The 288,358-nt window shown below is 32.7% G+C and overlaps 3 protein-coding genes across 3 annotated transcripts; all 3 read right to left on the minus strand.

Annotated features, from left to right (window-relative positions):
* Positions 1-14,851: 14,851 nt before the first annotated feature.
* On the minus strand, positions 14,852-163,805 carry LOC129225886 (tachykinin-like peptides receptor 99D). The gene is made up of 5 exons (XM_054860416.1): positions 163,386-163,805; positions 94,863-95,078; positions 28,172-28,322; positions 18,939-19,135; positions 14,852-15,693 (listed from the first exon to the last, which is right to left on the minus strand). Exons 1-5 carry the CDS (start codon positions 163,760-163,762, stop codon positions 15,501-15,503), a joined length of 1,134 nt encoding a protein of 377 aa, XP_054716391.1. The 5' UTR covers positions 163,763-163,805; the 3' UTR covers positions 14,852-15,500.
* Positions 163,806-212,808: 49,003 nt separating this feature from the next.
* LOC129226867 (neprilysin-1-like) lies at positions 212,809-235,076 on the minus strand. The gene is made up of 5 exons (XM_054861497.1): positions 235,020-235,076; positions 229,003-229,068; positions 226,524-226,631; positions 221,183-221,259; positions 212,809-212,908 (listed from the first exon to the last, which is right to left on the minus strand). The coding sequence occupies exons 1-5, from the start codon at positions 235,074-235,076 to the stop codon at positions 212,809-212,811; spliced, it is 408 nt and encodes a 135-aa protein (XP_054717472.1).
* Positions 235,077-248,912: 13,836 nt separating this feature from the next.
* Positions 248,913-260,706, minus strand: LOC129226868 (neprilysin-1-like). Its single transcript, XM_054861498.1, has 7 exons — positions 260,566-260,706; positions 258,407-258,505; positions 257,483-257,560; positions 257,306-257,415; positions 250,876-250,934; positions 248,989-249,040; positions 248,913-248,928 (listed from the first exon to the last, which is right to left on the minus strand). The coding sequence occupies exons 1-7, from the start codon at positions 260,704-260,706 to the stop codon at positions 248,913-248,915; spliced, it is 555 nt and encodes a 184-aa protein (XP_054717473.1).
* Between the last annotated feature and the right edge of the window lie 27,652 nt (positions 260,707-288,358).

Genomic DNA, 288,358 nt, shown 5'->3' on the forward strand with positions numbered 1-288,358 from the left:
AACAAGCATGGTTCTTCCCCAGGGGGAAAGATCAAAGCACTTTGCTTAATTACTTAAAAAGTTTCATATTTTACTAATTTATTTCCCCTTATTGTTTTCTTGGATAATGATGTTTTCTTTTGCGCTCATTTGGATCTTTTGCAAAAACATTAGATAGTGCATCAGTTATTTATGCAACACTTGCATATCAAACTAACTTTTTTTTTCAGGGTTGTTATTTTCCCTCAACAAACATTCCTTAACTTTATGGTCGCCTGCTTATGTCAACCATATGATGTAAAACAAAAGATTAACATGATTTACCCTGAATGACTGAAAGATTTAACATTCAGGTTAAGGGAGAATGGGGCTCATTTTTATCTTTTATTTATTTGGATTGTTTGCAAAAATATAGGTAACACATCAATTACTTATGCAATATCTGTATGTCAAAAAAACTTTTTTTCTTTCATTTTTAGTGTGATTTTTCCTGAACAAATATACCTAAACTTTCGGGTCGTCTGATCATGTCAATCATATGATATCGAATATACGATTAACAGGACTTAACCTGTTTGACTGAATCTTTAGTCATTCAGGTACAGGGTACCTTTAAGCCCCAATTTCTTTATTTCAAACTGCCCTGCTCGTATTTTAATAGTTTTATTCTTTTGCTGGTGTAAATCAGAAGAAATATTACTAAACTGTTGTATAGTTATCAAAAATTAAGAAACAATTATTATTTAATCCATTTTAAACTAAAATCTCAGCCTGGTTCAAAGCTATCCTGCCATTTTGGGCAGAAAAGCGATACATAAGAAAAATTTTTGAATGTAAGCATTGTAATTTTAATGAAGCAATATAAAAATTTCTAAATATTTAAAAACTGCCCCTTTGTATTTCACCACATCACAATATTTTCAGCATTTAGACTACGTACAGAATAGAATATTGCAATGAAAGAAGGACTATTTCAATTGGGTCAAACCTACATCCAAACAGTAACAATGCAATAATTTGTGCACATTTTTATTGATATTTTATTTATTAATTATTTGTTTACTTATTTATTATTTATTTTTTATGATTTCATTTTTATCTATTTGATTTTTGTAAAATAAAGGGAAGAATCTTTATTTCATTACTTAAGGGGGTCCGGGACACAAAAATCGTCAAATTTTGCAGTTTTTTTTACCAAGTGAAAAATTACTCCGTTTTTTTCTGCTTAAGAGGACGTTTGAATCTTGTTTCTATCTTCAATAGAACGAAAGATATAACTATTTTTGTTGCATGCACCTAACTAATGTGTACTTAACTTTAAAACTTTAAATGCGTTTTTCTCCGTGATGCAATTTTTCCCGATTTCTTGCATTCAAACTCTTATAAGTCAGGAACCGATAAGGATAAAGTAATGAAATTTGGAGCATATCTTTTTCAAACAGTTTACTTTAATTTATATTCGGCGAATTTGAAAAAAACGTTTAAAACAAAAATTATGATTTTTAAAAAAAAAAGTATCTTCGAATTTTTCGAAATTTTTCTTCAAATATTTTTGATTTTTTATTGAATCAATATTTTTAAAATCGCCGAATAAAAATTAAAGCTTAGTATTTGTGCGTAATTTATTTTAAAAAAAATTCAAAATTGATCAAGAATATTTTGAGTCATAATAATTTAAAGCAACCCCATTTTTTAAAAAAAACTAATTAAATTTAATTAAAAAAAATTTTTTTTTTCATATTTATGTTATGATTTTGCTTATTAAATAAATGATAAATCAGTGCAAAAAATTTCAAAACTCTAAAGTATATAATAAAAAAAATTTCAAAATGTGTCCCGGACCTCCTTAATCAAGTGTGCGCATTCATTACTTACCCATAAAGCGCTGAGCCTTCAAGTTTTTTTATTTTTCTACTTTTAATCAAATATGCTAAAACAATTTAAAGACGCAGAAAAATGACCAGCGTCGTTAAAAGTTACAATAAATAACTGTATTCCACGTTAGGGTAGGTCGAAAAACAACTTCTTCTTTTTTTTTTTTTTTTTTCGATGATGGGTAGTGCGGAAGAGGTGTCACTGGTGGAGCAAAGTGCACATAAAAAATTTGAATTTTTTTGCACAATTTCTTGATCTGGCGTAATTGGGTTGAAGTTTCGAAAAAATACTGCTCTTTCATGTTTTTAGCCAAAATATAGTGAAAATTGTATGTTTCTATTTTGGATGATTAGTTGCGTGGAAAAGGTGTAATGGGTAGAACTAAACTCCCATAAAAATTTTGAGGTGTGTGGTATAGCTCTTTCCTTTGCCATAAATGAGTAGAAGTTTCAGCAATTTTCAGTTTTCTGAACGCTTTCAATAAATTTTCTCAAATAGTAAAAATTTTGTTTTCGCTATATTTTTCTGCCACAATTACATAGTTTTATCACATGTGATGCATTTTCAGATGCGTGGTGTGTCATAAATTAACACAGCTGTTTTAAGACTTCAGATTCTAAAATTGTTTCGGATACTATGTTTATTCTACTTTCTTGTGACGGAAAACATTTCGTAGTTCGAGGTTGGCTGACATTGGTTGAGAACCAAACCGAGCATATCGTCGTATTTAGTTAACCTGAATTTGAACTTTGGAATCTTAAACCTTAAGCACTCGAATTTCGTGATCCTTGTTTCTTCATTTAATTGCTATCTATTTATTCAATTAACATTAATCGCAACGTTTTGATGCCTTGGTTTTCGTCAATTTCCATTTCGTCATCCAGTTCTTAGGATGGCCATGTTATTTACTTTTTTAAACCCTTTTTTCGTACCCTGCATGGTCGTTTCTTTAGGGGAATCAAATGGACAAATCAATTCATATTATGAACAGTGCAAGACATAGTGAGGCATGTTTCGGTTTCGAGGTACTAAAGTGCAAACGAAGAGTTCTGTAGACAGCTGTGAGCCACGAAGTAACAGGCCGCGGTTGTCTGTCTTGAAATTCTGGAGAGCACAGTCCAGTTGAAACAGTTGCGCAACTATCAGCTATGTGTTTTTGGTCTGTGCTCAAATATTCAATATATTTTTTTTTCTTTTGGCAATGTAGAAATAAATGACAGAGGTAACCTAGAATGGTAGCATTCGTAAGTTTTTCCATGCCATCAGCTTGGGTTTGATTGGTTCTTCGGTTCAGTACTTTATCTACCTTATTTATCAGGTGTCAGACCGGGAGTTAGTTCGCATGAAAAATGTACACGAATGTTGCAATTCTTTATTTATTTCCTTCTCTTATTTTAACACCTGCAATGACAACGTTGTTTTTTGCTTTTCTTTTTATGTTCATACGGGAGTGCCGTTTCACGCGACTGTTTTTTAGTTAAGAGGAAATATTTTTTTTTCTTATTTAAAAAGATTTACCAGTGGTTAAGAAATTAAGAATAAAATCTCTGCGTTTCTCCCGTTGATTTTGAACGCAAATCAAACAGAGAGCTGCACTAAGTTTTCTAACAGCATATATTTTAAATTTAAAAATTTATAAGCAATAAGTAATTACTTTATAACACACCACGCATCTAAAAATTCATCACATGCGATAAAATTATATAATTATAGCAGAGAAATAAGGCGAAAACAATATTTTCCCTATTTGCAAAAATTTATTGAAAACGGTAAGAAAACTAAAAATTGCCAAAACTTCTACTAATTTGTGGCAAAGGAAAGTGGTATGCCACAAACCTCAAAACTTTTATGGGAGTTTAGTTCTACCCACTGCACCTTTTTCACTCAACAGATCATCCAAAATAGAAACATACAATTTTTACTAATTTTGGCTAAAAACATGAAAAAGCAGCATTTTTTCGAAACTTTAACCCAATTGCTTCAAATCAAGAAATTGTGCAAAAAAAATCAAATTTTTTATGTGCACTTCGCTCCACCAGTGGCACCTTTTCCGCACTACCCACCGTCGAAATAAAAAAAAAAAAGTTGTTTTTCGGTCCACCCTGTTCCACATGTTTTTATGCGTCTGGATAAATCAAAGATGTAAATACTTTCCTCATAAGAATTTATTAATTATCTGTCAGAAAAAATTACAATGAACAAAATTCCCAAATCGAAATTCTTGTCTTAGATAAAATTTTAATGCCGAAATTCTGACACTAATATGTAAATCTTTCTCCTGCTAAGAAAAGAGTTTCTCTCCATTTCTCCTTAAAATTATTAGTGTAGAAAAACGAGTCAATCCATATGTATTCTACGAAAAAAATTTCAAAAAAATATGAAAACTGCAAAGAAAAAACAAAAAAGCTTACAAAAAGGTGTGCAACAAACTTTGATATTGTGTCCAAAAAAACCTCTCACGTTGGTTTAACGTTGAATTCAGGTGCTATGATCTATTTTCTATGCAGAAAACATTTTATGGTCAGAAAGGAGAGAAGAAAGAAAGCTTTATCAGAGATTAATGTAACTAAGAGAAAGTGTCCAGTGTGTGGATATAGGAAATAATCACCAGGGAAAAGAATTTCGCTTGTTAACAAGATGAGAGACGACATTTTTCATTAAATTAATATAAGATATAAGAATGAATTAATTGGATTTCGCTCTGAAAATACGGCAAATCATTGATAAAAGCAAAGTTTGCGAAAGAAAGACACCTTTGTTCTGAATAAAGAGGTAGCAGGGAAAGGACATAATTATTAATCTAACAAGCAGTATAATAAAACATTTCGTGTTTTTATTTTATTTATTTGTGAATTTATTTATTGTTCATCCCAACGCACGAGAAATTCTGCTTGGTTTTTCTACTTACGCTTGGCATTTAGTTGCACTAAGAAAGAAAATTTACTTTACGTAAAAAAAGAGGTTTAGTCATTAATTCTTTTGAATTTTCTTCTTTTTCTGATATATATATAGAAAAAAGTATTGTATTTGCGTAAAAATTTTAAAACTTCAAATTTCGACCGATTTGCACGGTTTGAGGTGTGGTAAGTCCATTTTGACCTTTTTTTTTTTTGGAAATTTTCTCACATTTGTCCGTCTGTGTGTCTTTATGTGCAACGCCCCCTAAAGGGACGGGTCCCTAGTTTCCGACTACGCTGATAAGGCCTCTCGTCAGCCCTGTGTAGATGTATGACCGGTTTTTTGTAGCCGCTCTAGAGCAAAAACTACTGCATGAAATTGGACAAAATTTGTTAAGAAAAGGTATCCCCATATGAATTAATACAAATTAGTTTTAACGCCAATTCCTCCAATGAGGTGGAGCAATTGTAAGTTTTCTCCGCTATGCGTGACTGCTGTACATCAGCAAGTAACGAGTGGATTCAGACAAAGGTTGGTAGATATTATGTAAATCTTAGAGAGTACATGTCCTGATTAATGACACTGCCTTCTAGTCTTGGAGAGCCAGCGAGCTGATAAGGTTACGTCACTACAGTAGGCGATCTAAAAGTGCAGAGCGATGTATTTTCGGAAGAATTTAGTGTTCTTTTTAAGAAAATTTCAATACAAGGAGCTATTTCAACCTCTTTTCTCCTCAAAATCAAGTAACAACAAGAATTTTTCAATCTAGTACGTTTTCCCCTCAAAAGTGATGTTTTCCCCTTTTTAATTGAAGATTTCATAATATTAGAACAAATCTTCAGTGCAAAATAACTATTTCTAAATTAAATCTTCATCTTATTTTAAGAGCAACAATAATCTTGAAACTGTATCTGGTAAATAATTAGTTATATGATTCTGAGAAATACATTTTTTGACTAAAATTGATCTGTTATTTTAAACTATTCGAGACAAACTTCAATTTTAACTTAATTATTAAATTGCACCCTACATTTGGACTTAACTTCTAACAAAAGTGCAGGAGTCCTACACTCTTCAAAAAAAAAAAAAAAAAAAAAAAGATTACATCTTAAATAGTCTGAATTTTGTCTAAAATATTAATATTCTCACAACCTGAAAAGAAGTCCTGAAGTTTAGCTCCCGTAAGCTCCCATGCAAATTAAGCCCTGTGCCCAACATGTGTAAATAATTTTCATAAAGCTTTAATGAGCAACATTACTTATGGACTAAACTACCGATAGTTAAAATAAAAGAAGCTTTAGAAAAAAAATCATAATTTTATTAATAATTATAAAATAATTATTAAAAATAAGACTTTTTATTTATTGAGCAGTTTTACTATCGACATTTCTCCAAATATTCTCTTTGCTTTTAAAATCCCAATTAATATTTTATTGGTGTTTTTAATTTTATACAAAAAATAAAATAGATGAAATATTTAAGAATCTTTAAAATTAAGTAATATATAATGAGCAATTCTAAATGGGTTATTGTGAAGAGTATGAAAAATACGATCCGCGCGATTAAGTGTTTGTAGAATTAGAAGTGCGTAGTTTTTTTACCAACTATCATTTTTAAGATTATCGTTGCTCTAAAAATAAATGAAAATTGAATATTGAAATAGATATTTTCAAATTAACATTTTAAAAATCGTTAATTTGAATCGTTTCGTGCGTTGATATATACCGGGTGATTATAAAAAAACTTTGCCAACATCTGCACTTCTAGCGTCCGTTCTATTTAACCGATCAAGATGATATTTCAAATATAGTTCTTTTGAGATATGCGCTCGAGATTCTGTGAATGGCAACACAGTGGCCCTCGCGGTTACAGTTACAGTGATAGAAACTCGAAGTTTTCGAATGGCAACGCCTACTTTTTACCATCGCAAAATGTTCAGCACATGCGAAAACCCTAAATAGCGTTGAAACGGTACCGATATTTCCGAAAACCGACGTGTTATACACATACAAACAGTTCTTCAAGGCGCACGGAGGAATAATGCATACGACAGAGACAAGACACTGCTCAATGATAAGAACACATAGAGAAAAAAAAATCTTTATTAATTTTAAACATTTTCCACATGAGTGCCATCACAGCCAATTACGTATTGCATGCGGGAGACGGTGGACAATGTCGCTGCACGCAACATGGTACGAGGGATGTTTCCAATCTCACGCCGTATAGAATCCTTTAAGTCCGACAATGTTTGAAGATTGCACAGATAAACTCTGGATTTGAGATAGCCCCAAAACCAGAAATCCATAGGTGTCAGATCTGGGGATCGCGCAGGCCACGGAAAAGGATAATGGCGTGAGATGATGCGATCACCAAAATGCTGATCCAGGAGCCTTTTAACTGACCTCGCTATATGTGGAGGTGCGCCATCTTGCATACAAACAATGTCATTGAGTGCATTCAGCCGACGCAACTCCGGTAAGACATAATTTTCCAGCATGGCTGCATACCGACGGCCCGTTACAGAACATGTTGCAAGGCCAGTCGGGGTCGTTTCCTCAAAGAAGAACGGGCCCAGAACAAATGTAGCTGTAATGCCGCACCACGCAGTCACTTTGGCGTCATATAATGGTACTGGCGCCACAGCATGAGGATTCGTCTCTCCCCAGTGCACACAATTCTTTGTGTTAATGCTGCCATTTAAGGTGAAATGCGCCTCGTCCGTCCATAGTATGCGAAGTGGCCAATCGTTATCCGCATCATATCGTAACAAAAATTCATTTGCGAAGTCCAGACGTTGTTGTGGGTCACCCGGCTCCAACATCTGGACGCGCTGGAACCGATAGGGAAACATGTGAAGTACCGAGCGCAAGAGCTTGCGGACCGTTGAGTTCGGAATATCCAACACGCGCGCTATGCCTCTTGCGGTGTCTGTGTGTCCTGTAGTCACTGTATGGTGCACTTCCATGACAACGTCCTCAGAAACAGTTGGCCGTCCGGAGCGCTGTTTGTCACAGGTGCAACCCTGTATCTTCGAATTTCCGCACTAAATCACGCAGAGCTTGCAGAGTACATGGGCCGCGTCGTTGTCGATGATTGCGGCGATACACACGCAAGGCTTCCGCAGCGTTCATCCCATTTTGGTAATAGAGTTTGGTCAATTCACCGCGAACTTTCCTCGGAAGACTCATATCGTCAGCATGTGCGAGTTCCCGAATGACGACTTCGCATACCCGCTTGGTATTTTATAGGTTTCCAACGCTGAATATCTGGCGACCGGGGTTCTGTGATTGGTTTCTTGACTCTGTCACATGCAAATTTATTGCGTGCGCCCAGATCGTGTTTTATTGGCCGGTTTTCAGAACTCTTTTTTGTGTTTGCAGAACACGTCCGTTTTTAGACATATCGGTACCGTTTCAACGCTATTTAGGGTTTTCGCATGCGCTGAACATTTTGCGATGGTAAAAAGTAGGCGTTGCCATTCCAAAACTTCGAGTTTCTGTCACTGTAACTGTAACCGCGAGGGCCACTGTGTTGCCATTCACAGAATCTCGAGCGCATATCTCAAAAGAACTATATTTGAAATATCATCTTGATCGGTTAAATAGAACGGACGCTAGAAGTGCAGATGTTGGCAAAGTTTTTTTATAATCACCCGGTATATATATATATATATATATATATATATATATATATATATATATATATATATATATATATATATATATATATATATATATATATATATATATATATATATATATATATATCAACGCACAGCCAATACGGCTGAAGCCTCAGACTTGAAATTTGGCAGGCATATCCACATGATTACGAAAGTATCCACCAAGAAAGGATTTTTCGAAATACCAATTAGTTCGGGTGAAATTAATTAAAACCCGTTAATTTCTGTGAAATTAAAACCTGTCATTGAAATTTAAATCCCTTATTTTAAGAGGCTTTTCTCCATTCAAATCATTATTCAGTACTTCATCTCAACTTTTGGTCGATAGCGAATTTTAAATTTGATATTGTTTTTATTTCTCACGTGATTCTTCGAAGCTTTTCTCAAGTCAAATAATAATGTTTCTGTCTTTTGCTTTCATTTTTTCAAAACTAGAAACGAAGTTTTTAAGAACATCATCATAGGCGGACTATCCTTTTGAATTTAGAAGAGTACAGTTTCCTGTAAAAGTTTGCTTTGCAATAACCGTTAATAAGTCACAAGGACAGACATTAAAAGTAGCAGGGATCAATTTAAAGAAGACGTTTTTTTTTCACACGGCCAATTTTATGTAGCTTGCTCCAGAGTCTGTTCATCAGGCAGCTTAATAATTTTAGCGCCAGAAAAAAAAACCAACCTAAAAATGTGTTATACAAAGAAGTTCTTGCTTAAACATAGGTATAACAATAAAATGTGTATGGCCTGTGTTTTTAAAGATAATCAATACTTTAAAAGGATCGTTAATAACAGTTAAAGATCGGTTAAGTACAAGGGCATATACATAAGGAGTCCAGGGACCACGGGATCCTTCCAAAATTAGAAAAAAAATATAGATAATAAGTAATTATTACAGGGGATTTTCGAAACTAGGTGCCCCAAACACTGTTAACCCTTGCTAATTCCATTACCCGAGCAATGCCGGGTACGGAAATGCTAGTCAACAATAAGATTTATACGCTAATATTTTCTACAGAATGTGTTTTACTTTGCAGTCAAGTCCCATTTTATCAGAGTCCGTTATAGAAAGTATGAAAGAAAGAATAAAGGACTAACCCCAGTAAATATTTTTTCTTTATTTCACAAAATGAACAACAATGATTCAATGATCAATGAGTATTTGAATACAGCTTCGAGATGTCTTTTCATCTGGATATTTACTATTCAAGCTTTGCTTCTCGTCAAAGCATAGAATAAAAGATGCTGAAATGGTACTGAGTACAATCTAGAGATTGAATATAACTTCTTTCATTTGGAATTCAAATTCTATGTTCGTTCGGACAGTAAAATAGAGTAGAGAGAGAGAGACGGGGGAAAAAAAAATTGCGTTTCACGTTGTGTTTTCATTTTTTTCTCCGGTCTTAATCAACAGTAATCAGCTATGCAAATTTAGACACAAAATCACACTAGAAAACGCATCGACGTTCAGAAGATGTTTTTAATAATTATCTTAGAATGCTCAGTAGAACGAAAAAATTTCAGATTTGCATTAGTAACGGCAGTTTTAAAGATCATTTCCCCATTTCTTCACAGAATTGTCAACGGGTTCAAAGGATGAAAGAATTTAAAAAAAAAAAAAATAGTGGGGAATAGCAGATAATTTACTGCCCTGTAAACTCATCACATAAAAGTACGTCCACATAAGAGTTGTATTTACACCTTGTTAGTCTGACATAATATAAATGTATTTTGATCTCTCGTAACACGCGAGGGCCCACGAACTTAATTTTTTTTTCGGGAGAATTTTCAACTTACAGAGTTGAATTCCAAATTTTATCGAATCATAAATACGATCAAGGACGCCCATATGCAAAATTGTAAGCGGGGGGGGGGGGGACAGATTAGAGTCATTAAAATTTGACATTTTTAATAATTTATTCATTAATGGCTCGATAAAAAATGTTTTATATTTTTGCAAAGAAAAAAGTACCAAAAGCAAGCAAGTGCTAACATTGTGCTATACTGCCTCCGAATTTTCGAATCGTCTGGCGAAATTTGTCGCGTAACGAAATTTCTTGTAAGTTCACACACAGTCCCCTTGCATGACCTTCCACAGGGAACCCTGTTAACACGTTGCGTTTTCAAAATTCCCAAAGCAATAAAGATGAGACCGAAATGTATTCTTGTTCATTGTTATTTTACGTTCTTTAAAAATTCTTTGTATTTACTTCTGTATTGGACATCTTTGCCACCGGTTGGAAGATCGATAAAGCATTATTGTTGTTGTTGTTTTTGTAATTATTGTTACTATTGTTATTATTATTATTGTTTTGGTTGTTATTACTGTTGTTACTATTATTTTTGTTGCTGTTACTATTATTATTATCATTATTATTATAATTGTTATTATTAAAGCTATTTTTATTATTACAATTATTATTTTTATTATTATTATTATTATGATCCTATCAATCTCAAAAAGACAACTTTCGTAGTGAAAAGATTGGTTACAATGAAGAAAGGGACAAAACTGGGGAAGTTCTTGACTTGCTAGAGGTCGGTTGTGACTATTTCATTAGTAGCAGCTTTCTTGAATTAGTTGCAACCCTTTTTTCAAAGCGATGAACGGTTAACCGTTACCATTTGCTGAAATTTGTAATCCTAAACACATTAATCAATGGTAAGTAATGTATTTTTAACGCATTAGTTCATTAAGGCCGCCTCTTGATTTTGATGGAATTGTTTTTTCCAACTACTAAATGCCTTTTGTACACTTAAAGGTCATTCATTTACTTTTGAAGTAGAGATCAGATAGAGACCAAGAGATGTCTTTTAAGTGCCATTTTTTATTTAAAAGGCCTTGTGGCTGGTAGCTACCGCTACTTTTGTCTTTTACAGCGAAGTGACATGTGCTATAAACTAGTGAGAAATTTGAGATCACTAATGAGGCAGAAAATATATGTAACGTAATTAATTCATCCGCGTTGTTGACAGTAATTATGCTCTCATAAACGTAATACTCCTTTTTCTATTAGGGACCTTCTTTATTATCTTTACATAACGCTGGAAAGATGAAAATGTGAGCGTATAGGAAGAAAGACCCATGAATTTAGACAATTTCTTTTAAAATTTTTATCATGCAACTGAAAACGTGTTAAAGTGAATGAATAATTTAAGATCCGACTTCTATTATCAAATAAAATTCTAATAGTTACCTTAAGTTTTGAAACTCATAAAAAAATCCTCCATATTTATTTCATTCTAAAACCTTTGTCAAGTAAAACATTTTTTTAAAGCAAAACTTCGAAATCAATCCAAGCTAACACTTTCCGCCATAAACTGAAGTTATTTCATAGGTTTGCCGCCTGCCTTGTCTAGTGGTCAGAGAAGTCTGACTGCGACAGGAAGGTCCGTGTTCGAATCCCGGCTCGGGCATGGATGTACTTTCTCTCTCCTGTCCTTGTCCTTTCTTTGTGTGAATGTGTTGTTATGCTCTGAATGGTTGCCTACCCTATAAACGGGTCCGTATGGCATGTGTGTACTGTAGAAGTCGGACTTCACACCAAATTACGGAACAGTTGGAAAAGTGAAGCAGCGCACCCCAAATTGCCAACCTAGATGGCACAGAGCAACAACAACATTTCATAGGTTTTTTCGCTTAATTATGTTGGTCACATTTGTTTACAAATAGTATTGTGTCTTTAACTTTGAACATCACAAGAGACTTATTTTTATTTATATTTCTCATCATAACTCTTCTAAATACAACATTTTAGTGTAACTAAAAGAAACAATTAAACTAAACTAGCAGTACAGTATTAACTATAGTAAAAACCCCGATTTTGTGTTTCTCAAGGGACTGGAGAGAAAAAACGTAAAGTACAGGAAAAGCAAAAATCAAACAGAAAAAAAAACTACAGGTAGTAATTATGACTGTTTTAAAAGGTATCTATATTTTTACGAAAAAAATCATTACTGTACATACCATTTCAGATAATTTTAACACATTTAGTTGCGACTCTGGGTGTTTAAGTTGAAAATGCATAGTCCGTAATAGTAGATCGTTTTCTTAGTCTTCGAGTTCAAAGTAAATGCAGCATCTTCCAGAATTGAAATATCTTGCAAGTTTTGTTCCTAGTCTTAATGAGAAAGAAAATAGTCTTTTACTATTTGTAAGCTCTTTAATGCACTTTTGAAAAGAATGGATGCGCTATGTTTCAGTTTCTTCTTTTTCAACTTCACCGGCAGAAAAGAAGTCCATAAGAATGGCTACGGATGAAGTAGTAGCTTTTCTGCTCTCATAGATTAACTTCCAACAGCGTGAATTAGCTTTGAAAAGCATAAAAAGAAACATATTACTTATTTCAGAACGTTTCTTTCTTTTTTTTTAATTCCCAGGGAAAACGTAAAATGAGGGAAATTCCTAAATAACAAACTTTTTATTTGGTTTGAATTAACATTCTTAATATACACGGAAAAACTGGGACCTGATGAGAAAAGTAACATGCGAGAAAAACGTAGATTCGGGGAACGTAAAATCAGATTTCACTGTAAATGTAAAACTCTTCGGTACAGCAGATGCTGTATCTTTCCAGCAAAACCTTTTCTGAAAATAGGACAAATGTTTTTTTTTTCTTAAAAATAGGAAAAAACCCATAATTTGTTGGAAATTTCTATGCTTAAAAGCCTTTTTGTGTGTGAAGTAGTAAAATTTTTCAAGTTCATGTGTAGCCAATCATTATTTTTTTCAGATTAAACCTTCCTCAACAGCACGAGTATTTTTGACTCTTCAAGCAGATAGACAAAATAGATATGTGGTTTTGTAGCATTTATTGCTTCAAATGCTTTTACGGATTATGTTTCTAAATCGAACATGATAGCATTAACAATATCATGTACACAAAGCTGATTATAAAGCTATTACTGTATATTATTCGTACTTGAATCCAGTGGCTTAGCGAAAATGGTTTAAGGGAGTGAGAAGTTCACTTAATAGCACACACAAAGACAGAAACGTACAGAAAGATACATACATATACACACACAAAGTGGAGCAGAGAGAAGCAGGGGCTAACCGCCTCTTCCCCATAATTTTAAGCCATATTTACAATTCCAGTATGTTAATAGACATGCGATTTTTATGGATGAAATGACATTCTTGCAGAATATTCTGGTTGTCCTAGTGCATACATAACGAACACACGCATAAACTATACACGTATAATTTTAATCCTCCGTTTTCCCATTCTGTAAACCACATCAGTGGTTTTAACGGGATACAGTCATTGAATTCATTAGCTCTTGTGTTTTAGATAGAATAGGGGAGACTCATCGATAGTGTAAGAATTGCTAAAAAACAGAAGCATCTTTCATGTTGGAACATAACTGCTATTGTTCGGATCCACGGTTTAGTATGCGAGCACCAAAAGTATTATTTTGCTTCTTCATACAAAAGTAACTAATTATGGCGATGAGGTTGAAACCAAAACTATACAAGTTGTAACTACTATGTTTTTACGTAAGAAAAATGGCTATAACGAAGTTCGACTAAGTGTAATTATTTCTTTAATAATATCGATAAAAGACCACTGTCCGCAATGTTTCTGTATTAAATAATTATGTAATATTATGATTCTCATTATTAATCTAGTAGTGCCGCAACTGACCTCAGTCACTATTTATATAACATGGTATCGGTTTGAAAGTTTCTCTGATGTTTCAAATTGCTTCTAGATCTGGACTTCTCACCGGCTAGTCCGGTGGACCGTCACTGGTTCACAGAAAACTTTGACCAATCTTAAGATGTTTACTTGCGCACATTAAGACTTTTCTGATTAAAAAAATAATGAAGCTATAAATTTATACACCTTAAACGTTAACTCCATATTTCTGAGATTTAGAACATGTAGTTTTGTCTTTGAACTCGGAAACACTGGAATGTTTTTAAATTTGTCACTCGTTATGTCTCGCAATTTTTTTTTTTTTTTAAAGATTAAAGTGAATTAGACTTCGCAATTACATGAAAAAAAAAAAATTATTTTGTGCTTTTCCTAAAGGTTAAAACGCAATTGTACACAAAAAAGTTAGTAATAATGTTACTATTAAATGATTTAGTAATATTTTACTACCCAATAAGCTCTTTTTGTCAGAGTTTGAGAGAAAATACCGGTTTTGCGAATTTTGCTTCGAAATTTTACCGGTACTTTTGTCAAAGAATGTTTTGAGAAACGCTAGGAACTTTCTAGACAGTTTTGTAATAAAAATTATCTGAAAAAATGCTCAACATTTGCAGCTTGGTAACCTAGGTCTTCTTGGGGCATACTATCAAACATGCTGTTACCAAAATACAGTAACAGAGAGCGATTTTGTCGAAAATGGTTCAACTGTCCCCAGTCTCCCATACTTACCAAATGAAAGTCACTAATAATGATCTATTTTTAATGTATACATATGTATATTTCTGTAAATTTGTTGATTGAATTCACAATTGTTATGTATTTACAATTACAGTTTCTACGGAAAAGCATCTCTTTTGCTCTCGACGATAGACTCTCAAGACATCGTTACAAATTCTGAAAAAAATGAGCATCGTATCAGGAATGGTTATCAAATGGAATGATACCATTTTCTCTTAAAACCGTCTGTTAATGGTGATTAAAAGCAGTTCTTTTTGCAGTTCTTCTGCTCTAAAAGTTATGATGGTGACATTAACAGCTCCACAAAGTCCATGCTCAGAATGAAACCCCACAAGGTGTTCAATTGGGGGTTGTCTCATCACTTCTGAAAGATTCATGGTAGAAGTGTGTACCAGTTGGAATTTTATCGAAAGGATTGCCGATCGGGTATCACATAAAGTTTGATTCGTCACATATTTCTGCATGTGCCCTACTGATTAGCCAGTTAATATACCGCTCGGATATTGTATTTCCTTGTGCCTGATATTTTAATACACTACATAATCACTCATCTTTAATCAAAGTCTTAATTCCTTCATGATTGATCAGTGGAGCATGATTTATGATGGATCCCCCCCCCCCTCCATTTTCATTGGAATGTTTTTAACGGAGTTTGAAGTTCAAAAATATTGTCACATTCTTTCTAATCGAACGCATCTGTTGTAGAGAGCAGGATTGCTACTACTGAGAGATTCTGTAATGGTTGCCATTGCAACCTTTTCGTTTGCCATTGTATGTGAAGTGAAATTCCTTTTTTCCAGTGGTGCTATTTTTTCCTCCTTCCATTTGCAACAGCAAAATACATTTTTGAATCCTTGGCGAAACCTGAGGAAGATAAATGAAACAAAGTAAATAAATCACATGAAAATGAAGCATTTTTAAAATCAACTACCGTTTATAAACCTGGAAACCACACTAGTTGAGTATTAATAATTCAAAAAAATATATATATAAAGAAAATTTGCATTTTTGGCATTTTAAATTCAAATTATGTTTTTCGCAATCAGTGTGTGTGTATGTAGGCGTGTGTGTCTGTGTAGGCATGTGCGTGTGTGTGTGTATGTAGACGTGTGCATGTGTGTGTGTATGTAGACGTGTGCATGTGTGTGTGTTTGTAGACGTGTGCATGTGTGTGTATGTAGACGCGTGCATGTGTGTATGTAGGCGTGCGAGTGTGTGTTTGTGTACTCACGCGTTTGTGTGTACGTGCGAAGGGTGTGTGTAGGCATTGGTATGTGTATATGTAGGCGTGTGTGTGTGTGCGCGCGGGCGTTTGTGTGTATGTGCGCAGGCGTGTGTGTAGGCGTTCGTATATGTGTATCTTGGCGTGTGTGTGTATATATGTATGCAACAGTGTGTAGGCTTTTATGTGTATAGGCACACGTGTATGTGTAGGATATGGACGCAACCTGGAGACGGTTTTCGCTAGAGGAGCAGCATCGGGAGGGTGCGGTCGACGATAGTGCTACAGAGGATGGCGGGGGAAAAATAAAATCACAGGAACGTCATTCAAAGGACAAATGAAAACAATAAGCAATTAGTGATTGCTCAAAAAGTAGCAGTTGAAAGAGTGTAGTGAAATTTTTTTTTTTGGCACATAAATAATTTGTGTTTGGTTCTTCTCATTGCTTATGAGATTAACTACTAACGTTTATGCCCTACTAAGTGCCTTATTCCTGTTCCTGGCTCATCTGGTGATTTTTATTGACGCCTAAGCAGCTTCCGAAACCTTTCGTATCCAAGACCATAGGTTCGTTTGGGTGGGGGGGGGGGGTGGCATTTTCATCATGACTCCCTCTGCCTAGTGGGTAATGTGTTAGCCTGTATCCGCCCCTGTCAGATAGATCAGCGTCAATTGTTATATATGCTGTTTCAAAATGTATGGGAACAATTATCAAAGAAGATTAAGCCAAAGTAGTCGATCGTAGCAAAATCAGAAGAAAAAGAAGAAAGAAAAACCACATTGACTTGAAGAGAAAAATGAGGAATAACACACAGAATATGTTGTACTTTGACGGAGTGTTATTTCTAGAAAAAGTCTCCTGCAGTGTTGTTTTTATTTTGACCAGCGCATATCTTGCTGAAAGCATACAGTTTTTTCGCAGCTCCTAGAGTGATGTCAATAAAACCCGTGAGAAATAAGCGAATTTCGTTCCGATTCCGTGATTTCAAATCCCCCCCTAATCCCCCGAACTGACCCACCTACCATTAGCGAAATTATGTTAGATCAAAGGAGTCATTTGTTTTTACGGCATTCCGCCAAAAAATCTAGTTCTTCTATGTTCTTGCCTTTGCTTCTTACTATTTCTCCCTTCGGGTTTAGTGCAGAAAGGGCATACGTCAAGACTTATGCTCTTTCTGCACTACACAAAAATGTGACCCCAAAATAAAGTGCTTTGTTGTACAAGGAATGACTTCCCTGATACACTAGTCGATGCCTCTACATACAAATATAGGAAAACCACAGCTAACTCAATTTTGAAAAAAAAAAAAAAAAAAAGCGATTTATGCCCTTTCTGCAATAGTCGATTCTATCGTCAGTAAACGGTTTTGCTACCTAACATTTTATGGTAATCACTTTTAAACAAAAGTAATAACTTTTTTTTCACTTCGATCTCAGTTATAAATTTGTAAAAGGCGTACAATACAATTTGTAATTGAGCAAGTCTGGGTTCGTAGCTCGGGAGGAAACTTAGGGTGTTCTGTAAATTCAAATAAGTGTTGGCGCGCGAAAACGAAAATCCTAAAGATATGATAAAATATATCTGTTTTTTAAATCTAAAGACAATATCTACAAGCATGATTCTCACTGAAAAGAATGAAATAAAATAAGTATATGATTTCCTGGTTACAACACTCAATAAATGCTTCCAATCTTAAAATCTTCATATTAAGGTTAATTCTAAAGCAGACAGTTAAAATTAAAATATGAGCGAAGAAAAATTATAGGAAAAATAAAAGCCACTTGTACAAAGCTGTATACTGCCGCATTTTCGGTAAAATTTGATTCAAGCGTACATGTATCCCATAGCTCCCCGCAATACAAGTATAGTGCCCAATTTTCGTTGAAATTTTATAGATGAAATAAAATTTCAGATTTTTTGGAGAATTTTGCTCAATTAAAGTATATATATTTTTTATTAACTCTGAACTTAACTTGAGGTGTGACCCACTAGATGGGTCTCTGCCGGAGCGGACCGCCCCACTCAAGAAAGGTTTTTTGACTTCGCAAGAAAATTGATTTTTTTCCTCAGGAGTTACAACTTTCAAAACTGAAAAGTACATGATTTTATCAACATCTTTTTGTTAAAACTTAATGAGGAGCATTTTTAACCTTTTCATTTTTTTGAACAATGGGATGATTATGTGATCTGAATTTTAAAATCATAATTACTGGAAAAATTTGATTTTCATATTTAATTCTGACGTTGTATGCATCTTTGGTTTACAATAAAGTACAACGCTTAAATTTCATAAAAAAGAAGTTATATTTCAATCTCTGTATAGAGATCTTCCCCCCTTCTGATGACGGGGGAGGGTGAATTGAAAAGAATAAAATAAATAAATAAAAAAGTCGGAGTCGGAGTTGGAGTCGGAGTCAGAAGTTTCGAAATCCCGGAGTCAGGGTCGGCCATTTTCCTTCCGACTCCACAGCCCTGTATTATACGACAATTTGTTGCATTTCTGTGATTTTTCATAAAAATATATCAAGGACTTTCCGGACACCCTGTATATTAGCAAAACACTTTGGATTATAATATAGCTCATTTACAAAGAAATATTTTATAATAAAGACGAGTGTGATTGTTGTTTTTTCTTCAAATTGATTTTTAGGTAAGAAGTTGCAAGCAATAAATTATCAGAAGTTTTTCGCAATCCACTCGATATTTAAATTAGAACGATGATACTGAGTATGAACAATATCTCTGATCAAATATCAAAACAGTAATTTGAAATCTTTTATAAATCAATAATGATTACAATGGTGTTCACTACATCAGTTTCTTTTCGTAAATTTAAAAGAAATCAAAATTCATGAGACAAAAAGCAATTTAAGAGCTATCAGTTACCTGCTGTTCATCCAACAATAAATAAATGGGTTGTAGCAAGCATTAGACATGGCCAGCCAGTATATAGACAAATAGATATGTTGAACGTAGGGTTGACTTGTTATGTATGGCAAATGATGGGCTACCAAGAAATAAACGTGGTAAGGTAGCCAGCAAACCGCAAAAATTACAACAACAGCAATCATCATTTTTACTATCTGAAAAGTAAAAGGTATCAATGAAATACAATTTTCACTGCATGGAATAAAGCTTTTTATTTTCACTTTATTTAACCGTGTTTACTGGCGTAGAAAAAACAACAACAGATGTTTTTCGTTAATTTATGTTACTTTGACTCTAGCTAAAACTCTAAAGCGTAAAATAAGTAGTGGCACGCCCGCCATCTTGGGACTAAACGGTGCTTTCTTCCTATGTCTACTCTGGTGAAGTAGCATGTTTTGCTTCTTAAGGGGTACAGTACCTTTCAAACATTTTTTTTTTAATTTAAGTAAATTTTATATTTTTTTGAAACCATAACATGCATACTTATTTTTTAATCAATGATTTATTTTCAAAATTTAAAAATATCGCCTACTTTTTTTAAAAATTCAAAAAATTGATCGAAATTTCAATGTTTTAAAATCCCTAAGGCTTTTTTATTTTTGCACTAATTAAAAAAAAGTTTTTTGCTAAACGATCACTATAATCAGCTCTAAAAATCTGTGCATTCGTTTGCTTATGAGTTTATTAGAAAATTTTCTGTGATTATAGAAGAAAAAAATCCTTAGGGATTCTAATGACATGAAAACACAAAAAAACCATCATCGAGAAAATGCAATTTAAAGTTTTTCTTTTGCATAAGAACACATAGCGAGCATGGCCTAAAAATACGCATAACTTTTTAAATATTTGAACTAAAGCAATGAAACTATTCCCATGTGTTCAGAATAGTTTTTAGTTTTGAAATAAGCGATAAAATTTTTTTTGATCGTTTCATCATTTTTGAGGTACTGTAACCCCTTAACTGCGGTTTCTTATTAACCCTATGTTAATCCACAATCATGAAGAACCACAATCAAGAACCAAAACGTTCTATTTCACCCCAGCAGAAATGCGGCATTTAGCCCTAAGATGGTGGACATTTCGCTACTTAAGCTATGATCTAGGACTTTAGCTCTATCAGGTAACATTGTTTCAAAAAAACGAAAAGTCAATCAGTGCCACCAGTAAGTCAAGCCAGTACTATCACCCATTAGGCTCTAGAAGCGAATAACTGATAATAATCCTCCTGTGTCACAAAATGTAATACAGTATATAACACAGTATGTAATACAGTATAGACAGTCTCTTTTTTCGTTTGTTGGGTCAGCGTTAATACAGTTGACGATACTTGAGACATTTTTTAAAAATCGAGCAGGCCATCCACTTTGCATATAACATGCAACTTCATTAAAGAAAACTGGATTTTAATAGCAAGTTATATTTCAGCTGGTTTTCTTTCTTTTGCTTTTAAGACAGGCATTTAATACGTTTTGGATAAAAATGAAGGACAAAAATTTAGAGCGACGCATCCATCAGACAATGATGCCCATAACTGAAAGAGTTGTTTCGATTTATTTTAGATTTTTTTTTCGTAATTGAAAAAACCTCAAATAATACCAATCGGCAAGTTGAAATATTTTTCCCAACAATTTTGAAAAAGAATAAAAAATCTCCTATATCAAAACTGTCAGAAATAAATTTCTGGAAAATGGTCCCACTTGGCTTTTAGTTTTTCAATTCAGAAAAAAAAGTGGCAAGTTACTCGAGTAAACACTGTAGTCCATAGTGAAGAAAAACATGCACAAGACAGTTGGATTCTTTTAAATGCTAGTAAACGGGCATTAATAATGTTAACGTAATACGGGGCTAAGTAAATTATTACCAAGTTTGAGGGATAGGAGTACTAATCGCGAATAAAAATATTTTACATAGAATCTGTGGCTGAAATTCACACAAAATACCAAAAAAAGCATCAAGTAAATAGTTAAAAACTGAAGAGTCAACAGTAGAAGTCGAAATAACAAAATTATAATTGCAGCTTAATCATTGGTTGCTGTTGGATGATCTCAATATGCGGATGAAACTGTAGGCTCTGGAGGTTTGGAGTTGTCAGGTCTTTGCTTATAGTATAATTTTATTTTTAATTTAGTAGTATTTTTATGAATATTATATATTTTAAAATACATTAGCATTGCACATTATGCAAAAATAGACTTTATGTTTACTTAGCAAAACCGAAACTTGCCATTATCATCTGTTTTTTGTTGTTCATACATGCAGCGCAACCTTTAATAAATTCTTCTTACGCAAATTTCCAGTTAAGAAACGCAATGTATTTCTTTTACGTATTTAGAAAATGTGATACTCACTTTTCTTTTTTAACTCAATAGCAAAAAATGAAAAGTAATTACATTCGTCTCATAATTCTGGCGCAGAAAATCAGAGACTGTTGTCTTAAATGCGTATGAAAATTATCCGGGTCATTAAATATACATTTGCAAAAGAAGTGCTATACGCATTAAGATTTTTCTTGGAAGCTTTGAAGTTTTCAACTCAAAAGAAAACCTTTTGACTTGTAAAGATAAAAGGAGTAATAAAAATTAATGAAGCCTGCATCTTAGTGACAAGAGATACTTAAATGAAATAAAAGCATTATATAAGTCAGCTTTATTGTCTGAAAAATAATGCATTGTGATGGACAGGAAAATATGTACCATCTTTTATTTTGTATCTTAAAAAAGAAAATTTAGGAGGTTTTTTTAGTTGGACTATATATTTTAAAGCCATGCATACGAAAAATCCATTTCTGCAGCACGAATTTCTTTTATATTTTGTTTAAATTAAGTATTCAATTTATTTCTTAATGCTGTCTACCAGGCACATTACGAAATAATAGATTTTAAATTCTGTGTAACACTTGTATTTGCTGCATCTTTCTCATTTTATGTTTATAAATGTGTACTGCAGTATATGCTATAGTCCGTGGAGTTTGACAAAAATACCCAAAACATTTCACTTCCGGATACCAGTCTGAAATTTTGCACAATGCTTATGTACATATCTAAGAACAAAAATCCGCTGGGAGGCATTTGATCAGAGGTCATGAACCCCCTGTGATGACGTCATCAAAATGGCCGCCTTATTAAGAGAAGTACGTTAGTTTAACTGCTTAAAACTCTATTATGGATCTTAATATTGCGATATTAAAGTATATCATTTAAAAGCGCTTTAAAAGAGCTATATAATAGTGATTGGATTTTTTTCCTATCACTAATTGTTTAAGAGTTATTACAATTAACGTCATCAAAATGGCCGTCTGGAAAGGTGAGTACGTACGTTTGACTGCTTAGAACTACATTATAGATCTGTATATTGTGATATGAATGTGTATCATCTGAAAGAGCTTTAAAAGATCTATTTAACAGATATTGATGTTTCCTCTTAAGATAAGTAGTTTTAGAGTTATTAAAATTTCGGTCATCAAAATGGCCGTCATGAAAAAGCGAAAAGTTTCGTTTAACTGCTCAAAACGCCATTAGAAATCATTCTTCCGTAAAAAATAGGTACACTAAATAAAAGCTCTAAAATAAACTATAAAAATATGCATTTGTTCTCCCCCCCCCCTTAGTAAATAGTTTTAAAAATTTCACTGCAAAAACGTAACTACATGAGGCTGGAGGGGGGTGCATTCTCATTGAACTGTTCCAACTGTTTCACCTCATCTAACCCGCTCTGAAACTTTTAATTAAAAATTCCTTATCGGATTAAATACATATATGTATTGTCACACAATAATTCACTTCTCCTGCAAGTGCGAACGTTTGCCGTCTAGCGGCAAAAAACAGAACTACTCGATTTTTTTCCCGCCAACAAGCTGTAACTTTGGATTGTAGTCCGCCTAGCTCGTTTCTTTCCAGTTCTGCTGTTCTCAGCAATAATTAATTCCATAGTGATATGTTTATTATTCATATATAATTTTCAATAACTGAATAATTGACTGATTAATGCTGTAGCAAATAATATCAAATTAAGGTGAGTCATATAATTCTATTACACGGTTTGAAATCGATAACTTCAATTGTTGGTTCCATCTAGCATTAAAATTATCGTATTATATATATATATATATATATATATATATATATATATATATATATATATATATATATATATATATATATATATATATATATATATATATATATATATATATATATATATACATAGCTTGTATTCATTCCTTTATGTCCTTTAAAATAAACAAAACGTATTTAAAACTCGCAATATTTTTTAGAATAAATTTTTCTCCTTCATTTGGTTCATGTGACCTAAAGATACTAACATAGCTTGCAATCATTTCTTTCATGTGCTTTTGAAAAAGTAAAATATTTAATGAATAGAATGTTTGTAATCTAGATCCCATCTACACCTGCTAAAATCTATTCAGTGGGCTATGCTGAATGAGTATGGCGAAGATAAAATGTTGTTCATGTTAGGTGGTCTTCACATATAGAAATGGCTGTTTTATCTCCAATAGGTACATGAATTGAAGGAAGTGGATGAACTGAACTCCTAGTAGAAGCTCATGTTACAACATCAGGAAGAGCAGAAAGAACACAAAAAGTTTCGCATGTAAAGTGAAGTCGACACGCTCACGATTTTGCAGTAACCACTTTCCAAGTTCTGTTAGAGAAAGCGTTTCAAAATCGAAAAGAGATATAGACAAAACATATACAGACTGGGTTAAGCGAAGATCGGAAGAATCGCCTCAGTTTACAGAAAGATCACCATGGAGCTAGAATGCATACTTTTAAATCTGATGCGTACTATTCGTCAAGGAAATTTCTCAGATTTTACTGTCACTATTGAGAACATATATCCATGGATGTTTGGTTTGATCATACAAATTATGCCCGATTGCCTTCAGTATTTCTGTGCAATTTGAAGCAGTAGAGATGCATCCAGTTATTTTTCAAGAGTTTCATAGGAAAAATATATCTGGCTCCAAAACTGAGAGGAAATTTTCCAGGATGCCACACGACCATTTGCATGAGCAAAACAACAAATTAATTTAAAAATCATCAACTAATCTATCACGTTTAAGTCCTGAGGCGTCATTAATACAATGGATGGTTGCTGGACCGGAAGTTGTGTGCCTGATTGGGGAGTTTGAAGAAAATCAGAGCCTAAAGTCTGACGTCACTACTGAAAAGCTAGATACTAGATACATGAAGATACTAGAAGCTTTTTTATTCGGTATGAAACTCATGTTTCCAGCCTAGTTGAAACATTTGAAGAACACGGGAATCCTTTCGAAGATGACGATTTAACTGCAGTAAACAGCAACAAAATTATTCTCTCGGAAGAAAGTGCCATTGCTGTGATGTCAACGCAAGTCAATTCAATACATTTGTATTGACTTGCGTTGCTTAGTGTTAAGAAAATTATCCATACATGATGTTATTAAAAGAAACAATATCATCTTGATGAGCAGAAAAATATTTCTGTTCAGTCCAAAGACAAGCAAAACATTGTTAATTTGAGGAGGGGCAGCACTCTCTTTGCTAAGCTATATGTTGCCTGCCAAGCAATTCAAATGGATGTAAAAGAATTTTTTTTTCTCATGAAAACAGCTCGTGTCTACCTTCTATATCCAATCTTGGCAAATTTAGGAAACCAAGAAAAAAGTCCGGCGTAGTTTCTTGTATCGTTCAATCAACTGGACTGGTTTTGACGGCTATTCCGGAACTAAATTGTTCATTGATGGTGCTGCACTGATTCACATGCTTGTTCCTCAGTCTGCTCGAACTGTCCAATAATACTGCGATCAGATTATGAAGCCGTACATATTAATGAGACGAAAAAGTGTTCATAGGGTAGATTTGGTTTTTGACCGGCATTCAAAAGGAAGTTTGAAAAGCGACACGAGACAATGGAGAGGATCTGGACCAAGAATAAGTATTAAATCCAATGTTTTGATAAATTTCTTGCGAAAGATAAAAATAAAGTGGAGCTTTTCAAATTTTTGGCAGAAAATCTCGTGAAGATGGATCTACCAGATGGGAAGCAGGTTGTATGCTCGTACAAAGACACTGCAATTGCTTCAGTCAAGAACAATTTTGAAACCATGTTTCCCGTATCCCACGAAGAAGCCGGTGCGAGGCTATTCCTCTATGTGCAGCATGCAATAGAATACTTGGGTCATGTAAAGATCACCGTGAAAACTGTTGACAGTGATGATGTAGTGATTGCTATGTTCCGAGTTCCGAAACTGCAAGAGCTATGGGTGGAGTATGGAAGTGGAAAATATCTACGGTATCTTCCCATTCACGTTTTGCACCATAAAGTTCTACAAGGTGTTACAGATCTTCTACCTTTTTCCCATCCCTTTACATGAGCACACGGTGTCTAGTTTTGCCAGCATTGGTAAAACTAGGTACTGCATGGAAAATAGGGATGGCAATTAGAGATGTTGACAAAGTTTTTTTGTACTATACTAAAGTACCTGAGAGCATTAATGAAGAAGATGAGCATTTTCTACTTATTCAGCGCTTCGTAGTCTTGACGCATCATTCAACAAGCTTAATGGAAACCGTAAATGAGGCTAGGAGAATTTTCTTCACCCAGCAAAACAGACCAGTTGATTTTATTCCAGCATCTAGCAACGTTTTTCTGCACCACCTTAAGAGAACAATATTGCAGTGTTTACTATGGACAAAATGTCTTCAGCAAAATTTTCAGCTCTTGGATCCATATCAGTGGGGATGGAAAAAAATCGGTGAAGAGTTTGAACCTCTTTGGTATGCACACCCCAAAATAACAATGCAAAAATTACAGGAACTTATATCATGCAAGTGCAAAGAGATGTCTACACGCTGTCGATGCGTCAAATCAGGTCTGAATTGTACACTTCTTTGTAGTTGTGAGGGTCAGTGTAATACGTAAAACGTTCCTTAAAAAAACTTATTACTGGTTTTGTTATAACAACTACTTTTTCTTTGTTATTAAAACATGTAATTTTCGTCTATTTCTTTTATATGTTTAAAATGTAAGCATTTTAACAAAATTGTTTTATTATACGATAGCATTGATAATTAAGTTCACGATGCATTTTGGGCGGTGACTTTGATTATTTCTGCATTTTAACCTTTCTTTCATTCAATATAAAAGTAAAATACTGACAAAAAGTGTTAAAACATGAAGTGCAAATTTAAATTTAATGAAACTGGAAAGGTTCTTTTATAATGCAGGTATAACAGTAAAAGTTTTACTCCAATATTGCAGAACACAGGAAAGTCATTGTTTTCCTATCAATTTTCAACAATTATCAATTCCATCACGTTGATACTGTAATAATTATTAAACTATTTGTCTTCTTTACTAATAATAAAGCTCAAAGTTTGTCTGGATATCTGTCGGGATATCTGTTCGGATGTCTCTCTGTGACGAGCATAGCACCTAAACCGTTCGGCGGATTTTCATGAAATTTGGCAGAGAATTTGTTTGTAGCATGGGGGTGTGCACCTCGAAGCGATTTTTCGAAAATTCGATTTTGTTCTTTTTCAATTTTAAGAACATTTTACTGAGCAAATTATCATATCGTGGACGAGTAAATTACAAAATTATCATAACGTGGAACGGTAACATAAAAAATGTTGAGAAGGCCAGGGCCAACCCAGGGCTGTCGTGCAACTGAGGAAGGAAGGAACCGTAAAATGGCCGAGCAAATTAACATCGCAAATTGGGGAAAAATTCATCATCCATTGTTTGTAAATATACAGGCGAATGAAATGACCTTTTAATTTTTCTACTACGAGCAAAGCCGTGCGGGTACCGTTAGTAGAAAATAAAACTAAGCTCTGTTGAAGAGCTTTTTTAAACGACTTTCAGATAATGTATTTGAATTTTACAAAAATATGACCTATTATGGAGTTTTAAGCAGTTAAACCGACGTATTAACCGATACATGGCGGCCATTTTGATGACGTCACCACAGGGGGTCTTGACCTCCAATCGATTGCCTCCCGGTGTTTTTTTGCTCTCTTATATGAACATAAGTGCTGTACAAAATTTCATACTGGTATCCGGAAGTGAAATGTTTTTGTACAAACTCCACCGACTACTAAGGGTATGGAGCCTGCGGCTATTTTTAGAATTTTCAAACCATTCTTACCAGTCATTCACAATTTGCACTGAGTATTTTTTTTTATACATCACTGTCCACTCATAGCCTATCCCCCCCCCCCCATACATCACTGGGCACATAATGTTTTCAATTTAGCAAACTTATGTTTCTTATGATGCTTTATCAACTTATATATTATATACTTGTACAAACATGATGATATACTTTTAGCATATTTTAGTAGGTCTATTTAGAAATACTGTTGTAAATACAGCATTATTACCTCAAAGCCATGTGGAACACTACGAACATTTATTTATGAATATCACATTTTCAGCTGTTTTCGATTAGCAATTTGGGTGCGTCCATTAACTCCATAAATTGTGTGCTCTGGGGAAAATGGAAAGAACTAAGTTTTTCATTTTTCCTCTTTTTTGGAAGTTTTGATGCAAATCAAACTTTTAAGTGTATTTACCTGAATTCAAACTATAATTTGATTGTTTGTACGATTTTTCTCTCTCGTTTTAAATATTTTAGGTTATATTTTCAGGATTCAGCAGGTCGCATGCATTCTATGAGCCGCAGTTTGAGTAATGTTGGTGTAAAACTTCATAATGTTGTAAACTGTTTGCGTATAGTGCGACTATCTATACGCAAACAGTTGACCCCAAAACAGATACCCAAATTATCCTTATGTAGTAATGTCAATCCCCAATAGGGTAAATTGAGGATATCATGTCTCCTTTTGCTCCCAGCGCATTGATATATGTAAAATTAAATACGCTGGGGTAAAAGGAGGCATGATTTCATTTGCTAACAAACGGTCCTGAAGTCGAATTTTTCACACCCAGTTACTTTCAAACTTTCTCGTCCGTTGTTGGTGGATAATTTTTTATTTTATATTTTATTTTAATACATACTTAAAAGTCTTTTATTTAAAAATAAAAAAGCTTCAGCTTTTTTTTTTCTAAATGAATGAAAATTATTCATTTTTAACTCCAAAGAAGTGGAGTAGAAGAAACGGAGAAACGTGGGACGTATATAAATTATTTCCAAGGAAATGCAAATAACAAAAGTAATAGTTTACCTTCCTTTTGGAGTTAATGCTTTCGATCTGCTTTTGTGTACATTCTCCAATGCTTTGACTTCCCCACAATTCTTTTCCGATTTTGAAGTAGGTAAAAATCATAAAAGTGATTGGAAGAACATACGTCACAATCAGGATCACAACATTGTAACTGGAAGATAATCAAATAAAAAATATGAAATTTCACCTTAGTACATGGAATCTTAAACATATAAGCAAATGAAAAAACGATATGAAATTTCACCTTAGTACATGGAATCTTAAACATATAAGCAAATGAAAAAACGATATGAAATTTGTTGAAGGCCTCCCACATATGAGGCGGTTAGTTAAATCTACTTTTCGAAAAAGTTGTCTGTTAACTAGTTGACTGGCGTTTTTCGGTGTCTTCACACTAGTCAACTTAATTGAATCAACTTACCTTCTAATAAGCCAAATTTATTCGTGCAAGGTGTCAAAACTGAACAGAGTTGACTCAACTAGTTTATTCGTGTGCAGCAGAGGCGATGATTAGGCCTGAAGAGTAGGGAAGGATGGGGGCAAAAAAAAAAAAAAAACAACAACTAAAAGCCGTAACGTTTTTAGCGGCAGCAAAAAAAAAAAAAAAAAAGAGAGAGAGAGAGAGAGAGAGAAAAGTACAAAATTTTACTAAGGCTGCTTTTTAGAGCATACGAGCGGTAATGGATGCAAATTTAACAGCTTAGCTCATGTTTTTTAAAGATTTTGATGAATTACGTACACAATAACTTTCCCCAAAGATACACTTAGACATGAATTTTAGACTTTCATTATTTACCCCAAAGTATTTTGAGATGTCACCAGGGGTTCCCACGTAGGGGGTCATGGCGCTGAGTGCGCCATTGAAGTTTTTAGGGGGAAGGATGTTTTGAGGGGTATTTTTCCCTTTTGGGGGGACTTTTGGTTTGGGGGGTTATTGCATGAGCTAAATAATGTTTTGTAAACAGCATGCAAAGTAAAAAAAATAATTTAGATCTGAAAATTTTGACACTTCTGCTTTTTTTTATAAAAAATAATTTATGTTCCTAAATTGGAAAATAAATTATATAACTGAATCATAAAAAGTGGGGAGGGGAGGGGCGGTTTCCCACCTCCTTGCCTTTTTGAATCACCGCCACTGGTGTGCAGAGTGAATGCTTGGCAATGTCCCGGTGAGTTGAATCAACTTAAAGTTGATTCAACTCACCTGTATGAGAATGGTAGAGGCACATGTGCCTGGTGTACCTGATGAATTGACTGTCGTGTGGAGGATGTCGGGCGATTCCTTAACTTTTTACTTGGTTACACATCCTGATAACCGATCGTTCGAAAGTTGATTCAACTGAGTTGCCTCGTGGGAAGTAGGCCTAACTTTCTATAAGGATCTCAACAGTTTATCTACAAATAACACACATGTTTCACATGTAGCACAATAAGAAAAACAAAATTGATCGAGATGGAATTAAGTTTCACATACAGAGTGGTTCGAAAGTGGGTGTACCTCCCTTTTAATTACAACGTTATGTTAGTCATGGTTGAATGTTTGTAATAAACATATACCTTAAAAAGAGTCATAAGCATCGGTAGAAACACTATTCGCGTCGTCACTGGTGAATTCTGCGCCATGTTCTCACAGATATTTTGCAACAAAACATCTCCGAACCCCCGACAAAACAAATTACCCCCGAAAAATTAACGTCAGTAGTCTGCAACGAAGATTAAAATATCCCAAAAGTAGTCTACAAGGTAGATTAGCGCTGAATCTGCAAATTTTTCATTTTTTTTTTTTGTATTTTTATCATCTGTTGTACTTTATTTTAATTGTACAAGCTTGCTTATTCAGTCTCCGCTGAAAATAATGCACGAAAAAAACGTCAAACTCCAACAATTCCCTATTGTTAGTAGGGAATCCAAAACTTGTTTCTTCAAATATCTTAAAAATTTATTTTTGCAGGTACTGCTCTTTACCTACCTATGGCAGAGAGAGAGAGAGAGAGAGAGAGAAAAAAAAACGAATATAACGAAGGCTAAAAAGCTTCAAAATAAAATAGAAGACTGAGAGACTGAGTCACATATAGCTGTGAGAGCAAGTGCTTTTGGCCTCGAAGACACTGTTTTTTTTGTTGTTTTTACTGTTTTTCCACTTTACTTTGAACTATATTTTTCTGATTTTAATTGGAGAAATTCAAGCAGAAAGCGAAAAAAGAAAATCTTTCCAATTCAGAAATTTAGACTCCTCAAAAATCTCGCTCTGTTTCCGCTACCGGGACTAACATAATGTTTAAAAAAAAAAAAAAAAAAGTAGGTTTGTCCGCTTTCGGACCATTCTGTATATTTTACAAATACGACATTTGTTGTAATAACAAACTTTCTACTATACAAACAGATCAACTCTAGCTATGACCATAACATATCACTCGTCCGATGTGATACTTCTACAGACGATAGATGCAACTTTTATGCAACTAAAATTAGTCAATTATTATGGTAACTTTAAACTGCTCTTTTTTTATTTTTTGTTAAGGATTTTCAAAAACATAATTATTATTGCAACATATTCTTTCGATTCCATAAATTTGTTTCATAAAAATTAAAAAAAAAAAAACTTTCAAAATTTTATTTGTTTCACATTTATTAGTTACAGGCTGAAATAAAAGTTTGGTTGGTTATCTTTATAGTTATTTCACACAAGTTCAATTAAAAAACGATCTGTTCAGCAGATTGATATTTATTTTCAGTGAAATGTAGTTCTTGCATACATAAAATTAAGTGTTTTGAATAATAGTTAATAAATGTTGTTAATAAATTAGTGTCAAAACTTAAAAAACGTTTGACACTAATTTATTATCAAAAATTATACAGAGCACGAATAAGAAGACAGAAACGAATGTGATTGAATATAAATATGGTTTCATTAAATTTTTGCACAACATTTCGATTCAAAAGCAACGATCTGATTGATAAATGCATTATTCACATGATCAGGTAGTTCAAGTGTTTTCTCTTAACGTGGAGGTAGCTGCAGGGTCAGCATTCGCCATTTTTAATGGCACATATGGGATGGCCATTTGCTAAGAGGTACCGAGAGTAGGCGACATCATTACCTCTAACATGTAACTTAGATAATTAGATTAACCATCGAGAGATGGCACCACCAGTCATCTCCATGTCTACTATTTGGGCTCAAGTCAAAGGAATAGGGGAATTTTTCGGTGTCTCCTGTATCCACATGGTAACTGCTAGTGATAAACCAAAGAACTTTCGAGACAAAATATTCAATAAGCATGTACTCGATGGGTCTTTATGGCCTTAAGCACCTTTCCAATATTAATTCTGAAAAGATATAGCACGCCACGTCAGTTCTACTGCTCAGCTCTGCAGTATAACGTGTAATAGCGTCGTCGCTCTTGCGCATGCACTACTGTAAAGATCTTCAATACAATTGGTTATTAACCCTTGATTTTAAAAATGGAAAAAAAAGTCCTTTCTTTTTTCGTTTAATGTATCTTCATTTAAAACGATTTATTATCATATTAAAAAGAAAAAATAATCTATATAAATAAAACAAAGAATATAATGTTCAATCATGGGTTTTATACAATTGGCAAACATCCAATTAAGACGACTCTATCTGAAAGAGAAGGAATTTATATAGAGGCTAACATACATCTGCAAACCCCCCGCTGGCATCCCTAAAAACTAATAGATACGTCCATTTCTGCATGTAAACCGGATGTTTCCTTTTCCATGCAATCCGTAGTCGGACAGTATATATGTGTATATATGTATGTATGTATATATGTTCCCTTGAAATACAGTTTTCGTCGGATCTCGACCAATTTCAGCAAGGAGGTACGTGGGTAGCCGAGAAGGAACGTAGGGAACTTTTTGAACAAAAAAAAAAAAAAAAAAACCGAAACCTTTCGAATTTAATTTTTTGCACCCGAAATTAGCATTTTTCAAAAATGAGGGAGAAAAAATGCTCGCAAAAATAAGAATAAAAAATCCATAGAAATCTCTGATTTTTCAGCATCAGATAAAATTTTTCTGATGTTCCACGGTAATTAGAACGCAAATTATAACTGTTTTAAACTAATTTCATGCTGTTGGTAAGTAGGGATTGCAATACCGGTATACCGAATATCGGCATTTCGAGTAATTTTGCAATTTCGTAATACCGGTATTTTCTGAGGTGAAACACCGGTATTTTCGGTATTAGCTGTTCGGTTACTGTTTTAAACTAATTTCATGCTCAAATGTTGGTAAGTAGGGATTGCAATACCGGTATACAGTTAACCCTCGTTTATCGCGGTTAATTCCTTCCAGACTTTACCGCGATAACTGAATTTCCGCGAAGTAAGATTCTGTATTTAAAACCGAATATTTTCCTAAATTGAGCGCATTAAACTTACTCTACGACAACTTAAATAGGTTTCTAACATAGTTAGAGCCCCCTAGACATGATACAGCATCCTTTGCCACCATTAAATTTGTATTACTTAATATATTGCACAAAATTAGACAAATATATATCACATTGTTAATCATTGAGAATTAAACTACACACACATATGAAGTTCTTACAATCTATCTACTAATCTATGAAAATAGCTCAACTTGTTCGATGATGAATTAATTGCCAGCTAGTGACAGTATGAGCCCCCGTTCTTCTTCTCTACATTTATCCTCATTAAAGGTATTAAGTATACACCGTATAACTTGCAAAGCTAATACATTGTTGAACACCATTTATAGATGCATTTACATCCCCTAGTAATAATACAGTGAGTTAGTTATACGTTCCAGTTAGTGTTTAACGGTTAAAATGAGACAGCGGTTCCCTTCACTTTCTTCGGTGATTTTATGCCTCCACCCTCTCAACTAGTACAACTACACGCCTCAGAAGAGCTCAGCTTACTTAAAAAGACTTGCATTGTTATTCTTTTGTGGGGAGAAGTTTACACGAGCGCATGCAAAAAACTAGTTACTGAATATGAAAAAAAAAAAAAAAATGAAAAAAAAGAAAAAACCGTGAATTAGTGAAGCCGCGGAAGTTGAAGCGCGAAGTAGCGAGGGATGACTGTACCAAGTACCGGCATTTCGAGTAATTTTGCAATTTCGTAATACCGATATTTGCTGAAGTGAAATACCGGTATTTTCGGTATTAGCTGGAAATAATAAATAGATTCAATTAAAGGATTTTTGAATTTAACTTATTAAATATCCACTTATATTTAAAATATACATTTATTTTTCCATGATGCAGAACCAAAGTGAATCTATTGATGCAAAAATTTGACTTCAAAAGCACTAACTAATAAAATATCATCAAACAAAAGCGGAAAGATTGCAAAATGATATTTTTATTACTAGAAGGTGAGATGAATCGTATTTTCGTCCGCTATTGGCTGCACCATGTTTTTTTTTCCATTTCCCTGATCACTCACTTCCCTTTTGCGAAAGTTAATTTCGAGTGTAATTTTGAATACATTTGACCTATGAACAATTTATTCCAACCATAAATTGCAATAATACTTCATGATTTATTTTTTAATTATTTGTCCTAAATTTTGACAAAAACTTTTCTTGTTAGCATAACCAATGGTAATTTGTTGTCACCAGTATAGGTTTGTAGTCCTGCCTCGCTAATTGGCTTTATACTTGGCAAGATAATATTTGGAAATTACATAGTGCCTTGAAAATTTCAAATAGAGGTAAAGAATAATCAATTGAAACATATTTTAAAGTATTTACATAATTATAATTAAAGAATTTTGAAAAGAAGGCAAAAATGCATAAGAGAAACTAATAAGATCAAATTTAGTATAGTTTATCGTAAATTTCAAACCAAAGGGCGAAAAGGTAATAAAAAGCAAACACAAACCTCTCTTGCTCAAGAAAAAAATGTTAATATTGGAAAAGTATCGACTCTCGGAAAGAAATTACAGCTAGCCATAAATTTAAAATATATATATAGTAATAATATACACAATACAAAAGAAACACACACACACAAAATAATTTATTCAAAAATAACGCGCAAGAGACCGAATTATTTGAAGATGAAGGACTTCTAGACAGTTAGAGGACGCGCATTGTTAACAGTTCCACCAACCTGCGTGAATTCAGAAAGAGTATTTTCAACTGTAGGTATGTTGAGTACTAGGGCTTAGTAAATGAGTTAAAGGCTTACAGACAATTCAACAAATGCTGTTTTTTTTACTATTATTGATTTTTTATTATGACATTAGTTCCTTTATTTTATATTTGTCCACATTACTTTTTCATAAATAATACAATTTTTGTACAAAATTATATAATGTGGCAACGAAACAACATGTTTTCAAAGATTTCTTGAGAAATTTCAAATACCGGTATTGCGATATCACATTTTAAAAATATCGAATCCGGTATTGAATTTTTGCTCCGGTATTGCAATCCCTATTGGTAAGCCTTCAATTGGAAATCCATTGTTGATCACGGTCATTGTTGAGCAATGATTATATTAAAATTTGTAGCGTGAAGCAAATCATTGAGAAGAAAGATCTGTTGCCGTTTTTTCTCGAATATGAACAAATAAAATTCTAGCTTTTCTTTTGAGGCTTTTCCTGTAATTGCAAGGTTTAAAATTTGTCTTTTTTGGTTATTTTTCTGCAATCTGTCGGGAAATTTTGCATTTTTTTTAAACTTGATTTTTTAACACGCGTCACTTGACGCAACTTTTATTTTCGAGGTAGACCGAGCAAAGACAGGCGACGCAGCTAGTCAATAAATAAAGAAGACAACTTCTGTTAAAAAATAGTTTAAGTATAAGAAAAAAAAAGTTTAACTTTTTTTTCTTTTTTGATATGTTACAGAGAGAACATTGCTAAAATTGAAAAGCAATATTGCATGTTAAATAATGTTAGTTTTATTGAAAAAATAACTGAAAGATTTAAGAAATTTTATTGAAGTAATGGGCTTATCAGGCAAGCACAGCAGGCCGTACTAACCAGTTGCTGTGATTATCTACTCTGCATGTTTTTTTTTTTTTTTTTTAATTCGACAGCAATGGCTATGAGTTTTCTATTACGTTGTTTTATGTTTAGTGAAATTTCTTTCTTCTTCTAAAATTTCCAAATTAAACGTGAGTGCTTTTCGTATTTAATTACTTCTCACAGCAAAATTATGGAAAATTTCATTATTAACGTTTCATCTTTAATAATTTTAGTCCAAATTTCTTCTAAAATAAAAGAAAAATATAACCAAGACAGGCAGATATTTAATATAAATGTACATCACAATATATAAACGTCAGAACAAATTTTCACGAAAAAACATTTCCTCTCTTCCTTTTTTTTCCAGAGTAAATATTTTAAAGTGAAAATAGAAACCTTTTAAAAAATTAAACTTTCTCATTTTAGCATTCCAAACTAAGAGTTTTTCTTAAGATTTAATAATGGATGCATTGTAAAACTCTAGTCAGGGACTCATAAATCATTCTTTTCCACCAAAAGCTTGAACCTAAAATATCGATCAAAATGGAAAGAATTTCAGCGAAAGATAACAGAAAACTTTAATGGGAAAGTTTCGATACGGTAAACGATTATCTTTTTCAAAGCTAACGTAAAAAGTTTGGCTATAAGCTTTTCGTTTTGCATATTAAAAATAATTATGAGGGATTTATTCTGAAGTGGGATTCACATTTATTTAAGTACTTTATATCTATTATAATTTTCAAAAGCTATAATAACGATACAATTAGTGTGATTGATTAGCTAAAATAAATGTACTGATTATGATATAGCAAAATAAATTATGGTTGAAAAGCCATTAAATCAACAAAAATTATTCAGAAAATTAATGATTAAATGTTTGATAATACACTAAAACCTACTTGTTAAATTCCTACCTATTTGAAAATAAATTTAAATCTCTCTAACTTGGACACTGTAGTTGGGGCTAGTCTGAACCGGCAGAATCACAATGCTGTGTTTAGGATCTGCGTAGCCTTCACAATGCTGCCAGGTTAGGCTTGCCCCGACTATAGTATTTTAGAAATCGAACCATGATTGTGCTGTGAATTGGAAATTTAGCTTCCATGAAAATAACAGATTCAATGAAATTCAACAAATGAATTATCATTTTATTTTTCCCCGTTGGAGCTTTTGTGAAAATATTAGTTTATGGTATGCATTTTATCCGATACTTCTTTTGGAAATTTATGCAAGCAGAAAAATTTCTGAACAACTACATCCCTTGAGATACAGCACTGAGACATTAAACTGATATTTTTGTCTCTTACACCCAGAAGAAAATGAAAATCTTTTGGCTTTATATTTTTTTATTCAATGGTGTCATACACGTGGAAAAAAGTTGTTAATTAGATCTCTGGGGACAAATATATTGAATATCTTTTGTATTTTGCTTGTTTACAAAACATGTTAAGCTATTTTTAAGTTTAACTATCAAAATGATTTATATTTTATTCGGTACATTTTGTTAACTAAAGCTTAACTGGAGCATAAACAGTGTAGCGTAAACGAAGATTAAGCGATTTTTTAAAACTATATCTTGACATCAGAAATAGCGACGCATTAAAAATTTCTTTCACAAGAAAAAAAAAAAAGAAGAATGGTATTTGTAGGTTTCTTGGGTCTTGGTTACTGGAATGAGTTTGTTAGTAAAAACACTGAGATAAACGTAAAAGCTTTGTTGTTATGACTGCTTAAAACTAGGCATGCATCTTCAAAAGTAACAAGTCATATCGAAACCCAAAAACCAATTTTTTTTCCGTTGCCAATACAGCTGAACAAATGCTTTCCGACAACGGTACTCTTTACTTGCTTGATTAATTAACGTTTTTGAAAATTTATTTGTAAACAATAATCATGGCGTGGTCTTAATGATGTAATACATATTAATAAATGCATTTCTAATAAAATGTTTGAAAAGCCATTTTTTAAAAATATGTTTTCTGTTTTCCTTCTGGTTTCTGTTTTAAAAACAACCAAACATTTTTGTCTCATCGTTCTAGATATTCAAACGGTTTTAGTCTATAGTATTTGTAACTGCAATTAAAGAACAGATTAATTGCTGGAGCTAAAAATATGTATTTTAATTCGCTTTCAAGGAAAACGTTACAGAAGCACAAAAAGTGAGAGGGGAGAGAAAAACGCTGTTTCCAATTAGTTGCACAGCCCAGTGACATAGGCAATGCAGTACAAGTCACTGTGCCGTGCTAAATCCCAGGTAGTGCAGGAATAGTATCGAGATCGAACTATTGAATCATGCTATCGAATAATACGGCCGTTTTTCTGATCACATTCTAGTGGTTTGGAATTCACTTTAAGTTGTGGATACCACAGCATTCCTTCGAGCAGTTTGGGCTTCACTTGTAAGCTTACCCTGTACAAAAAATTATCGGTTTTTGAGTTACAATTTAAAAACAAATGAATCAATTGGTTGTTTGTGATTTCATTTATCAGTTGCATTTGATTAATATTGAATCTAATCTGGTTTTAACTAGAGATCCTAAATACGGAGAGATTGGACAACTTCAGAGCGGCGGCCATCTTATGTCCAAAGATGCTGACTCCCCGTAATGCATCTTCTGCCCAAAAAATCACTGTACATTGTATCAAAAAAATTAGAGGCTAGTTTTGATATTATGAAATGAAATGTACAGATCACAAATATATCTTTGTTTTCTATCTTCATGAACAAATTTCTTAGAAAAATTCTTTTCTTTGTAAGAGCTATAACGATACGAAACGATCGGCGGCGGATTTCCAGACTTTGAACTCATTTAATTTAATGAAAATACGAGGAGAAAAAAAATAAGTCTCTACTTAAAAGAATTAATGTCCTATATTCCGTGGGAAAGCTAGAAATTCACACAGCACAGCATTTCGAGCTGACGACACCTAGACTAAACATGGCGGATAGCGGCGCGCCGTTGTCCAATCTCTTCGTATATAGGATATCTAGTTTTAACTGTAGTGTTGATATAGTGTCAATCAGACTATACTACATATGCCCTGGCGAGATTACAATTGTGAATGGCGAGATGACAATTGCGACTGTGGGCGCGTTTATAAACTCTTGATCTTCGGTTGCTCCGTTCTCGACCGGTCGGAGCTCCGACGTCACGGTCATCAACTGAATCGAAGGAGTTTATAAACAAACGCGCGGTCGTTCCGGTCGATTTCGCTTATTTGCGCAATGGAGTTTACATTTTGAAAGTCAGTGTTAAGTACTGTGAAAGTTCGCTTTTAAAATTCAGGAATAATATTATCCTTTTGTTGTTTTCGTGCTAGTCTAAAGAAGAGGCATGTAAAAAGTCAATCGGATGAATTTTAAGTATCCTGTGGCTTTCTGTGAATGTTTCTGAGAAGATGACTTATTTAATCGTCAATTTATAATCACGGAAGCTTTGAAAAAAAAAAAAAGGCTGCAAGAACAGCTTATTCATTAGCTCTTATTTGAATTTGATTGATATTTAGCTCTCATCACTAATTTTGTTGAGTATGCATTATAGCCGTAAGAATCAAAGAAGGTTTTTTCAAAAAGCGTTTTGTTTCAGTCTTTTTTTTTTAAATATAAAGTTAGTCAATACTACGTTACTGAATCAAACGAGCTTTATTATGGAAATATCGATAACAAAATGGGCAGCAAAAGAGAGTGCTAGTATACTTTAAAATCTAACATACTCTGTTGCTGACCTTTTTTATTCTATATGCTTCCCTTTTTTGTATTGTGACAGGTAAGTAAGAATAGTTCTTGTCCAATGTTATTTCAATTATGGTGTTTTGATGTTCGTTCTGTCTCATTTGCTTGCACAATGTAATAATCATGATACATTGATAATATTGTTTTGGTAAAAAGCTCAATTAACAAAAAAAATTACTTGATTTTTTCCGCATGTTTTGCTGTTTCAAGTTGATAGAATTTCATTGAAATCAAAAGTAACAAATTCAAGTACACAATAACCTCAATCGGAATCTTGATAAGATTTAAAACTATCTGTGATTCAAATTATCTCTTAAAAAATTTCTGCAAAAAGAAACGCTGTACTTCTCTAGAGTCTCGAGTGCCATATTATGACGACAGCAAAAATGTCCATAGTCGAGTTCCACAATGATACCAGCATATTTTTTCAGTTATTTTTGTTGCTTTTTCAACATTGGGAGTACCTCAAATATTTGTGAACAAACTTTGTTGCTCACCCAGAGCCGACCATGGGCTATGTCAGGAAATGTTATAAGTTTTATAGGAAGTGGGACACCCATCGACCAAACGGACAAGGGGCCCTCCTTGGCTCTCTGTGGCCCAGAGCTCGCCAAAATATGTATCTAATTATACAGAATTGTTTGAAAAAATATAAGAACAGGGGTCGACCCAGACCTGAATTGGGTCCACTTTGCGGCTACTTCACAAAATTTCATTGTAAATGCAGCTCATTCACAAAACTTTGCATGATGAAATAAAAATCAAGATTCAGAGTCGCCCCTCACCATGAGACACTACAGATTCAAAAAGTGGTTACCCGCAATAAAGACTTTTTGTGATTCTATAGCTTGGACATTAACAATTTCCTTCTTACACCTAATTAAAAGGTTGCACAAGCATCATTTTGCCACGTTCATAGCTATCAAATTGAAATATAACCTGGCAATTCAAAATGATTTACTTTTCAAAAATAAAGAGAATTCACAAAAATATTTAGCTTTTTCACAAAATGGTTTCCCAAAAAATAAAAACTGGACGGACCACGGAAAAACTTTCTGCAAATTTAGTTAGGTATCAAAATTATTGTCCAAGTAATCTCATTAAGGGGAAACTACCATATGAGTACAGAGTAGAAACTCGAAAATTCAAGGTAATTGGGTACTTGTATCGATGAAAACTCGGATTATCCGGAAAATTCTTCCAGATTAAATTTGCACCCTTTTTAGATAATATATGGAGGAGCCTCTTTTCTTTGTGCAAAGAAAAGTAAGTATTGTCTTCATGAAAAATTATCACAGATATTTCAGCATAAATAAAGCTTTTAATTACCTCTAAGCAACTTTTTTTTTCTCACGAGGTCTGTACGCTGTACGTATTTATTTTTAGGTTTTAATAAAAATCAATTTTTCGGAACTAAACTGTATAACTGATAATATAAATTAAACGCCTCAAATTAAGTGGAACTTCTAACTTTCAAGACTCCATTGTATATATATATATATATATATATATATATATATATATAGTTCTAAGTGCTGCAGTTTTGCGCCTCGTCTATATTAATTTTTCGTTTGTTTAAAATCTCTCTCTCTCTATATATATATATATATGCAAATATGTGTCTGGTTTTATGATTAGTAAATGACAAAGGTACTGTCGAAAAATTTAACTAATAAAATGGTTTTTGAAAATTCGAAGCATTTCTTATTGTTATGCCATACATTAACATATACAGTATGACTCTACAACAACTATCTGAATCGCTTTCAGAATTTGAGCAAAAAATAAAGGCAATTGCACTCGCTGCAATTTGCAAAATTATTATTCTGTCGGCGCATGCTATTATCCTTCTCTCCGCAGCAGCACTTGTTAGTACACTTAACATGAAAAGCGTTAGCTTTTCTATTTGACCAATTGATCTCCCCTCTTTCTTTCTCTTTAAAAATAGTTTTTCTGAATTTCAACATTCATACAGTAAATACCGTCGCCTCTGCTTAATCGTATAACGGATAAGCGAATACCCCGCTTATAAATAAAATACCCGGAACCAAATATTTACCATGCCGTAGATGCAATGTTAAAAATCTCCACTTATTCAAATATTTCGTGGAACTAACAATATTTGTGTAAATGGGGCCGACAGTAGATTAAAATGTAGTACTTTCGGAAAAAATCTAATAATACGAATGGGGTCTGGTTGATTTGGGTAACTGTAGTGTTACCGTAATTTAGAAGTTTTTGTTGTTCTAAATAAAGCATATTCTTGTATTAAACATTTTATGTAATGCGTATTTCTAATTACCAGTAAAGTTTCAAAGAATCAAAATAGAGAAGATCTTTCAAAATGACTCGTTTTCAATTTAATATTGAAAAATGCAAATGTGGTGTAGTTTTACAGCAAAACTTAGTTTATTGTATCTTTCATTTTATGGACATTACACTAAAAAATATCTAAGGGTGCTTAGTGTTCAGTCTCCATCTAAGTGATTTAAATATGGCCAGGGGCAGACTGGCCCGCGGGCCAATATGCCCTCAAGCCTAAACACCTTTTTTTTTTTTTTTTGAAAAAAAAAAGGTTTCTTTTAATTAATTTAAAAAAAAAAACATTTAAGTGCAATTTCCTTTTTTTTTTTTTTTGTGCTCACGAACCTGTGCGACTTCCCTTTTCTGTTTCTTTTCTTTTAACTCGTAAACCTGTGTACCATTATTTTTTTCCCTTTCTTTCTCTTTCTCATCTTTTTGTTGCATTTTTGCGCCCTTTGGAGGCCAAGGTTGACGCCCTCTTGCGGGATCCAGTCTGCCCCTGAATACGGTTTTTGAAAATGTCCGAAGATGTAGGCAGTACTACAAAACTTTTGCCAGGGTAATTAAATTATGTGGTAGGTGGACCTTCCACACCCTGAACATTCCCATTACCTGAACCTTCGGGGTTCAGGTAATGGCAAAATGAAAAAAAAAATTGACCATGAGAATAACTGGGCCAACTGTCAATATCTGACTTTTTTGCTAAATAAGCACTGTAGGATGCTGGCACATATTCAAGATACTTTCAATCCAGGGGTTGTCTCCTAACTTGCATCTATGGATATATAGTGAAAAAAGTTTAACATGATATATGGTTAACACGCAATGATATAATAGTCCGGACAAAGTATTGTGTAATTTAATTCAATTTTTTAAACAAAAAAAATTAATCCCTTCAGTTTCATGTTAATTTTTTACCGTATTTAAAAATAAAATTTTTCAAGTTAAAATTTTTTATAGTCAAGCACAGTGATTCTCAACCAGTGGTCCGGCAGACTGGTACTGGTTAGCAGGAAAAAATCATGACCAGTCTCAAACACTTTTTCTTCATTCAGGTTTTTAAAAAAAATTCCTGTTAAGTTTCCTTTATTTATTTATTCATTTATTTTTATTACTCTGCAACAATTTTTTTAAAAAAACTTTGCTGTCAACAAAATCTTTTACGGAGTTTTATCGTTCCCTGAGTCGGAAGTTTTTTTTTTCCTAAAATAAATCCATAAATAGAGGAAAAACCACAGCCTCAAAAAAAAAAAAAAAAAAAAGTGTCGCATGTTTTTAATATAGTCTGCGAATATAAGTTTTTATATATTTTTTAAAGAAATTTAAATGGTCTGCGAACTTTTTCCAACAGCTTTTGCCAGTCTGCGGGTCACAAAAGGTTGAGAAGTGCTAGTCTAAAACACTCAAATGCTTTTTGTGTCAAGGAAACGTGTAATGCAGTAAACCTTCATTAATCCAGACAACTGATGTCTTCACTCATTTTTCTTTGAGTTTGTACATTGACTTAAAAAAAAAAAAAGACAAATACAGTTAACCCCCGATTTAACAATTGTCAAGGGACTGACATTCAATGCAGTAAAACCCAGACCAGTGAAATGTATCCTTATATTCAGAAAATCATTAAATCAGGTATCGTTAAATCGAAGTTATACTGTAGATTTTTACCCTCTGACAAAAGCTCCGGCATGCTCCCCCTAGATCTGGCAGTTCTTCAAGTATTTCAGGTGTGTAGTCAAGAGGGCATGATGTTCTCCAACTCATTAATTTCCCAAACCAGTGTTCATTGAACATACCACTGATTCATCTGTAAACATTATCCCCCACCTTTTTTTTCAGGACTACACCAATTAAATGCTGTAACAAAAATCAGAATATGATTTTTTGGAAATTTCATCAAAAGTTTTGTTTTGCACAAATATTAATTTCTTCTTTGATGCGTTAAATGTGAATAGTAAGGTATATTACTCAAAAAAATCAACTTTTTCTAAAAATGCTAGTCTGGTCTATTTTAATAAAAGCTAGAACAGGTAATGATACTCCCTTCCCCAATATGGTTGAACACGCAGTGCCCGATCAACCGAAAGTGATGCTCAAGCTCTGGTAAAAAGTGGTGTTCCCCATCCATGAGAAAATCCGTATATTTTCAAAGAAGCTGTTGTGTACTAGAAAAGCATTGGAGTATTCACACTAAATGGTAATCAAATTCAAAAAATGCCACTTTCATCCTACTTGTGCAATCTGCAATATATGTTGTACACGTATCCTGGTACAAATTGAGAACTCATTGTTTTTTGCTATCTTGTATACATAAGTTAACAAAAGTTTAACATGTAAAATTAGTGCTAAGTAATATTCAGCTAGCAGTCCACTTTTCTATCAGTACCTTTGTAGATATTTTTAAAGATATATCCTTTTTTGTGTTTTTTGGCAAATTTAGAGAATATTCAGAAGAGATAACCATTTAAAATTAAAAAATGGAAATTAAAAGTACTATTCTGTAATACAGCTAGAACTATCATATTTTGTCAACATGGAATAAATGCAGCTGCTTTACTTTAAAGAAAGAACTTATTCAGTTGAAGTTTTGAAACTGGAAGTATATTGTAATATTTGATGAAACTCTTGTTCAGAAAAAAAGAAACAGAATATCCTGTTAATATGTACAAGGAATAGAATTTGAAAAGAATTAGTGTTGACATATGAAATTTCCATTTAGCCTAAGCAAATAAAACTGAATTTTGTTCATTAAAACCAACACACTGAAAATACTATATCAAAAGAATCTTAAATGCAGATCTAAATTTGCAAATTTTAGGTTGACAAAAATATCAACTGTAACAGCATATTAGGGCCAACAATCATGCATTAAATATGATAACGAAGCTTTCAATCATTGTTTCAAGCTAAATACAAAAATTTACCATTATTTCAACTTTAAATTCTACCCTACATATGCATCATTCGAGCGTAAAAATTTAATGAATTTCTAGCTTCAACATGCAATGTAAATGCGTTCCTCTAAAGAACAGACAGAATAAAAGAGTTGATTCCGCCAAACATTCAGTGGATCAGGTTGTCAGTAGTTAAAAAAATTAAAATGATTTAGAATTTTAGACTAAAATGCACTTTTTCTATTTTGTTCTAATGCTCTCAATCTGTGCGGCAGCCAACAAAATGTAAATAAGAGTAGTTTCGCGGCCTATTTGTGCAAAAACAGTATTCGACCGGTCACGTGACGAATTCGCCCGGCGAAAAAGCGCGGTCGCTCTGGTCGCGACCGAAATAACCACGATCGGAGTTTGTAAACACGAGTGGGTTTCGTTCGGAGTCCCCGAAGAGAGTTTATAAACACTCCTGGTCTCGATCGGTCGCTCGGTCGCGACCGGTCTTGAGTTTAGAAACGCGCCCTGTGAGATTGCAGTTGCGACTGGTGAGATTACAATTGCAACTGGTGAGATTACAATGGCGACTGGTGAGATTACAATAGCGACTGATGCGATAGATTACAATCGAGATTACAATTTGCGACTGGCGAAATTACCATTGCGACAGGCGAGATTTCAATTGCGACCTGCAAGATTGCAATTGCGACTGGGAATATAGAGAGCTATTAGAGTCAAATTAGACTTTATGGATATACTGTTCCTAGGGCCGCAGTACTGAGTTCTATTTTGGAACTCGACCACCGTTTCAAAGGAAATCATTTTACGGAATAGCAAAAAGGCATGGGCTAAGCAGACTTGATTGGACAGACGAGTATCCAATCAGAGACGAAATTTAGGAGAAAGTACTGAACTACACAAGTGATTTATAGTCGTCATTGAGGCTCTTCGCCTGTGCCTAGGGGCTCGGGGTTGGTGTTGTCTGCGTCTGCCCTTACTTCAAAAGTATCCCGCATTCCCCCACATGCTGACTTCTCGCTTCCCGCTATTTCGTTAGAAGCTGGCACATCAAATCTTGGGACAGTATCGTTGGTAGCTGTCCCTAGAGTTTTGTAAGCGGAATTCTAATTATCGAAGACAAAAAAATCGCAACTTTGTAACGTGTTTTACATAACTTTTTTCTGAAATATTATTGATGTTTTTTTTTTTCGTTTCAAAAAAAATGGTCGACCAATAATTTTTCTTTTTAAAAACTTAGGAAATGAATTAATTGATTTAAATCGACAATTTTAATCATGCTAAGTAGCTAAGACACTTCTAAATTTCACTACTTCAGTCTTTTTAAAGTCTGTACAGCCTTCGTCCTTATCTTTGATTCTGTTAATATAGAGTTTGTCTCCAGTCCCGTAATTTCAAATTTTATAGGGCGGGGGGGGGGCAGAAGGTATGTGCTTAGTGTAAATTATCCCAAAAACAGCAAAAACCACGCTGACTTACAAAAAACTGGGAAGTAAATTTATTTTTGTATTACTCAACCTGAAAATTCAAATGGTTAGCAGCCAGTGGCCAGCAGACACTTTTTCTATCACTAGAAGCCACATTTTTCAGAACCTAAATTTTTTAACTGAAAAAAATCAGGCAATCTTCAAGTGTTGCGCTTTAAAGGTGGATCTGAAAAAAAAAAGGTATTGGGAAAGTATCCTTGTCGCTACATTGTATGCATATTTGTAAAAGTGGAGAAAAGGAAACGTAAAAATTAGTCTTGCTTCAATAATTTTTCCAGTTGAAAATTTAAAGAGTGTATGAATAAAAATGCAAGAGTTATTTTGAAAACATTTATTATAGATGAAAAAGGAGTTTTAAAATGTAAACTTCAAGTGCAAGTATAAACAATAAATAAATATTTATATACTTTTGCCAGAAATGGGGGAAAATAAAAATGGACTGACGTCTAAAAGATACCAGCTCTCGACATAAAGAGTAGTTATTATTATTATTTTTTTATTAATACAAATTTTTAATCTGGTTCGAAAAAGTCGAATTAAAATGCAATATACATGGGTCGTTCCATGTCAAGTGACCTAGGGGTTCCCAATCGACCCTCTCCAATTTTATGAAAATTTTAACGGATGTTCATAGAAGACGAATATGAAGCTATGCCAAATATCCATAAATTGTATATATCTGCCGATATCCATAGTTTGGCCTCTTTTTCCGCGTTGCGATTAAAACCACAAAATCATCAAGTTTGTGCTTTCCTTGCTCTCGGCCTGAGATGGTTACAATACTGGTATTGGTGATCCTGAACAACTTTTGCGGTAGAAGAGCCTAGTTATATAGCAAAAGATCGATGCATGGTAGATTTTTCACAATTTGCTGCGAAAGCAGGATAAAAATCGCATTTTTACAAATTCCAACCATACACATCGGCTTGTACCTGCTGAGAGATTAGTTTTCTGAAGCTAATTATTTCCTCGTTTGTAGCCTGTTTCTATGCAAGTGGCATCTCGATAGCCCAAATAATTGCTGAATTTTTTCCAGTTCAGTCAAAAAAGTTTTCGTCAATATGGTCTCAATTAAAAAGAGCAATCTCAGAATGGTCTTCTTTAATTTGATTTTTCTTCATATCATTAAAATGAGCACACTTTTAATTATGTAACATTAATTACTTACTTACAACATAAATTACTTTTTCAATTACTTACAAATTCATGTCAAGCAATTCTAATAAAATTTACAGGATCTACTGCACCTGTGTTTTGAAAGGGAAAAAAATCAGATATTTTAGACCGTTTGTTTTTTGGGAGAACGCTCCCCAGGAAAACTCGAAAAATGTAAAAAGTTTCGGTACTTTTTTCTCAGCTCCTATGAGGGCGAGAGTGTTCGACTAGGTATTTTTTAAAGCTCTCGAGAGGGGGGGGGGGAATATGATTCAAAATTATTTGTCACTTCGCAAGATTATGCGACACTAATATTTCAAAGTCATAAAAAGCATTGCTTGATATTTTTAAAAAAAGAGAAAAAAAAAATTTGAATTCTGAAATTTTTAATTCAAATTATGTTTTTCGCAATCACGAGTTGTGACAGGACCCTACTCATTGAAGTTATTGTTTCTAGAAACGACTCCTGTCCCCCCAAGCCTGTCCCTCCTCCTGGTTGGTTACGTGTGTATAGTTGTGTGTGTGTGTGTGCGTAGGCGCGCGTACGTGCATGTGTAGACTAGTGTGTGTGCGTTGACCTGTGTGTATGCACGTAGGCGTGTGTGTATGTGTGTAAGGGCGTGTGTGTGTGTGTGTGTGTGTGTGTGTATGAGCCTGCGTGTGTGTAGGACATGGACGCCGCCGCCCAGGAGAAGCGGATTCCGGGAAACAGTGCTCAGGACCAGAGGAGCCGTGCCTGCAGAGGACGGTGGTGGGGCATAGGCCCCTGGTCCAAGCTGAAAAATCAAAGGATCTCAGCATCGGTTAAATAAGGACAATAAGGAACTCGGATTGCTCAATAAATGTGGTGCATAAGTGGTAAAAAATTTCAGAATGGTACTGTAAAGGGTTCTTTCCAAAAAGTAATAATGAACTTGTGAGAAAGAGATTTACAGATGTTTTTAGATGTTGCAATTTCTTCGCCATGTAACTGTTAATTGAAAATGTGAAAAGCGGTAACTGAAAATCATGTGCTTTGACTGCCGTAGTTATGAATAAAAATTCTGACTGGGATTGTAATGAGCTCATAATGGGAAAAAAATGGCTTTTCAACCGTTCCACCATTTAATTTACTGAAGTGAAAGTAGCGAGCCATAGACATTGGTGACTTCTGAAGATATTTACAAAAAAAAAAAAAAAAAAAAGCCTAAGGCAAGATACTCTTAATATCATATGGCAGTAGCAGATCCGGGGGGGGGGGGGCGCTAAGGGAGCTTCTACCATACCCCCTCCTCCTTCCTCACTGAGGTCTGAACTTACACTACATAAAAATGAAGTTTCAGAAATTTTTAGTACTGCAATAATTTTTCGAATTTAAATGGGCCCATAAATATGTAAACTATATATGTAGTAACGTATTAATGGGGATGAGGGGGAGGGGGTAGAAGACTGTAATCCCTGTTCCAACTTGGGCAAAATTTAATAGCAGATTAAATTGTGATCTGCAATGGTATGGAAAGGCTTGGAAGAAATAGTTTCGTTCTGCAATCGGGGTTTTTATTCTAAAAATTTATTACTTTCAGATTAAATCAGTTATATGTATTTACTTCATTTTTTGGATGAGAGGGCTGTGGCCATGCTCCCGTCCCCTCATGTGATTTGTAATACCATGGAAAATATTTGAGGAAATAGCTTCGTCCTGTTATCGATTTTTTTTTTAACCTAAAGTTACTACTTTCAAATTAACACATATATTTTACTTCGTTTCCAGGAACCGGAATGTCACTTTTTACCATTTCTCGGGCTGTTGGAGGGACGCTCACACAAAAACTAACGGTCTAAAATATTTAAAACAGATTTTATTTCCTGTTAAAACTCAGCTACAATAGATCTCCCTCCCTTTTTTTTTTCTTTTCTTTTTCAGTAGATCCAGTATTATATATATATATATATATATATATATATATATATATATATATATATATATATATATATATATATATATATATTTAAAAAAAAAATATATATATATATATATATATATATATATAGAATTGTTTGACACGAATTTGTAAGATCTAATATTTTTTGTTGATTTCACATGAAATGACGCACATGTTTTTTAATTACGTACATTATTCTTTTTTATTGGGTGCGTCTCGAAAATGAAATTAACGTTTCTTAGTTAATAAAAGTGTGCTCTTTTTAATGATGTGAACGAAAACTAAAATAAGAGGACCCTTTTGAGATATTGCTTTTTGAAATTGAGACAAAATTGACGAAATCAATTTTTGGCTGGTTTTTCAGCTAAGATAATTCAGCAATTATTTGAGCTATCGAAATGCCACTTGCATACCTTTTGGATAAAGCAACAGGCTACAAACGAGGAAAAATTAACTTCAGAAAACTATTCTCTCAGGAGATAACAAGCCGGTGATGTACGGTTGTAATTTGTAAAAATGCAATTTGTAACCTACTTTGGCAGCAAATTGTGAAAAACCTACCATGCATAGAGCTTTTGCTATACAAGTAGGTTCTTCTACCCCGAAAGTTGATCAGGATCACCAAATGGATGTCTCAATTGCCAAATCGATTCTCTCCACCTTCTAAAAAAAATCCTCATTTCTGCTTTAATAGTGCTTCATAGTGCTTCATCAATGCTTAGCATGTGAAATTATATTAAAGTTTTGGTTTAGTACGTTTCTGACCATGTGATGGCAGAAAATGTACCATGAGGATCTATTTACTCATATGGATATAGCACCATCTTCTTCATAACTAGTCTCTACCTTTTGTTTTATGGAGTTAGTCGATTTGGCAAGTGAGGCATCCAAATATCAGTATTGCAAACATCTCAGGTCGCGAGCAATGAAAATACTAACTTGGTGATTTCGTCATTTTAATCGCGACGCAGAAAAAAAAAAAAAAAAGCTTTTACAAAACTGGATATTGGCAGAACCGTACGGCTTATGGAGCAGAGCTTTATGCAAGAAATCACATGATCTCCTGGAAATTTTTCTTGGCTTGGACCTCTTGCTGATTCCTAGTGCACTGCAAATAATCAAACTCTTTTTGAACACTTTTTGCGCATGGACACTTGTCCCCTGTTTGAGAACACATTTTTTGAAATAGGTAATTCAACCTTCCTGAGAACACTTTTCAAAATACTTTTTAAGTATGGACACGTGTCCCCCTTTTTAGAACGTTTTTGAATAATTTTGAGAACACTTCGGATAACGCTTTTTGGAACATGTATTTTGTTCAGCATACATTTTAAAGCACTTTTTTAACACTTCGTGGCGCATTTATTCGTACAGTTTTTAGGATATATTTTAAAATAATTACGGAGCACTAAAATATCCCACCGGCATACCTGTTACATAAGTTATACAAAAAGATTTTAGAAAAAGAAAAAAAAGTTACATTCGCCTATGTTTCCAAAATGTTAAAAGTATTTTTTCCCAAAAGAGTCTTCTTAAAGATTCTTAAAAACATGGGCTCTGACCATTTTTTAAAGGATTTGACTAAGTTTATATTTTTAAAAAGATATTTTAATCGGCGCGCTTTCATTGTTTACGCTTCTGCCGATGATATCATAAATGATGAAATGCCATTTACTGTTGCCATTCACAGAGCGAAATATTTAATTCGCATCTCTACTCACGTGTGCTGGCAACGATATGGCTGAGAGCAAACGTTGAGCGCAATATTTAATTCGCTTCTTGATTATCATAACGTGGAAACGCGGTAGACAGATGCGCCAAAGTACATCATTTGTGACGCCATAAAGACCACGCCTTACTTTTAAAATTGGACACTTAAAATAATTAATTAAAAATTAAACGTTGGGTAATGAAAGTTTTTTTCTTGCTCCATGTTATTTTTTTTTTTTTTTTTTGCTTATTCTATGAATTTCAGTAACTAAAAGTAGTACATACTTTTGACTGAAGGAAAAAACCCTATTATGTTTTTAAAACCAATAAATTATGTAAAATGTTTTTTAAGAAATATTTTAAAAGCAAATTATTTATAAATTTAAAAAAAAAAGTAGTTTTTCAAGCACAAACAGTTTTTGGTTCACTATCAAAAAGTCTTATTTCGAGTTCAAGCTGGTTACTGGTAACAACGCTGAAAAGGTACGGCCAATTGCGGTGGCCAACGATATAATAATTTCTCGACAATGAAGATTTGATTGTCTTACACTCTATAATTCCCATTTTCTTATCCTCTAATGTCTTATTGGATGTTTTTTTTTTTTTTTTTTTCAATTTGTGATGCATCAAACGTTATTTTATAAAAAAAATTATCGTTATAACCAGCTTTTAGTCTTGTAATGTTTTGTGTAACATTTACTATATATCAACCTGTATTCAATATTTATAATATAGTGTCATAATATAACTGATTATGAGCCTTCTCAATGTCTTATTGTACCTTACTTCAAATCGCTCTGTGCTCCCACGCGGGGCACCTCAGTTTCCTAATTGCTGTCTCAGAAAAAAAGTATGACTATAAGCACTTAGTGGTGCATTAATTCCCGAATAGAACTTTTTAAATAACATAAGGCTCTTTTCGAACCATGAAGTTAGATTTTCAGCACGTGAAAATTAGTTCATTAGATCAATAGTGATTCAGAATAACGTATTTATGTGATGACTTTGAGTAAAAGCACTTATTTTCGCGAGGCTTTCATTTTCGCAATTTTTCAGAGCTAGTCATAATCACGAAAATTTAAACCTCGCGAAATAATTTTTTACAGAATAATTCTGTTCATATAAAATTTGCAAAATTTGCAACTCAAATTCGTAGATTTTTTCAATTTCGCTCAAATTTAGGCTCGTAAGAATAAGTGCTTTCACAGTATTTCATCCTAGTTAATGCAACTGTTTATTTGCACAAAAGATTGTTGATGCTTTTCTTCAAAGTTCATTGTAATCACTTTCAATGGGCACATAATTATGACACCTTTTATTTTATTTGCATATTACACTTCTGATACATTTTTTCTGAAAGAAAGTTTTTGTTTTGCATTAAAATATAGTTGATAATATGGCAATTACGCAAAGTTAAAATGCAAACCTATTGTTAGATAGTGTAATATTTTCGCTAAAAAAAAGTTTCAAATTTATTTGAATTACGTGGGGGCGGGTTCCCCCTGCTAGGATCTGTATTTCCAAATCTGTATGTAAGCAAGGCGGTATGATTAAAAGAAAGATATCCCTGAAAAGCCCAAACTTTCAAGAATAACGCGTAGTTTTTCAATTTGAGCAAATGTTAGATCTTGATTATTTATGAAGCGTTTAACCAGAAAGCACCTCTTCTTTTGTCAACTCATAAATTTAACAGCCATTTAATATTAAATTTTAACAGAAAATGAAAAATTAAAAAAGACGCGTTACTTGTACTGCTGTGAAGAATGTTATGCAGAAATAATTATCTCAAAATATTGAAATGGGAATTAGCAATCGGGAGGAAACTTCCCCGTAGACTTAACATTGACTTCGAAACTTCCGAGGCTCTCTCCAGCGGCCCCTTAAGGGATTGTTGATTGTTCTTCCTCCAAGGTAACGTCTTTATAATGAAATTTGACATGCTGTCTTTGCAAATTACAAAAAGCTAGCAGTACAAAAATGTTACAGTCATTTATTTGATAATAAGGATTCCTAAAATGCAGTAGTGTGTAGGGTAGTCCGGGGCACGTTTACGCAGTGCCTTTTTTTTTTTTCAAAACGAATTATAACTGGAGAGCCAACAGTCATTGCATAATGATGCTGCTCTCTAGCAAATATCCTCACAAGTTTTTAAGCATCAGTCGAGCGTCGGTCTAGCATGTAAAACGAATAATCTGTTTTCTACCAAGTCGAGTAAATTTTGAGTTGAACGTTTTGAAGCTTATTGGGAATAAATAATACTTCGTTAAGAAAGAACAAATATATAAAAGTTCCCAGAATTTTATCATTTTTTTAAAATTGTATTTGTATGAACTGAAATGTTATTAAATTTTTTTGCACGTTAAATTTAAATCCAAACATGGCGACGGGGCAAGTTTACGCATTGACGTTTGAGCACCTTTACGCACGTTCTTACTGTGTCTTACTTCTAAACGTGCCCTGACGCTTTTTTTAACTCGAACTAACTCAAAAATTTTTAGTATTTTCAGGCTATTTAGTTTTGAAAATCGCCATTTAATTTTTAATTGAGTTACAAATTCGTATCTTTTATCTTACAATCATGTAGTGCTGTCGTCATGCTCGTTCAGCTTTTCTTTATACACTATTCAGTCTGTAATAAATTTGCTTTATTTTAGCGATGGTTAGACATTACGTTCAAAACACTAACAGAAACCAGTTAGGTGTCGAAAAAATTATCCGTAAACGTGCCCCGTGTCCGGGGCAAATTTACGCAACAGACTTGAACTCAAAAATAATTTTTTTAACGGTTAAAAACTCAAACTGAGGAACAACTGAATATACCAATTTTGACCCCATTAATTGCTTCATAAAACCGCAATGTCTAAAATTTTCTAAGTTAAAACATAAAATTTAGAAAATTCATTGAAAAAAATATACGTAAACGTACACCGGTCTACCCTATCTATCTTTTTTGGCTGGAAGCAGGTGGATCAAAATTGCAATATACGTTTTTTCTTTTTGAACATCTTTCTAATAATGGTAATAATAATTTATGGCACCACATTCGTATTACATTTTAAGTATCCCTTTATATTTGTATAAACTACGCAACCATATAGGTGGGAAATCCCAACGTGTTTCGCGCATAGTGTAATTTTGAGCCAAGCAATGTTGGATTAGGAACATCAACAGATATACAGAATGCGCGAAGGTAATCATTTCAGTTTGTGCATTAATAATCTAGTGACATATCACTAGCATAGCTTTCCACCTCAGATCAAAGAACGGAATTAGGTAAAATATATCGATCAGATACTGAAATTATATAGTAGCCAAATGTATAAATAAAATAATAATTAAAAAACTATATAGATGAAAAAAAGAAAATCTTCGGGTCATTGTTTTCAGGAAAGCAGCGTATAATTTTGCGTCCTGGGGGTAATAACGCCACTTTAGGGTTCTACCTTTTCACCTGGCCTAGTTTAAACCTTTTTTTGAAACGAATATATGGGAGTTGATAAAACGACGTATTGACTATATGAAGCAGTGAAAAGCAAAGGGATGTAAGTGGCCATTTCAAAGTTTTGAGGAAAACGTGTTTAAGGATAAGGTGCTACACTGTCAAAAATTTTCCGGAAAATTTACGGTAATTGTTTCTGGCATCCATGTTGCCAGTAACTATTACCGTAAAAATCAAATGTTACTGTAAAATTTTACGGTTTCCTCGGTAGGCCACCGCAACCAATTGGCGCTGGGATCGCTTTTTTCTCCGGTATAAATTACCGTAAAAATCAGCGATGCGTTAGTCCGCCATTTTACAGTAAAAATTACTAGAAAATCTTCCTGAATTTTTAACAGTGTAGGCATAATTTCATTTAATTATTTTTCTAAATCATGCTGTATAGCAGGGTTTACACCTATCAGGATCACTAAAACTATCTCTTACCCCAAGACAGAGGAGAGGTTCACCTACCATTCGTACTGGTTATCTCCAAATTTTTAATTTGCTTCTGGCTGCCTCACATACACTATATGACCAAAAGTATTGGGACACTTTTAAAAACTCATTTTTATAGATTTCTCGAGAAATGAAAGACCAATAGCTCTAATTTTATTCACATACGAAGTATACTCCAGCCGCCATTTTCCAACAAAAATTAAGTCTACTGTTCATTCAGGAGACGAACAACAAATTGAGGAAAAAAACAGGTTTTTGATCATTTTTCATTGTAAATAGCTGGAAATAAGCTATAAATTTCAGAGATAAGTTAAAAACCTATCTAGAATTTATTTTTATATTTTCGTGAAAGTATCTTTTACACCCACGGAGATATAAATATTTCTTTCAAAAAGGCATTTTTTAAAAAGGTTTTCGGCTCATATCACGCAAAGTTTTCCGTTAAACGTTACTAAACTTTCAGAATATTTGACAGCATATTAGAAAAACATAACAATAGAGTTTTAAGTTAAAATATTGAAAATGCAATGAAATATGAACGTTGAAAGCAATTAATTTTTCACTGTGCATGCACGAAGGATAGCAAATTATAACTTCCATAAACGGAAACCCAAATATATCTTACATTTCATAAAAAAAAATCCATTTTGATATCTTTAAAATATTAAAAATTATCAGCGATCTAATGACCCGAATTTTGATAATTCTTGGTTATACGACGAATTGTGAGGGATCGTTCGCAAATAATCCTTTCTTATCATGAATCACTTTGCAACGATAGCAGGAAAGTGTTGCCAGTTTGCGTACGACCCCTTATCATTATTCGCCTATCCAAGAATTATAGAAATTCGGCTCTTTGGATCGCTGATAAATATTTAAATTTTAAAGATATTACAGTGGAATTTTTTTATGAGTTGTTGAATATATCCGAGCTTCTCGGATTCGAAACATTATAAATTGCTATCTTTCGCGCATGCGCAGTGAAAACTGCTTTGAACGTTCATATTTCATTAAATTTTCAATATTTTAACTTCAAATTTTTATTATTATGTTTCTCTAATATGCTGTCAAATATTCTGAAAGTTTAGTAACGTTTGACAAAAAACTCTGCGTGATATGAGCCGAAAACCTTCAAAAAAAAATTTGCATTTTTGAAAGAAATGCTTACATCTCCGTGGGTATAAAAGATATTTTCACGAAAATATGAAAATAAATTTTAGATAAGATTTTTAACTTATCTCTGAAATTTACAGCTGATTCCCAGCTATTTACGATGAAAAATGATCAAAAACCTAGTTTTTTTTAATTCCTCAATTTGTTGCTGGTCTCCTAAATGAGTAGCAGACTTAATTGTTATTGGAAAATGACAACGAGAGTATACTTTTTATGTGAAAAAAATTGCAGAGCAATTAATCTTTCATTTCTCAAGAAATCCATATAAATATGAATTTTTGAAAGTGTCCCAATACTTTTGGTCATATGAGAAAGGAAATTCTAGCAGATACGTATTCATAAAATGTAGTGGCATGATTTCTCGACCAATGCGTTTTGACGTTATTGCTCACATAAGTGGGAAATGGTGGCGTGCAGTGCAGCGAAACTATAAAATGAGATGGAATAAAGGAATGTATTGTCCAATTCTAAAAATTTATACTCTACACCCATAAAAAATGACTCATTGCTTTTACTTATCATTAATTATTATATTAGGACGCATTAATAATCAGTTGATATTTTATTCCCCCGACATGAAAAAAACAGCAGCATTTATGACAAATAAATCTTCTCATCCATTTTAGTTAAATTCACAGGTTTCATGATAACACTAGCCACCAAAGCTTCAGCCTCTTTCTTTCCAATCAAAGACTTTTTAAACTTTAATAAATAAATTTAAAAGAATATAAATTTATAATTTTGGTTCATTGTCAACAGTCTCCTCCATCTTAGAAGTTTGATCCCGATTTAATCTGCATTCGTTGTGATTACAGAATCATTGTCTTTAAAAGCAAAACTTTAAACGACAATAGCAGTTTTTAAAAGGTGAAATGCTAAAAGGTTTAGGACTAAGATTTTTTTTTTTTTTTGTAATACTTTTGAATTTCCGTTCATATTACTGAAACCAGAATTGAATTAAGTATGAACAAAACAAACGTTCACTAACAAACATACACATATATTTATTTCACAGAAACAAGTCAAATAAATCACTTTCCTTCGCGCTTTTTGTATCTTAAACATGTTTTATTTTCCTCAACGGTGATGTTTCCCAAGATTAATATTTTTATGCAAAGAAGCATTCTGTTAAAGCTGTTTAAATTGGTGAAGCAAATGTACATCTAAGATATTTTTTCCAAGCAAAAATATAAAATTACCGCTTTACCATTTATTGAAAAATAAATATTCTTCAAGAATACGAAAATAAAAAATTTAACCACTAGAAAAGTCCTGAATTCTTTTCCCTGCCGTATCATAAAAATATTCTACGAAAATATAAAACATTCAGTTCTTTGTTATTGATGCAAGTAATAAATGTGAAAACTTTGGAGCATTATTCTGAATATTTTCATCTTAGGGGGTAAGTGCAATTGTTTCATGCGCTTAAAAGATATATTATTAAATCAATTTAAAGGAGTTCTTTTTTAAAATACAATATACTCTTTGTATAATGCTGAATTAATTGATGCAAGCGACTTTAAATTTTCTGATGCTGTAATAACAGGCATTGAAGGTGAATTAGAACTTCAATAAGACCAATTCAATATAGCTTCTTTTCAATAAAATCAAATGTGAGAAAGTGTTATATTTACCTTTCTTTGATTTGGCTTAAATGTTTGGAATTAATATTTCACTTATAATTAGGTGTTGATTCGGTTTTAGAAACTAGTTTCAAAATGAGAAAATAAGTTAGTTTACACGTGAAACGTTAATTATTCCCCAAATTGTCAACTCTTTAAAAATTCTTTAATAAGAAAAACAAAAAAAAAAAAAAAAAAGATATTTACACATTTTCCGAAGGGTTTTCATGGCAAAATTAATGTAAAAATATCAGTGGAAAAATAAACTATCATTAATTTTGTTTTAAGATCAATTAAACGACTTTCTATATATTTATATCATTAATTCAATCTTTTTACTTTAACATTAATTTATTCAATGTTTCACTTCATCCATGCTAGTTTTTCTCATTTCACTGCAAATTCAAACTATTTATAATATAATTATGGTCTTTTTAAAAAATTATATTTCATTATTTTTAACTGGGCGCTTAGAAAACGGACGTAACAGATATTTTGAAAAACATTAATTAATTATTTACCTATATTTGCTTTGATTTTTTCTTCTATTTTCGAAACATCCAAACATTTCGAAAAAAAAAAAAAAAAAAAGAAAGTAAGACATTTTTGAAACCAAGTACTTTTAGTGAAACTAACAATTAAAGAGAAAATTAATCAAAACATAAAACTAAAGCTAACGAAAAGCTTTAGCGAAAGTGGGATACTCTTCAAACTTGTTTACGAGACTGTGTTTGAATCTGGTCAGATCCGATACTCAGTTTGTTACTTTAAGATTTTTTTTTAACTTAGCAACTTGAAGATTTTTCCTGTAACCAACCATATATATTCTAATTAACCGAATTTCCATTCTACATGCGTTGTTTTAAAATGTAAAACACACGTTCTTAACACTACAAGATCGCGTTACAGTTTATTCTTTTTTAAACTTTATTCCATGCTTCGCACTTCAAAAGTAAGTTTGCTCATGCGGCACAAAAGAAAGATCTAATAAAGCTTCTTTGCGAACAATAACAAAATGCAAGCTTGTTTTCATTTTTCTACATAGTCATCACCATCATAGATACCTCTTTCATATCGTGAAATAAATTTCTATCAAAGTAAATATCGGTTTGTAGCAAAACAATGAACAGATTCAGTGGGCAGTGAAGAATTTGAAATCGATGGGCACCGATTTTTATCGGCATGGTTTCTTGAGATCGATTTGGCACTCTGACAAAGGAATCTAAGTCAATGGTGGATATGAGGAAAAATAATCAAAAGTTTAAGTTTTGCTGCTCCATTCTATTTTTGCTGGAAGTAATAAGTCTTCCTTGTCAAAATGTATACCACCGAAACTCACTTTTGGAATGTTTCATGTAAATAGTTTTGATTATTTCATGATTCATTCCTTCATTATTTAACCAAATATTTTGGTTTTTATTCTGTTAGTCATTATGACGGTGCAAAATTGATTCCTGGTTCTCCTACTCTATCTCTTCGGAATTTTAAAATAAAAAAATATTCTTCTTTTTTTTAAAATGAATTCTTAGCTTTATATTTGATCTGTGTGTTCTTCAGACAAATTTACAGTTTAAGTCGGATAAGTTTTCAAAGTGTGTGTGTGTGGGGGGGGGGGGAGTCTACAGAAAATTCGTGAAACGGGGGAAATTTCATTCTATTTTTTTCAAAAATAAACCTGATTGTTGTACAGCGTTTACAGACTTTCAGGGCAGATAGAGTACACCTAGACGATGGGAAATCACAGAGCAATGCATGACCGGAAACGTTTTCCTGGTGAGATAGTGACGACACAAAGCACAAGAAAGACAGGACACATAAGAGGAGAAAACATGTTTATTATTTTTAATACAGCAAAAACACTGGTTTTGTCTGGTGTACACGATAGATGTTGTTACGTGAACCGAAGCATCAGATGACGGTGCATGCACACACGAGGTTATTGTTACACCGAGAAGTCCGGAACACGCCCGGTATTTACGTTAATGTTCGATATTCAATGCACCGGAGATCTGAGGCACGCATCACGGACCGGGGTGGTCGTAATTTTGAACACATACTTTGATGACGATCGTTGGCTCCTTATGTTCTTTTTTTTAGTTTATTGCTGTACTAAGGGTTTTTTTTCTCTTATTCGTGTCTTGTCTTTTTGGTGATTTGTGTCGTCACTACCGCACCAGGAAAGCGTTTCCAACTATGCATTGCTTTGTGATTTCCCATCGTCTAGGTGTACTCTATCTGCCCTGAAAGTCTGTAAACGCTGTACTGATACACCCTGTATATTTACAGGGGTACCCACAGGGAAGGATTATGGCGCAAAATTTGGAAGGGGGGGGGGATTTTTTAAATTTATTTATTGATTAATTTTTAATTTTAATTATTAATTTTATTGTATTCTGTTTATATTTCATTTCGTCTGTTTATTTAGTTTGTATGTGTGTCTGTCATTGGCGTAGCACAGAACTTTTCTAAAATAATAATAATAATAATAGTAATAATAAAAATAAATAAATAAATAAGTAAAAAATGTTGAAAAAAAGTAAATAAAAAAAATAACTAGTTGTAAAAAATAATTAAAATAATTAAAAAAAGGGCTAAAAAAAGGAAAAAGTGTTAAGAAAGTTGGGGGGGGGGCACCCCTGTATATTTATATATGAGGCAGCGAGAAGCAAAGGGATGTAAGTGGACTTTTTTTCAAGTTTTGGGTAATACGCGTTAAAGATAAATTCCTAGGTAGACTTTCATTGAAAGGTTTTTCTAAATCATGTTTTATAGCAGCACTTACCAAGGGTTAATATTACTATATTTTATTTCAAGACAGAGGAGAGTTGTAGAGATGAATGTTATCCATCTTTAATTTTTCCCTTCAATCTCACTAAGATTCTTTATTGGGCTCATATCTAGACTGTTTCTAGGCCATGGAAATGTTTGCATATTTTTGTTCAGTAAAAAATTTGGTCGCTGATAAAACTTTATGGCATGGAGCTCCATCGTGTATGAATATGAAGTCTCCATTTGGAAGCCAGTGGAAATCGCAGAATTAGTCTTTGTTCAAGCATTTTTTTTTGTAGTGATACTGATTCCTCACGCCTTCTACAACATCTAAAAGTCAATACCCTAAGTAAACGTCCTATTAAAACTATTACTTGGGTCAGGATGTTTAACCGTTTGGGCTATGCAATTTGGGCAAAATTCCTAATTGATACTTCTCTGGATATACTGAATGCTTTCTTCTCATACTGTACACTTTGATTTATCAGAAAAGCTGATCTAAATCATGCTTTATAGCAGCACTTACCAGGGCTAATATTACTATATTTTATTTCAAGACAGAGGAGAGTTGTGGAGAGGAATGTTATCCATCTTTAATTTTTACCTCAAATCTCACTAAGATTCTCTATCGGGCTCATATCTAGACTGCTTCTAGTCCATGGAAATGTTTGCATATTTTTTTCAGTAAAAAACTTGGTCGCTGATAAAACTTTATGGCATGGAGCTCCATCGTGTATGAATATGAAGTCTCCATTTGGAAGCCAGTGGAAATCGCAGACTTAGTCTTTGTTCAAGCATTTTTTTTAACTTCCCTTTACAAAAAAGGAAGTATTGTATTCGCGAAAAAATTTTCACCCGAAAATCGGCCTTAATTTCCATTTTGCTCATCCCCGAATGAATGTTGAGTTTTTTCCGACTCGACCACACGTGGATAAGTGCCTAAGAACGTATAGACACGCGAAATTTCCACTTTGACAATTCCCGAGTTAATTACAACGAGTTTTCTCGTGACGTCTGTATGTACGTATGTGCGGATGTATGTTGCATAACTCAAGAACGGTATGTCCTAGAAAGTTTAAATTTGGTACACAGACTTCTAAGGGGGTCTAGTTGTGCACCACCTCTTTTGGTTGCATTCGGGTGTTTCTAAAAGGGGTCTTTTTTTTGGTCGCCAAGTTTTGTCGCCAACTTGGCAAAAAATTTGGCGGATTTTTTTTTAAAATCTGGTTTTAATTTGGCCACTGTTGGTGATATTTAGAGAGTAAACTATTGAATCACATTAAAATTGCAAAAAATGAGGAAATGACATTAAACTGGAGTAAAAGGAAGTATGTGATGCACACATCAGCTGGTTTTTTGTAGTGATATTGATTTCTCACGCCTTCTACAACATCTAAAAGTCAGTACCCTAAGTGGACGCCTTACTAAAACTATTACTTGGGTCAGGATGTTTAACCGTTTGTGCTACGCAATTTGGGCAAAATTCTCCATTGATACTTCTCTGGACATACTGAATGCTTTCTTCTCATATTGTAAACTTTGATTTATCAGAAAAGTTTATCTAAAAGATAAAAAATACTTTAAAGTATGCAAATTTTCTTATAAACAAAGTTTTAATCAAATGTACGTATAAACAGTTCTGTAACTTTAGTCAGTAAGCAATAAACATGATTTCAGGAAAATAATTGAAGAACTTGAATTCTCTACTAATTGACTAAATGAAAATATATTTATCATCTCGCTTCAGTCATATCTGAGTTTAGCTTGAGCAAGTTTTGCATAAGCAAGTCTCTTTTTTGATATAACAGATGGGATTTTAACCTTTATTTAATTAAAAAACTAAAAAAACACGCTTTAGTAGCAAAATGAACTAAAAAGCTAAAAATAATCTTTGGATGACAAGTATATAAAGTAATTGACCAAACACTTAATTTTACTGTAGTAAAAAAACCGTGGGGGGCTTCTTATCAGTTGTCTGAAATTTCTTCCACTTGTTATCCATACAAAAATGTAAATTGACAACCCCCCCCCTCACTTTTTTTTTATTACAGTAAAATTAAGAGCCATTGTCTGTAAGGATCAGGCAGGTTGTGATTGTTGACATTTTTAATTTTCTTTATTTTTGCAAATGTTGTTCCTTATCATGAATGTAATGTTTGTGCAAAATATGAGCTTTGTCTGCCGTACCGTTTTTGGGAAATTAAATTTTTTAATTTAGGGGGCGTGGCACATTTTTGCGTGTTTTTCAAATTTACAGATTTTAAAGTTCTTGTTGCTTTAAGCGCCCCTATAATGACAAGGATTTTTAAATCCTATACTATTATATGGTCTTCTTAGATACTATTACAGCTGTCAAATCGGTGTCACTACGAGGGCGACGGCCACGAACTCCGTTTAAAAATGACCGAAAATGAATTTTTTTTCTATATTCAAGGCCAATTTTCTCAAAGCGCCTTCATGATGACACCAACATTTTTAGATCATTTTCTAGCCACACTTACATACATCAAAAATATGTATCAAAATCGGTGTCACTATAAGGGGGCCAGAAGATATTGGAACTTTTATTCGATAAATTTCACAAAAACACAAATATTTAAAATCTAACTACATCTGTCGCCCTCATAGCAGAGATCTGATACTAAATTAGGTTGATAACCAACAGGTTTGTCTAACATTTGCACACAAAAAAAATCGGTGTCACTCCTATTATTTTTGGAAATATAATCGTTCGAAGTTAGTACGTTATGGCGTTTTTTTATATTTATTTATTTAATCTTTTCACCCCCAGATAGTTTTTTTGAACATATTTATTTTTAATTTAATACAAAAATGTGTATCTTTTAACATAAACAGCTTTGGGCAGTAAGAGCGTCTTTTTCTTGAATAGAATGCCCGTTTTGATATAGGTACAGGCAGATGTATTGTGCATAATATGTCTAGATTATCATACCAATACTCATCTTGTTTTTTCGGCCAAATAAATCTATTTATTCCAATTGTTCTTGACATACCTTTGACCTCAACTTGCAAATGGATTTTATACGAAAGATGTATAGAGAGAAGCTCTTACAAACATCTTATATAAATGCTTCAAATTTTCAACTAATAAATACCCCTGCATTGCCTAAAGTTCAATTTAATGAAACTGGATGGTCCCTATCTTTACGAGCTCAGTTCAAGTTCACTTCAAAGCAGAAGGAGTATTTATAAGAACAATTTACTATCGGTGAAAATACTGGGAAAAAACAATATCCCTGTCAAGTTACACACTAGATGAGAAATGCAGTTCGTAACGGGGAAAAAACTGTTCGTTGCTTCAGAGTATTGTACTATGAAACAAATCCTATACTTTTTTTTCGATGGAAGAAACAAAAAAATGAATTCATTCTCAATATATCAAATGAGAATATTGAAGAAAGCGAACATTCGGAATCTGAAACTGAATTTGAGGATAACGTAGACCAAAACGAAGAAAACATTAAGAATCAAGTCAAACCAATTTCAGAAAGACGGTCATCTCTTATTGAAAACTGCTAATTTTGTAGCACTAAAGCATGAGAAAACATAGTATCCCAGAAAAAGAGTAGAAGTTGACCATTTGCAAGTTTATGTCAAATGCATGTCAAGAACAATTGGAATAAATAAATTTGTTTGGCCGGAAAAAACAAGACGAGTATTGGTATAATAGTCTAGACATGTTATGCACAATAACCTGGTACCTATATCAAAACGGGCATTTTCTATTCAAGAAAAAGACTCTCTTGCTGCCCAAAGCTGTTTATGTTATAAGGTACACTTCTTTGTATTAAATTAAAAACAAATATGTACAAAAAAAAAAAAAAAAAAAAAAAAATCTGTGCCTGAAAATATTAAATAAATATAAAAAAAACGCCATGACGTACTAACTTGGAACGATTATATTTCCAAAAATAATAGGAGTGACACCGATTTTTTTTGTGCAAATGTTAGACAAACATGTTGGATATAAACCTAATGTAGTATCAGATATCTGCTATGAGGGCGACAGTTGTGATTAGATTCTAAATATTTGCGTTTTTGTGAAATTTATCGAATAAAAGTTCAAATATCTTCTGGAGCCCTTATAGTGGCACCAATTTTGATACATATTTTTGATGTATGTAAGTGTGGCTAGAAAATGATCTAAAAAAGTTGGTGTCATCATGAAGGTGCTTTGAGAAAATTGGCCTTGAATATAGAAAAAAAATTCATTTTTGGTCATTTTTAAACGGAGTTTGTGGGCGTCGCCCTCGTAGTGTCACCAATTTGACAGCTGTAACAGTATCTAACAAGACCATATAGTAATATGGAATTAAAAAATCCACGTCATCATAAGGACGCTTCAAGCAACAAGCACATTAAAATCTGCAAATTTGAAAAACCAGCAAAAATGTGCCACGCCCCCTAAGCAAAAAAAATTGTTTTCTCAAAAACGGTGAGTCAGACAAAGCTCAATTTTCGGATTTACATTACATTCATGATAAGGAACAACATATGTGAAAATAAAAAAAATTAAAAATGTCAACAATCACAAATGCCTTAAACTGCCTGATTCTTACACACAATGACTCTTAAGTGTTTAGTCAATTACTTTATCTACTTGCCATCCAAAGATTATTTTTAACTTTTTAGTTCATTTTGTTACTAAAGCGTGTTTTTTTTAGTTTTTTAAACTATTATTTTATTTTTTACTTTTTAGTTCATTTTACTACTACAGCGTGTTTTTTTAGTTTTTGCACTATTATTTCAAATAAGATTTAGATACTAAATATTAGGGCTCGACCGATGGCATTTTTTGGCCGATGGGCCGATGCCGATTGTTGGCCGATTGTTCAAAGATGGCCGATGGCCGATGGCCGATTGTTTTGCTCCAAATGGCCGATTGCCGATGGCCGATGGCCGATGCCGTTGGCCGATGGCAAAAAAAAAAAAAAAATCTAACAGAAATAAATTGATAAGATTGTTCGATTCGATTCGATTCAGAGTCACAACTGACTTCAACTGTATTAATGTCGAGGACTGCATACTAAGTGCCTTGCCTCCATTATTTTATATACCGATAGATGGCAGCACCATCACCGGATCGAACAGTTAGTGAGAATTTTGAACTAGTCCAGGAGCTAATAGCTACCTAGTACTAGCACCCCCAGAGGTATCGTTTCACTTGGAGGACATTGAGACCACGAGAGTATTTAACGTCGCCCAGTCCCCATTAATGACGACGGTGGGTCTTCGACCAGCGAGGATCGAACCCGAGGCCCTCCGGTCCCGAGTCCAATGCCTTACCGATCAGGCTACCACGGCCACATAAGATTGTTAGGGATTTCAAGGATCATTGATTCATTTCACTTTACTTCCTTTCTACGAATAAGGAACTGTAATCACAAAAAAAAATCAGATTTTGACCTAAATTTCTATTTTACGATCACCCAATTTAAACTTCACAAGTTTTTTTAGCACCTGTACATGCATATGTACCTAACAACATATAGATGACCGAAATATCCATTTTGAACGCCTCCTTAATTAATTATCGCAAATTCCCTTGTGATGTCTTCATGCGCGTAAACTTGCGTCACTCAAAAACGTTATGAAATAGTAAGTTGAAAACTCATACGTACGTAGTATGATCTAAAAGTTCGAGGACAAATTGTATATAACGTTACCCTGAATAGTTCACAATACCGAAATACATTTATCTACAAAATAGTCACCTTGAACGACTAGGCACTTCTGCCAACGTTCGTATAGCTTTTAGAAGCACTCCTGGAAGACATTTATCGCAACCTCCTGTAAGGTCTCTTGCGCTGCTGCTTTAACTTCATCGTGGGGAAGAAGGCAACTTTCATGTTGAGGATGCACGGTTCGATTGGTCAGTACTCTGATATGACAAACAAATAACATGACGATTCGTCGGACTTTGCTCCGTGTGACTTTTATTTGTTCCGAGTAAAAAAACATTTGCATGGACCTGACGCTTTCTTCCGTCAGGAGAAGACAAAACTGTATCACAAAAGGTAGCGAAAAATGGCTTGCAGGAGTGCTTCCAAAAGTTATATGAACACTGGCAGAAGTACATAGTCTCTCAAGGTGACCTTTTGATGGTGGATGTACTTCGGTAATGTTAACTATTCTGGGTAAGGTTTTATACAGCTTGACCCCCGAACTTTTGGATCGTACTACGTACAATCTATATAGGGTGTAGTTATGCTTCTCCTTTTATGACTGCTGTATGATGGAAGACAAAAACAACAGCCAAAAAAAAAAAGAAAAAGAAAAAGAAAAAAAGGAAGAAAAACAAAGAGACTGTTTAGTAACCAATCGATTTGTTTGGTTTTTTTTTAACTGAACATATAACTATGATTTCAGTAATATTGTAATAATGTATGGATTTAGGTACACTAAACAGTTAAAAAACATTAAATTATGTTGTTTAATCATCCAAAAAAAGAATAAAACTATGAAACCGTCAACAAATTACGCAATTAAAGTGTAAAGATTGCACAAGACATTTTTAGTCATCAAATTAAACAAAAAGGTAACAGATGAATTACAATATTAAATCATAATAGGAATATTTTTATATTTATTTAAAATTTATGAACGGAAAAGTTTGCACTTTTCATAAAAGCTATAACAGTGATATAAATTTTGCGAAAAAACGAAATAGCCATGAAAAGAGCGAGGTTCTTAAAACGCATTCTCAATAAATAAACTCAATATTTACACCAGTTTAAAAACTGAATATATATACTACTTGATCTGATGTTTGCACACGTAATATTGAACAATTTGATTGTTTAATCTCTTATGAAGCATTACAAACAAATTCAAATTAAATTTTTCAATTTAACAAAAATTTTCTGAAATTTAAAAAATTGCATGATAGAAAATGCTTGAAATTTTTCTTAACATATTATTAATAATATGATGGAAACGAAAATAACTTATTCATTGATTTTATATAAATACATAAAAATAGCTACTTACAACAAAAAAAAAATCGATCGCTATTAATGATGCAAAAAAGATGGCGCATTACGAAATGTAGTAGGTGAAACAAGTATAAGAAATATGCAAAATGATATTTCTTGACCAAAATAAATAATCGCTAAATATTTAAAAAATGTTTGAGACGACGAGGGTGGGTTAGGGGGTCACCCTCTGACTTTGGAGTAACTCACAACATTAAACTTCGGCCCCAACTTCGGCCTCATTTTTTTAGTACAGAACCGCTACCATCAACGTCTCGGAAGAGTTTCTGAATCTACTTCAGCACTTCTGAAGAAAAAATTCAAAAGTCCTTTTGAATTCCGAATTATGTCACCATTCAAAACGTCTTTAATCAATTTCTTACATTAATGCTCTAAATTCTTCCTAAACAATAGATAAAGTTTGAAAAAAATCTCTTATTTTATGAATGGTGTTAGTTTTAAACAACTCAGAAGTACAACTAGAGTTTAATTTCGGAAATTGATGGATTTGGAGGAGGGGCACGCAAGTAATCTCGGAAATACAAAAAATGGTCGTAAAAAATAGAGTTCAAAATAATCATAAACATTGAGCAGAAAAACCTTTTTAAAACTTGCACATGAGTTTGTTTTGACGTGCAGTGGCGGATTTAAAATATAGTAAATGTTCCAACTGCGCAAGAGGCCCCATAACCATAGGTGCACCGTAGGAATTACAAAAATGCTTATGATAAATGTTTTACAACTTTTGTGATAGAGAAATAGGGCCCTAAAATGTATTTCGACGGCCTCAAACTTGTAACTCCGCCGAAGCGATACAGAAAAGATTGCGTTACTGTGATTCATATTACAAATATCGAAAAATTAAAAATTACTGTCGATTCAACGGAAATCTAACAAAATGAAACAAAACCGGTTTCGCCATCTCATATTTGTTTCCATGGTCTCCAATTCGGCAATATATCACTAAATGATCGTCAGTCTGAGACACTATATTAGTTTTGCATTGAAATAAGTAATTAATATCCACAAAAAAGAGTAAATAGGCTTTTTAGAACACCCGATCGAATACAAAAAGGGAAGTGCACAACTGGAACGTACGCATACCCCACATGCGAAAATTTAGCCATCTACAGCTTACCATTTTTGAGTTATGACTTATGAGAGAAACTTACGTACATCCAGTCGCAAGAAACAACGCAAAAATTAACTTGTTTGGTACCTGAATGCAGTATTAAAAACTCTTTCAGGGGTGACTAAAATAGAAATTCATACTGAAATTTAAGTAAACAATTTTATATGAAAACAGTAACTTCCTTTACTTTGTATTAAAAAGTAAAACAACAATTGTCCTTTTTTTTTTCAAAAACATCGGCCAATTCCATCGGCTTTTCCATGTTTTTTGAGGCCGATGGGCCGATGTTTCCTGCAAGTTAGCATCGGCCGCCGATGCCAATGCCGATGGCTAAATTATTGAACCATCGGCGCCGATGCATCGGCCAGGCCGATGCATCGGTCGAGTCCTACTAAATATTGCTAACACTTGTAACTCTTAAACGAAATCTTTGTGCGCGTGTTCGATGTTTATAATGGAATATATCTTAGTATTCTATTGCATTATTTGCATCAGACATTTTGAATGCTTTCTGGTAAATTCATGTGCAAACATTGTTACACTCCGCAGCTTTGATTTGTACGTTGTAAGTAATTCTAATAGGCCACCGGCTATTTGTCCAAATTAACGTTGGACCCACAAACATACAAGTTAAATTAATAGAAGCGTGTTAATTAGAAAAAACTAATAGCTTGTCGTTAATAAATTAATTTGATTATAGAATATTGCATTGTCATCTGGTCTGATGTTGCATTCCAAATTTTAAAAGAATCCGATCACAAAAAGTGGGCGAAAACCGAGTTGCAAGATTATAAATTTAATTTCGGTGTAGACGGGATTAGAACGCACGCCCAATGATTCCCGGAGGTGGACGTCAGCGAAGACCCTCGCCATTAGGGTGGGCCAAAATAAGCCGAAAATTTTTTTTTTTCGAAATCAATTTTTGGATAGCGCGCAAAAGTTGCGTAGTGAGCAAGTTAGCACTCACAAAAAATTTCTTTGATATTAAAAAATATCTAGCCAACGCTATTTGACACTGAAAAACCGAAAAAAAAGTAAAAAATGAATTTTTGTCGATATTTTTAAAAAAAAACTAAATTCCAAATATTTTGCTAGAATGCATCGAAAATGTCATATAATGAGCCAGTTCAAGCCCATAAAATGTTTCATTGATTTTAATGAGCATTTAACCGCTCCTTTCTGCAATCAAAAATTTTAGAAAAATGAAAAAATATTGAATTTCTTTAAAAAGCAATGTGAAAATTATTTTTCAAAATTAAATCATAGACTAATTAATTAAATAGCACTATTAATCATAGTAATTATTATCACGCAATAGTATCATACATTTTCTAGAATTACATATAAAGATAATAAAGTTTTGAAAAAGAAATCTTCAAATTTGATTTATAGTACCTCAGGCACAATGAATATTATTTTTTGGAATAATATTGTCCCTTGTTATCAAATGATGGAAGTTCTTTCCTAGCTTGAAGTTTGGCACGAATGTATCCATCTCGTGCAGTTTCACCACGAACTTTTATTGCAACTTTGGTTATTAGTTTCACACAACGTTTCACAGCTTGCATGTGACAGGGAAATTTCTCGAAAGTGAACTCTGTAGGCTGTACTTCGCACATTTCTTTCAATTGTTTGTCTATTAGGTGCATCTTTCAATTGTTGATCTTTTAGATGCATTGTAAGAGGTGGCTCTGTAACAACAGTTTGCCCAATCAACTAAATCAACATAATCAACGGCTTCAAAATTGAGTTTAGGACGCTTAAAAAATCGTACACCATCCGAGCTCTTCGTCTTCTTATTTCTAGAGTTCAGAATGCGCCTAACTGCTAATTCCCGAATGTATTTTCTTGAGTCAAACAACATTGTCAACAGTAGCTGTTCAGGATGAGCTAAATATGCATTATTTGAGAGAACTTTGAAAAATATCTCCTTAACGTTGTCTGGAAACTGCCTTGCAAGAGAAATCATTTTCCGAAAATGTTGGGCACCATACTGGCAGTTCGGTTTCATTTTTATTTCAAACCACATTGGAGCATAAACTAACATTACATACATTACAAGCATTGTAAGATTTTCTGATGGAGTTGGTGTGCCTATATACAAGCGTATCAAACGGTTTGCAGTTGTCAGCCATCGCGCATGACGGAGTTTGCCTGAGCTACTCTCAGCCATGTTAAAAGGACAACTACCATATTTTACGGTAAGACAGATTCTATACAAATATTGTTGTTCAGTACTTAAACGTTTTCTATCTTCCATGTCCAAAAACAGAAGATTGCAGTCAATTTTATCAAATTTGACCACCGGATTTTTTTTACAATCTCTAAGAAGTTGTCCGATAGCTCTAGAATATGAATGTGGCCCCTTTGTGCAACCATCCAGTTCCAGAATAAGATGCCTCAGTGGCAACTTATTAGTATACAGCAGACATATGTTCCACTGTAAAGGTCTTTGGAGATATGTCTCAAGTAAACGAATAACTCCACCTTTCAATCCCGTATTTACATTTGTTCCATCGCATCCAATAACCGTTAAGTTAAGCAAGCTCATATTATACTTTTTTGCAAAGCCTGTAATACCTTGCGATTTTTTTTCTTTTTTTTTTGCACTTTCAACAACTGTTAGTGATAAATGACCGATGTACTTGCTACCTGGCTCTTCTATCAGTACTACATGGTGCTTCAGATGCTAATTTTTGATGGCTAGATGTCTTTTGAGGGGTGTCATCTCTGCGGCCGTCAAAATACAAACTCTTTATAGCTGCCCCTTTAACTGCTCTTTAATCCCTTTCTCTTAGCTCGCTCCTTTTTTTATCGACTTCTCTCCTTATACTTTTGTTTTGTTTAGGAGAAACTAAGTCAAAATCAGCGAGAACTGCTGTAGCAATTTTAGCCCCTGCTTTATTTGAAGCGCAAGTTAGATCTGCTGCTAATGCTGTATGAGGCATAGAAAGTCTCATTTGACTTGTTGTTGATGGCGCATCAGTTCGCTTACGTTTTCTTGAAAGCGGATAATTCAATTTAAAATCGTCATCTGTATTTTCTGTGCTTTCTCCTGATTCAAGCTCTGTTTCAGGTTCATTCAATGTAATATGACTTTCCTTAACCCTGAATCCACTTGTGCTGGTAACTGATATGTCTTTCTCATCCAAAGCAACACTTGTTTCAATTTTTTGGCATCCTTTTTCTCTTTTTCGTAGTTTCTGATTTGTTACCCTATCCATTTTTACAAATATTCCTAAACTAGTGGTACCCGCACGTCTTTGCCCGTAGTAGGAAATTAAAAGGTCATTTGGTTCACCTGTATATTTACAAATAACGGATGATAAATTTCTCGCCAATTGGCTATGTTCGCTCGCTCTCCCATGTTACGGTTCCACGTCATGATAATTTCGTAATTTACTCGTCCATTTTATGATAATTTTGCTCCGGAAAATGTTCTTAAAATTGAAATAGAAAAAGAACAAAATCGAATTTTCGAAAAATCGCTTCGAGATGCACACCCTCATGCTACAAACTAACTTAGTGCCAAATTTTATGAAAATCGGCCGAACGGTCTAGTCGCTTCGCGTGCCACAGACATCCAGACATAAATCTGGACAGACAGACTTTCAGCTTTATTATTAGTAAAGATATTCTACGAAATGTATAAAAGTTTGAGGATTTCAACTAATTCACTGACACACACACTTCTAATGTTTGCTGAAACTAGCTTCAATTTTTTATTTCTGCTCCCCTCCTTTTTCTGCAAAAAAAGGGTTGAAAAGTGCATTTTCGCCCCTTTTTTTCAGTTTTTCAAGGTCAAATAGCGCCGGCTAAATATTAAACAAATTTAGCGAAATTTTTTATGGTTAATAACGGGCCCATATAGCAACTTTTCCGCACTATCCAAAAACAGATTTCCAAAAAAAGTTTTTTCGGCCCACCCTACTCGCCATAGACCGCTTGACCACGAACTAATAAAAGCTAAATAAAAGCGTGTTGAAAACGACGAGCAGAGTCCAGCTGAGTTGAGTTTTCCACTAAAAGAAGTCACACACATTTACTCCATACACTTGCACAAATATTTTAAAATCACTACTAGTTTTCTTTTGTTAGTTTTAGTAATTTGAATTAACTTAGTTTCTGTTCTTGCAGTAAATTTACATTTCCCCTTTCACATTTCACTTCTTTAGAACTAAAATATTCACATTTGCAGTTCAAAGGTCTTTCTATTCTACAAACAATTCGCAACTCCAGAGCTCGAATACTCTACCTTACGGTGATTAACAATACTATCGAAAAAGGTAAAAAATTCCATTCCACGTGTTTTCTTCGGGATAAATCACAGGCTTCAGACAGTTTATGGTGTAATGTAATTTCAGAAGAATAAAAAAGAAGGCTTCCCACAAACACGATGAAAAATTACTGTTATTCACTAAGCGTCAAAACAAGATATAAGTTACGGCATGCGTTTGTTTTACCTTTTTCATCCGTCATTAGACAGTTGCTGCAGCGCCCTTTATAGTTTATTGGAGTTGCGAATTGCTCGCAAAACTTTTGCTTTTTTAATGATTTTTTGTAGTGTAGGCTGATTATCTGGGTTGAAACACGTTTTCACAGCTGGCTTTCTAGAAAAAACGTCTCCTGCTTTACCCACAACCACGCAATATTACCTTGACGAATGAAAAAAGAAAGCTATTGGTTATAAACTATTCAAAGCTGCAAAAGCAATTGCTTTAAGAAAAGTTATTCTGCTGCCAACTTAGGAAAAGACATAGTACTATCAGAGCAAGCAGACGATTTTAAAATTTTACTTTAGATTAGTTTGTTTATCAGACAAATTTTTTGTGCAGCGCAAATAACTTGATTCGCAACTCCAGAGCTCGAATACGCTACTTTGCGGTGGTTAACAATACCAAAGAAAAAAGTAAACATTCCATTCCACATGTTTTCTTTGAGGTAAATTACAGGCTTCAGACAGTTTGTGGGGTAATGTAATTTCAGAAGAATAGAAACGAAAGCTTCTCACAAACACGATGAAAAATTACTGTCATTCACTAAGCGTCAAAGCAAGTTTTTAATAACGGCATTTGTTTGTTTTACCTATTTCATCCGCCATTAGACAGTGACTGCAGCGCCCCCTACAGTTTATTGTAGTTGAGAATTACTTTGAATCAATTTTTCTTTTTTGAAAAATGACAACATTTAACAAAATTATATCTAACGAGTGAAAACGGGAGTCAAAACAAATTTACCTTTTATGAAAATTGCAAGTGTATCCGAAATTAGTCGAGAAAAACCTTAAAAAATCACAATTATTCGAATAATTTTCATACTTCTGCAGTTTTGAAATTTTAAGACAAATTGAATGAGAATAACCTCGATGAAAGTTTTTCCTTTGAAGTGCTAACCTGAGGGTTTAGATATACCCTTAATACGAATGAATTAAAAAAAAAAAAAAAAAAAAAAAAACACACACACACACACAAAAATAGTGTCCAAAACCTTTTTGATTTGTAAAATTTGAAACAAAAAGAATTTTCTATCACTCGGAGATTTTATTATTCAGTGATCCTTCGTGGGTAAAATAACAAACATTTTCGTAGTTTCAAAATTTAAACTGCCAAACATCATTTTCGAATGGCGCAAGAACGGAAAAATGTTATAGCCTAAATCAGCACGTTTTAAAATAACAAATTTTGGGTATTATTTGAATTTCCTAGAATATTTCGAATAAAGTAATTGAATAAGGAAACGCTCGAAAAAAGCAAAAGAAGTAAATGTTTGAGTGTAAATTAAAAACAATAAATGTATATTCGCAAAGGAAGGGTATTTTGAAAGAGAATAAGTATGCTGTCGTTTAAATGAAAATGAAAAATTTCCGTTGGCACAGAAAGCATGAATTCCCATTTGTCTAGATGGAATGTTTTTAAAGAATAAGTAAGAAAGCGTTCAGTAAACTTAATAAACTAAAAATATATTTACTTTTATTATTTTCTTTTGTGAAAGAGCACATTTTGGATTTCGCTAGAATTTTCATTCATCAGATTTGTTAAGATTTACTTTGAGGTTCTTTTTTTTTTAATTTACTCTGTTGATTTATTTTTAACTCTCGTATCGAATTAATGATAGTGTTAGCCTTTTTTCCTTTGGTTATTTTCGGCTGAGAAGAGTTGTTTTATTTTCAGCAATAAAATCAATATTTTGAGTGTCTCTTTAAGCAATACAAATTTTATTCTGTAATTCTGAGTGTTCACATTTTCTTTCTTATAACTTGTGTGTCTTAACGATGTTGTTCATACGTCTCTAAAAAGAAGAAATAAAATCTTCATTTTATTAAATTACTAGTGGTACCCGCACGGCTTTGCCCGTAATATAAAAATTTAAAGGTCTTTTGGTTCGCCTGTATATTTACAAATAATGTATGGTGAATTTTCTCGCCAATTGGCTTGTACCCATGTTACGGTTCCACGTTATGATAATTTCGTATTTCGACAACTGGCTTGTGCCCATGCTTCGGTTTCACGTTATGATAATTTCCTAATTTACTCGTCCACCTTATGATATTTTTTTCTTAAAATTGGAATAGAAAAAGAAACACATCGAATTTTCGAAAAATTGCTTCGAGGTGCACACCCCCATGCTACAAGCTAACTTTGTGCCAAATTTCATGAAAATCGGCAAAACGGTCTAGGCGCTATTCGCGTCACAGACATCCAAACATCCTCCGGACAGAGAGACTTTCAGCTTTATTATTAGTAAAGATAAAGATAAAGAAATCATTTATTCGTGCCAACCGCTTTGTCTAATGGTGTCAGAGATGTCTGATTCCGGATGAGAAGGATCTATGTTTGAATCCCGGCTCGGGCATCAATGTACCACAGGATACTTTCTCTCCCTTGTCCTGTTGTATTACTGTGAAGGGTTGCTCCCACACTTCTTTTGACTACCCCCCCCCCCCTGTTTTGGTTCATCAGCTGCCTATGGCTTTTCTTATCCGCTGGCGATATGGAATGACATGTGAGAACTTGAGATAATACAGTTTTTAATCACAGATGCTAATAACAACTTCGCTTTTTTTCCCAATTGAAGATGCCATTCTCTGCTTTATTATACTTTTATATGCAGCAAAGTGTCTAAAATGTTATGTATTTAAAAAGGCATTGCTTCTAAAACGCAAACATGAGTACACGTGCCCATTTTATGGAGTTATTAAAAACATCGATTATTTAACAAGCGTACAAGGAAGAAGCATGGACCCGAATCTTTTTTTTTTTTAATTCTTGAGACATGGACATTTCAATGAAAGGCAAGTGATGAAAAATATTTTTTTCAAAAGAAATGATTTATAAAACCTTTCTATTGTTTTTTTCTTTTGGTTGGAAACTGTGTCGTCATGGGAGGAAGTGCACCACCTAGCGAAGAAAGCAAGAAATAGACGCTTAGCTGTTGGTTGGAGAAAAATGATCATGAAACTGAGTGGTCGGTGCCATTTTGATGAATTTCGTCTGACACTAGGTCGCAAATCGAATTTTATCATAGCCTTGAAATAAGTAAATAGTATTTCGTACCTGATAAAAGAAGATTTTTTAAACGTGTATTTAAGGCGAATTCGTAAGAGATCACGAAAAAATATGATATCATTAATTAAAATAGCTATTCAATTTCTTTTTAGATGTCAAATTGGTGAACAAAAGTCCCCAAAACGCAGTTTTAGGTTATATTTGGTCGACTAGGAGGAAGGTGTGTTTCAGCGCCAATAAATTAACTTTTTTAAAAAGAAAATGGCTTGATTAAATTTATTAAAACTTTTTGTGTATTATTATGTGTGGTTTTAAGAATATTCAATAAATTTTTTATCAAAAAATATCCACGACAAGCCGGTGACAGAGCTTTTCCCAGAGAACCTTGAGAAAGATGATTTGCTGTGTTCATTGTATCGCAGCCGACATTTATCTGAAATGAAATTCTATTGAATTTAGTTAAAGTATTAATTAATCCCCCCCCCCCCCCCATGTTCTCAGATCTTTTTTGTTTGACTTTAAAACTTTTGGTGACCGTTTCAAGTAAAAAGTGCTATTTTTCATGAAAAATTCCGCTATTTTATTAGTAAAAAATCCATTAAAAAGACAAAAAAAAAAAAAACTTAAACTTAACGTTGGAGGGAGCTTTATTATATGCAGAATGCGTGTACTAAATTTGAAAGGAATTGGTCAATTGGTTTTAAAATGGGAGTGAACACAGACTTTGAAAAAGTGGTTTTGAGAAAAACGCGTTTAAAGTTTTAGAAGCTAAAAAGCATCAATTCCAGCTCAATAGAATACAGTCACTGTAGCAGTTTCGATTTTTTAGCATCTTCTTTTTTCATTAAGCAGTACTGACATTCTGAGCGTCTGCAACTGTCAGAACTGTAGCACTCTTCGGCAGCAGTCGGAGCTACAGTTTGAAGGAGTGAACTGAATACTTGATAAATTTGCTCGAAACGATTTGAAATTTTGGGAATATATTTTTGAAACGTTTAACTGCAAGAATAATCAAAAAAGAAAAAAAATCCCTTTTTGTGAAACTGCAACTTTAAGGGAAGAAGAGTCATAATTCCCATGGTCACCTCTGGATCCACTCTTGGTGAAAACAAACTTCTGATACATTGAACATGGCAGTCATGCCTTGAATAACATTTCCTTACATTAAAGCATGCTGATTTCAGATGGGGAACGAGAACTTGTGCTTATGGAAACAGTAAGAAATTTATATTCTTCCGGATTCATCAAGAGAGAACTTCTTGAAAGAAATATAAATAAAAACAGGTACTGATGTACTTGATTTATTACACCTACTTGTTCGACTGCGTAAAATGCATACCAATGCACTGCAGGTAAATTAAAAATTTCAATGTAAAGTCTCTAGTACTGATATTGTAATAAGTCATAAATACATATTCTCCATTCGAAAAAAATCAGAACCAAGAAAGCATTTTTACCATCTGTTTTTTATACCCATGCGTGTACATAATCAAAATTTATACTTTACAGTTAAGAAAAAAAAAGTACATCTTTGTTTAACATTGTAATTTGGACTCGTCATAACTCCTACGCAATCAACTTCTAACATCTACAATTTCAGCGAAACGATAGTTCTGTTTTGCAATTTTTTTTCAAGGTAAGCAATCTTTTGCAAAATGCAATTTGAAAAATAATCGTTGAAGATATAATTTCTTTAAATTTTCATTTGCTATCTCATCTGCGAACTTTCAACGAAAAATTCATCACAAAAAAAATTGATGTTGAAAACCTTTGTAATCTGAAACAAGTCGAGACGACTTTTCTCTCCTGTCGATGTCGTTGCGAAATGACAAAACAATTTTTGATCAATTCAAACAAAACAAAATGTTTTTCATGATTAGAAATAAATGCCGCTTCTTTCATAAATCACGGTGAGGAGCTCTAAACATTGCTCTTGCTGATACAGGAAGTGCACCATCTGTTTCAATATTTATTTTGATGGAAAAGCTCTCCGTTGATGTTATTGCATTTTTCCACGTGCATTAATGTCAAATATTTCGTACGAAAGAGCTAAGAGCGAAGTCGCGATGCTGGCAAAAAGAAATCTTTATCGTTACTGATAGATAAAGTACAGAATATATTAAGTCTGACAACTAACTTTATTCCAGTTACTATCTGGATCCAAGGAAAATGGCAAGAAGATGTCAGTGGCAAAAGAATATTTAGTCTTTTTTTCGAACGTAAGTTGAAACACATGTTTCAACAAGCTATTTCGTGATGTTTAATGGACGTTAAAGTGATGTTTACGAACGTCATAGTTGTTTGTAGTATGTCAATTTTGCGTTTGTTCTGTTTTCTGAACGGTTAGAAGCAATTAGATTGTCAATTAGCATTTAGGGGCATTCCACGGTATTTTTGACATTTATGTAGAGTCCGTAACGTGACCTTTTTCGCCATACCTTTTTAATTTACTGTTTGATTAGCATATTATTTTATTTTGATCTTTTCCTACCAACACACCAGCTAATATTAAAATAATTTGCAAATCAAACAGTAAATTAAAAAGTTATGGCAAAAAAAGGTCACGTTACGAACTCTACATAATGTTAAAAATACCGTGGAATGCCCCATTAATTAAAATGAAATTTGATTAAGTGCACCGCTACTCTGAAGTTTACTTTAGCTCAGATTTATTATTCACGAATTCTAGTGTCTTTTTGAGTGGTTTTTAATAAGAAGTTAAATGATTCATTTTTAGTATTCTAATATGCAACATCAATATTACAGCCAATCGGATTTACTAGTAAGGGAACAGAAAGTAATGAGCAATTTTGCATTTCACCATAAATATATAACGCGGAATTAGAAGTCTGGAAGTAAGAATACACAGGAAGTTCAAACAGATTTAAACGAGCCTTCTTTCCCTTATACCAACTGCAATTTTCCAGTATCAGCTAAATCCTTACTTTAGTTGGATAAAGCTAAAAACTATTGCAAGCATACATTTTTCATAATTAAAACAGAAACTATCACCGTTACGTAAAAAAGGAAGCTCTTGATTTATATAAGAAATATTATAAATGTTACAAGCTCAGAAATTTATTTCCTTAACGTTCTACACTTTTCAGAAATTCTCCTTAAAAGCATTTTTTTAAAAAAAAAGAACCGAGCAAAAGCAGCAGCATCTGAGAGTTATAAAAAATTCCAAAATAATTTAGAAGGCACCCCAAAAATGTTACTAGCTTCCCAAAATTAAAATTGTTTCAAGGAACTTACATACATAGATGACATAAATGCACTAAGCAAAATCAACAAAATTTTGGAGGCCCGAATTAATGATATTAAGAGCAAACTTTATGTGGAGCCGCTTTTAACGGGCTTTTAAAAATACCAAGATCGAAGCTATACAGTGATTTCCTTGCTACACTGTAAAAGTGATTCAGAAACGTTCCTGGAAAATAATGGGCAGCTGATGTGCCAAATTTCTGCCAGTAACATATCTTGAAAAAACCAGGAATGTTTTCCACTAAAATTCAGCTACGTTCCTGAAATTATCCTGGAAGCCTCCTGAAAAATTCAGAAATCTTCCAGTCGTGTCTCTGGAACTTAAGAGTAAACTTTGGTAGGTGTAATAAATAGCACGGCACACCTTCCTGATTTGTCAAGAAAGTTCCAAGATCAGTATTAGAAAATTGGCCAAAGCAAACGCTGAATTACAAGAAAGTATCAAGAATTTTACTCTCCTGCAATTACTACACAGCTACGAAGTCCATGGCCTTGTTCGCGCCCTCTGAAAGCTTAATCAGTCTGGACGGACCATAATCGAACTGAATCCGATACACTTTACAAATGCGCTCAGTTAATCCTTAAACTGGAGGCTAAAAATATTTTGCACAACAGTGAGAAATCCGCATTCGTGCAACTTGTAGCAAATTCAGGAAACTTTTTGACAAAGATACTTAATTTTTCCAAGAAGTGGATAAAAACCATTGAAATTCCGAAACGTTATACGGAAATAATCAGTAACGTGTCGGAATTTTTTTACAGTGTATAGAAAGAGTAAGTTTGTTTTTTTCAAGTGATTTTGAACCTTTTTAACTTCCGAAACCATCATATGACCCTCTCTATAAGTACAAAACAACCTCCACGCCACATTTGGCGATGGATTTGCATAGGGAACAGGAACATATGCTTTATTTTATTTATACAGATTATTATTTATACAATGGAAATCATTTTTTTTAAAAATAAAACAAGATTTTATAGGAAGCAGCTGAAAAAAATCAAATTTTTTGAACAGCCAGCAGAATGTAGAAAAACCGTATTTCAAAGGATCATGTTCAATCTTTCTATTTCCGCAGTCAATACTTTACTTTTACGTACTATTCCATCCATCTCTAAGTTAAAAAATATATATTAGAGGAAAAATAATGTCTTTTGAACAACTTTTTCCAGAAGGCGAATATGTTGCTCTAAATATTGCCTTTACTTCTATTAAATAGGGCAACATCTGTTGTCTGTCATATTGCTTCTGAAAGCTTTCTGTTGATATTATTAAGTTCTCTTACGTGCATTAATATCAAATATTTTCTAAGCGAAGAGCCCGATGCAATAATAGGTTACTGATAAGATATAGTCAAACAAATACAGTCAGACCTCGATATAGGGTCATTCGCTTATAAGGTCACCCCGCATATAAGGTCACTTTTCTAAAGTCCCGGCTCACTGAATAGGAATTCTATGTCATGTATTATCGGATATATAGTCAGGTCATAATACATTAATCACTTACAAGGTCACTTTTGTCAGATTTCTTTGAATGATTTCAGTGCCTAACAGATTCACTTCCAACAATTCACCGCGATTTACGATCCTTAAAAATTGAAAAGTCGTTTTTCCTATTAACGTAGCATGTAGTGCACAGAATGCAGTAGCAAGTGAGGGTTACGACAGTGATACTAAAATATGAAGCAGTAATGCAGGCATTCAGCGTGTACATATTGCATTCTTTTACCAGTAATGAGAAGCTGAAGAAATTTTTAGAAAATAATTAGAAACTATTGTGTTTAAATTAAAGAAAAATCACATTAGTCCCGTATTAATGACAATTTTAAGTAAGGTAAGTTGCATATCAGTTGTTTGCTTGGGGATATTTGAATGTAGCTTTACTCTAAATGTAAGTTTTCAAAAATTATTTCAAAATTTCTTATATGATTCCAAAATTTTCAACTGGTCCAAATCAATTTAACTATAAGAACCTAATTAACTGATAGTTTTGAACTTATTAATTTTTGAAGTGATTTAATGAATTAAATGTTTATTTATCAATGAATATATATGAATCGGTAGTAAGGTCAACCCGCTTATAAGGTCAGTTTCGTGAAGTCCCGAGGAATCCCGTATTTGATCTTATATCGAGGTTCGACTGTAGTTGTATAACTTTACAATACATATCGTCGCCTCAGAGCAACAGTAGGATATCTTACTTCTATTTCTGGGATTAGATGTCTTACTGTTGCTGTGAGGCTACGATATGAAAGAAAAAAAAAGTTTACTTTATAGTTTTTAAGACTTGTTTTTAAAACATCTGAATTTTATAATACGTTGAAATGGAACCAGAGCGCAATTTGTATGGGAGGTCACGGTAGCTCAGTGGAAGAGATAAGGCAGAATTATACGGAATTCAAATGAATTATGGGGAAAATAAATTCTGAAGACTATAGGGATCCCACACTTCTTTTGTTTGAAACTGAAGTGTGCATGGAACACATAAATTTAACATTAAGCGCAGTAAATGTTTCTAGAAATATTTAAATAGAGCATTAGCAAAAGAACAGCTTTAGAGGAAGTAGGGGAATGTTGAGCGAAATGAAACAGTTAAGATGAAGCTATAAAAAACTTTAGACAAATGATAAGGTTGAATATTTATTTTGAATTTACAGTAACATAAGAAAGATCAATGCACTTTGTAACAAAACTTAAAATAAAATAATCTTTTAGTTTTGGCAAATAATTTGAATCCCTCCCCCCCAAAAAAAATGTTTTCATTTTGATTAATATTTTTTTGATTAAATATTTTCGATTCCATTTAAAAAATATTTTTCATCAAAAGTTGAATAAATAAATGAATAAATATTGTAACAATAAGCGAAAAAGTAAATATATAAACTAATTAATATTGTGAGAAACAACAAATGAGTGAATAAAATAGTGAATAGAAGAAAATTGGTGAATGAATGATTTAATAAGCGAAAAAATAAATGAAGGATTCTAAACGAATGGATTGATGACTGAATTAGTACGCGAAAGAAACTATCTCACTTTGACTCGTTCACTTTGCTTCGCGCGCACTGACAAATGGTATTAAACATTTAAAATCAGAACATGCCTAATATTAACTAAATATGTAGTGCAGTGGACATCAAGATGTCTCAATTAATACTCAAAATGTTAGTTTTAAACCGTTATGATTAAAAAAAATATATATTTTTGGTAAACCACAAAAAGTTAGAGTATTTATATCAATTTTTTAAAATGACTTGCATTATTATTTTCCATGATCTTTAGGGATATTGATTTTTTTTTGACTGGAATCTCAATTGTATGTTTAAGAACGTAGTAGTTAAAATATTACTAGATAGATGGAGCTGCAAACTGAAAAGATTCATATTTCACTTTACTCCGCTATTTCTATTTACTCTACCTTCGCCGACTTTTGCTTTTCTTTTGGAACAAAAATTGCACAGTGGTTTGAAAATCGAAAACCAAACGAGCATCATTGTTAAAAAATGTGAAACATTGATAAAGTAATTTATTACAAGTCAAGTTTTAACTATGCTAAAAGTTGAATGAAAAAGTTTTCTTTTTACTATTATATTTGTGTTGTTGTAAATTCACTGCTACTACTACTACTACTTTTATACTACTACAGGTGCTAATTTTTTTAAGCAAAATTTGCCCCCCCCCCCAGCCAGCTGCTTACTCTACCTATTGAGAAATTAGACTCTGAACTTGTTGAATATTGATACTCCGACATTATACCTGAGACTTTGTCAGCTGGACAAGTGCTTTTAAAAGACTTTAAATTGATTACTACAACACATTTTCAAAAAATATTAAATATGTTTCAAAAAAGGAAAAAATTAAAGAAAAACCACTGAAAAGACATTTAACACTTATTAGTACCTACCCGCATTAATTTCTCATGCATTTATCCAAGACAAAAGTAGTGTTCACATTTAGCACAAAAGATTTAATTTTTTACTTCCTTTTACAAAAAAGAAAGTATTGTATTCGCGAAAAAAAATTTCACTCAAAAATCGGCCTTAATTTCCATTTTTCTCACCCCCAAATGAATGTTGAGTTTTTTTTGACCCGACCACACGTGGATGTCCAGGAACGTACAGATACCCGAAACATCCATTTTTAAGACCCCCGAGTTAATTACAGCGAACTTTCTCGTGACGTCCGTATGTACGTATGTATGTGCGTATGTGTGTATGCATCTCGCATAACTCAAAAACGGTATTTCCTAGAAAGTTGAAATTTGGTACGTTGACTCCTAATGGGGTCTAGTTGTGCACCTTTCCTTTTGGTTACATTCGGATGTTCCTAAAGGGGTCTTTTACCCTTTTGGGGGGAAATCATTGTTAATTTCGATGTAAACTCAAGTGGTGTTATAATTTGTTGGACACTTGGCGATATATCGCCTGTCTTTTGATCGCCAAGTTTTGTCGTCAACTTGGCGACAAATTTGGCGATTTTTTTTATTTGGTTTCAATTTGGCTATTGTAGGTGATATTTAGAGAGTTAACTATTGAATCAAATTAAAATTGCCAATAATGGGGAAATGGCATTAAATTGGAGTAAAAGGAAGTCATGTGAGGCACACATCAGCTCGTTTTCATTCGATCCCCAGTTGGACTTGGCCTCCAGTTGCAGATTCAGCCCCCCCCCCCCCCCCCGTTAAAAAAAAGACTGCGTTTTTTACCAGAGGAACAACACGAAATTACCGGCAGATGATCTCGGAAGAAAATTTAAAAATTAAGCTATTGAAATTTAAAATCAAATCATTTGCATTGCACATTCAAAAATAAAAGGTTTTATATGACAGGGGTGATTCGTGATACCACACGAGTTCTCCCGGGTTAAATCTCGTAATAGATCGTAATGGTAAAGCAAAATTAAATTCCAATTAAAATTTTGCTGAAACTTAATTATGGCGCGATGATGTGCTGCATTTCATTGCTTTTAAACTGTTGAATACTCAAACAACAAATTCCCACGTAAGACATCTTGATTTAATAAAGATTTATTTTGACGTCAAACTCGTTAAAAGTTTGCTATTTGAACTGTAAATTAATTTGACACATAATCAATTAGAAAAGCTTTTCAGAATTCGCAATAATTCGATTTACACATTCAAGAGTGGTTTCGTTTTAAAAATAGATCGTCGGTGACGATTAACGCTTGGGATTGTTAGCTGAGCTCGTATAAGTCTGCGCAAAAATTGAAAAAGAACACAAATTTGAAAAAACTATTTAAACTATAAATTTCGAAGCTTTAAAATGTGATGAAAGATGTGTGCAGATACTGAAAAGTAAAAGGTTTATGCACTACGTACGTACTCTTACGCAAGCGCATATATCTCTAGCAATTTTACTGCAGTATGGAAATGCAGTAATATTGAATAAAGCATGTGGCACAAATGTTTGTGCTCAAACATAAATTTTAACTCCTACATAAGAAAGCGAAATTTTAATGATCATAGATGTAGTCACCATTCATACACATTACAGTAAACGCGATGTTTTTGGTTCAAAGTACAAGATTTTGAAACGCTTTTGGTTAAAAGCTAACCTACGCTTCTATTACAGAGTAACCTCGATTATTTGAACCAGAACTTTAACCAGAACTTCGTTTTACCGACGTCGGTTAAACGACCACATCATTATCATTATCATTATTGTTATTATTAGAAAATAACCCGTCATGGTATGACGGTGGCGTTTTTATTAGAGGGTTTAGCTGTCAAATTTGACGTGTTCCAATAAATGTCTGTATTTCAAACCTTGACTAACGCACGTCACATTTTCACTACTTTCCAGGAGAACGCAAAAATGTATGTTAACTGCATATGGGTCCCGTTTTCATGAAACACTGGTATAGAAATATAAACGTTTTCAAAATATAAAATTCGTTTTTATGGCTTAATGCAAAATAGGAATCTCTTCATAAAACCATGAAATAAGCTTTTCATCAAACGTTTGAAATTTCTAAGGTTTTTTTTTTTCTTTTAAAGCGGCTGCTTTTTTGGCTCGAATTCTGTTCAGCGCTGCTGGGTTTGCCTCACTAACCATCTTGATTTCCTTTTCTTCGCCATCCGTCGTCTTTTGAGATAGGATCCTCGTTAGTACTCATTGGACAATATTGCAAATTGAAAACTATTTTATGATTGAAAAGTAAAATGTGAATGAAATCATAGTGAAAAATAATACAATGTTAAATAACTATTCTTTTCATAAAACCAGTCATTCCTATGCGTTTTCTGTTAGAATTACAGTCGGGACTTAAAGCAGGCCGATCAAGAACTACAAGATTTTCAGCAATGAACCATTCTTTTGCTTTTTCGGATGTGAGGACGAACGCATGGTATTTTTTAGCTACTTTTAAGTTTAAAATGAAATAAATAACATTAAATTAAGTTAGTGGTATTATTGATAGCACTGTAAATAATAAAATGCATTGCATTTTGACTTGTGAAATTTATATTGCATAAATACTAGTTTATAGTTAATATTATTCGTAGTACTATTATAGTTAATTTATCGTTTGCAAGGGGGTGGTTTATACTGCCGTGGGCAGGTAACTGCAAATCATAAATTGTTTTTCATTTTAATCATTTTTTCAACGTTAGCTTTATTTTACAAGCTTGCTGATTTGGTTTCCGCTGAAAAACAAAAGCGCGTAAAAAACATTTAATTCCAACATTTTCCTACTGTTAGTATTGAATCTAAAACGCTTTTCTTTAAATATCTCGAAAACTCATTTTAGCAGATACTGTCGTTTACCTGTTCATAGCAGTATAAGGTTCGAACCTCCTCCAAAGATGTTCAAAACTATCCCAAAAAATTCTTTGTAATTATAATTTTTTTGCTGAAAAAAATTATAATTGTTTTCAATTTCATCTGTTAAATGAAGTTAGCATTATTGAAAAACTGTGCAAACTCAGTGCGGTAGTATTTATTTTATTCTAGACATCTCGTATGCATATTGTTTTGTAAAATACTACGGCGTTTTCCTGAAGATTTTTAAATCTGTTGAGCATCACAAACCTTCAAACGTATACACCCTCAAAAACATTCATTAAAACCAAACTGTTCAGACAATTACTTCTAGTTGAATTCTTTAAATACGTTTTCGGTCTCTTAAGCAGGCACGTAGCTAGAACTTTGTTAAGGGGGGGGTCCAAGGTTGAGCGAGCTTCAAAAGAGGAAGCATGCTAAAGCAAAATTAGTAGCTCATATTCACGTTAAAAAAATAAATCCAATTAAAACTAATTATTAAAATATGATAATTAACTAAAATTAATTAAATAATTGAAATTGATGGAGCAATTGTTAAAATTAGTAAACAAAAATTTTACATTAAGTGGCAAAGAAATTATTGTCAGTTTATAAAATTAACGTTAAACTAAAAGTTATCCCACAGTAAGTTTCCAAACATGGATAGAAAAATTCCATCACATAAACTTATTCTGTTCTGATGCTTTGAAAATGAGGGATATAATAATTAATATTAATAAAAAAGTCACAATAAAAAAAAATCGGAAAACGAAAACTGTTCTAGGGATTACTTGGAAAATGCAGGTGAAAATTTAAAAAAATATTAAAGCTTTGTAATATATTTCAACAAAATATGTACGAGTCATTTTATTTGAAAAAATAAAGAAATCTATATCTATCGCGTCGAATGTATAACTGTATGAATGCTAAATAACGTAATTCCGCCACCCTGCCCGATTTGATCAAGATTTCTGGCAGAATTCAACCACCCTCTCGACGAAAATATTAGCAAGGCTTCATTTAAAAAGCTTGAACTAGTTCTTTATTTATCTACGTTTATAACATTCTTTTGATAATACGAAATTGAATGAAATTTCTAATTTAATCCGTTTTCTAATTATCATTTCTAACCATCATTTAAAATCTTGAACAAACAATTGTATCTCTTTGATGGACGAAGACTTCCTTTGCTGGTATCATTTTTTTTAAAAAAGGCGTATTGCCGTTTCTTTTTTTTAAATCGTTATTATTATTATTTTTTGCAACGAATTGGTAAAATAAGCTATCTTAGGATCCGCTATGGTATTATTTTTTCTAATGGGGCTTCGTTAAGAGGCTTTAGCCTTTTCGGACCTAGTGCGAACCACCGATGTGGCATCTAGTCTTTCAAATGCTACCATTAAGGCGCAGATGTGACTGGCACAAGAAATTTTGATGCCGAGTTTCTGCACTAGGGGTTCAATTTTGTCAAGTCAAACGAATACCTGAGAGATCTTTTACCTCTCGAGTAATGGAATGTATAATGAATGAAACTAAGCATCTGTGTATTTTTATTTTAACAACATTTTGGAAAAAATGCAAATGATTGCTTTTTATAAATGTTTTTCATAAGGTCATGAATGATTTGAACATTATTGGCGATTTTCCTCTGATGTTTTCAATTTGATGCTTCATTTAAAAGATCAAGAGGAGGCATCGCACCCACCTATCTCGCCACCAAACACGAGTTCTGTTTATTCTGCTGATACAAAACAACTTCTGTACAAATCAGTCTTTTTCAAATTAAAAATATAATTGTAAACAACTACAGGGAAAATGGCAATACGCTCTATTACGAATTATCGTGACAATATTTGATTATAACCAGGTTACTTTACTGTCTTTATTAGCAGTAAGCAAGTGTCAGACTCGAAAATTTCATAATTTGGAGTCAAACGTCAAATTTTGATCATTAAGGTAATCTTCGTCCCGTTTGAGATTGCGATAATACCGTAGCATTAACTTAGATACATTTTCAACTATATGCAATATGAATAAAGCTAGCCAATTTTTGGAATTAAAACTTATAAGTTTCTTATAGCCTCTGTTTGTAAATTTTTTGCTCCTCAGTCATCTGATGTTCCAAAATCTAAAGACAATCTTTTGTAAAAAATTTTTAGAATGATTGTGGTTAAAAATCCAGTAATGATTTAAATCTACCTTCCAAAATTCATATAACAATAATAACACTTCTGATTCTTTCATTTTCAAATTGGTATAACTCCATTTTAGAAGCAATTTTGTAATCATCCTGTATTCTCGAAAGCATATCATATTTTATAACGTAGGTATTGACTTTTTTTTCTTTCTTTTATGTCATGTTAGTAAAACATATTCTATTGCAAGAAATAGCAAAAAATTTTTACTTGAAGAAATTAAAGAGTTAAAAAGAAATCTAATATAGAAGTGAAAAACACAAGAAAATTTACCTCGCATTCACCTTTTTTTAATTATTTGCTTGTAACTCAGTAAATAGCAGAAATTTTCACCAAGTAATTTATAGTTAAATGCACATGTCCGTTTTTTGTTACATTTAATACTACCATCGCAATTTACTACAATGGCGGTAAATAACGATCAAATAATTTATTCCAATGAAGCAAATACAAATATGCTTCTCTTGAAAAACGGAACAACATCGAAGAAAGATTTTTTTTCTTCAGTTAAAAATGACTAACGGCTCTTCTCTTGGAACCATAGACTCACAATTCAGTAAGATTTAAAAGTACGAATTTCAAATAACTACTTTTAAATTACATGTGTTAATATGGCCGAACTTGCAATTTCATAAACTGATCACAGTAAAATATTTGAGTACTTTTCAGTTTCATTCTTTGCTTTATAAAATTTTGATACAGCGAAAAGTAATTTCGTTGCAACAACTTCAAATTTTATTTATTCACTTATTTTACCTTCAAACACAAATACTTTTTGGACATTTAATATGTTTCACGATCATGTTTAAATATTAAGTGGAAAAACATCCGTAAAAATCTAGTTTGTGCTAAAAATAAGACACAAATGTTCAAAAAAAAAAAAAAAAAAGAATTTTTCAGGATTACAGTTTAAAAGTTGTAAGCTTCCGGGGAGATAATTAATCTATTATTGTTAAAAATAGACTAAAAGTTTAAATAAGATTATTAATCAAAATATAAAATAAATCTGAAATGAATCATACCAAAAATATGAAGAACAAAAATCAATTAATTAATAATTAATGTTTATTTTTTTCTCATCCTCAAACACGCGAAATGTGTAGAATTTCTTTTTCGTTGCTGTCTGAACTTAGTTTTTAAATGGGAAAACAAATTAACACATAAAATTGCTCGTATTGTTAAGAAAACTTTAAAAGGAAACACTACAACTTACCTAGTTCGTGTAAACTTAATTTTCTTTTGATTACAATGTCGTTCAAGATATGTTTCCTGTAAGTGTGTGGTAGAAAGATACTGTGTGTTAAAACAGAAAATAATAGGAATTTCAATTACTGATTCACTAGGGATGCACCTCACTCTGGCTGTCCTTCGTGCAGCATATGTCTGGGAAATCAATTCCAAACGGGAAAAGAGTCGAAACAAAAAAAAAAAAAAAAAAAAAAAAAAAAGAAAGAAAGAAAGAAAGAAAACCACCCCAAAGAGACTGGGGAATGTTTGTTGACAATTACTTTGCCGATGGCAATCTGGTGGACTGAGGGAAAGGGGACGAATTTCAAGGTCACAACCCTGCTGGGTTGAAAGAATACGGAAATTCTTCGTTTTCGGACGCAGTACGCAACACAGTAAAAGACAGGCGGCAACTGGGAACCTGCAGTTATTGCACGAGGTTCTCGTGTTCTGAATTGACTCGGATGCGGGAAAACTGCTGATTAATGGGAATATTTAAGGAGAAAATACCGGGTTTCATAAAATTTCTCTCTTTGGAAAATTTTTGTTGACATGAAGTGCAACAACCGAGAAAAAGCAGACAATGTTCTTTCGGGAAGGGGGGGGGGGTCCGGACCCCATGGACCCCCCCCCTTGGCTACGTCCTTGTCTTAAGATGAAAACAGTTCCATCTGACATTGAGAGCAAAGCAATGGCATTCGAACTTGTAGAAGCTTTTAAATAATTGGAAAATGGTCATCAATGCACTTCAAAAAGTGTTGAATGGAAAAATTGAGTTTGTATATTGCTGCTTCCCGCTTTGACTTTTGTAACTCTGATTCTCAATCATCATTTTAACAAAACCAGGAGTCCTTCTGAGTGCAACTTCTTGATGTCCACGAAGTATAATTGTTTCTATAATAGATCGACAAGTTTCTGATTTTCTGCTGTTTCATGAGAATGCATACTAGATAATTGCTTAGAATTTTTCTTTTCTTGTCGTAATTTCAAATCTCAGTCGCCAACAAAAATTTCCACTATCATTATTTTCACAAGAGGAAAAAAAATATGAACTTATAAATTACTACTTCCAATGCACATATATGAGCACATTCGCAACCATTTTTTAGAGTTATTGAAAGACACTGATTTTAAAAGGCGAATATAATAGACGTAAGAGGGAGACAAGTAAAGCACACATCAGTTTTTTTCTCATTAAATACGTACATACTCTTTTACTTTTGATAATGTTAATGCCCTTTTTAAAAATAATCTATTGCGTCAAAAATCAATAGAATATGCGAATGAAGAAAAATTTGATGGTTGATCATTTAGATTTCTCAAGGCATACAGAAAACCCTCCCCGAAATAATAGTTTAGTTACGGCCTTTTCAGCAGTTATTTTGTAAATGTGCGCACGTTTCAATCCAAAGTTGTAGTTTCTGCAATCTTCCGACAGTCACTTTCACGTAACCTCTTTATTCCGGAATTTTCAATTAACTGAAGGTGGTCTGATTTCGATCATTTCGGTTAACCTAGGTTATACAGTATTAGCTTTTTAAGCTCTTAATTGATCGAAGTTTTCTATCGGCCTACACATCATTCATTAGTTTGTCTTATGCTTGTTTGATGGGAATACAGTCGGGTTTTAAAGCGAGTCAATCGAGGACTACATTATTTTCAGAATTTAACCATCGTTTTGCTCCTTTGTAAGTGAGGACGAACGTCTTTTCTTGTCGGAAAACATAATTTGGTCCACTAAAACGTTTTTCAAAAGTTAATAACTTTCATCAGTTCCTCAGAATGCGTTGGAATCTTTCTTTTTTCCATCTTCGGAACCGCCAAAGAAGACTTTCGTCTGAAGTTAAAGTCTTCCAAGGTAGTAGTCGTTTAGCCTCCAACACCTATGTTACTGTATTGAAGTATTCTGTTTCAGCATTATTGGTATCTTTAAACAACCCAAACCATTACTGAATCAACACTTCACTTGTTTCAATATTAGCGAAACTGAAAACGAATCGTGGTTTCTGTAGATAATTTGCTTCAGCGTCTGAACCTTTCTGCAGGTCTGAAGTTTGTTTTCTCGTCGATTTGAGCATCCGACGCTGGACCGTTCAGATATCAGTCAAATTAGTAAGGTAGCTCAGTGATGCAAATTGAAATATCCATCTCAATTAAACACATGCTAAAAAAGCACCCGGAATAAATGAAGTGATTTGTATTTCCCCACTTTTGTTTCTAAAAATTTCAAGTCATATGTTCTTGCATGTCTTTCGCTCAACGTTGTTTGCATGCATTGTTTTGAACTCCCTAAATTGGTTAGGAAAAAAACCTACTTTAGTTGATTTTTAAAGTTTAACATCTGAATTTACTTTGCATTGTATGTAAAATATTACACAAGTTGATTTTTAAGTAATTTATTCATTTTTCTTTGCATTTTATATCTACTTGTGTTCAAGTAATATTGAATTTTTTTAAATGATCAATATAAAGTCTTTTTCTACTCCAAATTCTTTAAAATACATTTTTTCAAATTTTTTTTTCTCATTATAAAATGTACACTTTAGCAACTTGTTTTAGTTTGATAGATGTGGAATGTTTCTTCAGTATAGATTTCAGAGCAATATGTTCGGAAACTTAAATATTTTTCTTGTTGTCAAAAACTAAATTAAAAGCCGCAGGAATGTTTGTTGACCCCCCCCCCTCTCTCCCCAAAACAAAAGACAAAGAAGAAATTGTTCGGGATTTACTTTCATGGGTTTTGAAACAATCTTTCCGCTTCAAGAATGTGAAAAAAGTTTTTTGATGAAAGAATTCGACCATAATAGAAATTAGTTCCTAGAAAAAAAACTGCTTGATACTTTCATGATATCAAATATCTAGGGTCATGTGGGGTAAAAAAAAATCATAGTGTAAAATAGGTCAGTTTCTTAGGAAAAATTCATTAAAAAATATACAAATAATATTTTCTTTCACAGTTGCAAATTTTATGCATTATTAACACCTGGTATCATTTTATTAGCAAAATTATCTGTAAATTCTGCTATAAAATTACATAGCAATTTAATGCTTTTTTAATAGAAGCTTGACTGTTTTCACCATAAAAACTTTTGATTTAAAGTAAATTAAAGGGAGTCGCATAATAACTTTTTAACCTACTACATAACACGCTTTTTTAAGGTTTATTTTCTAAAGTTCTGTTTAGGGTAAAAAATATGTGTGGGATAAAATATTTTATGTTTTGTATTAGGTTTGGCTTAGCATACATTATGTAGAAAATTTCATTTTCTGCTTTTTAAATTACTTTTTGTTTTCATACATGTGTTTACTCATTTAAAATAAACTAGCTATTGCTTGGTCATTCTTTTTATACAGAAATAAGTATAAACCCATAGCGTAAAATAATTAAATTAAAAAGCCTAAGAATGCAGCTTTTTGTTCGAAGAGTTTTCACCAGAAAATGTTGCTGGAGAAATGGCTTTTTTTAATATAAAGAAAAATTTTTTGAGCAAACGAGTCCTAGAAAAACCATTCTACAGATTTGCTTTCAAATAATGCAGTTAAAGTAGTTTTGTCAATAACTAGGACCTCGAAAACAAGTGAGGCTGTTTTTTCGGTATAGGAATAAGGCAAGTCAAGTATAGATTCATCTTCTAAACATACATAAAAGCTTCAATTATAAGCACACTGCCACCTACACCAATTACCTAAATTTAAAAAAAAAACTCTGAAGAATGCTAGAAGGAAAATAACATGAATGCAGAAACTAGTGAAATTTCATCAAGCCCGAGATCTTAGAAAAAATTGCACAAAAAACAAATTCAAAGACAATAAGTCAATTAAACTGTCTTTGAAGAAACACATACAAAACTATTAAGTGAATGAAAAAATAAAAATGAAAACTTTTTTTTGGAAGAAAATTTGAAAACTGTGCAATGATTCAGAGTGCATTGATGGGGACCAACCTTTAAGAGTTGGAAAGTGGTTAGAAATTGAGCTTTTGGAAAAAAAAAAAACAATCTTCATGCCACCATTTTTAAATAATGTAGAATTATGTGCAATGAAACTTGTAAAGAAAATGCAAGTTCTTTGTTTTTCCAGAGAGAGACTTTGAAGGTTGAGTATCGCTTCATATACAAAAAAATATTTGTCGAAAAAACATTCAGTCTAGATTCTTTTTAGTAAATATTCCTTTACGCAAAAAGGTTTAAAATTTTTTAAAATAATAGTGAATTTAATAACGATTCCAGTGTCGTTATTTTATTATTTTGAAAAACGAAATGGAATCTTACGTAAGCTGAAGGGAGGGGGGGGGGATTGAGAAATCTTACTTACCCTTACATGGGGGAGGAGTCGGATAAAAAATTGCCAAAATTTGCTTATGTAACAAACGATTGGCCCCTGACTTGTAACTTAAGCACAAAGCTGTCATTGTGCAGGATTTGATAAATTCATTATATAAATTATTCAGTGAAAGTACTACGAAAGTTATTTTTGTCTTACAGAAAATCATTTTCCACTAAAGAGATTAAAATTTCGATCTTTTAACGTCAAAAGAAGACATCTGTGCGAAAATATTTTGTTCACGCTATTATAAGTGGTATTTGAATAGATATATTATGGTGATAATATTTCTGATGTAGATTATTTTTTACGGAGAGAAATTTGAGAGGAACTACGTATAACTCTTGAAATCATGAGAATTATATCATATGGCAGTGGTCGGAAGAAAAACGCTAGTAATGAAACTATATTTCTTGACACTTATTTCCGTATTTTGTAGTGTAATGCGCTACCGTGGAAAAAAAAAAAAGTGCAGTGTATGATTTAAAAAAAAAAGAAAAAAAAGAAAAATAATTTTTGACATCTTGAATAAAAATTATGCTTTTTACAATCACGTGTGTATGTGTGTGTGTGCGCATGTGTATGTAAGCGTGTGTGTGTATGTGTATGTAGGAGTGTGTGTGTATGTGTGTAGTAGGAGTGTGTGTGTATGTGTGTAGTAGGAGTGTGTGTGTATGTGTGTAGTAGGAGTGTGTGTGTATGTGTGTAGTAGGAGTGTGTGTGAGTGTGTATGTGTGTAGTAGGTGTGTGTGTGTATATGTGTGTAGCAGGTGTATGTGTGTGTGTGTGTGTGTAAGTGTGTGAGTAGGATATAAACGCAACCGCTCTTGAGGAGCAGATTCCGGTGGACTGTACTGCTGATAGAGGCTCATGTAGAGAGGAGCAACACCTGTAGACGGTGAAGCTCGCAGGGAACCCGGGGGCTGAAATCGAAAGACGCGGACGAACGCCATTCAACGGTTAAGTAAAAACAATAAGCATTTCGTGACTTCACATAAAAAAATGACACTTATTTTGTAGTGACCCCTGGCAGATACTCTTAATCTAACTTTTGTAATTAAACGAGGTTCAAACTTAACTATCGCTTTGAATACGATTGGAGGAAATCTAACGTTAGCCCGTCAACGGACTCATCGAGAGAACTAATTCGTAAATGAACTACACAGTTCTATGGAGGAATTTGACAAAATTTTACAGTAATTAGTTCCACGTATACCTACTAATGAAAACAGAATCATCTCATCAATGTCATCTACAGTTATTTCCATTTTTTCTTCCTTTTTTATGATTTATTTTTTCCTTTTCCCACTTATTGCCGTAGAAACTGAATTTGAATCTGAATTCTCATAAAAAAGCAGTTAAATACCTACTATGTTTTGAAAATAGTTTGTATGCATTTGTACTAAATTAGCTGTAGTTAACTACATAAAATGTAGTTTTTCTGACCACTGTATGTAGGATTATGATATTGATAGCAAGAAAATAACTAAGCCATTTCGAAATCTAGTGCTGAAGCTATTTTTCAATTAATGTTACATAATGTAGGGTAGGATGTCTATTTTAGAAATTTAAAGCTATCACTTACATGTATTCTTGATTGCTTTCATTTGATGGACCATCAGGCCAAACCATGAAGCAGACCATTCTGTTTTCACCATTTAGATAGACCTCCACCATAGTAGACGAGTAAAGCAAATTTGGAAGAGACAAGATGCTTCCGAATAACCATATGCATGCACAGATGTTCAAAGTCATACCCCTTGACATTCTTGGTTGTAGTGGGTGTATAATAGCCATGTACCTGAAAGAAGAAAGAAGGCTTTAGGTGAATATTTCCTTAATATTTCCTTTCGATATGCTGCAGATGGCAGTGTTGTAATTACCAAAAACAAAAAAAAAAAAGAAATAGAAAGCTTAGACGATAAATAAAGAATTAATTCGCAACTCCAGAGCTCGAATACGCTACCTTGCGGTGATTTACGAAACTGCCGAAAAAACTAAAACATTGCGTTCCACGTGTTCATTTTGGGCAAAACAAACAGTTTGTTATGTGTATTTTCTTTTATTTGCGTAATTCATCATTTGGAATCGTCATCCGCAACAGCGTAACATCAAAAATATCTGATATAAACTGTGAGTACACAATTTATTTATTTTGTTCTGAGTGAATTTGAATAAATATCAGTTTTTCAATTCGATGAAAAAAAGCGGACTTAACAACATTGACTGAACATTATAGAGCCATACTGAAAAATTACTGCTTTTCCTTAACCTAATTCTACATAAATGATTTAAATAACCTTGTTACTATAGCATCCAACTGAAATGGACAGTATGCAAACAAATTTTCTTGAAAATATTTATCGCAGAACAGATTGAAAAATCCAGAAAGAACGTTAAGAATTTGAACAATAAAAAATAAAAGCTTGGAATTTTTATCGCTAAAATATCGCGCCAAATTTACTTTATTGCTCTGCAAGAGCTGACATTATCGGTGGAAGAATTTCGCCAAAAATCTGTTTATAGGGTTATGGATTTAGTATTATGTGAAAGAATAATGTATCTTGGAAAGATTTCGCATATCAGTTAAATCATTTCCGTGACGAATGAATTAAATGCATGATGATTTCTTTTGATATCCAATCATATAGTCATAGAAATAAATTATCTAGTGTTAAATGTTACTCTTGACATTCTGTCACGTATGTGCACTATGTGACAAAAATGTCAACAAATGCCGGAAATGTCACAAAAATGTCAACAAATGCCGGAAATGTCACAAAAATGTCAACAAATGCCGGAAATGTCACGAAACTGGACATAATATGTACTAATGTATGGAAAAAACAGTACAAAATGAAAATGCTGTTCGAAGCGAACCAAAAATTTATGAATACCAAATTCAACATCGTGAAAATGGCTGCTTCAGAACAACTTACTGTGTGTTCTGCATTATTTTTTTACTTTCTTAATACTTTTTGGTTTCTAATCTCTTTCTATATGGGTCAGAATAACCAAAAGACTTTGAAAAATCATTTCAAATGAATAAAGAACAAAAAATCATACCTGCGAACAAAAATTTCTGTCATTTCCTAAGTTTAGAAGCAATTTATACGTTACGGCGTGGTTTGTTTTAGTTTTTTCATCCGCCATTAGACAGTGACTGCAGCGTCCCCTATAGTTTGTTGGAGTTGCGAATGCGAAAATGCGAAGAATTTTATGCATCGCAGACGATAATACCATAGACTAATAATAAGAGTAGACAGAGCTTTCCCGGACTTGCTGATGAAAAAATTGGTTCATGGATACATCATGTGACTAGTGGAAGGCTTGGCGAAAACTTTGGCAGCATGGTTGCTAGATGGCAGAATTATCTATAGTTTGGCACTCGACATGTATTTTAAGACGTAATGCGTTTTTATTATAATTTTTTTCCCAGGTGCAGAGATGATTGATAATAGTCCAGTCAATAGGTAGAAAAAAACGGGCTTGCCTTACGAAAAATGGGGTCAAAGATTTTATTTTTTAAATTTGTGTATACTAGTGCCAATATGAAAAAACCAAGTTATCCAACACGAAAGACCTCGGGAGAACTTTTGGGGGCCGAAAACCCCCAAAAATTTGTGACTTTTTGTAGTATTTTCAAAATATCTCAAAAATGGTTAGAATTACAAAAAAACTTCGAATGCAAATGTTAAAGAGGATTAAATTTCCTTCAACTTTTGTCACTACAACATTTTTGTAGCAAGAAAAGCAAGCGAGTTACAGCTTCTTAAAAGTCATACTTTTTCTGAACCCCTTCAGCGAAGTGCGTGAAAACGCATCGGATAACGGAGGAAAAAAGTAGAAACGCCGGCAGTCTGACCTTGGAAATCATTTGTCTTTCACAGCTGAGGGTAAATGCCTCCGTTCCATTAAACTTAAACAAAACACCCCCATTCCATCCCCCCCTTTTTTTCTCCAAATGAAATGAATCGACTCAATAGCTACTCATGTTGATCACTTCAGGGTTTGAGAGAGAGTATGTTTTATCAGTTTGTGTGTTCTGAATTACAATTTTTTTTCCCTAGAAATGATTACGCCTGGCGAAGGTGTTTTTTTATTATTATCACTATTATTTGCGAAATCAGTTTGCATGAATGCGAAATAAAGATTGTGAAGGAGAAGGGAACAGAAAACCTTCAAAGATGCAGCGCAAAACGGCAAAATGAAGAACATCAGCGTTTTTTGAAGTTCTTAAAAGAAGTGACAATTCACACTGCCTGTCACAAATGCTATATCAATGAGCAATCAATCTCTTCCCTTGAAGTAATGGTTGAACCTTACATGTTAACTAAATTCCTCAAGAAAGATTTCTGGCAAATTATAACAAAAAGAATTGTCATATTCTACTTCTTGAGACATATTTAGAAGAGTGTGGCATTGAAGTCAGGCAGACTTACTTAATGCTCTTTCAAAGGCAAAAGAAATTGAAAAGGTTGTTATAGTGGGCAAGAGGACTAATGACAGATTTAGGACATGCTTTCAGCAACTTGTTCTTTTTAAAACCTGGAAGAGGGAATGCTTGTGATTTGTTTTTTTCCCCACTAAATCTTTTGAGTTTGACCCCAGCAATATTCTTTTCATCCATGCGTTTAGTGGGTGTGATACGACTTCGGCAATCTTTGGCCAAGGCAAAATTAAGTTGTACAAAATAGTCAAAAAAAAAAAAAAAAACTCCTGAAATTAAGGAAGCTATTGAAGAATTTATGGACCCAATCTGTCATCATGATGCCTTCCTTAGCTGCAGCTGGAGAAAACATTTTGCAAATATTATACACAGGTGACGTAAAGTATTTGAACCTATCTTTGGATACTTTGCAATTTAATCTTTTTATAAAACTAGTATACAGGGCTAAGAGAAATCTTGCAGGGCTACCTCCAACGTGCGGGGAGGGGGGGGGATGCTGGACGTTATCACTCATATCGGTTCTAGCACCAAATTCAAAGTTGGTTGGGCAACATAATTGATCCAGAGAAATGGGGTTGGGAACGCAGGACGCATGGTCCAATGCATGTTGACGCGAAAAGAGATTCAGTTACTCAGAATCTTTTGAAGATTGTACCTTGTACCTGCAAGAAAAATTGTACTGGAGCCTGTTCTTGTCACAAGGCAGGTTTAAAATGCTCCAGCACGTGCAAACACTGCAGTGGCACAAATTGTGAAAATGTTGCAAAAAATTTCATCCTTGGATGAGACTGCTGAAGAAGATGATTTGTTCCAGGAGCTTTTGGAATTACCGCAACAAAGAGATGAACAATTAAAGGACCACAGCTTCTTTCTACCCCCTACAGATTCTGAACCGGGAGAACCTGGACCTTCAAAACGGCTTCGAAGAAGATAAACAGTGTATTTTGTTGTCATTTCTCTATTTGCTTTAAGGTCGAATTAATCTCTGTGTAATTTAGATGTATGTATTAATCTTCTACAGTTGGATTTTCATTTCGTAAGGTAATTCTTTTGGGTTTTTCATGCCTCAAAAAGTCAGTTTCTGCAGAATTTTTTCAAAGTGTTTATTACGTATTACTATTGTACCTTCATTTATTCATTTTTATGTCTATTGTTTGCTTATTATCACCCTAATATTTATTCATTCACATTTATATTCGAATATTGCATTTTCGCTTGTAACAGAATAAATGGTACGAATTATGTGCTTTAAATGAATGAGAAGATTATGTAATTCAATTACAAACTGCAATATAAATCATATGTTATTGGAGTCTGACTGAAGACTATCTCTGTCAGACTAGAAATATTAGTTCGTGAGCGGTGGGGGAGGGTTTATTATTATTATTGTATCAGAGCATAGGATGCATGACTGTGTTGATTGTTTGCTTATTAGCTACCTAATATTCATTCCCTTACATTAATATTTAAAAATCGCATCTTTGTTTGCAATAATTAATCTAGAATGTACGAATTATATCCCTCAAATGAATGTATATATTGTGTAATTCAGTTAAAAACAACAATATATCATCTATTATTGGAGTCTGATGAAGACTACCTCTGTCAGATCAGAAAAGTTAGTTCGTGAGCAGTGGGGAAGGTTTTTTTAAAAATTATTATTGCATCGTCGTATGTGTTTTAAATGAATGCGTAAATATGTATTTCAGTTTCATAATACATCGTTTGTTTTTGGAGTCTAGTGGGAACTAATCTGTCAGCCAGAATTGCTACTGTGTCCAGCGGGGGGGGGGGGGGGGGGAAGCAAGAAACTCAAACTAATCTAATTGTCGATAAACTCTCTGAAACTAAAGTTTCTATTCAAGTTCTAATAATTATGACGCCTTGCTTTCAGTGTGAAAGCTTTTTTTTTCGGAGTGGAGGAAAACTGCCTATTTTCAAAGAGCTATAGCAAGCTTGTTATTTGTGCTACCAAAAAGTTGTAAATACAAAAGTTGTAGGAAATTTTATGTTCTTTAAACTTTACATTTAAAACTTTTTTCTAAGTTGAACCATTACGGAGATATTTTGGAAAAAACAAAAAAAGTCATAAATTTTTGTGGTTTTTCGGCCCCCTAAAGTTCTCCCGGGGTCTTTCGTGTTGGATAACTTGGTTTTTCCATGTCGGCACCAATATGTACAAATTAAAAAATAAAATCTTTGACCCCATTTTTTGCAAGGTAAAATGTATCTATTGACTGGACTATAATCGGTATCTTAAATTGAAATTGTAGGTAAAAATCTTACCGTTTGCCGATTCTTTTTCGGGCGCTTGCGTCTTTAATTGCTTAGAGAGTTATTGAAATTGAATAAAGAAAATGCACAATACTATCTAAACGAAAAACTCGCTATATTTACAAAATATTTACAACTTAGAATAACAAATTTACAAATCGGACTCCATTAAAGATCATTCTTCCGAGTTCCATCAATTCTACTTATTTTATTTCTCGCTCGCGTTGATCGTCTGCTACGATCAACGCCCGCTGTTGCTAGGATTCGCAACTCCAACGAACTATAGTGGGCACTGCAGTTACTGTCTAATGGCCGACTTAAAAACTAAAACAAACGCATGTGGTAAGGAAGAAAATGCTAAAAGTGTTGTGATTTTTGTTCGTATGTATGATATTTTTCGCTTTATTCTTTTTAAATTAATTTTCAAAGTCTTGTGGATATTCTGGCCCACGTAGAAAGAAATGAGAATTAAAGAAGCATTACTAAACGTCAAAGATTAATGCAAACTACGTAGTTCGTAGTTCTAAGCAGCTATTTCCACGATGTTGAATTCGATATTTATCAATTCTTGATAAAACTAAATAATAATTGTGCCCTGACAAGAACAACAATTAATGCTAGAAAATTCAATATGACATTACAAATTATTATCGAAAGAAGATGATACTTCTTTGCCTTGCTTGGCTAGCGCTTATTGTTTTGCATTTGTTGCTGAGTTATTTCTCTCAAATTCCCGAATCGGTTAATTTAAAATTTTTCTGTTTCGATTTTTCTAATTTCTGAGTTACGATTTAATTATGTCAAGTTATGCAAATCATCTACAGAATTCTTACGGATATATGGTGGTAGTTTTCTTTTCAGTTGATTGACCATTATTTCTTTTTACTTATCGAATTCTGTAATCTTACTACCATTTTATTCCACTCATGATAAAAATTAAAAATGGTTTAACTAAAAACGCGAAATCTCGCCAAGGCTACTTTGCTCGCACAATACTAAAACTATAACCCTAAACAAATTTGGCGAAACCTTTCAGCAGAGAATAAAAGGAATAAAGTAAATTCTTTCTCGGTGAAACATTTTTCATTTTGTTCTACGATAATATATTCAAGAAAATATTTTGCATACCGTTTATTCCAACTAAATGCTGCTGTAAAAGATGGTTAGTTAAATTAATTTAAGATTAATAAAAACTCATATTCTTACAAATTCATACAAAACAATAAAATTTTTTACCTTGTATAACGTTATCCAAGTTTGTTAATCCAGTTTTCGCTTTCACTATTTTCAATCAACTCATATTTTAGAAGGAAATAAGGAAAACTAACATTATTTTGAGAAGCTCGAGAATATTACTAAGGGACGAATTAATTTCTGTAGCTGAAAGCAAACTAAGACTCATCGGTTGCGTTAATAAATACTCAGAACAAACTGCCTGTGTTTACGTCAACAGACCCACGTGGAACGCAACGTGGCAATGTTTTAGTTTCATCGGCAGTTTTGTAAATCACCGCAAGGTAGCGTATTCGAGCGCTGGAGTTCCGAGTATCCACCAGTCACATGGTTTGGTTTATGAGCAGCAAAAGGGTTGCCATAGCTCGGTCTACTCTTATTATTAGTTTATGGATAATACATTTCAAAATCAAATGTAAAACAGAGCGGACGATAAATGTATTCGCAACTCCAGCGCTCGAATACGCTACCTTGCGGCGATTTACAAAACTGCCGGAAAAAACTAAAACATTGCCACATTGCGTTCCACGTATGTCTGTTGATTTAAACATTGGCAGTTTGTTCTGAGTATTTATTAACGCATTCGATGTGTCTTGGATTGCTTTCAGCAACAGAAAGTGTTCGAGCTCCTCAAAATAATGTTAAATTTCATTATTTCCCTCTAAAAAGTGATTTGATGGAGAAATGGTGAAAGCGCGTTAACACCAGAAAACTCTGGATTAGCAAACTTGGATAACGTTATACCAGGTAAATTTTTTTATTGTTTTGTGTGAATTTGTAAGAATATGTTTTTTTTTTAATCTTAAATTAATTTAACAAACCATATTTTACAGCAGCATTTAGTTGGAATAGACAGAATGCAAAAATTTTCTTGAATATATTATCGTAGAACGAAATGAAAAATGTTTAACCGAGAAAGAATTTATTTTGTTGCTTTTATTCTCAGCTGAAAGGTTTCGCCAAATTTGTTTAGGGTTATAGTTTTAGTATTGTGCGAGCTAAGTATCCTTGGCGAGATTCCGCCCATGTTAGTTAAACCATTTTTATTTTTTATCATGAGTGGAATAAAATGGTAGAAAGATTACAGAATTCGATAAGTAAAAAGAAATAATGGTAGAACAAATTGAAAAGAAAACTACCACCATATATCCGTGAAAATTTTGTTGATGATTTGCATAACTTGACATAATTAAATCGTAACTCAGAAATTAGAAAAATCGAAACAGAAAAATTTTAAATTAACCGATTCGGGAATTCTAGAGAAATAACTCAGCAACAAATGCAAAACAATAAGCGCTAGCCAAGCAAGGCAAAGAAGTATCATCTTCTTTCGATAATAATTTGTAATGTCATATTGAATTTTCTAACATTAATTGTTGTTCTTGTCAGGCTACAATTATTATTTAGTTTTATCAAGAATTGATAAATATCGAATTCAACATCGTGGAAATGGCTACTTAGAACTACGAACTGCGTATTTTGCATTAATTTCTAACGTTTAGTAATGCTTCTTGAATTCTCATTTCCTTCTACGTGGGTCAGAATATCAACAAGACTTTGAAAATTAATTTAAAAAGAATAAAGCGAAAAAATCATGCATACGAACAAAATTTACTAGACTTATTAGCATTTTCTTCGTTACCACATGCGTTTGCTTTAGTTTTTTCGTCCGCCATTAGACAGTGACTGCAGTGCCCCCTATAGTTCGTTGGAGTTGCGAATAAAAAACAGTAAAATGTTTCTTCCTTTTACTTTCAAGAAATGAAAAAAATATGTATATTTCTGCTCTTCAATATATAAATGAAATTCTTACTTTTTTTTTAAATAACAGAACACTTTATTATTTGCATTATGATGTGAACAACATAAATTATGTTCACCGCCAACATAGGGCGAGAAAAAACAACATTCAATTTCCATCATTATAATTAAATTGTTCTATGTAAGTTCTTTTGTTGTTGCCATTACAAAAAAAAAAAAAAAAAAGATAGCGCAGACAATAAATGAAGAAAACAATACGAAGAATTTTATACATTGCAAACGATAATAAATAGCAAAATTAAATGTAAAACACAGCAGACGATGAATTTACAATGAAGCATAATCCAGGCAAGTATACAGAAGTAAGTTTAAGAGATATTCGATTCAGAGATTTTTGATTTTCCTGAAACATCAATAAAATATTGAAATGTGATGTTAAACAAATGCTTTATTTTCAGACGAAATTACAGAAGAATGTTTGTAAAGATAGAAGACCATGACAAAAATGGAAAACGAAAAACAATTGCTATTCTTGCAAAACTGCAAGAATAACAATAATAATTGCGGCAATGTGCTTGAGGTTACATAGAATTGCAAAATATTTGAATTGATATTTGATCAAAGCAAAATGATGAGTTTGCATCTGAAATTTCTGAAAACACATGTAACAATAACGCTTTTCGGAAAAAGACTATCCATTTTCAAATGTCTTTTTATCTCTAAATTCCTTTTTTTTTGTTTTGTTCTGAAAACGTTTCTTGTAACTCCAAAACACGTGTCTGCAATTCTCATTGCTGTTTGTGCAATTTCGAAGTTGTTCCAATGGTTTTTAGTATATGATACATTGTTTAAGGAGCAATAACTTTTGCTGAGATAACACAAAAATACACCACTATTAATAACAATGCATTTGTTAAAAGGATACAGGTGAAATATTTTTGAAGCCCGTAAATAACAAAACAATTTAGTCTCATGCAACATACAATAATCAGTTATGTATGCATATTGCTTTGAAACTCAGCACTTTATACAGTAAAGAACAAACTCGCTCTTAAATGTTGCGTTGTTCAACAAAAGTTTGTATTTTAACTCTTAACGACAATATTTCTTGTTTTCAAAAAATAGCAGTAAATTTAGTTATAGCTCGTTTTTAGACTCAAAGTGTCATAAATTTATTTATGACATCTTGACTCTTGAAGCGAAAATGTTTTCGCAGCGAACTAGAATCACAAACATGAGAGCCGTTCATTGGGTGCAGAGTTTTTTTTCTGTTAATGCTTCCCTCCGTTAAAAAGTACTTTTAATCTACTCACTACATTTACTCTCTCATAACTACTTTAGTAACATCAAAGAGTAAAACATCCGAGAGTAAATGTAGTAATCCTGCCATTTTTTTGGTATTATATGAGTATAAGTACTTTTAGAGGATGAGTTTCATAAACATTATTGGTAAAAAAGGGTTCTTGAGAATGCTTAATTTATTTTTTCCGTAATTCCAACTATGCTTTTTTGACATCGTTTGAATAAATGAGAAGCAAGTGGACATAAATGGGCTTATTTACGTTTTTAGTTAAACTCGAGCTAAATTCAAACCCCACATGTAAATTATTTTTACAGTTATTCAATGAAAGCCATCATCATTAAAAACCATTTCTTTATCATTTCTGTCAAGTAGTACTTACCAGTAAATGAAAATAGCAGAAGGAAATTTGACGAACTGAGTTGAAATTATCATACTGCCTACAGAAACTATTTGTTCATCATGTCTCGCCTCAAAACGGACTAGAGTGTCTTCTACCATTTGTACTAGTTATTTCCAAAGTTTAATTTTTGGCACTTACACCACTTTGTTTCCAAGCGCTACATTTGTACTCTTATTTTCTAAAAATAATTATACCGTTTCAAATTATCGCAACGCAACAAATTTTCAGGATAAACATTCTACCAAAGATTTCATTTTAAAGCATGTTTTTATGAAAAGAGTTTACCCCCTCTTGTCGTCATTATTTCCTATCGCAGATAGATAAAACTGTTACAGCCATTCATACGCGAAGATTGGAAAGATATATTTAACATTACTTCCTACACTATTATTCTGTTGATTTGATGCATTCGCTTTATCCAATATTTTTACGTTGTTGACGAAGGCTCATTTTTAAACTATGTCCCATCCCAAAAGTTATCTTGTTTCCAATGTTTCAAAGCTACTATTTTAGTCTAATTTAAAAAAAATCTGGAGAAATGAATAACAAATAGCTTTTGTGAGCAGTAGGGTAAGCTCAACTCAACTCGTTAAATTTCCTTGGGCTATTTTCATTCCAGTTATCTCGTTATGCATACAGATGATAAATAGCCATTTTATTTTTCGAACATGACCATTGTTTTTTTCAGCCCATTTCAAACAGAGAAAAGTGCGATTATTTTATTTAATAATTTCTGGAAATCACTTCTAATGAAATAATTTCTTTGAATATAGTTTAAACATTCTGGTTCTTGAAAGTGTTAAATATGATCAAATAAACTTACCCATTAATTAATGTGGAACAAATTTAAAAATTACGACATTTGTGAAATGTCATGCAAGAAATTTTCGAGATGTAAAATTAATGAACTATTTCGTTTATTTATTTAATATATATATATATATATATATATATATATATATATATATATATATATATATTCTGTGCAGCCATTTAGCACAAAACAAGCATTAAGGTTTTTTCATTTTTGTCTACCTTTTCTTCCCCGAATCGTTCTTAAAAAATAAAAGATTTTTCTTCAATTTATTCTTCTATAGTCATAAAGAAAAACTATAATATGCAAAACAACCAGCAAAAAATCGAAGTGAAACGAGCTGATGTGTGCATCACATGACTTTCTTTTACTCCAATTTAATGTTATTTTCTCATTATTGGCAGTTTTAATGTGATTCAATAATTTACTCTCTAAATATCACCAATGGCCAAATTAAAACCAGATTTAAAAAAAAAATCGCCAAATTTGCCGCCAAGTTGGCGACAAAACTTGGCGACCAAAAGACTGGCGATGTATCACTTAGTGTCCGCCACATTATAACACCACTTGAGTTTACATCGAAATTAACAAAGATTTCACCCCAAAAAGGGGCAAAAGACCCCCTTTGGAGCATCCGAATGCAACCAAAAAGTAAGGTGCACAATTAGACCTCACTAGAAGTCTACGTACCAAATTTCAATTTTCTAGGGCATTCCGTTCTTGAGTTATGCGACATACATACGCACATACGCACATACATACGTACATACAGACGTCACGAAAAAAACTCGTTGTAATTAAGGCCCCTATAGTGGAGGAATTCGACGCATCCGCCATTTTGGAGCAAACTTGATCCAGTGCTTCGTAGCGATAGCATTGCTGCTGATGTTTACATTTCTTTAGCATGTGTTAAATTGAGTCAAATAGGTGGTTGTTCGGCTGTTAATTGCGTAAACAGCTCCGAATAAGGATTTCAGCTCTTCAGTTTCCAGCAGATTCAGAAAGAAAAAAGAAATGTATAAATAATAACCCGCGAAGTGACTGGATATTTCGGGTGTCTGTACGTGCATAGGCATATATCCACGTGTGGTCGGGTTGAAAAGAAAACTCAACATTCATTCGGGGATGAGCAAAATGGAAATTAAGGCCGATTTTTGAGTGAAATTTTTTTCGCGAATACAAAACTTCCTTTTTTGTAAAAGGAAGTAAAAATGCACTTAGAATTAGTAGCTTTGAGTTGTCTCATTCTGCCAGCTACTTTTCTCTCTTAATGATGATAATTCGAATACTGTCTCAGTGTCTGTCAAGATGAAGGCTTATGCAGTAACCAGTGTTTGAAGAGGAGCAAGTCTCATCAAAATCCAGTTATTCTCTTCATTCAAATGTTAATTCTCGTTCTCGTTCTAACTTTTATGACTCTATTTGTTCTTTGGACACGGTTGATAAATTTCTTTCGCGTATGTTTTCCGAATTTGATTCTAAGCACCACCAATATTCTTTCATTTATTGTAAATCTAAACTTCGTAAAACTTGTCCTAATTTCATTTCCGTTCCAACTCATTCTGAAAGTTTGCTTTTAGCGTCTAAAACTAGTAATGTAGTTTGCATGATGCCACGAAGTGTTGTTGGCAATTTTAAGTATGTTTGTTAAACTTCTCACAGTATAAATTTACGTATTAATTTACTACTTTCTAATATTGATAATTATATGTCAAAGCGAGGCTATTATAAGAAAATTTACCACTTTAGAACTTATTAGTTTAAACATGCTATTTTAAACTTACTCTCTCGTAGAAGTAAAAGAAAAAGAAGAAAACATTAAAGAGGAGTTATTGTATCCTAAAAATGTTGTTAAGGGGAAAAAAATGAATAATAAAAAAATTTAAAAAATGTCGAAAATTTGAAAATTTAAAAATGAGATTTTTAAATGGTGAAAATTAATACCGGTCTGCCTGTCCCTCTTCCGCCTAACAACTTTTCAAACAGTAGTCTTTTTCGAACAATTTTTTTTTGTAAGTCTTAGGCGAGGACATCTCATTTTACTGCTTCGAAAAGGTTTTCCTTCAATTTTGATTTGTTCATAAAAACTTAACATTACCCTCTTCTAGGTGATTTAAGGCAAAGATAGTTCCCAAGTTTAAAGGTGGATTTACTTCAATCTTTGTTGGAAAAAGCTCTTAATGAAAACAATATACAAACAAAAAGTTCCGTCTGTTACTAAATGAGCCTACCTTCCAGTCTATCAACATCGATTTTCTAATGCAGATCATAATGCGCTTTAATAGCTAAGATTGTAAATTTTGTCAACATTTCCATTCAACCTATAAAGCTGATTTTTAAAAACAAAATATGCCGCTCTCATGAAAAAACAAGCGGCACTTAACCGGTCGGGATGGAATGCTACGTTAGCGGCCTCAACCGTCCATCTTGGTTTTCGACGCTAATGCTTTCTCTACGGGAAAATCTGCTACCTATACAAAGCATAACACGAGAAATTACTGGAATATTTTCATGCGGTTTGTTTTAAACGATGGCTATGACTTAGAACTAGAGATGCTCTTTTTTATTTTTTCTGTAGTTATTTTGAAATTTTTTTAATAACATTTTAAAACTTTAAACGACTATTTTCACACGTTTGAAAAATGATATGGAAAAACGGAAAAAGGAGCGCAAGAGATTGAACATTTCTCTTTAAAAACATATTTTGTGTTTGTTTCTGAGACAATTTGTTCTATTGATATTCTCCACGGAGTAAAGCCTTATTTTCGAAAAATTGAGAAAAACTGCGAAAAACACGCCTTCCACCAGACCACACCCATTTCCCCCCCCACACCCCACTTTGAGGGACCACTTTCTCTTCTCCCCCAGGGTCTTTGGCTGCTTCTCCGCTTTTCCCCTCTGCCTCGCCACAGGCCTCGCCAGGCAATAAACTGGATCCCTACTAATGACCATTCATTCTTTGTCGTTTTTTGTGTTGGTCTTGTATCTATGTGACTCGACGGTGACATCCGTTCTAAAAAGAAAACGCATTTTTTTTTTCTTTTTTCGAGTTCCTCGATAAGTTTTTGAAATTATTTAGGTGATATATTTTTCAATGCTGTTTTAATATAAGTACACCGTTTGAGTGTAGAAGTTATTTTGTTTAAAGAATCTGTGTAAATTACTGCATCTTATAATGGGAAAAAATGTGAGTCTTCTCGTTTGAAGATTCATATACATATTTCAAGAATTGTCATTGCTTGAACTTTTGTCTTAATCATTTGCGCATAACCAAGATCAAAGAGCTCTACTCAGGTCCGCGCCAAGCCTGATCAACGCCGTTGTGCAAATGTCTTTTGAGCGCCTTTATGCAGTGGCGTTCGGCGAAAATATAGTTAACAGCTGGATTGACGTTTTGTAGACCAATATGACGTAGAAAAAAATACGTTTGTCATTTAATTGATTTTGAAAAAAATGTGTATTTAATTTTGGATTACAGTGCACGTGTGTGATTACAGTTTCACTTCATATCTCGAACTTATTTCGAGTTCAGTAGCTCCTCTGATATGCTAATGCGTTTAGGAAAAAGAAAATATTTTAAATATTAACAATTCTAAAATACGGAAGGCATTGAATATGATATCTAAAACAAATACATTGTCCAAAGCTCTTTTTCTGACACACAAATAGTTAAAAAAAAAAAGGAGGGGGAGAGGAATCGAGTAATTATGGTCAAGTCGTTACTTTTTGGAACTAAAAAGTTAGCCAAAATTGTAGTCTACAGTATACAAATATTACGCACAAGTAAAATATATGCAAATACACTTACCATAATTTTTATGTATGATAAAATGAAATAGTCGAATTTCCGCGAGCAATAATTTAAAATCAAAAAGAGACATATTGCACAAATTATAGTACAACATATTCTCCTCAAGATCCAAAATGAAGAATAGAAAATTTCTCGCGCCTCATATGTTCAGCTTCGTGTACTATTAACCCTAAACAGCATTCACGCCTCCACACGAAGAAGAAAAATGCTGATGTATGCATTAACTAGCATCACGTGATTTCAGTGTAAAAGATTGCACTCTTGAAAAGCATGTTTAGACACACAACATGGCATTAATTTTTCATTTTAGATAGGCAGCGAGAGGATTGCTTGTTTCAGTGAGCAGTGTAATTTCTCCGCCACCATAGGATATATAATCAGGGCCTGATGAACTCACGGTCTGGTAGGTCCATGGACCTGGGCACCACAATTTTAGGAGCACCAAAATGGGGGTAAATTTCTTTATTTCTTCCCGTTTTTGAAAACTTCCACACAAAAAAATTGCAGATATTCCTGTGAGAGGGGGCACCAAATTTTGCCAGGGCCTGGGCATCACTTTGGGCTGAGCGGGCCCTGTTGGATACTGGATATAATGAAAAGTTCTTTTTTTTCCTTCTTTGGTTGGAGAGATTCCCCCCATTTGGAACATTTTTGATTGGCAGTGAAAGGCGCCGTTTTGACTCTGGCGCCGTAGTGCGCCTCACGACCTCGCACATAAGGACGGCGCGACCATGGATCTACTCTCTTAATTCACAATGGTTTTTTCGAACTCTTTAATGTTTCATTTTAGATAAAGGTTTTTCTTTTTATTATTTTTTTTTATTTACAATATCAATTTATCAGTCATTATTATTGTGTGAAAAAAAAGGAAAGAAGGAGACTGCGAATAAGAAAGTTCACTATGGTAATACTCTCATCAGCCAGTATCTATCTTTTTTCCAGATAATTGTTTTTTTAAATTTTCATATTATTTTGTGTTCCTCCTATACTCAAAATGGAAAGGGATCACATTTGATTAATCCAATATATATATATATATATATATATATATATATATATATATATATATATATATATATATATATATATATATATATATATATATATATATATATATATATATATATATATATACATACACAATTTCATGCATTTTTTCCTCCCCTGTGACTTTAGAGCCACAGGTGAAAGTATTTTTTCGAAGAATCAGCAAAGTCAGCACCTCGTATCAAAATGCTTCTCCTTTAAAGATTGTACATATTTCAATAATTATCATTACTTTTATTTTCGTCTTGATCATTTGCGCAGGCTCACAATCAAAGAACTCTATTCACAATTTACAATGCATTTTCCGAACTCTTTTGATGTTACATAAAGTCGATTTTTGCAAAGCGAATTTGTCTATCTTCGCAACTGCGTGAAAAAGAAATGAGACTGCGAACAAGGAAAGTTGAGTGTGGTGATACAGCCATCAGCAAGTAATTTAGTACCTCACAACCTTTTTTCTACGATCAATGTTTTTGAAATTTTCATATTATTTTGTTTTCCTCCAATACTCAAGGTGGAACAGGATCATATTTGATTCAATCAATTTCATGTATAAAATGATGCTTTTCGGCCAGATAGCTATTTAAAACCTCAAGTGGAAGTATTTTTTCAAAGAATCAACAAAGCAATGACGCCTGCAGCACTTCATATCAAAATAATTCTCGCTAGTACAAGAAGTATCATCAGTTGAACTTTCGTCTTGATCATTTGCGCATGCTCACAATCAAAGAACTCTATTCACAATTTACAATGCATTTTCCAAACTCTTTTCAGGTTACATAAAGTTTGTTTTTGCAATGCGAATTTGTCAATCATCGTGACTGCATGAAAAAGAAATGAGACTGCGAACATGAAAGCTCAGTACGGTGATACTGTCATCAGCAAGTATGATTTAGTACATCAACAGGGGCGGATCAAGAAATTTTTGTAAGGGGGGTCAAGTTTCAATGGATATCGTTATTATTCCTACGTAAAAAAGTAGCAGTTAATCAGGGTTGCCCATCATTCCATGCAGGAGAGCGTACCGCCTCATATGCTACGAAGCACTCCCCTCCCCCCCATGTCAAAACCCATTCAAATTACCTCCCCTCCCCCTAAATTTTCAATGCCACAGCCTGAGCCATGGATCATATTCCCTCAAACTTTCATCAAAAGTCACATTTCTTTCGGCAGATATGCTGGTCATGTCACCGTAAGCTTTGGTTATATGAGATAACATCTATAAATAGTAATAAAAAGCACCCATAACACGCACAACATGTGGTTTGAGGGGGAGGAGAACTGGGGAAAAAGTTAAGCTCATTACAGAAATTTGCGCTTTTGAAAATGAACAAAGAAATCAAAATAGCAATGCCTCAGTAAACAAATCCAGTCAATTCTTTGAATTATGACGCGCTAAAAAGAACTACCTTACAGAACCGAGCAAAAAAAAAAAAAAAAAAATGTTGATATTGATTCCATGTACTATTTTTTCGGATGTAAAGAATTGAAGTTTAATAATAATCATAATGACATTCTTCTCACAGGGGGTCGGCTGACCCTTTGACCCTCCCCTGAATCCGCCCTTGTACCTCACAACCTTTTTTCTCCGATCATTTTTTTTTTTTTTAATTTTCATATTATTTTGTTTGCCTCCAACACTCAACATGGAACAGGATCATATTCGGTTCCTTCAATTTTATGAATAAATTGGTGCTTTTTTTTCCGCCCAAATAGCTCTTTAAAACCCCAGTTGAAAGTATATTTTTTCTAAGAATCAAGAAAGCAATACGAATTTTGCAGGGCGAATTTGTCAATTATCGTGACTGCATGAAAAAGAAATGAAACTACGAACAAGAAAGGTCAGTGTGGTGATACTATCACAGTAATTTAGGGCTACAGTACTCTTTCCTCGCTCTTTTTTTTTTTTTTTTGAATTTTTATATTATTTTGTTTGCCTCCAATACTCAAGATGGAACAAGATCATATTTGCTTCATTCAATTTCATGTATAAAGTGATGCTTTTTTCCGCCCAAATGGCTCTTTAAAACACTAATTGAAAGTATTTTTTTCAAAGAATCCAGAAAGCAATGACGCCAGCAGCACTTTATATCAAAAACATTCTCCATATTTCAAGAAGTATCATTAGTTGAACTTTCGTCTTGATCATTTGCGCATGCTCACAATCAAAGAACTCTATTCACAATTTACAATGCATTTTCCGAAATCTTTTCATGTTACATAAAGTTTATTTTTGCAATCCGAATTTGTCAATCGTCGTGACTGCATGAAAAGAAATGAGGCTGCGAACAAGAAAGTTTAGTATGGTGATACTGTCACAGTAATTTAGGGCCACAGTACTATTTTTCCTTGCTCATTTTTTTTTTTGAATTTTCATATTATTTTGTTTGCCTCCAATACTGAAGATGGAACGATATCAATTCATTTGATTTCATGTATAATTTTTTCTCACCTTTTGCACTTTGTTTCCCCACTTAGGATAAACAAGTCTTCTCTTTTGCGTACAGCGAATGAGACTGGGAACAAGAAAGTTCCTCATAGTGATAATTAATTCGGCACATAAATTGAGTGCCTCACTGTCTCTCCTTTCGAATAATGCTTATTTAATTTTGTGTCTTTTGCAATCTATTTTTTCCTATAATTCTCGATATTGAACATGATCATACATTTGATTCTTTGAATCGATGCATTTTTTTTTCTTTTTGTCATATGACAGTTTTCAACTCTAAACGAAAATATTTTTCGAAAATATTAACAAAACCATGTTCCTTCCTTTTTTTAGGATTTTTTTTTCTCGTTTCATGATTGATGGCAATCTTTTTACAACAGCGTAGTTGTTGGTACACGTAAATATTTTTCGAGACGCTTTCATGATAGATAACGTTTTTCATTTGTATACTGTGCTACTCATATTGTTTAACGCCACTCTATTTTCATAAGGAATTTTATTTATTTCCTACTATGTGAACAAAATGTTTAAATAACAGAGAGTGTCAAACTGAAAGAAAAAAACATTCTTTGCCTCAAGATCAATAAATCAAATTTTTATGATACGGAAATTCCTAAATACCACTTGCTGACTATTTTGAACCACTGTACGCTTTCTTACACTTCATTCATTCTTTCGAAGTATATTTAAACCATTAGAGTTCAATTACTTACGTTTTATTATATGCATTGGTAAAATTTGTGAACATATAATTTTTATTCTTTTAACAATACGCTCAATGAATTGAAATTATCTTAAAATGTTGATGAATAGGCACATCGACGAAAGTTTGAATTGAAGTAGGCTTTTATCCAAGAAAAACAACAGTAAAATTCCCAATTTGCATTCAGAGCGTGATAAAGGGCTTTTGTACGCAGTAACATGGCTTTTCTCAGATTTAAATCAAGCGTTGATTCTGCATGCAACTGTCAAAAATACTAAGCTCTGCAATAATTTGCTTTTAGCATTACTGAGAGGTGTCATTTCATTCTAATTATTTAGTACACGTGTATAAATAATGAAAACCTTAGTGGGTATTTATCAGTGGCGCACACTAGGGACCAGGGGGTCAGGACCCCTCCCATAGGTCTTGCTTTTTTCCCCGATCGATTACGATTCGATATTTTGTGCGTGAAATAATTTCAAACAAAGGTTACAATAACTTCTGTTTTAATAAGTGAAAAAATAAAACCCGCATGTTAAGAGATTTTTAAAAATATTGTGCACTTAGCCTATGAGAAGAAGAATGGGGATTATAAATGAATACACAGTAATAAGTATGTTTTTAGTTTTGTGATTACAAATTGAAATGAGATCCTTTGAACTTGAATTCATTTTTTATTATGAGAAAAATAAAAGCGTAAATTATTTAATTTCTGGTTATTTCTTTACTTAATGCTAATTATTTATTCATTAGCTTATTTTTTACTGTTTTTTGTTCTCGGGAATCGATAAAATCAAGTCAATATGTTTGACGGCGTAATAATGGAGTGAGACTTTCGACCTTGGACCCTCCCTTTAAAAAAATCATGTGCGCCACTGGTAATATGGTATCCTTCTGATTACTAACAAGACAACAGCATTTTTTTTCTTTTCCTGTTTTCTATCGTGCCAACATGCAGATTCGTCAGTTTCTTTATTTCCTCTTTTGATGCGCAGAAAATTCATAGACAAAACAAAAGCATAATTTTCCAATTAAAAACTGCACAGAAAATCCTTGTACAGGGCGCGATTGTTTTCGAAAGATTTACTATTTATGCCTTTTTATTAATTGTAACATTCATCAAACTAGCTATCAGCAAAACTAACTACACAACTACCAAATGTTTTTATTTTATGCTCACACCGACATCCGCAGAAATTCTTCGACATTTTTCTATGATTAATTTGCTTTTCTTTTCAAGAATAGTTTCAGAAATTTCTGTAAAAAGTAAAGCAATCTTTTATCGATAAAGTTATAAAGATCATCAATGTTCCGCTCGCCCTCTCCCCCTCAATTATATATTGAAAAATACATAAATGAATGAACTGAACGAATAAATATAAAACAAATAAAAAAAAAACGAAGATTATGCCGCCCATGAATTGCAAAACAAATACAGAATTCGATTCGAAGAGTAAATGTGTAGAATTGTCCCGCGGTTCTAAAGTTTTCAAGTAAAAGTGAGAAGGGTGGTAGAATAGAATAGGAGAATTGGATTCTTTTTTCTTCATCCTCATACTACACCCTTCTACCCGATCTGTTGTCGTGGTGGGAAACAGGCCGGAGGGGTGGGGGACATGTTTTGGAACAGAATCCTTCTTAGCTCGCTCTCTGCTCTCGTCCGACCGTAAAGGAGTACCTATGGGGACAGCTTAGATTTACGACTGTCCTTTCAACAACTCAATGATTGACGTTGTCCATCATGAAATCTGACCAATTAGCAGTGCAAAAAAATCGAGTTAGCCCCTCCCAGATACACCCCCTGTGTTGCCACAGATTTCGTGTTTTCGTCGAATCTGATTTTACGGAGAGGTTTAGAAGAGCCTTAAGAGAATCAAGTCAAGTCATGAAAAAACAAAACAAAACATTTGATGCAATAGATATACCAAATTCTGTTTCTTCAGACTGTTAGGTTTTTTTTTTAGCAAATGATCTTTCTAATATGATAAGTTGAAATTATTTTTACTCGAATATTTAAGCGTAAAACTGCATTAGGGGAAAAAAATCCATTTCTCAACACAATATTTAAAAAAATAAAAAATTTAGAAAATAGTAAAAATAAGTCAATAAACAAATAAAATGGCAGCGCCTTTTAAAGAATTCAAAGACAGGTTTTCAGCCAAAAAAAAAAAAAAAAAAAAAGGGAAAAAATCAACGATTAAATTATTAAACTAAATAATTTTTATCGGAACAGTATTGATTGCAGATATTTGTTTTAAATAAGAATTTGAATTCGTTGTTTATTTTCTCCCATTGCCAAAAATCAAAAATAAATAAATAAATAAATACACATTTTGAAATAAAATAATAAATTAAAGTTATACCAATATAAATAAATTTCATTAAAAATAAAATCGTTTGTAGATCTGTCTTTCGGGTTAAAAATGAAGTGCTTCAAATTTCTTTTTACTTTTATTTCCCTCCCCCCCCCCAAAAACTGCCACTTCATTTTGGTTTAATTAATTAATCAATAATTTTGGCAATACTGTGTCTACGAGAAATAGCATTTAGATTTCCATTTATAATTTTTTTCCTCATTTCTTAAAATCAAAAATTCAGAACATATTTTGAAAATGCACATTTTTTCAAATTTTTAGTACCAAGAAAGAACTTTTTCTGTTGTTGGCTTCTTAGATTGACTCTTTGGTTTGAAATTTACCCGTTAGGGTGTTGCTGTTAAATTTCTTTGAATTGATCAAAAAATATCCTTAAAATAGAGCTAACTCTTTTATAAGCTCTTCATTAAGAGTTTTTTACAGTAAAAATCGCTTGAAGCGATTACTCCTTCAAGTTCCGAAACTGTAATCGCCTTAAATCATCCCGTCGGGAAACAACCCTAAGCTCTAATGCTAAGCATGTTTGAACCATTCAAAAAAGAAAGAAAAATTGAAAATCTAGCAATGAAATATGCTAATAAGATATTACTGCCGATATTTAAATAAATAAAAAAAATGAGTTGCACTATTCCCCCAAAAGCTATTAGGGGTTGGGGTGGAGGACCGACAGACAGAACCACAAGTTCACGAATGCCCCTAAAATTAATCAAAAAAATCATCTGCTCTTTCACACACGGTTTAAAAAAAAAAAAAAAAAAAAAAAAAAAAAAAAAAAAAACTTTTATTATATAGCTTCTCGAATCGAAACTATTTTATTTATTTTAAAAGTTTAACCGTTCGAAATAAAGAAATATTGATAAAGTGACGTAATAGTTTGAAATTTCCAATATCTTGCGGCACATGATTTAATCAAAAAGATATTTTTTTTTTCTCTTTGGGAATCTATGAGTGAAAATAGCTAAAAGTTTACCGGAAATTCAGTAAGCGAGTCATGTACTTAGCGCTTACAAGCGTGACAAAAATAGGTAGGGGAAAGAGAACGACAGAATGCTTAAATAAATTACGAACTTTTTAAACAAGCCTCTTGAGGTTAAAATAAATTTCTCGTGGCAATGTTACTAGGTTTTCCTGCTCTTGAAGCGACACATTTTCTTGTTTACAACAAGTAATGAGATAATGTTTTTTTTTTTTTTTTTAAATTATTTAGCAATGAAAATGTGACGTAGTTATTTGAAAATTATTAGTTAAATGATTTAGTGTTAGAATTCCATTTTCCCGCAGTTTTTATTCAAAGATTAAATGTGACTGAAAATTAATATGAAATTCACTTATTCTGATTTTTTATGTTTCGTCAAAAGTAGTTTTATAATTTTTTTAGAACTGAAAACAGGTAAAAAGAGAAATTTTTAAATTGTCTCACAAATGTACCCTGTACATACAATTTCAAATAATTCTTTAATTGTTCTTGAATTACAAGCCACATTGGTTGCTTTAATTCAAAATATTATTGCTGATTTTTGAAAAATGAGTTTGTAGGATTTAGATAAATGTGATTACTACAGTCAAACACTTGAACGCTGCATCACATTGTTTGTTGCAGTAGTTAAAAGTTTGCTACTTCATAGACAGGTTCCTATCATAAACTAAATTTGGTCAAAAACAGATTTTGTTTGTTGCTGTTCCAAGGTACAGGTATACTTAATACAGTGTAAGGAAATAAAGAGGTAGAAACTGAACCACAAATTTGTCTGTGAAGCAAGTTATAAGACATGCATATCAATAAGATAACTATGGGGAGTGTAATCAGTACATGATTTAATGAATCATTATGAATTATGAGACACAGTTTGCCAAAACCACAGCGAAGAAAATTTACTTTTAATTAGTGAGTCATCTTTGCAGCTAAATTCTAATTTCTTACAGAGTTTCTGTTTTATTTTTCTTGAGATGTCTTGGTTCTTTCATGTTTTGTGTTTTTGCTGTTTATGTTACAATAAAAGCATAGTATACCGCAAAATTCTGCAGACTCGCTTGAATAATTGCCATTTTTTTAGTTCCAGATGTTTTGCTAAACAATAAATTGGCAAGAAAAGGCGGAAAACATTGCTTTCAACTTATCGATTATAGTGAGTTTTCAATAACAAAAATTGAGGACTAATCGAGGACAAAAACTGAGAACTTACTAATCTGTAGTGGGCAGGTAAAGATCAGTAACTGCAAATTTTCTTTCTTTCTTTTTTTTTTTTTTTTGCATTTTTGTCACCTATTGTTCGTTGGCTTTATTGTGTAAACTGGCCTTATTGTTTTTGTCTGAAAAAAAAGAAAGAAAACCGCAAAAAAAAAAAAAAAAAAAAAAGGGCAAATTCCAGCATTTTTTTTGTTTTTGTTAGTACAGTGAAACCTGTGTAAGTTGACCACTTGCGGTGCACTACTTCAGTGGTCAACCTAAACAGGTGGTCAACTTATAGAGGTTGAACTGTATAATATAGATCTAATTCTGTACCTGAAAATAGCGGTCAACTTAGACAGGTGGTCAACTTTACAGGTTTTACTCTATTGAATCTAAAACGCGTTTCGTTGAATATCTCGAAAACTCATTTTTGCTTCTACTTCCGTTTACCTGCCCACGGCAGTAATAAACAAAGGAATATAAAATGTGTTGTACATGCTAAGGAAAGCAATTGTTACTCACTGTCAGGAAATGCCGAAATATCAGGATATTTACAGGCAACGTTCCGGTGTTTCACGGATTGCCGTTAGTTTCCTGTGAAAATCAAGTAACTTTGCAAAAAATAATTCCTGAACTGCTGCAAGTTGCATGAATGCAGGTTTATTCCTGTAGCAAAAACTATTCTTTTACTACTACTGTCAAAATATACCCAACGTTTTTATTAAGTCTCTTGCCTTCAGTACAATTATGGACCCTCCAGGTTGGTTGAGTCTCAAATGAATGCGAAGTGTTTTCTCTAGATACAGTAGCTTTTCAAGAGTTGCAGTCAAATGAGGTGTAAGGAATTTGCTTGCAATTTTGCATTAGCTTTGCTGATATTTGCTAAAATGTTTGAGGAGCTGATACTGTAAGCATATCCATATTAAAGCATATTTTGAATCGTTTCGAAAGAATTCAGGTGGGTTACTGACTTCTTGTGGAAAACTTTCCTGCTTTTGTTTTCGCCAGATATATTACTGGCAGAAATAAGGCACATTAGCTGCCCATTGCATCCTAGAATGTTCCTTTTCCTTTACACAGGGCAAGGATCGTTGTTTTTCTACTGCTAGAGGCCCATTATTTCAAATTTTTTTGCGGAGAGTGGAGGAGGGGGTGGGACAAAGATTGTTTACATCATATTAACACATTCATTGACAAATAATGTGATATTGTGTGAAGAAAGACAACTCCTCCACGTCAATTGGTATTGTTTATTAGGTATATCTCCTGGTATTGTCGTGGAGTCAATTTTTCGGCAACGAACACTAAAAAAAGTACTTAACCACACACACAAATGTTTTACATTTCATGAACAATAACCCCCTCTTGACCACACGAAACACGTACCTGAAAGAACGCACTTTACCATAGCTCCAGGACAATCAATCTGAGTTGCCAACAGGAAACGTATATCAGTCACTTCTATGTTTTAAAAATAGCTTTCTGTTTTATCAGAAACAACGAATATTTTAATGAATTATTACTTTCTTCGTTGAAAAATTACAGACAGCTAAATTTCCACCCATAATAATTAATCGAAACGCGTTAAAGGGTTCAGTTTCTTACTCGTTTTGAAAAGAGTTTATGAACAAAGTAAGATTATAAGCTTTAGTCTTTCATTTGTACAATATAACATGAATGGCAGAATTTACGATAAGATTAGGTAAAATTGATATTTATTTATTAGAAAACTTATGGTGCAATCATTCATGTTGTCAGTTTTACTTTAGTTTCTGTTTGTTGCTTTTATTAAACGTTAGAAATCTACTGATTTTATTGGATTTATTTGAAGATATTTTCAGTTTTTCATTGCATTCATGACATTCATATTCCATCATAATAACTCAACTGTTGTATCTCATTTTTTTTGCCGTTCCCATTACAGAAAGCAATAGATAGCGCGGACGAAAAATAAATAAAATAATACGAAGAATTATATATACCGTAGATGATGATAAATATAAAAATTAAATGTAAAACACAACAGACGATAAATTTACTAAAAGCAGTATCCAATTCGCAACTCCGTCTAATATTCCACCGTCTAATGGCGGATCAAAAAGGTAAAACAAACGCATGCCGTAGCGTAGAAAATGCTAATAAACCTAGTACTTTTTCTTTATATGCATGATTTTTTTTTTGTTTTATTCTTTTTAAATTATTTTTTTAAGTCTTGTGGATATTCTGGTCCACATAGAAAAAAATGAGAGTTCAAGAAGCATTACTAAACGTCAGAAATTAATACAAATTACGTAGTCAGTAGTTCTAAGCAGCCATTTCCCCGATGTTGAATTTAATATTTATCAATGGGGCCGTTTCCAAAATTTTAAAAGTATTTTTTTCTGAAAGAACCTGTAAAAAACATAGGATCCAACCATTTTTTAAATAATTTGTTTAAGTTTAATATTTTTAAAAAATTACTTAAATCGTTGCGCTTTCATTGTTTATATTTCTTGCCGATGACATCATACATGATGAAATGCCATTCTGTGTTACCATTCACAAAGCAAAATATTTAATTCGCATCTTTACTCACACGTATTGGCAACGATATGGTTGATAGCAAGCGTAGAGCGCAATTTTAATTCGCTTCTTGATTATCATAACGTATAAACGCGGAACAAAATGAGCAAAAGAGCATCATTTGTGACGTCATCAAGGCCATGCCTTGTTTGCAAAATTGGACGTTTTAAAAAATTAATTAAAAAATAACTGTTGGGAAAATGAAAGAATTTTCTGGGTCCATTTTATTATTATTATTTTTTGCTTTCTATCAATTTCAGTGACTAGAAGTTCTGCTTTTGATTGAAGGAACCAACCCCATTCTTAATGGAACTACATTTTCATTGTGGCCATAAGACTGACAAGAATAACAATTAATGCTAGATAATTTAATTGCATGACATTACGAATTATTATTAAAAGACGAAAATGATACTTCTTTGCCTAGCTTGGCTATCGCTAATTGTTTTGCATTAATAGTTGAGTTATTTTTCTCAAACTGCCGAATTGGTAAATTTTAAATTTTTTGTTTCGTATGTTTCTAATTTCTGAATAATGATTTAATTCTGTCATGCTATGCAAATCATCTACAAAATTCTCACAGATATATGGTGGTAGTTTTCTTTTCAATTGATCTACCATGATTTCTTTTTACTTATCGAATTCTGTAATTTTTCTTCCATTTTATTCTACTCATGATAAAAAATAAAAATGGTTTAACTGACATGCAAAATCTTGCCAAGGGTTTTTTGCTAGCACAATTCCAACAGTATAACCCTAAACAAAGTTTTGTTGAAACTCGTCAACTAAGAATGTAAGCAATAAAGTAAAGTTTGCGCACTATTTTGGCGATGAAAATTCACGGCTTTTGTTTTTGCTAGTTCAACTTTCTTTCTCGGTTTAACATTTTCATTTCGTTCTACGATAATATATTCAAGAAAATATTTTGCATACTGTCCATTGTAAAATAAGGTTAGTTAAATTAATTATTTTTAAACTAGGCGGAGATGAAAGCTCGTATTCTTCAACTAATGTTATTAAATCCTTCTTTCGAGCTTAAGAAAAAAAAACTCATATTCTTACTAATTCACACAAAACAATAAAAAATTAATTAAAATAAGCTTCGAACAGACGAGCATATTTGTTTTTAATTTCATGCAAATACGAAGTTTGTTAATCTAGAGTTTTCTTGTGTTTACACTTTCGCCATTTACCACAATCAACTCACTTTTTAGAGGAAAATAATGAACATTATTTTGAGAAGCTCGAGAACACCATTACGGGACGAAATAACTTCTGTTGCTGAAAGCAATCTAAGACACGTCGAATGCGTTAATGAATACTCATAACAAACTGTCTATGTTTACGAACAGACACACACGGAACGCAATGTTTTACCTTTCTCTTTAATTTTATAAATCACCGCAAGGTGGCGTATTCGAGCGCTGGAGTTGCGAATACAATTTAACTAAAACTTTTAGGTTGTAAAAATTTGCACATTGATTAAAATGGGCTTCTTTTTTATAAGATTGTTACAGACTTTTTAATGAATATCAACATATTTTTCGATTCATATTTGTAAGTGTACAAATATAGTGTACTAATATAGTGTACAAATATAAATCCAAATGTTATTATGTTAGGCATTAACATCGTTTATGTTAATAACTCTGCCGTAGCAAACATACCATCGGCTACTTTTGCCGGATGATTCAGCAAATTTTGAGACAGCATGGTAAAATCGCAATTTTTTAAAACTTAAAGAATAAATAATGATGAATCATCTCTTTTCTTATTAGCCGTGTGTATGATCATTTTTTATCATTCGGCAAAATGAAAATTTCCCCTTTCCCAAAAATTTAAGTACGAAGCCCTGTTTTAGGTTTTAAAAAATGTTTCTAATTTGTGAACCTTGCTAGGAATCTTAGTCCATAAAAGGCATAAAAACATACCATTAACGAAAAAAAGTGCACGATAAAATTCCAGGAATCTTTTCTATGAGACAAGCATAAGAAAGAACGTTTTGTAGAAGTCGAAGATTTGAAGACCCACTTTTAAGTGAAAGCAGCTCTTGTGTGAGTTGCAAAGGTCAACGTCAATCACTTCAGATTTTTTTTATGTCTCAGCTTTAGGGAATCCGATTAAGACTCGCATATTTTATCCGGTCGGAAGTCTTATCACTTGTCAGTTGCTGGAAAAGGGATTATACATTTATTGAGCTTTCTCAAAGACTGATATATTTTTGATCGGGTTCAAATTGAGAACACTCTAAAAACAACAATTTAAAAAATGACGAAAAAGTACTCAAATTTGAACATATCGCAGAGTTAAAGTGGCTCCGACTATGTGGTATTCAAATTTAAAGCATTCAAATACTCATCAAATATTCAAATCGACATGTGCTCATTTTTGAGGTATTTGTGCTCACTTTTGAATACATAATAAGTTCAAAATTGATTATTAACCGAGTTATGTACTCATTTTTGAGTATGAAATAATTCAGCACACTATTTGAACACATGGGTAAACTTAGATAAAATGAAATGCTTTCTACAAACACAAATCCTAACTAGAAAATTTTCTGCAAATAATTATTTTGCCTATTTGAATAAAGAAATAAATTTGTATTCAAATATGAAAGAATGAAAGAGGCTAAAAAAAGTACTTTAAATCATTTAATTTTTTTTTACAATAACATATATTAGTGCTTATTTTTCATCAACTGAAGAAAACTGCCAAAATCATTATTTTTTCATACATGTGCTTTAAAAGGCTTTTGAAGAAAGGCTTTAACAGAAAAACCCTGGGATTTTTTAAACAAAAAATTCCTTTAAAAAAATAAAATAAAAATATTGTTTTTTCTTTTTTTTTAATTTTATTTTTATTTTTAAGCGTTAGCAATTGAAAAAAAACTTCTGCAGAGTCAAAAATTTTCTGTGAACGCCGTTCGTGCGTTCGTCTATATTATGCAGATGGGCGGTACTAATATTTGAAACAACAGTTTTCAAGAAAATTTGAAAGCATGAATGCACTCATTTTTAAAAACGTCATTTTTCTCAATGAAGTAGCCAACTGCGAGTATAGTTGAACTAACATGTTTTTCTCAAATACTTAAAATTGATTTAAACGTTTCGAACTAACAATAGTGTGCCACATCAGTACGTGCAAAATTTGGGATCGTGAGAGTTCGAGCAATAAGAATTAGAAAAGCTGATCACCAAAGGTAACTATCATTGCAGGAAGCTGTATAAATAACGAAACCGATGGTCTCCAATGGCTTTTCTAAGATTAGTCAGAGTTATACAAGTAGACGAACCAACTGGATCAGCAAAAGCGATTCGTTACACTTATATTACAGTTACAATTATATTAAGATTAAAACTATTTCTAATGAAAAATACTATTGTAGCCATTAGGCATGAATTTTACAGAATTTCAATTGATGAAATAATTAAAAACAATTTTAATTTTACATGCACGTCCTGGACGTTAAGATAAGTTTTGAAAAATCATAAAAATTCGTCAGAGCAACTTCTGAGGGGATTTTTGGGATTTTTCTGTATATCCATTTGTTAAGCAGTAAAAGGGGTTCAGTTTTAAAAATGGGCCTTTTGAGTAATTTCATTTAAAAAATAGGGCATTTATGAAAATTTCAAAAATTTAAATTTTTTTCAAAGGCTGTGTGCATATGAGGATTACAATAAAATGTTCCACGAAACTTCCATATCTGTTTTGTAAAAAAAAAAAAAAAAAAAACCCTTGGAAAAATATAATAAAATCGGTAAAAATGTAGTTATTTTACCAGAAAAGTTTCTTTTTCTTCATAAACAAATAAATAAACCTAACTAAATTTTCAAAAATAATGTCTAGCTATTATACATAGGTCCTTCTTTATTTGTAGAAAAAGGAATTGTTCGAATATGTTAATTACTTTTGAAATAGTGTCCATTTCAAATAGGGTCTTGCTGATTTCTTTTTGAAATGACTGATATTATGCAGAATTATAATAAGTTGTAACTGGAGAGTAAAAAAAAAAATTTTTAAATCCCTTTGGGATAAAGTGGTAAATTATTACTACCATTAATTACGACAACTAGTTTCTACTACTTGTTTTATTACTAATCCTGTGGTGAGATTTAGAGAGAGAGATACCACCAGGTGTACGATGATACACCATAAGTAGCGGTGATATACATACATATACATAAAGATACTCAGTTTTTAATATTAATAGAATCGCTTGCTCGCATTTGCTTACAAAAACGAGCGAGACATGTGACAAGGAAAGAGAAAGGGGGAAGGTGAAGTGTGGCATTTTGTGAGAAAGGGGTGTGAGGGTCAAGTAAGATTAAAAGAGTGTGGCGTGTTATTATCGAGTCTTTAATTAACGACCCAGTAAGTTTCTTGAAATTAATTTGTCCGTTCATTTGAAAAAAAAAAGGAGCTTAAAATCAAAGGTATTTTTCTCTATCTTTTTAGATCAAAATTTCAAAATAGTTTTCTGTTAGTTTATTTTAAAGTTTTGAAACGTAATGTTTATTGCAGAAAAACATCAATATGCTTTCAAGATTGATGTTTCAACTAAACATCACTGCATTTTTAACGGAAAATCATTATGTAATGAAATATACTCTTTTTGACAGCATCTACTCCTTTTGACAACCAAATGATTCTTCCTCAAAATGTTTTATACTGTGAAAAATATGTTTTGCCTTCTACTAAAAATAAGCGACATTAAAAACGAATCCCATGATGCATTTGCTTTTATATAAGAAAAAATATAGCATGAGAGTTTCTATGGTAGTCACTAAATGCTATTAGTGATGAAATATGAAAGTAACCTATCGAAATTACGTAGGTGAATGTAGGGACAAAGTGAAATATGGGGGGGGGGGGGCGGCGCAAGTGAAATGGTAAAGTATTTTCAGTTTTTAGCACTACCTGTTGAGCAATATTTCAACAATATTCTTAAACATAGTTAAGGCGAATTTCCGCACCCCTTGTATTTCTTGTACTTATTGATAGAAAGCAACCGAACGCAAAGATTGGTACAATTTTTTCTGAAAATTTTTATTTTCTGAACTTATTTTTGAAACAATTTAAATGCATTTTTTCTTTTCTTTTTTTCTTCAACATATTATTTTGTAGTCTTCTTAGAAAATCCTCCTTTCCTCTCATTGCGCTGTAACAATCTGATTTTTTGGGAAATTAAAATCTTTCTGCTGACTTCTTTGCAAAAATACGTACTATAATCATTAGTATAAAAAATATCTTTTTCTTTTATCTCGGTAAAATGAGCTCAGTATTCACGCAACAAATTTAAACTTGAAAAAGACAAATGAGGTATAAATACTGCCAGAATAGAGAGTTTTAACACAAGATTTCTAACAAGTATCCTTCTAATCATTGAAAAAAAAAGTATTTTTTTTTAATTATCTTACGTTATCGCCTCCAAGGATCCCCTGTACCTGTCACACAGTGATTTACCAGATGGGTTTCCCGCGAGAAAAAAATGTTACATCAGCGTACCATTCTTATGCGTAAGTAATCTTGTATTCGCAGGTTGTGATTATGAAATCTGAAATTAATAAGAGATTATAATGATAAAACTACTCAACGCAAGCACTTTTTCCGTAATATATTAGTTGCTCCATTTGAATACTTTTGTACTGATTTTTATGCTGAGGATTTTATGATTTTGTTTGAATACTTTCAATAAAGCAATATTAAAAATCCACAATTTTCAATCTTAAGCATCGCCCGGATTTGAAAGGAGTCTACCGCCAGTATACCAGAAAGATAAGTTTGCTTAATTAACGATCAATTTCATAGAAGATAGTTTGACCACCGATGAAATGGAAAGGCTAACTTCTGTTCAACAGGCGGAAATGAACGCGTCTATTTTCAGGGATGCCTGCTCTTGTAGATGTGTATTAGCCACTAAATTAAGCAGAGTAACATTGAAAGGAGTGAGCCACGTGCATCAAATTTTTACTTTATCCCCTCTTTCAAATAGACTCGTCTTATCTGGAAGTTCTCCAATTCCAAAGCAACCATGGGCAGGCAGTAGTTGTATGCGATTATTGACTGTGCAAGAGTAATTACAAAATTCGGTGAGGCTTAAGAGTGCGCAAAGCTTGAATTTTTAAAATAAATCTGGTACTGATTTGGGGAGGGAAGGAGTTGATGGTTTGGAAAGTAAATGTTGTTGATTGTTATAATTACTCTGAAATCTCTTAAAAATATTTCAATAACATTTTGATATCGTCTGTTTCAATTTTAATACAAACGTGTTCACACTTTGTAACGAATTTGTGCAAAAGTTTTATCCAAGTATAGTAATGCTTCAGACTAAATAAAAATCTTAGTGGCCAGTAGCCATCGAGCCCAAAAAAGTTGGTGGTCACTTTTTCACTATTGACGCTCACTTCGAGCCATGTTCCAAAACAATTTTTTACGATCCCACCTACATCATTTTGCAAAGTAATATTTAATTATGCACATACTTATATCTTGGTTTTTTTCATTCACTTATAATTGCAAATCTTTTCTAAAGAATGGAATTTATTTAAAACTAGAGGTAATAAAGATATCATGTAAATACAACTTAAAACATACAAATATAACGAACATAATGAGTCATTGGGTGTGGGTATCGTTCAGGGAAAACATCTGGAAATGTAGTAGAGTTTTTAGAAGGTTTTTTTTTTTTTTTTTTTTTTTGTTGCCACTGGCTAGTAGCGATCGCTAGACTAACCTTTTAAAGTGTAGCAACTAATTTGAGACGGAAAGAGTAAGGCTTCTGGAATTTGAGAACTTTATTCTGCTTTGAGTCTAAAGCAGTAAAAGAAAATTACATCACGGAAAATAATGGTGAATAGTAAATCTTTGAAACAATGGTGAGTAATAAATCATACTTCTAATTTTTATTTCAAAACATGAAGTTTATTTAGAAAGATTTTAGTAAAAAATTGAAAAAGTGACGAGCACTTAAATTTAAAGCACTGAAGAGTTTTAACACATCAGTTCCGTCTCGCATCGTATCAAATTACTAGAATTTCTTTGTAAACAGTTAAACAAGACTAAACCATGCAAAGAGCATTATTGTTACGCCCATACGCTTAAGTAGCTCTTATTATTTCACCCGAAACAAATCATACACCGCTTCATAATTGGTTACTATGCAATGTTGAGACGTCCACAGAAAACTGCTTCATGATTTATTGTAATTAAGTAATCTGAGATCAAAAATCTTGTACACACTTGAACTTCCGCCACCTTTAGATATTTCATCGTCGTCTACTCTTTTTCAAAGACAACGTTGTAGTGTTTGAAGCTTATGACCTTGCCAGACATTTTGACTGTCGGAAGAAAAAATGTCACATCGTAATCGTTGTAATCAGACCTGATTAATGATTCGGGGAACATAAATTGCTCTGAGTTGAGATTCATAAATAGCATCAGTATTTATATGAAGTAGGGATTTTCAAATTTTGGTCCAGCGGACCGGTACCACTCCATGGTAACATCTAAGTAGTTCTTAAACTTCAGAAAAAAATCCAGTAAAGGTAAATTAGTACAGAAAAAATAACTAATAGAAATAAAATAAAGACAAAACATTTCATTCAATGTTTTTATGTTGATTTTGCGTTTTTTTTTTTTTTTTTTTTTTTTTTTGCAAAGTAATTTCCCTTGAATTTACTGAAGGGTTCATTAACTTAGTTTTATAGTAATTAAAATCGTTACTAATCTACCTTTTAAATTTTATTTACTTCCAATTAAACTTAAATTTTACAATGAACTGGCAACATGAATGCCAGTAACTTTTACCGTAAAATTTAAGGATTTTTTTTTAAACAGTAAACTCAGCAGCGAAAACACTTTCGCTTGCAAAACAACAAAGGGTCACACGCCAAACAATACAAAATAGGCTTCATCAAAGAGGTATGTATGAACGAAGAATAACAGCAAGACAGCGCGCGGACTAATGAAAGTGGACTGCTGTAAAGTCCTTAATCGTAAAGTTGCGTCACGTCCGCTAATTTGAAGCAAAAACGCCACTTTCTTCCCATGTCTACTATGATGAAGTAACGTGCTAGGCTTCTTGATTGTGGTTTCTTAATAAGATCATGCATGGTCGCACTTGATTCGCTTACGCTTTATGGGCCTAGACAATTGATGACTTTTCTGCGTTAAACCGATGCAATTAGTGGCCTAAGATGACCTGCTCTTGAAATTCTCGAAAAATGCGAAACTTCATACGTCGCCCATTTTGACTGCAAGAGGGGCTAAACCCAATCCTGTGCTTCCACCAATCAATGGCAACGTTTCAAAGCTTGTTTATTTTTGATTGGGCAAGGATTGGACTTTTTTATTGTAAGATTGGAAAACAGGGATTGCGTGTAGCACCCTCTTTGTTGCCATGAATTTCAGTGATTGTCACGTCGTATAAGCATAAGCGAATCGAGTGCGGCCATGGTTCATGTTAACCCACAGTCAAGAGGTATCACAATCCAGAAGCAAAACTGACTGCAGCAAAACATCATATCAAAAACAGGAAGAAAGGGGTGTTTAGCTCTAGATGGTGGACGTGTCGCTAATTAATCTGTGATTTAGGGCTTTAGGATGCTGAACATCAAGCTTAGAATCCAAGTGATTGGAGAAAACTGCTGTTCACTAGTCAGCCCTAATTCCGTTTACAAAGGACACCATACAGGTTGTTCGAACAAGTGGCCCTCTAAATAACCACATATTCTTTCGAGAAAAATTACATTAGTGACGAAAGTGGGTTGATGGTACGACTTCGAATTTATCATAGGCCGATATTTGGATCTGCATATCATTCGGAAAGGCACTCGGGCAACCCAAACGTATGCAAATGAGGTTTTGAAGCTTCGTATCGTATCACATCCTGCAGCAGTTTTTACGTATTCCTTTTTGAAATCGCACAACTTCAAGAGTAGAGCATTTCCCCCCAAAATCGTATCTTTAACGTCGTCGCATCCACGCTGCACGGGTGTACGACAGTCGTAACAGTTCAGGGGGACCACACGACATATTAATTTTAAATTAAGACTAAAGTTTTTACTAATGAGTAAGCACTTAAAACGCTTTATTTTTGTCTTGTGTGCTCCAAACTTGCGTACTGCAGTCTTATTTGGGATCCCTACTACAATTAATACAACTTAAACTCTTGAGCAGATTCAATCCAAATTTGTTTATTACTTGTCTTATAAAACTCATAATCAATATTTTTTGACTTATTCTTACTCTCTCAGTTATGTAGTATTTGTAATGTTCCCACTCTTAAATCGCGCCATGAACTTTTGTGTCTTCTTTTTTTCTATAAGGTTCTACATAATTTAATTGACTGCTCCGATATCCTTAATTCGATACAACTTGCTGTGCCAAGTAAGACTCTTAGAAGTCATTATTCTTTTGAATTTTTTTTTACAAGACGGAAATATGCTGATAATTTTGTCTTTTTAAATATAAGAAACTTTTTAACATTTATTGTCGTGATTTAGACATTTTTTACTTGTCAATTCAGAATTTTAAGTCTTTGTTTCAATATTTTAAATGCGTAATTGGTTTTAATTGCTGTTTTGAGCAATCACGATTGCTTATTGTTCTCATTTGACTGTTTTGAAATCCTATCATTTTATTTTCCCGCCAGCACCCTCTGCTGCATCACCGTCGACCGGCTCCTCACGATGCTGCTCCTATAGCGAAAACCGTCTCCAGGTTGCGTTCATTTCCTACACACACACGCCTACACACACATGCCTACACACACATATACACACTCATGCCTGTGCACAGACACAACCACATACTCCTACATACACACATACACTTACACCCACTCATGCCTGCACACAGACACACACACATATGCCTACATACACACACGAACTCCTACACACACACACGTGCGCGTACACATACAGCACTACATACACAACACGCACACACATACTTACATACACATACGCACCCACACACATGCGCCTACACAAACACACACGCGCATTCATACACACACACGCTCGTGATTGCGAAAAACATAATTTGAATTCAAGATGCCAAAAATTCAAATTAATATTTTTTACATTGTTGTTGTCACTGTAACTGAATTTTTTTCTGTTGTGTGCAATACTTTTAATAAATAAATAAGTAAATATACATCCTATATAGTTGTCAAATTTTTCTTACTTTGCCATTTACATATAACTACGTGGTTGCTCAAAAGAATTATTTCATGTTCCTTTTGCCGTTCCAAGGAATTAGAGTTCCCATATAAATATTTCCTTGTTCTGTATTGCATTTTGCTACCCATGGATTGTTCATTTTATGCCTTTACAACGATTCATTTACTGATTTGCTTGCTCCACCTAACTTTTTCAAACACCGGAATCGAAATCAAGTTAAATACTTTTCAGCGAAATAAAGAAAACATAATGAAAGACAATATAACAGAGAAAAGCGAAGCTTTTCCTTTCTTAAGAAGAAAAAGGTCACTTAAGAAACACAAAGCAATATCAGAACAAAAATAAGTCGAGGAGAATAAAAGTTTTAATTCAAAAGATTCTAATTAGAAAGAAGTAAGTGACGAGTACAGTTTTCGAATTTAACAGTTTTTTAAAAAGTCTTTCCTTTCACTCAGAAACTTCAGGTAAAGTCAGTCAAAGATAAACTTTCAGTGTAAGCTCTTATGAAAAAGTTAACATCAAAGTGATTAAGTTGCTTGAAATTTTCCAGTCAAGATTAAATAATGCTTCAGGCAACGTGCTTGTGTGTGTGTATTCATCAAACATTTACAGAACTGTAAGCACAATACACATATACATAGCTCCACACACATTTATCTGATATGTAAGGGAAACCAAATTACGTAAAAACGCAACGAAAATAAATCTGAATCTGTATCCACTGATTTAAGTTTCATGGAATTTGATTATTAACGAGTCAAATGCCTTGTGGGCGAAAAAATATTTGATAAGGTTATATTTTTTGGAAGGACATTTAATCTTTTTATCCTATTCGGAATTTTGTGCAAATTGATGTGTAAATTTTGCCATTTTTTCTTTTATATAGGTGTAATATTATGTATTAAAGCAAAGATAACCCTTTGATGCATGAACAAGCAACGTATGTGAAAAATTAAACCCTAAATTATCTTTATTTTAGAAGAAAAAAATCACATTATTAACAGAAACCCGAGCGGAATTTATTTTCTACCAATTCTTCTGTTTAGGATGTTACGTCCTTATTAGTTGTTCAAACTATCCCTGAATACTTATTACTGAAGTTCAGCTGTTGGTATTAATTCTTTTTTGAAAGCAATGGGGTCGTTTCCAATGTTTTAAAAGTATTTTTTCTGGAAGAACATGCTTGAAAACATAGAATCAAACCATTTTTTAAATAATTTGTTTAAATTTAATATTAAAAAAAATTACTTAAATCGATGATCTTTTATTGTTTACTTTGTTGCCGATGACATCACAAATGATGAAATGCCATTCTGTGTTGCCACTCACAGAGCAAAATATTTAATTCGCATCTTTACTCACGTGTATTGGCAACGATATGGTTGATAGCAAGCGCAGAGCGCAATGTTTAATTCGCTTCTTGATTACCATAACGTGGAAACGCGGTACAAAGATGCGCCAAAAAGCATCACTTGTGACGTCGTCTAGACCACGCCTTGTTTAAACTAGTATGTTGTGGCCATCATGAAACTTTCTTCTATATTTTTCTTTTTTTTTTTTTTCTGATCCCTCCCCATGCTTGACGAGGAAGCAATATTCCCAACAAAAACAAAATTACACATGCAGAAACTTGACTACCATCCCAATGTCTGAATTATTGCAAAAGCAAAGCAAAGAGCGAAAATTGAAAGTTATTTTAAAAGCCTTGCTTGAATTAATTACAAATATTTTATTTGTTAACAAACATAAAATGGCAACAGTTAAAAATTTTAAATCATTGAGATAATATTTCCGATCATTTCCATACAATTAAAATCACGAGAAATAAGCAGACGATAATCTATTACGATTTATCTTTCTTATTGTTGCATTAATGAAGCTATTTTTATTAAAAAAAAAAAAAAATCAACACCTCTTGGAGCGATTGGCGTCAAAATTGAACCAAAGCCTGTTTACATATGGATTCACATATGTTCCAAATTTCAACCAGAACGTAGCATTACTTCTTGAGATAGGGCACTCACAATGGAAAAAAAGAACGGGCGATTGCGCTACCCCCCTTTTTAGCTGTTGACACCAAAATAAAATCAGCTCTTATATATCCACTAAGGACTACTTGCCGATAAATTTTTCTTTCATTCTGTTCATTATTTCTTGAGATACAGCAGTCACAATTGACGACAAAAAATGTTCTAAAGCTCAACCCCCGTTTGAGTTATTGACACCAAAATTGAATCAGCACCTGTTCCTGTTAATGGCAACATATGGACCAAATTTTGTCTGATTCCGCCAGTTACTTCCTGAGGAATAGCAAGCACGCGTAACTCAAAAAAGTCCCATTGCTCCATCCCCCTTGGAGGAATTCGCGCCAAAAACCAATGGGCACAAGTTCACATAGGGGCACATATGTGTACCAAATTTCGTTCGATTTCATGCGGTAGTTTTTGCTGTAGAGCGGCCACAAAAAACTGGTCACACACAGACGTGACACACACACACACATACACACACACATACATACACACACACAGACAGACAGACATTTTCCAAAAATAGTCGAAATGGACTCAGCACACCTCAAAACGTTCGAATCCGTCAAAATTCGAAATTCGAAAATTTGCACGAATCCAATACTTTCTTCTATGTATTAGATATAGAAGAAAGTAAAAATCGGACACTTAAAAAATTAATCAAAAACAACTGTTGGGAAAATGAAAGAATTTTCTGGGTCCATATTATTTTTTTTTGCTTATTCTTTCAATTTCAGTGACTAAAAGTACTAGTTTTGACAGAAGGAAGCAACCTCATTATGAAAATAAGTAAGTAAAATGAAAGTAACGGTAATTATAAGTAAAAAAGCTCACACATAGATGATTTTTCAGGATTTTAATCCTGTTATCGTTTCTAAACTTCTCTTAGCATAATTTCTCCTGACGCATAGAAACATTATTAGGCAACAGTTTTTAAAGAGATTAAAGTTAATTAATAACTTAAAAACCCTTTTAAATCGTTCTTGTTAAAATAGTTTTATTTCATGATTACATCTTCCTTCAGTTTTAAAAATCTTATGTGGCTGTGAAATATCTTAATCATTTACTGTCCTTTTATTTTTTGAAAAGGTTCAAATGTGCCTAAGAAAATTATAATTTGTAAATGCGTTATTAAATTTCGTTTTGTTTGATGGTCTGTATGATTTAGCAATGGCAGTGATTTGAAACTCAGTATGAATAGTTAAAAAAAATGCATTTTGATGATAAAATTTACATTATATCTTTTTTCAAATATCTAAAGGAATTTTTAATTACAGTCCCCTTTCCTGTATATTTATAGAATTTTGGAATGAATGTTTTTATCGTTTTAAGACATTCTGTCAGTATGACTTTTGTTAAGCTAAACGATAAACAATTTTTCTTATCTTTGACATTCAGAAAATTTCTTTGGAAATAATTTTGAAGTAAAAATTTAGCTATAGGTCTTATGAAAAAGCTTGTTTCAAAAAAAGATGTATATTTGTGTCTGCGGCAACAGACGTTAACCCAAGACTTACAGAAAGTAATGCTATGTGATACAGCAAAACTTTCTCAAACTGCGGCAGAGTTGAAAAGAGAAGATGGGTAGGTGATGGATTTCAAAAGGTGAAACGCATACATTTCGTTGAGTTTGACAAAGTTTTCAATTTACTATTCGGTGTGTCTGGAAAAATATTTCTAAATTCGACTAGCTTTAGACATCTTTGCTTTTTAATAAATATTTATGTGGACTTGAAAGTATTCAGTTATTATTATGTACTGATTAGAATAAATACAAAAGTTCTAAATGTCTTCATACAATAGTTGTATGCTCGGAAATTGCGGGGATGCCCGTAAGATATTTCTGAAGAAGCGTTGAAAGCACTTATTTTTAAATTCTTCTATGCAAGTTCATCTTAAAAGAACTGCTTTTAATGTAATTAAAATAAATAAACCTTTTCGTTTCTTATTTTTAAATACTGTATTTCATTATTTCGTGTTTTAGATGTTCCACCATTTACCCAATTTTTTTTCCGATTGCTTACGGTTTTTTTTTTGACGCTGATTCATCGTGACTGTCTTTATTTTATATGATTAATACTATTTTCTCGTTCATATGGAAAAACGCATTCATCTTGCATGTGTATAAACAGATACTTTTTGCTATTTACTAATAAATATAAAGCAATTATAAAATTCTGCAATACATTTTCGCAACCAAAAATCTTGCACTTCAAAGCTATGCTAACAGAAGTCTCAGTATCTCTACTTTGCAGGAGGGCGTGAAAAAGTGTCTTGTGCATGCAAGGGATTAGATTCGTTCCCTTATAACACTGGTAAATATTTATAAAGGACTTTTTTTTTTCAATAGAAGTACGTTGTTATGATTTGATCTGTTTCTTTTTTGGCGCAAGAGCCTTAGTTGTTATGACTCAACACCGTATGAGATTCTACATACAATGTAGCAATTTTTGGACTTGCGTTAGTCTGTCCGTAGGGAAAAAATTCTTGATCAGTACAGTACTGCCCTATTTATCCGGGAACCAAAGACAAATCGGAACTTTAAAAATCCGGATAATCCGGATTAAATAAGTAATTACAAAAACAAATCCATAATAACCATAATTACCGTTTGTTGCGACAAAAATAATGTTTTATAACATTAACATAAGACTGCAAGCAAATGCCGCTAGCAACCGTTCTAGCTATGGGGCGGTTATTTGTAGCTTTATGAATAGAATTTACAGTCATTTGTTCTCAGAATTTTAATTTATTTATGCATATATATATATATATATATATATATATATATATATATATATATATATATATATATGAGTCTACACATTTAATCCAGATTATCCTAGGATCCGGATAAGCGGAGACCGGATAAAAGAGCTTCAACTGTACTTGTATAGCGCCGTTGGGAAACATTAATTTCGTTCTATTTATCTGTGTTAGTTCCAAGTAAACATTTCACTTTTTGTTAACATTAGGAACGCAGTTCTAAAGACAAATGACTACAGTGAACATTCTTCAAGTTTGGATGTGTTTCTTTTCTAAAAAAGAAAAAGGAAAGCCAACTGATTTCCCAAGACTTTCATTCTGCTTACTGATTTTGAGCTTCATGCATTCTAATTTTCAGAACGTTTTACTATAACTCAATTCTTACTTACTACCAAAAAGGAGGAAAAAAAAAACTTTCAATCTGTTCCACAATTTACTTGAAGTAAGCAAAGCAGTTGCTGAAGTGTTTCGTAAACGAAAAGCTGCAAACGTTTACTTAGCATGTAATGACACAAGAACTATCCATTTTCAAAATTATAAACATTTTTCATTTTGAATTTTAAGAATTTCTTAGCAAATAATTACCAAAAGAATTAAATTTTAAATCGATTAATAGTTTTATTAACTGTAATGAAGAAGGGAATTTCTTTCATGCGCATGAAAAAGTAAAAAGAGAAAAAAAAATGTGCGTCACGGGACGCTCGGCAGAAGTGATAACTTTCATAGGATTAAATATTACCATTATTTAATCCTATGAAAGTAACAGTTGGTTTATGGTAGCTGTAATAAGCAACGAAATTTTTGAATTGTATGTTATCTAAAAATCTTGCAAGGACTGCATCAAGTACAGTTCCGTGACTTGTAGTGGCTTCTTCTGGCTTATTAATCATTTGTAATTGTAATTTGGATTGTAGAAACGATACTAAATTTTTAGATCGATCAGAAGCAAAGTTAACATTAAAATCTCCGGTTAAAATTAAAGGAATTGTATAATAATCTTCATTATTTAAAGCAAAACCTTCTTGTGCATACTTTGAAAGATGTTTATAAATAAATTGAATAATGCTTGAAATATTTTTGTTTGGAGATATATATATATATGTTGGAAATAATAATTTGTTGCCTTATTTCATTGAGACGACTTCAAAATTGCTCTAAATGTAAAATAATTTTATTCTTTAATCACCATTCAGACTTTTGATGTCGGCGCAAAAACAATAGATTAAATGACGCGTCGTTTCTAAATCTTTCATTTATCAGAAAAACACTCAAACTTACGAAACATTTTAGATTTTACTGTGTGATGAACAAATTAAATGTTTATTTATTATTTTTGTTTTTTCGGCCGTCCCCAACCCCCGCGTTGCGGTGTCTGCGGAGATGAAGTTTGTTTAAAATATGAACACCTTACCACAGTTCAAAACCCTAAATGAAACGAGATATTTTTAGTATAACTAATCGCAAAAATGTTTTTGTTTTGAAAATAAATTTAAAGATTAAATGCTGTTTTGAATGTATATTGTTCACAATGTTATTGGTATTATACCGTATTATTAAACTCACCTTTCGTTAGGAGATTGCGGTATGTTGCGACGATCATCCATTTTCTGTTAGTTTCATTACTTTTTCTACTATCACTTAACCCTAAAAGCTGACCCAAAGAGTAAAGAAATAAAATCTCCCCCAAAGGAATGCCAGACGAGAGTTGCATCGTTACGCGCGTTATGTCACAAATCGGTTTACCCTCCCATAAGAAGTTATCACTTCAAAAAAATGTTGAATGAAATGTTGCTAAATTTTCATAACCAATTGCATAACGATGCAACAGCACCAATTGTAAAACATTAAAGTGGTACTATAAAGATTCAGAAACACACTGAAAGGCAAATGGTAAAGCATTTAGTTCAGTTACAACTTTAGTTGCAACTTATTGGGGTTCAAAAGTTTGACGGTAAAATTTCTCACAAATTAGAATACTTCAGTGGAATTCATAGACTCATTCGACAAAAAATTTTGCTTCTCAATTTTTTATTATATTTGTATAGCTCAGTTTCAAAACCCTCAATTAGAATAGTGAAAGAAAAAAAAACTGCGTTAGAGAGTTACGAAAGCATTTTGATAAAGAACAGACATCTTTAACAACGTGCCGAACTGAACTAAAAGAGCTCTGTGTCCGAGAGCTTACGCAACAAATCTTCAAGAAATAAGAGATGTAAGAGAGAATTTAAGGTTTAGAAAGTAAAAGTAATATACCGTGCTGTGTAATATTCAAAAACATAATTTATATCAGAATAGTAAGAAAATTAAATTGTCAAAATTTTATGTACAGACTGATGTTGAATTTACCAAAGCACCGTTTAAATTTTAAAAGGTGTGTTTGCCAGAAATGTTATTTGCTCGGGAAAAGACTATAGACAGTGTTAAAATCACAAATGCTATTTTTGGGGTCTGTCGAAATTTATCGATGCGCATTTGTGGTTAAAATTCGGAAATTTGAGCTTGAAGACACGAGAATTAAAAAAAATAAATAAAGATATAAATGAATAAGAAACAAGAAGGAAACGAAAGAAAAAACAAAAATTATGTAGCACTTAAAACTTTTAAATAAATATAGCTATTAAATGAATTGATAAATAGTAATAATAATATTTGCAATTACTAATAATAATTTTAATATTATTAAAAATAATTTCCATAATAGCAGTAATAATTATAAATTCAATAATAATAATAAAAAATATATAATAACAGTAATTATTTTTTTATATAATAATAATAATAATAATAATAGTTTTAATAGTAATAAGATTTCTTATAATAAAATAATAATTTTTATAATAATGATAATTTTTATTATAATAATGACAATAAATTTATAATAATAGTGAAAATATTATATAGATATATATATATATATTAGGGTGGAACGAAAAAAACTAAGTTTTTATTTTCGAATTGTAATAGTGCAGAAAAGTTGCGATTGGTGAAGACTTACAAAACAACACAAAAATTTTTAAAATCGGATAATATCTTCCGATCCCGCAACGAGCCTAAAAATTTGAAAAAATTGAAAATTTCATGTGTTCTTAGAGATTTTTTAAAAAAATTTCTCCAACGTTTCATTTTAATATTCTAAGACGGAAAAGTTACGATTGGTGAAGCCTTCAGAAATTTTAAAAAAACATATTGAAATCAAATAATACCTTCTGATCCAGGAACAAGCATAAAAAGTAAAAAAAGGGAGAATTTCAACTTTTCTTAGTGATTAAAAATAAAATTGTTCTTGTTGTTTTCTTCCCCCGGTGTTACAGGGAAAAACCTTTAAAAAAACCCTATATTACACATAAACATTAATTTATTTCTTGACTTTTAAGGTATCTTCGAAACATGCAAAACTACCATTCTTTACAACAATGAAACATTTTCAAATAATAGAAAGTTATAAAATATTTACCAAATTTACAATCCAGTATACAAGTCTTATTGTTTTAAGTGTTAGTTGTTGAAGCTAATTTATAATCAGATTTTTTGGAAAATTCGGGCATAATTGATCTGGATTTCAATGTTGCTCGTATGTAGCCATCTCTTGATTTAAATCCACACACTTTGAGTGAAGCCTCCGTCACTAGCATCACACATCTTTCGACAGCTTGCGTACTGCAGGGGAATAGTTTTATATCCCAGTCGGGTATAGTGCCTGTTACAATAAATTTTTCAATGTCTTTGTTAGGAACTTTTCGAAGAAAAGGTGGAGAGGATAGCTTTGTCGTATTCCAATTAATAATCTCTGTGTAACCTTCTGCTTCGAAATTTAGAGGGAATGACAAAGTTTCCAATGCTTTTGCGTTTAGAAACAGATTCTCTGGCTTTTAAGACGTTTTTAAACGCTAGTTCTCTTATGTGCCTCCTTTCATCAAGCACCATTGCCATTAATAAGTTTTCGAGATGCGCAAAGAAAGTTTCTTTCAATGACAGGGTAAACAACTTGTTTTAGATTGTCAGGTAAGTATTGACAGGTTTGAATTGTTCTGTAAACATGAATGGCACCGTCTGTGAAATTTTTGCGGTTCTTTATTTCGCTAATGGGGCGTATTAGATGCATACACTGTACTAAGCGGCATAAACAAATATGAGTATCGCGGGATTAAAGGGCCATGTGGACAATTTACAGGCAGGCTCTAGTACTAAAATATCACGTTTGTTTTATAAACAAACGTTCTTCTATTAGTATTTCATACCGAACTTATGAGGATCGTTAAACTAAAAAAAAAAAAAAAGCTGAAAAAGGGCTTAAAGTTTACATTTTTTCAAACATGTAGGTTCGTTGCGCGATCGGAAGATATTGTTTTATTTCAAAAAGATATTTTTTTTTCGCTTTGAAGTCTTCACTAAACGTAACTTCTCCGCTCTGTTCCCTGAAAAAGTACATTGATCCAAAAATGTTAAAAATTCGGAAAAATCCTGAAATTCTCAACTTTTTCGATTTTTTAGGCTTGGTTCTGGATCAGAAGGTATTATTCGATTTCAAGTTTTTTTTTATTTCTGAAGGTTTCACCAATCGTAACTTTTCCGTCTTAGAGCCTTAAAAAGAGACATAAAACAAAATTTTTGAAAAATCACTATGAAAACACGAAATTTTCCATTTTTTCAAATATTCAGGCTTGTTGCGGGATCGGAAGATATTATCCGATTTTAAAAATCTTTGTTTTGTTTTGTAAGTCTTCACCAATCGCAACTTTTCCGCACTATTACGATTCGAAAATAAAAACTTTGTTTTTTTCGTTCCAGCCTAATATATATATATATATATATATATATATATATATATTATATATATATATATATATATATATATATATATATATATATATATATGTGTGTGTATAAAATAATTTTTACAAAATAATAACAATTTTTTAAATAATAATAATGTTAATTCTAGTAATAATAATGACTGGAGGGAGGGCGAATTCCCCAGATCCCGATCGGAGCTCGATTAACGTGCAGATTGGCTGGGCTATGGCAACGTAGTCGCTGTTGAAAGATAAGCGTTAAATAATTAAGTTTTAGCAGATTATTTTGCCTTGTGTTACTTTTAATGCAATTTGATGATTTTTTTTTTATTTAGTTGGGGGTTGGAGGGTCATTTTTAATTTTAATGGAACTTTTAGTAGTTCTTCGTAGCTTATTGACTTATTTATTTGTTAAATTTCCACAGTTGAATAAAAAAGTTGCTACGGTAGACTGCCAAGAGTTTTGAAACCTGTTCCTTCCATAAACGCTGTCAGTCGATATGAATAAATATTAAAGGATATGAAGTAGAAAAAAAAAAGTTGCGTTGTTTTTACTTTTAAGAACTTAGCCAGTGTTAAGGATGCTTTTCATGACTTTTATTTCTCTAAATAAAACATTAATTCACCCCAGCTGGCGAAGTCCGAAAAAAGTTAAAAGTTTTACAGGGATTTCGCTGAAAGAACTAGCGGAAATGAAAACATGGGAGAAAGAAAAACAAGTGCAGAAGGCATTAATTTTTCAAATTAAAAAATTAAACCCTCCGTGATTTTCAACGTTGTTTTATTACAAAACTTTGCAGAGCAAATGAACTATTTCAACTGAAAGTAATTTAGAAGTTAAAAAAGTCAAACTAGAAAAGAGGAATTCTTTTAATAAAAATTTTAGTTATTATTTACCATTGAGTAAAAGTACGGAAACTTCAATAAAAAGTTTCTTTTTTTAAACATTTTTCGTTAGTTGAAAGAAGTAGCTGTTAAACTATCAGCTCAAAAGATATACCAACAAAGTAAATTATACAAATTTTTTAAAGCAGAAGCTGAAGGATTTCAAATAAGTATATTTTAGGATTGAAAACAGAAATAAATTCGCCAATACTAAACGAGCATGCCCCCCCCCCCTTTTTTTGACAGTATTATTTATTAGCCTTTTTTCATTATTGTTTTATGTGATCCTTTCCAAACCATAAAATACTTCAAAATAAAACTACATTTTCGCAACACACGTTGAATTTTTTTTTTTGCTAATACTAATTTATAACCAAACGATGGTTATATACTAAATACAACTATCTTGAAGAAAATTTATAAATGATCCAGATTTATTTTTATGATTATGCAAAGCAATTTGAATTTATTCCTCTTAATATGCACTCAGATATACTTTTGTAAATTCGAACTACTAAGGTTTTTAATAAGATAATTTGTAACACATTCAAGCACAGTATTCTCATATAAGAGTAAATTGAAAACGTTATACGTGTTTATACACATTTTCCAGAAACTTCTGAAAAATTGTTTCGGGTTTTCGAAGGAGCCACTGTCGCTGATAAAACTTGAACTGGGAGGAGAGTTTGAGGCATTTATTTAAAATTTCTATTACCCATTTACATTTGCTTCAATGTTATATTTCATCCAGATTTAAATTGAACAAGACATTTATGTGGCACTATATCATTCATTTCTGTATCGTTCGTTTTTCATAATGTGCTATTTGAAGTACTTTTTTTTTCAAACTTGAGTACAAGCGATATGGGAAAGATTCAGGAAGCGAAGTTTCCTCGTATATTATATTTACGAGATATTTATTTTACCAAACATGACCATGGATTGCTCGTATGAATGTTGTTGACGCTGGAACGAAAAGAAAACATCACAAAAAGAACTCCCATTCCAAAAGAGATCATTTTATGTCTCAATGGACCTCTTTCACAGCAACAAATACTGACCCCCCCCCCCTTTCAGAATGTTGTTATCATATCCTTACAAACCTAAAAAGCAGAAAATAGTTTTGCAAGAAAATAAGCATTCTTTATTCAATAGCATGGATTTTGCATATCGCGTGAATAGCGGCAAAAGTGAAAATTTATAAATGCCTCCTGAAAAAAAAAAATCTGCAAAATGTTTCAATAATGGCAAAAGGACGCTTAAAAAACTTACAGGCATCTTTTCAGGCAATATTCTGTTTCAAAATGGCAACAGGCAGCCAGTGCTCTGCTTAATAGAGGAAAAAGTAGTTTCATTTCACGGGATTACAGTTAGCTTTATAATTCACGATTGTGAAAGTCGCTACATACAAAAATTTAATAAATCGTTCAGAACTTATTTTTGCCAAAAGTAGAGGTAGAATTATGAAGTATTTTGCAACGAAACAAGACGAACAATACGGCAACAATATACGAACTAAAAATGTAGAAATCAAATATGTTTTAGTCAATATTTCACTTTAGAAAATCTCACTCCAAATTGATGCTTATAATTTATTATGACCTTAACATTTTTTTGCAATGAGATGGAATTGCTTCAATTTCGTAACCTCTGTTCATCAGAAAAGCTTTACGGGTTACTACTCTAGGTATGATATAAGAAACTGAAAGAATGAATGATTCAAAGGCATTAAAATTTTCTTTCTCGGTCTGAAGAAACGGAGAAGTAAGATAAGAAAGAATTATCTTTGATGATAAAGAGGTTTGACGCTTTTTTGGCTTTCTGAGAAGAAATCAGATTGAAATAAAAGATTATTGTTCCGGGATCTATTCAGTTTGGAGACTTGAAAAATATCTTAAAACTACCTTTTATCAGTTTATGTGATATGGGTTGAAAAAATACTTGGTTTTTCAGTCCAAGTCTGGAGTTTAAAAAGGGGCAATAAAATTGTTGCCACTGTAGTAAATACAGTAACTGAGGTCAGTTTAATTTAAGTATATATGTATGGGGATTGAAAACAAGGTAAGTAATACACACTGGATTAATAGACTTTCTCTAATTTTTTTTGAACAAAATTGCATTTTAATTATAGAAATCTATAATGACACAAAATAATCTTCATACACTTTCACAAAAAAAAAAGTAAAGACCAGGTAAATAATTAAATTGATTTATAATAGTTTCGGTTTTAAAAAACTAGGTTTTTTACTGCATTTGTCATTACTGTGACATTATTTGATTTATTGCTTTCAAATTTCTTTCATTTTTTCTCAGAAAAGTGGATTTACTGTTACACATAAGTGTGAGCATGCGAGTAGTTTAGAAATTAACGCAATAAATGCGTTACTCTTGCAAAATATAGTATTGTTTTTTTAATAGATTGTTTAGTAGCACTAAAAAGTGAAAATTAATTAAAAAATGGAGGAAATCATCCAAAAGTGATTAACAACCCTTTGAATTAGATTTCATAAAAACCGTCCAATCAGATATCTATGTCACTCAATAGTGGAGGTTTTTTCATCGCTACGTAAAGTTGCATGTTTTAGATAAGATTTAAAATTTCATATCTGGTGCTTCTTATTTGCTGCAGAAACGAATAAAAACAGACTTGAACGACAGTCAATAATAGACACAAAATGCACAAGATGCTTTACCAATGAAATGCATACTTCATTAAAGGCAGTGAGAAGCAAAGGGATGTAAGTGGACATTTTCAAGTTCTGAGTAAAATGCGGTTAAAGTTGTGGAGTTGGGTAGACTTTCATCGACATTTTTTCCCAAGTTAACCAGCACCTACCAGGCCTACTAGTATCTTGCTCTACTATCTTGCTCTAAACTACTATCTTGCTCTAAAATAGGGGAGAGGTTCGCCCACAATTTGTATTTCTTATCTCTAAATTTTTCATTTCGGCACTTACATCCCTTCGCTTCTCACTGCCTCGTTTTAATTCGATGTCATAGTTTTTGTTTTTATATTTCAGAATCGGTAAATATTCAAGCGCTTTTCGGGCCGTTAAAAAATAACTTTTTGAGCAAGTGGTTTCATTTTATTTCTACAATAGCGACACTCGCCAAGCTTTAACCGTGGTAAAAATACCAAATGTATCGATCTAGATAAAGCTAAGTCTTTAGTTTAGTTTTTTCAAAAATAATCGTATCTCTTGTTCTCCTTAACTTAGGAACATTGAACGAATTTCCTTTTACGGGAAAAAGGCTTTGAAATGACGTGTAAATTAAAAGCGTGCATGAAATATTTTGTCTCCATACTACAAACGTATACTCAAAATAAGCTTAAAATAGGAATAAAAAAGGACGAAATCGAATAAAACCCCGTTTCGAAGAACTCACCCGTATATTCCAAACAAATGTTGCGCAAGTCGGTTGCACTGCTTGGTCTTTAGCAAGACAAAAATTTCAATACAACCATCTTTTATTCATGGGTAAATAAGATCAAAGATTGTTGGATTCAACAGCAGTATTTTTTTTTCATTTTAAGACCATACTTCTTGCATTGCAATTGTAAACTTCGACCATACAAGATGAAAATACAAATTGTACTGCTGGAAAAAACATCTTTGTGGTAGTCTGAAATATCATATTCTTAGATTTCTTATTAAAAGTAAGAAGAGCCTCAATAATAATAATAAAACTTTCATATTTCATAAAAACATGAAAAATAAGGACACCACACTAAAAAAAACCTTATACCACAGGTAAATATTGAAATCAAAAGGAAAATATAAACTTCAAAAGATGTTTTCAACGGTATTTTTTTCAATAAGTGGAATTTTAAAGAGTCGGGGAAATTCTTATGTTAATTCAGGCATGGCTTCTTTAAATTCATAAGACTTTTCACAATTTTTGTAAATACAAGAACAAAGCTCCTAGTTTTATGTAAGATCATGATTTTTAATATACTAATATTTCTTGTATATTTGATTTTGAGGTTGTTTTTCATTCCAAAATTTCCCGGAAGCTAATTTACTTAGCGAAATATTGTGTATTCATAATTTGTCCAGAAAAAACTAATATTTTAAGTGTCAATATTTTGAATTTAATGAGAAAAGCTATGTTTTATCTTATCGGCTAAAATAAATATTTTTATTTATTTTTATTTTTTGAAATGTTTTCCCAATTAGGTATTTTTTAATGAATCTGCTCTCGCAGAATGAATGGAAGTGACTCAGACTTCGGATAATTAGTGTATTTTAGAGTCTTTGAGTTATACATTAAAATGATTTTTATGAAATTTCAAAAATATTTTTTCGTGTTAGTGCACTTTCTACCATTCGAAACCATTTAAATTATGAATACAGGAACTCAAAGAAAGTTTTGCATGCTTCCATGTTTTAAAATATTTTCAAAATTTGAAAAAACGAGCTGATGTGTGCCTTACATGACTTCCTTTTACTCCAATTTAATGTCATTTTACCATTATTGGTAATTTTAATGTGATTCAATAGTTTACTCTCTATACTATCACCAACAGTGGCCAAATTAAAACCAAATAAAAAAAAAAATCGCCAAATTTGTTGCCAAGTTGGGTTATCAAAAGACTGGCGATATATCGCCCAGTGTCCGCCAAATTGTAACACCACTTGAGTTTACATCGAAATTAACAATGGTTTCCCCCCAAAAAAGGGGCAAAGGCCCCCCTCTAAAAACACCCGAATGCAATCAAAAGGGGAGGTGCACTACTAGACCCCACTAGGAGTCTACGCACCAAATTTCAACTTTCTAGGACATACCATTCTTGAGTTATGTGACATACATCCGCACATCCGCACATACGCACATACATACGTACATACAGACGTCACGAGAAAATTCGTTTCAACTAACTCGGGAATCGTCAAAATGGATATTTCGCGTGTCTATACGTTCTTATCCACGTGTGGTCGAGTCGAAAAAAAAAAAACTCAACATTCATTCAGGGGTGAGCAAAATTGAAATTAAGGTCGATTTTTGAGAGTTTTTTTTTTTTTTTTTGGCGAATACAATACTTCCTTTTTTGTAAAAGGAAGTAAAAAATCATAACAGTTAGAGCTTTAGTAGTTTCTGCAGATTACAAAACATCAAATATAAATGAACTCTTGTAAAAGATAAGGCAACTCTGTAATACTAAAAACTTGTTGACTGATATTTCGAGATGATAGGAGTCCCGTTTTCAATGCAAAACGGTATGAGCATAATGGGTGCGAAGTCATTTGACTCATTGCCTACACCGTTTTGACCTGTGAAAGGGGCTACATGAAACTCTAAAGCGGATATCTGCATTATTTTCTCTCTCCCTCTTCTTTTTAAAATTAAGGCCTTTTTTCTTTGTTTACTTAATTTTTTATATGCAACGCAAAGGCATTTATTTATTGCTTAAATCCAAAGGGATTTTAAGGAAGTAATTTATCGGAAAACGGAATTCTGAAACATATATAACTGAGACAATTAGTTGCATCGACATAAAGCTCTATATAATTCTCTTACAATATACAAAGTCATTAAAAGCTTAAAATTGCACAGAGACTAAACAGTCCACTTTTTGAACTCTAACATAATTCCTACGTTAGCTAAACTCCTCTAGTAGGTTTTGGAAGAAAATTATTTCAAACATGCTTTTGTTTCATAATTTAAGTCGTTTTCTGAAAACAAAATACTGGGTGAAAAGAAATAACTTGGACACATAATACATTATAACTTTAATGCTAATGACAATATTACGACCAAACTTCAAAATAAGTATGAATGCATTATTCCGTGTAATATATATACAAATTTTTAAAATGGCTACCTTTAGGATTAACACAGAGCTTTAAACGTGTCACAAAATTTTCGGCTCTGGGCCGCAACTCACTTACTGATCTCTTATCCTATGCTTTGCATAGGGATTTCTTTGGGATACCACAGTTTCATGAGGTTTAGCACACACCCTTGTCTCCACGGTGGAATAAACAGAATAAATAATCCATTGGGTTCAAATCTGGGCAATACGGTGGCTATTCTTGAGCTCCAATGAAGTCCAGAAAACGTGTCTCGCACCAGTCTTGAGTGCCTTTAGCTCTGTGCGCAGGTGTGGAATCCTGTTGGAAGTTCCATCTTTTGTTTCCAATGAACTTTTGCGACCAAGGTAAGACAACATCTTCCAAAATACGTTTGCGATCTGTTTGACTAATGTTATCCCTTGAACAACAAAAACAAGAGATATTTTACTACCAGCACATATCTCACCCCAAACCATTAAATTGGGGTCGTTGACGCAGTTCAACAGTGCAAAAAGTTCCTGGAGACAAAGTTGTGTGCTAAACTTCCTAAAACTGTGGCATCCCTAAAGAAATCCTTATGCAAGATGTGGGATAAAATATTAGTAAGTTAGTTGCGGCCCAGAGCCGAACATTTTGTGACACGTTTAAAGCTCTGTATTAATCCTAAAGGTAGCCACTTTGAAAATTTGTAAATGTATTAGAACGAAATAATGTGTTCATATTTTTTTTTTTTGAAGTTCGATTGTAATATTTTCATTAGCATTAAAGTTTAGGGTGTAATATGTGTGTCTAAGTTATTTTTTGTCACCCTGTATATCTATTTCATCAAAAATGATATTAGTTAATATAAAAACATTATACAATTCGTTCTTTCAAAATGTTAGGTGTTTTATATTTTAGTAAATTCCAACTGCTACGTGCTTTGGGTTCGTAAACGATGGGGTACTGGATATATATTCCTCAGTCGATTTGTCAGAATGGGACCCATTTTTGCATATGTTTGTACTTTACCCCCGGAATTTTAAATTTCAGCTTTTGAATGTTATGTACTCGAACATAAAGATCGATTATGTATCATAAAATGAAGTATCAATTATCTAAAAAAAAAAAACACTTGCCGAGATAAAATAATAATTTATAGGGGAAAAGGGGGAACATGTGAACATTTTTTTTTTTCATTTCTTAATTTCTCGAAAAATATTTTCAATGTCTCTCAGAAAAAGAGTTCCCATAGTCTTTTTTTTTGTGCCATGGAATTTTTTCAGATATTTTAAAGAATTATTTCTTTACCTAATGGAATTTTAAAAAAATGTTCACAATTGTTCATATGTGCCCCTATAGGGGGCAGATGTGAACACGATTGAAAAATGCGGGACTAGCATCATATTTTAACGAAAAATTCGTTATAATGAAGCATATACGTATATAGTAGTTACATTCAAATACTTGTAACCTATACTGTCAGTTTGAATTGCACAGTAACTGTTATTAAGAAAAGATTTTTTTTCAGAATTACAGAACTTTGCTCACTGTCAAATTTTAAATTTTCACAGCATGTTCTAATCAATCGATCGACAGGAAAAATATTTTATTAGTCTACCAAAAAATACGAAGAATATTTTATTATGTAAAGTATATTCTTGTTATATTACGTTTAAGTTTCATACATAATATGATGAAGTATTTTAAAATTTTTCTAAACTTCCTGTTTTAGTTAAAGGAAAATATTTTGTCTTTATTTTCCGAGCAAATATTATGTACCACTAAATTTTTAGCCAACTATTTAGTAATTAACGAATTAAAACAATAAAAAGTAATAAAATAAATAATTAGTAATTATGTAATAATAATTGACAATAAATTTACAAACTGATTTCAGGAAAACAATAATCATAAATATCTACATCTCTTTTAACACTTATAATAAGCTTACACTAATATTTATATTTGCGTAGAGGATATGGGAGCTGTTCACATGTGCCCCTACATATTGCGTTCACAAGTGTTCCAACACCTACCTTAGAACTAATTTTCAAAAATAAAGAATTTTTAATTTAATTGCAAAATTTAAACACTGGCATAAATTTAGGTGAGTGTTCTAATAATGGTTTGCAATAATTACATTTAGCTTATTAGTTAGTTTAAAATATGTTTTTACACGAAAAAGACAGTGATAAAAGTACATCAGCATCTGCTAAAACAAAGAAGCTGTCACCACAGGAACATAAACTGGCTCCTTGCTCTGAAAGTTTGGTTAAATAATAGGGGCTGGTACTGCTATTACTTGAAATTTTTTTTTGAGATTTTTTACTTGACGTTATCCTAGTAAAACATACCATGATCACATGTGTCCCCGTGCTCACATATGCCCCTTTTCCCCTTCGTGTTATCTTCAAGATTTCGTTTTAGATTTTCATACAATATATATTTAATTACAGTATAACTTCAAATTAACGATGCCCGATTTGAGGATTTTCTCAATTCATTTGATACATTTCACTGGTCCAGATTTGACTGCATTGAATGTCTATACGCCTCGATTGAACGATATCCTTGATTTAACTATAACTTTTTCCAGCGGTTTGACAAATGATAAATCGTTGTTATACTGATTATATTTATGACATTTAGGACATTATTTTCGTTTTGTTTGTAAGCGCAGGAAGTTGATTTTTCACGGTTGATGAAAGTGAAGCATTATTCTCAAATCGGAAAAAAAAATCGTAAATTTTACTTGTAATTTTTCTTTTGGACTTTTTGCTGCAAACATTTAAGGGAAAAAAAGTTTGACATTTTTTTACGGACTTGGAAGTTTTTATCATTTTTAACTTAAAGCGCACTAAAGGAGAGAAAAAAAAACCTTTCAGATCTGACACTCTTACTTAAAAATAAGAACTTAATTTAAGTATCATTTAGCAAACTCATCAAAAATGAAATCTTGTCTCATGCGAAATATTTTCCATTTCAATTGGAGCTAAAAATAATGTTTAATCAATTTTTCAAATTTAATTAAATTACGATAAAGGACGATGTAGTTCGACGTTTAATCAAGAAGATAAAATTCTTACTTAGCAAAGTATTTTCGAAATTAAAGGTGAACAAGAAGTATCTAGAGTTAATAAATGTTTGGACGAAACATCTTCGCGCAAACAAGTGGGTGCTCGAAATTTCACATAGCTAGCACTTATATTGTTTTAGTTTTTATGATTAGTATTTAAAGCTGACTGAGAAGTAGGGAAGTTAACCTATGTATCATATTACATTCAAAATCATGAAACATAGTACAGGAATGTGGGGTAAAGTGAAATGGCGGGGCAAAGTGAAATGGTAAAATATTTTTGCAGTTTGAGACACTGCCTATCTAGAAATACTTTAACTGTGTTTTTAAACTAATAGTTGATTCCAAGCAAACAATAAATAGTTTTAAATACCAAAGAAAAAACTTATACAAGTCATTTTTTCAAAATTTTATACACATATTGCATTATTTTGTGGTTCAGAAAAAAAAAATCTGCTTTTATAAAATAATCAATTTTTTGTTATTAAATTTTTTAAATTTTAAGTATTAACTGATACCTACTGATGTCCAGTAAATTACTTATTGAGTTAATATTGGACATGTTATGATTTTACGTGTTTAATATAAGTCATGAAGTGAATGGGGCAAATGGTTCATTTTTTAACTCATTAATTCACATATTGTATGACTTACATATTTATTCATTGAATTATTCATTTACATTTCCTGATTATTCATTCGCTTATTTATTCATTCATTCAGTTATTTTCTTATTCATTCACTATTTTGTCCCATCATTTTTTTTAAATGTTATTTGAAAAAAAAATTATTATTTATTCGTTTATATATTATTTGATTTTTTATTCATATATTCATTCTTTAATTGAAAATATTTTTGAAATCAAATACAAAATATTTCATTTAAAATATGTTATTTTTCACTTTGCTCCGTACGGGAAAAAAAGAAAAGAAAATAAAAATAAATAAATAAATACAAATAAATAAAAATCCCTCCCATGTACCCGGTATTCTCGGCAAAAGTATCTGATCCGCTGATCCACCAATCTCGAGTCCGACGCAATACCTACGCACAGCCTACATCAGACATAAAGACCGTAACGAGTTTAGTTTGCCTTGATGCTGCCTTTAAACCAAACTCATTTCATCCCTACCTGATCAGTTAGGATGGATCCTAACGAGTCATGCACGCGTAAAAGGATCAGACAAGGCTCTTTGGCGCAGATCAGTAGTGCCGAACCTGTGGTCCGCTGCTGTGGTTAATATTACGAATCGAAAACTGCTCTGGAAACGTCCAAAACAATCGTCTTCATTCGGTATTAAGATTCATTGTTGCAAGTTTAGAGCCAAATATTTAAAAACGACTGGTGGAATCTTAATATTAATAAAACAAGCATGCAACAATTATAAGAACAATTCTTGCAAGTAATTTTCTTTCCTTTTCCTAGTTTTAACATATTACTCAGGAACAAATTAAGTATCTTCTTACTATGAGGTGAGGTACTAGGGTAACAAAAGGTTGGACACCACTGGTCTAGATAATCCTACCTGAAGACTGCCTTTATCAAATACCGACGAGGAGGAAATCGCTGTACGGTTTTCGTACCTGTTTGTCAAATATCGATGAAGATCCTACCGCAAGGATCTTGAGCCCAGGAAATCGTTTCTAAGTCAGCCTTGTAAGTACCAACAAAGAACTACCCGCATGGACCTTCTTCCCGACTTATCGAACCTATCGAGTCAGTTTGGAGAATAAGGCAACCCCCCGAAATTCATTATTTTTCTCCGGGGTTTGTCTTGAGCAGTGTGATCTTACATAACCATGTTGAAGATTCACGGCTTTTTTTTGTTGACATTATTTGGAATTTACTCTCCGACATTGCACCATCTGATTTTCATTTGTTACAATAATTACCGCACTTCATACGTGCCGAAATCTTGAACATTTGGCTAATATCCAAAATTCCAGATTCAGAAATTTTACTCCAAAACTAGTTGATTTTTTATCGGTCTGGGGTTTTTTATCTTTCCGAGGTTGGAATTTAGCAAACTAAACAGCAAAGATGTTGACAACGAGAGTATTTGCATCATTAATCAAAAATTAAAACTTCGTAAAAATGTATTGGTTTGAAGGGGGAGGGAAGACTGTACTTTATAGTCCATCTAATATTTTGGAAACAGAAGAATATAATTCTTATCATTATTTCCTAGGAAAAAAATAAAAACCTACAAAAAGTTGTAAAATTATTATTTTTTTCTAAAAAGCTTTCAAATACATTTTAATGAAAACAATAGGCAGTTGCTGTGGCAGCATTAATGGCGAACATATGCAAGTTATTCGCCAATCTTATCATTTGCAGAAGTTTAAAATCTATTAAAGATTTTAATTCAAAACTATAAAGTTTTTCTATTAGCATCTACAGGGAAAAAAAAACTTTTTATCGTATAAAGGTCATGAATAGAAATGTCATTTTAGAGCACCCACAGGGGAACTAAATATAGAGACTGTTGTTCTATTGTTCCATTTTCCGGAAAGAACAGAAGAGCAGACGATATTCATAAAAAATATTTACTAAAAGAGGTTTTAAGGGAAAAACTTTGTTCAAGAAAAGTAAAAGAAGCATTTTTCTTCCTTAAAAATATACTTTTTGAGGGAATGTTTGCTTTTCAAAACATGTCTTCGGTTCTATTAGGAAAATATTTTCATAAAACTTCAGTAATATTTCGGCAATGTGACTTTATGAAAAGAGAAGTATTGCTTTGGAAAAGAATTGAGTAAAATATAAGTACACAAGAATATTTTTCAAACCAGCAACATTCTTTCAGATTTGCATAGGATGAAAAAAAAAAAAAAAAAAAGGAAAAAACAATCGACTTCAAAGCGAACTGAAGACATAAAGTCAAACTACTATTCATATTATTCTAAACTTTACTAAGAAGTATAGAAAATAAATTCATTTTTTAAAGTGTATCGATACATTTTTTAAAATAATTTTTAAAGATAGTGCCAATTTATTATAGAATTGTGATTGCTGCTACGATCTAAGAAGACACTACAATTAAAATAATTTTTAAGGCCAGCGCAAAACTCTAACAGAATTGTGATTGCTGTTACGATCGAAGAAGAGTATGGATATTACATTTAAAAGGATTTCAAATATGCCGCAAAATCCTCATATGTATAATGGCGAATGGTCGAGTAATGCTCCTGACGTCATCAACAATGAATTTCGCTCCACATGATAATTCGATAATATGTATTGGTAATGTTTGACATGCAGGGAAATGCTTTATTTTGAGGAGACTGAACTGGATCCGGTATCTTAACTGTCTTACTGGTAAGACTCATTTTAAAAGAATGAAGAAACGAAAAAGGGGGGTCAACAATGAACGCTGTCTACTGGAGTTTAAATTAACATTTAAACCATCAAAATATCATCAAACAGGCAACTGCTTCGTTCAAATGTCGAAGCAATTTTCACCCGTCATACTTTGACGGGCAATTTTCTAGTTATTATAGAATTGTGATTGCTGTTACGATCGAAGAAGAGTATCGATACTACTTTTAAAGTAATTTTTAAAGACAGTGCAAAATTATTATATAATTGTGATTGCTGTTACTATCGAAGAAGAGTATCGATACTACTTTTAAAGTAATTTGTAAAGACAGCGCAAAATTATTATAGAATTGTGATTGCTGTTACACTAATACACTCCTCAAAAGTGAAATCAACACCAAGAAAGAATGCTTAGTGTCATGAAAATTAGGAGGATATAGCGGTGAGATAGATATGGAAAAGAGATACTATATAGAAGAAGTTATTAAAAATTAACCAAGTTATTCACCATCTGATGTGCCCACCTCGGACAGCTTATACAGGCCTCAATTCGTCGAGGCACGTTATCAATGCGTGCACTGAAGTTTTACGGAAGTTACTGTCCAACCACGGATTGTATGGAATTTTCTAGCGTCCAGATAAGACGAATCTATCAGAATGAGGGGGACAAGTAAAAAAAATGATGCCGGAATTCCGCTCATTTGAATGAGACTCTGCTTCTGCAAATGCTGGCATCGCTGAAAAATAATAGATTCGTCCATTTCCGGCTGTAAAACGCATGTTTGTCTTTCCATACAATCAGTGGTCAGACAGTAATTCACCCGAGTCACATCCGCTGTTGTGCACAGATCATCAACGGTTTGTGCCAGTGATCCTCGATTCATGTCACGTACAAATATGGAGAGGCTACTGGCCTGTGAAATCTGGTCAGGATGTTACGAGTTCGTCGAGAAATATACGAAATCTGGTCAGGATGTTACGGGTTCTTCGAGAAATATACGGCCTGGCATTGTCTTGCTTTATTACAGCGCTGAGTGAGGGCTGAATCAAGGTTAGAACAACAGACTTCACAACTTGTGTGACGTAGCGGTTAGCTGTCACCAGGGGCGGATACAGAAAAACTTTTTTATTGGGGCTGCGAAATTGAATAGCTACCCCCCCCCCCCCATACAATGTTTTCATAACTTTTTTTTAAGGATTCCTTCAGATCAGTGAATCTACTTTTAATTAGTACATAAATATTATGCCCAAAGGGTTCCCACTCTTCCAGCAGATTAAAAAATAGGGACTTTATATGGCTATTTTCCGACCACATTTTTACCGATATAATAGGATCACTTCACGCCAATGGTGCAACAAGAAATTTTTCATGGTTGAAAGAATTTCGCTTATAAACGTACATAGACACATCAGTGGCGCAGCGAAGGGGGAGGGGTGAAAAATATACCCCAGAGCCATTAGTTTTGACATAAAAGCAAATTCTAGTACAGTAGTTTATGTATATATATATCGCTGTTTCGATCAAAAAAAAAAAAAAAAAACCTCCAGAAGGTATTTTTGATCAAAAACCCTCTTCAGAAGATATTTTTGATTACCTCCCTCCCAGAAGGTAATTTTGATCAAAAACCCCTTCAGAAGGTATTTCTGGTTGCGCTAGTGAGACACAAATATATGTCGGTTTACTGTCGGACGTCGTTATAAATGGTCACTCTTCGGGACTTTGTGAATGTGATCTTATAAGCGTGGTGTTCTTATAGCCAATTCATGTGCATCTGTTAATAAATAAGCATGTATACAAATGGAAAATTCCGTGTCAGATCTAATATGTTCCAAATTATCAGTTTATTAGGTTGTAGCTTTTTACCAAATATCTTTGCCGGTTTATTAAAAGTCAACGGGTTTGTCAAATCCTAAAAAATAGAACCTTTTGTTAATTTTTAGATCTTTTGACTGCTAAATACGGCCTTTAGAGGAGCTCTCTACAAACAATACTTGAAAATATGGATTATAACACTTTTGAAGGCACGTGAGGATCCAGTAATATCACCGAGATACGGTACAATGAGCAGTTTTAATTAGGAGCATTGTCATAACGATTATAACACGAGGGTAAGGTTATTAATTAAACCCATACCTCATTTGAGTTTTATAAATTAATTTATATTTTAACTGTAAAATATTATGTGATTCAGAAAATCACAACTTCATAACATATAAGCTTTATTGATAAATTCAGAAACTATTTCTGTGTGATTTCAAAGCAGTTGCCGATTTGTTCTTATCTCGCAATTTCAAATTTGAGAAGTGTATTCTGCGCAGTATTGTAATGTACATGTATGTGAATGTCACTGAAAAGAGAAAGTTACAATTAGCGTAAATGGCTAGTTACGGGCCTAACCAGTAACCTAACCAGTAATGAGAAGTTTTGTCTTTATTGTCTATAGCAAGTTTTTAATCGCTATTCCAGGTACACCATCAATAGGTTCTCAAAATAGTGTCTTTGAACAACACCCTCACCACTTTTTTCTAAACATAAGCTTTATCTTAAGTGTAAGTTATAATTTTAATTTTTCTCAGTCACCAATAGTTAATTTTCTTAGCATGTAAATTTTTGGAGGATTTTTTTCCTAAGGGTCTGACATTGCTTTTTTCTTTATTTTAGTTTTAAGATCGTAGTTTATCTGAGACGTATTTATTTCTTAGCTTTTTTTCCACCAGAAAGGTAAAAGTACATTTTTTGTCATTAATTATGTGTAACATATTTTGTAATTAATTAATGATATTGATATTTAACATCCTTTTAAGCTAATGTGTCCATAACTAATTAATAAAAGTATTTTACTTACGGGCACATGTGACAACTTTTTTGACCTTTCTGACTCAAAGTTATTATTTTGGATTGATGATAAAACATAAGTTAATTTTGGCAAACGATGAATACAAAATGCAACAGCAGAACAGTTCTATTTATTTATTTATTTTGTTGTTACTTGCAGTTATTGAAAAATTCTTCAAATTTCTATATTTTCAGGGAGAATTATCGTAACGCAGAACATGCCAACTGGAGAAAATATTTCATAATAACTTAATTGAGAATTTCAATTATATATTTTTTTTTGGCAACGTTTGGCAAGTAGGTAAGAACTTTGCTTTAATTTGTTTGGAGACAAATTTTGAAATTGTGTCGTGAAGTGGAATGATCATTAAAAAATGCAGTTTTAAACTACAACAATATAGTGAATAAAATATGACAACGTATATAAAGTACAAATTGAGAATGAAAAAAGGTTAAAAAACCAGCACTGGTTTTTTAAACAGTTGCTGTTTTTTTTTAACCTTTTTTCATTCTCAATTTGTACTTTATATACGTTGTCATATTTTATTCACTATGCAGTACAAAGTTTTCGACTACTTTTTATGTACAACAATATAGTTTTAAACTATATTACACTGTGCCACATGATTTTAATCTACATGTATTTTATTGTTGATAAGTTAGTTTTAAACTATAATAAAAGTTTAATGTTGTTTTCAAAAAAAAAAAAAAAAACAAAAAAAAAAAAAAAAAAAAAACTGAAGTTTTTAACTATAATAATAGTTTTTAACTATAATAATAAAGCTTTTAACTATAATAATGCAATTTTTTCATGTCTTTAAACGTTTTCCTTTACTTAATGCCAGATGATCTCCTTGACGCGATTTTTTAAAGGGTCTAAGTCACTTGTAAGTGGCCTAGGTTTCGGATTAGTGAGAGATAAAAATGACACTTTCCAGACTTTAATAATTCCATTACTATAACGGGTCTTAGAATTTTAAATGTTCATTGGAGCTGTATTAGACACGTAGTTTTTGAAAAATACGAGGAGATGGGGGGGGGGGGGGTAGATCGACATAGTGTAAGATACTTCGGCTGATGTTTTACCCTTTTAATTTCCAATTTCCAAACTGTTCTGAGTGTCTAAATATTTATTTCTGATTTGCAGGTGAGTCAACTCGGTCAAAGATCCTCCATGTTTGATAACTGTGACTGGCGCACGTAAAATCTATTGTAGTAACAATGGCCTGCAAGTTCCCCTTTCAAATCAATACCTCCTGGGGGTGATAGTGAACGTGTTATATGTTGGTTCCTCATCTGGATTAGAAATCAAAGCTGCCTTCAGAATCCTACTCGACCGGTTAAACCAAGCGATAGTGCAGGCTGCAGGGTATCCTGGAGTGTAGTAGTCATTCTCTTGCCTCAAATTTACGTTGAAGATTTTCTAATAAGATTAATATGAGTGACTCAATTAGTTTGATTTTTATCATTACTTCTTTGTCTATAAGTGTTTCTTTTGCTTCATGATTGCAAAATCATAGCCCAAAACATGCATTAATTGTGAAATAAATAAATAAATAAATAAATAAATAAATAAATATATATATATATATATATATATATATATATATATATATATATATATATATATATATATATACACACACACACACACACACACACACACACACACACACACACACACACACACAGGGTGTTCCGTTTTAACCTGCAAGACCTTTATCTTCGCAACCGTTAGTTCTAGATGTATACTTCCAGTTGCAAAAATGTTCAAAATCAGAACGTTGAGTTAAGATAGTGAAAGTTTGAAGTAAAAATAAAAATAAGTCAAAAAATACAAAATTTAACTTTTGAGGGCTCCAGGTACCCTAACATGTTTAGGGAAATAATCTCCATTAAAAAATAATTCCAATACAAAAAGTTTGAAATTAGTACGACCAATATTCACCGATACATGAAACGCAGCGTTTTGCGACACACCACTTTTCAAACGCCATCAAGAACACCTTTTTGGCGGAAAATCTAGCGGTTAACATGTGTTTAAAATTATATGTGTGCATAGAGTGTGGTTTTTCAAATTGTTCGAGGTTTTGTAGTGTGTTTTTGCGTATCAAGGCATAATATTTGCATTTATTTTGGAATAGCAATAACTACTTAGTTTTTTTACTTCGACAACTTATCGTTCCTCTGAAAGGGCGATAAGTTCAAATTCCACGCTTAGGACCATCTTCTGTATGGTCCCTTAAAACTTTGAAATGGAACATCTCCTTGAATTTTGGTCGCACAAATGTCAATTTTTTTGTGTCAGTAATAGTTTTCAATGGAGATTATTTCCCTAATTATAAGTTGCGGGACTTGGGATCCCGTACAAAAAGTTAAATTTTTTATTTTTTGACTGATTTTTAGCTTTACTTCAAACTTTCGCTATCTTAACTCTGCATCTGATTTTGAACATTTTTGCAATTGGAAGTAGGGTAACACCCCCCAGTAATTGGCAGGTCACCAGTGATCGGCACTTCCGACAAAAATATCTTAAAATAAGATTCGTATCCAATCTTTTAAAAGTAGAAGGCTATATACCAACTAGCCTTAAAGTACATTTTAAATATTTTTACTTCAATTCCTGTTACTAAATTTTAGCAGTGCATTGGAAAGAGAAAAAGTTGTGGCTTGTGTCAAATCAGACATTTTTGTTTCAAAAACTTCTTCTCTGGCTTGAGGGAAGCATGCACATCAATCCATTAAAAACTGACTTAAAATATATATTAAATTTTCGTTGTCAAAAATTTTGTTTAGTTGAAAGCTGTTACTTTGAGTGGGTAGAAATATATTTTTGTCCCTTTATGGATTTTTGAAATAATGACGGATGCCATTTAGTGGTGCTTCAGTTTTGCCAGTCTCCAGTAATTGGCACATGTGTCCATAAACACTAATGTGTCGTGCAATATGTCACTATTTTGATTTCTGATACTTTTGCAGCAAGTTAATTATATGGGTTCTACTACTGATTTGAATTCTACAGAATATACTGTTACATTTTTAAGAGAAACAGTAAAAAACTTAAATATGTTTGGCCATTAGTTAGATATTGCGACTGTAGAGAATCATTTAATTTCTTATGGTTCCTTAGAATCATCAGGTCAATGTTCTTTTTTCTGTGGAAATAGCTATAATTCGTAAAATCGAAACTACATACCGATTAATGAAACAGCAATAATCTCGATATTTTTTTCCACGCAACACACCAAATTATTTTTTTATTTCTCTAAAACACTTTTTCAACGACAAGATGAGTGACTTAACATTAATTTATGTAAAATTACCTACTTTAAATTAACATTAATTATGTTTCTTATGATGATAATATTTGTATACAATCTAAAAGTGAAAAATAATGTCATTTTCTAGTTCTATCAACATGTGCCAATTACGGGATCACAAGGTGTCATACACTGGGGCATCAGGTGCCAATTACTGGTGAATTTTTTATGAATATATTTTTATAAAAATATCAATTCAAATATTTTTGCTTTTAGTGAACTAAATAGATGCACAGATGTGCATTCTTTGATACAAAAATATTTGCAACTGAATATTTTTTTTCCAAGTAATGAAAACAGATGTAAGTTTAAGGACAAACTCTTAAAGTGCCAATTACTGGGGTCGTTACCCTATACATCTAGGACTAACAGTTGCGAAAATAAAGGTATTGCAGCTTAAAACGGAACACCCTGTATATATTTGAGTCTTCCTAAGAGAAATTCAATACTTTTCTCATTAACTTGTAAAACACAATTAAAAAAAACGATCTTCGTCCATTAATTTGTCCTCCACAAAGACGAAAATTTGTTAATTATGTTTTCGAAATTTGAAGCAGCCAATACATCAAAATTATTTCAGTTTTAGCATTTTAAATTTAAAATCAAATTTTAATATCAACTTTGAAAAGATTATTAAAGGTAGACGTATTTTCATTAACTTAAGATCTTTTTTTCCTCTCTAAAAAAATTATCTTTCTTTTTTAAAAAACGGAATAAAAACTAGAACCTGTGTAAAAACATAACTTACGAAACTCGTCTCACTTATAGGAACAAATATTTACCAAGTATTTTTTTTCTCAACGAAAAAGCTTTGATACTCATGCTAGCAGAAAAAGCATCCTTGAAGTTATTACCATTCGTTTCGTGCATCTCTTTGAAAAATGAGACAGGCCTTCTAATTTTGCGAAGCATGAAATTAAAGGATAAAAGAGGCTTTGAAGCAACAAGGGAAGAAAAGTGTTCCCCTCCTGAAGCTAAATTCAAAAAGATTTAATTTCTCTACTCATGTAACTACCATTTAATGTCATAAGAAAGGCGTGAACAATTAATTATATAAAACAACAAGTGATGTGTGTATGTATTGTAACCAGAGATATGTCTAGGGTTTTTCTTGGTGAGAAAAAACTCCTTGAAAAATTTTAAACGAATGCAATTATTTTTAGAGGAGTGAAGCAAACAAATAGCAAACACCATATTAGGGATCCATGCAATAAAAAACTCAATCTTTCAAGAATGAAATGGAAGATGGTATTGAAAGATTAAAAAATATTATCATTAACATTTAGAATATGTGACATAAATAACAACAAAACGTTCAAATGAAAAATTCAAATTAGTTTTTATTCAAATAAATTATCTTTTGTTTTGTGTTTTCCGCGCTGATAAAACTTTATTTAAAACGATAAGCGTGAAAATACGCTTCACAAGATTTTTAAGGTGTTTTTCTGATTTTCAATGTGTGAAATACACATTTACTTAAAATATCAATCAATCTTATTGGCACATTTAAGAGGTTCGTTTGTCTTAAAATATGTTCACCGAATCGGTGCTCTGTCAGTCATAGTTACAATTCTAAACGAAAATAATCTCCTGTCTTAGATGTATGTTTCATATTTTTTTACCAGAGTTCTTATTTAAATTTTTTCCATGTAACCTTTTCCGGATCACTTCAATGTTAGCATTTCTCGTGTCACACTTTTTTTAACATTTTTACTTTCATTTTTTTTATTCCGTGTTTAGCGAGAGAAAAAAATGTTTTGCTCGTTTTTACTTTCCTATTTTTTCCCCTTTTGAAATACTATTCTTAATCATTACTTTTTTATCACTTATATTAGGTGGTCTCATGACACACAATGTTTCTACTCACGAATGAGAATCATTTTTTTTACAGTAATTTCAAAGCATTATTTTTCATATTCTCTTCTGGAAATTTTTCCTTTTATTCGTAGTTCAATGTTTATATGTATTAATAAAATTAGAAAATCGCGGCAAAATAATATTATGTGAGATTAATATATCAGGTAATAAAATAATTACAGTGAACGGTGATAATGCTACTGCATACTATATTGCATAAATAATGAGAAAATAATTGTGTGATTATATCTTATTTTTCATTACTATAGTACACACATTACCTTACTAAATGAATAGCAGAAGTCACTTACCGAGAACCAGAACTTAAGATTATTCAAAAAAAAAAAAAAAAAGCAGTTTTTTTTAAATTTAATTAAAATATGCAGAAAAAGTCTTCTCGCCACAGCGATGCCCCCGATGAAAATTAGTCGCGAGTTCCATCCCTCCAACAAATTGAAGAAGTTATCGAAAAAAAAAAGAAGAAGAAGAAGAAACGCTTTAATTTGAAAAATAAAATACATACAGATCATGTGGTGCGAAAAATAAGATAAAATACTATATCCTTTTTCTTTATCTATTGATTAAAAACGTACAGAAAGAAAGAGGGGAGGGGGGGGGGTACAAGAAATATTTCGCAATAATTATAGCCACAGAAAAAGTTTTGAAAAGAGTTACGTTAACTTCACAATTCCATCTACGTAAAGATCCTTCTTAGAACTACAGTCAGAACATTCCAAAAGCTTTATCTCAAATTTCCACTTGCTCTTTGGTAAACAAAACTGTTTTTAAAAATTTTAAATGAGAGATTACTCTTGCTTCGAATATGCTATTTTCAAAGTTTGCAATGCTTTTATTGGTACAGAGGTATAATTTTGCTATATTTCCGATCTACCTATTAATTATTTTTAACCTGATTTCCTTTAAAATTCAAGTCTGTCCAGAGTTAAACGATCCCATTTTCCTGTTTACCAACCTTTGATTTTTTGGCATCAGCAAAATCTCACGATTGATCTCTTCAGCTGGTTTTTTCACTCCCAAAAACTACGCTGCTCTTAAAACACTTCGCGAAACGCCGAGAATATTCTCGATACTCTGAGGCTTCGTAACGGATTTGTCAAACATTTATCTTTCAGTTGGTAAAATTTAGCACTATTTCAAACCAAAATGAGGTATCAAATCCAGTGTCAGCTTAGCGATATTCGGCGAAAATTTCACAGAACGCCGTGTTAAACGGTGGATGACACTTCCAGTTGTTACAATTAAACACAAAAATGGGTTCATGGATGAAAGGATTTTTTGCAGCGATAATTTGTCTGGTGTGCCTGGGGCCACACATGGAGCTAAACGCGAAACACGTGTTAGGAATAGTTATTGCTGTTTGTGAAATTTTAACGTTATTATAACGCGTTTACTGTCCGACCATCACGAGAAATGCCACCGTCGAAATGTCTGCGTCTGTCTACTGCTATAGCTACGAGGCGCGTCTAATTTTTCCAAGGGAAGCTTAATGTTGCAAAACCCGAACGACTGCCCAAAAGCGATCAGATGAGTGGCAAAATGGCGCCAAAAAACCTTTCTGCTTTCCCTTTCAGAAAATGAACGAAGTCCTTTCTATGGTAGTAGACAGGCTCAGACTTGACGGTGGTGGCTTTTCTCGTTATGGTCGGACAATAGTTGCAATATTGTTAAAATACTACTGTAAACATGAGTTACTTTAACCCTACTCCCGGAGTGAAACATGATTGGTTTAGAAAACACTTGGCTTGCTTGACGTGATTACTTTTTTGCCGAAACTGCTAATCAATCATGCTGAAGGCCGGAGTCGGGTCTAGGAAGCCGTAGAACAAGATAATTGAAAAAAAAAAGAAAAAAAATCAGAACAAACGCATAAAGTCAAAAGAGATTTTACCTGTCAAAAGAAATTGCCACTAAAGTGAAGACGGATGCAGCTACTGAAATGATTGCGATGAAATTGGATATCTTGCAATAAGCTTTTCCGAACGGCCAGTCACCATCCAACATGTACACGAAATTGAAGATGACATTCAGGGTTGAAACCATGGTATCAGCCAGACTTAAATTAACCAGGAAATAATTTGTAACACTGCGCATTCTCTTGTGAGCTAGAACTATCCACATCACAATGGCGTTGCCACCAGTCGCAACGAATATCATGATTCCAAAAACAAGACTCCACAATAGCTGTTGCCACCATGGTAAAACAAATATATTTTCAGGTTCGACTGTAGCATTTAAAGAAAAGTTGTAGTCACTGTAGTTTTCCATTTTGTAGAAAGAAAGGCGTATGTAGTATTCACAGTTATAATATTACATTAGAATTTTCGACTTTTTCATTTTCATTTTCTGATACGAATGTTTTCGAATAATTTTAAGTGACAACTGTGAGAAAATAAACGCAGCAGTTTGAGCAATTTGTTATTGTGAAACCATTGCATTGTTTCAGTTTTTTCTTTCGAACTGAAGAATATTTAAGCATAATTCTTTCTACATTTATTTCTTAATTATTTGCTCCGCCGAATTTTACTTAATTCAAGGTTACAAGGGCATTATTCTTGTTGTACCTGAAACAGAAAAGTAAATATAAATTAAAATAATGCAGTGATAAAAAATTTTATTCGATGTTTCAATTTTCTCAAATTTTACAGCATAAAAATTCGTCGATTTATTGTTCTGGTAATTAAACATTCAAATTTAAAATGAAGTTAATCTTGGCAAGAAAAAGTCCCGAGCAATAACTGTCATTTTAGGAATTAATTTCTTTACGCGCAATGTACTAATTTCATTCGAATATTTTATTTCAAATATTATTTGAGAAAAATTACATTCTTATGCAAGAGAAGCTACTTAAAAAAAGTTTAAGGAAGCTTTTAAAACAAAAAACTAACGTTTTTGAATCCTAAATTATATATATTTTTTCAATCTAACTGCTGACATTTTTTGCAATTACTTAAGGCATGCGGGATAAAAATTAATTTCTTCAATGAGTTTAATTATTTTTTTTCCCTGAGAGCTGAAACTATTTCTCGCATTTTACAGCATTCTTTCGGAGTGCGACACTCAGCATTGTCATCCGTTTGATCATAGCAAATTTGATTTAATGCGTTTTAATTAATGGCATTTGAATTTCCCTCACATTATGAATGCAATACAACATTTCAGAAAACATCGCGAATAGGCAATTCAAATATAAAGAAGGGGCTCCGCCACTTGCCCGTTTCGCTCCCCAACTTCAGTTCCTGTGTAGGAACTAGTTTGCCGTGGCATTTGACTGCGGACGAAGAGAAATGTTGGTTCCAAGAGGATTAGTCCCTGCTGACTGCACACGCCAAGCAGGTAGTAGCTACTTGGTTTTTGCGACGGACTTAGCGGCTTTTTGCTGACATATTGGCGATATTCTTCGATTGGTAAAAAAAATTACTACTACATTCAGAACGTCTTTGTCTGATTACATTTTCTGAATCCTATGGTATCTTTCGGATGCGGACAGATTACAGATGTACGCTTTTAGATTTTTGTTATAAAGAAAGATAATTGTCTAATATGTGATACAAAAAAAAAAAAAAAGCCCGAATTATTGTCATGTTCAAAGTCAAGCACGCTCCCCCTCAAAAAAAAAAAAAAAAACTTTTTGCCTCATTTTAAGTACTGTACGCCTATAAATACAATTTGATGAGCAAAAAAAAAAAAAAAAAAGTTTGTGGTGAAAATGAGCGGATCAAAAAAGTATATTAAGTAAACGCATTTTCGCATTTTTAAGCTTCTCATTGCGTAATTTAAGTAAAACGCTTAGGTACGAAGATATAGTAAGGGCGATTGGGTCCAGTTAAGTTAAAGTAAAGTTGATATAATGGCTTTTATTTCTCAAGTAAAGTAATGTGGGGCAAAGTGAAATAGTCAAGCTAAATTACTTTTTCAAAATGAACAAATTGGAAATTTGAGCTGAAAATTACAGTATATGAAGAAAGAATAAATATTTTATAGAAAAACTTGCATTAAAACATTTTTTATTCGATTATTAAAGTTAATTTTGATTAAATGAATAAGTAAATAAAGGAAAAAAAATATAAATGAGAAAACAATGAAACATTAAAATACTAAACTAATAATTTAATATATGAGGAAAAATAAATGAGTTTAAAAAATCGTGAATGAATAAGAAAATAAGTGAATAAATGAATAAATAAGGGAATTATTAAGTGAAGGAATGTAAATGAAATAATGGATAAATGAAAACATAAGCAATTTGTTAAAGGATTGAGTAAGTAAAAGAAATGAACCATTTAACTTTGCCCCATCCACTTTCCCCCGCATACATTTGACTAACTGTACAAAGCATTTAAAATAGAAATAGCTAAATACGTATTAGACAAATAAATACTGCACTGAATATTCATATAAGTCTCGATTAATATTTCAAATATTAAAAAAATTCAAATGGTAATATTTCAAATGTTAAGACAAGAACTTTACCATTTAATAATCCCAAAAATAATTTTAAACTTAGATTAACATCTTACAATATGAGTATCAATTTTTGAAAATTACTTGTATTACAATATTCTTTGATTTTCAAAGGTATTTTTTTGATTGGAATAGACTAAATGTGTTACTACATAGTTTAAATTTACCAGATAGATGGCGTAAAAAGCAGAGTAAATATTTCACCATTTGAATTTGTCCCTCCGTTTCACTTTGTCCCACATTACCTTACGTAAATGTCAGAACTGAGAGTCTTATGAGGATGTAACACGCTTAAGCTGATTTGGCCTACGTAAGTGGAAAAAAAACATTTTGCTTGAAATTTATTTTTAAAAAGTTGGTTGTTGTGTACTAAAGTAAAATTTTAAGGTTTGCTTTCTTTTGTCGTATTGGATACTAAAATACATCCTTGTACGAATTAATGGAATCTCGCCATTTTTTTTTACAAAATCACCTTTATTTACATCATTTAATTATAAAATCAGAATCACCACTTAGTATGCCCCCCTCCCCTGTTTTTCCCAGCGCCATTTTCACTCTACTAGGCATAGAATCAACTAGAGTTTCTTTGAATTCTAGATCTCTAAAACATGTTTTTAGCAAAGCACAAAGCATTTTTTCTTTTGTTGTGCAATCAGATTTTTATTCAATGTCACAATGGCCTGCCTCTTCCATGGAGAAATATCCATGGCTAACAAAAAGATGAAAAGTGACCGGATTGAGAAAAAACAACAAAAATATGTAGAAATTTATAACACTTAAACAAAACACAATATTTATGACAAAAACACGTGAGATTATAGCGCCTAACCAACTGGTAGGCTAAACAGCTGTTATAAACAAAGATTGAACAACCTAAAAAAGTCGAAAATTAAAAATTCCCAACTTGATTCATGAATTCGCACAAGGGTGTAATTACATCATATTAAACCAACTATTACTGTGTTTCTTGTCTAAGAGGAATGATTTTACTCATCAAAAGTTGCTCACATTCGCAGCTCGTTTTTGTGTTAACGTAATGGCGTTGTTTGGGTCAAATTGATACATTGCGAAGGGGTCATGTTGATTCGTAAAGAAATTCTCTAAAAAAATGTCTTCTAAATGTTTTAGTTTTTTTCCCAGAAGGGCTAAGGGGCCATTCATTAATTACAAAATTGTCAACAGGAGAATGGGTCTGGAAAACTTTCTACGTACCCTTACTTTGGGGGGGGGGGGGTCAAACCCAATCTTACGTAATATTTTCAAAGTCGATATATTATATTAGAAATCGTGCCGTCAAGTGGTTCGGCAGTGATCATATTATTTCATTTGTGTTTGGAAGATAAAAAACGTATTAGGATGAGCTGTTCTTTACTTGTTTAAGAAAGAATGAATAGTCTTCTTTATCTTTACTAATAATAAAGCTGAATGTCTCTCTGTCCGGAGGATGTCTGGATGTCTGGATGTCTGTAGGATGTCTGTGACGCGCATAGCGCCTAAACCGTTCGGCCGATTTTCATGATATTTGGCACAAAGTTAGTTTGTAGCATGGGGGTGTGCACCTCGAAGCGATTTTTCGAAAATTCCATGTAATTCTTTTTCTGTTCCAATTTTAAGAACAAAACTATGATAAATTACGAAATTATCATAACGTGGAACCGTAACATGGGCACAAGCCAATTGGCGAGATACGAAATTATCATAACGTGGAACTGTAACGTGGGTACAAGCCAATTGGCGAGATACGAAATTATCATAACGTAGAACTGTAACGTGGATACAAGCCAATTGGCGAGAAAATTCACCATACATTATTTGTAAATATACAGGCTAACCAAAAGACCTTTAGATTTTTCTATTACGGGCAAAGCCGTGCGGGTGCCACTAGTTACTAATAATAAAGCTGAAAGTCTCTCTGTCCGGAGGATGTCTAGATGTCTGGATGTCTGGATGTCTGTGACGCGCATAGCGCCTAGACCTTTCGGCCGATTTTCATGAAGTTTGGCATGAAGTTAGTATGTAGCATGAAGGCGTGCACCTCGAAGCGATTTTTCGAAAATTCGATTTTGTTCTTTTTCTATTCCAATTTTAAGCCCATTTTTCAGAGAAATTTAATAAAATGGGAAAGAATCTTTATCTTTATCTTCTTTATCTTTACTAATAATAAAGCTGAAAGTCTCTCTGTCCGGAGGATGTCTGGATGTCTGGATGTCTGTAGGATGTCTGGATGCAGGATGTCTGTGACGCTCATAGCGCCTAAACCGTTCGGTCGATTTTCATGAAATTTGGCACGAAGTTAGTATGTAGCATGGGGGCATGCACCTCGAAGCGATTTTTAGAAAATTCGATGTAGTTCTTTTTCTATTCCAATTTTAAGAAAAAAAATTTCATAAGATGGACGAGTAAATTACGAAATTATCTTAACATGGAACCGTAACATGGGCACAAGCCAATTGGCGAGATACGAAATTATCATAACGTGGAACCGTAAGACGGGTACAAGCCAACTGACGAGAAAATTCACCATACATTATTTGTAAATATACAGGCGAACCAAAAGATCTTTTAATTTTTCTATTACGGGCAAAGCCGTGCGGGTACCACTAGTGTAAAATATAAGAAAAGAATCGCACCACGTATGGCATGTTTTATTTTTAATTAATATCGCATCATATACAAAAAAAAAATGTCGAAAAAACATTTAGTCTAGATTTTAATTTTTTAAAACATTTCCTTACACAAAAAGATTGTTGAAAATAATTTAATAATAGTAAATTTAATAACAGTTCCAGTGATGTAAAGTTCGTTATTTTATTATTTTGAAAAACGAAATGGAACCTTACGTAAGGGTATAGGGGGGAGGGATATTAAAAATCTTATGTACCCTTACATGGTGGTAGAAAGGGGGTGGGGCAAAAATTGCCAAAATCTTCCTTACAAAAGTAATGAATAGCCCCTTTGAGACGGCCAAAACGAAAGAAAAAGGCTTAAAAGGAAATTCCTCTCGAAATAAATGAAAGAGCGTATTTCGGAGAAGATATAGACACTTGTGTTTGTATTGACTGTAAATCAGATTCACGTTTATCATCTGACTCGAATAAAAAAAGAACAAACTCATAAAAACTTCATTTTGTTAAATGCAATATACCGACAACCCAGTTATTCCATCCTGAGACTGAAATTTCATCCTTGTTATGTACTCTTCAGTTTGGAATAAACAATAACCAAGTTAGAGCCAACTAGAAAATAGATGCTAGTATATAGGAAATTACAGTCGTTTAAATCTAATAGAATTTTTGTTAATCATAAACATTTATGTTCATAGTTGGTTTCCAAAATGCTTATTGTCAAATTACGAAAAGTCTGAATTTTTACCTTTTTTTTTCATAATAAAACATAAAAGTTTGCCATTTCAATTATTTAATTGCATATGCAGTAGTTATTTTAGCAAAATATTAATTTGTATTTTTAACTCATTTCATTCAAAACACAAAGAAAATGCTGGGAAGCGAAATATTTACCTACTTCCAAACAGAGCCACTACCAGAAGTTTAATAAACGCAATGTTTTACCAATTCGGTATATCCATTTTAACGCAATATTGCCAGAAAACTAGTTACCTTAACTGCACAACTTTCTCTGGAGTCCAGAACTTATAATCAATCATATACGAGAGAATTTCCTTCTAGTGGATACGACTCTGACAGAATTTAGTTCGACGATCTGACATCATTGCATCTGCAGCTCAAGATGGACAATCCGCATCTGTATGCGCATTAATGTCTACGAGATTAGAAACAATCTGTGCAAATGACCAACTGCAAATTATGTGCCAAATCTCAGGATCTTATTTGCTCATTATGTCCAGCAACGTCAAGAGGGTTTGATATTCACCCTTAAAGGATATTATAACGGAATATAGTGCTATCGTAATTTTCTGAACTTGAGGCATACAGGTAGTAGACCAAATTAACTGTTTATTATTAGGCTAAAATATGATTCCAGAGGGGTTGGGATATGTCTTTAATTTCAAGTACGTTTTTCAGGTTTTCTGCCAATTTATGCATACATGGTGGGATGTATTAATATCTTAATATATCAGTGTACAAAATATCAGTACAATATACTAATTATGTAATGTACCAAATAAATGAAATAGGCAGTGTGCGTACTCGTGGTATTACCTACTAAGATAAAACGAGTCATTTTCGAATGTTTTTAAAATCATATGTGTAGTACTGACTAATAAGCATACAAATATACATTATTAATCATTTCATCTAACTACATTTGAGTTCCATAAAATGTTTAAAACGACATTTCTGAATATCAGAACAATTCGACTTGAAATCTAGACGCTGAGTTTTTTAAATGGTAATTAATAATTTTTTAATAATTTGCGCACTACTAACACCCCAATGTAATTACAGACAGAGATCATGGAAATTGCTTGATATTTCCGCAACTGAACAGATAAAAATGCTGTAAAAGCAGGCAATTATTTTTGTTGACACATTTTATCAATGCACAACATATATAAAAATAAATGCTGTACATCATAATATAATGGCAACTTTTAAGCAATGAGTTTTGGTGATGCAAAATAAAGAAGTAAGAAATGAAATATTTTGTTCTAAAGTCGTCCGTATTGTTTTCTTTTATTTCCACAAGCAAGAACTTTGTTTTTAAAATAAGTAAGCTGTTTCAATCACGTAGCATTTCTTTTAAGTGCGAGGTAAAACCTTTAAATTTAATGCAACATCTCCAGAATATACAAGAAGCGCATATCAATCAGAAGGAGTCTACTTTTTCGTTTGCGAATGTCGATCGTTTCAATTTTTTTTTTTTTGTCTTGTCACAATTTTTAAACTTGATATGTTTTTTCCTTTACATTCACTTCATACTGTTTCATAATCATTACGATCGACTGAATATTATGTCATATGCTATTTTCTCAGCGGTTAAAACAGGGAGTTCAAAACAAAGCAAATTCATACGCGTGGAAATGAGAAACATAAAACAGACTTTTAAAAACAAATGCCATTCTGTTACAGAATTTAAAAAGTAAATTATTTCAGTTATCGCAAAATTGAAGGAGCAGAAGCTGCAGTTTCGGGAAAGTAAATAATAGAATAAATTCGCACATTTTAACAGAAGAAAATGGTTTACTTTATAATCGGTTGTTTCTTTTAAGATGATTTCTAAAGTAAACAAAAGGAGAAAAATATATTCTTTGCAGTTAAGAATTGAATAAATACCCAAGTGTTATCATGGAACAATCACTTGTATGAAAGAAAAAAAAAAAAAAAAAAAAAAAAAAAACGAAGAAGTAAGTTAATGTCTTTTCCTTGTCGTGCTAAAATTTTTCTAACGATACAAAATTTGATAATTAAATCTGGTAGTTTAAATATTTATGTCAATGCAAGGGAGCTTTTTCTTTTCAAATTTTTCCGCACTGAAACTTTTTGAAGCTATGTTTCTTGTGGGGCGTAGGCTGCCGGACTGAGCTGAGAAAAAATAAATAAATAAATAAATAAAAAAATCCCACGTGCTACCTTCAATGCACATGTTCAAAGTTTTGTTTAAATTACGTAATTTAACAATTCATCCGTAGCGATGCCCCCATGGCGCAATCAGCTAGCGCGTTGATCTGTTAATCAAAGGATTGTGACTCAAATTCACCCGGGAGAGTAATATTCTTTTAAATATGAAAACAAATGGCAGTCACGGGGCTGGCCAATGGAAACTATGCTTTTATTGAATAGCATAAGCTTATAATGCTGAAGTTGAAAATGTTGAATTGATAAATTTAACTGTTTTAACTGAACACAAATTCCGTTTGTTCGGTCAATACACTTTCAACCTTATAAGCTTATGCTATTCAATAAAAGCACAGCTTCTGTCTACCTGTCCCACACCTGCCCCATTTTTAAAAAGGTTTTCTTAAAATCAAGTTTCTTAGTCTATATTTAGACTCTATTTTTCTTTTTATGTTTGAAGCTGCGTATAGGTGATTCCACAAAAAGGGGATCATTTGTTTTCATACCTATATTTCTATTTAGTTTCATTTATTAAATAATTTTTTTGGGATACTTTTATACTTCATTAGAACTACATTTCCAATTTTTAACAATGCTAAAATGTAAGTTATTACTTGCTGCATTGCCCGGCTTTGCACGGTCTACCTCAAAAATAAAAATTATGTCAAGTGATGGCGTGTTCAACAATCAGACTTTAATTAGGGCAAAAAAAAAAAAAACTATAAAATTTCCCGTCAAAATAATCATTCTCGAAGAAAAAAAACCCGGCAAATCAAAAGCACCCGAACAAATTAAACGCAACCCTCCATAAATACAACTAAAATCCTGTAAAAAGAAAGAAGATAAATCGCCAAATAATAATCAAAAGCGGAAATTTTTACTGCAAAACGAAAACAAAATTTTATTTAGTCACAACTAAGAAAAAAAAAGGTAGCATCTTTTTGAACGCTAATTTAAAATGAGATCGCGCAAACGATAATTTTTTGATTTACAATTTCTGTTCCATTAGGCTTAGCAGTGGTTTTTAATTTTTTCTCGGTGATTTTACAGCTCTTTTTTTTTTTTGAAATTCGAAGGAAATGAAGGATATGAATGAGTGTTTTTCGCGCACTTTCGAATGGCGCCAAAATCAAACTGATCGGATAATTATTTCGGGTAGAAAAACCTATTTAATGCCATTTTATGGGGCCCTAAAATTAAAATTCGATCGGTTGGTTTTTTTTTTTTTTTTTTTTTTTTTGGCATTCGAAAACGTCCCTACGTTTCTTCTCGGGTGCCTGAGTACCTCCCTGCCAAATTTGGTCGAGATCCGACGTAAACTGTGGATTTGTATAGGGAACATACACACACACATACATCCACATACGTATATTCTTTGTTTTATTTGTATGGATTCCATGAAAAATAAAATTTTTCAGTAAAATTTCATCCACATGCTCTGCACCATAGCTATGCACATGGCCCCACTGTAAACATTGTCTGAAGACTTGTCACACATGCACGTGACTGAAAGAATTCCCCCTTCACCATAAAAAAATTGTTTCAAAAAGAGCAATCACTACTGAAAAAGAAGCATTTTAGTTTATTGATTGTTGAATTTTGATAATATGCGTTTATTTATTTTTTTATTTGTGACAAGTTGAGCTTTATTTTCCAGATAAGTGTTTTTATTCCAGGTCGTTAACAAAGCTTACATAAAATCAGTAATGTTTAGTTTATGCCAATACAGGCAGCGAAATTACCTTCAGTCTTAGAAGTTTTTGAATTCAATATGTGCTAAAATTCTGAAAAAACGAAATCTAGAGGCATATTTTTGTTTTTACGAAAAAAAAAACAAAAAAAAAAAAAAAACTTGACTCTAGATACAGGCCGCCAAAGATGGTAACATTTGTGTGTGTGTGTGTGGGCTCCGTTTTTTACTTTTTATTTTCGACGAAACTTTTGAACTTACCTCTGGAATGGTGTGCGATATTTTTTTGTGTGGTTTTTTTTTTTTTTTTGAAAGAATATTTTTTTTTAAACTATGTGTGCAATTTGGAAATATGTGTTCAATGTATTGCTACAGCCTTTTTAAAAAATCTTTGAAATCAATTATTTTTTTTTTCTTAACAAAAACCAACTAAAAAAAATAATTTTTTCCCGCTTTTGAGTCTGACAGGTTTTATTGGCTTTTGAAAAAAAATGAGGGATAACCCGAGTTGTATTATATAAGGGAAGATTTGAAAATTCAAAATTGTATATAGTAGCAAGTGACCAGAAGACACTTTCAATTAAGTTACTTAGCCGCATTTTCATTTGTAGTTTCCACTTCATCCAGGATTTTTGTTTAAGGGAAATAGTGAAGCTTTGTCGATGTCTTATTTTAAATATATGACTTTTAAATTACCTTCCTATTTTTTAAAACATTTTAAATAAAGTTTCTTTTTGAATCTCAAGCAGTCCAATATTTCCCAAGCGCAGGGAAAGGTTGCCGTCAATGAACTGGTCCCATGACCGGACTTTGATGATATTTTCCCCACCAGAGGTTACTCAGGCACGAAATCAGTTTTAATGTCTGTTTTTGTTTCAAAACAATACAAAATCGTCAAGGAGCTTGAATCAATGCATCATATTGTTAAACGTTCAAATACGATTTCTACTGCTCTCTTACTAATGATTGATATTTACATTTTCTTTTTTCATGCATTGAGTATTATTGAAAAACTAAATGGGAACACTGTCTTGAGAGAGAAAGAGTTTATTTTCTAGTACAATTCCCCATATTTAAAGTTTCACCATGAATCGTCCAGCAGTGACAAATATGAGAACATTCAAAATGACGCGTCACTATCATTGAACCTCTAGGTGTTTCTTTAAATGAACTAGTTAACAAAGTGGTTCATTCATTAAATCTTACAAATATTATTGAAGTTTCAGCTCAATCATCTTTAATAGTTGACCAATCTTTTTAAATACGTGCAATAAAGATGAAAAAGTATGTTAAAAAGAAGTTTTGGAAACTCCCCTCAATTATTATACAGGGTGTCCGAGAAGTCTTTGACACATTTCAAAAATTCAGTAAAAAAATAAACGAGATAGAAAGTAAAATTAAATTACATTTATTACCTCCTATAGTAATTTTTTTTTAAATGCAAAAATGGCTGCAAAATTGCAATGCAAAATTGGGTGCGGGAATTTTTAAATCGAGAATTTCCAAAAAGTGGATCGGACGAGATGGTCCCATCCAGTGCCCCCCCCCCCTCTTTCTTTCTTTGGGGATTCGTCAAAGACACTGTGTATTCCACCAAAGTGCACAACATTTCAGATCTTAAACACTGCATTACAGCTGCAATCTCACAAGTTACAGAATCAATGCTACAACGAACTTGGTAAGAAATTGATTATAGGATGGATATTCTTCGTGCGACGAAAGGGGTCCACATCGAGGTGTATTGATACGCTTAAAAAAACTTTACTATATGAGGTAATACATGTAATTTAATTTTACTTTCTATTTCGTTTATTTATTTTTTTACCGATTTCTTGAAATGTGTCAAAGACTTCTCGGACACCATGTATTTTTAACTTAAAAACTTGTGTAGTCGATTTAGGATTTGTTAAAGTTAATTTTAATACAGTTTCAAGTACTTTTGTTGTTCGAGAAAAATACCAAAATAAGAGAAAAAAAAAGTCAGTGTATAACTGAGGGCATGCAACGGGCTATAGAAAAATCCTTGTCGTCAAGTAAAATCTTTGTGGATCAAAACTTTTGAAATTGGATGAAACAGAACTCTTATTCGTTCAAAAGAGGCCCATGAAATTTTTTCTAAGAAGAGTAAGTTACACGTTAGAGAATATGAAGTGGTGAGCGAAGTGTGGTGAAAATAGCTGTGTTGTGTGTGAGTCCTGACATGTTTTATGTTTCTCTTGTGGTAAAAAAATAATTTTTGAAAAACTAATTTTCTCTCTTTGAATAACTTACTATTACTTGTAGTGTTTGTTTATCTCCTGTAATAACTGAATATTTTATGGTTTGATTTCCTTATTTGAGAATGTGGTCCGTCGCTGGAAACTCGATGGTCCCTCCATAGCAATTGGTTCCTATGAATGGACCACATGTTAAAATATTTCTTTTTAATTTTTATTCTTTATTGAATACATCTAACATAAAAGGGAATATTTTTATTAAAGGAGAAATATACTGAGTAACTATTCATAACATCAATATAAAATTAGAGTCTGAACTACTTCTTTAAAAGGTCAAAACTGTTATGTGGTTCATTGATGGCAACCTCCCCCTATAGAATCATCGAAATGGTTTAAGTCAGATGGTAACATCTTCAAGTGCTAGTTTTGTATTTTAACAAACGAGTGTAAATTAGAACTGAACATAAGTCTGCTAGAAAACTTTTTTTTGAAGTGAAACTTCTTATGCGAGGACTTTGAAGTTCGGATCCGCTACCTATTTGTGTGACGAAATTTAGTGAAGTAGTTGCGAGTACTGCGTTTAAGCGGCATGACAATCACTGAGTACAGCTGTTGGTTATCAACATGGAATCCGTTGAAGCTCGTGTGCATAACCTACGCTTTTCTTCTTAAAAATGTACAATTTTATTGTGAATATGCCTAAGTCAGGGACGGAAAGAACAAGAGCTTGGCGTGAAAGAAACCATACGGGTGAAATGACAGTTCAGAATCCTCATATATATATATATATATATATATATATATATATATATATATATATATATATATATATATATAGTCAATGATTGAGTAACGCTACTTACGTCATCAACAATGAAACTCGCGCCCCGGCATGATAATTTGACAATGTGTTTTGGTAATGTTTAACATGCAGGGAATGGCTTTATTGTGACAAGGCTGAACTGAATCCGGTAACTGAACTGTTTTACTGGTAAGATTGTCAATTTAGGCGAGTAAGGAAACGAAAAAGTGATCAACAATGAACGCTATCTACTGGAGTTTAGGGTTAATCCACTGGAGTTAGGGTTAAAATTTCAACTATCAAAATGTCATAAAACAGGCAATGGCTTTGCAAAATGTAGAAGTAATTTTCACCCGTCATACCTTGTCGGGCGACTTTCTAGTGTAAGAATAAATGATTGATAAACAAAATCTATGCAACTCGAAAGTGATTAACAAATAATTAAAATGTTCCCCTGTAATATAAAACTTAAACTTATATCGTTTGTGTGTACGACACACATTTTCCCCCCCTCAATTTTTTTTTAAATGGACCCTTCAAACATTATTTCTTAAGTGCAAAAAATCGACTCATCACGAAACTGCTTATAAACTTAGATATGAAGTAGTCTTCATAACTTCATAACTTTTTTTGTATCACATAATACCAACCAATCGGTAAGCAATATCGCTACGTATTTTCTACGTCAATATTTATTTTTTTATTCTTGTCAAATTAGGAAATGCACCAATATAAAAGCAAAATCCTCCTTTTTTGCAAGAAGCTGTAGCATGCGTAATCATGACTATAGCTGAAAGTCTGTTTTTCTACAAAAGATAGCAGAAAACAAGTTTACTTGTTTACTTTCATGAATTTAGGAACGTTGTTGGATGGTAGTGTTTTGTTTTTCTCGTAAAGCACTTCGCCGTTTCAAAAAAATAATTGCAACGCCCGCTTGCTCAAGCTGCATTAGGGAAAAAAAAAAAAAAAAAACGAATTGTGCAACTCTCTGAAGGATTAGAAACTGCAGTTTTGGTAAAAGCATATGGTAGAATACCCTCACTTATTTTAACAGATGGAAATTGTTTACTATTTAATTGTGTGTTTCTTTCATTTTTTCAAAACTAAACCTATTTAAAAACTAACTTTAAAATTAAAGATGAACTGAAAAAAAAAAAAAATAACGAATTATACTCAACTGAAGGACCAGAAATTGCAATTTTGGGGAAAGTAAATGATAGCTTAAACTCGCTTATTTTATCAGATAAAAACTGTTTACATTATAATCGTTGCTTCATTTAAGATTATTTCAAAACTAAACGGAGAAAATATAAATTTTAAAACTAAGAACTAAATAAATATCCAAGTGCTTGCAATATACTGATAGCCCGGTCGTCCCATCCAGAGACTGCAGTTTCGTCCTTGTTTTGGACTCATCTCGCGTTAATTGGGATTAACCGAGCTGTAGGTAGATGTCATCTCATTGAAACCGAGAGTACCGACGAACTGGTTGGTAAAATAAATTTATCTCACGAGCGAAAGTTGGCGGACATGGTGCGGTTCAACTTGTAAATTGATGGCAAAGTTTGGGTATTAAGCAGTAAGTTCGGCCCCTAAGCCAGGGTTAAGGCAGAACAAAGTAGTTCTGCTTTAGCCATTGGCTCAGGGCATTTACTTACTGCTTAAGTACCCAAATGTGTAACATGGAATTGCATTACTGGAGTGGATAACCTGACCCGTGAAAATCACTTGACATTTCACCATTTGATTTATCTTTATTCTGATTGCTACAGCACATTTTACGTGACAAAGCACTTGAAAGTTTCGTTTACACCCAAAAAGCGATCTGCAATTATTTTGCTTCAAAATCAATCAATTTTTATCGACCTTGGAAGAGTTTATACACGAGCTGAGAAACGGTAGCTTTTAACGAGGGAAATTACACTCACTGATTAAAAATAAAAACTTATAACATTTTTTTTTTTTTGAAAATGTTAATAAATGCTTAAACAAAATAAAACGCGTTATTTTCTGGTCACCCTTTTGTTACAAAAATTTTAACATATTGGAAAATTGCTTTTTTTTTCACTGTAACGCAGTTTATTTAGTACCAGACTACATTTGTATGCCCGATGCTCCTTTCTCTGGATTAAACTAAACACTAATGCAGTTTTTAAGTTTGCCAGTTTAGAATATATTTTGCAATATTTGTAAAAAAAAAATAATTTTTACCTTTTTACAAAAATAGCAAAATTTTTACGAGAGATAAAGCTTAAGTTAAAGATTTAATCTATTTCAATTATTGTATATAATTATTATTATACATGATTTTTCATGCTACCAGCGTTGGCTTTCTGCCGTGCCAGTGGCAGAAACTGGTTATAACCGGTAAAAACCGGCAGAAACTGGCAAAAACTAAAAAGCATCTTTAATTACTTAAGTGATTGCTAAATGATATTCGTTTAAGTAAACTAAAATATTAAACTTCATTTCATCAATTAAAAAAAATAAAATCCTATGCTAATGCCCTTAATTTTGTTCGAGAAGGGAACTTTTCAATTGCAGATGGTCGTAATGTTTGGATTAATCTAAGAAAGGACGAAAAATCATATAGGTGCTCAGGAAAAAGGAGCGACATACAAAATTAAAAGGCATTTCTGATTTTAATTTGCTCACTTATATGCTTCATCTAAATTGTTTGTGATTGAAATTATCACGTGCTTCAAGAAGAAAGTGCCAGAATTTTACTTGCCAATATTAACATAGATTTTGTACCTAATGTCACAGCTTTGCAAAGCAAATTGGCCCTATTTCTCGAAACTTATTTTTCCAGTTGAATTTCTCCCACTACCCCAGTTACTACATGGTGGACCAGTTAAAAAAAATATACAATAGATGAAAGTTTCACGAACATTGCTTGTTCCTTCATGCATTGCTTGCTAGCTCTTCTGTTGCAGGAATATTCTAAAGTTTCTCAGTTGTACATATTAGATTGAGAAACTGTTTAGATTTTAGAAACCACCTTTTCTAAGAAGCAAATGCTGGGTCCAAACAATGTAACATTTGATTTTAAATTGTGGTAATATCGTAATTAAATTGTGCTTTGGTTAATAATTATTTTTTCCATGCACTTCCTATTGCATGTCAATAATTTAATTTTTGTTCATTTTGTGAGTTTTTGCCAGTTTCTGATACAAATGTGGCAGAAAGTGGTTTTTGCCATGCCGGTTTTAACCGGTTTCTACCAGTTGTTTTAACCACCTTAGCAGAAATTTGCCAACCCTGCATGCGACGGAAAATAAACTGATAAAAGTCTGAAAGCGTAAGTTATTTTCTGTGTAACTTATAGCAAACGTGTGCACCTTTCTTTCGCACATACGTCTGAATTCGAGGCTTTAAATATAGGTAACTTTATTGAGCTAACAAAATCTTCTTTTCCGCGAAGATTTTATTTCTTTACTTCAGATCTCACCAATTCGGATTTGGGATTGTGCTTTCTCTGCAAAGAAAGCAATCGAAGAAAGGAAACGGTTAGTTAGTTTTTGCCCCTTATCCATTTTTTGGTATGAACTTATTCTATGACAAGTTTGAGCCAAATTTTCTTTTTTCGAAAATGTGTTGTCATATCTCTTCTTCAAGCTTAATTTTGACTTGAAAATAGATTGTTATTCAATTTAAAAAGTTTCACAGAGTTTTATCTATTTTCACGAGTGTGACATTTTTGCACATACATATGTGTAATTTATTCTTAGAACTTTAAATCTTGACTTATTATTGTTATATATTTGAATATAAGTAACAATTATGTATCATAAGATAAATTTTTAACTTTCTAATTTTTTTCGGAATTAAGAAAATTACGATTTGTATTTTTTCTGGCGCCTCACAGAGGGGCGAAAACGCCAAAAAGCGCTCATAAATGTTTTTTTCCCCTATATTAAACCAATTGAGGATTATAAATTTGCACAGGCCTACCTCTTAGGCAATCAGAACTGGAATTTTAGAGCCCTTCGTCCACTACAAAGCTGAAGGGAGCCTCAAGAAAGTTGAAGAACCATGAGTGCGGAAATTTACGAAAATTGCTTTTAAGCAATCTATAATTTTTTTTATTATTGAAGACTGGTATATTTATTTTCTCCCGTGTCCAATGATAGTAATAGGGCGAAAAAAAAATAAGTAATCGAAATCTCAAACCAAAAATCGGTTTTGATCAGCACCGAAAACTTGGAAATTCAAGGTTATTTTTTTTTCAAAACACAAAAAAAAATGTCCTCTTATATCCTCTTAGAAATTAATATTAATTAGTCATAAATGGTCTCTGAAAGACCCTGAAAAGGAATTAGCTGCGTAAACCTGCGAACTTTGGAACCTGAGCCCAAACAAATCGAAACAACTTCCATAATAACGTGCTTGTGTGAACAAACAAGCGAGAGAGGTTCAAAACCATTTTTAAGCGGTTTTCGACGTTTTCGCCCCACTGTGCACCTGTACCGCAACATGTGTAAATCATTTTCTTTTTAATGCATTTTTTTTTTTTTTTTGAGAGTTGATATTTTATATTATGAGGCAAAATGGTTCTTTTTATTTTAATATAAGGAAGTGAGAAGCAAAGAGATGTAACTGGACTTGTTTACATTTCTGAGTAAAACGCGTTTAAAGTTCAGACCTTACATAGTCTTTCGTTGTGAGGTTTTATACGTTATGCTGTACAAGAGCCCCAAGACAGAATACTAGTACCATCTTGTGCCCCAAAACAGAGAAAAGGTTCTACTGCCATTCCTGTAAAAGTTAGTAATTTTGTCACTTATAGTCATTTGCTTCTTACTGCCTCATATACAGGTAATTATCAAAATAATGGAAACACCTGTGAATAAAAGTGACATTGTTGACTGTACTTCGTAAGTTATAAAGAATAAAACTAGATGTCTGGTTATTTTTACAAGTAGCAATGTACATGCTCTGGTAGTATATGGTGGCTCAATTGAAGTTCTGGAAGTCTTGAATTTTTTTTCAAGCACGTGAAATGTCGGACCTCTTAAATTTTAAAAGAGGCCAAATTGTTGGAGCACGTCTAGCTGGAGCAAGTGTAACTCAAACATCTCAACGTTTTGGCGTTTCCAGAGGTGCATTATCAAAAGTCATGACAGCATAAACACATCATGGTAAGACAAGCTCGGCAAAGGAAAATAGTGGATGGAAAAAGAAGCTTAGTGAAAGTGATTGAAGCGGATTGTAGTGTCTAAAAAACGAACATTAAGCAGCAAAAGTGACCACAGTACTCAAACACAATCTGGATCCACCAGTATAAGTGATTACAGTCAGAAGGCACCTTTATTAACAGAACATTTACGGCAGAGTAGCGATTTCCAACAACACACTTGTCTCAGTGTTTCCATTATTTTGATATCTACCTATATCTTACTACTACTATCATACATAAAAGCGAAAGTTTATGTGTGGATGTACGGATGTCTGTTACTCTTTCACGCAAAAGCAACTGAAAGGATTTTAATAAAACTTTACAATAATAGCTTATACATCAGACTAACACATAGGCTATAATTTATCAAGATATTGCGAGAATCGCCAAAATACATAACGATACGTGGAGGAAAAATTCTGCCAACTGCGAGCTATTCTGGCTTGCGTGATCCTTATACAAGGTCCAAATAAATACTTTTTTCGCTCCTGGTTTTATATAAACTACGTTACGTATTTGGGATAAACTCTTTTTTTTTTTTTTTACGGGGGAACAGACTTTTCCTTTTGTATTTGCAACGCAGATTTTAATTCAAAATATTTTTTTTCCTAGGTAGAGCGGAAGGATCACTTTATGTAAATTGCGTTGCGTATTTGAGTTAAATTCTTTTTTCTACAGCGGAAAGGATTCTCCATTTGTTCTAGACGTAATGTGTTTTCAGTTACGTTCTTTTTCTTCAAAGGAAAGGGGAGAGAGCGGGACTTTTGTTCCAACCTTTTAGTTAAAAATATCGGATCGCTAATTGATTGAAGTTCACTTCTCTCGCTAATTGGCTGGATTGCGGTAGCTTGGTCACTTAACGAGTTAGACGATCAACAATAGCGTTGGTGGATTATTTAAAATTTTAGAGCAACTAGTAAATGTAATTTAATATTTTATATTTCTTTGGAGAAATATTTTAAATAAAAGGAACTTTTACTGTTTTTATGGTGTGTGCGGTAAGGGGGGGATTTTCATGTACTTAAGGGAAATTCTACATGCATCGCCGTGCGAGTAAAACTAGTAAAAGAATGAATGCAAGCAAATATATCCCATAATGAAATGCTTATAACCACGTAAAAGTGTCACACCAATGCTAATGAGATGAACATTACGTAAAAATCATTTAGTTTCTCTTTAATGAAAAGTGTTGCCACAAGTTGAAAACATTTGTGAGCAACTCCTGAGTTTTGCGATAAAATATATAGCTAGATAATCTGAGTTTCAGCCTACGAAAAAATAATTCCACAAAAGATTATCATATGAAATACTCGAAATCTTTTTAGAAAGCTACAATGTTGATTACTTTCTTTATAAAGAAAAAGACAAAGATTTTACAATCAATGCAAACGACAAATTATGTTGGCATTTCGAACTAACGACTAATAAAATTTTATGCATCAAAGCTTTTGAATATGTTACTAGAAACTCGAAGACAGAAATTACTTTTGGAACATATTTTTGAATCGTGAGAGAATAATTTAAGAAAGAAAAAAAAAGGGTGTTGTTTTCTGTAAATTTCTTTTTAAGGAATTGATTCTTTGGCTATGAAACTCTATTGGTATCTGCATTTAATATTTGGTTAACGCTGTATATATTAAGAAAATTTAAACTGTTGTGTTTGAAGTAAAATTACTAACAATGATAATATTGTGTTAAAAATAAAAATTCACAGTTAGAACCAAGAAAATAATAATATAAGGTAGCAGACACGTTTTTCGAGGGCGCAAGTAAGCTTTCCTTCATGGCAAAAGATTTGAGCTTATGGATGAAAAAAAAATTCAGCAAAAGCTTTTTTTCGAAGTTTACTCATTCATTTGAGTTGCATTTTTTGTATTTAAATCTGTATGTATAATCGAGACGGAGTTTCTTCATTTATTGGTTGGTTTGTTTGTTATTGCTCAATGTAAAGGAGGTTCCATAGCACTTACAGCCTTGAAACTGCGCACAATTTGAACGTACCGCGTGGCACCTCGAAGTCCGCTTTCTAAATTTTGAGTTATTTTTTTAAAAGTAACTTTTTAAGCAAAGATTTCACATATTTCATCTAATTGTGGGGTGAAAAAAAGAGCCCTTAACCCCTAAAATTCCACGTCGTTGGAAAAGATTATTTCCATGAATAAGAAGAAGTGTTCCATTTCTCTCAATTGATCAGAACAGGAGATATTCGCGATTCCAGTTGAGCCAATTTTCCAGGCTCCACTCGATTTAAAATATCATTACATTACGCCAAATTAATGGACAATTCTTTCAGCGTGTCATGTTCAGATTTCAGTACTCGGGAACACACGGTTTATGTATTGTTTATTGCGCATTTTAACAGAGTAATTTTTTTTTTTCTTTTTCTTCGTTTTGTTTCTTTTTGTTTGCTGACCACGAATTTAAAAAACGATTTTCGAAAGTCATACGGATTTTTTCACCTTTTCCCACATTTTCTTTGCATTTTAAAAACAATTTATGGAAAAGTTGTCCTTATTATTTACGAGCATTTTACTGTTTTTATTTTAGGTTAAAAGGTTAGGTTAGAATTTTTCGTTTTATTGTATTTGCAATGCGGATATTAATTTAAAAGTCCTTTGGCGAGTTTAGAGACAAAAAAATAGAGATGCGATATTATTTAACAACTAGTAGTACCCGCACGGCTTTGCCCGTAGTAGAAAATAAAAAGGTCACTTGGTTCGCCTCTATATTTACAAATATTAGATGATGATTTTCTTGCCAATTTGCTATATTTATTTGCTTGCCCATGTTACGTTTCCACGTTGTGATAATTTCGTAATTTAGTTGTTCACGTTGTGATAATTTGCTCGGTAAAATTTTCTCAAAATTGGAACAGAAAAAGAACAAATTCGAATTTTTGAAAAATCGCTGCGAGGTGCACACCCACATGCTACAAACTAACTTTGTGCCAAATTTCTTGAAAATCGGCAGAACGGTCTAGGCGCTGTGCGCGTCACAGACATCCAGACAGCCAGACAGAGATCCAAACAGACTTTCAGCTTTATTATTAGTAAAGATTAAAAGCTATTGTTTATGTGAATGAATATCTTTTTTTTGTTTATTTGGTCGTAAAATTTTAAAATCGTAAAATTAAATCGTAATAAATCGTAATTATGGCAAGGAATTGTTTTAGGTTTTTAAGGGGTGTTTTAGCATTTGAAGTAAATAATGTGATTATTGATTATTTTACATCAGAGGAGGAAAGAGATTTTTTATTTTAATTCTAGCCTTCCTTTTCTCAAACGATAGCTTTTGAGTGTTTATTTTTTTCCCTTACGGTGGACGAGGGAGCGGGATTTCCCTTTTGTCCTAGAAGTACTGCGCTTTTTAATTACTTTGGTTTTCAGCTGGGGGAGGGGAGAGGGCAAAATTTTTGTTTAAATGTTTTCGTCCGTAAGAACAAATCTTTGATCGATCGGAGTTCGTTTCTCTCGCTAATCGGCTGAGTTAGGGTAACGTGGTCGCTGCGCGATAATAAAATGCGGGATTATTTTACATTTAAAAGCTACTGTTACTCATTTTGATGTCTTTTTTTGATCCATTGGCAAAATATTTTAAATTGCAAAAAAAAAAAAAAAAAAAAAAAAAAAAAAAAAAAAGGCAAAAAGGCTGGATTATAGTAGCGTGGTTGCTTAACGCTTTAGGCGATAAACAATACAGTTGGTGGATTATATTAATTTTTAAAGCACCTGTAAATGTAATTTAATGTTTTGAAGAAATATTATAACTTCCGAAGAAACTTTTATATGTTTTTTTAAAGGGTGTGTAGGTATTTTAGTTAAAGAGAAATGGTCATTTTACAACAGGGGGGGGGGGGGGGGGGCATGGTGTTCAATTTTTTAAAATTCAAAACACTTGCTTTAAATATCGAGCACCTGCATCACCGAGCGTTTACTGCTAGTAAAAAATCTTCATGCTCCAGAAACTTGGCATTTACAAATGTTTTAGGAATAAAAAAAGAAAGAGAGAGATAGAGATATATAGAAAAAAAGAAGGAAAAATTAAAAGAAATGAAACACAATACTACATAATTTATTAGGGAAAAACTGTGGAAAGAATTTAACATGAAAAAAAAAACATCCACTAGCTTCAATTTTAACATTTTGAAACACCATTCTGCTGAAAGTTCGTATGTCATGAAATGTAGCAAAAAAGTTAAAAAAAAAAAAAAAAGAGAGAGAGATCGTGAATAATGATGAAAAAGAAGTACAAGTGAACTCAACAAGTGGTTCAGAATTGCGATTTATTTCAAAAGCAAAGCATGAAACAGGGGAAAAAAAGAGAAACGCTTCAAGGAAATTAATTTTGAAATTAGGGAATTTTGTTTCATCAAAAAAATAAAAAACCATCACAAACTATAGATAGTTAAAATGTTACGCTATAAAAATTATCAAAATTTTCAGCAGAAGTGAAAGCTGTTGATTTTCAATTAGACTGCGAAACTAATATTTAGAATGTTGTACTTTCAACATATGAGGCAGAGAGAAGCAAAGGGATGTAAGTGGACATTTTCAAGTTTTGATGAAAACGGATAGAAATATAACGTCCTAGGTAGGTTTTCATTGATCTTTTTTCTAAATTATGCTGTGCAGCAGTACCTACCATTTGTACCGGTTATCTCCAAATTTTTAATTTTGCCACTTACATCCCTTTGCTTCTCACTGCCTCATATGTAAAAAAAATAATGGGACAATAGACTGAATAAATATAACGGCTACTATATGTAATAAAAGTGAAGCAAAAGAGAATGAGAAACACTTACGTAAACATAATTCCTCTCTCAAATAATAAAATTCCTGCCTGTAAAAACGTTGTGTTAATAAAAGTATTTTCTTTTAAGTAAAAAAAAAAAATACCTAAAAATTAAGAAAATTCATTTATTTTGAATTTTTATTTTCAAAAGCTTAAAATTGAAGAAGCAGTAATGTAATTATGTAATTAAAACAAACAGCATGACGTGTAAACAATAGAAGCAGAAGAAAAGGTTCTCCTTAATAATAAAAAAACTAAACTGGAAATTAAGAATACTGGAGTATTTTCATTTATGATAATTCGAAGAACAATCGTTACCAAACGAGAAACATTTTATAAAAAAAAAAGCAATGTATTGCTCTGTTTTCAAAATGACATATTGCCTTGAAATACGTAGAAATGTAAGCGAAAAAAAAAAAGTTGTTTTTTATCTGAACTAAACGCTGCGTTTATAATGATTTATGAAAAAATTGTCATACTGTCATGCAATATTGCGAAAAACATTGGTTCAAAAAATTTAAAAAAATTGTAGTACCAAAAATATATAATTGGGTAGTAAAAAAAAGTAAGTAGCTGTAATTTGCATTCTATTAAGTTAGTTTTGCTTTTCAAAAACTAAGGCATTTAACTCTCTTTTAAATGCTTTTATTTGCACTTTATACACGTTTTGTCATTTTACTTATCCCACAGTGCAAAGTTTTCGACTGCTTTTTTACAATTTACAATAAGATTTTGCTATTATTAAAATTAATGTTTACATAAAAAAATAGTTAGAAAATAACTTACTTTTATCATATTACCGAAACTCAATCTGAATTTAACAAAAGCATGAAATTTATTTATATGTTGCGCGTTTACTCTCACTTTATTCAGAAAGATGTTCCCCGGAAACTTCCATCATCAACTCTGAATCAATTATCACTTTCGTCACTGGAGAGAAATGCTCCTATAAAAGTTCATTCGCAACTGGTCGGAAGTTTTGCTTTCCCCACATCCACGAATTGCCTTGGCGCTGTTCGTGGCGAACTTTAGGCGCTTTAATCACTTTATCCAAAACGTGGAGGAATTTTCGATGATAATATTAAATTAGACTTACGGGATCGATTTAGATGCAATTTGAAGCCAAAGAAAATTAAATAATGGTTCGTGTTGTAGTGTCTGATAATCATATTAACGTATAGCCTTGTGAGAAAATTTAGGGAAAAAAATAAAACCCGAATTTCTCATTCTTTTTTTTATCTATACATTCAATGTCTGCCTCATGGAAAGAAACCATTATAGTTGAATTATTCATTGGGTTCGTTTTTTTTTTTTTTTTTTGAAACGTAAAAGAAAATCTATTTCCAGCGAAAGTGATTTTTTAATTTTTTGTTCGATGACAGTAAGAGGGAAAATAGTATATATGTAATTAAATACGATGCATTAAATATTTATGATGGTAGAGAAAGCTACACTAAATTTAATCTTTTTGTTGAAACTGCAATTTTTTAGATGATGTAATAGGGTTGTTTCCTACAGTCAAGAGTACTACTTTTAGTCACAGAAATTGATAGAATAAGCAAAAAAAAAAAAAAAAAAACCATGCAGCGAGAAAAAACTTTTATTTTCCCATCGTTTAGTTTTTAATTAAGTTTTTTAACTGTCCGATTTTGGAAATGAGCCGAGGTCTTTATGACGTCACAAGTGATGAACTTTGGAGCGCAACTCCCCTGGCGCGCTGAATGCTTACGCTCACGGTCTACCGCGTTTCCACAATATGATAATTAAGAAGCGAATTAAATATTTTGCTCTACGCCATATCGCTATCAACCATATAGCTGCCAGTACATGTGAATAACGAAGTGAATTAAATATTGCGCTTTGCGCTAATGGCATCAGTAAATGGCATTTCACCTCTTGTGATGTCATGTGCAGAAACGTAAAAAATGAAATTAAATCTGCGCACCAATTAAAACTTTTAAAAAATATATTAAACTTTGTTAAATTATTCAAAAAACGGTTAAATCCTATGTTTTTAAGCATGCTCTTTCAGAAAAAAAAAAAACCTCTTAAAATTTCAGAAACAACCCAATTGTCTGAAGTTCCCACTAAAAAAAATGCAAAACCAACAAATTTTAAATCAATATCAAAGTATGATAGGTTTTTCTGGTTTCGCAATTAGCAAGGTTTTTATTAGGATAAATTCCAACAGCATTTGAGATTTGGTCGATTTGCTTCTATTTGGGGGGGGGGGGGGAGTTATTGTTTAGTATTCTTTTCCAGCATGTCTTTTCTTCCGATATTTTCCCCCGTTTAATTTTTATTTTGTTATCAACTATACAGCGGTGACCAAATTATTAGACTAAAACTGTTTTAAAAGCAAATTCTTTATTGATTACATAACTATAGACACATTAACGAACAGTGAAATAGTTATTTAATATTTAGTATTTAGTACCCTTGTGCTTGATGAGCATTTCTAATCTTTTTGGCATACTTTTCACAAGGTTTACACCATTTCTTAACACTTTTTAAAATGAGATAAAATATTGTTTATACTCACTACTATATATACTCACATACACATACTCACTAATTACCTAAAACTACCTTTAAATATAACAGAACACACTAATAAAAAGAACTAGTGAATTGTTTAAGCTGATTGAGGTTATGTTCCTGGTAGGTAGATAAACACAGAACATAAACAAAACAGACAGTGCTGCCACCTGCAAACATTAAATTATGCTAAAATAACGTAATAATCAGTGCACAGTATGTACTATACTTTAACAGTAAAATAAATACTAGTTTAGTACAAATAGTGCACACAAAAAAAAAAAAACTTTAATCTAATAATTTGGCCAACACTGTACATTGTTTTATAAGATGATTATCTCTCCAACAACGTAAACAAGTAGGAGAGAGCGGGCCTAAAAGATCCACAAGTAAGTTGTTCCCTTAGAAATAGCTCAATAAATTTGGGTTATGTAACGGTAACATATCGGACTAAATACAAAAAAAAATGTATTTAGTCGATATGTTACCGTTAAAGTATGAAATCTGTCATTTTATAGAATACCTAGTTATTTCATGGAATAACTGATCGTGTCCGTTAAAGTGTAAAACTCTCTTGTATTTCATGATTTAGCTAGTTATTTCATAGAATAATGACCTGCAGCCCGTTGAAGTGTAAAATAAGCTATATCATATATCTTGCACGACAAATACATTTACCTTCCACCCCTACGGCAGTTTAGGTACTGGTCAGGGATTTAAAAAATGTTCGTGTAAAATCCCGTGTGTCAACAAAAAATGTTTTTGTTTTAGAACTAATGTTTGTTCTTTGTCCAAGTGTCATTTTAGTAATCCTTGTTGTAACAAATGTTTTCATGGTACGTTCCCATAAATACCATTCAAATGCTGCATAAATTTGAAAAATGGCTTCTTTTTCTTTTAATTGTCTATCATTAGTTTATTTATAGAATACATATATATATATAGTTATTTCGTTGTATATAAATTGTTTATTTTACTCTTTTACTGTCTCTCATTAGTTAATTTATAGAATGCCTAGTTATTTCATAGAATAACTAGTTAAAGTGTCAAATTAATACTATATTACACACTTTAACGGACACAATCAGTTATTTCATGATGGAATAACTAGGTAGTCTAAAGGGTGTCCCAAAATTAACGCAAGATTTGAATTTGCCACCATTTTTTCCATAAATTGTTGGCAGCCATGAACAAAGAACAATTTGACAGTTGAGAGTTTAGGGTTAGTAAAAATGGGGTGTTATTGTACCATACAGCAAGAGAGAGTGAAACATTTCAATTTCTGCATAAGGCATTTCCTGGTCGCGTACTCTCTCATTTCGGTGATCAGAATTGGCACCCTAGATCGTGTGATTTAACATTTTAAAATTTCTTCTTATGGGGTTATTTGAATTCAAAGGTCTATGTCAACAAGCCCACAACCACCCGTGCATTACCGTGTTGCGATACCGAGCGCTAATAACAGTAACTGCTTGACCAGCGTCAACTTTCATTACTTTTGAAACAATTGTTCAATAATGAAAGCGCGTTATTGTATCGTATAACGCTCCATTTTTGATTACCCTTAACTCTCAGCTGTCAAATTGGTTCTTTTTTCAGGGTTGCCAACCATTTATTGCAAAAATGGCGGCAAATTCAATCTTGCATTAATTTTGGGATACCCTTTATAAAATAACTGCATTGTATACTTTAACGGTAACAGATACATAGTGAAATGGAATGCTGTAGTGCACCGATGGAAGCCATATTAGTCGAGCCTGCGGCGTCCGGTACATTAAAAGCTGAGCACCTGCATCACTAATCTACTTTTGTAAATATTTTTGTCTTTGAACTTTTTGCTCTGTTCAAAAAGCAGTCTTAACATCAAAGGAGCATATCATACTAAATATTAATCTGAGAATAATAGTTCCAGAACTACAGGTAATTGTCAAAATAATGGAAATACCTGTGAATAAAAGTGACGTTGTTGACTGTACTTCGTAAGCCATAAAGAATAAAACTAGATGTCTGGGTTTTTTTTTACAAGTAGCAATGTACATATTCTGGTAGTATATGGTGGCTCAATTGAAGTTCTGGAAGCCTTGAATTTTTTCATGCACGTGAAATGTCGGACATCTTAAATTTTAAAAGAGGCCAAATTGTTGGAGCACGTCTAGCTGGAGCAAGTGTAACTGAAACATCTCACCTTTTTGGCGTTTTTAGAGGTACAGTATCTAAAGTCATGACAGCATGCACACAGCATGTTAAGATAAGCTCGATAAAGCAAAATAGTGGATGGAAAAAAAGCTTAGTGAAAGAAACCGGCGGGTATTGAAGCGGATTGTAGTGTCTAAAAACGAACATTACCAAGAAAAGTGACCACAGTACTCAATCACAATCTGGATTCACCAGTATAAATGATTACAGTCAGAAGCCCCTTTATTAACAGAATACTTACGGCAGAGTAGCGATTCCCAACACCACAATTGTCTCAGTGTTTCCATTATTTTTATAACTACCTGTAAGTTTCCATAACAAATTTTGAGCTTGTTTGAAAAAACGGAACTTTTAGCCCCACTTTCCCCTACCACCCAAACTATTGATTCGCCATTTTGAGGAACGCGGATTAGATCGATAAAAGTTAGTTTTGGAATGATTTTCTGAGTTTTTTTTTTTTTTTTGTTTCTTTTGTATGCTATCTACAATATTTGATATCTTTATTGATGCCTGCAGTATTTATTGATGTGTTCTTGTGAACAATTCCATACGAGTCAAATTTTAAAACTTCTAGAGCAATTGCTTTGAACAGAGTATCTGTCAATTTCGATATATCTGCATGAAATCAAGTCTGGTGAATGCTGTTATGTTTGATACCAAGAGTAAGCTATGCTCGTATGAAAATATCTGCAAAAAATATTTTGCATTCACATTTATTGATATGAAATCAATATCCAATGCCTTTTTGAAGAGTTGTGACAAATTCCACAATTGATTATTGCTGTGTCTGATAAGTTGAGAGAAATTTTATGAATAGTGCCAAAATGGTTGTGTCCTCAATGTGCGGCATCAGAATGAAACTGAAAAGTTCAAAATTTACTAAAATCAAATGTCAGATGTGTTTGAGAGTTAAAAAAAGTCAAGGAGTCTACGGATCATGAAAATTCTGAATAAAGGTTGAAAGAACATTAAAATCGTTTATAAAAGCAGTGAAATATTTTGTTCTATTCTTTGAAAGACTCTGAAGATTATTTCTTACTTTCTTCTATATATTAAATTGGTAGCAAGGAAGTTTTTCATTGATTTTGTTTGTGAGACATTTTATTTCTTGCATGAAACTTAACGCTCATTGTTTAAAAATAATTCATTTTACTGCGACGAAAGAGCTTAATTTATTATACAATGGGGTTGTTTCCAAAATTTAAGTTTTTTTTTTCTGAAAGAGCATCCTTAAAAACATAGGATTTAACCATTTTGTAAACAATTTGACAAAGTTGAGTATTTTTAAATAATCATTATATACGGTGCGATTTCAGTGTTTACGCTTATGCACATGACATTGCAAGTGATGAAATGCCATTCACTGATGCCATTAGCGCAGAGCGAAATTTTTAATTCGCTTCTTTACTCACATGTACTGGCAATGAAATAGTTGATAACAAGAGTAAAGCACAATATTTAATTCTCTACTGAATTATCATAAACTGGAAACGCAGTTGACAGCAAGGGTAAGCATTCAGCATGCCAGTGGAGATGCGCCAAAGTACATCACTTGTTACGTCATAAAAAACACGCCTTATTTCCTAAACCGGACAGTCAAAAAAAAAAAAAAAGAAAATATAAGACTAAGCTTTGGGAAAATTAATATTTTTTTTCTCGCTCCATGTTCGTTTCTCCCTCAGTCTATCAATTTCAGTGACTAAAAGGTAGTTTTGAATGAAGGAAACAACCCCATCTTAATTTCATTTGTACTTTTGATTAGAAACTTTTCTACTTAAGTTTCATTAAATTAAATGGAATAATTGTAGTATCTTATTGAGCAGAAATTAACAAAAACAGTGAAATGAATTCAAGAAAAGATGTATCAAAACTACCAAGAGAAAGTTAAAGAAGGATATTATTTTTGTTCTCCTAATCAACTTTCTAATGGCGTAGCAATTGAATGAAAGCACTGAATTCGAAATAATTTTACTATTGATGTTTTTCTTCGTAGAAGGATTGCTTTGTATTCCTTTTTTAAAACTCCCCTTCGGAAAAAAAAAAACGAAAGAAAGAAGACTCTTTTGCAGAATATGCGGTTCTTATTCTATTGACATGTACCAGAATTTTGTATTGATTTTTGGAACAGCAAAAAATATTAGAAATGTATAATTAGATAAATAAATACCTTTGTGCTGAAAAGTAAAGTAAGAAATAACAACGTCAAAAAGCACAAATCGCAGATTACTCTAGACACGTGTTTCGGCGTTACAAGAAACGTTTAACAAACGGCGACAAAACTTAGCGATTAAAGAATGGCGATATATCGCCAAGTGTCCGCCAAATTATAACATCACTTGAGTTTACATCGAAATTAACAATGCTTTCCCCCCAAAAAGAGGCAAAAGACCCCTTTAGAAACACCCGAATGCAACCAAAAGCGGAGGTGCACAACTAGACTCCACTAGGAGTCTATGTACCAAATTTCAACTGTCTTGAACTTACCGTTCTTGAATTAAGCGACATACATCCGCACATACGCACATACAGACGTCACGAGAAAATTCGTTGTAATTATCTCGGGAATCGTCATTATGGATATTTCGCGTGTCTATACGTTCTTAGGCACTTACCCACGTGCGGTCGAGTCGAAAAAAAAACTCAACATTCATTCGGGGGTGAGCAAAATGGAAATTAAGGTCCATTTTTCAGTGAAAATTTTTTCGCGAATACAATACTTCCTGTTTTGTAAAAGGAAGTAAAAAGGAGCAACTATGTTGAATTTTTATGATTTTTTTTTCACGAACTCGTTTTTTACGAGCACTCGGTTATAATGGAACCTAAGCTCTCGTTATAAGCGTGTTCGACTGTAAAACATATTTGCCCCCTAAATCAAGGCCATTATATCTAACAGTTTAACTTACGTGTGAAAACATTCAGGAAACAAGACAGGTATTTTTGGCCTTTATTCTTTGCTCAGTTTATAAATTTTATCAATATTAGGTTTTTTTTGCTAAATAAATTGCTATAATTGCTTTTTTTCAGTAAATTACCGCCCAATAGCCAGGGCTAAAGCAGAAATACATCTCCAGCTCAGTCACTTTCCTATGCCGGACTGATGAATGCTAATAAGCACGAAACTGCAGTCCTCGGCTGGAAATGACTGAGCTGGCGGCGTATTTCATGTATTTCTGATTTAGCTCTGGCTATCGGGCGGTAATTTACTGAACATACCATGCCTTGCCTTCAATCCTCGAGTTGAACCGAGCCATTGCTTCCATCACCCGTCTGGTCTGCGCTAATTATATATTAGCTACCAGTTTGTTTGGCACGCTTGGCTTCCTTAAGAGGTTTTCCATCTCCAGCTCAGTCACTTTCCTATGCCGGGCTGATGAGTGCTAGTGAGCACGAAACTGCAGTCCTCGGCTGGAAATGACTGAGCTGGCGGTGTATTTCATGTATAATTGCTATTCTTAAGTATTTTATTCATATATTTCAACTTAAAAAAAAAGATGCAAAAAAAAAAAAAAAAAAAAATAGTGTTAAAACATAAAAAATGAAGGAAATTCAAAAGAAGAAATTGATAAGACGTGGTTTCTACAAAAGTTAAACATGATGTAACATGTACTGCAAATGTGATACAAAATAAGTTTAAATTTATTGCTAAAACCTCTGTAACATAATTAGGAAATAATTCTGAGATTCTAATTTGCGAGGGGGAACTCAAAAAAGATTTATTTTTCTTTTACTAAGGGTATTCATTGCAAAAACCGAATGGCTAAGCCCATTAGTGTGAACCGGGAAATTCCCGATGACAACATTTCTGGGGAAAAAATGATTACCTAATTTTTATTTAAAAGTAAAATTTTAGTGAACTATGAAATAATTCCTGGATTCGTACATTACTTCCCTTCAATACGACTGCATTTACTTAATTGTTATAGTCTGTTTAGTTTTTAAACTAACTTTTTTGAGCAATCACGAATTGCTTATTGTTTCCACTTAAACGTTGAATGGCGTTTGTCGTTTGATTTTATTATTCTATGCTTATAGTGCAGGCGTTCATGTGTACTTCGGATTTGAAATATTTATAAACGATCTTCTCGATTTTACACAATCATTTTTACATGAAATCAGTGTCCAGCACACAACATGCAGTATCCAGCACACAACATCCAGTATCCAGCCCATAACATCCAGTATCCAACCCATAACATCCATTATCCAGCACGTAACATAAAGCATTTAATACATGACATCCAGTCCCTGGCATTCATTTAAACTTTGTCGTCTTGAATTCAAATTATGGAGACATTTTAAATTATATTTTAGTTTTCAAGGAAAAGAAGGTTGCAGGGGACTTGTCTCGAAGATGATCAAATTTTCACCCGAAATTATAATTCTGACTTCAACAGTTTTTCAAACAATAGATGCTTGCATTTCTCGATCCGGAATCACCCCGAGTCACCCAAATAAAAATTTCAGGGATTGAATGAGGAAATTCAAATCTATCATTTATTGTATCAGGATACATTTATTTGTATTCAAGTAGGGATTTGAATATGAGAAAGATTGATTACTTCTAGATGAACAATTGGTAATTGAAAATGTCAACATGCTTTTGAGTTTTCCATTTGAACATCCTTTGTAGCATTATAATTCAATTCAAACGCCATTCTCGTGTGTTGTCAACTAGTTTTTTTTAAATCAACGCAAGACTACGCCATTTGAATTGAATTATAATGTTATTAATGTGAAAGTGAGAGATGATTTCAGTAGAATAAAATAATAAAGAATATCTCACATATCAAATGCCTTGTTTTACTCACTAAGACGATGATATCGAACGGCAACTATTTTGTTTCCTACCTTTTAGTGTTTTTTGCCGTAGTGAGGTATCAGTTTTTTTTTAATTTTTTTATTGCAGCATGTTGAGCATTTATATATTGATGAAAATGCTCATTGTATCTTTGAAATAGATATATGCTGTTTCATCATATATTAATTTGTGCTATATTTACTAGTTTTTTGAGCAATCACGATTGCTTATTGTTCTAACTTGACTGTTTTGAGGTCCTATGATTTTATTCCCCCTTCCCCGCCTCCCTCTGCAGCACCACCGTCAACTGGCCTCACGATGCTGCTCCTCTAGCGAAAACTGTCTCCAGGTTGCGTCACTTAATTGCCTACATGAACACATACACACACACACACACAGAAACACATATACACACGCATACATACAGACACCTACACATAGCACACACACCTACACATACACACACGCATACATACAGATTTTAAAGCAAATCATTTTTATTTCATGTTACACATGTTCTTGTACATTTAAAAATATGTGTACTTTCAATTGTTAGAAGCACTCTTATCAACATTTAAAGTTGTAGTCTTTTTTTCGAACTACACTACTGATCGTTGCAAATGCTACACCAGACGGAACAGTAAAGAGCAAGATCAATACTAATTATAAACACAGAGCGTAATAGAGAAAATCATGATAATTTAAGTCGCTGTCAGTGGAACTAGGAATTTAAAACACCATCCTCAAGCAGAAATAAAAGTCCAAATACAGGAAGGCACAGAGTGATATGGGAAAAATTATGTTTAGCTTCGTATGTGGCGTTAGCGGTTTTGCCACAGCTCATAAAACTGATCGACGTAAACATTTCACTCTCTTAGACGTCATACAAAAAGTCGTTCTTTATCTCAAGTGACAAGTTTCTATGCGATCTGAGGATAAAATGAACCATGTTTGGACATAATTTCTGGACAAACTTAATTAATAATCGTAAACATGAACATGAGAAGAATATAAGGCTTTAAGTTATCTAAACATATCTACAGTGACGTAATAATGTACAGTGCTGGCCAAATTATTAGACTAAAAAGTTTTTTTTTTTGTTTTTTGTACACTATTTGTACTAAAATACTATTTTTTTCACTGTTAAAGTACAGTACATACTGTACACTGATTATTACGTTATTTTAGCATAATTTAATGTTTTCAGGTGGCAGCACTGTCTACTTTGTTTATGTTCTTTGTTTATCTACCTACCAGGAACATAACCTCAATCCGCTTAAACAGTTCACTAGTTCTTTTTATTAGTGTGTTCTGTTATATTTAAGGTTAGTTTTAGGTAAATAGTGAGTATGTGTATGTGAGTATATATAATAGTGAGTATAAACAATTTTTTACCTCCTTTTTTAAAACGTGTAAAGAAATGTTGTAAACTTTGTGAAAAGTATGCCAAAAAGACTTAAAATGCTCATCAAAAACAAGGGAATGCATACTAAATATTAGATAATTACTATTTCACTGTTCGTTACTGTGTCTATAGTTATGTAATCAATAAAGAGTTTGCTTTTAAAACAGTCTTAGTCTAATAATTTTGCCAGCACTGTATCTACTACATTATTTTTAAATACATTATTAGCTGGTATTTTTTTTAAATACATACTTTTTTTCGTTTAGTAACTTGACGCATGATGTATGGCATGTTTCCTAGATTCGTAGTGGAGAATGTTGTATTTTGGTACGCTTGTACATTGGAACACCGTTAATTTCTAGGAATCTACTTTAAGCAGCCATGTTTTTTGTAATCTCTAATTGTTACCTTCACCACTAAATTGTGTGTGTTATAGTATAAATCAGCATCAAAAGAATTGATGATTTTGTGAGAGGAAGAACATTTCATAACTCTAAAGTAAATATTCTCTTCATTTTTATTTCATTTTCCGTCTTTGTATTTGTAAAACTAATCAACTGAATTTTATTTTGTTATGAAAGAGATGTACTTTAAATATTTTGATTATGAGAAAATAATGATAGTGCATCTAGATTGACCACCATTTTGATTTTTCCTAAACCACGAGGTGATTGTGCCTCAGGACAGCCAAACATCCTCGACCTTAGGACATATCCCAAGGTGCATCATATGCATGGTTCTTAATATCTAAGATATGTTTAGGAACATGAAAAAGTGTTATAATCTGATTTAGTCTTTCAAACACATTTTATGTTAGATAAGAATCCATTAATTCATTATTTTATGATTCATTATTCATCATCCATAATTTAATTCATGATCATGATGAAAACAATTTTTTTGATACAAAATTGGTTCAAGTATATGGCTGTTTCCTGAATCATAAAGAATGTCCCATGGTACAACAGGTTGTGTCCCATGGTACAACAGAATGTGTCTGAAGGTACAACAGGATGTGTCTCAAGGTACAACAGGATGTGTCTCAAGATACAATAGGATGTTGTACCTTGGAACTGCTTGGAACTCTTAATTTAAAGGGCTGGCAATATTTTATTTTCAAATTGTCTTAATTAAAAAAAGAGTATTTTTGCAGAGAAATTCGTTGGGGTATTTTAATGTGACTTTTAAATTTTAAATTTGATTTAAATAAATAACGTTAAAAATTAAAATATGTAAGGGGTCCCAAAGAACAACACTCTCCCCAATATTTTGTTTATGAACGTGTCAACTCAAGCATATGCGCTTTACCCCCTTAAACAGAACAATGCTACCCATTGCCTTTTATCGAGCTAATTTTAACAAGAGGGCTGCCATGAAAGCATAAAAAGTTGCATCAGAATTACTTATTTCCGAAAATCAAACAATGATATTTTGCCTTTCTTCTTCAAGTTAACTTTCTGATGGCACACTACTTGAATGCAAATACTACATTCGAAATAAGAACGTTCCTATGGATTTTTTTCTCTTTGAAAGATTGTTTTGTATTCCTTTTTTAAAAACTCTTTCAGAAAAAAGCGAAAGAAAGAAGAATGTTGTACTTAACATAAGGTTTTTATTCTGTTGACACAAAAAGAATTTCTTAGTAAGCTTTAAGAAAGCAAAAAATTTTGGGAAAAATAAGATTGTTTAAAATTCTTGACATACTTGAAGATATAGGAACGTGATTTTTTTGAGGAAAAGGATAGTAAAACAGATGTCCCCTAGAGCAAAGCGATTAAGTCAAACAGTTGACTTACGCGGGGGAACATTTAAGAAAATGGATGGGATTTTTTGCCGAATCCTTTTTTCAGTATATAACTTTTCTCAATTTTAGTGTTGTGATTGTTTACAAAAATTTGTGTAGCTTCAAAAGAATGTAATTCTTACTCTTAAATATTTTTTGTACAGATCCTTAATCCCTAATGAAAAAAGGCTCAAATAATGCCATGGTACATTCTGTTGTACCATGGGACACAACGGTCCCATGGTACAACAGAATGTTTCTGAAGTAACAACAGGATGTGTCTGAAGTAACAACAGGATGTGTCTCAAGGTACAACAGGATGTGTCTCAAGATACAATAGGATGTTGTACCTTGGAACTGCTTGGAACTCTTAATTTAAAGGGCTGGCAATATTTTATTTTCAAACCGTCTTAATTAAAAAAAGAGAATTTGTGCAGAGAAATTCGTTGGGCTATTTTAATGTGACTTTTAAGTTTTAAATTTGATTTAAATAAATAACGTTAAAAATTAAAATATGTAAGGGGTCCCAAAGTACAACACTCTCCCCAATATTTTGTTTATGATCGTGTCAACTCAAGCATATGCGCTTTACCCCCTTAAACAGAACAATGCTACCCATTGCCTTTTATCGAGCTAATTTTAACAAGAGGGCTGCCATGAATGCATAGAAAGTTGCATCAAAATTACTTATTTCCGAAAATCAAACAATGATATTTTGCCTTTCTTCTTCAAGTTAACTTTCTGATGGCACACTACTTGAATGCAAATACTACATTCGAAATAAGAACTTTCCTATTGATTTTTTTCTCTTCGAAAGATTCTTTTGTATTCCTTTTTTAAAAACTCTTTCAGAAAAAAGCGAAAGAAAGAAGAATGTTGTACTTAACATAAGGTTTTTATTCTGTTGACACAAAAAGAATTTCTTAGTAAGCTTTAAGAAAGCAAAAAATTTTGGGAAAAATAAGATTGTTTAAAATTCTTGACATACTTGAAGATATAGGAACGTGATTTTTTTGAGGAAAAGGATAGTAAAACAGATGTCCCCTAGAGCAAAGCGATTAAGTCAAACAGTTGACTTACGCGGGGGAACATTTAAGAAAATGGATGGGATTTTTTGCCGAATCCTTTTTTCAGTATATAACTTTTCTCAATTTTAGTGTTGTGATTGTTTACAAAAATTTGTGTAGCTTCAAAAGAATGTAATTCTTACTCTTAAATATTTTTTGTACAGATCCTTAATCCCTAATGAAAAAAGGCTCAAATAATGCCATGGTACATTCTGTTGTACCATGGGACACAACGGTCCCATGGTACAACAGAATGTTTCTGAAGTAACAACAGGATGTGTCTGAAGTAACAACAGGATGTGTCTCAAGGTACAACAGGATGTGTCTCAAGATACAATAGGATGTTGTACCTTGGAACTGCTTGGAACTCTTAATTTAAAGGGCTGGCAATATTTTATTTTCAAACCGTCTTAATTAAAAAAAGAGAATTTGTGCAGAGAAATTCGTTGGGCTATTTTAATGTGACTTTTAAGTTTTAAATTTGATTTAAATAAATAACGTTAAAAATTAAAATATGTAAGGGGTCCCAAAGTACAACACTCTCCCCAATATTTTGTTTATGATCGTGTCAACTCAAGCATATGCGCTTTACCCCCTTAAACAGAACAATGCTACCCATTGCCTTTTATCGAGCTAATTTTAACAAGAGGGCTGCCATGAATGCATAGAAAGTTGCATCAAAATTACTTATTTCCGAAAATCAAACAATGATATTTTGCCTTTCTTCTTCAAGTTAACTTTCTGATGGCACACTACTTGAATGCAAATACTACATTCGAAATAAGAACTTTCCTATTGATTTTTTTCTCTTCGAAAGATTCTTTTGTATTCCTTTTTTAAAAACTCTTTCAGAAAAAAGCGAAAGAAAGAAGAATGTTGTACTTAACATAAGGTTTTTATTCTGTTGACACAAAAAAGAATTTCTTAGTAAGCTTTAAGAAAGCAGAAAATTTTGGGAAAAATAAGATTGTTTAAAATTCTTGACATACTTGAAGATATAGGAACGCGATTTTTTTGAGGAAAAGGATAGTAAAACAGATGTCCCCTAGAGCAAAGCGATTAAGTCAAACAGTTGACTTACGCGGGGGAACATTTAAGAAAATGGATGGGACTTTTTGCCGAATCCTTTTTTCAGTATATAACTTTTCTCAATTTTAGTGTTGTGATTGTTTACAAAAATTTGTGTGGCTTCAAAAGAATGTAATTCTTACTCTTAAATATTTTTTGTACAGATCCTCAATCCCTAATGAACAAAGGCTCAAATAACTTAAAACCAATAATGAAAGGCAAAACAGCTTCAATAAAGAGAAAAATCGATAACACATGTTATGTCCATGAAATCGGGGAATGATATAACTAATTCTTCAAATCTCTTACAAAAACGATTCTACTGAGAAGTTAAAACTGCTGCACTTTGGGTTTTTAAATCATTCAGAGATTCTAGCTATTGTGCGATCAATGAAGTTATCGCACCGATGACTAATTTAATTAGTGCATTTTTAGTTGCAGAGTGTAACTGGAGTCCTTTTCAGAAAACAATACCTGTATTTGAAATTATGAATTTATTTCCTCCTTGGTGATATGATACAGTGTTATCCTGGGCGAGCTATATACATATGAAATATGATATTGCAAAGAAAGTTTTCTCGAAGCATAGATAGATTTGAAAAACAGGCAAAACCATTATTTGTAAATTTGCATTATGACAAATGAAGAATCATTTATGCAATCGAAGTTACAGTTATTTAAACTTAGGGTTTGCAGATAAAGTTTACAGTTATAGAATGCCTATTCGAGAGCATGACGGCTGGCAGCCCACTTGGCTGACTATGAAACTAAAATACGGCGCCTTAACAGAGAGACAGCAACTGAGCTACAGAAGCAACATATATAGTCAGCCAGAGTCATATGCATATGAAATGCGCATTTCCCGATGTTAGAACGGCGGCCAATCAAATGGATAAGGAATTTCGTCATTTCATGACGTAAGGCACGCACGTGTCTAAGATCGGGAAATACGTTATATACATTGAAATTAGCATTTGTGACTTTGCATGATAAAAGAAAATGGGGATTTAATTAATGCCAAATATATCAAAATAAACGTGAATTATCGATAATATTATTTGGAATTCCCAATACTAGCTCGTAAGGTTAACTCATTATACAGGGTGTTTCTGAACTCTTGGGCAAAATTTTAAGGGGTGATAGTACATATCAGGACAAACAATATAATAGCTAAATAACGAATAAATACCTTTGTGCTGAAAATTAAAATAATCAATTATCCAACGTAATAAAGCACAAGACATGCAAATTATTGCAAACACTATTATTGCAACACTAATTAAATTATTGCAACACTAAAACAATATAATAGCTAAATAACGAATAAATACCTTTGTGCTGAAAATTAAAATAATCAATTATCCAACGTATTGAAGCACAAAACATGCAAATTATTGCAAACACGTGTTTCAGTGTTACAAGGAACACCTTTATCAATGCAAGAAGTGTGAGCTTCTGAATGAAAAGTCATCCGAGAAAATTCTAATTCTTCAAATATCTTACAAAAAAGATTCAACTGAGAAATAAAAACTGCTGCACTTTGGATTTTTAAAGAATTCAGAGATTTTAGTTTGTAAAGTTAACTCATTATACAGGGTGTTTCTGAACTCTTGGGCAAAACTTTAAGGGGTGATAGTACATATCAGGACATATCAGGCTTTTCTCGGACGACTTTTCATCCAGAAGTTCACACTTCTTTGCATTGAAAAGGTGTTCCTTGTAACACCGAAACACGTGCCTGCAATAATTTGCATGTTTTGTGCTTCAATACGTTGGATAATTGATTATTTTAATATGATGGCAGTTGGACAATTTGCAACACATTTCTGTTCCATGTGAATTGAAAAGTCACAAAACACACTTACTTCTCGTTTTTTTTTCACACGAGTAATACACGAGTTTAGTTCACACAGGGACCATTGATCAAACGAACCATCTCGACACGCGCACACACTTGAACCGAGAAAGTAATGGAAAAAACTCAACGTCCCTGCATGAACTGAAGTACCCCCAAGAGAATTTGACTGTGTTGGTAAACAATTCTAAACATACAGCCCCCGTTGAAACTTCGGAGGGGGTTACAATACCATAATTAAACATAATATTAGATTAATTCATCAAAGAGAATAAATGCACTTAAAGAAATTGCAGAATAAGAAAAATAAATACATTGAACAAATTAGTACAGCGAAAAGATGACTCTCTACAACGCTGAAAAGAAAAAAACTGAAAACATGAGTAAAGAATTAGACCAAAAATGTCTGTTGGAATGTTCAACTATGCAGGTAATGGACACAGCTTAGAAATTGGTCTCACTGGTTCTCCGGTATGCGTTTTTACTTCCACAACGCTAACTTTGTTACCTTTCCCTGGAAATATTTTCTGAATTCTGGTCAACTTCCATTGCAGCGGTGGCAAGTTCTAGTTTTTTTTTTATCAGCACTAAGTCACCTATGTCGAGATTTGCTTTAGCCCTACACCACTTGGATCTCTACTGCTGCTTTGTTAAGTATTCGCCGATCACCGAATCCAGAAAGGTTGAAACATACGCTGAAGTAAAAGCCATGGATCGCAATGACTGATGTTGTCACAAATCTGTGGTTGCGACACTGCAGTTAAAAAATAGAAAATAGCAGTTGAATATAAAATAGCAGTTGAATATATAAAATATTCAACTGATGTTGAAAAATAGAAATATTTCTTCAAAATTCCAGATATGTATAATCTTTTTTTAAAAGTATTGTTAAAATATTAATGAAATAATATTTTACGTTATTTTAATTTAAATTAGTTATATAATAATTGATATTAATTACAATATTTATATAATTGCTAATACTTAAATTGTTCATATTTTAATATCGAAAAATATAGTGTTTTCCTTTTCATTATAATTTAAATAAATAAAAACACCTCCATGAGTTTTTGAAGTAATTTAGTTAGGGGACAGTACTTACGCTTTCAATGCAAATAAAATTTAAATACTGCCATTATTTCCTGCCATTTTATTTAAATTGATTTTCTTTTCGTTGCTCATCATTCATTTGGAAACTTAAGTGTCTTGTTATTATATAAAAACCAAAAATATTCAATTAATAATGATATGAAATTTTCCTTTGCCTGGTTGCAATAAAACGTAAAAAAAAACATGAATGGTATAACTTTTAAATGAAATAATAAAGCATAATCATATTAAGTTTGTAGAAACTTAAGGATTTAAGCAAGAAAGATTAAAATTTTATGAAAGTTCAAATTAATTTCTTCCAACTTTTAAGCACTTAAGGAACAAATTTGGTTCCTACGCATTTTTTACATTAGGCCCGCGCTCTATGTGCCCGTTCCTTAATCTGGCACTGCTTCCAACTTTCAAACTTCAATGGTTTCAGCGTCTTTAAATGATATCTTATCAATAAAAATTTAAAACTTTTTCGTAGATGAAAACAAAACTGAGAAACAACATAAACGTTAAAGTCTTCCGAAAAAAAACATATTTGTGTCCCGTAACTCGTTACGGTTTCATTATGCGTCACTACCGCAAATGAAGCCTCTTTAGTTCAGTTACTATGGTTAAAAGTGCAAAACAAAGTAAGAAAACGAAAGAATATAGGAAATAATACATCCAGTGATTTTCCACAACTCGAGTTAAGGATGTCAATAGCCGAAAAGTTCAATCAATTTTTAAACAATTCAAAGGATAATTAACTGCTAACTTTCCTAACGCTAGGTCTTTTTATTCAGCAGAAAAGTAGAAGAATTTATATGCTCATTGACATCTTATCTTTTAGATTAAAAAAAAAAAAAAAAGAAAAAAGAAATAATGCGTGAAATAAAAAAATATAAAAAACAAAACAAACCGACATTATACGTGTGTCAAACGCAAATGGTATGAGTAGTATGAGGGAATTTTTAAGGAGAATTTGTGTTATTGACATAAAAGCTAGGAAGAAGTTTAAATATAAATTTTTAATCTTTAAAATGCTATGCTTTATAATGCTATTATATCTTTAGCATATATAGCATATGAGTTTTATAATGCTATTACTTTTGAGCTTATTATCTGTTTTTTATCTTCAAAAACTGGTAAAATAAAAAAAGAGAAAAATGGTTTTCAAAACCTTGTAAGTGATATATAATAAAGTATTTGATCAATTAATAATGAATGTTACAACTTTTGGTCTTCAAAGAATAGTCGTTGTAATTAATGATTAATTTACTGCGAAATCAATTAGTTATCATTTATTTACGTAAATAAAGGTTACCTTTGTGCTACAGTATAATCTGACTATGTCAGAAAAATAACTAGATTTATCCAACAGCAGTTTTGAAATCACCTGAAAATGTCATCTCAATTTCAACTTCTATCAACTATTACTATGGTAAAAAAAAAACGGGATAGTTGACAAATGTGAGAAGTCGTAGATGTTACTGCCACGATATTAACATCTCCACAAATGTCAAAATAAATTTCGAGCGGTGCTCTTGACTTCAAAAGAACGCACATCTTTTTTTTTTTTTGTCATGTCGGAACGGGAATACGGAAAATTTTTGCAAGTCCAAGAAATCAAAATCCTCATTAAATGTGTCTACGTGTTGGAGATACAAATACATTTCCATTTCAAGGAATGCATCGTAAAAAGTACTCTAAGAAGGTTCCTTTCAACAGGAAATCAAAGTTTATATTACCGTTTGAATCGTTGAAGTTGTGACATTTTCCACAAAGGTTAGTTGGTATTCGGTATGGATTTTCATTTTGCCTCTTCTTAGAAAGTCTTTATAAACCTTTAAAAATCATTTTTATAGGCGGAAAGTTATTTTGATCCATACCTAAGTTTCAGTCATTCGGGTTATTTTTGAACTACAACTTCTCAATTTTAATGTGCGTCATTCGTATTTTATTATATTTGTTATTATAAAATGGGCAAAAACCCCTTCAAGTACAATATAGTTGTTCAATGTTAAAAAATAATAATTATTGAATCCATTAAAAAAGAACATTAGACTGGTTTAAAGTTAATCTGACATATTCGAGGTGCGTCAGAAATAGGATGCAAAATTATTTCAAGAAAAGTAGTGCACGATCAATGTGGGAAAATAAAATTTCCTGACGCCCTTAAAAAACGCAAAAGTATTTATTTATTACGTTACGTAAAGTTTATTATCTATATATATATAAAAATGGAGTTTGGTAAATTTGTTCCCTAAGATCTCAGAAACCACCCGGCAGATTTGGCTGAAACTTTCACCGTTTGTTCAGTTTGGTATTGGGAAGGTTTATAGACCAGTTCGAAAAAAATCCGATTGATAGTTCCTTTTTTATTTTAATTTGTCCAAATTTTCGCACAAATGCCCCAATATGGGGGTAGAAAAAAACGGGCACATATTAACATTATGTGTCTATCGAAAGCGCTAATTTTTCTGCTGAAGATAGCATCTGTTCGAAGTTTCTAAGTGGTATAAAAAACGAGTAATGAGCTTTTTTGTTCCCTGTTCAAAGGCTTTCATCAATCCAATTCATTATTTAGTGTATCATCTCACCTCCCAGTCGATAGCTAGAATTGTTGTATTGTTGAATATTTTTGTGTTTCGTCTGACTTTTTGAGGCTTTTCTCAAGCCAAATCTTAAAGTAACGTTTTTCCACAAGATTGGCTAAAAATAAATAGATTTGGCTGATCATTTTCCATTTAAATGGAACTTAAATGTAATTAACGGTTTTTTTATTATTATTTATACCGATTGGACACTTACTCACTATCCGATCAATCAGCAGAAATATTGCGAAAATTTTTGCAGAAAGCTTCAGTAGCTGATGCATTTGGTAGTTTTTCCAACTGTCGCTGTTTTTGAAGCCAAAGGCTACGTAATAATGTTTCTCAGCTTACACCATGAAACAAAATATCGCCAATCGAAGAATCTTTTTAAAAAACTTTTTTTACTGTGTAAAATAATCCAGCAACTAAATAAGGCAAATCCATAAAAAGCAAAATAACTTCCATAAATTTTTATTTTTGCACAATTTCAAACAATCGCCAAATTTTACTACTTATTTTGGAAACATTTCGATTGAAACCGTATTTCGCCATTTTATTTTGACCAAAAGTATCTCTGCATCTGGTGACAATATTTGTATAATAAAAATTAGTAAGAGGGGGGAGTATTATCGAAGGTGTCCCAAAATGATTCTCGCAAATTTGGTAACATTTTAAACCGCACTAAGTGCCCACAATAATTGAAATTTCCCAAAAAAACTAAAGCAAGTGTAAGGGGAACACGGGCGGCTACATTTTTTAAAACAGTTCGTACATCAATAGCCATACAGAGAAGGTTTTAGATGTAAAAAAAAGTACTAACAGATAAATCTTTTTAAACATATAAAGTTAAATTTCATATTTCGGAAATTCTTCAAATTTGTATACGCTTAAACGTCGTGCTTTCGTTTCTAAATGAATACTATTTTGTTCTTTATACTTATTGCTATTTTAGTTTTATGAGTAAGGAAGAAGCTCGATTTGTAATCACGTCAAAAAGGTTTGTTTTAAATTCTTCCGCTTAAAACAGAAAACAAGGGCAAGTAACGATTGTTTCTCATAACTATTACAGACCTGGGCAACGCGGGTATTTTTGCTAGTTAAAAATAATAATCATTTAAAAATATATATATTCCCAAGTGTAAGTAAAAGTAGAAAGTAGAAAGTAGTGCCTAAATTTTAGCTAAGCCTAAAAAAGTTCGAGCTAAAAACGCAATTAACTCCCGCCGTATTTAAGTTAGAGCATTGAAATAAATTCCGTAGAACACGGAAAGTTCTACCCTTTCCAACGATATATAATATTAATATGTGCAAGTAATTTTTCACCCATTTAATAGGCAATAATAGGCAATTTACGCGAAATTTGAGCTTAAAAAATTACAAAAAAAAAAAAAAAAAACCACACTATTTCGAATTTAAAAAAATAAAACCCCAGGTTCACACCCCCGGGGCTCGAAGTAATTTTGTACAAAATTTCAAGTTTGTAGGCGCTATGGGGAATCCTGGACACAGGGTCGCCACAGAATTCCTTCCAGAATTTCTTTGAAACCTTACTTTTATTTACTATAAAGAGAAAATTAGTATAATTCCAGTGAAAAGTATAAAATAAGTTTTGGAATCGACTTTTTTACAATACATTTAAATAGAGTTAACATTAAGAAAAATATGTCTGAATGTTTTGAGATTTTATTGACCACCAATAAATTTATAATTAACTCATCGATGGGTCCATAGTGTACGTTAAATCCTTTAATAACAGGTTTTAAAATTTTCTCATGCATTAAATGTTAATTACAAATATGTATATTCAAGCAGCAAAACATAGTAAGTAATGATTTTCTAAAATTCTTTGAATATTTGAACTCATACAATTAGCCAAATGAACGTTAATTAAAGATTTCAATTATTTAAATATCTTCGGATATGTTCCCGACATTAACGTGATAAATCCTTTAGAGATGATGACCAGTGATATATTAGTAAAAGCGTAAACAAACCAGACTGAAAGCATTAATGCATTTCATGTTCTTGCTTTTCCATTTCCTACGGAGAATTACTGAGGAAATAATGTACTGGAAATGCAGAACAAATATCTTGTGACGACAACTTCTGAAGAAACTGCTCACCACTAATGTACTCATAACCTTGCATGAATATGCTTCTTACCCTTTAGGTACCGAGAGAGATATGTGTTCTCTGAGTTAGAAATTTAATTTATAAGTAATCAAGTGCATTTTTTTTTTTTTTTTTTGATGTTTTTGAAACATTATAATCTCAGTACTGTGAAACCTGCGTAAGTTGACCACTTGCGGTGCAGTACTTTGGTGGTCAACTTAGACAGGTGGTCAACTTATAAAGAGGGTAATGATTTTTTTTTCTTTTTTGTAATTCTTGCACCATGTATTCATTTTTTGACTAATTGACACCTACTCTTTCTGTTCAACTCACTTTCATTGTTTAGCATTACTTTGAAACAGTAATTTAAGATATTATTCAAATATTTTTAGAGATTATTTTCCCAGAATGACGTATAATGTGTCATGTAAATTTAAAATTTCAGTAATTGATCAAAAAAAAAGTCTTATTGTTTATGAAAAGCTACTCATTTTATATTAATAGTTTCTAAAAATTTATAGCTAATCAAAAATTACAAAATTTTCGCTTAACAATAAAAGAAAAACAAGTTTGGAGAATAAAAGGGTTCTTAGTAGTTTCTCCATGTGGTTAAACTCAAAAGGAGATTTAGTTATGCTGCTGTTTCATTCAGTTGGTAAAATGCTGGTCTGGCATCAAAAATATTCTTGGAAAGCTATAAAAATAATAATAATAAAAAAATAATTTGCTAAATAAAATTAAAAAAAAAAAAAAAAAAAAAAAAAACCAAGTGGTCAACTTACAAAGGGTTTTTTACAATACTCCAAACCAAACTTGGTGTTCATTAGTGGTCAAGATACACAGGTGGTCAAGATAGAGAGGTGGTCAAGTTACAGAGGTTCTCCTTCATTATATAAGATAGGACTAATTCCGTTCCTGACAAAAGCGGTCAACATAGACAGGTGGTCAACTTACAAAGATGGTCAACTTTACGGATTTACTGTATTAGCAAAATAAACGAACAAATAAACAAACAGTAAATTATCGTTTAAAAAAGTACTTCTTTTTAACACTTCAATTGAAATGCATTGCATTCCTACTGTCATGCTTAAACTTTCTTTCAAATGTAGACATCATCCATAGGCAGTAAGCGCCATTTTTAATCTTTACGTTTGATATAAAGGTACTCCTGCCACACTATTTTTTTTATAAAATAAGTTTGTTGCTTAAAATTTAATTGATTTATTTTAATAATTTATTGCGTCCGGTGCAGGACATTCAAAGACTAGCTCTTGTAGTCTGCTGTATGCATTACAGAAGTGTGAAAATTATTAGAATAATTGTGAAATTTATAGTAAATCCTTGTTATATCAAAGAAATATTACTTTGTTTTAAAAATGTTGATACATTTAATATTGAGGGCGCATCCTCTTATTTTCTTATAAAGATTCGGTCCGTCCTGGCATTCTTTTTATAATGTTTTGGCAATTAATTTCTATTTCCTCGTCATGGTGCCAAATTTGGATGAGTCCTTCAGTGAGACAATTGTTGATTGTGAAGTTCTTTTTCTCTACAATAGTTCAGATATTCTCCATTGGGTTCCTATTCAGACTGTTTTCATGCCGTGGAAGTGTTTTTACGTATTTTTTTGCATTCAAAATTTTGGTCATAGATAAGGCTTCAAGACACAGAACTCCATTATGCATGAATATGAATTCTCCACTTGGGAACCAAACACTTAACTATACAACCTTTGTTCAAGCACTTTTTCATGCTGATATTCGGTCCTCTTCTACAATGCTTAAACATCCAGCATCCTGAGCGGAAATTATGCTCCAATAAATAACTTGGGTGGTGTGTTAATCCGTTTGTATAATGCGACTCGGAAAATTACTTTGTAGGTACTTCTTCTGACTGCTATCTTTTTGGTATTTTAAGCATTGATTTATCAGAAAACTATACCCAAACGGTAAAAAGTACCTTACTGCATGTAATGTGCTGGGAAATATTCTTGTAAAGAAAGTTTTAGCCACATTTATTAACAGTTCTGAATCTTTAGTCGGTATGCAATAAATTTAATTTTAGGAAAAAAAACTGAACAACTTAAATTTAACTGAGCAAGGGAGGAAAAAATTAATATTTCTCACCTTGGTCCTATTACTAGTAAATAGTTTATGCAAAATTTTTTTCCCAAGCAAGTCTTTTTGTCACAGCAAATTTGATGTTTGCCCTCTTTATGAGGACAACAAGCACAGAGTTCAACTGAGATGAGTTTTCTACAAATAGAAGAATCACATACATTTACTCCATACACTTAGAGATATTTTTAGTTGATGATAAGTTGTTTTTCTGCTAGTTTTGGCAATATGAATTAATTTCATTTCTGATTTTGCAATAAATTTACTTTTCTACTGCGCTTCCCTACTCTGGAATTTATATATTTACATTTGCAATTCAAACATCTTTTTATTCTACACAGAGAGGCTTGAAAATTTTTTAGTTTTTTAGCCATTTCCTGTTCTGTATAGGGATTTTCTTGGATAATACACTTTATTGCAGCTAATTTTCTTGAAAAAATATCACTTTTTTTTTGCTTATGATCACGGAATAGTTCTTTAACAAAAGAGAGAGAGAGAGAAAAAAAACTGCCGATTATAAACTAATTAAAGCTGAGAAAAAATTGCATTGAGGATAAAATATTCCTGATGCTAACCCATGGAAAAAATATAAAATGCTAGCATAGCAAGCTGAAATATTTTAAATTTATTTTAAATTCGATCGTTAATTGAACACATGCTTTATGCAATGCGAACAATTTCATTACTTTAGATCAAATGTTTCTCTATTTTATAACTGCCAACATTTAACAAAGTAATGTCCCTAAAACTACTCTAAAGGAGTGAAAATATAATAATAAAACAAATTATCCTTCATGAATTCTTTCAAATATATACAAAATTATTCAAGAAAAACGAAAAAAAAAATACAATTATTCTAATAATTTTCACACTTCTGTACTTTATATTTTTTCTCTAGTATTATAACAATGACGAAACAAATTGTAGGTTTTGAAATCTATTGTTCCGACGTAAAAGAAATGTATCTTATTTGTTAAGAAATAATAACTTAAAAACTTGAAAAAAAAAAAAAAATGTATACGACCGTTATACTGAAAACTGTCATTTTGATCCATACGTGGGGTTCTGTATTTCATAAAAAAAGGAAATGATTTTAAGAAGTAATGACGAAAGTTTTTACTTAAGGTGTCACACATTTGTTTGTGATTTCTTAAGCAATAGAATTTAATTCATAAAAATTTTAAATGATTATTTTTAATGAAATGAATGAAGCGTCACGTAAGAGAGAAACTTCCCGTTTCCGTGAAATGGCCCATCTTAATAAAAGCGAGCTGATGTGTGCCTTACATGACTTCCTTTTACTCCAGTTTAATGTCATTTTCCCATTATTGGTAAGTTTAATGTGATTCAATAGTTTACTCTCTAAATATCACCAACAGTGGCCAAATTAAAACCAGAATTTAAAAAAAAATTGCCAAATTTGTAGCTAAGTTGGCGGCAAAACTTTGCTACCAAAAGACTGGCGATATATCGCCAAGTGTCCGCCGAATTGTTACACCACTTGAGTTTACATCGAAATTAACAATGATTTCCCCCCAAAAAAGGGGCAAAAAAACCCCTTAAAAACATCCTAATGCAACCAAAAAGGAAGGTGCACAATTAAACCCCACTAGGAGTCTACGTACCAAATTTCAACTTTCTAGGACATACCGTTCTTGAGTTATGCGACATACATACGCATATCCGCACATACATACATACGTACATACAGACGTCACGAGAAAACTCGTTGTAACTAACTCGGGAATCGTCAAAATGGATATTTCGCGTGTCTACACGTTCTTAGGCACTTATCCATGTGTGGCCGAGTCGAAAAAAAAAACTCAACATTCATTCGGTTGTGAGCAAAATGGAAATTAAGGTCGATTTTTAAGTGAGAATGTTTTCGCGAATACACTACTTCCTTTTTTGTAAAAGGAAGCAGAAATGCAAGCAGTTAATTTTTGTACATTTTAATGTAAAGTTCAAAAAAATGACAATGCATCACAGATAAATTTGTTTTATTGTCAAAAAACTTTTTTGTCACCACAGGATACATTTATGTTTTGGGTTCATTGGAGTTCCAGGAATACACTTGAAGGCTCGGGCAAATTCCTTGAAATTTGCTAATGGTACGTTTACTCTGAAAAAGAAAATGCGTACTGAATAAAAATATGAATAGCAAAGGTTAAAATGAAGCTAGAAATGAACATATAACACTATACAGTGCTGGCCAAATTATTAGACTAAAACTGTTTTAAAAGCAAATTCTTCATTGTGTCAAATTACTTAATGTTTACAAATGAGATGTTTACTCAAAATATTTTTAAGGAATATAGTATGGATTACAAAAATACTTCAATAAATAATATGAATTAATGTAAATAAACTTTATAAGCAACACATTAATATTCAGTAGCAATAACTGACTTAAAATTGTTAATATTCAGAAGTATCATTATTATATCTAGTTCAAAAAAGGATGGAAATATTGCAATTCTGAAAAAAAGATTAAAACTGTTAGAGTGGTTCAGAATTTTTTACATTACATATTTTTTCTTGATAGTATATAATTTTTAATTTTTATACAATCTAAGTGGTTATTTTAAATACAATTTCATCAGTTATATTTATTATTAATTAACAACGCTGCAATGAAAATTAGTGATGTATCAGTATTTTCAAATAATAATTTTTCCAATAAATCGTTTTTTTTTTTCTGTTATCTGAAAATGAGCATAAGCTGTAAAACGGTTTTTGTGTTTAATTTAAAAAACGTTGTTTTACCTATCAGGTAATGGTAAATAATTTTTTTTAAAATCAAAATAAGAGTCATAGTGCTAAGTGGCTCAATTAAAGCACATACTTTGATGCCAAAATGAACTCATTGAAGAAAACAAAAATAACGGGAGCGTTACTTTAAATATTTTATGGACAACCTTGACAGCTCATTTATTCGTGAAAAAGATAATTAAAGCTTAAAATTTCAAAACCTCATGTTACAATTCTCGTTTTTCTACAAAGACATATCTTCAAGTTTTTATACATTTAAAAGACTTCTTGAGTTCCGAGACTCTTTTTCTCTACTTTTATTACTTTTATTTTCTTTTTTTTTCCTGAAAATGTATCACTCTTCAGCAATTATGATAATTTTTTTTCCGTTTTTTTTTTCAATTCATTTTCCGTGCTCCTCCACATACTACTGTTGAATATCCTTCTTATCTTAAAGTGGATTTTTAAGGAGGAGAATTGTTAATTCATTTTTAAAAGATGTATAAAGATACCCCTGAAAATAAACCTTTTTCGCCGCCAGTCGCGATGAAAAGGAAGACACTAGACGAGTGTTTGCCGGTGGGGGGGGGGGGGGGAGAGCTGTGTGAGAAAATTTTGTTCTTAGCAAAGCAACATTACGACAGAGAGGAAAACTGCCTCGGGTTGTAAATGCAAATTTTCCATTCTTCATTTTTTTGCATATTTGTCATATAATGTATGTTAGCTTTACTATACAAGCTCGCTTATTTGATTTCCACAGAAAAAAGCCCCTGTCTAGTTCCAACATTTCTCAATAGTTAGTCTTGAATTAAAAACGCGGTTCTTCAAAAATCTCAAAAACTCATTTCCGCAGATACTGCCGTTTACCTTCTCACGGCAGAAAAAGTCATTGTGATTCATTCCTATTGACTGCAGATATTTACAGAAATCAAATATTTTCATCCAGCATCAGTTAACGTTACTAATGACTCCCTATGTATTTAATTCATATCATTTATAAAACTCTGTATTGGGGACATACTTTGTGATTTTATTGGAAATATGTGCTTTAATGTATTGATTTACTTATTAAGTTAAGTTATTTAACAACGGGCCACAGAACCCGGAAAATATTTACATTGTTAAACAGTTAAGTTGATTGAGATTGAAATTATCATGTTGCAGTGCCGTTTCGAGAGGAGGTTAAAAGAGGCAGTACGCTCCAAGACGTGTGGACAACCAGGACGACTATGGGCCAAGAAAATTTATTTTATTTTTTTCAAATCAGGTCTACAATACGTCTCTGTTTTAGCGAATAGACAGTTGTCTAAACAAGTTTTGCTAACAGTGCATTAAAAAAAAAAAAAAAAAAAAAAAAAAAAAACAGTTTATTACACATTTAGTTGAAAGCCGCAAATAAGTACAAACAAAATAATCAGCTTTTCAGAAACCTCAAGTGGGCCCATGAAAAAATCCTATTGTTTCCAATGAAGAGTCGTTGCAAATTGACACAAACGATTTTTATTTCAAGTCTTTGTTTTTCTTTTTCGCATTTATACTTTATCGTGCATGAAGAGCTATTTGGTGGTGAAAGAATATAGCTGCTATATCTACGAGCAATTTTGTGTGCCATGTTTACAGGTAATATACATGACGGCGCTGTTGCAAATCTGAAGTTTAATTTTCATAATGTGTAAAAAAAAAAAAAAAAAAAAAAATCAGTAGCAAAAGCTAGATGTAGGGTATTTTATCGAAAGAGGGGGAGAGAGAGAGAAAGAGAGAGAATTATTGTAAGTCCGTGGATGCGGGTGAAATAGGAAGGTAAATAAAAGAAACTGTAATATCTGATGGTCATCTCTCTTTTTTTTTTGGAAGTTAGTTGAAATGAAGCTTTATTTCACATTAAATTTTAGCATCCATATAAGAGTCTTTAACATCAAACGATTTAACAAAAATAACTAGTGCACTATAGTACAGGTATCATAGCACGAGAAGCCCTGGTTTTAATACTGGGTAGCCTCTATACACTGTAAAAACAATTCAGAAACGTTCCTGGAAAAAAATTGGCAGCTAAGTGCCCAATTTCTGCAAGTAACATATTTATCAAATAAAAACAGGATTGATTTCCGCTAAATTCCAGTAACCTTCCTGACATTATTCAGAAATCTCCCCGGTTAAAGGCAGCCATGTCTCGGAAGCTTCAAAGAAAACTTAGGTAGGTTTATTATAATATCTTGGTACCTTCTAGATTTACCACGAAAGCTCCTATAGCAGTATTGCACACATGGCCAAAGCTAAGACAGAATTGCAAGTAAGTATCAAGAATCTAACTCGCCGGCACTTCTTGCAAAGCTACGGATCCAGAGACTTATCCACTCTCATTGGGAATTTATTCAATCCGGGCCGTATTAAGACTGAAGCCGATACACTTAATGAATCCAGTTAATCTTAATTGGTGATGTTCCGGATATCCGTATACGTATCTGCGGATATCCGGGGAAAAATAAAGATCTGTATCCGTATCCGTATCCGTTACTTTTTTGACGGATCTTAAACGGATCTTTTCTATTCTAAAATGTTTTAAATATTTGAATAAAAGACTCTTAAATTCCGTTCATATTGGGTTTTATTCTCTATTTAATTTATAAGGTATCATTTCAGAAGCCAATTTGTCCCCCACCCCACGTTGCAAAAAGGAAGGGGAAATAAGTTTTAAAAGTGTGTATCAGTGTGTCTTTTTGTGGCACCGTAGCTCCTAAGCAGATAAATCGATTAAGATAGTTCATTTTTCGTTCAAAAGGGAAGGTGACTTGATCGAAAGTGCTCTTAGCTTGGCCTCGTTTTTGTAAAACTTTAATTACCGGAGATATTAATTAAAAACCGATTTAACGTTTTTCACAATTATGGTAGTAAAAATTTACCCGTACGTTAAAAATGTTGGCCCTAATTGAAAGAACGAAGTTTTCTGCGTTTGATATTTATTTGAAACTTCCAACTTATATACAGTAGGAGCTATAATCTTGTTAAGTAAATTTTAAATGCAATTTTAAGCCTTTATACGCGTGATTGGTAGCGATTTCATAGTCGGAAGATAAGGAGAAAAAGCTCAATGATTTAAAATTTTTACCTGCTGTCAGTTCATATTTCTTTTCAAATGTGCGTTCTGACCCGCGAAATTCATCTTAATATGAGGTCGGCTGTCTGGGACATGTTTTGTTTTTTTAATTTTTAATTTAATATTAGTTTTTGTTATTGATTTGTGGTTTCTGTTATTCTTCCTTTTTTTTCTCGGTATCCTTTAAAAAAAATTAGACTAAATTCTGTATTTACTGTTTGTAAAGGTGTTCCCGGCTCTGTATTTTGTCGGTCGGAGAAGTTCTGTGGAATGGGTCAGCACTGCATTTATGCTGAAATAAAATGGGAAAATTATTTCAAGCCTGTCCAGTAGCAGTTTCACACTCTTGCTCCTGTATCCTACATCAACCGAGTAAGCTAGAAATAATTTTTCACATTCCATTTAAGCATTAATGCAGCGCTGACCCATTCCTTCCAACTCTCCCTCAATTTTAACGGAAATTTCTTTAAAGAGTAAATCATAGTCTTGATTATATTTTTGCCGCAGTTGACATTTTTTGAAGAAACTGCCATTATTCTGACGGGAATACCTTCCGTAACAAATTTTACACTTGGATAGTTGAATTAGGTTTAAAAAAATGAGATCCGTATCCGTATCCGCGGATCTTGACACTAACGATCCGTATCCGCGGATATACTTTTTTAACGATCCGACACATCACTAATCTTAGTGAACACAGTTAATCTTTAAACTGGTAGCTAAAAATATTTTTCACAACAGTTAGAAGTCCGCATTCGTGCAACTTGTAGCAGTTCAGGAAACTTTTTGACGAAAATACTTGATTTTTCCAGGAAGTGAACAAAAACCTGTTTAATCCCGAAACGTTCCACGGAAATAGTAACGTTTCGGATTTTTTTTTACAGTGCAGATAATTATCCACTCTCATTGGGAGTTTAGTCAATCCGGACAAGCCGTTATAAGACAGAAGCCGATACACTTAATGAATACACTCAGTTAATCTTTAAACTGGTAGCTAAAACTATTTTTCATAACAGATGTCCGCACTCGAGCAAATTGTAGTATTTCAGAAAACTTTTTTGACAAAGATACTTGATTTTTCAGGAGGTGGATGAAAACCTGTGTAATCGTGAAACGTTCAACGACATTATCAGTAACGTTTCGGATTTTTTTACAGCTTATTGAGAGCACCCCTAGCTCCTATTACTTTTAGTAAACCACTGTCTAGTATGTCTATGCAGCATCAAATTTTGTCATTAAGTTAATCACTCTTACGTGAAATGTTTCGATTCGATTGACTTCATCAAATTATTGAGGTTGTTAAATAATAAATTAAGGTTGGGCGGCGTTTGATTTATGGAGTTAGATTATCAGAAACTGGCAACTAATTGGACTCGAGGTTCTTCCACCCAACAAGAAAATGCTCTTGTGCAATATTTTGTGCCCAATAATTTAGCTCAGATTTAACTATAATTAACGACGCATCATCAGTAACCAAAATATATTATATGGTGGTTACTCTGAATAGTAGGTATTATTTATTTTTGCTAAAAATGATGTATGCTGATAAATATCTAAATATGTTTGTTGACTGTTAGTATTATCTTCCAACACAAACCATTAACTAGACTAATTAAACTTAAAGTAAGAAATAACAAAGTAATGAGCAAAGTAATAAGCAAAAAGTAATGAGCTTATGGATGAAAAGCATCCATGAGCTCATTACTTTTTGCATAGAAAAAGGCGTTCTGTGTAACGCCGAAACATGTGTCTGTAGTATAATCTGCAATTTGTGCTTTTTGACACTGTTATTTTTTACTTTAGCTTTCAGCACAAAGGTTTATCTTAGTTAAATTAATTAAAATTAATAGGTTTTATTTTATTTAAATTTAGTTTTAGCATTCTTGAACAGTTTTATAGAATCTAACCTGCTGATATATTCCAAGTTTTTCTTGTAAGCACTGCTTACTTTTCACGAGAGCTCACGGGAGCTCAGCCCTGATGTTCTTTTGAGTTTTTATGCAATTTTTAAAGCAATTTATGGAATTCGGGCAGTTTATGTGTAAAAAAAGAGCTAAAGACTCTACAGTAGGGTGGTTCAAAAATACATGCAAAAAAAAAAAAAAAAAAAATTCTCCGAGATAACGGTCCACCCCTCAATATTTTTAGACTTGTGGATAGTAATATACTCGACGAATTTTAGTTTCCTATTTCAACTGAAAGAGGGGGCTCAACCCCCTCCCCCAAACTTCAAGCGTATGGGGAGGAGAGTAAAAAAAATACATTGAACTGAAAAAACAATGCTACATTTTATAATATACACTAGTAATATGCATATACATTGCAATAAAATAATTATTTACAACTAAAACAGCTGAGGAAATTAAATGTTTCTAAATGTTTTTTTTAGTACTACGGCTAATGTTAATTTAAGGGGTCATTGAGCACCCTCTTAAAATTTGAGTAAGATGCTAAAACTTTTGCAACATAATACTATTATTAAGCCTAAAAAAAATAGGGGGTGACCTGAACTTTAGCTCGAAAAAACAAATTTGAACCACCCTACTCTACAGCATCCACGATTTTTATGACTGAAATTGAGCAATTTCCGTAAAAGACATCATCGCCCTTTTATAATAATGAAGTTTTTTCTTCAGAATGAAAAAAAAAAAAACGAGCTGATGTGTGCAACACATGACTTCCTTTTACTCCAGTTTAATGCCATTTTCTTATTATTGGCAGTTTTAATATGATTCAATAGTTTACTCTCAAAATATCACCAACAGTGACCAAATTGAAACCAGATCAAAAAACAAAAAACAAAAATCACCAACTTTGTCGCCAAGTTGGCAACAAAACTTGGCGACCAAAAAGACTGGCGATATATCGGCAAGTGTTCGCCAAATTATAACACCACTTGAGTTTACATCGAAATTAACAATGATTTCCCCCCAAAAAGGGGCAAAAGACCCCCTTTGGAGCGTCCGAATGCAACCTAAAAGGAAGGTGCACAACTAGACCCCTCTAGGAATCTACATACCAAATTTCAACTTTCTAGGACATTCCGTTCTTGAGCTATGCGACATACATACACACATACACACATACGCACATACATACGTACATACAGACGTCACGAGAAAACTTGTTGTAATTAACTCGGGGATTATCTAAATGGATATTTCGGGTGTCTGTACGTTCCTAGGCACATATCCACGTGTAGTCGAGTTGAAAAAAGAACTCAACATTCATTTGGGGGTGAGCAAAATGGAAATTAAGGCTGATTTTTCGGTGAAAATTTTTTCGCGAATACAATACTTCCTTTTTTGTAAAAGGAAGTTAAAAGAAAAATCAGCCTTATTTACCTGCTTCTAACTTGATGTTGAAAAAAAAATGCAAACACTTTAGTTAGAAATCTCTTTAGAAAGAATTTATAAATAACTGTCCTGTTTCTAAACATTCATTTACTATTTCATTTTTTCCAAAAAAAAAAAAAAATTTTTTCAAAAAGAAATAAGTAAAATAACGATGTTGTCTTCAAGAGATTTAAACTGTTTGCTTTTAGTGGGAGTTTGTCATCTCTCGTTTTCAAATATAATAACAACGGACTCACGAACTTTTTAATAGATTCTGTCAACCATTAGTTTCACAGCAGGGGAGTGAAGCGTACGTCATCTGTCTTTATGCACTGATGCTTCGTCCATTTATCTTCATTTCTTACTCCAAAAATTTTTTTCAAAGAAGTTCTTCATCACTTCCTTTCTTATATACGAGAAATCTAATCCTTTATTTCGTTGTAATCTTTCATTAATCAATTGTGTAGTTCGATGTAACATATAGAACTTTAATTTGTTGCTCGTCGGTGAAGTGTGGAAAAAAAATAAGAAATTATGGCCTTTGAATACACTTGATTCTAAACTATCTTAAGACCATTTGCTTAAAAATGTTTAATTTAGGAACTGTTGATAAAAAGTTGCCCTCTAAGAAATGAATCGCTCAATTTTCGAGAATTCTTTAATCGTGGGACAAACTTCGTCATTTAATAAAACTCTTTTTTCGCCGGGTCAGAAAATCATGCTCAAATCTCACGAAATTTTTGTCAGTTTGAGCCTAAATTTATTCGGAGATTTTTTCACGTAGATATTTTGTCAAATGCGACGGAAAACACGTGAGATTTAGAGATACGTTTTTAAATGACATACATAAAGAAATAAAAGGCTGTCCACGAATGATATCACGCTGTGAGGGGGAAGGGGGATTATAAAATTGAGACATTTAGGGGGAAATGAAGAAGTGAGGTTGCAACAAGAACTTTGACTTCACGCCCTTATTGTAATGACAATGGGTTAATTAAAACTAGCATGACATGTGACAAAGCAGGTGAAGAGGGTTAAGTGCGAAACTTAATAAAGGGGAAGGGGTAAGGTAAAGTGCGAAACTTTGTGACAAATTGAGTCATAAATGGGGGGAAAATGTGCTTTCATTTATCGACAGACCTTAGTCAGATTATAACTTATTTTTTGTTAAACCGTTGTCTATCTTTAGTACAAAGAAGGGTCATAATGGTAATACCTTAATTTGTTTGGGCTGTGGTTGTCTAACACTTTCATCCATGCTGCATATTCAGCTGTGATGTTACCACACCATACCTAGAAGTATTAAAAATAGGTATAAAATCATTTAAAAAAACTGTATGTAAAAATAATTTTTTTTTCGTTTTGAACAATTTTTATAGCGTCCGATTTTTATTTTTTATTTTCGTAATGATTTTCTTTTATTTGTTTCATTTAAAATTTTAACTAATGATCGCATAATGCCTTTTACATCGACATTTGAAGGTTAAGTTGTAATTTGTATTTTTACTTTTTAACAATATTTTTTTATGGAAAAAATATGTAATCATAACTCGCTTATTTTTTTTTAAAGAGTGAATATGATCAGACATTTTTTTTTTCAAAATAAAAATAAAAATAATTTTTTTTTTTGAATACAAATTTTCAAATGATGTTTCCAGATCCCTAAGGCATCGTTTTCGAAATTAAACTAGTCATTCTGTAAAAACTTTTCAAACGTTTTTAGTTTCGACTGTAATCGAAACTGTCTGGAAATACTTTAACTCTGTCGATTCAGCGATACACGACTTTACTATTACTTCCCAGGAAAACGGTATTTACAAAGCTGAGAACTCACTAAACTTTATACCAAGAAAGAACTGATTGTATGCGTTGTTTGTTTAAAAATAAATGTCAAACTAAATCTTTTATCAGGTAAAAATTTTGGGGTCACAGTGTGTTTATGAAGTATTTCACTGATAAAAAAAATCATTTAGAAAACCTACTTCAGATTTAAATATAATTATTTTTTTAAAAACTTTGTCCTCATCTGAAAATATTTTTCCATAACGTTCTTAACTTCTACATGGTCTCTTTTCGTAGTTCTGAGCAGATTTAGACAATTTTCAACTTCGCGCCATTCAATAACACAGCCAGAATTAACCTTCTGGAGGTAAGGAGTTTGATCGTGACAGTCCTTAGATAAACTGTCACATTATAATTGGTAATGCACGTAAAAACCAAAAGTTTCCGGAGATTTTACCCTCGAAGCCCCCCTTAAAGTGCTCCTGGGAGTTTTTTCTTCCGTAGAAGCCATTTTCAGTTTTCGGTGTTACATAGACAAATGCGTCTTTAGCTAAATTTGTAGTTTCTAGAAAATCGCTCGTCAAGGTACAGTAAAACTGTAAAGTTGACCACCCTTGTAAGTTGACCACCTGTCTATGTTGACCGCTTTTGTCAGGAACGGAATTAGTCCTATCTCATATAATGAAGGAAAACCTCTGTAACTTGACCACCTCTCTATCTTGACCACTAATGTTCGCCAAATTTGGTTAGGAGTATTCTAAAAAACCCTTTGTAAGTTAGACCACTTGGTTTATTTTTTTAAACTTTCTGCAGCAAATTATTTTATTTTGTTATTTATTTATTTATTTATTATTATTATTTCTGTTTTTTTTATTGATAGCTTTCCAAAAATGTTTTTAACGCTTTGATGAGAGACTACCATTTTACTAACTAAACAGCAGCATAAAGCTTATGCTGCTCTTTATTCTCCAAACTTGTTTTCCATTTGTTGTTCTATTTGAGATAGCTTTTTGTACTCTGTTCAATGAAAATAGGTGTCAGTAGAAAAGTTCAAAGTCTTTTCTTTCAGTTGCAATATGTTGTGGCAACACAGAAATTGTGCTAAAAAGAGCAGGTTCGGATCTATACATTTTGGGCCCCCCTGCAACAAAATATGTAGGGCCCCTCCCTTGTGGCCAGCAGTGTCTATTTGTAAAGTGAACAAGTCTTAGTGCTAGTTTTTTTCTAAGAACCTTTAAGGACGCCGGTCCCTTGCTCTGCGGTTATGCAGATGTGGGTTACATGTTTTTTGTGCAAGTAGATTGAGAGATAGGACATTTTAATTTTGCCTTTATGAACTGGGAGAGTCGCACTTATTGCTCTTTGTGCTATAAGTTGAACAAAACAGGCTTGAAAAAGAAAGTTAGTTGAACTTGAGATTAATAACAAGCATGAAATATTATATTAAAATTAATTGAAAATGGAGAAAGCCAGAGAAAATTAGCCGGCACACATGGAATTTCTAAAACTACAGTGTCGAATATAGTTAAAAACAAGGAAAAAATAACAAAATTATTTCAATAGTATTTTAAATTATTGCTTCACTTTCAATAATGTTAAACAATGAAAGTGAATTGAATGGAAAGAATAAGGGTGAATTACTCAGAAAATGAATACATGATGCTAGAAATGACAAAAAATTAAAAAAAAAAATCATTACCGCTCTTTATAAGTTGACCACTTGTCTATGTTGACCACCAAAGTTCTGCACCGCGAGTGGTCAACTTACACAGGTTTCACTGTATGACGCGTGACAATTGCTTCGACATTTGAACAAATCAATTGCCTGTTTGGAGATAATTTGATTGTTTAAATTTTAACCTTATCTCCAGTGGATTAACCCTAAATTCCAGTAGATAACGTTCATTACTGACCACTTTTTTGTTTCTTCATTCCCCTGAAATGACAGCCTTACCAGTAAAACAGTTAAGTTACCAGATCCGGGTCAGCCTCGTCAAAGTAGAGCATTTCCCTGTATATCAAACATTAGCAAAAAATATTACCAAAGTAGCTGCGTCGCTTTTCACGGTCTACCTCGAAAATAAAAGTTGTCATGTGACGTTTGTTCAACACTCAGGCTTGAAAAAAAAAAAAAAATAATAATAACCGTAACATTTTGCAGCAGATTACGGAAAAATAACCAAAAAGGAAACATTTTAAACCCCCCGATTACAGGAAAAGCCTTTGAAACAAAAGCAAGAGTTCTACTTGTTTATATTCGAGAAATGAAAATGGCAACAGATCTTTTGTTTCAGTGATTTTTCTTCACCCGCAATAAATTTTAATAAAAGCATTGTTGCGGAAAGTTAAGATAAAGCACTGAATAATAATTTGAATAGGGGAAAGAAAGCCTTTGAAAAATAGGGATTTTATGTCGAAATCTAAGTGTCATAATTAATAGTTTTTAATTGATAACTCCGCTAATTATAATTGGAGGATTATGTTGAACAGCCAAACATAGAGACAGGAGATTGCGAATCCATTGATACCTAGTTCGATGGTCAGTTCACTGTCGTTCGGGAGAAGTAACTCGGACATAGATGACTACATAGATACATAGATGACTACATAGATACATGCGCTAAGTTTTTAATTATATAAAATTATCATGCCGTAACGCGAGTTTCATTGTTGGTCAGCGTTACTCGATCAATGAATTCACTGTTATATACACTCAAGAACATTGAAAATAGCTCCCCAAGAAAGAAGAAAGGAACAATCGCGGCTTTTTGCACATAAGAAGAGTGACATCTGATATGCAAATGATCCAAGTTTGTGTCAATGGGCATGACCGTTTACCCTACAGTATTGGTGCAATGGGGAAAAAGGTGCTATAAACCAGTGCATAATTTAAGACTTATTATGGTTACGATTACATCTCGATTGTCGGAGAGCCTTAATGACTGAAGGATGCCAGGTCGGTGAGTTAAAAAACGTTTCTCACAGTTAAGCGAGTTTGAGAGAGATTTGATCATCGGCATGAAAATTGCAGTCTGGTCTACGAGCCTCGTTGCTGTCCATGTGGACCGTTCGGAGTGTTCCGTTAGAAACTGTTGTAGGCAGTGGACACGAGATGGTACCCACTTTCAAAAAACCTGGTTTGGAGTGACCAGGAAGTCGACGAGGAGAGAGGATCGAAGGACCGTGTGGCAAGCGATCATGGATCCCACAGTGACTCGTTTCACCATACAAGCAGACGTAGAGGCAGCAGTTGTTCCTCGATCAATTTCCAGACGTCTTGCGCAGTGAATCTGCAGTACAAGCGCCTTTTCAGGTACTCCCTTTAGCACATAAACATAGGCAACTCCGTCTACAATGATGCAAGTCAGAGCGATGTGGGTATTCACTGACTGGCAAAAGGTGGTGTTCAGTTATGAATCCCGATTCGTTTTAGGGTCAGATGATAACCGCGTACGGGTGGGGAAGCGCTTTGGAGACAGGTACCATTCAACCCATTCTATCGCACGACACACTGCCAGAACAGCGAGAATAATGATTTGGGAGGCCATAGCCTATGATAGCTGGTCCACTCTAGCTGTAGTACGCGAAACCTTAACGGGCCAGCGTTACGTTAATGACGTTCTGCAACCACATATAGGACCGTTCCTAAATGGTCTCCCAGGAGCAGTTTTCCAGCAAAATATTGCTCGCCCGCATACAGCTAGAGTTGTCTAAGACTGCTTACGTCCTTTTGAGACTCTTCCATGGCCAGCTGCTCCCCCGACTTGTCCCGTATAGAGCATGTATGGGATCAGGTAAAACATCTGATGCCGCCGTGCTTCTTTGTGCAAGATTTAGACGTGGCTGCTCAAAATTTGGGGGTCAATCTGCCTCAGGACAACATCAGACGTTTAATTAGCTCAATGCCGGTTCGTATTGCAGCATGTATTGCAGCAAAAGGGGGTACAACGCTCTATTGAAGTAGCACTGTATTTATCTAATTTCTTAGCCTGTATCTGTTTAATTGCATGGACTTTCGGATCAAGTGTATCTCTCACCCATATTATTATATATATTAAATTTCACTTCAATCCAATGCTTACTTTTTGGGGCGCTATTTTCAATATTCTTGAGTGTATGTGATGGTGGAGAAAACAAAATGACTAAAGAAATATCTATAAACTTAAATAGCTTTTCATCAAATTAATTTTCTTTATCTTTACTAGATTTCATGAACACAATGTATCTCACATTTCAAACTATGTGTGCATTCCTAAAAATGAGGAGGGAGAGGGGCTGTGTTTTTCATATCGTAGTTTGGTAAGTGGAAATTGTATTCCCCTACGTGGCTACACTATTTTAAAAAACCCTGAAATTTTATGTTAAAAGTTACAGGCATCCATGTTGTCAGTAACTTTTACCGTAAAATCCTATTTTACTGCAAAATTTTAAGGTGGAATAAACGAGAGTAAAAAAACGCAACAAACGAGCAGCAGGGTCGAACTCGATACCATCATATTGGCAGGCGGCATTACTGACCACCGTTCTACCTGTGGCACATAGAGTGAGGGGAAGTACGATGTAACTGCACTTCCCCTCACTCATACTCACTCATACTCACTTCATACTCTTCGCACTGGAAGTCACTTAGTGTATCAATTGGCGCTGCAATCGTTTATTTTTTTCGGTATAAATTACTGTAAATTTTTTCTTTACTGTAAATACTCCATTTTAATATTTAAAATAAAAGATTCCTGAAATTGTAACAGTGTAATTGGAGAAAGGAGAATACATACGGAAGCATATCCAAGAAAAAAGAGTTGTTCTGGGCTCGCTGAAAGTCCAGGTAATCTTTTGCGGTTACCAACGTACTCATCAGATAAAGCCAGGTGCAATTTAAAGGCCTGAAAAAAAAAAAAAAACGGATAATGCGCCCGCCACATTCATTCCTTGTATGCCTGCTAGATGATCCATATTTTTAACAACTAAAAAACAATGAAGGTTTGCATTTATGTACACGCGTTGAAAATAATCCTTCTTAAATGCAAAACGTCTTAATGCATTTTTAGAAGGTTTATACATTTCTTCAGGTCTTTTCTTCTCCTGAAAATGTTATTAAAGAAGTCAGAAACGTTCCTGGAAAATAAGGCGCAGCTTGCTCAGTAAGCTTCCTGAATTTGACATGGAATTTTTCCGAAGAATTCAAAAACCTCCCCTATAAAAACCAGTCTCGTTTCTGAAATAATTCGAAAATCTGTCAAGAAAACTTACACTTTCTCATGTACCAAAGTATTTCCGTAAGCAAATAACCGAAGCTATTGCATAATTGACAGAAAATACCTTATCCCTTATTTGTCTGCAAAACTTCAGTACTAGGGTTTCCAATCCCGAAATCCCGATCCCGAATCTCGCGGGATCCCGCAGGATATTTAACGGGATTGATCCCGCGGGAATTTGCTCCTAAATATGAAGGTGAATGAGAAGTCTGTATTTATGCAACTTGGAGCAATTGAGGACACTTTTTCAAAAAATGTTTGATTTTCACAAAAAACTAGTAGAAGCTCGTGAAATCCTTGAACTTGCGCGGAAAAAATCTCTGACGCTTCGGAACTTTCTCAGTATAGTAAACCACAAAGAAAAACTCTTTCTAATTCAAGCATGTTCGTGCTGTTGTTGGTACCTGAAATCTAAAAATTAAAGCAACAAAATCAGAAGTTATCGCGGAAAACAAAACATAAAAGTTCTTTACAGTGTGGACAGGAAATTTTAAGTACTTAAACCGCCAAGGTTGGTGGCAAACAAATCTTATTTTGGAATTGTGATTTAGTTTTTAACCCGTTATTCGATTTTCTTGAATTAAATGAGCTGATGTGTGCATCACATGACTTCCTTTTACTCCAATTTAATGTTATTTCCCCATTACTGGCAATTTTAATGTGATTCAACAGTTAACTGTCTAAATATCACCAACAGTGGCCAAATTAAAACAAATTAAAAAACAAAAAAGGAAAAAAAAAGCCAAATTTGTCGCCAAGTTGGCGACAAAACTTGGCGACCAAAAAACTGGCGATATATCGCCAAGTGTACACCAAACTATACCACCACTTGAGTTGACATCGAAATTAACAATGATTTCCCTACAAAAAGAGGCAAAAGACCCCTTTAGAAACACCCGAATGCAACCAAAAGAGGAGGTGCGCAACTAGACCCCACTAGGAGTCTACGTACCAAATTTCAACTTTCTAGGACTTACCGTTCTTGAGTTATGCGACATACATACGCACATACGCATATCCGCGCATACATACATTCGTACATACAGACGTCACGAGAAAATTCGTTGTAATTAACTCGGGAATCGCGTCATTATGGATGTTTCGTGTGTCTATACATTCTTAGGCACTTATCCACGTGTGGTCGAGTCGAAAAAAAAAACCCCTCAATATTCATTCTGGGGTGAGCAAATTGGAAATTAAGCCGATTTTTGATTGAATTTTTTTTTGTGAATACAATATTTCCTTTTTTGTAAAAGGAAGTAAAAAGGAACGTTTTTGACTCCAAAAATAGCGGTTTGGGAAACAGTGTGTACTGAAGCAAAATTTCATTTCAGTTTAGTTATGAACATTTGTATAAAATGTGGTGTCATTTTCAAAATAATATGTAAAGTAATTTTCTAGAAAAAGGAACATGAGTTTTTGAAATCGACTTTTTTAGTTAATTATGTTTGAAAGTAAAATTGTTGGTACATTTTAATACATTCTAGCACCAATAAGAGCGACAATATTTAAATAATGCTTTTTTGCTCAGTAATGGACATATATTGAAAGATTCATCCGTTACGAAGCAAAAAATATCGTTGAAATATTGCTTCTAGAAATCTTCAACACTTAACTGCTTTACATAGAAGAGGATTGCTTGTTCTGCATACATCGAAATAAGAGTCTAACGTATTTGGAGCATTTGTAGCTTGTTTTAAGCAGTAACTGTTACGTCTATTAAACTAGAATTGCCCAAAATAGGATGACGATATTGTAAATGCTGAAAATAGCATTGATAAAAACTGAAAAGCTTGGCGTAAAAATCCGTATAAATAAAGCTGGGGCGATGAGGATGGAAATAAAAATACAGTACTATTTGAGAATGAAGAAATGATGATGCTGATACGATAAAATAATAACTAAATAAGAAAACAATATGAATAACAAAAGTAGAGCTTTTGAGTACAAAAAAAAAAAAATAGAACTTGTTTGCACATAAACGATGAAGCTGTCTTACTTTAAATGCGTTTCTAATAGCTCCATTATCCGCAATGTTTTCTGCTAAAGTGAATTTGCCGTCAGCCTAAAAAGAAAAGCGAAACTTTGTAATGAGCCTTGTTAAACTAAAATGGTTTCAGCAAAAATGATTGATACAATAGTAAAAAGTAATGATACATAAACGACGTCACTTATATCTTATTATTTGGAACAAGAAGACACAAAAATGCAATAACAAACCCTAAAGACAAAAAAAGAATTTTTCGAAATACATGAAAGCTGCAAAAATTGCTTGAGGATGAAAATTAAAAAAAAAAAAAAAAAACTTAGAATATAAAGTAGATTAGTTATTATTATTACATTGCAACCTCGTTTACCTAGACTAATTGGTGCCAAAAGCAATACGGAGAATCGAAAATTTTGGTAATATCGGTAATAAGCAAAACAAATTAATGTAAAAAATTAACTAAATAAGTGCACTTACCAATGATTACGGTAAAAAACTCTGTTTTGAAGCTGAATTACATACAACTGTTTACAAGACATTCAAACATATAAAAACTTTTACTGAATGAATTGGTTCAATAATTTCTGCTTCAAGAGCGTGTGGTGTTTAAATTGAGCTCGATTAAGTTAACTCTCAGGTTGTAGGGCTGACGCTCCAAGAACAGCATGGTTTTTGTTATAGTATTATCATAATTCATTGAATAGAATCTATGCGAGAAAGGTTTGTTTTAGCAAAATATAGTAAGCCAATGTTTGGAGTTCAGTGGCGTTCTTGCTATCATAATTTTTAAATTTTATTTGTATGAATGCAATTTTTTTTTTTGAAGTTCACAAATTAGTTCCGGAATATTCGAAGTTTCGGATCAACGAGAACTGGATACATGACTGTTATGTATTTATAACATAAATATTGCCTATAAAATATTTTCTGCAAAGAAGCTCATTCCTCGTTATTGAAACGTTTTAAGTTAATTCAATTAAATAGTTTGTCTAAAATGAATAGTACAACAATTATAATTCATATTAATATACATATATAATGATATAGTGTATGAATGTCATCATTATTTTGTATGAATAGCATCAAAAACAATTTATTTTTAATAAGTTTAATAATTAATATTTATCATGGTTAGCGGTTTGTTGTTGCAAAATAACTAAAGCTGGACGAGAAGTTCTGAATAGTAGTTACTGGCTCTACCAGAGTTATAAAAAATGGTAGCCACTTTTGACTTTCGGTAGCTTTAATATATATATTGTTACAAATCCTGTAAATAGTAATTATTGTAGTAACGTAACCTGTAAATAGTTTCCCGTAATGAATATACAACCCCTTTTCATTCGGCTAAAGTATACGAGCCCCTATTTTCTTTTCTTTTCATTGATAAAATTTGATAACGGTCTACGCATTTCGGGAAGCAGAAAGAATGTAGTGGAAAATTCTTCGATGTTTATAAAAGCGTCTTGCGTGATAAAGAGGGGAGTTTCGATTGAGAATTTGTACTAAGAGTGTGTATTAGCTCTGTTTATAGCGAGGCATTTCGCTGTGTTGTTTCGCAAGGCAAAGGATGACGTGGAGAAGTGGTGCCATTCTTGTGACGCCTGTTCTGCTCGTAAAGGACCGAAGAAAAGAAGCAGAGGGAAGCTACATCTGTACAACGTTGGAGCTCCTTTCGAACGAATTGGGATCGACATCCTGGGTCCTCTACCAAGAACTGCTGATGGGAACAAATACATTCTTGTTTCCATCGACTACTTCACCAAATGGCCGGAAGCATATCCCATTCCAGATCAAGAGGCTACCACCGTAGCAGAGACTCTAGTCCAACATTGGATCTCGAGATACGGAACACCTTTGCAGATTCATTCCGATCAAGGGAGGAATTTCATCTCTGCTGTGTTTAAGGGCCTATGTCAAATTCTCGGAATTGAGAAAACTAGGACAACACCACTACACCCACAATCGGACGGCATGGTGGAGAGATTTAACCGCACAATCCTGAATAATCTTTCACTTATGGTCTCCAGAAATCAACAGGATTGGGACAAGAAGCTACCTTTGTTCCTGCTGGCCTACCGCAGTGCTGTCCACGAGACTACCGGATATGCCCCATCTCAGATGCTCTTCGGACGAGAGCTTCGGCTACCTTGTGATCTCGTCTTCGGTCGTCCTCCGGATGCGCCTGCATCGCCTGAGGAGTACATCCAGGATCTCCAGGCCCGGTTGGAAGACGTTCATAACTTCGCACGAGAGCGAATCAACATCGCGGCGGAGAAGATGAAGACCCGATACGACACAAGGTCTTTGCAGTCGCATTGGGATGGACCCTACAAAGTCCTTAACCGACTAAATGACGTCGTAGTGAGGATCCAAAAATCACCTAATGCAAAACCTAGGGTTGTACATTGTGATCGGTTAGCCCCATACTATGGCCATAGTTCATGAGTATTACGTAAACAACAATGGTTGATAACATAAAGGTTGTAGATAATTTTTTTGCTTTTAATGTTTAGTAATATTTCTTGTTATTATTGTGTTTCCTATGCATTATTGGTTATTATTTAATGTGTGTATTTGTGAACATGTGATAGAAGTTTGGCACCCTTTCTGGGGATTGTACTGCCCGGGACGTGCAGTCCTTAGGAAGGGGGCAATGTTACAAATCCTGTAAATAGTAATTATTGTAGTAACGTAACCTGTAAATAGTTTCCCGTAATGAATATACAACCCCTTTTTGTATGGCTTAAGTATACGACCCCCCTATTTCCTTTTTGTTCATTGATAAAATTTGATAACGGTCTACGCATTTCGGGAAGCAGAAAGAATGTTGTGGAAAATTCTTCGATGTTTATAAAAGCGTCTTGCGTGATAAAGAGGGGAGTTTCGATTGAGAATTTGTACTAAGAGTGTGTATTAGCTCTGTTTATAGCGAGGCATTTCGCTGTGTTGTTTTCGTATTTGGAAGTAAATACGTGTGTAAACGTTGAGTTTACGGTGTTGTGTGATAATTGCTTAATTGCTGATGAATAATTTAGCAGTTGTTGACGCTCTTTCCTGTACCTTGTGTAAATAAATCTCCTGTGTTTTTATCAAGAACTGTGTCTTCATTTCAAGAAAGTGGAAGTCGCACCGAATCCGTTACAATATATATATATATATATATATATATATATATATATATATAGACTATTCAGAACTTCTATTCCAGTTTTAGTTATTTTGCAACAACAAACCGCTAACCATGATAAATATTAATTATTAAACTTATTAAAAATAAATTGTATTTGATGCTATTCATACACTACTATATTATTATATATGTATATTAATATGAATATACATATACAATAATATAGTAGGGGAATCCCGGCTAAAGTGGATACCCTGGGCAAAGCGAATTTAGCCTATTACTCCCAAATAATTAGTTGGCCGGCTGCCGCGTTGTCATAGAAAAGGTCGTCTGTTGCTGCTCTGTTTGGGGCAAACACGTCGGGACGAGTTCCCCTCACGCGACGCCAGTGAGCGAACAAAATATGTTTTGGGGAAAATAATATTAGTTAACAGAGGTTACTGTTTCATTTATAACTTTAATACTATTTGTGACATGTTCTTTGGTATGAGTAGGATTTGATGTACGATTATGTAGCTTTCAACTATCCGTAGACGACTAGTTTAGATGCTCTGGTTTGTCAGTAATTTTTAGCAACCTCAAAAATGTGCCTGAAGGGCAAAGCGGATTGGGCAAGGTGAATACCATATTCACTTTGCCCGGTCATAACAAGTCACTTCATCCGAACCTGGAAGTTCCTCAATTTTAAGATCCCAAGACAATACTACCATTGAAGACCGTCCTTATACTTCCATAGGATCTGAAACAACAGAATAAATCCAAGGTAATGATGTTCCCGCCGCTTCACTTAAACCTGGATGTTCTACGAAGTGCTACAGTCATTTAGTTTTACTACCTATTCCTCAGCCAGTTAAAGCAATAACAACACGTAAACAAAAACTACAAATATCTACACTCCAGGCAAGTACTCCAGTAAAGGACAGTCAGAGACAAAAATTTGAAAAATCCAAAAAGACTGTCATGAAGTACCTAGATGAAGTTTCGACTAAAGCTTCTCAGAAGACTATTAAAAAGACCAAGTACCAAAAAGACTAATCAAAAATCCCTGCTACAAAACATAGGACTGCATAAGAGAATGATCAGAATAAGGAAGTATAGAAATTTGATGATGTAAGGTGATTTTTTCTGTGATAAAATGTTTATTGAAGAAGATGATCAGCCAATGGAAAACAGAATACAATGTGTTTGTAGTCTGTGGTGTCATGAAGAGTGTTCAGCATTCGAATATCGTAATGATTTTGTTTGTGATAACTGCAATAATTAGTATTGTAGAAGAAAAATGCTTTTTTTTTCTTTTTTATATGTTCCTAAATTTTAGATATTGACTTTTTTTTAAAAATTTCTTTGCTTGTTACAATAATTACTGCAATAATTAGTATTGTAGAAAAATACTTTTTATTATGAGCCTTTAATTTTCAATGCTTATTTTATTCTTAAGTTTAGTTTCTTTGTTTGTAATAACAACAATATTTAGCACTGCAGCAAAAAAATGTTTTTAAATATGTTTCTTTTATTTTCGGCGCTTATTTTATTTTTAAATTTAATTTCTTTGTTTGCAATAACTACAATAATTACTGTAGCAAAAAAATGTTTTTCGGGTATGTTCTTTTCATTTTCGATGGTTATTTTATTTTTAATGTTTAGTTTCATGACAAATAATGTTGCAGTTCGCTTTGCCCTAGTAACGAATCCACTTTATCCGGGGTGTTGGGCAAAGTGGATATTTATGCCATCGTTGAAAACTGGCCTTATATCTAATAGTGTAATTAATATTAAGGACAACTGTTATTGCATTACGCAAATTCATTACATGAAGACTGATTATAAACATTCGTTTCAATTTCTAAAGTTATAACTAAACGACAATAATCAAGAAAAGCTTAAGGTATTCACGTTGCCCGGGTTTCCCATATATATATATATATATATATATATATATATATTATATATATATATATATATATATATATATATATATATATATATATATATATATATATATATATATATATATATATATATATATATATATATATATATATATATATATATATATATATATATATATATATATATATATATATATATATATATATATATATTTATATATATATATATATATATATATATATATATATATATATATATATGTATATATATATATATATGTATATATATACAACTTTGCATAATTGTTAAAGTAAATATTCAGCTTGTTCTATTTAAATGTTTATTTAAAATGCAAATTCTAAAAATGAAATAAATGCATGTAAAATATTCATATTTAATTCTTTCACGCAAAAAAAAAAAAACCGCATTTCATTCTACGGCCAGTAATATTTTTATTTAAGTATTGTCTGCTGTCAAAATTATCTTCATGCTCGGTAAAAATGAATCTAGAAAATAAAACATTATAAAAAACACATTCTTTGAATATAAGAAACGGAAAATTGTTATGGATTACAGTTTTAACTGTCCGGAATTTAAAAAATGGTATCTTTTAGAAGGTAGATTCTGTTAGATTTGTATTAAAAAAATAAAGCGAAACAGCTAAGTCCAAAGAAAGCAGATGTTTTCAATATTATTTAATGATACTTTGAGCACGTTTTACTAAGCTATTTTTGTCGTATCTGTGCAGATACCCCTAAAAATGCCTAGTAATTGTCACTTACGGTGAAAATAGCTTAGTATATGAAAAGGTTTTGAAAAGAAAATTTGTCGTAACTACATTTATTAATTTTAAATTAACATTTTTACAGAAATACTCTCTTACAGTTTTTAGATAAGTTATTTACGAAACAACTACCGCAAGTTGAGCATTTAATTAAGTCATAAATCAAAGAAATGAGTTGTAAAACTTTAATCGTCAATTTCTCATTTTGAGCTCTACTGCAGATACCACATCTGTGCTTAGCGCGGCAGAATTGGGTAGTTTACCTTTTAGGCCTTCTACCATTAGACATTGCTAATTTAGTAGCACGAGAACCGGACCCACAAGCCAGCGATTATGAATATGTTAAAAAGATCTTATTAAAGCGATTTAAACTTTCACCAGAGCAATTTAGGCAGAATTTCTTCACTCATAAAAAGAAGCAAATGCGTCTTGACGTGATTACGCTTATGAATTGAACAACTTTCTTGAAGAATGGATTAAGGGATTAGACATCGACAACTTTGAAGAATTAAAAGACCTTTTTGTTGCTGATCAAATTAAGAGAAGAATACCGTTTGAAACTAGAGATCATTTTGTTGAGGAATTGCCGAAATTAAATAAAGTAACCGATTTAGTAAGTAAACTAGATGAGTATGAGACTGCAAGATTTCACCTTAAAAATCTGACTTCAAAAGATCCAAAATCCTATGAAATTCAAAATAATTTGAAATATGAAGGTAAACCCAAACCATCGTCAGCTCGTTCGCAAGCAAGCTCTTCAAACCAGCACATCAAATGTTTTGGTTGCAATGCTATGGGTCACAAAATTTCTCAGTGTCCTAACAAAGCAAGGGGAATTAAGCGCCAAAAATGTAATGAATATGGTCATCGGAAATATGAATGTAATAAAAATGTTAATATCAATGATGTAAATAAACCTTCAATTAATACATGTAGTAATAGTAATGAGAAATTGTTCAAAAATATTCAAATTATGGATAAATTTGTAAATGCAATTTTTGACACCGGATCAGACTTGTCAATTGCCAAATCCGATTTTTATGAGCATCTCGGAAAGCCAGAATTAATACCTTGTGATATAGTATTGAATGGTATTGGAAATGAAAATGTCAAGTCTATTGGTTATTTTTATTCAGATATTGTTGTTGATACTTTTAAAATTCATGTGAAACAGTTTGTTCTTAAAAATCTTTGTTGTGATATTTTAATTGGAATGGATGTAATTAGCAAACTTAATATTTCATTGTCGGGGTCTACTTTAAAGGTTCTAGGGTTGCGAGAAAATTATTCAGTTAATCTTTTTTCCATCAATGTATCTATGTCAAATCAGCTAGCAGAAAAAAGGGATCAAAGCGAAATGACCTTGGCAGGGAGAAGAAATGATCCGCTCATTTCAGTTGAAGAGGGCATAATTAATTCAAAAGCCGAAGTGCAAGGTCAAAGTTTAGTAGCTTAACCCAAGGAGGGAAAAAAGAGGAACTCAAGTGAATCTTTAGTAGTGGGTGTAGAAGATATTGAAATAAACAATAGTAAATCACAAAATGATTGCGTCAACGTTTTAGCTACACTTGTTAACGGGATAAATATCCATGAGTTAGATTTGACTCATATTGCTAATACACACTTGAGAGCAGAGGTCTTAGAATTAATTAACTGTTATAAACCACTGAAGATAAATAATTCCGAAGTGAAAATGAATATAATTTTGACAGACGATAAACCTGTTAATTTATCTCCCAGACGTATTTCTTTCACGGAACAAAAAATTGTTGATGATCAGATTGAGGAATGGTTACGAAATGGAGTCATAAAACATAGTTCTTCAAACTATAGCGCGCCGTTGGTATTATGTCGTAAAAAAGACTTATCATACAGACTATGCATTGATTATCGACAATTAAACAAAAAAATTATAAAGGATAAATTTCCGTTGCCTTTGATTGAAGATGTCTTGGATCATCTTGAAAAAGCTAAAGTATTTACAACGTTAGATTTGAAGAAAGGGCTTTTCCATGTTGACATTGACCAGAAAAGTACCAAATATACTGCCTTCGTGACAACAAAGGGTCAATATGAATTTTTGAAAACTCCATTTGGTCTTTCCGTATCGCCGAACGTGTTCCAAAGATACATTTTCGATATATTCAGAGATTTAATGCGCGACAACACAGTCATTATTTATATGGATGATTTAATTATTCCATCAGAAAATGAAATAGAGGGACTTATTAAACTGAAACGAGTTCTTAAAAATAGCTTCCGAGTATGGAGTAGAGTTCAATTTTCGAAAATCTCAGATTTTAAAGAAAAGAATTGAATTTCTGGGCTACATAATAGAAAACAACACAATTCAACCATCTCCGACGAAAATACATGCAGTTCAAAAATTTCCTCGACCAAAAACATTGAAGCAAGTTCAAAGCTTTTTAGGCCTTACAGGATACTTTAGAAAATTTATTCCGCATTACGCGCAGATAGCCAAGCCCCTAAGCGATTTTCTGCGAGGTAACAAACCCTTCGAATTTAATTGTGAACAAGAAGAATCATTTGTTAAACTTAAGGAAATGTTGATGCAGAAGCCAGTTTTACATATTTTTACCCAAGGAGCCCCTATAGAGTTACACACGGACGCTAGTAGTCATGGGTTTGGAGCAATTTTATTACAACAATCGGAACAAGTACAATTTCACCCAATTTATTATTTCAGTAAGAAAACATCACCCGCACAAGAAAAGTATTGCAGTTATGAATTGGAGACCCTCGCAGTAATAGAAGCTCTTAAAAAGTTTAGACACTATCTGCTGGGATCAAGATTCAAAATAATTACAGATTGTAGCGCTTTTCAAAAGACATTGGACAAGAAGGATCTTACTCCAAAAATAGCACGATGGGTAATGTTCTTACAAGAATTTGATTTCGAAATTAAACATAGGGAGGGTGAACGAATGAAGCATGTTGATGCTTTAAGCCGTAATGTTGCTTGCGTTGTAACGCGTTCGCAAGATGCAATTACAACACAGATTGCAGCCGCTCAAGATCTTGATGACTACGTTAAAACGCTTAAAATACTAATTGAACAAAACGGAGAACAAAACGGTCATTTTCTTAAAAATGGTGTAGTGTATAAATACGAAAACGGTAGAGAATTGTTAGTTATACCTAAAGCTATGAAACTGCAAATTATACAAAACATACACAATCAAGGACACTTTTCCGCATCGAAAACTGATGAGGTACTTAAGCAAGACTTTTATATTCCTAATGCACGAAAATTAGTAGAGACTGTAGTAGTTAATTGTGTAAGCTGCATCTTATGCAATAAGAAGCGAGGAAAAGTTGGAAGGAATGCTAAACCCAATCCCTAAGAATAATGTCCCCTTAGACACTTATCACTGTGATTTTATAGGACCTCTTCCGTCTACAAACAAACGATACCAACATATTTTTACAGTGGTAGATGCGTTCACAAAATTTGTTTAGTTTTATCCAGTAAAATCCACATCATCTCAAGATGCTATTGAAAAACTGCAGTTACAGAACAATGTATTCGGTAGTCCATCGCGGAAAATATCCGATAAAGGTCCAGCTTTTACATCTCAGATGTTTGAAGATTATTGTACTGATGAAGGTATAGAGCATGTTAAAATAACGACAGGAATTCCTCGTGGGAACGGACAAATTGAAAGAATTCACGCAATATTGATTCCAGTTCTTTCAAAACTTTCTTTCGATAATCCGCAGCACTGGTACAAACACGTAGCTACAGTTCAGAGAATCATTAAAACAGTAGCACAACCAAGAGTACTAAGTTTACACCATTCGAACTTTTAATCGGAGTAAAGATGAAAAATAAAGAAGATGTGAGAATTCAGAAGTTGTTAGAAGATGAAATTGTTAAATGTGTTGTGGCAGACAGAGAAAAACTACGAGAAGAAGCTAAGAACAATATCTTGAAAATACAGCAAGAAAACTGCCTTCAGTTTAATCGAAAGAGGAAAAAACCTCGCGAGTATGAAACAGATGACCTAGTAGCCATCCAGCGCACTCAATTTGGTCCTGGATTGAAACTGAAAATGAAATTTTTCGGACCGTATCGTGTGCAAGCAGTGAAACCTCATAACTGCTATGATGTCGTGAAGATTGGACACCACGACGGACCAAGCAAAACTAGTACAGCAGCTGACCACATGAAACCCTGGTCTACAAATATCCTTTAATGTCATGTTTAATTTGTTTTTTCTTATCTTTTCAGTTTTTGTTTTAAGTAGATGTTCTGTAGATATGATGCTGACGAGGACGCCAGTATTGCAGGATGCCCGATGCTGTGAACTTTCGTTTTGCAGTGTTGTTTTTTGATTTGTGTAAAGAACTGTTGTACAGAGCGCCCTCTTGTGGGAGAAACACTTTGCCAGAATGAGAAAACGCGAGAGAGAGGAGTCGGATGCTTGAGCGGAAACAAGCAAGTGTTCCAGACGGGAACTCTGTTGAAAATTATGTTGTAGTTCCAGATGGGAACATTCAGTGTTAACTTTTGTGTTTTTGTGTTTGAGTGTGTTCGTACTTGTATTTGAATTAAGTGTGAAATTAAATGTGAGTGTCGTCAAAGAGAAGGACTTGTCTTTTTTGTGTAAGCAACGAGAGTTGGAAGATCTATATTTACACACCCTAATATATATATATATATATATATATATATATATATATATATATATATATATATATATATATATATATATATATATATATATATATATATATATATACAGTAAAACCTGTAAAGTTGACCACCTTTGTAAGTTGACCACCTGTCTATGTTGACCGCTTTTGTCAGGAACGGAATTAGTCCTATCTTATATAATGAAGGAAAGCCTCTGTAACTTGACCACCTGTCTATCTTGACCACTAATGAACACCAAATTTGGTTTGGAGTACTGTAAAAAACCCTTTGTAAGTTGACCACTTGGTTTAGTTTTTAAAATTTTACTTAGCAAATTATTTTATTTTATTATTTCTTTTATAGCTTTCCAAGAATATTTTTGATACCAGAACAGCATTTTACTAACTAAATGAAACAGCAGCATAACTAAACCTCCTTTTGAGTTTAACCACATGGGAAAACTACTAAGAACCCTTTTATTTCTCAAACTTGATTTTCTTTTGTTGATCTATTTGAGATTGTCCTTTGTACTCTCTGTTCAATGAAAACATGTGTCAATAGAAAAATACAAACCATTTTTTTTAAAGTTGCATTATTTTGTGGCAACAATGGAATTGTGCTAAAGAGTCAAGTTACTTGCATTGCAGTATTTCTGGTGCAAGTGATTAAGAGATAGGACACACACACACATTTTCATTTTCAACTGCTTTTTTGAACTATGAGAGTCTAGCTTGTTGCTCTTTGTGTTATAGTTTTACATAAAATGGCTTCAAAAAGAAAGTTAGTTGAGCTTGAGATCAATAAAAAGTATAAAATATTAAAATTAATTGAAAAGGGAGAAAGCCAGAGAAAATTAGCTGACACATATGGAATTTCTAAAACTAGTGTCTAATAAGTGCGCCAACTTCAATAAGGAGTTATTTTGTTGAAAAGTAGATTATCATGGGGTATAAATGTATATGAGAAAAATTTGTAATTTTTGAGAAGCTATGAATTGTTAGGAACTATTAATATCAAATGAGTAACTTTTCATAAATAATAAGATTTTTTTTTTTTTGGATCAATTTACTGAAATTTTAAATTTGCATGACACATCATACGTCATTCTGGGAAAATAATCTCTAAAAATATTTGAATAACATTTTAAATAATTGTTTCAAAGTAATGCTAAACAATGAAAGTGAGTTGAACAGAAAGAGTAAGTGTCAATCAATCAAAAAATGAATATATGGAGCAAGAAATGACAAAAAAAAAAAAAAAAATCACTACCCCCTTTATAAGTTGACCACCTGTCTAAGTTGACCACCAAAGTACTGCACCGCAAGTGGTCAATTTACACAGGTTTCACTGTATATATATATATATATGAATTTCGTTACCAAGATGGACTTATTGCATCGACTGATGTGCTGAACGTCACAAGATTGGATGCGTGTCGTCGTAGCACAATATACGATATGATTTTTAGCAAATAAAGAAACGTATTATTGTCGCCACTTTTGGCATTTTTTTTTTAGTCATTTTCAATGAAGTAGTCGCCCGTTGGAGACTGGCGATCTCTAATCTAGAGTTTTAAAAATACCTCATTTAGTAAAATGGTATGATTACTTTAAGTGTTCCTACGATAAATTTAAATTAATTAGAAGAATTAATGTCGTTATTTCAATGAATAACAATTTGCTTTTCCTTTCATGATTGCAGACTTTTACATGCTTTCCTTAACTACCACTACGACAAAAATACTTGTTTCATTACACTCAGCGATGATATAGGATCCACAAATTCGTCATACTGTTTCTCAAAACACTGGGTTTTTGACAAGAATTTCCGTCTTGTTTCCGCAGTCCACCAATTTCTGCTATTTCCTAAGTGGTCGAACTTGTGACCTATACAAAATTGAAAATTATAGATAAGAATAATTTTTTTTAACAACTAGTTTATTAGGAAATATAAAACGCGTAGATATCCTTAGCCACAAAGAAAGGTTTCATAATAGCTTCTCAAATACATATTGTCCAAAATGATGTAATTAACTCAAAAATGTGTGCACTTTTCGTTGTCATATAAATGCTTTAACGTATTTTCATAAAGACTTGTCTTATTTATCATTAGAAAATAGTTGATGACAAGTATTATTGCAATATTTATACAAATTGCATAATAAGAACTGAAGTTATCTCATAACAACTCTGTGCCTCTTTGCCAAAAGCAAAATGAGTAATTCACATTCAGTTTCAGAATGTAAGCACGGGAAGCTTTGTATCTAATTTGTCAAAATGTATTTCATTTCGCTCATTAATTGTCTTTCTTTTCTCCTTTAATTTATTTGCTTTAAACTTCAACTTGAAACGTAATATCTAATAACTGTTTCATATTTCTGATGTTATACTCTTTGTTTTGTACAAAAATTTTTGAGTAATGAGGAAACCATCATTATTTAAGAAACCTCTTATTTTAAGCTCAAAACTGAATTATTTGTTTAATAAATGCTCTTGTTTGTAAAACAACTTGGCAGAAAAATTACGTGTGAATGAAATATTATCCTTTATTAAGTAAATCAAGGTCGATGTAAACATTTCGGAAAAAGATTAATTGCTGATTTTTTTTTTTTTTTTTGAGAAAAAACAATTTGTCACCAAAGAGAGCGTTTAACGAATAAACCATTCCTCACAATGACGCTATTGTTTATAGAAAAAAAAAAAAAAACACGTAAAAATGCTGGCCACGGTAATTTTTAAGAGCGTTTGCGCAATGCTGAATTAAGTAACAACTATTGTAGCTTTAAAACTTTGAAATCAGTTTTTTAGATCATTAAAGTTCAAGTTATTCATAATTTAAAATTTTGATTATGTCTTGTGTCTTACACATATCCCTGTACTTATGTTTTGTCCCTGTGCTTAAGTTTCTATACCTTTCTCTTGTATTTAATATGATTTAAAAGTTGTAAACTCAGTCATCTCTGAGTCAGCCAAATTTTAAGAGAAGTTAGGCTGTTTGTAAATTAATAAAATGTCCACTGAGCTAGTGTATTGACTGGTTATGTATTCCATGCTGATTCGTTGAGGTACTTTTAGTTAACCGTTCATAAACAAATATAAGAAGGTCATTAAATATTTTACAAAGCAAATATATTTTTATTTAGTTTATACATTTTAGTTGATTGCGTCTGTTATAAGAAATTTTTCATTAGTGAAACATTGGCAAAATAAAATTGTACATATATGTGTTTACAAATATTAAATATCGCAGTATTTTTCACATTTTCGTATTTGATAGGTTGACAACTGTTTAATACATTTTAAAATGTAGTATAGTTTACCATACAGTATCTTATAGATTAACAAGTTTAATTATAAAAGTATTTTATATAAGTAAACATAACATACATAGTAAACATAATAACTTAAATCATGATTCTCCCAAATTCGATTGCGAAGAAAACTACGTTCACTATTAAAGTTATGTTTGAAAAAAAAGCTCATATATTATCGGTTAATGGTTATTATATAATATCGGTTAATCACTGTAAGTCAATACGAATGCAATGATGTCGAAGCCACTATGGATGAAACGAAGTTTAGAATGATTATCTGAGCATGAAGTTTTTTATTTTCGCTTCTTACTTAACAATTAATAACTAAAAACGTTTACTGGTGTCAAAGTAATCAATAAGTAAGAATATTCTTATAAAATTAATTTAGCTTTTGAAAAGTTTATGACTTTTCAACTACTACTGACAGCCAGTGAAAGGGCAAATCTGTAGTCCAGACCCAAAGAATAGCTCTTAACCTCTCAAGTTCTTAATAGTGCTTTAAAACTCACTGTCAATTGCAACATACTGTTTAGCATTCTCCTGTCTCTTTATATAAAAAAAAAAACGAAACAAAAAAAATCATTGCTGTTTTATCCATGGGACAAAAAAACGTACTTTATTTATCGATTTATTTAATCAATTTATTAAAAGAAAAATTTGAGAACTGCGCAAGATTTTTTGATTTGTTCGCAAAACGTTTCTATCTTTCTCATGTGTTCCTTACATATCTCATTTTACTTCAAACCATTAAGTATGCAAAGACTGGTATTATGAACAGGTTTGATATAAATTATTTTAGCTCAAGGTACAAGTTACTTTCTTACATTTTTACACGTGAAATTATTTTTAATAAACTCTTTTAGTTAAATTATTAGCTAAATTTATCAGTCATTTAATTTTCAAAAGAACGTTTTAAATTTCCATTACCCGAGGAATCAAACGCATGGCTCATTTCATGTCCAATGATTGTTCCAACTCCTCCATAATTAATTGCACTGTAAAAAATACATACAAACCATTAGAAAAATAATTATAGACCACCCATTTAACTGCAAAAAATATTAAACATAATTTTAAAACTATTATAAAGACAACACGTTCCGTCCAGAACTAAACGAGCCTACTTTCCAATATCAACTTTCTGGTATCTAATCAATATTCTCTAAACTTTGGCATCCCTAAAGTAATCCTTATGTAAGGCGTGAGACAAAGTATTAGTATGTAATTTGCGGTCCATAGCCGAAAATTTTGTAACGCGTTTAAAGCTTTTTATTAAGGCTAAAGCTAGCTACTTTGAAAAATTTGTAAATATATTAGACGAAATAAGATATTCATATTATTTTGAACTTTCCTCGTAATGCTACTTTCATTAGCATTAAAATTATAATGTATCATGTGTGTCCAAGTTATTTCTTGTCTTTATGTATACGTAAATTAATGTGTTTTATTCAAATTTTCAAGTAGATTCAACCATGGGCTCCCATATGCATAATTTTAACGGGGGGGGGGGGGGCTCAGATATTTTCACCATGGTTTAGCAGGTTATTTTCTCCGTAGAAACCGATTGCAGTACAGATTAGAGTTATTAAAATTTGACATTTTTAATAACTTGTTTAGTAATGGCTGGAAAAGAAATGTTTTTGCATTTTTGCAATGGAAAAAGTACTAAAAGCAAGGAAGTTCTCATTTCTAGGGGGGGGCTTAAGCCCCCTCTTGCCCCCCCCCTATATGGGCGCCCTTGTATACAACGCCAGAAAATTCAAGAAATGCAAACACTTTAAAACGTAATACTGGAATGGAACCACCATTTTTTTCGGTTATAAGCCAAACGCGCAAACCTATTGCGCTACGGAAGCTTCACTCTAGATGAATTGTTGTATGATGTTATGTGAACAAATAAATCAAGAGCTGAGCCCCCAAAACGCGATATATCTCTTTTATGGCTTGTGGCCGGTTAAAATAATAAAAAAATGCAATTAAAAACTTTGGCTCGAATCCCCCCCACTAATTTTGGGTCACACGGTTGCGTGGGTAGATGAAAGGTCAAAAAAAAAAAAAAATATTAAAGAGATGAGTTAAGTGGCTAAAAATTATATAATAACATTAAATTAATAAGAAAAAACACGTAGCGAATTTCTCCCTATGGAGGGGGTTGCTACGCGGTGCGCGGTTTTACAACGTGGTGCCCTTCCCAGGGGTGAATTATCGATTGATTAAATTAAAAATAAATGATCACTTTCATGGAGGGAATTTTACAGAGCATACATTTAATTGTTTTAATTGCAAAAAAAAAAAAAAAAAAATCCCCCCCTCCCCCTCCAGTAACTATAGATCAATGTGTCAAAAAAAAAAAAAAATTTTTTTTCTTCCTCTTTATTTGGTCCGAGTCGAGTACTATTCGCACTTTAACCTGACCGCTTAAATTGCAAAAAACAAAGTTTGAATGTTTATTCGTTAAAAAAACTCGTAGCAAATTCCCCCCCCCCCATCTATTTGTGGGGGGGGGGGGTTGCTACGCGGTGCGCGGTTTTACAATGTAGTGCCCCCCAGGGGTGAACTATCGATTGATTAAATAAAAAACAAATCACTGTCGTGAGGGAATTTTACAGAGTATACATTTAATTGTTTCAATTGCAAAAAAAAAAAAAAAAAAAAAAATCTCCCCCTACTCCAGTAATTATGAGTTTATTTCACAAACAAAAGTGATTTTATGTTAAAATTGCAATAACGATTTTTGTTTTACTTGTAAATGTTAATGCGTTAATCCGATGCGTTAAATGAATATTTAAAATAATAATTTGAAAATTCATATAGATTTATTTACCTTCGGCATATTGGTTGTGATAGTGTCTATCTAGTTTGATAAAAATGTTCCTGCAATCTTGATGATATAAATCTTCTTCTGTTAAGAGCTCGGAAAAATCTAAATCACGGAATTTCAGTTTTCAGTGTTTTCGAATCTTTGAAACTTTTTATTTCTTCAAATAAAGTTTATGTCAAAACATTATCTTTTATCTGGTGGCTGGCTACACTTAAAATTACCCTTTAAAACACTCAAAATATAAAAACATCAAAATATATTTTTGAAAAAAGGATTTTTTTACGTTTTCAGTTTAAGGATGCGGTACAGCGTGCTCCAAAATGAAAAAACAACAGCTATAACGACTTCACTGTGTTGGCTACAGTTGATCACTGACGAAACTGCCCTCAAAACAGCAAGAAGAAATCATCACAGGCGTATACTTTCCCCTTCCTTCTTTCCATACTGAGCACACAATGGTAGAAGCAGATGTACGGACGCTGAATTGCTTCCTTTCATTTTAAAAAATATTTCAAAATTTCTAATTTAAATTAAAAAAATTTTTTTTTTTTGGGGGGGGGGAAATCCCCCCTCTCTACAAAAGTAATCTTTTTTTTTATTTAATCAATCGATAATTCACTCCTGGGGAGCAACAAGTTCGCCGTAACATAGCTTGAAGGGACGTGTTTTTTTTACCGAATAAATAATTTCAATTGTTTTTTACAATTTAAGAGGTCATGGGAAAGTTCGAATAGTACTCGACTCGGACCAAATAAAGAGAAACAAAAAACTTTTTTTTTTTTGACAAATTGACCCATAGTTACTGGGGGCGGGAGAGATTTTTTGGAAATCAAAATAATGAAACAAATACCCTGTAAAGTTCCCCATCCCCAACCCCACGAAAGTGATCTTTTTTTTTAATTTTAACAATCAATATTCACTTCTGGGGGGGGGGGAGGGCTCCCACATTCGCACCAACATAGCTGGAGGGGGAATTTGCAACGTGTTTTCTTTTTTATTAATTTAATGTTATTATATAATTTTTAGCTATATCACTTATCATGTTAATATTTTTCTTTCATTTTGACCTTTCGTCCACCCATGCAGCGTCTGACCCAAAAATTGTGGGCGGAAGGGGGGGGGATTAGAGCCAAAATTTTAAATACATTTTTATATTATTTTAACCGGCCACCCGCCATAAAACAGATAAACCGTGTTTTGGGGGCTCAGCTCTTGGTCTACAGGGACGACGGGTTCGAACTGAAAAATTCATTTTGTGTTGAATAGTCCATTTATTGAGAAGGCTATAGGCTATATAACATTGCGCTTTGACTAATAGGAGTGGAGCAGCAATAAGAAATGTAATGAAAACGGGAAAATTTATATAATTGTATAAAATGCTTGGAACGCCGAATACACGTACATTTTTGAGGTAGACCGTGCAACGCCTGGCAATGCAGCTAGTAGACTCATAATTGCTGGGGAGGAGAGATTTTGTTTTGTAATTAAAACAATTAAATGTATGCTCTGTAAAATTCCCTCTACGAAAGTGATCATTTATTTTTAATTTAATCAATCGATAATTCACCCCTGGGGAGGGCACCACGTTGTAAAACCGCGCACCGCGTAGCAACCCCCTCCATAGGTGTGGAGGGGGGAATGCTACGAGTTTTTTTTTTATCGAATAAACGTTCAAACTTTGAGGTTTTTTTTGCAATTTAAACAGTCATGCGTAAGTTCGAATAATACTTGACGTGGACCAAATAAAGAGGAACAAAAAAAAAAATTTTTTTTGACAAATTGACCCATAGTTTCTGGGGGCGAATTTTTTTTTTTTTTGGCAATCAAAATAAGGAAACTAATACCCTGTAAAATCCCCCCCCCCCCGAAAGTGATAATTTTTTTAAAGTTTTATAATCGATACTTTACCCCTGGGGGCCACCACGTTCGCCCCAACATAGCTGGGGGAGAAATTCGCTACGTGTTTTTTCTTATTAATTTAATGTTATTATATAATTTTTAGCCATTTAACTCATAACTTTAATATTTTTCTTTTTTTTGACCTTTCATCCACCCACGCAGCCGTGTGACCCAAAATTAGTGGGGGGGATTCGAGCCAAAGTTTTTAATTGCATTTTTTTATTATTTTAACCGGCCACAAGCCATAAAAGAGATAAATCACGTTTTGGGGGCTCAGCTCTTGGTCTAAAAGCTCTACGCATGTGCATAGAAGGTAGCAGGTGGAAAGCTTTTTATGTTTTTTTAGTTCACTCAGGTGGCACAATATCGAAGAAGCATAGTTTCAATAATAATGATAGTATAACAACAACAGCAATAGTAGTAATAGTAATTAATATAACAGATAAATAACAGTAATGGTCATGATACTTATTTTACGATTAATGACGAATTTATTTGCAATAGGAAAATAAATGATGAAAATTATCATTCTGTCAAGAGAATTAATGACAGAAAGTTTAAAAATAAAGACAATAAAATAAAGTTTTAGCGAAACGGCAGTTCTGCAATTTAGAGAGATGATATGCTGACAATCTTATGCTCTTAAATGCGTTTCATTGTTTAAAGAACTAAACATTCAAACAATTATGAAATCGTAATAATTAGTGAACACTCTCTTGAACATTCTTGGTATAAAAGAAGAGTACAGCGTTATGATGCACACTGCACAGCAGTCACATCTCAAGCTTATAAACTGAAGCTTATAACTATATTTCTATTTTTAAGTCAACTTTTTTTTCCCCTTAACTCTCTGTGATTATTTTCCATTTCTGTAAACAAAATGTGCTTATCTCTCCTTTTTTCATTTTATTTTATTTTATTTATTTATTTATTTATTTATTTTTTTACAAAATCAAACATTTCCCTTTAGTGGTAAACTTTTCTTGGTTCTGCAATTGATAAATAAAAATAATACCTATATATTTACACCTCCTCTAGCGCCTCTTTTTGCTCCTGGTCTACATAGCTATTGCAAACAATCAAGGAGATCATCACACAAACTTTCAAGCATAAAATACAGAAATATCCTCCACTAAAGTATAGTTGGTTTAAAATATTTTACGAAACAAATATTGAGGCGAGGTTTTTACATTTTGCGTAGTTCGAACGTGACCACTGTTGATGCGCATAAAACTAACACGATCAGAGGATTGACATTCTTTTTGTACTAGTTTTTCTTTTTGAAAATCTACTTTAATATAAGGAACGTTTTGTGAGGAAATTTTAAAATTTTTATATAAAAACGCATTTGTGTTACTTAATGGTAATAAATTCAAAAAAGATCTGTAGATCTCCATTACTTTTTATTTATTTTACTAATATTTTCTTTCAATAGAAGCAAGTGCTATTAATACAATGAAAGCTAATACACAAGTACAAATTGCAAAAAATAAAATATACGTACTCTATACGACCGTATTTATAAAATGGATAGCCTAAAAAAGCTGCTGGTAAACCTGAAATAAAAAAACATGTATATGTTTGAACTTATAATTCTTTCAACGCAATTAGCATCTAAACTAATGGATTTAAATAATTTTAACTAGAAAATACCGAGTAAAAGTGAAACAATATCGTGTTTTCAAATCGAAATTAGCTCTCTGATAGTACTAATGAACAATACTTCTTTAGTTGAAAAAAAAAACTTACTGTAACTTAAGAGCTTATGCGTTCTAGGTTGTAATCATTTCTCCTAGGAAGAAAGAACTATTTATTTATACTAAGATGTAATAGTTATGCTAAAACATTTTCTTCATCCAACTGGGAGAGTGGCTTCACAAATGGTCTGAAGGAAAATATAGAAATTATCTGTTTTAAACGAATACATCGTCAATAGTTTGTCAAGAGTTTAATGCTGGTTACGCCTTTGTTTTTGTTAGTTAAACCTCTTTATGATCGTTCCTGTCGCTTTTGTTGGATCTTCTTCCAACCGTAATCAAAAGACTTCTGCATTGTAAAACTTTGTTACCTCGAAACACGTGTATAAATTAATTTTCAAATTGCTGTGAGTCATTAACTCTATTAATAATTATTTATGATTATTCTTGCTGTAAAATATTAGGCAGAAGGTTTTTAATTCTAGAAGAATCAATGTTTCGTCTGTATTGTATCCGATTATTTAAAGGTTCCCTTTCCCGTAATGTGTTGCATTAATAGAAGCTTAAAAAACTAAATTTCAATAGCTGCGATTTCATTGTAATGTAAAACGTAAAAAATACACTGTGAGTGAAAATAAATAAAGCTTTATGATTTATTTGAACAATTCAACCATATTTGTTTTCATTCATCTTTTTGGTTTAGGAGACAAAATTAGTTTTCGAAAACAATTTTAAAATATGATGAACAAACATAAAGCTTTTAAAACAATTGAAAATACTATAACTTCGTATTTCAGGTTTATTCATTTTATGTACATTTTTACGCTTAAGTGAAATTAAATTGATCCCACTAACATAAAAATAATGGAAAAAATAGAAAACCATTGCTATGCTGATGCCAATATCCTAAATTCTATACCTCTTTCAATCACGTGGTATTCATGCGCACATTTTGATATTTGTTCAAGTAAATGTAAGCACCAAAGAGGAAATACGTTAAAGTAGAACATGTTTAAAAATGATTTGTGTTTTATTCCGATCTCATTATTATTAACTGTTTAATTATATTTCTATTTTAATAAATTCTACTTTAGTTCTTAACTTCTACTTTAATTTAAAGAGGGCGCAGTTTTTGTCTTGTTCCATGGAAGGATAATAAAAATGGCAGTTTTGGCAGGAAAACTCAATGATGTTGTGTGGCTTGTTTTTACACACATAAATTAGTTTTTGTGTACGTGGAAATTTTTCCTCTGGCGCAACGATCATTAACGATGTGTTTGATTACTCTTGACACAAACGGCAGGTTAAAACAAAGGTATTGTATCACATAACGATATTCATATTCAATTAATGTAATTTATTTATGTAAGGGTAGTGTGTGGAGGAGGGGGGAAATTGAGAAAAATAAAACTTGAAACACATATTCAGTGAGTTACACTAAAGTAAATGGAATTACTAATGCACAGAAACAGGTTTTTGATAAGAATTCAAGTCTACTTATTACGACAGCTAAAATACTTATAACTAATTAAAGCAGAAAATATGATGTGAGTGTCCCTTTCATATTCATAAATACCTAGCAATATATCAGAGATTTGCACTTTCAATCATTTGCTCACTCAATTGCTGTAAATGATTCTACAAATGTTGTTATTATTATAAAAGTTTTAGAAAATTTTGCAAAATCTACTCACTCACGTAGTTGCTTTTGTCGTGATAAAAGGCATTGACAAACAGAGGATGAACAGCTCCTCTAAATGAAATAGACAAACAAGTCATCTTTGTAAGGAAATTAAACTTGTGTAATAAACATACATAATATAAAGGTAGTTATCAAAATAATGGACACACCTGTGAATAAAAGTAATTTTTGAATGTGCTTCGTAAGTCATAAAGAATAAAACTAGATTTCTGATTTTTTTTATATAAATAGCAATGTTCATATTCTGGTAGTATACGGTGGCTTAAATGAAGTTCGGGAAGTTTTGGATTTTTTTCAAGCTTGTAAAATGTAGGACCTCTCAAATTTTAAAAGAGCCCAAATTGTTGTAGCGCGTCTACTTGGAGTAAGTGTAACAGAAATACCTCAACTTTTTGGCGTTTCTAGAGGTACAGTAACTAAAGTCGTAACAGCATACACACAGCGAGGTAAAACAAGCTCAGTAAAGCAAAATAGTGGGCGGAAAGAAAAGCTCAGTGAAAGAGACCGATGAGTATTGAAGCGGATTGTAATGTCTAGAAGCAAAAGTGACCACAGAACTCAATCACCATCTAGATTCACCAGTGTGAGTGATTATAGTCAGGAAGGCACCTTTATTAACAGAACATTTACGGCAGAGTAGCGATTCCCAATACAGTTGTCACAGAGTGTTTCCATTATTTTGATAACTACCTGTATACATACATTGCAAAATCCGAGTACACATTGGAAATATGCTTGGAACACTTTAATTCAGAAAAAAATGTCTCAATTGCCTGAACGTGTACTGAAATGTTCCGATTCTGCTTCTTATATTTAAAGATTCTTAAATTTACTTTTAAATTTAAACTCGATAACACATTTGAGAACAGATTGGGAAATAATGTGGACACATCAGTAAAATCATCTCTTATTTTTTGGTCAAATATAGTTTCAATAGCTTTTTTTAACTACCAGTACATATAATATCTCAATGTCAAACATACAGAAATTTTGTTGCATAGAAGCACTATCAGCTAGTGTCGCAAAAGTCATGAACAAAAGAAGAAGAAAAAAAAGGAAGGCATTCCCTCTGTTTGAAAAGCGGCTTTTCCGTCCGTTGTTCTGTTTAAGTTAACAGTACAACGGACCTAATCTACCGATGAGAATGGGGTCGTTTCCAAAATTTTAAAAATATTTTTTTCTGGAAAAGCATGCTTAAAAACAAAGGATCTGAGAATTTTTTAAATAATTTATTCATGTTTAATATTTTTAAAAAAATACTTAAATTGGTGCGCTTTTATTGTTTACACTTCTGTCGTGTGACATCACAAATGATGAAATGCCATTCAATATGCCCATTCACAGAACAAAATATTTAATTCACATCTTTACTCACGTGCATTGGCAACGATATGGTTGATAGCAAGCGTAGAGAGCAATTTTGATTCGCTTGTTGATTATCATAACGTGGAACCGTGGTAGAAAGATGCGCCAAAATGCATCATTTGTGACGTCATAAAGACCACGCCTTGTTTTCAAAATCGGACATTTAAAAAAAAATTATTAAAAAATAACTGAAAATAAAAGTATTTTCTGGGTCCATGTTATTTTTTTTCTCATTCTATCCATTTCAATGGCTAAAAGTAGTACTTTTGACTGAAGGAAACCACCCCATTTCATTAGTTCCTTAAGAAGTGTCCCAAAAAGTGCTTCAAATTACATAAGTCAAGTTCAAAAAATGTTCTCAAATGCGTTCTAAAAGTATCAAAGTGTTAAAAAAGTGTGCTAAACCAAACGTGATTTCGGAATATAGTTCTCAGAAGTGTTTTGAAAAATGTTCTAAAAAATGAGCTTCAAGGTATTCTAAAAAAGGGGACGAGTATCCGTGTTCAAAAATTAGCGGGATATATACAACAGTGTACACAAAGTATACTTTACTAAATATAAAATTAAGTCGTGTAATCAATGCGTTCCCCTGTTTTATTTTAACTCGATCTCAGACTTCTTAATCCTAATTATATTTTCATTTCAATCAGTTTTTCTAAGTAAATTAATTCTCTTATGCTCGTAAGCGTAAGTATCACTGAAACTTATCTACGTCTACAGCACTGCTACAAACAACGCAATTAGAGGCGGCACTATAAAATTCAAGAGATTAATTGATTTAGTTTAACTAACAGAAAGTCGGACTAGTAGTGCATATTTTAGTGTTAATTTGTAGTGCTAATTGAAACTTGCAAGGAGAATATATATTTCTTAATTTGTTCAATCATTCCAAATAAATTAGTCGTTCATTTCAATAGAAACGGATTAGAAACAGGAATTGCTTTGATATCTTATTAGTGAAATTCAGCAGGCTAAATGCCGCTTTTAATTTCAGTGAACCTATTATTTTATGCACCACCTTAATCCAAAGTAACTTTTACCATTTTCTCCCTAGAATATCGTCGGAATAGTTTTTCCTTTATTTATCTATACTGATATTATAAAAAGAGAGAGAGAGGGCGGATTTTTGTGTGTTTATATGTTCGAGGTAATCTCTGGAACTACTGCACCTATTTGAGAAATTCCTTCACTATATGAAAGGTACTTCCTTACTGAGTGACTTAGGCTATAATTCGAAAAAATCCGATAAATAGTTCTTTTTTTATTCCAATTTAGGCCCAAATGTTACATTAATTCCTGAATATGGGAGTGAAAAATTACTTGCACATATTAATATTATATATCGTTGAAAAGGGTAAAATTTTTCCGCCTTTAAATAATTTGTTTCAATGCTCTAACTGAACTACGGCGGGAGTAATTTGCGTTTTTAGATCGTACTATTTTAGGCTTAGCTGAAATTTAGGCGCTACTTTCTTCATTAAATCTATCAATAAAAAGTGAAGGAATTGTCCCAGAGTTTTCTTTTTAACACCATTGGAAAAATCGACATTTTTTACTCCGGGTCTCCCTCGACCTTAGGTCGCAAAACTTAGGTTCTATCTTCAAAGGAAAAAAAGTTACAAGCATTTTTAAATCAAGTTCGAAAATGTTATTTTGATTCAGGTTGTCAACCCTTTTATTTTCGCGTTTCCACGGTTACGCTTTTTGAATCCATTGTTTTTTTCCTTATTTTGCATTTAATTTCTTTAACTTATTTTATTTCGTGTTTCCATGGTTACGCTTTTAAAATCCATCTTTCGCATTTTAATTTCTTAAAAGTATTTTAATATCTGTCGTCATTGTTTGGAAGGGTAATTTTGCATGGTGTTTTTTTTTCTTTTATATAAGCCTGATTGTTGAATATATGTCACTTCACACAATTTTTAATCTCAAGGTAGACCGGGAAAAGCCGGGCAACGCAGCTCTTAATGTATTGAAAGCTACTGTTAATGTGATTTTATATTTTTTGTTTGTTTGGCGAAACATTTATTATAGCCAAAGAAAAAACATCTGCTTCACTCGCAAAAGGGCTGGGTTCCGTTAGCGTGGTCGCTTAGCGCGTTAGGCGCTGAGCAGTTCAGTCTAGGATTATTGTTTTAAAGCAAACGTAAATGTAATTCATTGTTTTGGCGATTTGTTTCGAAAGAAAAGAAACTTTTGATTTGTTTTTATCCGAGTGAAATATACGACATTTTCTTCTTTTTTTCTGACGATGATTTTTGAATGTTCCGCCGGATGTTTTTTTTTTTTTCGTTAGACGGATGGATTAGGATAGCGTGGTTGCTTGGCGAGTTTGGCGATAAAGGATAGAGTTGCGGAATTATTTTTACATTTGAAAGATATTATTTGATGTTTTTTTTTTTTTTTTGTTTATTTGGCGAAATATTTTCAGTAAAAACCGCTTCACTCGCTAAATAGAGTTTTAAAACAACTATAAAACTAATTTAATGACTTGACGAAAAGTTTTAAATTCCAGAGAAACTTGAATAACTTTTTTTTTCTTTGAAAAGGTGTGTACGCATTTTATACAAAGAAAAATGATCATTTCACATCAGAGGGGGAGGGGGCGTCAATTTTTTTATTCATCGGACTTCCATTAAATTTTTAGCACGGGCATCGCTGTGCGAGTACTGCTAGTCCAAAATAAAGTAGAAATTCAAAAAATACCACTAGTTTTTCGATTCCTAGTTTATTTGGTTGTAAGATGATATATCGTCGCCTCAGAGCAACAGTAAGACATCTCATCCTAGAAATGACACTAAGATATGTTGCTGTTGCTCTGAGGCGACGATATGTGGAGTGAACCATAAAAAAAATACATTAACCCAGGGGTTCTTCAAACTGGGTGCCGCGGCACCCTGGGGTGCCATAAGAAGAGGCAGGGGGTGCCGCGAAGTGTTCATGGTATCAATATGTGTGTGTAAGTTGAATGGGCCAAATAACCAAATAAGGCTATCCGCTTATTTTTTGATGCAACGTAAAAAACTTTCACTAGATCGTTATTTCATCGCAGCTTAACTGCTGATAAAGCGTCATCAAAAAGCAGTTTTTAATTACCAGGCAACAGTGTACAAAAAGTTATTAAAGAAGAGTGATGTCAAAACTGATGAACTTGGGTGCCGTGAGAAAATTCTAATTTATTAAAGAATGCCGCGAGTAGAAAAAGTTTGAGAACCTCTGAGAACTTATCAACTCCTTTGAATGTAGCTGGTTATATTTTTAATTTACTGTAAAGAAAAGCACAATGGGGTAGTTTCCTTCAGTCAAAAATAGTACTTTTAGTCACTGAAATTGATAGAATAAGCAAAAAAAAAAAAAATATATATAATAATAACATGGATCCAGAAAATTCTTTCATTTTCCCAACAGTTATTTTTTAATTATTTTTTTTTTAAATGTCCGATTTTGCGAACAAGGCGTGGTCTTAATGACGTCACAAATGATGCATTTTGGCGCATCTTTTTACAGCGTTTCCACGTTATGACAATCATGAAGCGAATTAAAATTGCGTTGTAAGCTTGCTATCAACCAGATCGTTGCCAATACACGCAAGTAAAGATGAGAATTAAATATTTTGCTCCCTGAATGGCAACACAGAATGGCATTTCGTCATTTGTGATGTCATCGGCAAAAAATGTAAACAATAAAAACGCAACGATTTAAGTAATTTTTTAAAAATATTAAATTTAAATTATTTAAAAAATGGTTAGATATTATGTTTTTAAGCATGTTCTTTCAGAAAAAATACTTTTAAAATTTTGGAAACGACCCCATTGAGGCGGGGAGAAGCAAAGGGATGTAAGTGGAAGTTTTAACGTTTTGAGTAAAACGTGTTTGAAATTCCAATTCTAGGTAGGATTTCATTGGAAACTTTTTCTACATCATACTGTATAGCAGCACCTACCAGAGTTACTCGTAGTACTATCTTTGCCTAAATCAGAGGGTAGGTTCTCCTATTAATTGCACTGGTTATCTCCAAATTTTTAACTTTGGCACTTACATCCCTTTGATTTTCATTTAATTCGCTTCTTGATTATCATAACGTAGAAATGCGGTAGAAAGATGCGCCATAGTGCATCATTTGTGAGTTATATAGACCATACCTTGTTTGAAGAATCGGACATTTAAAAAAAAAATTTAAAAATAACTGTTAGGAAAATGAAAGTATTTTTGAGTTCCATATTATTATTATTTTTTTTTTGCTTATCCTAACAATTTCAGTGACAAAAAGTACTACTTTTGACTGTTAGTAAACAACCCCATTGCGGAATTGCGAATCAAGGGGATATAAGTGGCAAAATTAAAAGTTTATAGATAATCAGTGCAAATGGTAGGAGGACCACTCCTTTGTTTTAGGGCATTAGATGGTGCTAGTAGCTCCGGTGGGTGATGCTATATAGAGTATGATTTAGAAAAAAAATTCAATGAAATTCTTGTTGGATCTAAACTTTAAACGCGTTTCACTTGAAACTTTAATATTTCACGTACATCCCTTTGCGCCTCACTGCCTCAATTATCTTATCTTGGAATTGTGATTTATTTTTGAACAGGTATGAAGTAAAAAAGAAGTACCCGTCACAGGAATGGGCGACAGAAGCTAAGCTTGTATTTAATATCCTTAACTTATTACGTTATTTGTGGAAGGTGTTCATTAGATAAATTTAACCGTAGTTATAACAACCTAAACTTAATTTGATTTACTTGTTGTTTTAATATAACTGCAACACTTATGTTCTTCAATAAAACTATAGCTTCTGTCGGCCAGTCCCGTTGCAGTTTCTGTGTAAAAAAAATATATTGTGTTCCCTAATAGATATGAAAAATCAACCTTTCAGTCAACTAGCAGATTGCGCCACGGAAGATTTGTTTTTACATGAATTGTTAAACGTGTTAATATAAATAATGTTCTGCCCATACGCTTTGAAGACAGCAGGTGGAACTCTTTTTTTTTTCAGTTCACTCCCGCCGCAAACGTGCGATAAGGAGCATAGCTTCAAAAAAAGAAAGACAAAACTTACATGTTCTGCCTCGTTGCAGTTTGATTCCATTTTAAAAATATTTCGTCGCTCTTTATAACATGTAAACTCACTATATATTCCAAAAATTCTTTGTCTCCTTCATATAATGCCTGTAAAAAAGCAACATTCATTATTTTGCAATAAAGTGTGATCAGTAAATTTGTAATTTCATCCTACCTTTTCATAATATTTATCCAGTTTACCATCATCCATTATCCAATCTTGGTATCCTACCATGCTTTCGATACTTTGTAGCTGTAATTATAAAGCAAACTCGTTAATTTCTGGAACATAAAATGCGGTAGTGACCAAAATTGTGGATTTTGGAAATTTTTAACTTTATATGCTCATGGAAAATCTTAGGTTTCACAAAATGCAAACTCTTGAACTTCATATTAGAAAGGATTTAGTATTGAACTTAATACAAACAAATAAAAATGAAATATTTGCAATTCAAAAAAAAAGTGTAACATGCTTTAATATAAACACCACACACACACATACTGTCCAACCACGAATTGCATGGAATTTTCAAACGTCCAGATAAGATGAATCTATGTGAATAAGGGGGAAAATAAAAATTTGATGCGCGTATTCCGCTCATTTGAATGAGACTTGAATGCTTCTGCAAAAGCTGACATCGGTAAAAAATAATAGATTCGTCCATTTCCGGCTGTAAAACGGATGTTTGTCTTTCCATACAATCCGTGGTCGGACAGTATTTCATATAGTTTCTAACGTGTTATTTTTCAGACAATTACTATTTTTGTTCCGCGAATGTTAAATTTTGCTGCAAATAATCTAAATGTTAATTGTCCTGCAAATAATCTTTCGTTTTTAATTGAATTCAGCATTAAATTCTCACTTAAATTTTTCACGAAATTTGCTTTTTGTGAAAAGTTACATTTCCTACAAGGACAAATTCAACGTATTTCCAAATGGGTCCACAATTTTGGCCACCACTGTATTTTCGATTTACAGAGATAAAATCCTTGAACTAGAAAATGTCAAACCCATTAGAATTCTTATTAAAACGAAGTTTAAAAATATTTTTCCTGAACAAAGAAGAAATAAGATAAAATATGAAAAAGTATTTTTTACTTTAACTAAGGCATAAAGTAAAGTTTCTTTGTCCATCCACGAGCTTTGATCCAGAGTTGAACTGTAAGCTAAGCGTATCATTTCCAACATTTTGTTTATCTAAAATTTAAAATGAATAAAAATTTGAATAAAAGTGAGTCAAACAATGACAGGAAATCAATGCTAAAAAAAAGATAATTTAAAATTTCAGCTTTACAAATATGAATAGAATTGTGCACGAAATATAATTTTAATTATTTCTGATTTGGCTATTAAAAACCTTTTTTTAATAAAAATTCACAGATGCTGATATTAGTTTTAGTTGCAAGTAAAATATCCTTGATATAGTTTTAACTGTTGAACTGTTTTACCATTTGTGTAGCTATTCCAACGTTACATTTCAATTTTGCTTGCATTTTCCTTAAATATACTTTAAAATATTTCTAATTTAATTATTAAAAATATATTTTAAAAACTTTAAGGATGCTTTTTCAGTAAGTTACCGCCCTATAGCAAGGGCTAAGGCAGGAATACATGAAATACACAGCCAGCTCAGCCGAGGACTGCGCTGCAGTCCTCTGCTGGAATGACTGAGATGGCGGTGTAATTCATGTATTTAAGGATGATGTTATAATTTTAGTTGCAAGAGAAATATACTTGATATAGTTTCTACAATTGAATTGTTTTACCAATCGTGGAGCTCTTCATCGTTATATTTTATCTTTTCTTGCCTTTTCAATGCTGATTTAAAGTAAGCTCTTTTAAACAATACGAACTCTGTCAATTAAGTTAATCCATTACATCTTTTCTCCCTAGCTGAAGCTAATTAAATTAATACATAAAGCAGAAAATAACCGTTTTTATGGAACTACTTTCCCCCGAATAAAGCTCCTAGCTCGCTAAGTAGATTGAATTATTCGCAGCCAGTGCTAAGAACAAAATGTTGATCCTTTCACTATGCACTATCTGAAACAGAGATATTTCACAATGTTTTTTTGGCGTTGGAATTAGTTAAGCTCTGCAGGCCGTTTTGTTGCTCTAGCGAAAAGTATTGGACTATTTTTCATGTTATACTTCTTTTGGGGTGACTGAAAGTTACTTTCAACATGAATCACAATTCTCGGCTGCATGAGAGTGCTGTCATAACTTTTTCTGTCAGACGAAGAATGGATAAGACTTGAGCGTAGGAACTTGTTTGTAGGAACTTAAAGGTAGGTTTAAGGTAGGTACTCCCTAATTTCCAAAACAAAAAGCCGATTTTAAAGCTTTAAGAAGTTTAAATAGCCCCAATATTCGTCTTAAAAAAAGAAATCGATTGAACTCAAATGCATTGCCTAAAATTGAAATTTATTTTTTCTTTCTTGATTTTCTCATAATCACGTTTTAAAAGTTTTTATTTACGCCAACAGCTGAAGCAAAAAAAAAAAAAAAAAAATATTAACTATGTGATATAAACTTCTAAAAGCCAATGTACTATAATAGTATGATCGGTTTCCATATTTTGATCCATTAAAGTGAAGAGGAGAAAATCCCATTTTTCGGTGGAAATGTTTATAAAAATTATCTGAAAAAAAAAGGTGTTTTTAATTAATTATTTCGAATTTGGAAGTTCATATCATTCTCTTGTACCTAGCAAAGAGTTATACACAAAATGTTTTAAAAATTACAAACAAGTGAATACATTGAAAGTTTAAAAAAAAATAGTTTTGGAAAGTAAAAATGGCTTTTGCCGAAAAGAAACCTTAATTTTCTTTTATAACGAATGAACAGTCAAAATGTGTTATTTATGGCACATTAAAAAAACATTTTATAAGTATGCAATGAACAATGAAGATATATATTTTGGATGTTCATCTGCCTTAATCTAGGTTGTCCACTTCGTTTCACAACAAACGTAATCACTATGCTATGGATACTTTTTTTCATATCGTAATATTTTTCTTAAATTGCTTAAACAAATATTTTCTGCCCTACAATAAAAATTTAATCTTGCTCTTTTACAGAGCTCAAAATAGAGTTATTTGCGTGATTTCTTGACGAAGGGAGGAGGAAAAAACACTTTCAAGACATGCTAGTCGATGACATTTTTTACAAGTTTTAATAACATCTAATATATCAGATTTGGGAAGCATTAAAACAAATTCTTGCAAAATAAATATCAATTTTGAATGTGGACTTACGTGGTAGCGTGCAATGACTGGAAAATGCCTTTCAACATACAAACGTCCTAAGGCCTCAGGCATAAGATTTGTAACAATTGTGGAACAAGCTTCTATATTTTCTAAATCTGTATATTTCTTGGGAGTATAGTCTTTTGTCATCTTGTAGATATCATGAACGATATAGTTGGAAAAGTAAAAAACAACATAAACAGAAATATAATTGGCGATAATCCTGTAAAAGGAAAGTAAGTTTTAATAGGGAAGTATAGTTTTTAAAGAATAAATGGATATTAATGCATTGATAAATAAATACTAAGTTTTATAACGTAGCTCTGGGTAAAAAGGAAAAAAGATTAGTAACAATTGAATTCATTTTAATGAATATATATTTATAAGCAGCAAAATAATTTCTATGTTTAAACTCCGCGTCTATTTCTTCTAACTTGATTTAAATGTATGGTAATTATTCATATTATGATAGTACCTCCCAATTTTGGGTAACAAAACGAAACGCTTGCAAGCATTTCTTTTAATTTCCTTACTTTTAGAAAAATATTATTAAATTCTCAGAGAAAAAATGCCCGCATGGTTGAATAGCCTTTTCGTTGTGTCATAGATTTTTTTATGATTTTTTATGAAATTATTTCTTTACTTCATGTTTTTTTTTTTTTTTTTTTTTTTAATGTCCTCAATTGCTTATTATACTTTACACTAGAAAATCACCCCTCAAGGTATAACGGATGGAAATTGTTTCTACAGTTGAACGAAGCAATTGCCTGTTTGGTGATATTTTGATAGTTGAAATTTTAACCCTAATACAAGTGGTTTAACTCTAAACTCCAGTGGGTAGCGTTAATTGTTTTGATTTCTTCGTTTTTCTAAAATGAAAGTACTACCAGCAAAATAGTTAAGTTACCGAATTGAGTTCAGTCTCGTCACAATAAAGCCTTTCCCCGCATGTTAAGCATTACCAAAATATATTATAAAATTATCATGCCGGCGCGCAAGTTCCATTGTTGAAACACGTGTGTTACTCGATCATCGGCTATTATATATATGAGGATTGTTGCAAATAACTCCTTCTTATGAGTGCTTCTTTTTATTGTGCCAAGTATTGTACAATTAGTCAGAGCTTGTTTTTGAGCAAATTTTAAAAGTGGATCTATCGATAGCACCCAAAAGACAAAAAACAATTATTAATCATCTCGAAAATTACAATCTTACACAATGTGAGATTTCTTCAAAACGTAAAGTAAGCGTTGATGCAGTTAACCTTTTTAAGTTAAAAAGGAGTCTGGTTAAATTTAACTTTGTCGGAAATGCTATTGTGGCCAAAGTCGTGCACTGGGGGGGGGTAAAAAAATTCCGAAACGTCACTGGTTAATTCCGTGTTACGTTTCGGGATTTCAGAGGTTTTCACCTATTTCCCCGCAAAAGCAAGGATCTTCACAGAAAAGTTTCCTGAATTGCTAAAAGAAGCACAAATGCAGACTTCTCACTGATGTGAGAAATATTTTTTGCAACCAGTTTAAATATTGACTGAGCGTGTTTATTAAGTGTATCGGCATTAGTTTGATTACGGCCCGTCCGAAGTGACTAAGCTCCAATGGAGCAAATAAGTCACTGGATAGCTGCAACTTTGCGACGCAGGAACTGCAGGCAAGGAACATACTCTGTTCTTGCTTGCAATTTTCGTGCAGCTTAGGCAATGGTTGCTCTGATGCTTCTGGAGCTTTCATGGTAATTCAGGAAGGTTTTAATCCAATACATTAAACCTATTTAATTTTTCTAGAAGGTTTAAGACTGGTCTTTAACAGGCGAGATTTCACAATATTTCAGAAAGGTTACTGACTTTTATCGGAAAACATTCCTGGTTTTTGTAAGATATGTTACTGGCAGAAATTGGGCACACACATCAGCTGCCTATTATTTTCCAGGAACGTTTCTGAATCGTTTTTACAGAGCGGAATAAATAACAGAAATTTTTATTTACAACTGACAAAACAAATCCTTGCAAAAATATTTTTAAGCTTCCAATAAACATGCATGATGCTGATGATGTATTGTACAGGACTTAACAGTTCGGTGTTGGTGACTGGACGAATATTCCTTTATTCTAATTCATTTGAGCTGAAGTGTTGCAACTTCATATAACTCAGTGGGCCAAGGGCTACTGTGTTCCAAATTCAGTTTTCGTAACCTAGGACTCTATGGGTACAAAAGCGAATGTTACGGTTAGGTCGTCAGTCGAACTCGAAACACCCACGCTTTAGTTCCCAAGCATGCTTGGTGCTTATTTTGCTGTACCATTAAGGGTGGGGAAAGGCTGACCGTGACCAAACCGGGTCTGCGCAGTGGAAGTGCGAAGCTCTACCAGTAAGCCACTGACCTTCTGCAACTTGAAATTAAAAAATACATAAATGAAAAGATCAGGGCCTCCGTGGCTCTGTGGTAGAAACTTGGCTTCATATGCCGGAAGTCGTGGGCTCGATTCCCTCCTATGTCCTGGGTTATTTCCTCTCTATGAGCTGCAAATCCTTATTGTGTTCTCTTATAAATAAAAAAATAAAGAATTCCAACCATTCGAGGCAATGACTTCTTATCTTTCCGCAACATTTATTACCTAAGGACACAAAAACAACATTCTATTACCAAATCTGAGGAAAATATTAGGAATAAAAAAGGCAGGTTAGCTTTAGAGTCAATAAGTGCCCAACAGAAATATAATATCACTAGAAAGTCGACCGTCAAGGTATAACGGGTGAAAATTGCTTCTACTCTTCTACATTTGAAGGAAGCCATTGGTGATATTTTGATAGCTGAAATTGTAACCCTAAACTCCAGTAGGTGCCGTTCATTGTTGAGCATTTTTTCGTTTCTTCATTCTCCTGCAATGAACCTTACCAGTAAAACAGCTAAGTTACCGGATCCAGCTCAGCCTTGTCAAAATTAAGCATTTCCCTGCAGGTCAAACACTACCAAAACATATTATCATATTATCATGCCGTTGCGCGAGTTTCATTGTTGGAACGCGCGGGTTACTCGATTATTGGCTATTATGTATATGAGGATACATACGACATATTATAATGCATGCGTGAGTAGGTTTATAAAGTTAACTTAAGTATTAATTCGTGTCGTTTCTAATGTTTTGCACAATAAGATTAAGTACATGGAGGAAACATCCCATATGAAACTTAATTACATAAAAACACATTATGGAAGTACAGTGAAATCTCGGTACAACGAATACCAATAAAATTAAATTTTCGTTTTAGCGAAATGAGTTTTTAGCCCCAATGTAATTGAAGCATGAAACTACAGTCCATGGATGGAATAACTGCGCTGGCGGTGTAGATTATGAATTACCCATATTGTTCTTAGCATTTAGACAGAATAAAAGAAATGCACTAAGCTTCTTAAGGATTTCCGTAACCACCTTGGGGGCCATTCCAGCGTTACGTGTGTAACTTTTTGACACAATTTCTTTGCAATTAACAATAAAAACCAATAGGATATTTTAAAAATATTTCTTCATAGTTTCTATTGGGGTAACAGAAGATTATTTAGAGTTCTTAGGCGTCAGTTTTTTTTTTCTTTGAATAATTCCATTTTTTAAAAATAAAATTTGAAATGCAGCGTTATGTGTGTAACTCAGAAAATATGAAAATAAGCTATACCTCATATTATTTTGTAATTTTCTGGGAAGTTTTAAAAGATAAATGAACTGTATTCTCTGTGAATGTGTTTAACTATGCTAAGTATTCCACAATTTTTTTTCTAAAGCTCGTACAATGGCGATAAAAAATATCTTATTAGCGTTACGTGTGTGACCGCGTACAGCAGTTGTGGGGATTTTCTTTACAAAAATCCAGTTTAAGTCAGATAGTTTCTAAATTTGCACACAAAGGTTATTTAAAACTCACGTGGAGATTCTTTGTCCCCCAGGAGGAGGAGGGCTTTGACCCCATGGGGTTTTTACTTATTCAAATTCAGTTTACATCGGATCTTTGCCAAATTTGGCACAGAAGCCCTTTGATGCTCAAAAATTCACATACGGGTATTTTCACTTCGCTACGGGTGTCGATTCTCTTTAGAGGGTTTTTTTTCCAGAAAATCGGTAAAATAGAATGATTAGTGCTCCTATTAATCACAGTAATAACAATTTTTGAATTAAAAAAAAAGCCAAAGATGTCTAAGTTTAAATTTTGAGGCATAAAATTGCTCTTCTTTACACATTGACGGACAATTTTACACTATTTTTTTTTCATTTTATTTAAGCCTGATTGTTGAAAATGCGTCACATGAGCCAATTTTTATTTTCTACGTAAACCGTGCAACGCCAGGCAATGCAGCAAGTAAATACTTAAATTGACAGGATTAATTTACAAAATAAAGAATGAAGGTGAAATTAATTTTTATTTGCGAACGAATTAAATAGTTAATGTCAAGCTTATAAACTATCACGAACTTCTAATACTTACTTATGTGGTTTAAAACTATTTGGCATGTTTCAAATCATCTGTAGAATTTATTCACTTCACTCTTTCTCAAAAACCGAAAACTATAAAAACATATTAAAGTAATTTAAGGTAAATAGAACACTGTACTTATCATCTTAAAGTATGCCGATTACGAATACTTAGTTTAAATTGCTCTTTAGGTATGAAATAAACAATTCTTACCCAAATCGCAATGAAAACCTCTTTTCAGGAGGTTTACGTGCGTGACATCTTTCAAAAAGTCTCGTTACAAATTTTCTGCTGAATGTTTGAAGATGACATTCAGGTTACAGGTATTATGTATTACGTTTTTCATTACATAAGATATTTTTCTTCTAGCTCCTTTATTTGAGCTCGGAGGAGAACTTTTGTTCCTTTTGCGTTACGTGTGTGATCAAAATAAGGGATATGCATTTTTTGGGGTGTTAAAAACTTATCAAAAGTCTTTTTTAAAAACGAGACATAATAATAGTAAAGTATTTGTGTTCATGATATTTGATAGTTTTTTTTCCAAAAAAAAAAGATGTTTAAGTAAAAAAAACGGTTTTTACATTTAATTCACGAACAAAGTTTTTTTTTTTTTTTTGACTTCGTCTAAATGATATCAAACAAGATTAAAATCTGATATTAAAATATTTTTAATTCAAAGTTGATGCTGGAAACGAAAAGAGCACTTTTTTTTTTGTCGAAAAATAAGGTTTGTTTCTATATTATATTTAAAGAAAATTTTGGAGTGTAAGGACCTCCTTTGGCAGTGTCAGGTATATGTTCAACAACAAAACAGCTACTAACTTAATATGTTTATTTTTTGCAAAATGAACATGAACAGTGTGCATAAAAAAAATCTCCTGGAAGGACGCTGCATGAAAAATTAATTTATTTTAGCTAGTGCATTTATTGAGTGAATGTGCAACATTTCAAAAATTTAAGCATGAATGAATAAATATGCTATTGATTAACCGCCATTTATTACCTTTTTTGAACCCCGTTGATAATTTCAGGTATACTTAATATGTATTCCATGTCTAAAGTGTATATTTCCGTATCTTCATTCACCAGTACATCACTTTTAAGAAATTCATTTAAAACCGGTACGTAAGAAAATGCAGTACCCTGAAATACAGAAAGAGAGGAAGAAAGTAATACCAAAGTCACACGCACAAATGTACTAAGCATACATATTACATACCAAACTTAACAGAAGTAAATACGTTGAATGCACGAATTAGTAATTCATTGCACACACGTGTTTCGGAGTTTCTGGGAACTCTTTTTTAACCCAAAGAAGAGAGCTTTTGAATGCTATGTTAACCTTTAAAAAAAAAAAAAAAAACAACGGGTTGGAACCCTTGAGAAGAAATAAAAAGTGGAGAGAGTGAAGCCTTAAAATCTTGAAGTAAGGATCCAAAGTCACGTGATATATTTGAAAGTACAGTATTGAAAGAAATCAGGTTTCTTCCACTCGTTTCACGTAAAACGTGTCCCCCATTTGTCACAGATGAATCATGTGGCTTGAGATCTTTGCTGCAACATTTCGTAATGCCAATGATTGGACTTTCCCCCCCCCCCCCATCTATTAATTCCTGGTTTAAGGTAAAGACAAAACACAGTGGGGGGTTCTTTGATACGTGTCAGCAATTAATTGCCAATTTGTGATTTACTATACTGTTACTTTGGTACACAAAGATTCATTTCATACATACCTAACTTTGCCCCTTAAGCTGTTCTTTTTTATTTTTGTAATCCGTGAAAGTTCTTGATTCCCCCCTCTGCATTAGAGATGAGTTCGGGCTCATTTTTGAGAGTACGGCCCGCTCGAGCCCGAAAATTTGTAATCGAACCCGCCCGAGCCCGGGTGATATTGTCTCGGACCAAAATCCGAACCCGCCCGAGCCCGAAGGAAACTTTCTTGTATCAAAAACCGAACCTTCTACAATCGGACATGATCTCTCTGTTAATGAAAAATGTTATGTCAAATGTTCTTCATTAACAGAAGTTTCTAAATTTTCTCAAAATGCTCCACTTCAAATGCGTTACTGTATGACAAATTGCAATAGTAATCGCAAAAAAACACTATAAAAAGCGTTAATTTCTCTTTTTTTTTTATTTAATTTTCATATTGATTGAACTGATTTAAATGTTCCTTTCATTTTCTCACAGTAGGTAAATGTTTATTTGCTTTGAATTTGTTTGGAGATTGACGATTGACTATTTTTGCTTGAGTCCGAGCCCGCCCGAGCCCGAAACCTATTTTCGATTCTAGAGCCCGCTTCGGGCCCGGGCTGAGCCCGTCATATCTCTATTTTGCACCCGTTTGACTGTTTAATAACAGGTGAGTTTTTCTAGAATGTTTTAGTAATAAGACTGGCAAAGGAAGATGTGATAATTGGCCTGCACTCCATTACAACACTGTAAAGTAATGGATAGCTAATGTGCCTAAATCCTGCCAGTAACATATCTTGCAAAAACCAAGAAAGTTTGCCGCTAAAATTCAGTAACCTTCTTGAAGTTATCCGAAAATCCCCTGAAGAATTCAGAAACTTCCCGTTTAAAGCCAGTCGCTTCTCTAGAGCTTTCAGAGTAAACTTTAGGTAGGGATATTATGATAGCTAGCCACCTTCCTTATTTATCAAGAAAGTTCCAAGATTAGAATTGTAAGTAAGTTACAAGAATGTTATTCGGCTGCAATTCTTGCAAAGCTACGGAATTCAGAGACTTTTTCGCTCCCTTTGGGAGCTCAGTCAGTCTGGACGGGCTGTAATCGAGCTGAAGCCGATGCACCTTCTAAATACCCTCAGTTAATCTTTAAACTGGGAGCTAAAAATATTTTTCACAACAGTGAAAAGTTTGCATTCGTGCAACTTGTAGCAATTCAGGAAACTTTTTGACAAGAATACTTGATTTTCTCAAGAAGTGGATAAAAACCATTGAAATCCAGAAACGTTCCACGGAAATAATGAGTAACGTTTCGGATTTTTTTACAGTGAATGTTGAACTTGCTGTTGCAATGCATCCAGTGTGCGTTTCCTGTTGTTTATCGAACTAAAATGTTTTCAGGATTGTTGGCGCTAAACTATATTTTTACTTGCTAACTTATAAGTATATAACAACTTTGAACAAAACTAATTTCCGTTACACACAGGTAATTTACCCAAGCACGTGTGCGCTTAAACATAAAAATTGTATATTTTATCAAATTTTGAAACCATTTTTATGTTTTAACTTGAAGTTAATGAGGTCAATGTTTAGCGTCATAATCATTAATTAAATTTTACATTGATAAATGAAACCTCAAATATTTGCACTTAACTTGTATCATACCTCTATTTTGGCATCCAAAGCAGCAATACTTGTAGAAAAGATGTTTTTGTCGCGGTTGTCTTCAGAAGAATTTGAGAGACCCAACTAAAATATAAAATATGTTGTATAAATTTATTGCGAGAACTGTATGAGATAACAATAAAACAAAATTTAAAAAGGGCGACATAAAACTTGTTTCAAGCAACTTGTATTTTACAAAGGAAAAAATCTTAAGGGGTTACAGTACCAGAAAAATGATCAAATGACTAAAAATAATTTTATTGCTTATTTCAGAGCTAAAACTTATTTCAAACACAGGGAAAAAGTTTCATAGCTTTAGTTCAAATATTTGAAAAGTAATGAGCGGTTTGGTCATGCTCCTATGTGTTCCTATGCAAAAGAAAAACTTTGAATTGCTTTTTCTCGATGATTTTTTTTTTTTTTTTTTTTTTGCGATTTCATGTCATTAGAATCCTTAAGAATTTCCTTTCTGTTAAAGAGACAGCTTTAAAGTAACACTTTTTGCGCTCAGGACATATTTAACAAAACTGTGAATTGGATAAGCATTTTATAAAAAAAACTCACATGTTTACAGCGCGCTATACCTGTAAAAACAATTTTTTTGACGAAAAAAATACGATTTTTTACATAATTAATCACAGAAAGTTTTCTAATAAATATATAAGCAAATGAATGCACAGATTTTTAAAGATGATTTTTGTGATTATTTAGCAAAAAACCTTTTTTTAAAGTTCAAAGACAAAAAAGTATTAGAAATTTAAAAAAAAAAAAATAAATTTTTCTAATTTTTTTGAATTTTAAAAAAATCTGGCCATTTTTAAAAAGAATTCAAAATTAATTATTGAATGCAAAGTAAGTGTGCATGTTATGGCTTCAAAGAAAAACAAAATTTACTTAAACTAAAAAAATGTCCTGAAGGTACTGTGACCCCTTAAGCAATATAATCCTCACAATTGTTGAAGTTATTTTCATAAAACTGAATTGTATAGTAATGAGAAAAGAACTGAATATTGATTTTCATTTTGCATGCCAGAACAACTTACTATTCTCATTTGTTCTGAATTTTTAAAGATATTTTTTTTTGCATGTAATACATAGAGAAAGAATCGTCGTAACACGCCATTGAGCTACTAAGGTTGCTTCTACAATAATTAACGGATGTGTTGTTTAACGTCTAAGAAGTAATTTTCGTACGCCCTATATCATTTTAGAAGAAATTTCTACGCGATTTTTTATTCTCTTCCAAAACAATTTGAAATCTTTGTTCAATTGCGATTAATATTCATTACATTAATATGCTTTATTAATGAACTATTGGTACCCGCACGGCTTTGCCCGTAGCAGAAAATTAAAAGGTCATTTGGTTCGCCTGTATATTTACAAATAATGGAGGCTGAATTTCTCACCAATTTACTATGTTAATTTCTCTCCCATGTTATGGTAATTTGCTCGTCCACGTTATGGCAATGTGCTCGTCCACGTTATGGTAATTTGCTCGTCCATGTTATGGTAATTTACTCGTCCATGTTATGATTATTTGCTCGGTAAAGCGTTCTTAAAATTGGAAATGAATAAAGAACATAATCTATTTTTTAAAAAAAATCGCTTCGAGGTGCACACCACCATGTTACAAACTAATTTTTTGCCAAATTTTATGAAAATCGGATGAACGGTCTAAGAGCTATGTACGTCATAGAGATCCAGACATCCAGACATCTAGACATCCAGACAGAGATCCAGATTTTCAGCTTTACTATTAGTAAAGAAGATGAATTAGCAACACAAAAAGAAGAAATAATGCAAATAAATAGTTTTTTTTTTAAATTTCTTTAATGAATCTAAAGTAATTAGACCTAGATATATTAAATAACATAGTTTGAAAAAATTAACAAACATTTGTCTGCTTTTAAATTTAAAAACAGAGTTTGTTTATTATTTTTAGTCTGCAAGATTTTTTTCATAAGAATTTAATTGCTACCACTTTGCCATTTCCGTGTCTTCTATCTTTCTCTTCTACAACACATTTAATTTTATTCTTTACTATTTGTTATGACATCGTTTCGTGTCATCTGTTTAAATCTTAAACTGTATGGATATTTGGATTCCTCGGAGTTATTAAAAACCCTTTTACGCATGTTGTAAAAACCATTTGAAACATTTTTATTTCTGTAATTCTGCTTTACATGAACTAGGGTTTCCAATCCCGGAATCCCAATCCCGAATCCCTCAGGATCCCGCTTGATATTTAGCGGGATTATTCCCGCGGGATTGAGAGCCCGCAATTTTTTTTCCTGCAAACGTTTTCCAACTTTTTCCGCGACAAAAACGACTATTTTTAAAAGCATCATCTGAAGTTTGAATCCCCTCCCTCGTACATCTGCAACAAGAGCAAGAAAAACATTGTGTTTCATATGATGAACGGTGGATTTACCATTTAAGAACACAATAAAAATTGAGTATATTTTTCTGTGAATCAATTGATATTCTCATTCGAGGTTTCAGTTTTCATCCGTTCAGAAATTGAGAAAATGAGTATAATTTAAAAACATTTTCGAAAACTATCACTAAAATTTAACATCCAGAAAATTACGCTTTAGAAAAAATTCGGAAAGTGTATTACAGATTGCAAAACCCGCTGGGGTAGCCTCAATGCAATGTTGGAGAACTTCTGTAAACTTAAGGAATACACTCGAAACCTTTTACTTAACGAGTTGATGTGTGCATCACATGACTTCCTTTTACTCCAATTTAATGTCATTTCCCCATTATTGGCAATTTTAATGTGATTCAATTGTTTACTCTCTAAATATCACCTACGGTGGCCAAATTGAAACCAAATTTAAAACAAAAGAAAAAAAAATCGCCAAATTTGTCGGCGACAAAACTTGGCGACCAAAAGACTGGCGATATATTGACAAGTGTCCGACAAATTATAACAAAACTTCAGTTTACATCGAAATTAACAATGATTTCCCCTCAAAAAGGGGCAAAAGATTCGAACGGGAACATCCGAATGCAACCAAAAGGGAAGGTTCACAACTAGACCCCACTAGGAGTCTACGTACCAAATTTCAACTTTCTTGGACATACCATTTTTGAGTTATGCGAGATACATACACACATACACACATACGCACATACATACGTACATACGGACGTCACGAGAAAATTCGTTGTAATTAACTCGAGGGTGTCAAAATGGATATTTCAGATGTCTGTACGTTCCTAGGCATATATCCACGTGTGATCGGGTCTAAAAAAAACTCAACATTCATTCGGGGGTGAGAAAATTGGAAATTAAGTCCGATTTTTGAGTGACATTTTTTTCGCGAATACAATACTTCCTTTTTTGTAAAAGGAAGCAAAAAGTGTAAAATATTTTTCTCCAAAAATGAAAACAGTGTTAAACCTGACTTTATTTGTATATTCGGCACGACTTTAAACGAGGCGACAGAAACTTACATGAAACACAGGATGACTCGCATGATACTGCACTAAGTTCAGTTTAAGCTAAGTTTCTGAATGTATCTTTAAAGTGAGAGGTCAAATTAGCGAAGTTGTCTAAAAACTTTTACTCAGAGTACGACATGGTGAGACCAAGCAGCACTCACCCCTTGCTGCAATGAATCAAATGCACTGATACAATGGCAAGCGTTAATGAAGCCACAAAGGTATTTTCAATGCAAGTTAAATTGAATACAGCAAAACACATATCCAAAAGACATCGTTTTTGTCCGAAATTTGCAGTTCTTGAGCACAAACCAAGCGTAAGAAAAAAAAAATTACTTCACTAAATGTCCACAGTTATTTGATCTCAGAAAAACCAACTGCAGTGGAGCCACAGCACGTGTTTTCATTAAGCGCATTGTTTTTTCAGCAAAAATTCTTTCTCATTCCATACGAGCACTGGACGTTTTTAAGGAATACTTTTGCGTATTAAACAATAATTACTGATTGGATTCTGACTTTGTAGTGGTTTACAATTGGTGTACGGAATCCAAAAAACTACTAATTCAACTAACAAAAGCAGTCCTTCTTAAAAAGCACAACTTTTTCTATTTTTAGAAAAATAAAGTCAATCCCGTGAGACTGACTCCTTACAATCCCGAAATCCCACAGGACTGAAATCAGCGCGGGATTGGAAACCCTAATATAAACGTGTTTGTAATCTTAACATAATATTTTTTGCAATATTATCACTATTTGTATGTGTGATTTCAATTTATAACTTCTTGCAGAACAATTCAACGATAGACCAAAAGAATCCCTTTAATTCCAATCGGCCTTGAGATTTTTTAAAAATGCGTTTTTTTTTCGTAATTCAAATGACTCCTCCGAGTTTTTATTTTCCTAGCAGTATTTCAGGTTATCTAAGTGAAAAAAATGAATTGCTTTGATTAATATTAACTCATGTTTTTAACTCATGTTTAATGATGGTAAAAACCATCATTTACGTAAACTGTTTTAATTTCTACAAATATTAACTATGTATTTGCATATTATTTAGCGTAACAAGATTTAAAAAATATAGCTTTCGTGTTTTTTTAGACAGTTCAATGCTGCCTATAGCTCGTAATAGCATTTTTTGGACATTTAACTGTAGTTGCTTAGTAGTAGATTTCTGAAAAGCAGTTGAGTCAAAACTTCCTGAAGTGGTAAGGTTTGACTCATCTTATACTACACTTTAAAAAATCACCAATAAAAAGTATAGTTTATATTTAAAATGTGAAGGGAAATTAAAAAAAAAAACTTAACATTATGTGAAGTAATAAACAACGGTAAGTGGAAGTTTCATAAAGTAAAAAGAAAAAAGAAGTAGGTCAAACTACCCATGTTTAACTTTAAACAAGCAGTTTTTTCCGTTCTTTTTCTTATACTCGCGTGTTAGACTCTTCTTTTATTTCTCACAAAATGGCGTTCTATTGCAAGAAAATAAGAAAAACAATTCCTCTAAGACAAAAGGTTTGGTAAAATGAAATTTTATTAATATTTTCAGTATTTTGCCATTTTTAGGGAAATTCAAAGAAAAAATGGATGTTTTGGTGGATATAGATTTTTTCTGCTAATACAAAGTAGTTTTACGTCTTAACTATTCGTTCCGTCATATATAAAACTGGAGGTACAGCTAATGTCATTTGTGTGGTATTTTTATGCAAAATACAACTTAACAAAGTCGTATCTGCTGAAGTAGTGAAACAAGGTCATTTAATACAAACATTTAATTTTAAAATCGTCTGACCAAGTAAAGCATAATAAAGTAATTCATCACATAAGTTGTAATCATTTAATGATGATAAGAGAGATAGAACTTACTGTAAAAGTGATAATCCTAAAGATCATAAGGGATGTTAACCTGACATGCTGTAAACTATCATCAACAAGTTATTCGTAGATGAAATTTAGGCAAAATTGCTTGCACTAAGTGTGCGATCTTTTTTTTTTCATTGTTAAAACATCGCAAAATGAAAACTACCGTGAAAAATCCGATGTCACGTTTATGATAAGTTACGTAGTGTGTCAAGTGTACCCGTCTATAAAGTTAGATAGCAGTTGTCAATTCTGAGTGAGCAGTGAGCAAGTAGAGTGTGAAAATTACGTTGTCTTGTGACATCTGTATGCCTATGCGTGGAGGAAATTCCTCTACAAATGAGTAATGAGTGCAAGAAAACTTTTATGAGTGACAGCAACGTTCGGCATTGTCGCTGGAACTTTGAAGCTGGACTTACAGATGTTTAATATGCAGACGGTAAGAGAAGAAAGAGTGGCAACCATTAATCAACGAGATCATGATTTCTGTGATAACTGATTCGTTTTCTGAAATTTTATCGCCAAATCTCTTCAACGTCGACAAGGAAATCCTCCAGTACCGCAAACTTTGCGAAATTGGTGCCGAAGATGCTGTTGGGTAATCACATCCTGGATTTGACTCCTTACGATTTCAATCTCTTTGCTTACATGAACTCTTTTGGAGCACCGAACTTTGGCCCGAACAACGAATTGCAAACCTGCGATGAGAATTTCAGACCAGGTCTTCAACAAAAAGGCTAATAAAAAAATAGTAACTTGCTATGAGAAATGCTTCATTTAGAGCAGCGACTATATATAGAAACATCTGGATGATGTGTCTAAATGTTCCACATAAAAGTTTAAATTTTCATTATAGTTTCATTTCACGATCAATCAGACTTGGGGGGGGGGGGGGGAAATCCCCGTGTAGGGATCAAACATTTCGATTTCACGCTCTGTTGGAATCCTTTCTATGGATTTGAACAAAAGTAAATTTAAAATAAATTCTGTGTTGAAATAAAGTCCGTTATCTTCAATTTCCTAAAATTCTTTTACTCGGTTAAATGTTTTGTACTTTCCTTCAAAAATTGAACCTTCGCAACATTTTATCAATATTTGATGTGAAACAATGCAGACGAAAAAAATCTCTCTCTTGTTGAAAACTATTACAAGATGTATTAATAGAGAAAAAAATAATAAAGTAGCATACTAGTATACCTGATGCAAGACAAACTCAAAAGCAACGACATTTTCCGCGTCTTTCTCCAATGTCGCAGTGTCAAGTGTAGACCCGAAAGTTCGTGCAAAACTCACCAGCTCGTCTACCACAACTGCGATGTTTCCACGTTCATAAAAATGTTCATTAGTGCTGTAATCTAGAAAAAGGTAGTCGCCTTGAGCTATCTGGAAAGACAGGGATTATAAGTACATCTATGACAGCAAACTAATCACGATTACTTTGCCATGTACGTTTATTATTATGTACAAGGTTGTCTTGATTGGTGGTCACTGTGACCGCCAAAAAATTTTTCTTATTCTGCAAATTATGTGTTTGATAATTTTGAGCAGCATTGAAAATATTGCTCTTTTTAAAAATGCTTAATGTATCTTCTCAGTAGGTATAGGTACTGTTCACCTCTGAGAAGTTGAGCTGTAGCCTTAAACAAGTCCATTTTTTTTTCAAGGGGGAGCAGTCGGTAAGAAGAGGAATTTTTTGGCGTGGAATTGGGCTACCATTGCATTACTTTTATTGGCGAAAAAAATCCTGTACCACTTGCTATTGTCCGTTTTTCAGAAGTTGAGACTTGGCCACGCCCCCAACACGTGGTATCGGGAGATTCTATATGCGTCTTTTGGGGATGAGGCTTCAGACCAACACTTAGAAAGGTTGCCAGTTGGCCATCGTTATCGCAATGGAAGAAGACGAGTGTTATATAGTTTTCTTAGAAATCACCTCCCACCTTCTCTCTCGAAGAAAAGGTGTGCTACATTTGTTAAGATTTGCAGTGTATTTCTAGACATTTCGGGTTAATTTATCATTGATTTTGCAAAGGAAATCCTAAACTTTCTGTTTTTCGCACTAACTAAACATTTTCTGCAAACACGGTGAACAGTTACAGGTGAAATTGGAACGAAAATGTTTCATTCTATTATGCTGAAACTTTCACAGAACTCAAACGTGGGTTTTAACGCATTTTCTAATTATAAATCTCTGATCGCATTTTGTTAACTTTGCTGGTCAACCATTTCTCACCTTATTTTCGATCCAATTTTCTTCTTTAAAACGTTTTTTTAAGTGTTACACAGTAGTATGGGATAAATGAACTACTTTTGCAATGTTTCGAACTGTTTTACTTCGCATATAATGAAGAATTAATACATTTTCGAATTGCGTTTGTTGTTACTTTGCGAATGCGACCCATTTTGAAAATAATTCGTAGAATTTCTAAAGTAAACAAGCAAAATTTAATACCAAACAATCTTTTAACCACTGCATTGAAAAAATAATAAAAAAAAGGAAAACGACAGACGACAACTTTAATTTCGAATTTTTATGAAAATATTTCTATGTCACCTCGTTTTTGGCCCATTTCAAACAGTAAATATTTTGTAAAAAATGTCGGGTTGATGTAATATAGAGACAGTATGAAAAAGTATTGAACTACTATTTCAATTTCTAGGCACTTCGTTTTTAACCACACACATTTAAAGCGCACGAATAATTTTGGAAGCCACAGTAGGTAAGTTGCACTCTGTGTGACACATTTCAATACTTTAGTACTATTTTTTTTTCAATATAACTTTTATTCTTCAGAAATGAAAAAAGGAACAAAACAAAAGTTAAAGTAATCATAAAATAGGCAAAAATTTGTTGCCCGTATCCTTAATACAGCTCTGAACAAGGACGGATATAAGGGAGGGGCGTTGGGGGCAACCGCCCCTTCCTTGAGTCGAGATGCAGAACTCTTCCACGGCATATTTTTGATACTGAAGTTGAAAATTGTTTTAGCCTATCTTCAATAGTTTTACGAAGCTTAGGAATCCGAACTTTATATAGGGAGTATTTCAAAGTAGTAAAGTAATTATTAGGAAGTATTCAAAAACTCAATTTTAGACGATTTTAGTGCTATTAAATAGGGTTATAGGGTGCAAGGGCTCTTCTCAGAAAAGTTTCGAAAATTCAAGTCCCCTCCCCCCCCCCCCCCAAAAAAAAAAGAGAAACTATTATGGGACACCTTTGATGGCGTTAAGGTAAGGGATGTGATTTGGTACACTCCTCTGCAATTTTTAGAAAAAAAAGTCCCCCCCCCCCTCCCAAAATAACTGAAATGAGACGATCTTTCATGGTGTTTGGAAGGGGGGATGGAGTGGAGGTTTGCGAATTTATAAAAGGGAAAAAGTGTGAAATCAATCGCCCCCTCCTTGAATAGTCTCTGGATCCGTCCTTGACTCTGAATGTAAAAGGCGCAATTTTTAGCAAGAAACATTGCTATAGTCAACCTATTCAGTTGTTCAACGTATCGCACATTGCTCCCCCCCCGCACCATTTAGGTGAGCTAACTTTGAGATTTTTGTGTCGAGAAAGAGCATTAAATTTAGAATTTAAATCAGTAGCCGGTGCGGTTTTCCAAATTTTGAATTGTGTCACTTTCCTTGCCGGGGTGCAATATGATTCTTTGTTAAAAACATACATGATCTTAAAAATATTGTGACTAGCGCTATCCAGAGGGAGGGGGAGCCGGTCTTTTCCCTTAAAACAATTGTTAGTGCGATTTTGGTGACTTAGAGCAAATCCAAGGAGCCGTTCACAAATGATGTTACGCTCGAAAAGGGTAGGGAGGGAGGGTTCGGTTTTCATGAACTTCTGATAGTTAGTTTCAAGGGTCAAGGAGGGGATTACAAGAAATGTGACTTCACACATTTTGGTTCAAATAAAAGCGTTCGTTATGGCAAGTGGACGTTAAGCTACTCTTGTACTGAAGTGTTATAACTAACTTCGTTTCTGCCCCCCCCCCATAGAAACGAAGTTAATTAGCCCCCCCCCCCCCGCGCTGGCAAATACTCGCCCTGGAAGTACTCGTCATCTCTTAAGACGGCCCTACCGATGAACCTATAATTTTAAAACAGTATTCAAATCAAAGTCACTTTTTATAACGCACCGAAAATTATGACATATTTCTAAACATTAACATTCATGCAATACATAGAGAAATAATCTTGATTTTAATAATCAATTGCATTAATATATTTCAGATTGATTTTTTTTCTCATTTACTTTTATTTCTCACATGTAAATCCTTTCTGGAACAACTGGCCAGTTCCCGCCTTTGGTTCAACCAGGTTTTTTTTTGTGTGTGTGGGGGGGGGGGGGCGACTTTTGTTCGAATAATGTTTTCAGCATTTTTTAAAAATAACTGCTATTGTAGATCTACTGATTGTATATCCACTCTAATTGATCTGAAATTTTGTACAATCCATACAGAAGCATCAAAGACCCAGCCCCTGAGAGCTTCTGAGTCATCTCCCCCCCCCTCAAAAAGAGAGAGAGGGAGATGGAGAGAGATGTACTAAGTCTTCAAAAAGAACGCAACCCTTAAGCATTTCAATGCAACAGTCTGTGTGGCAATGATATTTTTCTGCCCCCCCCCCCCTTTTTTTTATCAGCGCACTTGCAATTTCGAATATAGAACGTAAGTGTTTAAAAGGATATCGTTCAAAATTCAGAAAGCCTATACTTAATAGAAATGTTTCATTTGGAAAACAAAATACCTTATTTTTTTTGTAAATACAATATTTATAGTTCTGAAATTTTCAGTTTAAAAGGTAAAGATTCCCCATAGACGACAATTACGCGAAGCTAGAAACGAAAGGAAAGAACACAAAGAAATTTTCGCAAATTTAAATGCCCGCCAAAGTTAGGGTTGTCTCAATCGCAAGCGGTAGCGATCACCCCCGCGCTAAAATTAGCTCTGCTTTCGGGAAGGCGTGCCGAAGTGTCTTCTCCTCATGAATGCACAATACTTCCCCTCCTGAATTTAATTGTTCGCCAAATAGGCAAGAACACTGCACACTAAATCCGCAAGTTCCTAAGTCGTTTTCCCTCAACCATTATTCAACAAATGGAATCGTTTAATCGGTCGAACAGCGGAGCTCAACTAGCCAGAGGTGAACAGTACGCGTACATGCTCGTATTTTAACATTCGGTAAAACATTCGATAAATCAATAATTTACCATTCTTTAAAAAAAAAAACTTTGGGGTGCTACTGATTATGTATGTCCTGCCACTTTTCAAAAGGTATACACTGCATCACAAAATTATGCACACACTTTGGACTGTCAAAGATTTTTTTATCCCTACAATTTTAAGTTTTGAAAAAATGCAAGAATGTAGTTCAATTTTTAAATTAATACACCAGCACACCTTTGGGTTTAAAAAATTATCTTACAGGTGAAAAGTACCTTACAATGACATGAAAAACTCCAGTTCCTCTGCTATTAATGGTGTGTATGGTTTCAGCCCTAGATCGAAACTAAAGTTGCGACACGTCCACTATCTAGGAGCTAATTGCCGCTTTCTTCCTTTCTCTGCTATAATGAAGCAGCGTGTTTTGCTTCCTGATTCCAACCGTTTATTTCACAAACCAGTAAAGCGACAAATTCTAAAATTTAGATAAAGCATTTTTACTTTCGTACTAAAATTTATCTATTAGGACTACAATGTTTAAAACTGAAAGATATACAAATTTAGGTACATTTCTTTCCATAAACAATGTTGTAGTCATCATTGAATAATTAAATGTAGTGTTATAAATGTTTTCCTGAAATTAGAATTTTTGTCGGTTTGAAATAAACGGTTTTTTGAAATAAACGATGCAATAGGGAAGTTTTCGATTTTTCAATTTTATTTTTATGTGATAGAGTAGCATGTATGAACATCATAGGTGAAAAAAATTTTGCGACATGATAAATAGTTTTTTTTAAATTAATTTTTAAAGTTCAAGCGCTTGTGACGTCAAATGGCATAGGAAGTGACGTCATGCGCCCTTCCAATACGGGAGAAGCCGAAGGACGTGCGATTGACTTCGAAGACGAAACGTAAAAGGTTTATCTTCTCGCATTTAACTCCTCGCGTTTCTGGAACATTAAACCTCTCATCCTCTCGGAAATATTCGAATATTATCATTGATGTTACTTGAGGAAGATTAAGGAAAAAGGTAAAGGTAAGGTAAGGAAAGGAAGATTATTATTTAGATTGTGCTTTAACGAATCCGGCCTCCATAGTGTGTTCAAAAGAATTATTGAATTTCTACAAAATAAAAATATCAGCGCGCTCAAATGTCCCTAGCAAAAACAAGGGATCTTCGGCGGAAGGCTGCCCATTAGTGCCCTGCGACGTAAGCTTGTGACGTTTCAGAAAAGCACACTTTTGCGCGTGGATTTTTAAAAATTCATTAAAAATCAATCACGGTGTTTTAAAATTCGGCGATGGTGAATTTTTTAGTTTTGTGGGTCAATTAACAATATCCAATAGTCAAAATATGAACATTTAATAGGTTGCAACTTCCCTATTGTGGTGCTCCTTGATTGTGACTTAACATAAAGGTAATAAAAAACCACGATTCAGGGCTTTATGTTCGGTCATTTGAAAGTGATTATGCCCTCTGTTAATAACTGATGCCGGAGGGTTAGCCTTGGAGGTTCACTGGCCTCTCATATGTTAAATAAGAGCACGCGACAATTTCGAAGTTTATCATCGACAAACTTGAAGAGCCTCCATTTCAAACGAGACCTTAAGAGTTTGCTCATCTGTAAAAACGCAATGCTAAAAGAGGAATACCAAGGCAAATTCCGGACTACTTGCTACTCAGTAGGGACTACTTTTCTGGAAAACCTATGCTAATTTTGCTCTTTTTGAAGGTTTAATAATCTAAACGATTACTGCTAGACAGTGGAGGATGCTACAAACATGGATAATGACAAGCTAATTATTAACTGTGTAGCACCTCTTCTGCGTTTTCACATGCATGCACCAACAATAATATTGACAAGCTAATTACTGACACTATAACACCTCGTCTGCTTTCTCAGATGCTTTCCCCAACAATGATACTGACAAGCTGATTACCAACACTACATCATTTCGCCTTTTTCTTAGATGATTGCTTTAACAATGATAAGCTAATTATCAACGTTAAAAGCACCTCGTCTACTTTATGACTATACTTAAACAATGATATTGACAAGCTAATTATTAACACTATAGCACCTCGTCTGCTTCTTCGGATGCTTGCACCAAAATGATCATGACAAACTAATTACTCACACTATGGTTCTTCGTCTACTTTCTCGCATAAATGCACCAACAATGATAATGAAAAGCTAATTATCAGCGTTATAGCACCTTGTCTGCTTTCTAGGATGCGTGCACTAACAATGATAATGACAATGATAATTATCAACATTATAGCACCTCGTCTTCTTTCGTGCTTGCACCAACAAATATGGTTGCTTTAGAAAACCGCTTGTCACATGTGAAAAATATATCTCGTTTGGCTCTGGACGAACTTTTTGTTTGCTTTTGACATAACTTATAACTGCGGAGCGCAGTTCTCAAAAAATAACTTTCATTGTATCACTTAACTTTACCTCGGCGGAAACACATAAAAAATTAAACCATACATTGCCTGCACAATGTCGTATAATTTCTTCAAATGTCAACTAAACTAAAACGTGATAGAAAACTATGAATATGAGAATTATAACTGACAGTTTAAGTACGTAAGTAAATGATACTATTTTTTTTATTAATTCGTATTTTCTTATTTTTGTATACAGTTTGGATCGTATCAATATATCCTCGTTACATCGCGCTTGTCGCGAGACCAAATTCCCCCCCCCCCCCCAATGATAACTTCAGTGGCACAATCTACGCAACTGCTAAAAAGTACTCCGTTTTAAAAAGAGTTTTACTTTTAAAAATTATGTTTTATTAATATGTAAAAGTCATTTAACGGCCATTTTATCGTGTCAAAAATATTGCTGATTAGCCTTCATTCTATTTCACAAATATTCTGCGCATACTCAGTTTTTTTCTCGATTTATCTGATTTAATATTTCATTGTTATGAAGCGTGAGAAAAATTCAAAACGAAGTTTTGAAAAATCACGAATGGAGTGTAAAATACGTGCGCTATCATTTTTGCTGTAGCGAAAGGTAGGTTTCGGAAAAAGGGTTATTGAATGCCTTATAAGTGATATCAATCTCATGTCATTTTTATTTTGAAAAATCCATCAATAAGATAAGGCATGCTTAACAGGCAGAAGCTTTATTTAAGAAATCGCCAATAGAATGTTCACTCGCAGTACAATGTATTTCGGAAAAAAACACTAAAATGTATATACTCATATTCAAAAACACTAAAATTTTTGTCTCTAAATAAAATAATTCTATAGTTATTTTATTAAAAAAAGTTATTTCCCAAGCAAGAGACTTTTACATAATTTGATTTACTAAAGATACGCAAATTCCTAGCCTAAAAGCATGATTAAGGATTACCTTCATATTTTTAGCATAGCTTTAAAATAGATCTGCTAAAAGAAGGATGGAATAGAAAGTAATGATAATGAATATTGCAGTTTATAATTGATTAACAAAGCAGACACTACTAGATTATTACATTTTATTTCGTTACAAAAAGGAAAAAAAAAGATGATTACATTATAATGCATTCCTTTACACCAATAATGCGTTATTTAATCGTAATTATCTTTAATTTTGAAAAGAAATTTTGCAAGAATCTTTAACTTAATCATAGAACAAACAGTTTTAATTATTTCCCCAAATGAGAAACACTCCAGCAGTCCATTGATTATCTGCTCTGCTTGATCTTACGTAACCGTGGAAACATTAACATTTATTACCTCATGGAAACATTAGAGTTTGAATGGAATGCATGCAATATATAAAATTCTTTAAAGCTATCTGATATATAACATGATAAGCAGAACTCTTCTAATACGTTCTTTGGTACAAAAGTATGGTACTAGCGAGAAAATCTTTCACTAAATGCGAAACTATTTAAAAGATATGAGTTTTTTTTCCTTCATTGCACCACGACTTTGGTAAAATTTGATGCTAATATATCATTAAGAAACTAAAAGACTATTTAGAAACTTGAAGTGTCATTCTGAATATTAGTAAAAAGTTTCTATGCAAATAGATTGATTTTCGTGCAGCAGGGGTAATAATAATAACCCAAAACTAGTCAAAACAATTTTGCTTATCAAGCGTTGCCAAAACAATACTGCTAAAATTTACACACAAATGTTTGATTTAAAACAAAAGCAAGACAGTAAACTAAAACTGAGTGCCTTTAAAATAAAAGAAAAACAACTTGCCTAATAAGTAAATTAAGCAATTAAATATTTAAATTATCCCCCAAATAAATTTATTAATAACACAATTCAGTTTCCATAAAGGTAATCACTTGAGCTCAAAGAATATACGTGGATAAACAGCTATTAAATTTTTTAAACCAATTTAGAATGTTCAACATCAGGATAATGGGACCCTTTCCAAAATTTTAAAAGTTATTTTTTTATCTGAAAGAGCATGCTTTAAAACATAGGAGCTGACCATTTTTTAAATAATTCGACGAAGTTTAATATTTTTTTAAAAAATATTTTAATCGGTGAACTTTTATTGTTTACACTTCTGCCGATGACATCACAAATGATGCGATGCTATTCACTGTTGCCATTCACAGAGCGCAATATTTAATTTGCATCTTTACTCACGTGTATTGGCAACGATATGGTTAAAAGCAAGCGTAGAATGCAGTATTTTATTCGCTTCTTGATCATCATAACGTGGAAACGCGGTAGACAGATGCACCAAAGAACATTATTTGTGACGTCATAAAGACCACGTCTTATTTTCAAAATTGTAAATTAAAAAAAAATAATTAAAAATTAACCATTGGGAAAATTAGTTCTCTCTTTTTTCGCTTCATGTTATTGTTTTTTCTTAATCTATCAATTTCAGTGATTAAAATTAGTACTTTTGACTGAAGGAAAGAACCTCGTTCTCCACTGTATATTATTGATGTGAAATTAAATAACAGAAAAGAAAACACCCAACTTTTAATTTTCATAGAGTAGTGAACTTTAAGAAAAAGTAACATACGATCGTGAGATCCAGCTTTGACATTTTGTAAAGCAGCAAAGAAATTTAAAACGTGAAAGCTTTTGAAAAGTTTGCTGATAAAAACAGCCTTTTTGAAATGGAACCGTTGACAGTTACGCAGTAGAAGAAAAACGAGGATGAAGTCCGGTTTCCACAAATAGAGTGATAAGTGATTTTGTTAGAAATAGAATCGTTATATTTATTTCCGTCTATCTTTCTCTAAGAACACATGTAAGTACTATTTTACTTATTTATGAAAATTTAAATTCAAGTTTTGACCTAAAACTCTGAAATTTCAAACACAAATGCCTTTTACGCTTACCTCCTTCTAAAAATAGCTTTTCACAACTATTTTCGTTTGGTTTTTGAAATGTTTATTATTAAATCTAGTTGAACAAACCAGTCAACTGTTTTGTTTTTTCGATTAATAAACTTTTCGATTACTTAACAAAAATAAGCACGTTTTTGATCAACAACTTTGTGCTGATATCATTTACACAAATTCTAATCTACATTCAAAAATTTTCAAGAATATAATTTATTAATTTAGGTTAACTTTTAATTATAGGATTTTTACGTATTTCACCCTCTTTTATTTAACCGTAAAGCAGGATTACGTTATTTTTCTGATCAATATTTTACGGAAACTATAGCCATGGAATGAACACGCAGTAAACCAAAAAAATACAGGGTGTCCGAAAAGTCCTTGACACATTTAAAAAAAATCATGGAAAACCAACAAATTATCGTATGAATTTGCGGTTTGCACCATAATACTTCACAGGTTCAAAAGTTTTTATGACATCGAGAAAAAAAATGAAAAGGGGAAAAAAATTTAAAAGTAACTTTTAAATCTTTTTTTTTTTTTTTTTTTGACATGAGAAAACGCAAAAAGAAATGAAAATTACTAAACGAAGAATTACAAGAATAGCATATACTGACACATTTTGCGAAATGTCTTTTTTCTTCTTATTTTTTTCCCCTTTTCTTTTTTTTTTTTCTATCTTCAAAACGTAAGTTTTTAATGAAAAACTCAGACTTTTATTTGTTGCAGAGAACAACAAACAATCTTATTTACATAAGCCACCTTCACACAAGGCAACTTAGTTAAATCAACTTTCGAGCGGGTGATTATCAAGGTGTTTAACCAGGTAGAAAAGGAGAAACCGACCGGAATCACATGACAGATAAAACTCATCAGGCACATTATCTCGTCCTCATTCTTATTGCTACCTGCCTTGTCTAGTGGTCAGAGAAATCTGACTACAACAGGAAGCTCCAGGTTTGAATCCCGGCTCAGGCATGGACGTACTTTCTCAATCTTGTCCTTTCTTTGTGTAAATGTGTTGTTTTGCTGTGAATGGTTGCCTACCCTATAAACGGGTCATTTTGGCATGTACAGGTAATTATCAAAATAATGGAAACACCTGTGAATAAAAGTGACATTGTTGACCGCACTTCGTTAGTTATAAAGAATAAAACTAGATGTTTGGTTTTTTTTATGAGTAGGCAATGTACATACTCTGGTAGTATATGGCGGCTCAATTGAAGTTCTGGAAGTCTTGAATTTGTTTTCAAGCCCGTGAAATGTCGAACCTCTTAAATTTTAAAAGAGGCCAAATTGTTGAAACCCGTCTAGCTGGAGCAAGTGTAACTCAAACATCTCAATTTTTTGGCATTTCTAGAGGTACAGTATCTGAAGTCATGACAGCATACACACAGCATGGTAAGACAAGCTCGGTAAAAGCAAAATCGTGGATGGAAAAAAAAGCTCAGTGAAAGAAACCGACGGGTATTGAAGCGAATTGTAATGACTAAAAAACGAACATTAGCAGCAAAAGTGACCACAGTACTCAATCACAATCTGGATTCACCAGTATAAGTGATTACAGTCAGAAAGTACTTTTATTAACAGAACATTTACGGAAGGGTAGCGATTCCCGATACCACACTTGTCTCAGTATTTCCATTATTTTTATAACTTCCTGTACTTTCTCTCTCCTGTATTTGTCCTTTCTTTGTGTGAATGTGTTGTTTTGCTGTGAATGGTTGCCTACCCTATAAATGGGTCCTTTTGTCATGTATGTACTATGTGGAAGTTACAAAACAGTTGGAAAAGTGAAGCAGCGCACCCCAAATTGCCAGCCTAGCTGGCTCGTGACAACAACAACAACAACCACTCTCATTGAGATAATTTAGATTTATTTTTAGTGCGTTCAACTAGTCCTGACATTGTCAATCCTTCGCTCAGCCCACAAGTAAGCTGGTTGAGTTAATTTGTCTCAGTTTTAACAGCGTTGTGAAGCTGCTGCTCAAATAAATTCGGCTTATTAGAAGAAAAGTTGATTCAGCTATGTTGCATCGTGTTAAGACAATGGAAGACACCAGTCAACTAGCTGACAGGTAACTTTTTCGAAAAGTTGATTTAACTAAACACTTCGTGTGTGCTTTATTCTTCCAACCACTTAAGAAATTTTGCATTAAGTCAAAATTAAATAAAAAATTATTAAATAAAAACAAACCCTAGACTACGTAAAAACCATAAAATAACCTAAAAAGAAAAAATATAAGCCTAGTAGTGTGTTTAGAATGTTATCAAGTACTGCTGAATAACTACACCACTGAAATGGTTTTACAATCGATACACACGTAAGACAAATCATAAATTCAAAAGCAAAATAGAAGGATCAACAGTCGGGGCTAATTCCTTTTTGACCAATCAAGGAACCCCGTAAAATTTGAATGGGCCCCGACGGTTGATCCTTCTATTTTGCTATTGAATTTATGGTCTTATGTGTGTATCGATTGTAAAACTATTTTAATGGTGTAGTTATTCAGTAGTGCTTGATAGCATTCTAAACTACTAGGCTTATGTTTTTTTTTTCTTTTTAGTTTTTTTTTATGGTTTTTACGCAGTCGGGTTTTTCGTTTTTATTTAATAATTTTTTATTTCACATTTTTTAGTTAATTTTCATTGACTTAGTTATTATGATTATAAGACTGTAAATTTCGAAGTCTTGTCATTTCATTGAGAGAGTTTATATCGTGAGGTTGCAGTGGTCTAAACTGCTGATCATTTTAACTCGGCTTAAAGCTATACGTGCTTGACCTTCAGAAAAAATGCGTAAACTTAAGTCAAACAGTCACAGCTATATAAGCAACCTGTACAACTCATGATGACACGAAATCGGAAACGTCGTCAGTCAAATCTTTCTTACAAAAGTAAAAAAGCCCATCAAGAAAGTACACGTCGTGAAATTCAGTCCCTTGAATCAAGGCAAAAACAAATGCAACACGTTAAAGATTAAAACCGAATTCGTAGACTTAGTAAACAAAAAATTCATGCAGTGAAAACGCTACCTGCATTTGTCACTCGCTGTGTCGCACGCAGGTAGCATGCGACACGATCCCGAAATAACAAAATGGCGACTGAGTGTTGAAATGGTGAATTTTGATTACTGTCATGTGTTTAGTAACACTCCCAAGGTTAAGACAAATCGATTGACGTAAGAATTATCAAAATTGGCCAAGGCGTTTAGCCTCTAGAATGCTACATAAGAAAGAACATACATACATAGACTGATAAACACATTACCCTCCTTTGCGTCGCACACGCGCAGTCGGGTAAAAAAAAAAGAAAAAAGAATATACCAAAAATGCAGTCGCACATCAAAGGTTATTCAAGCGAAAATTAATTAATTTGGAAAACTATGTATGCAGAGAAATATTTATTGTATCTCATGTAAAATTTTCAAAAATGGATTCAGCAGGTTTTGGTTCTAAATATTCCTTTTATAAGCAGTAAATATTATAAATACCTTTGTGGCGAGGAATAACAGGAAATATACGACGGTGCTTCTACTAGATGTCTTTACATCTAGAAGCTGACACCTTTGAATTGAAAAAAGGGTTCCTCGAAACCCCGAAACACGTGTATTCTGTAATCTGTTTATTTGTGCTAAACAAGGTTGGATATTTCCTGTTATCCCGTTTAAATTTTTACGTGTTCTAAAAAATTTTATGCCAAAGAAGGTTTTTAATAGAAACAATATGAGTAACACTAAATACTTACTTACAAGTGGTTTGTATATTCTGTTGTCATAAAGGTCAGAAGTAACATCAACACTTAGTATGATACTCAGAAAAGTCTTTCTTGCCACCGCCGCAATGTGCTTGTACCATATGTAATTTTTTTCTGACCAGTCGCTTGGTCCAAGCATCGGCCAACCCCCCAGTTCTTTCAGAAAGCGTTTCATGAATGCAATTTCAGTCTTTTTTCTGTTTTCTGAAAAAAAAAAAATACATTCATTGGAATTTTTTTTTTCTTTTTGTGTAATGTATAACAGTTTGAAGCATTATTATCACTAAAATGATACATGAAATTGAACAATGGGGAAAAAAAGCTCACAGTTTAAAAAAAAACCTGAAATTTTACGGTAAAAGTTATTGGCGTCCATGTTGCCAGTAACTTTTACCGTAAAATCCTATTTGACCAAAAATTGTACGCTAGAATAAA

Source organism: Uloborus diversus, chromosome 7 (assembly GCF_026930045.1).
Source record: "Uloborus diversus isolate 005 chromosome 7, Udiv.v.3.1, whole genome shotgun sequence".
Classification (NCBI taxonomy): Eukaryota; Metazoa; Arthropoda; class Arachnida; order Araneae; family Uloboridae; genus Uloborus; species Uloborus diversus.

Coding starts and splice junctions, on each gene's coding strand:
- LOC129225886 (XM_054860416.1), bottom strand. CDS start 163,762: ATGGAAAACTACAGTGACTACAACTTTTCTTTAAATGCTACAGTCGAA. Junction 95,079..163,385: donor GTGGCAATTTCTTTTGACAG/GTAAAATCTCTT, acceptor TTCTTCTTTCAG/GTACATGGCTATTATACACC. Junction 15,694..18,938: donor TATTGTTGGATGAACAGCAG/GTAACTGATAGC, acceptor TATCTTCCTCAG/GTTTCGCCAAGGATTCAAAA.
- LOC129226867 (XM_054861497.1), bottom strand. CDS start 235,076: ATGGTAGAAGGCCTAAAAGGTAAACTACCCAATTCTGCCGCGCTAAGC. Junction 229,069..235,019: donor CCGCGCTAAGCACAGATGTG/GTATCTGCAGTA, acceptor TTTTCTTTTTAG/GCTGACGGCAAATTCACTTT. Junction 221,260..226,523: donor TTTTTCTTGGATATGCTTCC/GTATGTATTCTC, acceptor TAATACTTCTAG/GTATGGTGTGGTAACATCAC.
- LOC129226868 (XM_054861498.1), bottom strand. CDS start 260,706: ATGACAAAAGACTATACTCCCAAGAAATATACAGATTTAGAAAATATA. Junction 257,561..258,406: donor TACTTTATGCCTTAGTTAAA/GTAAAAAATACT, acceptor TTATAATTACAG/CTACAAAGTATCGAAAGCAT. Junction 257,416..257,482: donor TGGATAAATATTATGAAAAG/GTAGGATGAAAT, acceptor GCTTTTTTACAG/GCATTATATGAAGGAGACAA.